Here is a 288,358-nt window from a genome sequence, read left to right on the forward strand (position 1 = left end):
TTTTACATCTGTGGTCATTTGTCCATAGCATATGTAGTGCCTGGATTGCCCTTATCCTGTGATAACTTGAGACGTCATGTCTTTGTCTTGTATGTCTTCCAAAAGTAGATGTTTACTTAGGTTAAAGGTTAAAGGTTAGCCATAAAGGACAGGCCAGAGACTATTTCTCCAGACTGACCATTTGTTTAAAGCTAGTCATAAATGAGGGGTCAGGGCTGTGTCTCTTGACTGACCATCTGTTTAGAAGGTGGAGTTTTGTTTTGGGTACTATATATATAGTCTTGTAAGAATAGGAGTGAGAGAAGTTCCAGGCCAGGACTCTCTCAGATTGGACATGTGACACTGATCTCTTTGTAATAAAACCTTTAAAATATACAACTGAGACGTGTCAGCATTGGTTTCCTTCTTCATCAACACATCAAGAATCTACCTATTAAATTACACTTCACATATCTTCTTACATCAGACTTTCAGAAGTGTACAATACACATTTTGAAAAAAAAGACACACACAGCTACTATATGTATATATTTTTATTTACAGTGTATGGTGTCTCTTATCAGTAATTACACTCTAATGGCAGGGGGAAATTTCCTGCCATAGTGTTGGTCCTCTAATGTCTAAGAGGACATGGTCTATGTTAACCACCAATTACCCTGAAATTTGACTAATCATTTGGGTTCTGTATGATGGTCATGAAGAGCACTGTGTCTGACCCTGTTTCAAAACCTCCCATACTCAACTGAGATCATATTGAATGAGGTTATTCATAGGGCCTGGCCATATGGTTAATGTCACTGTCATGGCGCTCAGTCGATTGGGTGACTGCTTGTGCCTTAGTGATATGAACACTCTCAGTATGGAAGAAACCAGCCCTGTAAAAAGAACAAAGAAAAAAAGAAAGAAAGAAAAGATGAAGAAATCTGCATCTTTTGTTCTTCAAGCTTCACAGTATACAGCAGCAACATTTCCCAAGATCTGTTGTTATTCGTGTTGTAGACTAGTTTTCCTGCTGTTTATGTATTTATGTCTCACAGAGATGTGGAGAACCGTTTTCTTCAAGTTCCCAGGAGTAATTTCTGCAGAGTGTCCCTAAAGCTTGAACTGAGATGGGAAAGAAACTCTTCAGGACCTCTGCCCTTCCTGTGCAGAATACCCCACAGAAAGGTTTAAAGCACAAGGGAGTAGATGCTGTCAGTGGTGTTGAAAGTCACCAAGGGAGGATGGATCTGTTGAAATATGTTTACTAATTTACACCGTCACCACTGCTTCTGTACCCTTTCTCTTTCAGTATCTCCCTTTTTCTTTACATCTCATATCTTCTGTTTTATATGAGATTATGCATTTCTTCCAGTTAGATTATCTATATCATGTTCTCCTCAAAATAATTTTTATCACAATGGGATATGAAATAAAAAAATGAACTTTTAACATGCATAATGTTTCCCTACTGTAGGTTGTTGTTTTCAGTGTTATTAACATTCTCAGGCATGCTATAAAATCTAAATTGAATAAAAATATGGTTTATTTCTTGCAAAATCATGACAATATAGAACCTTCCGTCTTATTTGACAGTCAGTAGAGTTGAGTCCACTGTAAAGATGTGTAAACTTGCAAAGCAGGATATTATTGGTACTTTAGCCACCCTGAAGCGGACAATCTTCTCTCTCCAACATCCTATACATTAACTTTACATGAGTCAGTCTATTTTCTGGTCGACAACATCCCTAATTGTGTTGGAAAAAATTTCATTTAGTCTTTCAGTGTGAATCGCAACCATCTTATTTTCTCACACAAAAAAGCTATAGTTTCATCTGATTGCTGACCTCATTTTCATGTCTAGGCTCAAATCTTTGAGTGGAATTTCTGGGTGTGTACACTCAGCCATCCCTTGGATGTCGTTGGCATGTCTCCGAAGCAATTTTCTCAACTATGAATAATTCACCAGATATTATTCCAAAGGTCATCTTATAGTAATTAGTACCCTGCTGTTGACTAAACAGCCTCAAGGTGCCTGATGGCCAGTTTAATTACAATTTGAAATTAGTGTACTGTTTGACAATCTCTATATGTTCTCCTGACACTTCAACAGATGACACCTTGAGAACTAAGTAGGCTTACAATAAGTTAGCTTGTTAGCAGATGGGGATGAAGGGTGTGGGGGGTGAGAAAAGAAACAAGCAGTGAGTGCGCTGACAAAGTCCTTTCTGTTCAAATATGCAGTAATTACTGGAAATGCAGATTGGTGTAGTTGGGTATGCATGCGTTTTGACACTATAGACATCCTTGGCACTGTCACTGTCTCATTATTAGCCAATTACCATGGAAAACTAATGGGGCAGGTCACAGCCAGCTCTCTTAAGGAGACTGGGGAGTGAGCATATGCTGAAGATGCAGCAAGATGAAACAGTCCAGCAAGTCTTTGACGTGTTACGAGGTACATGACATGGCTTTTTGTGTCGCACAAGTTAGGAGTCAGTGCCGACAGATCCTGTCATGTCCTGTTGTTGTGAACATCAACCCCTTCACTATAATATATGCTTGAGGTTTCCTCTCCGAGGACTTGTATGTTTTCAAAAAAGAACAGTGGATAAAGCATTAAGTCAAAAGGGCCTCAGGTGGATCCATAGCCCAGAGGGACTGTCAAAGCTGTTGCAGAGTTTGCCCTCGAGGCATCAAAGCGCCCATGGATAGATGGATGAGTGAATACATGGATTGATGAATGGATAGATGGGCACATGGATGGATGGATGAATGAATAGACATTAAAAGAACACAACCAATGACTAAAAAAGATCAAATCTAAAAATTAAATGTCATGTACAAATTAGTAGGGTTTGTTTTTTGTTGTTGTTTGTTTTCTGTATCTTTACTGTAAACAAGCCCAAATGGACACAGGTAGAGTTGATAGCCTTGGGTTATCAGTGAAGATGCTCAGAGATGATGCTGCACAGAGAGTCAAAAGAATCACAGTTGACTTTCTGAACAGAAACACTAACATGAATGAATACATTTCTCTACTCACAGTTTAAACTTGCACTTACATCTTGGCCCTAGAGCTAAAAGGCTAAAATTAAGGTTTATTGTGTTCTATTGATTTTCTTCTGAAAAATCAGCAGTACTTCCTAGACTCTATGGTCTATTCTGATATGATAATGGCTGGACAGGCTAATGAGTAGAGAGCAGACTTGTGACGAGAAGCTCATTGATCTGTATTGTTGGATCAAATATATATGAATTGATGGATGAGTGCTCAGTCCTTCCTAAACAGAATCCATCAAAGTGCCCTTTTATATTCTAAAGGTGCCAATTGCTAATGGCACTATCTTTTTTTTTTTGACCATATAGATGTGAGCTATATTGATATAAATAATGGTGAATGGAATATAAATGTGCAAGTCCATTATACCATAAATTAACAATACCACAATATTTAAAATATTACTGTGTACATAAAACACGGAAACCTTCAAAATCCAGAGCATGTATTTAGTATTTTGTTTATATTATGGATGGTGTAGAATACTTTATCCATAATCTATGCAGCTCAATTAGGGTTATAAAAGCATTTAATGTGTTCACATCACATGGAACAGAGAGATGGAAATAATTACAACTTTCAATTCATTTTCAATCAAATTCAATTCAAAGCAACAACAGTCAACATACTACTTGTAAGTGAAAGATGTTGCTTGACCCAGTTCTCATTGCCTCTGAGGACTGGAGCATGGCATCTTTCAACTTATTGTTTTGGTTTTATGGCCCACAACTTATGGTTTTGTTTGGTAGTGACTGGCTTATGAGTGTAGTGGGGCATTTAGCAGTTAAGAGCATAACATTTCCCTTTGAGACCATAGAGAGAACTAATAGGAGGCTCTCCAAATGAATGCTAATGTTGCGCCCAAGCAGCAAAAACCACGGGTTGAGGCTGAAGCCAATGCAGAAGTGCAGTGCCACTGACTGCCACTAGATACTGGCTCCAAAACATCCCTGGCTCCAATTGACTTTCAAAAAGCACCAATTTCTCTCTAAAAATACTTTTTCAATAGGTCATTATGGTCTGAATAGCTGAATTAGGACCCACTACTAGGTCATTTTGGAAATTATTGCTCTGTCGATTTGAAAATTAGCTTCTTTTCTCAACTTCAGGATGATTGTTTCAGTATTTTGATAGGTTTAATCTTATGTAATGACACCCTGTTAGCACAATTTAATTAAAGTAGCTATTCCTGGCCCAAGTGTGCACTGCTTGGTGTTCCCAGTAAGGTAGTGTTCAACTCTGTCCAAGGTAGCGGTTCATATTTCCAGAGTGTGACACCCTGATGATGTGAATGTGGCATTATCCAAACCCACCAACAATGGAAATGCAGTGTGTGTGTGTGTGTGTGTGTGTGTGTGTGTGTATGTGTGTGTGTGTGTGTGTGTGTGTGTGTGTGTATGTGTGTGTGTGTGTGTGTATGTATGTGTGTGTGTGTGTGTGTGTGTGTGTGTGTGTGTGTGTGTGTGTGTGTGTGTGTGTGTGTGTGTGTGTGTGTGTGTGTGTGTGTGTGTGTGTGTGTGTGTGTGTGTGCTTTCCCTGTTCCTATAAATATATACATTTACTTTATGCAATAGGTTGAATTGTTACCCCAGTGGTAGTCATTTCCAGAAATGTTGAAGGTGGAATTGTCTAATTAGCTAGAAATTGCTATAATTGGAATACAGTGACAGTATGGTCTTGCGTTGACAGCATGACAATGCTCTCAGACACAATCTAATCAAACAACAGTGTAAAGTGAAGGACAGACATGATTCGTGCATACTTTGAAGACTCAATATTTAATGGCTCAAGTAAAATTCAATGACAAGAAAAATCATTTCACCATATGGAAGGTCATTTTTTCATAGAATTAAATGAGATATCTTACAAAGGCATGACAACACAGACTGTATAGCTTTGACGGACCAATACAGATTCGCTGGCAAGCATTGAAGCCTTCTCTCAAAGCAAACTTGACCTGACTCACTGATGACTAATTTACAAGCGTATACTTAAGTCTTATATCATATTTTGATATAGTTTTTGTACAAGATACATTTTGTGTACATAAAATATTCTGGCAATGTGCATGCCAGTATACACATATGTGCACACACACACACACACACACACACACACACACACACACACACACACACACACACACACACACACACACGCATTCATGCAAAGACACAATCTCTCAAAACACACATACAAAATCATCTATAAACACATTCAAACACACTCTCATTAATATTATGCATATGTAACCATTTACATTACAATAGAGATTGTCATCTCATCTTTTCTTATGTTTTCCCTTTTTTCAACATAGTGAATTACATTATTTAGCCTGTAGCCTTTAGACCTTACAGTTTGTGTCTTTCCAGTTTGTAACCATTATTATTAGTTCTTAGGGGTACTGCTATGTACAGTGTAAAATCAATTTTTACCTGACAGAATAGATATTTGTGTGTACTTAGAGGCATAAGTGGTACGCACACTTCACAAAGTTTGAATGTGTACACTGTGTAACATTTGTTTTGATCCATAAGACAGACAAACAGGTAGAGCAGTAAACATCAATACTGAGACTGAATCTAGTCATGGATGCATGAGCTACATAGTCAAGTGTCAAAACGCCTTGTGGAAGTCCAAACGGTTCATGCAAATTATGACACAGGCTGACATGATAATCATGACACACTTTTTTGAAAATGTCTGAAAATAAAATGCATTTTTCTGTAGTTTTCTGTGTAGTATCTCTGCTATTTGTCTCATTAGGAGAGATGTAAGACAAGAAAGTAACAGTGACAGCAGAATCATGCAAAGTGAAAAACTGTCATCACTCATGACATTTTTTCTATTTGCCTGTATTTTTTGAAATATTAAAACCACTACTTACTCAGAGGAGCCTCAACCACCCCTCCCACACCCACCCCCATCCCCTCCCTCTCCCCTCCAAACAACGAAAAAACAAACAAAAAAACCCACATACATAGGTATGCTCTTTAAAAAATAAACACGTCAAACATTGCCAGTTTTACCTCTTGAAGTGCATATGGTAAAATAAAATGGGACAATAGTACACAAAAAAATCCATATTAGTATCCAAAGCAACAACCTACTGATGTACAAGTACATTCATGCAGTTAATTAATCAAAGTTGCTTTTCAATTAATGTAGCTACTGCAACATTACAGTACAGAGGAGCTATGTAAGTAGAGTAAGTTAAAACACAGTGAGGATTACAGATAGGTAATAGTGTGCATACTGTACACATGTGATTGGATAAATTATTTCAAAAATTTTTGTTGCAGTGTGACAGTTTATTATCCCATACATATTTCATGGATATTCTCTCCCACCATGATAAGAGGGAGGGCACAATTTCCTGTGTCATTTTTATAAGCACTCCAATGACAATGAATAGCAAAGAATAAAAAACATTTCTTAAAAATCTAATTTTCTTTTTTTCAAATAATCTGATCCAGACATGTATTTTCCCTCATTATTCATAAAATGGTAAACAGATACTGAAAAGACTTTTGAGATTTTAAGGCCATGGGATTTTTTTTTCTTTTACTTTTGGATCATTTCTCAGAGTGATTTCAGTTTTCAGTGACATTGTGATGCATGTTCCCTTTGATATGTGCACCTTTTGATTAAATATGTATTGTTTATGCTATTTGGTTATACATGTCTGTCCTATAACAATGAATTGAGATTAAAAGTGATAGGGAAAAAAATATAGTTGTAGTAAATGAGCTGAAATTGGATTCCTGAACAGGGACATTTTCATCATTTGATGTTTATAGGAGAATTTGTTTAAGTTGCTTGTTTTGAATTAAATTCATTTTTGTAATTGACTGAGGTGACATTGAATTGCCCCTTTCTTTGTCCTTGACACACTGTTCCTTTAAGTGATCGTTTCACAGAGTCTCAAATAAATCCTCTTTATAATGATAAGAGTCCTGACCCGAAGTATCAGAGAGAATAGGTGTGGTAGCTAAGAGCATGCAAACACAATTTGCCATACACCTTCCCTCAAGAATGCCACGTTGCATTATAGATTTAGGCCTGTTCTCAATTTCCAAGATGGTACAAGGAAATGAATCACATGAATCATATACCTGATGATGTAGACACCTGGCTTAGATGTTACTGGAAAGAAAAATGAATATCAGCAAAGTTACTTATTGCTGTAGCAATAGATTATACTGCACCCAATATGTTACAGCAGCAAGTAAGTCTGGAGTAGTTATCATCATCAGTACAATTTACACACACAGGCAGTGATGAAGTGTGTGTGTATGCTAAAACCCTGGTGAGGGGAAGCCTGAAGGGAGGTCCTTTCAAATAGTGCCAATGCCTATTCATACGATAACTGCAAAAATAACATTTACATCAATAATTCAGATAGACTTGGGGCCCTGAAGAAATTCTTGCACCCTGGTCTATTATTCCACTGTCAACATAGTAAAAACTGATAATAGAAACTTTCCTGCCAAACTAAGATGTATGAAAACACACAAAAGTAATAAATTGCAAGAACATAGGTGTTATTAATGCTATGATGCACAGAGTGGGAGTAAATAAAGCTGCTACTTTTGAGGGCTCATCACCTTGTCATTGCCTCTGCACATGCAGAGCATGTTTTCAGCTAGCCAAGAGAACAATTCCAAACCTTCTAACCACAATGAAGGTCACTACCGAGATCACACATCAAAGTAATTAGACTGAGAATTTCATAATTGGCTCCATAGCTGTTGTTGTGCGAAAGTTTCTGAGCAGTAAAATGTGAGAAATAGAAACAAAGGGAAGGAAACAAAAAGTGTGTTTCCAAAGCGCATCCACCTGCACCTTCCAAGGACAATGAGATAATGCTAGTTCTGAAGAGTTTCTTAATGAAGTTGGCAGAGATGGAGCAATCACCGTACAGAAAACATCTTGGGTATGTATGTGTGTATATGTACTATTTTGTGTACTAGTCTATGGTGAAAAGAATTCAAAAGATTACCGGTGCTGTCTACTATTGGCCTAGTTATGCTTTGTGGACTTTTTTTTTATTATCCTTCTGCAGTCCCCTGACCAAAATAGACTTCTGAAACACGTTCAGGCAAGACAAAAGGAACATCTTCCATCACCAAAGGAGTTTGTGCTGCATGTTATACAGAGTAATACTTCACTAGAACTTGAACAGAAACACCATCCACCCAAAGCTCATAATTAACATTTAGCCCAATTTAGCTCACTCAACACAAAGTACTGTATTTGCATTTGTTTCTGCACGAGGAAATGGTCTTTTAGGATACAGTTCCACAGTAAGCTGGGCCCGAGGAGCTTAAAGCGTACATTGCCCTTTCTTTTCACTAAGCAAACATCACCGAACTGAAAGCAAAAGCATTTAGATTTTTTTTTTTCCTCTGATGGAACTACTTTGGTATAGAACTACCTTTTATGTATTGTACATGGGTCAGATATGTTGTTCCTTTCAAATGCCTAAGTGGTCAGACTGATCCCATATGATTTTGTCTGAAAAGCATCATCATGATCAAATCCATTCTTAGATGTCTTCATCAGTAAAATTGAGCTGGAGCTGGTCAAAGTTATTCAAACAATGCATACCTCCACACGTACGCATACATACATGATCATTAAGTCACTGACAAAAAACCATCTATGGATGGAGTTACATGTATGTCAGGCCAATGAAGATCTGTCTTTTACAACTGGTGCTCATGTAAGAAGGAGCTGCTGCCCCCACCGGTAGGCGTCTGCTGCCCAGGGGAGGAGAAGCTTGCCAGGGGGATGACTTTGACGGGATCCTCCTTCTTACTACTGCAGTGTCTGTCCAGGGTGTTGTAGAACTGCGGCCGGTTGATCCCTTTGTCCAGTTCATCTCTTTTAGGCACAGACCTGCCCAGGGTATGGCGACCATCCATGACCCCCATGCAGCCCATGTTAGCTTTGGATCCACGGCTACAGCTCTGCTGGAAGCCAAAGGAGGGGAGCGTACCAGAGATGGCAGTGGTGGTAGGTGTGGAGGCGGGGCTGTTGCTGCCAGGACTCTGGAACTGGGCCAGGGCTGGGGGCATCCAACAGCTGTCAGAGTGGCCCAGTATCAGACACTCCTGGGTACAGGTCTCAGAGGCCTCAGCCAAAGCTTTCTGCAGGTTCACCTCGATAGCTGTGAAAAAGGAGAGAAAGAGAAAAGAAGAAAACAATATATTTAATCCAACAGGTCAAAACATACAGCTGGAATGTGCTGATTTTCTACAGGGGTGCCGTTAAAGCACTGAGTGAACTCATGAATCATAATGTAAACAGAAGAAAGTAGTCGTCTTATCAGAGGTTGACCCACAAAATGTCAGCCTTTTAGCAAAATGAAAGTCAGTGATAAATGTTTCATTTTATCTTGTAATGAGAAAAACACCAGCAGAGCATTTAATTTCCATTGGTACTCCCATGACTCTGTCTGTTTACCTACAATATGCAATGAATTCCCTGTAGCTTAATTAGAGTTAGAAAAAAAATGTCTTGCTGTTTGTGTCTCGGATTGGCTTTACTGTATTAAATATTTAATGAACATCTTAACAAAGCATTGTTTATTTTAATCACTGTCAATGTGGCAGACCTTACACTCTTTTGATATTTCAGAATCTAAAATAAATTTGGTCAAATAAGACATTTTTTTTATTTAAAAACAAAAACAAAGCAGTAAAAACAAAGCAGTAAATACAGTGAGCATCTTCAGCATCTTCAGGTACAATAAATATACATGCTTAAATATGACAATATGCAGATTACATGCATGGAAGAGAAGAAAAATCTATAAACTGAATGAGGATGTGACTGGGACAGGCTAAGCACGCAAACTATCTTATCTCATTATCCCTACACTGACATCGCATGTAGAATGAGTCTGGAATGAGGCCTCAACATTGAGCCTCAGCAATAAAGCCTGTCAAGCCAGATAATTAGAATGTAAAACAGTATGCACCAAGGCAACCAGGAGCCTGCAGTGTTATGTTTCCTAGGCCATGCAAAGGAAAGAGGGGCCCTCATTCAAACATCACATCGGTCCTCTAGGCCTCAGCTTCAAGCTGTCATGTAGAAATTATTTAGTATATTTGCATAAGTAAGAATGCTATCAATAATTAAATGGCCTTAGACCCAAGTACACTGGCACCACTATTTCTTTCATGCGCACAAGATGCTCACACATGCACGCATGCTCTGTGTAATTTAATTCCACAGACATTGGCAAATCTTCTTGCCAATTTGTTTATAGTTTTATACCGAAATACGGCATTATACAGACTGAAAATTTTTATTCTGATTACTCTTAATGATATCAGTCCAGCCTCGCAAAACTATCTAGATTGTTGTATAATGGCCCAGTGCACTGACTTTTTTGTATTTCTGTGCTACCGCAGATGAAAAGCACAGCGTCAACTTTAATTATGAGAGCAGTGTCTGAAAATGAATCGCCTGGTATAAATTGTGAGGATATATTTGGAGTGCCCACATGGAGTCAAATCTGTCCTCTCCATATTGAACTGGAGCCTTGGAGCAGGAGTGTATAAATCCCTTGGGTGGTAAATGTGTCACCTTTCAGAGGGTCACTAACTTCATTAAGGCAAAAATGGATGCTGCTTTCTCATTCTCTGAGCTAGCACAATAGGGCTGAGCCAAGTATTGGCCGTGCCCTGACTCAATCATTCTCTAAGTGTTTCTTTGGTGATGCCTTTTCAGGGTACTGTTTTTTTTTTGATGAGGTAATGCTATTAACATAAACTTACTTCTTATTCCACAACAGTGCACCTGGACGCACACATAATTAATGTTCCTAGGTCCTAACACATCACACACATTCACAAGTACATTTTGACGCCCCCAATCCTTCACTTTAACTGATTAGTACAGACAATAGGTGAAGTTGTCTTAATGTAGGGTATTTTACAAATGAAAGGTAATCTGTGGCTCTGTGACTTCACACAGCTTGAATTCACAGCAGCTCTGTGTCAACAGCCTTCAGTGCCTCGGAATTATGTATGCCATATTTCATACCCAGCTTCTCTAAAAGACATAGGCCTGTGCTATTTCCTATTCCAGGAGGATAGTTTGGATAGGCGGTGGCGGTTTTGGGAGGGTGGGAACACGACGTGAGTGATGTTGCTGACATCTCTGGCTGCTTTCGTCAGCTAGAGGTATGCCGCAGCCTGCTTGTGATGCCACTGTCTTTTGTATTCAGGGGAAACAACTGTACCCCTCGGAGCTTTCGGTAGAAATCACACATCACTGATGCCATGGATCCCCTGATGCTGTGAACGTTCTTTTCTACGTTCCTTTCAAGGAAATTTGAATGGCAGACAAGTGGGGATAATGGCAAACAATGGGGTGTAATAGACAGCACGACTAAGATCAGACCTACTGTTCTCATTTGAGATGATTCATCTTCACCGAGCAGTGGTGATATGGTTGAAAAAGAACTGTGATTCCTGTTTAGTTACTTGTGGAGTCAACTGAACTGAACATCTAATAAAAGTTCACCTGCAATCACCTCAGACTGCTGGTTCCCAAAAATAAGTGGTATTCAATTCATGTTCTGATTCAAAGTAGCCTGCGGGCTGATTTGACTGCTCTGTCATAATGTAATCTATTATCCATGATCTTGTTGTGTATTTCTAGACATCCCACGGTGCCACAGTTCTAGGCCTTTAGTTGATCTTATGGTCATACACAAGGTCAATATCAGTGGTAGCCTACAGCAATCTTGTTTTGCAGCATCAACACATCCGTTGGCTAGCTGCAGATCGAAAACCACCGCATCCACCTTCAGCTGACCTTCCTTTTGCGTGTTCAAACTTAATAACTTGTATAAACATTGGACACATGTAAAAGACAGGTATGACAATACTGCATGGCATGCAGATGATTCCCAAAAATATGTTCTGTGCTAAAAGAAAAAGCAGAGAAATTACAGTTAATAGTTTGACTGAACACAAAGCAGGGATCTGCTTTCTCTATAATGTAAGTACTTGTAATCTTGTAATGTAGAAATCAAGGGTGAAGGTTTGGTTTTAACTTTGGTAGGAACATTTTTTGTCGGACAGCCAAAATAATTGTGTCTGTGTACCTGCTCTCTACCACTCTCTCCTCTTTCATAGGCACATGTCCACACACACATACACATATGAAGAGGCTGACTCTGCAAAATTTTTTTACTGAATATGCTTTTGTTGACTTGCATGAGACTGGACTTATATCGTGATTTTTTTTCTCAGATTTTTTATTTTATTGATACTTAACTATACATCTGAGACCAAAATCAGTATTTAAAAATAACATATTATAGTCTGTCACAATAAATGTTATAACAAAATAAATGCATAGAAACATGCAGGTAATGTGCTGCTCTATAACTTGCTGCTGTAAGGTTTTCATACCTCACCTGAGATTCTGTCCTTTCAGTTTGTGGATTTAGGAGACACAACTCATGAGTTTCATGACAGAGACACAATGATGCTCAATTCTATCTTTAAATCCTCAAAAAAACAACCATTTGTGTTATTTTTTATTCAACTCCTGAATTTATGGCTAGATGTCACTATGACCTCAGAGCTAACCTGAGAGTCTGCAGCTCACCTAATGTCTCTGTGCTATTCAGGCTGCTGCTGCCAGGATACTCTTAAAAAAAGCCTGACAGTCACAAACAGATCAGTTGGAAAAGCTGTGGCTAATTTATCCTATAAATAATGCTCATGTCTTAATGACAAATATGCAATAACAACTCTTTTCATGATCCAATCACTGAAAAGGGGAGATATAAATACATTTTTTAAATAGTACATTTATCCTACTAATTTCAAAGATTAATGTTTGGATTAAATACAGAACATTCTTACTAGCTGAGCCCAACTTTTACTGACACTTTGGTTCTGCTTTAAAAAGGATCCAATGTCATAATTCAGCAACAGTAATACAGTGGTGTAATTAAGCAGCATGTCTGTGTAACAATCACAAATTAATGTCAATCACAATGTTTGTGCTGTTGCCAGTACTATATGTAGCAGGGAAAAAAGACATGAGCAACTTACAAAATAATAAATAAAGTAAAAACCATTCTAATTAGATATATTTCAGCAATAAGGTAATACCGTAATGATTTAATTTCTCCATGATAAACATTGTATGACTCAATCCCATGAGGCTGTTTAAGTGTCACCTTACCAACAAGATATCTGCAATGATGACGATTGTATGTTTTGTGTTATATTTGGCCTTTTTATTATACTACACTATGATATTGGTATGCAATCAATCTGACTTGATTTTTTTGTCTGATGGCCATGACATTCACAAATTCAAAAAAAGATCTGACAGGCAGAAACACACACACAGCTAGGGCGCATATTAGCTGCCTGATCAAGGCTTTACAGTACAACAGCATGAGATATTTAACATGACAGTTGATGATATTTACTGACAGAGCTAGTTACATGTTGATGAGCTTCACATTACGGCCTGCACACATATCACGATTCAACTCATTATTTCAGCATGCACAAACTCATTATTGCTAATTAAAAGGATAATTGCATGCATCTAGGACATTACATTTCTCAAACAGCCATCAGGAAGGTGGACTAGGCCTCTAACTCTTCTTACAGTGTTACCTGGTGCAGTATTTTCAATGTTTTAGCTTAGAACATATAAACATCAGATTCATGTATTGTCAAATGAAAGCTGTATCACTTCCAGTACATTGACTTCATGTAAGTATGAATGGCTATGGTCAAACTTGAACGTGTTTACTGTATTTGTCACATGCATGCTTTATTAAAATGTAAAACTGTCTAGGTAAAGCCCATGATAACAAGTATGGTTGCCATACTAAAATCTTTTCAATACAGACATTTTGGATACATTGACGTCACTATAGAACATTGCTGTTTTCTTTATTGCAAAGGCTTCAAAACTCAATGAAATTAATTTAATTCTGTTCATACAAAATTCACAAAAGTGCAAAAGTTCATACATACTCCGGAATATAATTCTGCCAAAAAAATACACCTTTCACCACCCAATGCATTATTACCAACGGCTTTGACCCTCTCAGTGTCAGTTAGTTTGGGATGAACATGTTTAATCAGGCCTAGAACAATAAAATAAAAATGCAAAAGAGGCTTATATATAGCTGCATGAGATGTACAAAATGGAGACTTCGTCATTTATCGAGAGTTATAGAACCATCCTGGAGTATCACAAGTACTACAGCAATCACGAGTGCAAAATATTATCATTATCATATTATGCGTTCTTGTGTAATAAGGGTTGAGATGAGACTGAGAGTGAGAGAAAAAAGGGACACAGAAGGTGTATAAGCATGTGTCTCTGTGTCTGGAGGGAGGCCAGGAGACAGAAACAGAAGAATATAGGAGATTCTTTCAAACAAATAGAATCTCAGTAGAAATAATTGGGTTTGTAATTGCCAAGACTTTATCACTGCACTCGTCCTTATACCCACTCCAAACGTATAATTTGGATAAGCAAATGGATGGTCATTAATAATAATAGCGCTATTAAAACCCCTTGGTGTTGCACTGAGAAGAGAAGATGCCATTACTTTCATCACAGATCTGGCAATCATCATTTGAAGGAGGGACTAATGTCTCACTTTCACAGAATTACAAATATGAAACTGCCCACTTACATGCTTGATGCAGTTCACCAGCCTCCCTGTTTTCTCAGGGCTCAATTTATGATGTACACTTGTGACCAATTCATAATTTTGAAGATGTATATTCATATATGAAATCATGTTCTATTCAAGATATTGCAATCCTCATGAGAGGCTGTGCTTTAAAAGGAATGAAAACTATGCCAAGCCTCCTGCATATATAGTACTTTAACAATAAAAAAGGATGTTGGCTTGGATACAAGGTCTGTGACTTCTCTAGAATAATCCTGTCTCTATGGCAATGAGTCTGAAAATTAACTTTTCTCTGCACGTCAGACTCAAATGCTATTTGGTTTTATTTACTTTTATCAGGAGGAGGTACAGTATAATCCCTGGCGAAGGCAATAAGAGCTGTCATTGTCACTGCTGACAAGGACGTGGAGGAGGAAGTAAATATTCCATTGTAGCAATAAAAACTTGGCGTGCTCTTTGGAAAGCAAGGATCAACTATGCCACAGAGGTCAGTGGTGCCATGTACGAGGCTGACATGTATTAAGATCTATAAGAAGCCATGCTGACGCAGACAGCTTGTCAAGGCTACCCTTAGAATTTTATTAACATTATTCATAACATTTATTATAGAATGTGAAATGAAACAGTATAAATATCCCCATACAGGCTTCATCTACAGGACATCATTACCAGTGATTATATAATGTAAGCTGCATGAATTACCTACAATAATCACTTAGAGGATTTCGCCACTGAAAACATACATTTCAGAGCAATCCTGTGTAGCAGTGATACAAAGTGAGATAGAAATAAGAAATGGCAAAGCCATTGCTCCTCTTTTTTACTTTTTAAAACAAATAGTGCCAGGCGTAATGAATGGCCTTTTGTATAGGAGACAATGGGACGCAGATAAGAGAGCAGTGAGGTTGTATTCTAGACTAATTACTTTTGATGCATTTACTGAGACGCCGCTGACAACAGTGAGTCTCTAGGCCGCATACGTATTTATCAGCACTTGTGGGACCTATACAGTTCCTCACCTGTAATCCATCTAGCCTTGTCTTCTCTCGACCCTTTTTGCTTTCTTAGTGTTTGACCCATTGTAACTGAAAGTAATTGCAGGCAGAAAACAACATCTAATGATTACTTTATCTGGGAGTCTGAGAGAGAGTGAAAAGTCACAGACAGGTACTTTCAACAAAAGGAGGAGGTCTTTTTGTTCCCGACACACAATTTCAGACAACAAAGAATATTATTGACTTGGCTGAGATTAGAACACCAAAACAAATAACAAAGCACAGGGAAAGGACAAAGTGCACAAAGAAAGAAAGGATCCCTTGAACAACCCAGTGCCAAGCACTTGCTTCTTTCTTTTTGTTGCCATTGATTAAAAGTATGTCGTAGGTTGAAGCACCCATTTCTTCACTGAGCATATACAACACCAGCACAATGTACAGATCTAATTTAATGTAAATTCCTTTATCTTGAAGTCACATTTGTTGTCCAAGGGAGAGAAGAAATCATATTGCCTCAAGGATGTTTACAAAGAAGCAAATCCCGCATCAACAACCACAATTTTGTGATTTCCATACAGAGAGCACACAGTTAGGAAGGTAGAACACAGAAACAGCTTTCTTCTTGACACTTGACATTTTGTGTGTGACATTGGTTGATTACATCTTCTTCATTATGTCTGGACTATTGGGCCTCGCCACCCGTGAACAAGATGCCGGTGTCACCATCAACACAATCAGGCCTGGCCAAATACCCAGCATGGGCCAGATAGATGAGAGGTGCAAACACCATAACAATCTGCAATCAGCGCTCATCACTACAATGACACACAGAGGAGGAGGCACAGAGATTTACATGGGGGGCAGAAACACAAGACTTGCTCATGTAGATGCACAAGGGCATACGCAAAACCCACACACACACATAAACTGACTTTTTCTAAGGTGAAAATCTCACACAAGGACAGACATTCATTCCTCGTCTTTGTGAATCTGTTCTTGCGCAGACACCGGACAATACTGTTGATATACTGTAGGTGTGCTGTCACTGACAAGGAAGCAATACATAAATGCATATTTATAAGATTAAAAAAAAGTGAATCCACCTTAAAATTCATTGCACATGGGTGAATGTCTAAAATTTCCATATTGTGTAGATAATGTGAGGCCTGGGAAATGAAAATAAAATGCATGGAATGGAAAGGAAGAGAAAATATTTCAGACGGATTAAAAAAAGGAAGGAAAATAGGCTGATTAAGTGGGACCTGACAAAGCTAACTGATATTTGCAAGAAGATTGGATTGTTCCTGCAAGACTACTATCTAAACAATCATGATTTTTTAGGGGAATGACTTTTATCTAAAAATGTAAATGTCACTTAGCTTTCAGTTTAAAATATAATTAAAAGTTGATTTGAAGCCTAAGCAGGTCCTCCAAGAATTAAACCTGTTGCATTAGGAGTATAACGAGTGCATAATAGTTAATAAAAAGCCTCTGTTCACATTGATGGAGGACAGACGAGAGAGACTGTACAGCAACCAAAGCTGTGCTACATCCTGTGTCATGTAACAAGCAAATTCATCACATTGACCTATTGCCCCCAATTATTATGGAAAACAAGAATGAATCAAATTAACATTGAAGAAGCTCTCAGATCTGGTGGCCTGTCTGTATATCCAATGGATTCAGCAGGAGGAGAAGAGGGTAATAAACAAGGTGCCACTGCATATGCTATATATCTTGCAGTCATTGATGATTAGCTCTGTTTTCCCTTAGCCATACATTACTGTTATTGCCTCCATGGCTAGGCAGATAGGAAGGGGATACAAAAGCATCGTGAAGCCCATCTTTCAACAGATAACTGGCAGGCTGAAAACCACTCAGCACCAGCGGCAGCATGGATTGAGTGCGTGAGTGATCTGGGCATGGTGAAAATTGTAATCTCTTATATGACAGAGCTGAGAGTAGGAGTGTTTTGTTGTTTTTTTATGGATGTGTGTTTACGTACACATTGTACAGTAAGGTATTTCTAAGTGAAAACATTCAGTGTGTTCAGTCACAAAAAGAGGAGTGTTCCCTTGAATGTCAACAGCTGAAGTTACAGTGTTTTGTCCTACAACAGGCAATCCAGAAATTGTGCAATCTATATGAAGTGTCAGTGTCAGGACCAGACATTCATGCCATATCTTCCTTCTCTCTTTGCTTTTTCTTTCTCAATCTTCAAAATACAGGACAGCTTAGACATGAATACTGACTGAATATGGTATTAGTCTCAGGCATTAGTGCTTAGAAAATGTATATTTGCAATATCGGTGTGTAGTGTAGCATGTTAAAGGTTTTAATATGAGGGGCAGACTCTGCCCAGATCCCCCTGTGCATGTACATTTTAAAGGTTTTCCTTTTCCAAAGCGCCACAGACCCTCCTCCGGGGACAACTATTAATTTTTCACTGAAACCTCCCCTGAATAATGAATTCTGTCCTATTTATACACTGTGATAAGTCCACTGAATGTCTAAAAAGGGGTTATCATAAAAAGGGTAAGGCTTTCATAGAAAGACCTGTTCCTGCTTAACATGTTTAATTCATCCGCATCGCCATGTTCTTGAAAGCAGAGGAAAAGTCATATAATGTATCACTAGCAAACATGAAAGCAGACACAAGCGGCACATTCAATAAATCACAGCTTTACTTTTACTGTTTTGATGTTGACTGTCACAATCCTCCACCCAAACACCAACCACTGAAAGTTCAGATATATGCTTTTTACTCCTCCAGGACCTGGCTGACAGATATGCGCTCACTATAATCACAGAGGTACTCAGTGGCTTGTGTTAATGTTTCTGTCACCACACACTTTATTTGGGGTATGCTGAGTGCAGGCATTGTCAACTAACATTCAGAACAGAGAGAGCGACAGATCTAGACCGACATACTGGGTGTAAAGTGTGTGTAAAATGGCAGCTGGTAAATCACAAGCAGAAGAGGCATAAAGTTTAGGCCATAAATAATGCAGTTAAAATTAAAATGTATTTCAAAATCTGTGAAGAAAAAAACATCCTGTGGAATTAATAAACACATTTGATACTTGATACTTTGATCCTTAAAATATCTGTTGCTTAAGCGACTTCCACTTGCTCCAGGAGAGCAAAAGATTTATTTTGCTGCTGTTGTATCAGCACTCTAAGTGAACCAAACCATTAATTACAGTTTCACTCTCAGACCAAATAACCATGAGGCTGTCTCATCATAAAAACAGTTACCCTTACACAAACACAATTAATGGATGTTACAGCCAGTATTACCCATATCACATAGTACTATTATTGACACAGATTAAGTGTAGCACATAACTACGATGCATGGTGATTTAATTCAATACAATAACTGAAGCATATTTAAATCATCACAATATGAATATAATGCAATAATAAGTGAATATAATTAAGATTTTGTTTATATTCAGTTTGATTCTACTGTAATGCTGATAAACTCATATTTGAAATCAAGTTACTGAGTACAATACAAAATAATTCATTATGGTCTCCTCAATTATATATTTGTCTGTTTTAGATTTGAGCTAAATATACTGAATATTGCCATCAAACCATTTGGACTTGGAAACTGATTCAGTCCTCGGCACTGCTTTAATTTTTTTGGTGGCAAGTCTAACAGTCTTTCAGCTTCTAAACAGAGGTGTCTCAATAGGAATAAAGAAGAAAAAGAAAGATATAATAAAATAAAAGGGCAAAAGCAGAAAGTAGGTTCGCTGATTGTGTTCTGCCTGTGATGATGAAGAGAAAGCTCCAGTGGCTACAACAGTCCACAGAGGGAGAGACAGAAAGTGAAAATAGCCGTACAACTACTTTGCTCCAGAGACTCCCAGCAACCCATTGACCTCGATGTCTTGTATGCTGTTTAGCCTACAGCGTTAACTATCAGATATTAACACCCCATGTCTTTGATTTTGTGGCCTGTCAGTCCCTGAGGACTCTTGTATATAGTGTTTGTCCCGGGGTGCCATCCTCTTTATGTCAGCTGCTTCGTCCTCCTCTAACACGACAAACACCCACAAAGGGTATGTCACATTTCTTCTGTCTTGCATCTAGTATAGCCTGTAATGTTGACATGTCTGAGCAGATTCTGGGCATGGCATGGAGAGACAGGAAGTTTGCAATAAAAAAAACATAAAAGTAGCCCTGAATGTCAATAACATGTCTGGGTGTTTGTGAAATTGTAGGAGAAAATTGCCAGTGCTTCCTGGCTGATCACCGCCACCACTACTGCTACGATGACATCACTATAGCCAATTTCATCCTGCAGTTTATTTCAAGCTGCTGTTTCCGTGTGCTCACATGCACGCCTCTGTGCATGTGTGTGAGCCATGAGACAAACAGCCTTTCTCTCAATGTAATTCAGTGTGTGAAGGCACCAATACCCATCTCTATGATAATTTCCTATTCACTATGAGCAAAGACAGCAACACTGATACAATTCATTTCCCATTTATTAACTGGTGCGGAAATGTTGCGCCCAGCAGAAGTGACTTGTGAAGTCTTTCAGGGCTGAAGGTGGCAGAGTTTGTTTTACGGGTGGGAGGAGAAAGATACTAGAACAGGGTAGGTGATTTTGGGATCCATGCATCCATAATATTGTATCTGCCAGAAACAAGAAACTTGGTTTCCATGAACATTTAGTGGCCTGTTGAGTGTCTTATTTAGCATGAGAGCCTGTATCAAAGCCAATCACTTCCAACAATACTTTTGCCTTGTCTAAGAGAATAAAAACAGCTCTGTAAACTTTTGGCAAAGTTTTAATGCCATTTGTCTTGTTTGCATTACTTGTTTGAGTTTCATACGTGACATGCAGAGTCAAATCCAGTCAATCATAGTGACATTCAATTCACTCAAATTGATGACTTGCCACCAGTCTGCCATTTTTATCTTGGGATGATGTCCTTTTTATTTTCCTTCATTTCGACTCTTCCTCTCTTCACTCTGATATAGCTAATTATTTTAAACTATCAGGTGGACAGTTTCAATTTCAATTAAATCCTGTCTTCTGCACTGACCTTGGGGTTGCTCTGTCAGCCCTGAACAGTTCCTCTGGCAGTTATGGGTGCCATTTAAGAAGAAATTGAAACTCAATTTAAGCACAACTCCAGTGAATACATGCTGAGTTCATCCTCGTCAAGACAGAATTGTGCTCAGTATATGTATTCCAGTAACACACTTAATGTGATAATTGAAAGGGTCCCAATTAAAGCTTCAAGGCATAACTGGCTACTCTGATGCACCCTAGGGTTGCTGTGAAGGACAGATTTACAGCCATACGCAGCTAATCTAGCTGTCTAGTGTGGGTTATGAATCTTAATGCACTGGTGATAACATATTGGGTGATGTAAGCTTATAAACATGATATGTTTTGTTCACAGTATCAACAACAGGGTCAATGTAGCCATAAAATATTACTCAATTAAATAAGTGGAGTGAGTAATCACATTAACGTCAATATGGTTGCTGTAGGTGCATGTGTGTGTTTTTTAGATACACTTTTGTTTCCCCAAAAAAGGGAAAAATGTTCAAGTAGCGGCATCATGCAATACAGGCATAATGGTACACCCTGCAGCAAAAAAAACAACAAAAACAACAAAAAACAAAACAAAACAAAAGAAAAATCAGAGGGCACCATGTATGTAAGAAAAACAATTATGTGATATTGACAGCTAGTGCAATCAAAGGCTCCCCTGCCAGACTCAACGAGGTGCCAATCAACTGAATGTCTCTGCCTCACGTTGCTGCTGCCGCTGCCGCTGCTACCTTTCATTTTAGAGTCAGAGGAGCTTCTGCCGTGGTGAATCATCAGTCAATAGCTCAGAGCTGATGGTTAATGCTGATTGATGACATTCGCCAAACAGCCGCTCCCCAGCATGACCCCTCCCAATTCCCTCAGCAATACCTATCATCTGCAATAAACATTCAGGGTGCAAGATACAAATTCAGCATATAAAATAAAAAAGAAATAATCAAATTAGTTTTGTATATGTATAAATTACTACTGTTATTATTATTATTATTATTATTATTATTATTATTATTATTATTATTAGTAGTAGTAGTAGTAGTAGTAGTAGTAGTAGTAGTAGTAGTAGTAGTAGTAGTAATAGTAGTTATATTATTATTATTATTATTATTACTATTATTATTATGAGTAGTAGTAGTAGTGGTATTATAGTAGTAGTAGCAGTTGTAGTACTGTAGAAGCGTTGATCAACATTGTTCCAAACTCGTTTTAAATCCTCTGTCACCACATTTTGAAGGCTTTATTGTTTTCTTGGCAAGAAACTGGTTGCTGATCAAATGTTACTGAAGGTTGTCCATGATTGATTGAAGCTATAATTAAAATAATGATTAAAATAAATGATAAAGCACCAGATGCTTTCTCTTCATTGTCCCATGAAATGGGAATTAGAATGTCATTCAAAGCATGGCATTAGCCAATACAATGTACAGGCATTGATGAACACCTTAATGTACGCATGTAATTAAAGTGATTCTATCAAATGTGACATTCCTATCAACACAACTTTCTGCTTTTCTCTTCCTTTTCCTTCACCTGCAGTGGCTTGCTCACGATCCGAACAACAGCACAAGATCACTATTCAAAAGACAAAAGATCATTCCTGTCAAAAATATCTTAATGTGAATGTATGTGAAACATGGCAATGGTGAGCTGTAATAGGCACTTTGTAACCCAGAAATGTCAAGCAGGAGGAAGAACACTATAACAAAACATAGGTATGATATTGAATTGGCTAGAAGTGTCACCCCTTGAAGAAAAAAAAGATCTTCTCTGTCTCGTCTTTGCCAATACTCACTGTTTAGCTCTTTCTCCTGTTATCTCTCTGTTTACAATTTGTTATTGCTTTTGTCTGTTTATATTTCTAGATACGTTTTTCATCTTGACAAATTTAAGCATTCTGCTTTTAAAAGCATTCATTGGACCCATTGACTTCTTCTGCAAGCTGTTGATACAGCAAGGATACAGTCTTAAGAAACAGACCATATGTTGGTCATATGGTGACTGTTTCCTGTATCATTTCTTTCATTACCTCTCTTCCACTCTTCACCCACACATCCATACTTATTTTAACAGTGGTTCTCAGGTAGTCAATTCATTGAAATCACACATAAAGGCACGCTATGTAAGACTTTCCTAAAAAACAATGTCTCATAAAGATAAAAACTATTTAAAAAAAGCTTCTTAATCATCACCCACTAGAATTGTGTGGCAGTGTATGTATCTACAGACACTCTGCCCTCTGCCTGTACTTTATTTTTTATTTTTGCTGTGTTTGGGGTGTTTCTGGGTGTCAACCTTTGGGCAGTGGGTCTGTAGCCCCCATTCAATAACACAGGGTGTAAGGTCGGGATCTATTTGACTTAGGGTGAAGCTGAGCTACACACACACGCACACTCAAAGCAGAGAGGCCACAGCAGATTAAGTCTGCGCTTCGGCTGCATTGATACCAAATCCGGCAACGCAGCACCTTCCAGCAGGTTTGTGCGGAGGTGAAACCGACACATCCTACATAGTATGCCTATAAGGAAGGCTGGGTTTTAACCATATATCTGTTTGACAAGTAGAATAAACTAATTTACTAATTTGCAGGCATTGACCCCTGTCATTTTCATTCATAATTCATTATGGAAATATAATCAGACATCACACCTCACCTTAAGACAACATTGAGATCTTGAAAAAAAAACATTGTGCACTACAGTGTGGTTGGAGAGACGTCAAAACAAATGATCTGTGGCGCTGAAATGGTTTCAACAATGTGTTCATTGCTAAGAGACTGCAAGGGATGTTTCAGGCTCCCATCGTTTTCATTTCAATTGCTCTTTGATTCATATAGGTCTTTAAAGAGCAAGGTGGGACAATTACCATTTAAAGTGGTTAACATGCCCCAGCTGGTATTCCTTTCCATTTTTATCGGAATTATTATTCATTGTCATTATTAAACATGTTGAGAACACTTCTCGGGGCTATATTGTACATCTTGGCCACAAGTAGTGATAAACATACCGAAAACTCCTAAACCCAAGTGGCAAGAGGGGAATAATCATTAATGTCTTCCTGAAGACACAGTCAAAAACAATTATCAGGAATTGAAATGCTATAAGGAACAAATCACAATGATATTCCATACACAACACTTAACTCTCCTTCTATTTCTTGTTCAATCCACACTTCACAGAGCACACAACAAAGAATTGTAAACTCTACTGGCAGAGGAAGAAAGGGTATTAATTTTCCAACCTGGAAACTGTAAACTGAAAATACCTGTGAAGTGGATAATTCTGTCTGGGGGAGACATGTATTTTACCCCTTCCTTGTGTCAACACAACTTCTTTTGAGGTGTGCAGCGATGTCTGTATGGACCTGATAAGTCTCTTATTCTCAGCAAAGAGTAATTTGCAAAATGAAGACGGCTGTACACAGACTCTCCACATTGTTAATTAAATCATTCTGCCTTTGATGTTTTCTCAGGTTTTAATGGGAAAATAACAAAATTAAATAGGATGCTGTCTTCCCTCCTTGTGAAAAGAATGATCCATGGATGGTGCATCAATTATTGAAGCTGAAATACTGTAAATAAATTAAATTAACCATAAATAAAACTGCATGACTTCCTACTGAAAGCAAGCATTGTTTGTCTTTAAAGCTGTCAAGGTACTGGCATGTGAAAGCAGGCATATATTATTCACAGTTATTTGCACCTTATACCTGTTGCCAAATGAACGTGGACCATATGGTCAGGCAACAATTGTGCATGTGTCTGATAAAACAAAATCTTGTCTTTCCTCATAACCTCATTATTTGAAGTAATCCATATATCTCCCGAGACCGTTTTAGTTTGTATTCTCACTCAAATTCAACATTGAAATGTACTGCATGAAAGTCAAACCTCTACAGTGAAGCTAATTCAGAGTGAAATATGAAAAAAAGAGAGAGGTCGCTGAGTTGACATGGTGGTTTGGAGCCCAATGATAGTGATTCTATTCTCCAGAATACACCTTTCAGCCTTCTCCCCTCCTGCAACCTGCCTCTTAATTTGATCAATAAAGATGAGTTTCTCTCCATAATGAAATTCACACTCAATCACAAGTTTGTCAATGGCCACCATGAAAGGTCAGGCAATAAAAGGAGATTTTGTTTCAGGAAAAAAGAGACTGCCTAATTAGTTTATTCTGCTCAACATGGGGCTGCTGCTAAACAACACACTTGCTGAAAAGTATGATGCCATCTATCAATTTTGTTTTGTCAATAACTTCCTGGGCCACAAACGTGCTGGGAGTATTACATGATGACCTTTGTACTAATCAATCAAGTGACACTTTGCGTCTTAAGAGTAAAGCCTGCAAATCAGATGCAGAGAATGTGTTTTCCAAGTAGAGTCAAGCTGATAACAGAATACTGCCCCTAAGGTGTTAATGGCAAGCTGATTATCTGAATGGTTAGTGTTTTTTACGCCGACCTCTAATTACTTCCATGGCTAGTCTTTGAAAAAGCAATTATGAGCTGGGCCAAACTGTACATCTCACTTTAACAGTTCAATGCATTTATTATGCATTTGTGCTAATTTGCAAAATATCAGCAATAAATACATAAAAATAGATTTAAATAAAAATGTTCACTTTCTTTTCTTTCAAAATCAAATCCCTATTATAATGGTCTTACCAGTATAATTAATATGAATGTGGAAATGCACTTAACACATAACACATTTACACCAGTAATCACTTCTCCAAATAAATGCATGTTGTAAATTGAAGCAAAAGGTATTGCACACAAAAGGTACACAGCTTCTCTACCTGTATTTACTTGATCCAATACATTAATGCCAAATAAATATAAATAGTAAATGGTTAGTATTAAGCACATTTTGTCAAGTAAGTATTTAAGGAAGTCTCAGTCAAACTCTCCTTAATTATTTGCTTTTACCAACCAGCAGAGGGCATGTTGTCTCCCTCAGTGTCTCTTTTCAATGTCTTGCTGTATTGAAAAGTTACTTAAGACCTCACTAATGCTGGGGCTAAGCTGCTTGATGTGCTATTCAGTCTGAGGTACCTTTACAAGGCTCCCTGTTGCAGTGTGCATCCACCCTACAGCATACAGTATGTAGCAGTGCACAAGGGGGAGCAACAGAAATACATAAACCCACTATGAAGAAATGTGCAATGGCTTTCTTGCTTAATTAGTGCTTAATTGATATAATGTGAGTTTATTTTTCCTCATAGTACCTTTTGAAAGGTTAAGTGTTCACAAAAGGGGAAACAATTCTATATTATATCTTGTGTGAATTAGCTGATTTTCTTCTTTCTCAGAATACATGCACTGAGTAGCCAGATCTTACATTTATCAACTTCACACGAGAAGCTCAATGACATTTAATTAACTCACTTTGGCATTATAAGATTTGCAGGTGAGGACAGATCATTTTAAACTATCTTGTATGATTGTGAAGGTGTGAAGTGCCTGATAAAATGATGTGTCCTGCTTCTGTCTTGCCACAGATGTCCTAAAAACAACGCGACAGCATGGCCCCATAGACTGGACCGAGATTAATGATTTGTGACAGCTTCAACGAGCCAGGATATGAACAGTCATCCTGCAGCCATTACATAAGTAGAAACAGCTGTTGTTTCAGTAGAGGCTTTGATTTCTTACTGTACCCACTCCTCATAGCAGCGTGGCAGGAGAGGGGACCTCCCGTCACATACAAATAAGCTGAGCAATATTGTGGAGGCAGCAGGTTTTGTAGAGCATGAGAGGGTGGCTGCAGCAGTATTGCAATTTCAATAAAGCTGGATACAGTAACTTCTGATTGTCCATTCTTTCTTGTAGGTCTCAAATATTGAGACATCAATTAAAACAACTAACTGTATCTCTGTAGTTTATATTGATGGCTTTGGAGGCTTCTGCCAATGCCTGTTGTGTAATTATAACAGCCTAAATTATGTTTGGCGGTAATTCTCCAGCACAGACTATGTTGTGATTAGCATGGGCATGAATGGAGCTAGATTAAACACAGTTGGAGAATATAGTGAGGGAACTGCAATTAGATACAACATTATTCCTTTTCTGGTTGATTCTGAGAACATTGCCTTGTTCTGCCACAATAGGATTTAGATAGTCCTATTGTGATGAAAGCCTATTTTGAAACCTGGTAAATGTACAGAACATGACAAACCACTTTGTTTCAACAGCACAAAAGACAGGCTTGGCATGTGTTTTCTGACAATTGCCTTTGCTTGCTATTTCTAAGTCTTTTCTTTCTGGATCACCCCAAGAGCCATACAGGAAGGCTTTGAATAGATGAAAATAATCAGGAGATTGTATTGTGTTGAAGGAACAAATGCCAGTTTGAATCCTTTTGACCATCTAATTTAGATTGTTACATCATCCTTCATTTATTATGAGTTATTTTACAATTATTGTGATTCAGAAAAAAAGGCCATTATTCAACATTTTCAGTGAATAAATATGTAATTAAGTGCTTAATAGTTATAATTTTTATGCAGTGTCGCAACAAAATGAGAAGTGACAATAAATACATTTCTGCCTTGTTCTAGATGTGCTCTTGGTGCATCATGCTGTACTGTATTACCAAAACAAACTACATTTTGTCCAGGAAAGCTACTTGACAAACCCTGAAAACAATTGTTTCTTCCCTGTTCACCTTTTGTACAATTCTGCGTCAAGCTAGTGAAAATGGCAGTGACTGAGTTTGCATGTCTGCGTGCACTGTCCTTGCTTAGGATTCAGCAGATGGAACCATGGGATGGAGGTTATCAGCCATCCCATTCCCCTCTGGACTGTAATTCGTTGTCGACAATGTGCTTTGGACCCTAAAGGCCTGCCATCTGCTTATTTTCGCTCCTTCCAAAGGTGAGAAATTTCAAACCACCACCTGGTTGATGTTTTAGCCATGTGTGCCACCTAGTCACTACTACCCTGGTACATACTGTATAAAAATAGAATATTTAGATCGTGAAATTACACTGATTTATAAACAGCTAAAATATAATCAGTTTAAATAGTCATAAATGTTGAATATTCTGAGTGGTTATAGGGCGATGTTGTATGGTAATGATTACACCATATAATTAAGGTCTTTCAACTTTTTAGTTATTATGAAAATTCTGTAAAAAGAAAAAAAAAACATTTCACACAGTGACTCAAATGTGAAATAACATTGGTTAGGGAAACTTGCGAGATGTTAATAAATAACCCATGTTATTACTGAAACCTCAAACTCACTTATGGATTTTGGCTTTGATCAGAAAACTGCAGTATTAACTTGAGGTGAAATGTTGCACAACATAGATGAGTTACTTTAGTCCACAGTCACATTTGAAAATTAAATTCAGTGCTTGTGTGATATAAACTTTTGTCTGGAGCTTTACAGTATAACTTTACAGTACAACAAAGTCTCTCCATGACCATGACCATGATTTGAAATAATAATAATTTTCATCCTCAGAATCAACACTTTTTTTCTGTGTGTATGCAACATATCTCTCATATGTTTTCATCAGTGTGTTTCTCGGTTTTAAGATGTAATAAATAACTTTTGATGGTACAGAGCAAATTGACTATCTATATGTTAAAAGTCATATCTTAAGTCATGTCACATGTCAAAAGCACAGCTAGGAAGCAAGTTCTTACTCATATTATGACTGCTCATTCATAATGTGTCCAGTAATTCATGCTCCACTCTTCCTCTGTGGTTGCAGTCTTGCTCGCAGGAGGGAAATCATTTTCAGGCCTTTGAACGGATGTCTTGTTGCTTGTGGATCATCACTGCATTCAGAGATTGCATTTTGACAAGCAAGCCATCCTTAATCCTTGGTCACATTGAGTTGCCAAGTCTATGTGGCCAAATTCCATTTAGTTGTGTTTCCCACCACCACATGTGATTGTGTATATACAAGTAAGACAAAATATAATAATCTGATCTAAGATGCTGGATCTTTTTAAACAGTTACTATTATTTTATTTTTTTAAAACTTAGGATGTAGTCCATTTATTGATGAAGAAATTGTCACCAGTGACACCAGTAAGCATGAACATTACTGGAATGCAACAAAGTATTCATGCAACCTCACAGACAGCTTAAAGACAATTTCAATAATTCTGAATTTGCTGGCAAGAGTTTTAAATTAAGCAATACATTTCTGTGTAGCACAAGTCCCCACATATATCCTGAGTTCACTTTTGAACGTAAGCAGCTAATTATATTTACTAATACCAATATACAGCTCATTATGCAAATATATGAGAAAGCAAAGGGTAAGGACTAATCAGGAAGCTGTGTAGTACACAATTGAGGCATATACTAGTGCACTGCCATGTCTCCCTTTTTGCTGAATTTGGTACATTGGAAAAGTGTAGAAAACAAAGAGGTGACTTAACAGATACACCAGGTCCCATGTGACTCTTTATACTTACAGTAGATATTGAGCTCTTATCCCAAGCTTCCTGCCGAACCCTCTATACATCATCAAATTGATTCAGTAAGGAAGATTTAAGCCTGAGCTTGGAGACAGAAATCTCATTCCAAGGTCAGATAGTGGGAGGCAAAGGTCAAGGGTCACCTGTCTCTTCGCACCTGCCCTTGATGTATCCCCCAACAACTCCCTGAGGACTCAAGAGATTCCTATTCTGCTGATGAGTTAAACCTGCTTGAGCCATAGAATCCACAGGATTTCTATCGGCCTTGTCCGTTGCTGTGTAGGACAGTAATCGTAACAATCAGCTACATCAATCAATATCCACGCAACATGGACACAGCGTGTAGCAGCTGATGTAGCCAATGCATTACGCCCAAAGTTTGTCCGGCGAACCAAAGTGCATCTTGGAAAAACTAGATGTAATGCATCATGAGATGGATTATTCCAAGAAACTTGACTCTGCATGGGCACATGGATTCCTCAGGAGGCATATTCTCATTATACTAAATCACTCATTCCCTTGATGCGAAGATAGGGGGTGTGTTGAACTGTGTTGCCATATAGTAAGATTCAGGGTTGCTAAGTATAGTACATGCAGCTGATAGAAGCTGTGGACAGAAGGTATCCTCTGGGCGCTTAGAGAAATGCTACGTATTAAATGGAGCGGCAAACTTTCTTTTTTGAAATGGGGCATTATGTATGCATGTGGGGAGGTTTGTTAAAAACCCTTGTCTGCTGTCAGGCTTCACCTCCTTTCCCCTAAACTCAGAAGGAAACATAAGCTGTGTACAAATACAGTATGACAGGTTGGATACCGCTAACTTAAGTTTTCATGTCAAAACCTGTCAGTGACATTTAACAAGAAGAAAAAACATGTCAGATCTAAAATGCTTCCAGAAAAAAAAGCCTCAACCAGCTGACATGTGGATGAAAATAGCACTTAACCTGGGATGCACTAAATCACATTTGTTCACAACACACAGTGCTTAATTGTATACAATATGTTGTTATCTGATATACAGTATATTTATACTTGTTTCATGTGGTAATGTAATCTTATAATTACTCAATGGAAAAGCAGATCACTTCATTTCAACTGATTTCTTTCATGAACCAACAACATTTTCCTTGTGTGTAGGAGGATTGAGCATATTTTATTGTAGGCGTCCAACTGTAATTCAGTGTCACAAACACTTTCTTTCCGTTTATGTTTTTCTACACCTATAGGAGAATGTATACAGGAGAAAATATCAAGTTTGGCGAGAAAGGCTTCGGGCTGTTTTGAGTTCAACTGGGAATACTTTTTTTTTTTCAAGGGCAGTGTGCAATCATGGAGCTGTGTTATTCCCTATGATTGCCAGACCACTGGCAAAATACACACACATGCACACAAACCTCACACGCACACATGGTGCGGCTGTGTGAAAATGTGACTTCACAACATCAACAAAATATTCAGAGTGAAGATCAGAGCGAAGAGACATCAGACACCCTAGTCCAGGTGATATTACAATTTTTGTACATCAATCTGCCCTTTTTCTATGGCCCAGCAGTTGTGCACCTTGCTCTATGGATTTGCCAAGTCTGTTGTCAGGGCAACATGACAAGATGTATAAAAATAAAAATTAGGAGGCTTTTACAGTTATAAGATCTCAAAATCTCTAACACGCCAATGTAAAAGCAAACAAAGAGCAACCGGGAAGAGGAGAAAAAATAAGTGTGCCGTTACTAAATGAACTATATGGACTGCAGCTGCTCATGCTGAATAATAATAATGACGATATAAAAAAATGATGGTGACCCTAGCCATAAATAAACAAACAAACATAAATAAACAAAATGTTGATTAGGACCTGACCAATCGTATACTTTTAAATGAGTCAGATTAAGCAAATTGAGACACACAAGATGTTGGTGACTATTCAGAGATTTGCAATTGCCTACAAAGTGTACAAAGTCTGTATTGTAAAAAAACATGGACATCATATTTGACACAGTAATTTGTCACACCTATGAAGACCAGTTAACCAAAGCTTAATTAATTATTTATAGTGTACTATGTATGGTAATGTTTTGTTTTAATATATAAACACAGAACATAATGTAGGTACCTTTGTTAATACTAAAAGACACTACATTAAATTTCAATAATAATTTACAATTTCTACTGGAAAACATGACAGTCCATTTTTCATTTGTTTTATCTTATGAACTCACTACATGCGTATTGCTCAGTTGCGGTTGTCAGATTAATTCATTTTATTAAGTTACCATTATTTTTCAGATTTTAATTTTCCCAATTTTGTGATTTGTGTGTGTGTGTGTGTATATATACTTTGCTTGCCTGCAGTGCTTTGGGGGCTTTAGTAATGAAAGGGAAACAACTTCAAAGAGATTAACTCATCAGCTTCGGATAATAATGAAACAGTGAGATAGCACATCATTTTTCTCCTCCCGTTCCAGCCACTGTATTAGAAATCAGGAAAGAATATGTTGTGTAATTTGATTGTATTTTCTCCCTATGTCTGCCTCCCTCTCTCTCTCTTTATTTATTTATTTTTTCAGTTGCCTTTTAATAGAAGGAAGAACTTAGGTTAAGGACAGTATAATGGCCAACAGCCAATAAACTAAACATTGGTTTTAGGAAAACGCATCATAACTGGACCTAAGATCAGAGGCTATTGTTTTCTCATATAGCAATAAAAAGTCAGGGAGGAAGTCAGGGCAGATCATGAACCCAATTGCAGAGAGAAATGTTTGTTTTCCACCATAACTTATAGCTGTGGCCAAGTTTGTTACTCAGCAACTCAGCGAGCGGCTTATCAGGGCAAATATATTAGAGAAAGATACAAATGTGCAGCCTGGACTGTGGGTGTAGTATTGCTTCGAACTTGTTAAAAGGGCCTGGTCAAGTTATGTCGAATTTTAACAGCCATTTGCACAGATTGGCCTCTCTGGCATTCTGAAGGCCCATAAAGCCTGATTCATCACCCCACTCACTCGCAGAGGGCACGCAGAAGGCAGGGAAAGAGCAGCGCTCAGGTATGCTAAAGTCATCCATGATGGAATCTGTCAACTCCGCAAATGGCTCCCTTTCGCCCTGCTGCCTTGTGCGTTTTATCAGCTGAAGGAGTCGATGACAGAAAGTCTATTGAACTCTGACTGCCTCTCCATACAAATTATTTCTTTCCGTTGAGCAACGTTTGTGTTAGAACAGAACTTGATTATCAGTCAGATTTGGACCTGGCTGGCTTGACATTAGGAGTAAGTAACTAGTAACTAAGGCAGTGACACATGTTAGAAGGGCTCAGCCCCCTTGTTTGATGTAGCATCCCTGTTTACCTCATATCAGCACTGTTTTTTCCCTCTAGTAATCATAATTATATTGGAAAATTCTATTTGTTGCAACGCTGCTGACAACTCTTGAGAATGAAAAACACAATCTAATAATTTGCTGCTGCCGAGACATCTTCAAGCACAGCAGGCTTTGGGGGCAGAAAACAACGGGTGGGCTTTAGCAGCATTATAAATGCCACTGGATCAGTTTTTGAGTGACAGATAAAAAGCTGAGAGTCCCAATGAAGTTTTCCCCAGATGATTATTCTTGTAATTTAAAACAATGATCTCCTCACTGAAAATGCAGATATATGATTGATTAACAGTGAGATTCGTCAATAGATAGTCCAAACACTATATTTTATGGTTTTGGTTAATCGATAACTAAACTTCACATACACTTTTATAAATTAATGAAATATGAATCATTCATTTTATCTCTTAAAAGCCATTGTGTGTTTGTCCCAGATTTACCCTGCCAATGCTCTGATATGTAATGCTGCAGATATCAAGGAAAACCCTCAGAAGGTAGAGTAGACTAAGGTTTTTTCTTTTTTTCTGAAAATCTATGCATGTGTCGCTGTGGTGGAAATGGAGTGTTGGATTTGGGTATACTGAGTGCTAAGATGCCTCCTTACATTTTGTTTCTCTCCACTAGACCAATTTCATATTGATGAGCTCTGCAGCAATTCAAATTGCATGTCTTCTTTAAACATTTAACTAGCAAAGAGAGCAGTCACACTCTTTACTCAAATCCTGCCTCTGTTGAAAAATGCAAATGCTATTGCTGTGAAAGGGAAAATCAGAAAGTGGTACCTGAAGTAAAGTTCAGATATCCAAGTTAATAAGAACAGGCTTTGTCTTACATGTATGACCTGAACCACAGCAGGATGAAAATGCAACCACTCCACAAGATTGATCCTTTGTAGTTTAGCTTCCACTGAGGATCAATAGTAATACTACATTGTAATTTCACCATTAGTTTCAATATAAAATTGGAGCTTGTTCTCAAGGCTTCACCATGCTGCATATGTGTATCAGTCAATGGATGTCAGCTGCATAAAACAATAAAGGGGAGTGCCTCTCTGATATTTGCTATGAAGTCTATGGAGAGATCATCAGCACTCATTTCCAAAAAAAAAAAAAGACTTCCCCAAAACCCGTGGTGAATTTAGTTCTGGGTTCGGGTTCATATGAATTCTTTAGGAAAATGAAAACATACTTCTTTTTACAACAATGCGTGTGATATTGCTATGTTATTCCCTGATCATTAATAAAAATGAATCAAGAAAAAAGGATGCCCTATGCATTATTCTGATGGCAGCTCTTCTGGTCCTTATGAAATACATAGATACAACAAATATGTGTCAAAGCAGAATGTGTCAGACAGGGGAAAAACAGAATATGTCCAAGCTAGTTGGCACAAAACCGTGAAGCTTACATTGTTTCTTTCTTTTTGGGTCAAATGAGGCAGAACTTGCTTAAATGAGGGTGAGCACTAAATTTTGCAATTCATAAAAAAGAAAGTAAATTGGTGAAATAATTAAGGTCTATTTTATTTTCAACAGCAGCTTTTATAATGCTCATTCTGGATCCTCCCAAGGAAGCTGCTTAAAAATGATAATCCGGGAGAGGAAGGGAGAATCTCCACAGACCTGCCTCAAGCTTGCTTTCAACCCTATTAAGAAATATTATGCAGCCTTCCAAAGAAACCTAAACTCCAGCCATAAACTCTGCTTCCTGCATGCCTTCCCTTGGCCTTATCATCTCTGTCTGAGGAACCATAAAAAAGACAATCTCTGTGAATGTCTCAAATTAACCAATTAATAACAAAAGATTGGTCTCTGACAGTTTTACATTCAATACAAATCATATGTTACAGTTTCCTTTTTTTATATCCAATTTATTGTAATTTCTATTATTTTCCCTTCAATCCTAGCAAATTAAACACAGATTGTACAGCAATGCAATAGTCAAGCAGCTAAAGCCCCCCCTAAACCAAGTTCAGTTGATTTAGCCCATAGCCCACCAGGTAACATTAGCTTCTTTTTGTGAGTTTTTACAATGATACAAAGATACAAGAAAAGTTGTTCTGTTCTCGGTTACACCTCCAATAAGTTGAAAAATACAGATCTTAGGTTTCTCACATTATCAAATCCCAAAACAGTGCTGCATAGAGGAGTGCTCTGCCTGGCTTCCGGCTATATACGTGAGACTGCCTCAGGCAAACTGTGGGACTCGGATTCATTACATGTAGCAAATACTTCCCACCGGGTCAGAATGCATTGCAGATGTGTGCTTTACTGTTTGGTGTTTTGTGTTTTAAGTACATTGGCTAAGTTAGCTTTTCTGTCTTGTTATAAATTAAGGAGTCTGCTGTTAAGCTTATAGTGTTTGGAAATTACAGCTGATGTATAAACACTTAACTGTAGCTACTGCTATTGTTCGCTACCTTTTCTGTTTAGCTACAGTATCTCATAACAGCTGTCAGTGATATGAAAGAGAAATGATGTAGGCATTCAATCAAGTATGAATGGTTGTTACAATATAATATCTTCACCCATCAGGGGACCTTGTTTACCCAGCATGCATCTCTCTGACAGGGTGAAGGCAGTCAGGAAGGGCTCAACCCTCAGATATACATGCTTCTCTGCAACCAGAGGGCTCATTATGCAGATTCTTAAATATGGATTAATTAATTAAAACGGCTCTATATTATGATTTATTTAAAGTTCCACTTCATGGACATGGACAATGACTCTTCTGCAACCAGAACTCATTATGGTCAGTGATATTTTGTGAAATTACTTCATCATTATGGGCCGTTGGTTTAGTTTAAACTCAGTGCTCTGTCAATATCCACCATGGCTGAAATCCTTATAGTGCATGCAGTATTCAACAACTCTTTTAAAGACGGCCTTTCCTGTGGCTTATATGTCAATTTGTCTGGGGATTTCTTTGTTGGCTAACTGAGCTGGTGTCACCTAACTCATTCAGGTAGACAGAGTGTGTGTGTATGTGTTCATGTGAGTCACAGAGCGAGAGAGACAGACTATGCAATACAATCGTATTTGGCCTGCATCCACTCACACTGTAATGGGGAAAGTAGCGTGCAAGCATAACTCTCATGAGAAAACAGGGAAAGATGAGAAAATAAGTGGGTCAAGCACTAGGCGTGAGGGGCAGGACTGGCAAAGAGGACCCCACTGAAATCAATGCGCTTCTCGAGGCTTGCTTTGGTGGAATATCGAACACCAGAGAAGTGTGCTATGGTGGTAAATGACGAGCTAAAAGCTGGAGGTGCCCTATCTGAGTTTGATTATCATTCCCAAGGCATTGTTTGTCATCAGATCTTATGAGATATGTATCATGCAAATGCAAGCTGGTATCTACAGCAACTACCAATGAGATTTTAGTAATAATAGCCAACAAAAAAACACCCACAGACCCAATATATATATTTCTGTTTTTTAGACTGACCATCATTCATGATAATTTTTACACCCTAATGTAGCATTTTTAATATTTTTAAGAGGTTATTGTTTCCTTATTGGTTACAAATTCATGACTTTGCAAATATATTTATATATGTTAATATGTTAATGTTTCATTTATAATTTGGTCATAGCTAACAATCAACCAGGAAAGTAAAGTTACTTGCAGCATGGTAGAAATATAAGTTACAATCATAACAATTTCCACCATCACTTTCACAACTAAGTAAAAAATAAAGCCAATTTAGAAAATAAAACTACTTTTCTATATGAAAGGAATAGAACTGAGGATATACTCAAAATATACCACAAAATTAAACAACTGGGCATTGAGATGATTATTTTAACCTGGGCATCAATAAAGAATATTTTAATATATTAGTTGGTCCTCTCACTCAAGTAATTTTATGTTGCCACTGATTAGTCCCTTGGTAAAGTAGGAGGAAACTGACAAGATTTATAATTTCTTAATCTAGAGCAGCTGATCAGGTAAGTGATTTACTTCTAGTATCTGCTTTATAAGTACTGCTGGAGGCAGTTTGTTGGACTTTTGACACTGTTGAATATGTAATTAACTCTCAAAATTTTAATTTTCTGGCTTTTTTGTGGTGGTGCCAGGAGAAAACTGTGTAGGCCTCTGGCATCTTCGGCACAATTGTAGAAATCTGATGATACACCTTGTACTTATTAACTGTTGTTTCCTGACACCAAACTAGTCCTGATGATGGTTTTCGAAGTAAAACTAAAAGCTTGAGACTGGAACACTAATACACCTGTCCCCTTTTTCTGAAGTAACCTAACTTTTACACCATATGCATGATATATAAATATAGCATGCATATGCTATATAAATATAGCATGCACATGGTGATATTACTTACCTAAATAACAAGTAAGTAATATCCATTCTTGAGAGCAAAGCAGGAATGCCTGTTTTTCTTAAATAAATATATCTCTGAATCACATCAAGCCTCCAGATGCAGATGACGTTACAGTCCAGTAACTCTCTCTCTCTCTCTCTCTCTCTCTCTCTCTCTCTCTCTCTCTCTCTCTCTCTCTCTCTCTCTCTCTCTCTCTCTCTCTCTCTCTCTCTCTCTTGCTATATATATAGATAGCTAGGAGAACGCATTCACCAGATGGACTAAGTGATTTAAATTAAATCTAAAAATCAATGAACAAATTATACAGGTTTCAGAGGTCAACCTGTAATCTTAAATTGGGCAAAGATGAATAAAATTACATTAATACACATTTAGATTCTTTACAAACTATGCGGCATATATCTCATTGTCCTTTACTTTCCATATTACTTTGACGTTTTGATAATTGTTTTAAATGTTCCAACACTACAGTCATCTATAAATGTTTACTTAACCTGGCTGCAAGAGTCTAAGTGACATGTTGAAACCCATTTGGGTTTTTGGCTCAATTACCAGGGGCACTGCTGTGGGAAATTGCAAAGTGCTCTGTCACAAGACCTCTTTTAGACAGCCAGATTTTTTTTCTTTAAAGGGGATCAACATATGGAATCCCTTACACACACAACACAAAATTGACCATAATTGGGACCACTTTAAATACAAAATGGAACACTTTCTGAAGAGCAACCAGCCATGAGGAAATCACGGGTGACCTCCACTCTGTCTGTCTGCTACTGCGTCTTTTTCCACTATATCTCTCCCTTTACCCTTCTCTAACTCCACTGCACTCTGCTATCTGTTTTCTAAAAGCCAATCAATTTTTCTGACTTGCTATATACATTTTATATTAAATATATATTATACATAAAACTTTTATTATAATTTAAATCTATGTAAACTTAGTTTATGTGATACTCCACAGTGCTATAGTTACTGCCAACCCCTCAGCAGACAAAAACAATTTGCTGCCGCAAGGCAGAAAATGTAGGCATCACATAGCACTATGTGGCATTTTTACACTTTAGCTTCTACAAAATTGAAGTAAATGATAAAACAAGAGAGACATAATAGAACTTTTCCATAGTCCTTGGGGGAGTATCCAACATTTCAATGTCATACCTTCTTTATATAGTGTATCAATATGATTTCAGTAAGTGCTTTAATGTGATATAAATCGCCATGGGTCTAGATCAGGGAGAAAAATAAAAAAATCCCATTTACAAATTGTGTCCTCGTTTGTTAGTGGTACGGCACCTCAATTACCCAGTGAGCAGGTTTTTATTCATTCATGCAGACAAAGTCACGTATTCATGAGGATTAACCCAAAACTCGCTCATAGACTGGCAGGCACAGATTGCATATTTTACCATATGAGGAATAGCTGACGCGTTTACCCTCAGAAGATTGAGAGAAAGCAAGATGAGAGGAGGAATGCCTGAGTGAGTTTTTGCATCACTGCATGGTCAGTTTCACTAACTTTATTCTGATTTCTGTTTCCAAGAATATATAAGAGGGTATTATGAATAATATGTCTGCAGAGAGTGCTCATACTTGTGAAGTGAGAGAGCATATGGTGTCATAACAGAAAACAGGAAATAGTATAATACTTTATATTTGTAACCTGACTTTATGTTTTTCCCTGGGGAATTTGGGTTTTGTATCTGAACCATTTGAAAGGAAATATTGCCTGAACAAATCCAAATTCAACATCTACATTCACATTCATGAACAAGCTTAGAAACAAAACATACAGTATATGCATCAATTCCTATAACTAAAAACGTCATTCGGTGTTACACTGAACGCCAACAAAATACATTCCCCTTCAGATCAAATGTACTCCCTCAGGAAAATATCAAATCATCCTAATAGTCAAACTTCTCTTCAGAAATTGTTAGGGAAATCCTCTGTCCCCTGGTATATTACCCCCATTTATCAGGATGCAGCATAGCCATTACGTCTGGGGGTTTATCAAATTATCTGCTTGCAGAATGGCCGAAAAGGGACACATTACAACCAGCCGACTTTGTCTGAGCTGCTGCAAAGCAATATTCCGGGATGCTGCAGCAACCAAAAGCAAATTATGGTGAACATAACACAGAGTTCAGTGGAGCGTTAAAAGAATGGATGGCCCTATCCTGATTTTCTATCTGTTGGGACAGATGTCCCTATGTCCCTGTGACTCGTGAGGTGGACGGCCCTGTAAGCAATGGCAGATGCTCCAAAGGTAAGACAGATGGATTTTTGCTGAGGTTCTGTGAAAGTATGCACATTTTTCATTTTGAAAAAATTACATTAATCATTTACAACACACAAATGGTAACTGCAATGCCTAGCTGTAAATGATAAAAACAGAACAAAAATGTAAGGTCGTACTTGTGAGATGTTTCGGTCGATAAGCAGCATACCTCTACAGAAGATAATATTACAGGTCAAAGATATACAATACATTTCTAAGCTGTTTCAAAGAAACACAAATCTTTCAAATAACAAGAGGCTAGAACTTCTTTACCTTCTCAACCTTGAAGGAAAAACATATTATTCAACACAAAAGACAGAAAACTGCAGGATAGAAAGACTTGACATCAACCAATTGGAGGCTTCAGTCTGTACAATTAATCAAACAATATAACATAGGAAAAAATAAACATCCATTCATTGTTTATTGATGTGTGTGATTTTCTTGATGTGTGCATTTGTCTGCAGAGCAAGGACTGGATGTGTGGGTGTGTGTACAGTATAAGTATATTCAACTAAATGAGGTTTTGCTTCAGAAGCAAGCAGGCATGTGTCTCCTTGCACATGTGAATTTGTACAGTATGCATTTGTGCCTGTTGTATTTTATTCCTGGCAGCTGCAGACAGGTAGCCCAAATCCTGCATTTCATAAACACTGTGCCACGTAATATGTGATATCGAGCTCTCATTGTTGGGTAATTGCCACTGATGGAGAAAAAAACAATATTTCATTCAACACAATCTGTGGTAAACTGAAATCAATGAGGCTGAATAGTGTGATTAAAATTTGATCGGATCACTGACGGCCAACAATGACAACAAACATGGAACAGAGCTCCTTTTTTGAACAGACAAAGCCGCTCAGTGGTTTAAATGTTGTTCAGTGTGGCCAGGATAATGGCAGCCTATTGATCCTGTTGGAAGTTATTCTGAAACCTTAACTTTTTTCAGTGCTTCACATTACTTTTGAAAAGAAGCCGTGACACTATGCAAGACCTGGTTATTGAGAAACACCAGGAGACTTTTCTTTTTGAGTTTTGGAATGTTCTCGTGTTGGGCTGCTGCATTTATGTTTGATCTTTTGCAGCAGGAGAACCATGCTGGAGAAGGATCAGTGAGTGGAGCCTTTCAAAGACCCTTAGGTTGTCAATGGTAGTGTTTTGTGCTCGAGATTTTTGTTCTTAACTGTAGATGTACAACGTGGGAGGTTTGCTCAGCTAGATGCAGATCAAGGAGTACCTGTACGTGTGTACAGTATTGGCACAGTGTGATGTTCCTGCACGCATTTTGCATCAAGAGTAATGGTGATTAATCAAGTAACCTTTTTTTATTTTTTATTTTTTTTACAATTTGTTTATATAGAAAAAGAGAAAATATACAGAAGAGAAAGGAAAAGTAGGTCAGGTTTTAAGCTTAAATAACTGTGTTGTTGATTCCTTGCAACCTCTTTTCCTTTATCTCTATTGATTCATTAAAATGAACAATTAAGAGGTAATTAGTGTCTCTATTTACAGAACACAAATACTGTACATGTTTGCATCCCTAACTTCTGATCTACAAATTACTGTCTACGCTGAGCAACATTTCTTTTCTTTTAACGAACTAAAATAGCTCCAAATTTACATTTTCTGTCCCTTCTTTTTGCTCTTTAACTCCATTTTCCACCAGCAAGCAACATTTATGCCTGTTTAGATAGTAACAAAGTAAGGTGTAACAAAGCGCCAAATAAACTCTTTGGGATGATTTCAGCCATACATTGAGCAAGTATAAGACGTTGAGCTGCGAGAGAAGGGTTTATACGGTGTGTTATATAGAACTGTACTTCCTCAATCATCCTTCATACAACATAAAATAGAAGCCAGCATGACACCCCATGGCACCTCTGTCCACACCACCATGTGTTGCATTAAGGGTGTATTATGACATGGACCAGTGACTCGCAGATGTGACAGCAGGGCTGATCATCAATTATTATACCTCAGTGGATCAAAATGAGCATATCTGCTCATTCCAGCATCCAGCATCTCCAGTGTTGGCCTGTGGCAGCTGAGCAGCGGCTTAGTGAACCTCCAACTCCCCACCCCCCCCTCCCCCGTCCACCATCCCCTCTGCACCTGTAAGCTCAGCGACACCAGCCGGAGCCCTTGCAGAGGCAGTGGGACATGCCTCGAGACAACATCTGCCTCTCTTTGGTGACCTGCCGAGTTAAGCCAACTGCAGAATCAAGGGCATGCTCGCAGAAGTCCCTGATTTTATCATAACAAAGACCTCTCCTGCCTGTAAGACATTCCAGTCTTTTTTCTGCTAACACTGTGAGTTCACTCTGTCTAACACTGTCTTTTTTCAGTCTTTATTCTTCTTTCTCTCTCTTGCCACTCTATCTAAAATGAACATCAAAGGATATATCCAAAGAATCCAGATGTTTCTGGAGATGTCATCCACTATTATAGAAAAAACAAAAAAACAAAATCATAATTTAGACTCTTTGAGTGGAGTTTGAGTAGATATTTTGTGATAAAGACAGAAACGAGGGCAAGTTTATTTTTGTTTTTAATCACACTGAAAAAATAATTTCCCCCACAAACAAAATATAAAAATATGCCATTTTATTGGCACATTTTATCGGTACTTGCAATCCATATTGCATATTCACAATAATCAAATCTGTGAGGATTTATCTCTCATGAGTTTGGTGCATTAGTCAGTAAGAGGAGGCCTCTGTATGACAGATATTTGACACTTGAAATCCTGCGAGACCCCTGCCTGAAAGGAATCAGGACAATCAATGCAATCAAGCAGGTGTCTGGGGGAAATGGGGACAAAGGGACACAGTCTGTCTGCCTAGTCGCCAGACCTTCTGGCAAGGCTTGAGCACCAGTTCTGCTTCTGCATGCATGGAATGGCAGACAGCTGACTGACCTCACGAGTGCTACATTGCCTTGAGGTCCCCACAGATGCCTCACAAAGAGCCCAGGCAGGAGTACCTCGTGAACTTGACCACGGTAAATGTGATGAATGCCTCAGCTTGGTTGCTGAGGAGGATACACAACAACCAGGTTTATATGTTCAGTGTCAAGCCCCTCAAAACCCCCCTGTCATTTTCTGTTAGGCCAAACATGTCCTGCAGGGCCTACCTCAAAATCTACTCCCTCAGCATGTCTTATCTCTTCCTTCTTTATTTCTTCCTACCTTCATTCACTTCCTTCCGTTTCTTGCCACACTCTAAGTCCATTTGTCAGTGTTACCAACCCGTGAGTGGTTTCTGAAGTGATCCATTTGTGTGCGAATACCAATTTATCAACCAGTCAGTGCATACATTGATTGGCTGGGGATAAGGTCCTATACAGTACGGTAGGGAGTAATTCCGTTCATGCGTGTGCATTCAAAACCTGGATTAAATCACAGCGGCAACTCAGGATGCAGATTAAAAACATACTGTAACTTGCATGCTTCATTATATTCCAACCAATTGAATTAACTGCTAGTAACTTCATCAGAATTTTAGAGTGTGTGTGTATGTGGGTGTGTGTGAACTGTTATGCATAGGATTTATTGCAATGTTATGCCCATGCTTGTGAAATTAATGATTTCACAGTAAAATATTGCATTTCTTGTGAATGACACATTTTAGATGAAATATGCTAATACGTGAAATATAGACAGATGGCATCATGGTTGTAGCCGTCTGTCATCATATCACTGATGTCATTGCAGCAATACTGCAGCTACTGAATCTCATCAAAACTATTTTATCTCATTGTGATTTCTTATTCAAAAATAAGACGGAGAAAAGCAGCAATATAATTTTACATTCGTCACAGCATGCCATTCTCAAAGCAAATTTCTCTTGTTTTTGCACTTCTTACTCGTCTGTCATCGCACTTGCTACGTTCATTTTGCCCTGATACATCAATAAATGTGGTCTTTTTAGGACAATGAAGCTTTAGGAAGGCTTTGGTGTGTATCTATACTGCCATGCTGTTCTGTTGCATATCAGGACAACTCAGGTCAATAACGTTAAAGGCTGAGAGAGTTGGTGAAAATACAACCCCTGTGATGCTGTGGTCTGCTCAGCCTTCAGGAGACATATTGATGCACAGTTATTTTGGTCAATAAGTCCTTCTGAGCAGAGGCCATCCTTATCCTTGAGACCGACCGCATGTGAAAAATGAGAAAGGGATGAGACCATGCATTTTAATCTGTCTATGGTGCTATATCTTAAAGGGGAGGAGAGAGATAGAGAGAGAGAGAGGGGGGAGTGACAGAGAGATAGAAAGAGAAAGATGCACTTCCTCTAACCCCCGTCTCAGCCTCACTAATGCAGTTGTTAACAATAAACCATACCATTGCTTACAGTGAAATACAACACGTCCAGGCCCAAGCATAATGGCTTTATTGAAAGATGAAGCAAGCTGACCTCTGACCTTGACAGAATTTATAGGCAAGCCTAAAATCTCTAATGATCAGATTTTGCATTCATACATTTTCATATGTGCGGATGTTTACCATGTCTGCCTATTTGAAAGGTCCCATTTCAAAGATATACCTTTACTGTTTTTAAGACATTGAAAATGAAATAAAGCATATCGATAGTGACATGATTTCATGTATACTGTGTACACATTGTGTGTACTGTGGGAGGGGCAGGAGTCGCTAAATGGAAAGAAAAATGTTAATGCTAACACAAGTTCTCAAACTAAAAAAGAATAAGAGTGGGATTTTTGTAAAAAGCTATCTATAACAAATGGCCTTGAATAAAACATGAGCACATGTATATTTTATAGGTTCCCATGTTTTCCTCCTGCATCTGAAAGGAGTGAAAGTTTCTGCTCTTTCAGGCAGGTATAACCTCTGCTCACCACACTGGAAGGACAGTGTGATTGCTGAGAAATATTTGGAGGTTTGTGATGTCCATATCTGTGATGAGATTTCTTTAAAGTCTAAAAGTTGAAGTCAGTTATCATTTGAAGAGCTCCAATTTGTAGATGTAAGACAGTGTTTACTAGCAGCATGATTTCAACTGGATCAAATTAAATGAGGATAATTTTGAAAAAAATTCTACATTGCCTTTTGCACCATGCCAAAGACACCATTCGAATCCAACAAACAGCTTGCCCATTTTTTAAATTTCAAATGTGTTGTTGTTTTTAATGATTCATGTTTGGTGTTATGGAGATCATATCAGCTAGATGGGATCAAGCACCAAAACTGCTCACCTCTCTTGAATCTGACATTTCAAAGTTTTAATATGCAGTCAGACCCATATTCCAGTTTAGAAATCACAGAGTCAGTGAAATGGAACAAAGTGAATTGCTGGCTGGGGCCTTTGAGCCTCTATCCGTGTTTGAAGTCTCTCTCTATCCCTGCCGAGTTCAGAATACATTGTCCAGAGACATGATCAAACTTGGCAGCTATTGATTCCTTCCCAAACCAGACACAAGTCTTACTGAACATGTTAACAACTTTGAAATGAGTATTTTAATTGTACAGGTCTTTGAAAAGCCAACTAAAGTCGCAGGGCTGCTGCGTTGATTTGAAGTAGCAACTTTTGGACAGTCAAACATGATGTTTCTAGCCAACTTTCTTGTTTTTCCCTGAAAAATTTGCCTGAACTCTCTGGGCCTGATTTACTAAGATCCCAAATAGTGGGTACTAAATTGCGTGCACAGTGGAATAGATTGCATGTTTCGTTTGCGTGCGTTTTGTGGGTGATCTACTAAGAATAACTGCGTAAATGTAAACAGGTGCAACAGGGTCTAGACAGCAGTTTTAAATGATGGTCTTGCGTGTCTTAATGTAGAGTTTAGACGAGCAGAAAGCTGCAAGCGCAAAATGAAATGTGACCAGGTTCTAGTGGAAGATGTTAACAAATATATTGAGTTATAACACAAACAAATATTACCAGAAAAACCGACATATGGGAGAGTATTTGTGACAAAGTCAATGCTGTTAGTAAAACCAAAAATATTCCACTCCACAAATATTAACACGGTTGGAAAAAATCCGTCCTGTGCGTATTCTGTCATTGTGCCACCGTCTGCTCCTCTCCACAGTAACAGAAGTCATCTGTGCGCAGTGCACAGCCGGTTAATACCTGCCCTTCAAAGGTATTATTTATAAACGTTAGCGTCAGAAAAAATATCTTCAGGTTTGGTAAATCACAATGCGTGTGCTAAATAACATATTTGCATTTTCTCCTCCCTGTATTTTGCACACTGGCTTTGAAACGCCCCATATTACATGTTCATTATGGCAAACGTACTAAATGGACAGCGCGTATTATCTTGCCGGTTGTAAGACCTCAGTGCGCTGCGTTAGTAGATCAGCTTGCACATTTTTTGCGGGTGATGTCAAGTTTGCACTTGTTTTTACACACGCAGACCTTTAGTAAATCAGGCCCTCTGAGTATTCACATCTTAAAAGGCACACTAAAGGCTAAAGAACTCTTTAAAGTACTAAAAGGGTATATTAATGACAGAAATATGTCATTTAAGAAGTAGTTTAACTGCAATATGTACATATATATATGCAAAATATTAAATGGTTTCTAAACACTACTTGTCAATTATTTCAATTAGCTTATAATTCAGCTTCAGCACTGTGATGGTGTATTCAGCTTGCCAGTATTTGCATTATGAAGCACTTCTAGTGGTATTAAAACTGTGCATGCAACACACTGATTATCAAAAATCTTTAAATATCTTTTCCACCTTGTCCTGTTGAGATCCAAAAATCCCCCAACTCAACTTCACAGAAGACTTTGGCAGGACAACAAAGAAGGGGCTTAATACTCTGGAAAAGGAGGTTTCTAACATGACACTTTTCAGTCGTTTGAAGGAGGGTGGAGAGAGATTTCTGCGAGCTGAGTTGACTCCTCCGAATCAATAGCTCGTCTCTCTTTCTGAGACAACTGGTGTGGCATTTGAACCAGATAAAACAAGGGTTCCCCTCCACCTCACCTCTGAGAACTGAGCACTTCCACCAAATCCCAATCGGTTGAGAAGGATACAGATGAGTCCATCTAAATCTCCTTCTGACTCAGCTCTAGACCCCCAGCGGTCAAAAAAAGGAGAGAGAAGAAAAAAAAATCTAAAATCATCTTAAAAGGAATGGTCCAATCTATGTAGGTTAATACTCACTGTTACTTCATTTAGCTCTGTTGCAGGCCCACTGGGGCAGCTGTAAAAAGTTCTGGGAGCCAGAAGGCACAAAGGCTTTTATTTATTTATATGCAAGAGAATATATAGCGGGAAGCAAACTGGTGCAAATGATGTGAAAAAGAAAGACGTTATCTTGTAGATTGTGGGATAACTGCAAGAAAAGGAATATGCTGCATTACCATTTTATGTGCAGCATGAATTAAATATACACACCGCAGCCAGAATATCTCTGATAACATGACAATATGTAAGGTCATGATGTGAAATGAATGAGAAATGCTTCCTCCCATCTTTCAACAATCACACCAGCAATATACCCTTAAGCAGGGGACCTCATTCTTAATTACTTCAGTGAAGCTGCTCATTTGTCAGGAGTAGATGACGAGGCGCGTTGGCAGAAGTAAAAGGTTGCACTGGCAGCTCTTAAGTGTGTAAACGTGGAGAAGGGCATCACTATCAAAGAGAATGCCTGATCAGCCAACTTTACACGAATAAAAGTTGAAAAAAATAAAGCCCAACAGTCTTACAGCAGTACATCATTTTTCTAACCTGTGGTCAACCAATTATCTGGATCTTGCTACTCGATCTTGTTGGACTTTTAACTCTCTGAACAAGGGTCCTCTTCTCCCTGGCATGTTAGCTTAGTCTTTCCCCCTGGTCGCTGATGACATTGTAACACTAATTACAGCTAATTGTTCTATGCTGAATGGATTTAGTCACATTGCAAATGATATGCCATTGGTCAGTGTCACAATGTTTCCACAGAAAAATTCAATGGGGAACGGAAATTTGCACAAATGAATGTAATTAAGAAGCACATTCATTACTTCTAATTGCATATGAGAACCCTCAAAGTGAAACTGAGATTGGACTCATATGAATAATTAATGCAGCTAACTGTACTGAACACTATGGCGTTATTGCCGTCACATAATGATGGGCTAAAGCATTTGTATGAATGACAAAATGTGGCGCTACAATTCTGGTGTTTCAACTTATATTGATATATTACTTCATGAAATCCCTTTATTCATGGGCAGATCGTGTCTAGACAGTTGAATTCCAATCTTAGGGCAAGCTTGGCATTGGCTGCTAGACTTACTTACAGGGTGGAGTTGGAGGTTTGAAAAGTATTACAAAAGCCAGTGGTACCAATGTGTTTGGCACACTCGATCAAGTCAAGTGGCCTTTTCTACAGACAAGAAAAAGGGTAACTGTAAATCAGTCAACTGGAAACTTTGAGAGCTATTATGAAAATTTCAGACCTGCAGAAATCAAAGAGTTGAGCATGGTACCTCGACAAAGTATGAACTCAGCAAGCCTTTAATCAGATTATTTGTCTGCTGGCATTAGGAATTTTATATTGTGCTTTAAAAGCCTTAAACACAAAACTGCACAAAGTGAAAAATAATTTATATATGAAACAAAATACATTGATTGAAATCTGTTATTTGATGAAGTAAATCCCTTTGCTAAAAAGTGTAGATTTTATAATACACTGTGCAGCATGTTTAAAACTATAATCTTATTATAGTTGCAGTGTTTAAAAAGGATTGGCTTATTTTAATAGCAGATTTAGATCTTACACAGACAAGGTGTAAGCTGGTCATTTGAAAGCCATATGCCACAGATTAAGATACGGCACTATACTGTGCAGCTCTCTTATGTTTCTGCCACTGACTAATGCACTACTTCAAAACTGCCTTTAGTGTGCTGCTTGTAAGTGGGCAAAAGCACAAGCCCTTTAAACCCTCGACTACGACAACAGGAGAAAGAAATAAGTATATTACAAATTGTCCAAAGAGCAAAATTGTGTATTGTTTGACAAATGTGAAGGATTTAGATTCAGAGATTTGCTCCCACTTTGCTGCACTTTGTCTCAGGGCTTACGACTTGAATCCACCTGACGTCAAGCTGCACACAAAAGATTCAGCTGAGCAGGAAATTAGACACAGAAAAAGCATAGGGCACCAGGTCAGTTTTCAAAATACAACAATCTGTGTAGACTCTCCATAATATATCGTAATAAAGAACATATATTATAATATATATTATAATACATATAATACACAACATAATACATAATAAACACAATTAAAATAGACAAGTAAAGAAACCATTTAACATAGCTTCTTACACATGGTACAAGCATAAAAATCAAGGAAAATGACCAAATCAACAGCAAGTAAACGTCAATAAGGCGAAGTCAAAAAAAGTTTTTTATTGTTACAAAAATTTTCACATGATCGAGTGATCTCGCAAATCCAGCTGCCTCGCAAACTAGAGGCAAAATGCTCTGCTTCTGAAAGACAAGAATAAGGTTTTCTGATCAAGAATAATATTTTAATCAACTGGACGCTTTTAGTATTCCAGTGAAACAACAGTACTTTTAGTGATTCCAGGAAAAGTCAGTCACTTTTGATGTCTAGAAATGTAACCTCCTTAAAATGATTTACTGAAAACAGCGGATGCCACAGCACTGAGTCAGTACATGAAAGAATTTCAGCTGAAACAACAGTGTACATCCTTCTTATTCAAGATGCATCGCATATCATTACATATTCTTGTTTTTGATGTTTTGATGAAGTGTTACAATTTGGCCAAAAGGGACAGGTACGATTCATCACCCCTAATTGTTCTGGATGTGTAGTTCTGTAAAAGCCAGCTGTCAGATGTATGGGGGTTGGACCTAAAAGCACACATGCTAATGATGTTAATTTTCAGCTTTTATCTATTTGTCGAGACAGAGGCGGAAATATCAAAACCTTTGGAACAATGTGTGACAAAAGAGGCGACAGCACAAGAATGATAGCAGAATGGTGAAGTAAGCCTGGAGGGGGAAGCAAGAGCCCATAAAATGAACAGCCGCCTAACTCATAAATAATAAAAAACATAAAATGTCATATGAACTTTATTTCAAGAGTGGGTGGTCTAATAAAGATGCAGGTTTAAAGAGTTGAGAAATTCATTGTCATAAGAAGGCCGCATGGCTTGCCTTTGGCACAGACAATTACTCAGTGCAAGTTGACATTCAGGTTCGAGCTGAAGCACCATTCCACGAAACAATACCGTTTTTGACTCCCGAAAGTCTCTGGCTTTACTGTCGCTTGAGTCTTTCAATCTCTCAGCTCTATTTCTCCCTCTTCACTTGGAGTCATTCCATCTCCTTTCCCCTCTTTCCACTTTTCCTTGTTCTTTCTGCTCTACAAATTGAGACGACATGATAAGAGATTGCCACCGCCATGCCAGCCTGGTGCTCATTGATAAAACCATATCTAATCCATCTAAGGCCCCCCTCTGTCACCAGCGCACTCATCTCTGAGACGGTCAACATGCAGAGGATCCATCCCTCTTTTTGAACTGAGTAGTACAGAGTCAAAGTTTATCTTTAAACTTCCGGAAGGAGAAAATGGAGCCAGATGAGTCAGTCAACTTTCACTCTGCCTTCAAATGAGCTGTGAGTGTGTGCGAGTGTGTGCTAAATCAGCAGCAAATGAAATAACTCCCTTGATTTTAGGTGAGAAAATGTGGCTTTTCAAAGACATATTTATCAAAATTATATAAATATAACATATTGGGTTCTTGGAGGGTATATATATCTACATCAATTCCATAATGAATTATATATATGTACATACAATTAATCAAATCACTTCTTATACTGTATGATATTTGCACAACCCAAACATAATCCTGTTCTGTCTGTTCTAACCCCTTTTTAAACAGTAAAATCAGTTTGAATTAGGCTGACTTTAATAACATGTGGTGTGATAAGGTTACAGTAGCATTAAAAAGGGGCTTTTTGGTCAAATAACTAAAATTACTTTTCTAATATGCACCTACTAATATTAGACTCTGCTATTACACTTTCAGTTATTCTGTTAACACACTCCCTCTGCTGTGATTTTTAATGCAGCAATTTATAAAAGTACACATGCATTTACAACATCAGCCTGGTCTTCTATCTAAAACTAATTCACTTCAACAAATATTACCCCACAGTGGGTAATAAGTGCAGTATTTGAGTAAGTTTCTAAAGTGTGAGATGTTTATGTCACTGAATATTAATGAGATAATGAGTTATTGCCTCTATATAAATAAATCACATACATGAATCCCTGCTGCCACCATGGTGAATATATTAAAGAGAGCAGCTGGGAAGGAGAGATTTGATCATTAGATCTATGCGTTTATGTGTGCGATTATGAACATGCCTAGTTTACAGATGTGCGTGTATGAGGGGATATGAGAAAAAACAATATGATTTCTTGCAATAACTTGCAACATTCCCTTATCAAAAATAGAAAAATCCCAAATGGGACAGACCTTTGCATGTAAATGAATAGGAAACCATTGGCAAGATGTCACCCATCTTGTCTAATGTCTAACAAATATATTCACAATCACATTCATACTGACACCCAGCCCCGGACTTGTCAGTGCAGCTGCTGGGGAGGCAGATGCACCAAGGACTGTTGTCTCACTTACAGCTATGAGACAATGGCTACGCTACATGTAGATATATGCAAAACAATCTATTTATACCTGTCCCGTAGATTTTCTCTGCAAAAAAAAGGTATTTGACAGGTAACTCTGGGCAATGGTTAAACCACAGCCATTGATTCATTCGGGCCATAAGAAGAGTGAAGGTCTTCACCGATCTCTGCCTCAATCCAGTGTGCAATATATAATGCAGGGTTACCTCCAGAAAATAAAATCTGATTCACCAGGACTAGAATATCTAGTTTGAAGTGTGTGCATGTTTGATATGTATGTAACAAGGACACATTGGTAAGGGACTCAGCCTTGGTCAGGTTGGAGCAAAATCATTTCAGCAGTATCTTTGGCATGCTGCTGGTGCACAGGCTTTGGATCCACACTACCCCTGGTGGAAAAGCTCTGGATTCTCTGTGGTGTGTCCTGAGCACTCTTCTTTATTCCCTTCAGCCAGTTATTTGAGCAATGTTTTTAAAAAACATTCTGTTGTATATGTATGAGGAAGGAATTGCGCATCCCTGCGTTCAGTGGACCTTTTTATGGAGAACATCAGTGGGCAGTAAGCCATGCAGTGACAGCTGTCTTATGAATCATCTGATTAAATTCAGCAACAGAGTTCCAACTTCAGAGTTATAATTCCCCTTACATTGTACAGCTTAGCACTGGGTAACATTTACAAAATTCTGACTTATGAATTAATTGCCAATAATAAATGCACCATTTTGAAAGTTATACCCTTAATCTAATACTGCACTCCTGTGAAAACAAATTCACTGCTTGTTTTAATCAAAATTCAGTTTAAACCCAGTTTATTTGCATTTCCAATACTACTGAAAATTGTTTTTGTTTTACAGGATTTACAGAAAAGCTGACAGCACAGCACAAGGACTCAACCCTCTTTCATGGCTACTTGGGTAAAGAGTGATCTCACTAAAATAGTATATATAAAACAAGCTAGTATGTGTAACTAGCTCATTTTTTATAAATGATGTTGAGTCATCTTCAAAGATCACAAAAAAATAGTAAAATTCAGTACCCGGAGCGCCTTGGTAGCTGAGTGGTTACCGCACATGCCACATAATGGCAGCGTCCCTGGTTCGATTACGGCAGGGGACCTATACTGGTGGTATAGGTACCGTCTCTCCGTGTTTCCTGTCGGCCTCTCTGCCACCTACTATGAAAATAACAGCAACAAGCCCAAATAATCTTACAAAAATAAAAATCAGTACTCACTGGATTCAGGGTCTGAGTTTCCATCCCCCTCAGTGCGGCTGTTAGGTGATGTTTGCTCATAGAACTCCTCCTGGGGGAAGCTGAGGGGAAGAGGCTGGGTGGTGCTGGCCGTGCTGCTAGGCTCCGGGTCTCCTAGCCCGCTGTCACTGCAGCTCTCCTGGGAACCGTCTGGAAGATGGAACGTCACACGGCGCTGGGTCTGGAATACATCAACAAATATGTATAAATTAGAAACACTGCTATTATTAAAAAAAAAAAAAGCATCAAATGACAAGTAAATAAAGATCAATGTACTGGACCTGAGGCTTAAAAAGGCAGAAATTCAGAAATGTCTGGTGCTCACATCAATAAAAAAAGACATAAACTGTGTCTCAATTACTATAATCAATACCACAGATTTATATGGACTATTTTTCAGAGTAAAAAAGTGTGAAAAGTGAGAGGAGACAGTGTCTTGAGTAACAAGGACATTCTTTCTGTTGAGACACGGTTACATTTAAAATGTAATTTTTCAAAGCTTTCAGCAACACAATCAGAATTCTTTTATCCACCACCATCTCCTTCATTGTATTGATGGGACAGCAGAAATCTGGATGTCTCAAAACCTGGGCACACAATACTGACACTGTCTTTGAAGCTACATCACTACAGGTAAGTGAGTCATTTATTTGGGTGACTTAACCTTGAACATCGTTAGTGAGTACTTGGACTCATGTAATCTTTACGTAAGTCTGACCCTTGCCCTAAGATATTGCTACACTGTCATTTTCTTTATCAAAACACCAGAAAATGTTTTTCAAAAGTCTGGCATTACAAGGATGCATGCACTTTTTTTTTTTAATGATACACACACACACACACACACACACACACACACACACACACACACACACACACACACACACGCACGCACACACACACACACACACACACACACACACACACACACACACACACACACACATATATACACTTATATATACATATATGCAAGTGTTTATAAGTTTATCTCTGCTGCTAGAAAGTCTTGGCACTGTGCCACGGACAAACAGATTATTAATATCATCAAGAGTGGTAACAACAATGCTGTTTATGGGTCAATGAGTACTGTGAGACAGCATTTACAAGGGAAATCCTTGCCTAATTGTCTCAAGTGTTGTTGTTACATGCCCAGCACTGCATCCATAATCTTACCTTTAGCTGGAAAATATACCAAAATTGCACCCTGTAAACGGATGAACTAATTGAAACAGTGACCTCATAACCCAAAAATAATTTCTGTTCTGTTGAGTCTAGTGAATTACTTTTCGGATAATAAACTGACTATAAGATTTATAATTGAGGCCTCCCGTCCTGATAATAGATGGGATGTGTATTAGCAGGTTGAACTATGTCCTACTTTTCCCTCTCACCCAATTTAAACACAAAAGAAGTGGAAATGTGTGTGGAGGCTGAGACTTTGATTTGTAAAGTCTTGGGGATCACAGGAGTGTGGGCATTTTCTTCTGAAAGGTGCAGGCCGCTTTGATTTCTCTGGAGGTTTACATAAGTTCATGTTGCGACCTTTCTTTTGAGCCAAAAAAGAAAACTCATTCTGCATGAAGCGTGGTCTGCAAACATGCTAGCAGTTCCTCCAAAAAAACAAATAATTGTAACAGTTGTTCATATTGTGAGGTACACCATATAATTTGAGACACCACTGATTTCATTTTTACTTTCTGTGTTTTATAGCTTTTGCTTGGAGTTTGACAGAGATAAAAATGAGGAGTGAGGAGATCAGACTTGCATGGCTTTGATGTAATACTGGTAAAACTGAGCACTGTCACAGTGATATACTGTATACTGCTGCCTGAATTCTTCATGTCTTCACGTGATTCCCTGATTAACATCATACTGCATTGCACTGTATAGGGGCATAAAACACATAAAATATAATTACGCCCTCAGCTTCGGTTATTGCAGTGAATTTTATTCATCCCATTATTCAAACTAATAAGAGATTTTTTTTTCATGAACACATACAACTGGAGAGCAAATGACTATCTTGATTTCTTCATCACTATAGCAACAAAAGCAATATGCAAGTCCTGAATTAAAAACATCATTAACACATGCTCCTTTAAGCTCAGGGGGAGGTGATGTCTCTGAGCAAACATATTTTTCCTTTAGACACTATGGTGCATAGATAAAGCACTTATTGTTCTTTGATAAGACTAAATAAGGCTAGGCAAATAGAGTAAAGAGAGGGAGAGGGAAATAAAGCATGGCACTAATGAAGGACGAACTGCCAAAAAACGAAGTGCACAAAAAGCTTCATTTAAAAACTATCAGAGAGGGTTGACTAACCTAAATCCACACAATTAGCACCCTGAAAGCACAACTGAGTTGGTTTCAATGCTGTGATGTTGAAATGGCTAGCTAAATATTCTATTTACTTTACTAGATCCTGAGGCCACAAATCACTGAGAGCATGTGTATATGTGTTTGCTAGTAAGGAAAAGACAGATAAGAAATAAGGCGAGAGAGCAAAAGAGAAAAAAAGGGCACGCGGTCAAAGAAACAAACAGAAAAGCACAACCTTCAACTCTTGTGTAAGATACCAATTTGAAAACAAAAGCTTTTCATTGTTGTTATTTCTATTTGGGAAATAAGACAGAAAAGAGTTATCTGTGCACACACACTGCGCTGATTTCTGAAGCACATGAAAATAAATGAGGCAGGACTGCTTGAATTAATCTTGTTTTTACTGGATGTGACGTGTGACATGTTCTGCGATGGGGTATGTTTTCAAAGTTCTGTAGAGAGTGTTGTTTTAATTCTCGCTCCTCTCAGGGATTTATTCATTTTCTAAGACGGAAAGGAGACGAATACCTTGTTGGCAAAATCGTATAGTTCTGTGTGCCATGTTTGCCCACGCTTTCAAGTAGTCTAAATATCTACTTGTTCTCAAACAGCTTTGGCAGCTGTTTCTCAAATTACTGGAGGATGCACGCAACAGCAAAGTCCAGGTTCCAGCAAAAGAAAGAGCCCACTTACCAAAGGTTGGCAGCGCTACAAAAAGCACGCTTCCTCTCCACATGATTCTAATTATTGGAAACTTGCTCCAACAATGGCATCCAGAATCTATTAGAACAAACAGCTGTCCGTGGCAATTAGGACATAATCATTTTGCATAAGGGAGTGTCTTCATTTTTAGAACACTGTTTCTTCAAGCCCATTCAAGTTGGTGCCAGATGTTTAAAAAAATGCCTAATTTAATTTCACAATGCACTCAGTGCTAAGTTATTTGGATCCACAATATTAATTACAATTAAATGCCATTAATAGGTCTTAAATAAATAAAAGTTTTACTCTCAGTGATAATGACTTGTGAATAAAACATTAATGCTAAAAGACAAACATTTCAAACAAAAACAAACACTGAACCAAGGAGTCAAGGTGAGTGTTTTGCTAAGCATTATCACTTATTTAAAGAAGCTGCCAGAAATCCATAAAGCAAAGACAAGCTGCGGTAAGAGATATCAAGACCAAACAAAGCCTGTTCAGCCAGATAAAACACTGCCTTGAGAAGTATGTACACAGAGATAAAATGAACAAGAGAGACGCATGCCAAGTTCTACCATATAACAAGCCAGCCAATCTAAAACCCTCCCTCTGGTAACCACCCAGACAATAGGCAGATGGGGCTGGATTCATGGGTTACCGGATTAGAAGTCCGATATATTTATATATAAAGGAGTGGAGGCCAAGTGGCTGCGACCTTGTCCTTTGGTAGGCCACAGCTTTTTGTGTTTTTCTTACTATTATATATATATACTTTTTTTTTTTTTTTAACAACCACTCTCTGGAAATAGCAAGGAAGTCAGTACTGCACAGAGAAAGACTTGGCTGACAACCACCTCCCTTTGAGTGATAAACAGGGACCACTTAGGAGTGAATCAGGGGAGACTGCCTCTGCCATTTCAGATAAGGATCAGCTCGCGGGCACACCTAGACCTGCATAAATCTGTTCAGAGAAGATGGTGATTTGTCATGTTGCACATGTCTTATGTGGAAGGAGAAAAAAAAGGTATTTATTCAAAAATGCTGTCCCACATGTCCCAGTTCTGATTGATGTCAAGATCGTGAAACATCCACAAGAAATGTTTTTGCAGTTTAACTTTGTGGATATCTCCTTTCTTTTTGTACATGCTTTTCCACAGCATATTTATCTGAGGTAATATGTTACTGTGTGTGAAATGGTGAGTTAGCAGGAACATCCAAGAAGGAGGGGAGTCTAGCAAGTGGGTTGATTACTGGGTGATTTCTGACAAATCAAAAAATGTGAAATCAGTTTCATCTGAGTCATCCACTATGATGATCTTCTCTGTGGAACATGAACTTCATCATCGTACAGGACAGTGTTTCACACTGAAATGTCATCAAACATTTTGAGCATAAAAACAAACTGTATTAATATGTAATTAGATGTTACCAATATAAACAAGCAACATACAGTACTGTGCAAAAGTTTTAGGCCACGGCCATCATACAAACAGAAAATACAGGAAATATGTACACAACATTTAACATGAATTATTAAATATTATTATGAATTGAGGCTTCATTTCATTTAGGTTTAAGAGAGCCAGATTTCTGTATTTTCTGTTTGTATGATGGCCGTGGCCTAAGAGTTTTGCACAGTACTGTATATCTACTAGATTTATTATAAATCCACATAAATAAATAAAAAGTTAGAAATATTACAATGCTCTTCCAAACGCTAAAACTCACTGACCTCAGGATAGTTCACCCTAAAATCAAAAATACATATCCAGTTTGAGTTTATAAGTTTGAGTTTCTGAGTTTTGGAGATTTATGCCATAGAGATGTCTGCTTCTCTCAAATACAATATAACTGAAAGGCACTCAGCTTGTTGTGCTCAAAGCGTCAAAAGAAGGAAAAAAAAGAAATTTTAAAAATCTAAAGCACTGTCTCTTTTAAGAAATCATGACCCAACATCAACCATCTCACCACACAGAAAGAAGTGTGCATCTTCCATGCATTATTGGCAGGTGTAGTTTGGTAGAAGGAAATCATTCCTACTGTACATGAAACTACTCACAACAAGGTCTGTGGATTATCTTCAGTAACCTGATCATGATTTCTAGAAATAGACAATGTTGGTGAGTTTTTCAAATGTAGCTTTTTTGGAGCACCACAAGCTACATGCCATCCAGTTCCATTGTATTTGAGAGAAGGCAGACAACTCTACAGCTGATGTTTCTAAAATGTGGCTACTGACACGAAAACGATTAAGATGGATAAATAGCACTATGGGGAACTGCTCCTTTAAAATAAATAAAGACAGTCAGACGCTACAATATAATCAAACCACAGAGCTTTTCAAAGAAAGTTAAAATGTCATAAACAAACTGGCTTTTTTAGGTTTTATGTAACAACAATATTCATTATGTCAAGCAACACACATTATGTGATGCCATACAGATTTATAGCAGCTGTAATTTGTGTAAAATGATGTAATAAACCAACAACCTAGCACAATATCATCCTCTAGTGATGCTTATAGAAGAGCACATGCAAGAAAGCACATGCAGAGAATAGAGTATATATGACTTACATTCACAGAGGTTATCTTGCCAAGTTGACAGGCTTCCTGCAAGGACAGAAGAACAGTCATTCCATCACTGCCTGAATGTAATTCTACAGAGGATTTACTATGAACATGACTATTTGGAGCTAACAAAAGAAACTGCACTGGGAACTTTCCAGTCTTCTTGAAGTCACTCAGAGTTCACAATTGACAACCTAATAGATTTGAGGCTTTAAAGCCTTTTTTAAGTCAGAGTTGAGATTTAGGATACATATTGATTTCTTACTCAGATGCAGAGTTTGCACAGCACATTTCTATGCTAAGTTGGCACACCAACAAACTGGTCTGCAGAGTACACACCCTCTCCCCAGAAATGTAAAGAGTAGGGCAAACCTGACATTCTGACAACACAAGCTATACAACTGACACTTTGATAAAGATGTTTTCTCTTCATGTCAGGGAGGAAAGTGAACAGAATATCAAATGAAGCATCAAAAATTAACAATACACAGCGACAAGCTTCTAAATTGGGAACAAAAGACACCCGCAAGCCTGCAAAATACTAGCATCCTCTCTCTGGGGACTGAGATATCTCACAGAGAGATAAGAGTATTTAATTTTTAATCGCCAATTTTGTTTTCTTTGTACTGTGTATAATAATCTGAGTACATGACTTGATTTGCAAAGAAAATAGAAGAAATCTGGCAGTGAGGAGCCACTTCGACAGGGGAGAATCAGAGAGGACTGCTGGGGTGGAACGGTAAAACAATGAACAGGAAACAAGTTCATGTCAAAAGATTAGCCCACCATAATTGTTCACCAAGGGATTCTGTTAGTGACTGAGCAATAGAGCAGTGCACCTTAAGCTATTCATCAAAAACAAAATGGAGCTTTATGGTGGACAACTAAACGAAATCAAAAAGTACATTTTCCAAACTTCTTACAAGTAACTGCCTGGAACAGTGAAGAGTATAGCATTTGTAAATGATAGAGTTTCTTTGAGTTTGACCATTTATTTGAAGACGGACACGTTTTAGACAGTAATGCAGGTAATCATTAGTTAAGCTCTTTGGTATGAAGTATTTAGGTCAAGACATGCACAAGACATGCAAGCACAATGAAGACTGGACTTAGAAAGATGAAGATGATGAGACTACATTATGACACAAAGCGATAAAGAGTGAGGTTCAGCTCAGTAAATGTTTTGTGACAGAATTTTTTGTGCGCATGTGAACTCTGCTGGTTAAAGGGCTCCTGCACATTTGGTAGTCCAATAAATGAAACTTATACTTACTTAACTGATCTGCATATTGCAGACACATGCAGATTATGTCTAAATAGACGTATAACCTTGTCCTAAATTGGTCTATCTATCTATCTATCTATCTATCTATCTATCTATCTATCTATCTATCTATCTATCTATCTATCTATCTATCTATCTATCTATCTATCTATCTATCTATCTATCTTTTCTTTTTTTTTTTCCTTTGCAGATCAGAACACATTTGTCAGGTCTGTTTGAGGAGTTACTCATTTGCATCCACTGACTGGTCATTTAAAGCTGGATTTTACTTGAGGCTGCCATCAGGCAGTTGTTTCTTCTCCAAGTAATGTTTTATTCAACATCTCATGACACATACTTCAAGTTAGAGACCATAAGAACCAATTAAATATATGATAATGTACACGAGGGATCTGAGAAGGTGACCTATGGTTGTCTAATATTTAGATGACATTCAAAATAGTAGTTGTACACGTGATTGCTGGAGACCATGTGTGTGTTAGTCTTTTTTTTTCTCGTCAGTATGGATTGGTCAGTGACCTTCTCGCTGCATGTACGCCTCTCAAACTAGCAGTTTCAAAGCACCCACATGCAAGCCTGGGAGAGAGTTATGCTTAAGATAAGTGCATTTGTTGGTGAACCACATCAAAGTACAGAGGGATGTCTTAGTGAGCAAAGGCAGTGGAGCTCGAACCGAGCCTTTGATCACCCCAGGCACTCTGATCATTAAAATATTGGATAAATAATTGATTAAAAACACCAGACCTTATTGTGCTCTGTTTCTGTATCCCAATGAATCGTGAATTGTGAGGCACAGTGGCTGTACAATGAATAAATATCAAATGTACAGTAGGTATGAAAGAAAGAAATATACTGTACAATACATGTAATATTACATGAAATACTTTGAAACAATCTATAAAAATGATTATATTTAACATTGTCTTAACATGTAAAGTGGACATATACTGACTACAGGTTTCCAGCATTGACTTTCAGTATGAGCTGGAGACAGGCTGAAGTGCTGCAACAGATCCAACTTCCCCAGTGAGGGTTTGAGCTATGGGAAGGCAGGGTGGCACAGAGGCAGAGGGACTGGGTAATAATCAAACGGCACAGACAGAAGGTAGGTAAGAGTGAATTCCAGCTGTGTGTATAGGGGACAGGTGTAATGATAATACAGTGGAAACTAAATCCTGGACTGTGCAAGGGACAATGTGCCCACCGTTTGCATATCAGGGATATTAAAAAGACAATTTTCCATCACCTTTTGTACATAGGAGATTGATGAACTATCCCTGTTATACATTTAGAGTATAAAGATGACTATAAATTAGTCGAGATGTATTGTCGTTTCAACTTAGAACACCAGGACAGTTATTTGCTTATTGCTGTATATGTCTCACAGCATAAATTACCCTACTAAGCATCACATTGCAAGGCTTGCCAACTTAAGCACGGTGGGTGGGTCTAATTATATTAGTAGTCTTTTGTGTCATTTAGTCATTTCATTATACTTGGACCACTATATAGCTACAACATTTCTACACTATGACATCTAGGTGAGATGAAAAACAGAACAAACAGCAAAGCTTGACAGGCAGCACTTCCTATATGTGGACTAGACGAGTATTTGTCAAAGATGATGAGGTGACAACAGCAAACATGGCAGACCTATTTATTTTGAGCAATGCTGTCAAATGTTAAACTAATCTCACATAACTATGACCTCCAGCACGTATTTCTTCAAGCTCTGTTTCCAGAGGCAGACATTTTAAAAACATATTCAATCCAACGGCTACCTCTAGATTTTCAAGGTCTTGTTATTTCAATTTCTTTGATGAGATTTTCTCCTGAACTTTGGGAGCTTGATGCTGCAGATGTTTGTCTACATGAAATTACTACGGAATAAGAGTTAACTTCATATTTCTGATTTCCATTTTCAAAAATTATTACAGCTGGTGTCAAAATAATCTATTGGCTTCACAAGGACCTAAAAATCTTTCTTTTTATATGTTCTAATGGAATTGGCTGACATCTGCAAATATTCAGCAAAAGGACATACCGCAATGCAAAGCTTTGCTCAATTCAATACAGCAATAAGTTCAAAGTAAAACAAAATGGTGCATCAATCAGCCTTGTTGCAGTTTGTGAAAATGATTTAAAATCTGTATGATGTGATAACTTCAAGCTACATTGAAAGCCTTAAACCCCTCCTCCCTGGGGTTCTCATGCTCCTAATAGTTTAACACTAATGAGATCTGCTGCTCCTGTCTCTACAGCCACCCACATAACAGTTTATTTCGTAGTGTAAATACCTTTGAAGGTGGGGATAAGCAGAGAGCAAGGCAAAGAGACAGAATATACGCTATAGCCACAATATCCAGCTGCCAAAGCTTACCCTTGCGTATTTCACATTTCTTGGGTGTCTTTGACTCAGAGTTCATTGGTGAGGCTCACTATAGTGCGCTGCTGTTCAATTCAACCAGTCTCCCTGCATCAAGAATGTGAAAATAGTGGTCAAGCAGGACTTGTCAGGACTGCTCAGTATTCCAGAAATGTCAGGGCAGTGCCACAGTCTATGGCGCGGGTGGAAGAAACGCATGTGGCCTACTATCAAGTTGTTATCCCCCACGGAAGAGATGGATGTGGCTGAATTCATCAATAGGAAGAAAATGACAGCTTTGTCAGGTGGCTGTGTCACAACCACACACATGCAGACATATGCACACATAATACAAATATTCAAAGAGGGAAACTTGGATGTGCGTGCCATCTGCTCATATGCGCAAGCACACAAGGGACAAAAATGTGTTAGCCAAGAAACAGTGAGCAGAGTTCAAGTTTACATTCCTTATATTTCTGGCAAACGCAGCATGTCTTAGACAGTGTGATAAAACTGTTGCAAACAAAACACCCCCTCATCAAAAGGAACTAATAAAGTCTTCAATATACTTAAGTGTAGCCTTAGATAAATAGAATCCCCATTTCCCTGCGCATTGGTGTTCAGTTGTCCAAAGAGTATTGATGTACTTATTGACATTCAATAAAGGGAAACCCTCTCAGCAAACCACAGAGTAGTATAAATCCTGTACACTTCTTGAGTGTGCACAGGGAGCAACTTTCCTTTAACACAATTACAAGACAGCAATAATGTCACAGTGTGTTCGAAACCATTTTGATTTACAAGTGGACAACATGTTGCCTTTTCATCAGCTTATTATTATTAAGTGGTCTGTATATGTGTGTTTCCCTGGACAGTCCCCCCTCTTGCTTCACTCTTAGTGAGGTATTGATCCTCCCAGCACCAGCCCCTCCTGATTTCATTAGGCTAGCTGCTGTTAATTACTCCACACTCTAACCTTTTGCTGTTTCATTTGGACCGACAAATTGGGTGAATTAAAAAAGGGGAGGTAGAAAGAAGAAAAGAAAGAAAGGGAAAAAAGTGCCCTAGCAGCCGTGGTGCTGGACCCCCATCGTCTCTATGGTGCCCGTGTCAGAATCCCAAGCGGCATAATAATTAAAAAGGTTCATCAATGTTCTCTTTGCTCATCAAATTATGCAAAAGGAGGCTACTCCAGTAATTGTTGCAGAGGATTCATTTACGAAAACCATACCGGCTAGGTCTACTATAGTTGTCTGGGGAGTTGGAGAATGATGCCTTTTTCACTTTGTGTATCTGTAAAAGGTTCCCATCTTCAAGCAGGCTTATCATTAAAACACATTTTATTCATTTATGCATGTTTATTTACAAGAATCATGTGACAGACATAACTAACTTCTAAATTATTATATTATATTACGCTGATTCAAAATGCAGCATCCCTTATTACTGACACACCAATTTGTCTTCTTAGTGAAGGTATTAAACGAGTATGATATGACACATAGCTGCAAAGTTATAATTAGACTTCATTTAATACCTTATGTCATGAGATTACATGTGCAGTGCATGGCATCTAAAGCATACTTTAATCGCAGGGGATGTAATTGATTAACCATATGAGACTGGGAACGAGATGATGAGGATGATGCTCTAAATCCATGTTAAATCAACATAGTCACTTCCTACAAATTGAGGGATTATTGACAGAAATTACTACTAGCTGTAATTGCTGACTTACAATCATCAGAACATTTTTGGCTTCGTGCATCATGTTTATGTGTACAGGTGAGTAAAAAACATTATCACTGCTATGACTGTTTTAAGTAATCACCTGCTTTAAAAAGTGGGGCAATGTTTCAACATGGATACATTACCAACTGAGCAAGAGACATTTATAGGATCCTCTAGATCCTTAATATGAGAGATGCCCTTTCCTCAAGGTTGAGTACATTCTAGTTGAAAAGATTCTACTGTACATGATTCAGAAGGAGCCATTCGAAGTACTCCCTTTGGCTGAGATAATAACTTCATCATAATTAGCTCGTGGTGCTCAGGAGTGTTGAATTGTCGGTTGCAGTGGGATCTGGGCTGATTTATTGCTTGATTTAATTACGTATCAAAATTCAATTAGACATGCTTTCAACCAAATTCAAAGTGAGTTTTGTCAAGCTGTCCCTAGAAATCAGATGCGGCTTGAAGGACATCCTTCATAATGCAGTGACATCTAACTTAATAATTATCACTTACCAAAAACCATTCATGTGTTATGAGATAAAGATAGAAAAGGTAACAACAAAAAAAATGCTATTTCACTTTAAGAGAAGATGTGATTTTTTACCCTTCCATCTCTTGTTTCACATCTCAACTGACATCAAACAGCATCAAATAGTGTGAAACAGACCTTGATTCAGTACTGATGTGAAGAGGGTTGCAGGTACTTTACCAAGTGAAGATACATGACAAAATGCTCTTTGAGGTTGACTACAGCTGAGGAAGTGTCTGGCTTTCTTTACCCACATCACTCACTGCCAGCTCACCCCTTTTGCTCCAGACTACACTTGGGAAAAAAGGGGAGCTGTTTTGAATAAGTGTCACAGCAGCCTCCAAGAGCTACATTGATCTTTACTACTATGCAAATTCAGGATGTCATGGTGTCTATGCTAAGAAGCCAAGGAAGGGAAGGAATATTTCAGCCGGAGGTCTCTGACTCAAGTGTAGTCCTTTACTAGTATTGTAAATACACTCATTGACAATTTTATTAGGCACACCTTGGTAATACTGTGCAGGGCCCTCTTCGACCCTCAGAGCTGCCTGGATTTTTTGAGGCATTGATTCAACAAGGTGGTGGAGATGTTCCATAGGGACTTTGATTTGACAGGAGAGTTTTTGCAGTTTTTCAGTGGCACAAATGCTGTGAACATCCCTCTTCACCTCATCCCAAAAGTGTTTTATTAGTCTGTGATTTGGAGACTGTGCAGATCATGGATGAAGTCATTTCCTGGGACCTTCTTGAGACAATAACACATTATAGTGCTTGTAAAATCAATCTGACAAAAGAGTACACTGCCGATATGAAGGATTGCACCTGGTCAGCAACAATGTTTGCTGTATCTTTACAAGCAAGAGCAAATTTAAATACACCAGGTACTGGCAGACAAAAGCCTTATTTCTACTTTCAGTCAAGCTCCTTTTTGTTTGCTACAATATACATCACATTGCAAAGATGCACACTTTGACCCTTATAACCATCAACACACTTACCCCAGTTATGCTCACCTTGGCTAATGTTTTAGCATGCTTGCTTCTTTCTGCTTTGTATTTGTCTTACAAATGTACAGCAATATTTTACTGTTACGATACACAACAACTAAACGTTTGTGCCACTAAGGTTAGCTAAAAGAAAACAAAAACAAAAACATTTAGATCTGCTATGTAGCTATTGCTAGTCACAGACATTTGCCAGAAACTAGTATCACACCATAGATAAATACTTAAACTACAGTCAACTTATTCCTGTTTACAGTGACATTTCAAGCTCCCTTTTTGGTGTGGGCAACATGGGACATACAACACGCAGTAGCAGTCAAAGTTTTTTGAGTAAAACAGAAGATCGACTGTGGTTATTGATATGGATGTGTGTGAGAGAATATGCCATTGTCTCATTCTCCAGTGTCAATGCCTGTTGTCATGGCACAAATGCATGCACCATGTAACTGTACCTTGACTTTTCTTGTTTGGTGATAGCTTCGGCTTTTGCTGTCACAATGAACAATACAATGACATGGAGGCATAACAATATCCAGACCTTAACAAGCCAGTCACATTATAAAGATTATAAAGAACTAATTTCCTGTTTATCCATTGGTGCAAAGAGAAATCAGGAGAAAAGACACCAAAAATGACTCCTGAATTAAGTGCAGCACCTCAGATTCATTTTGCTATTTTATATAATGCTTCATACGGTGGTCAACAAATGAATACTATAGCTGCCAGTTAGATGCTGCTAATGGCTCAAAGATAAACCAAAAGGACAGAAAAAAACCCAGCACACAGTATTTGCCATGCCCTATTGACAACTACTATACTATAAGTTACAACAATAACTTACTTCCTGGTTAGGAAGTACGTAGTAGTCTACCATTATGGTTGAAAAGCACTCAAGAAACCTATTGTATGGTGTATGATGGAGCTTTAAATATATCTTCATATTTATGGGCCTAATTGCACCAACAAAAAACACATTAACATCATCATCACTCTATGATATACAAGGAAGAATGGATCCATGGATTCATGCAGTTTAAATCAAATTGGTATCTTCTGCATGTTTCAACAAAGAGAGGGATTTGTTCAACGAGGAACATTTTTCCACCTCAGTTAATTTAGTTTTAATGTTCATGTGCCTAGTGAAGCTTATAAAGTCTTGCCCATTTATTTATTAATTTATTTTCTGGTCTAGACAGATTTTCACACCAATCCAACACACAACAGCAACTGCTGTACCTGATTAGTACACCTTGCAACAGAATCAGTGAAAACAAAGGTGTAGCATTTGACTGGAATGAAATTAGACCAGCTTGTCCTCACAAGAAAAAATACATAATTGGTCTAAAATGTATACTGGTAAAAACGATCTATAGTTACGCATGAAGCCTCGTAGAGCCAGGAGCAACAGCTGTACAAATGCATAGTCTGCCATCGTTGTTGTTGCTTCTTCTTCTTCTTTGTATTATTGTTGCTTCGAAGTTTTCGCAAGTCTTTATGGGAAAGCAGTGACGTAACTGACGTATATGGTGATGTAATGACGTGGCTACCTAACCACCTTGAGCCGTGGAAAAGCAAATTAGTTCTCAGCTGGTCCACTGTTGAACCGACTGGAAACCAGCATCAGCACTGGAATTGCTTTGGTGGAAAAGGGGTATAAGTGAACCTCTTAACTCAGTCTGCATGTCCTGCCTGCCTACATGGTGAGTCACAATGTTCTTGACTCAATGTCTGGAGGAGTGAGCTGCATTGATGGGGAGGAGCATGTAATAAAGTGGTCACTAAGTACACTGTCAAATAGGAAAAATGGCGGAGAATAAAATGGGAAGGCCCCTTGATGTGTCAAAACATCAGTTTATCAAGATTTCCTTGTAATGTGAATTGTTCACCCGTTTGATCTACCTCCCTCCCTCTTGGAATGTCTGACAGTTTTTCTTCATTGAGACTGGCAGAGACATTGTCTATAGATTGTGATACTGTATCACAAGCTTGTGTTTGAAGCAAAGAGCCAAAATCATTGTCATCTGCTGACAAACCTGAGACACAATGATGATACTGATTAATGATTCTCAGAATATTTTTTGAAATGATCTGAAAAACTGGGATTTGCTTCTGACTAAAATTTAAACACACAACCGATTCATTCAGCTAATTTCATCTGGTTTGAAAAGGTATTGGATGCCATTTTTCACATATCACCACAAGCTTAAGGATTTCACAAAGAAGCTTGTGAAATATTAAACAATCCAAACAGTCGTTATAACAGTGATAAGTGATAATACTTTATTAATGTATCCAAGAATAATAGTATTCTCTCTGCTAAATTGTTGACAGGTGCCACTTCAAAACGATAATACTGGATTCTGTTGCAGTTATATGTGATCTGAGCACTAGAATGAGATATATTTTTATATTAAGAAATCAAATTCATCAGAGATAACTGCATTATTTTTGTGTGCAAGGAATGTTTGTACAACTATTGTCAATCAAACAGTCATTAATACTGTTATTTGGAGTGGATCACAATACTAAATTCTGAGAATGTTACATTATCTGCAGAAAAAAAATCTACAAGTTAAATATAACTGAAAAACTTCAATAGCTGGACTGATTTCTACTGTTGCAATATTAGCATCAGCAACACATTCCTCTTTATATTTCTCACACCTCATCAGTAAAATTGTAAGTGTTGAATGATCCTGTCAAGTGAAAAATAGTGTAATTGACAGTAGGGTTTTAATACTGTTAATGTTGTATTTCTTATGCAGTATATTTATTTTTGAATGTAATGTAACTCTACCATGGACAGTGCAACTATGAATGCTGAAGATTGTTTAGGTAAACAAAGTGACCCAGGCAAGCTCATGTATTTACTTCTCCTAATGCTATGGCAATAAAAGTAAAAGAGCAGATAGTAAAACTGGCCAACAGACATGTTTGTTTTCGGGTTTTTTTTTCTTTTCAAGAATGTGAGCTAAGGAAGGAGACAGAATTTACAGGAAGAAAAAGTATAGGTTGCTGCTTAATTACAATAACATTTGATGTATCCTTAACACAAGAATTACTTTGACCACTGCTGCTACCAATAAAATATTTACAGTCAACATACTCAATATTCAGGAAGGGACGCTACTTCTTGTAGTATCTCCGGTGAGACCAATGCCAAGTTCATGAATATTTTCTCAGGTAATCCATATGAATGTGAAAGCCTAGAAAGATGATTACTTACTGTCTTCGGTTACAGCAAATCCTTGTCTACATAAACTCTCTATATGCACTAGAAACCAGGGGTGTCATGCGTTCAATTCTTTTTAAGGGAGCACAGTTTTGCAATACATATATTAATGTTCACAACAAACCAGTAATCATCTGCTTTGTGGGTATATGTCTGGACATTGTATTGAAATTCTTTGAGAAATTTCTATGCAGTATGAAGTCAAGAGGTTGGGATATGTAGCACAACAAGCTAGCAAAGCTCTGTAAATGGAATTGTGTTCCTACACACTCTTTGAAACCGTTTCTTAACAAGCTACTATAACCACTCGACTTCCACAACTTTAGGGACAAAGGAACATGTCACCCAGTGCAGCAGTGTGACTCACTGATGTGTTTTTATTAGTTTTGGAGTGAGGTTTGCAGCTCAGAGGAATACAGTCTATCAAGCTGTGGAAACACACACAAAACTTGTAAGTAGGATGAGTTCTTTGTTGGATTGGCTCTGCCCATGAGACGTGTTGACAATGAGAAAAAAATTGCAAATTGCAAGCCTTGTCCTTTAAGGATTTCTAAACATACACAACAAGCCAGTGAAATTAAATACTTGGTCAGGGCACTTGCGCTACCCTGTTCACTAATGGTAACTTCTATGTACCGAGTACATTTTGTTAAATATTTTTCTTCAACTGCTGACTTGTTACCAAGTAACTGTCAACTATTGAGAAGAAACCATAGCCAACCCTTCTTGCAAAGGCAGTGGTACAGCCTTGATAAAACATTGATACAGTACAGAGACAAGGCTCACATTCATATCCCCATTTGCTCCATGCATATCTCCCCTTAAATATGTTGATGTCAGTTTTTCTGGCAGTGCAGTCAGTTAAAAGTGTGCCATTGATGTAATTCAAAAGCCACCAAGTACAGAGCTGTCTCTCTTCCCCAGCCTGCCTCACCCTATTGGGGTCCATCACCATCACCAAAACAAACTTCCCCTCACTGCCAGGGTAATTTTTCCTCCTCTTCCACCACTGAGCAGCAGTCATATTAGTATCTTTGTAGAAGGCAAATGTGTACTCCAGGGGGCCAGTCCCATGTGCATTTTTTTTCCAAACCTCTTGCTGTTTCTCTGGCCACAGCCAAGTGCATTAACATATGTTCTCACAGTGCACAGTGCTACTCTGCATTGGTAAATGCCTTATTACAGGAAGACTCGCTCTGTGCTCTTCCATTGAATATCCATAAGTAGTAAAACACAGCCATATCTGCCCACTCAGAACAGTAGGGATGTGTCTCACATGACAGGGGGGGCTCCTTAACATTTAGTCAGAGGCCCTCTTTGTCAAATTGATATTCCTCCCACTCACCGTAATGGTGGGTGGTAATAGTGAAAAATAAAGGCAATATTGCTACTGCATGGTACACACTGAGTGTAATAAGGTCATCTGCTGGTTATGTTTTTTTCCCTCCCATATTTATGCCTTTTTAGCATGCAGAGTCAAATTCTCTCAGTATGACTTACATCTCCAAAGACTACACCAGTGTGAAATATGCAAAGGCAGAGGGTGAGAAAAATATCCTGAGCAATGCAGCATGTTCTTGCCTTGCGAGCTTACACGCTTGTAATAATTTCCAAAGTGCAATTTCCTCTTATTATTTCATTCATTCCATTTGTTCTTTCTTTTTTTGTATTTCCTTTCTGTCTGAAGTAATACAAGGCATTTCAGGATCATTAAATTTGTGTCATTGAATACAAACACTGTTGCAAAATTGGAAGATGACACTCAATTCGGGAGGGAGGGAGTCTTTAGGCAATTATACACGTACTACAGTATACTCAATAAAGCAAGGTAGCAGGAGAAAAAATAATGAGGCACATGTAGACACCTCTCATAGTACAGGGGGCGATTCTTGACAAGACATGTTTGCAGTTAATTTAATTCACATGTATGAACTGTGTTTAAAATTTAAATGACATCATCTGTTCGTAAAACAAAGAAGTTATTATGTTAGTATGATATATACAGGAAAATACTTGACTTATTAAACATTCTGTTAGATTAGCACTTACAAGGAACGTGTTGCTTGTATGATAACTATAAATTGTGATATTGGAGAACAGATGACATACCCACAGTGTCTGCCAATGCAGCTTGCCGATGATCACGTTGATTGCTGCTAAAATACTACAGCTTTGGGCAGAATGTGTTTTCGGGTAGCAACCGGCCACTGAGGTCATTTGAGCTAGTATGCTTGTAGTCATTGGGTCCCTGGGAGTTTTTATGAGATTCATTTTTCATTTCTAATTTGGGTGATCTTTGTTCTGTCTGCTAGAGAGACAGCTGTGCTGTGTTGATCTGAAGACACATTCTAAAAGAATGTGTATCAAACACTACAGAGAACTTGTCTTATTCTTGCACAAAGAACTGAGGGCTGGCATCTATGTCATCCCACAGCACTGCACTGATTTATAATGGTAGAGTGGAAAAATAAGAGGCCAGGATACATCACTGAAACATGAAGGCATTGAATAATACTTTGCTCATGAATAAAATCATTAAAATAGGCTCTTTTATAACATAGACCATAACCATGAATCTTGAGTGTTTTATGATTAATGTTTCATCTATAAATCTATAAATTAAAAGTTTTTAGATTTTGATGGTTTTTATTTATATATTTGTTTACGTATTAAGTTTTTTATTGTTTTACTCCACTTTCGACAAGCTGGATCACCTGAGGACACAATTGCTGTTAGCAATGCTAATTTCTTATTTCTTATTTGCTTATTTCTTAAGTAATCTAGTTTTGGCTACACCACTGTGCAAACTAATGAAGCCTCAAAGGCTTTATTTAAGTCATTAAACATGGAAATCTAACTACAGTTTTTTTTTCTAATGGCAAACAATTACATAGCAACAACCTGGCTCAGAAAATCAATGTCAGTGAAACAGAAGGCAGTTGCATTGTTTATGCTTTCACCAGGGGAATGTCATGCCTATCCAAATATTAGAAATGCTTGACATTCACAAAAAATATGGGAAAACATTTATGAAATACAAAGAAACAAAATAAAACATTTGTAATGTTTGTGTAAAAATATAAACCCACCCATCTCTAGCGATAGGTTTCTATTAATTTGGAGTAAAATATGTCAGTAAAAAATACATTTAGAAAACATTCTAACCTAGAAATGGGCTGAAGATGTCAGTTTGTACCGTTTGTGTATAATGGTTAGCTAATATATCCAAGCTTGTGGGTTAAAACATTTCAAAACAGACTGACCCTAAGCATGTGTCTGTGGAATCATAGTCACGTCTCCCAACCTTCTTCAGCCTTGGCACACATATCCTCAATCTCAAAATCAGTTATTTAATTAGAAGTCATTTGGGTCTAAATTAAACAGGTTGCTATTCTCTGTTTAATTTAATTTTCTCCTCCTTACATCTTATATCCTCACTTCCAGATCAAAACTGTGGCTGTTTTTTTGTATTCAGTTGGGGACTTCCTGATAAAGAGTTGTTTGTGTGCTATGGAGAAGTATGGCCAGGGTCTTATTCGGTAGGGTGCAGTACTTCATCTAACATATGTTTGTTGTTTTTGTACATTAGAAAAATACATAGTGGAAGCAACATATACATTTTTTTCAATCATAATTATTTATTAATTCTTATTACAATTAATTGTTTGCTATTTTCATAAACAAAATAGACATGTACTGTATGGCCAAAAACTTTTTTGGTGAACTTTTAAAATAGTTTTGAATCTTTCTTCTCATGGTACATGGTTCAAGATACCATTATCATTGACATTCTATTCATTCATGCTACATGTGTCACTCTGCTCATTATTTGTACTGTAATTTATATTTAATATATCCCCTTGCTTGATACAGTGATTTTATTTTAATAAATGAATGTCTATTTAGATCTACGCAAGTGGTATTTCCTAAATTAACATTTGAAAAGAATCATTTATATCATCTGTTGAAATCTTTTCACTGTATCCTCATCTTGTCAATCCCTGTATGTCTTGAGTTCTGCAGTGTAATTTCATTAGGATGCCTTAAGTTCATTGATGACAAGAGAAAACGTGGTGATGGTGATGCGATGTCAACACCTCCTTGTGCACTCACATGACAAATATGTGCTGCTTTCTGTTGGTTATTACTGGGTCTTCTGCTTCAGTGGATTGACTCATGCACAAAGGTATATTTTCTGCAGCAAGTCAAATGTGATAATGCTGCATTTCTAGTTACACCTCCTGCAGCCTTTGTGCAATCCATATGAACACCTCAAGTGGGATCTGTGAAAGTCACATTTTGCCTGCTTTAAAAATAGTCCAAATCATTATGGTAGACTCTGGGACTTGGTATTATCCACCGGTCAGGCTAAGATGCTTATACATTAGCAATCTCAGGGATCAGAAAGCTGGACTGCAGTCCTGGAGCACACAGTGACTTCACCATTAATAGGTTGGGGAGCATCAGGTAAGCCCACCCTGAGCAGAGATTTCCACGTGGATGTGGCCTATGGCACAGGGGTATCTGCCCCCAGCCATCTGCACTGATTTGACAAATGATTCTATATCAAAGGCCTCTGCACTGATTTGGGTGGTAATTGATTGGAAGTGAGGCCCTTAAATCCCTGATTGGTTTAGCTGGATGTAGGGGGGAGATACGCTGTGGCAAGTGAGAGGAAAGGACAAGCAGGGGAGAGAGACAGAGTAAGAGAGAGAGAGAGAGAGAGAGTACAGTGCAGGAGATCTGGGAAATATACTACTGAACTCTGCCTCATTTGCACTTTGAAAGACTTTAGAATGACATTTTGAGAGATATGCAATTTCTACACACAATATGCAAGGTGTAATTTTTACAGAACCATCCATGTTTTGTTTCTGTTTCTTTTTCTAATGCAACTGACAGGATATCCAATTTGTTAGTGTGTCCATGAAGATTGGATTTCGCCATTCAAAAAGAGGAATTTGGTTAGAAATGGAATATTATTGATTTGTTCCACATGGAGGTGTGGCCTGATTCAGATATATGAGCATGGCAAGTTGGCTGAGAGGGAAGCATGGATTAAATATGTCTTCATCAATTTCCCCTGAATTTTTGATGCCATGAAACCTTGTTGTGGAAATCGTGTGTCAAGGGAGATAACATCAAACATGGAGGCTAGTCATTGTTAGCGATTCCCCTGAGGATTACACTACCTCAACCTCATAAACCATTATAGGCAGACTGCGTGAGAGTGGACATTGGTAGGAATGAATGATATTCCTCTATATCTATATGATGTGATGTGTTCTCTTTATGTAAGGGGTAAATAGGGAGTCCCCCTGAAGCAGTTAAAACATGCTATTTCATGTTACTGTTTAAATTATAGAAATTTATTTGTCAAATAATCACTATAAATGAGAATTCTGTCATATTATACAGCAGTCCACGTGAATATATTTAAAGCCCTTCAAGTTATCCAACCAGTCATGTGTACAGTATGGCATGTTGGATGTTTAAGCAAATAAGCCAGGACACTGCAGAGCCCTGTTAATGCAACTGTGGCAGGGATGCTACGTATATATAGGCCTACTGCCTTTATTCAACAGCAGGCTGGCTGCACTGCATACCTTTTGCCATTTGACACAGACATGTGGTGCTTTCTAGTGACAGATGCTGCACAGTACTGGTCCAGAGGTCACAAATGACCTTTTGGATTGTCTTTTTTCAGTCACAAAGCATTATTTGTTTGACGATGGCCACCAATGCAACCCCAGGCACCCTCATGGATCCATGGGTTGTTGCTGCTTGTCTTCTGAGATCACATTTACCTCAAATGAATTGTGTGTGTGTGTGTGTGTGTGTGTGTGTGTGTGTGTGTGTGTGTGTGTGTGTGTGTGTGTGTGTGTGTGTGTGTGTGTGTCTGTGTGTGTGAGAGAGAGGGGGGGGGGGGGGGGGGGGGGGGGGGCTGAGAAAGTGAATGTGTGTGTGCATGTGTAAAGAAGTGCATGTGGATGTCCATGTTCAAGAAGATGCCTCACTAGCCACCCATCGTCTACTTGATGCCTTCAAATAAGCTCAATTGCTGCATGACTAGCCTCTTGTTTGGATGCCAGAGGGATTTTCTTTTATTATACAGAATGAATCATCATTAAGATGTGCTTATTCAGTGGCCTTTCCTTGCCTTAAAAATGCTGCTGCACACGGGATCTTCTAAGCATTTTATCTGTGGCCATCAGTGTGTTAACATTTACATACTAGTCAAACTTCAATGGATAAAGTGTGCTTCAAGAAGCAAGGTGCCTGTCTACCATGTTTATCACTCAATTTTTATATTGTTAGGCGACATTTCACAGGAGAGATTCTGAATGTAAAAATTAAACTATGAAATTATGTCCCAGTGTTTTACAGCTTTAGTTTACCTTAGTCATTTCAAAGCTGACAAGAACAGGGTGCAGTGCAGGCCCCATATTGTCAGAGGTGCTTGATCCCCACCCCCATCCCTTGCCCTCTCCATCTGTCACCTAACTAGATTGCACTGTTCACAGACACATGCATACACTTATGCATGGATGCACACACATTCTTTCATACACCATACAGACACAAATGCAATTTTACGTGCCAACTGCGCACCACACCAAATAAATTAAAAATATAACATTTTGTCTAATGAAGAAAAAACACATGCTTTTCTGTTTATCATGTGTTACAAATATGTTTTCTTCACATTCACACCTTTCTGTTCATATATAGAAAGGTATATGTATGCTTACATCCCTCATCACATTTCATACTGTTCCTGTTTTGCCATAATAAGAAACAGTTATTCATGCTGTACTTTCAGAGGGAAACCTGGTGAAAAACTGACATAATTTTCTACTGCCTGAAACATTGTGTCAGAAATATGATCTTACCCTCACCTTTTACCCTGACTGCTGTACTGTAATGATGCTCTGAGGAGAGCCCACTCATCAATTATTCACAGAATGCAAGATTTTCACTCTTTATCTTCTTGCGAGCTACAGGAGACCATTTAAGAAAAATAGAGGACAAAATAAAGGAAAGGGAGAAAAAAGCAAGAGAAGCAAACCGCTCTCCAGATGAATAAGAGAGTTTGCAGTGGACAGACAATGCTCACTGTGTGAGTTATAATTGTAGTTTAACAATGTGCGGGCCTCTGGGATTTTAAGTATGCAATATATGGCCTTTAAACTAGGATCGCTATGGAAACCAAAGGCCCTGAACGACCTGCAATGCCCACCCACTCGGACAGCCGTTAATCATCTTCGCTCAGATCCTGGCACTGCAGAATTTGGCCAATGTGTCAAGAAGCAATTATATATACTTAGTGCTCGGGCACCCGATCTCCTCCCTCCCATGTTTTTCCTCGCTCTCTCACTCTCACACTCTTAATATAATCACAGAGCAGTCAGTTTAAAAGCCCTCTGTTCATTTCACTATCTGGGGGGATGCACATAATGCAGATGAAGAGAAGTGTAAAAAGACAGGATATTCTATTCTGAGAGCCATTATAATCAGAATATTCTTTTCATATAAATCATATTCAGCCATTTACTCATTTTACCAGCCTCCTGAGCTGACTGACATACTAAATTACCCCAGCTGGCCCATTGCATTCGCTGCACATATTGGGTTGGTGCGGATCGTGGAGACTAATATGAGCTGACTAGAGGGAGATTATGTTCCGCTGCTAACAGCTAAAACGTGAATAACACCATCCACAAACCTACGGTGTTCCCCCATTACATCAGCCCTGATCAGCTGTGTAAAAATGGAAAGAGAACAAGTTAAAGAAAGAGTGAATAGGACGAAAATGTGTAGCCCATAAATAACATGAGACATACATCCTCTGTAGTGCCCTTGAGAGAGAGAAGTGATCCTGTATGAAAACTTCAAGAGCTACACTGGACTATGTCAGACTGTAATTTTTCATTAAGCACAACCTAAAGATTCCTATGTGGAGGACATGCAGTGTAATTTTGTTGATTGCCTTCCTCATAATTTCGCTAATACAGAAATGAGGGGAGTGGTATCATATTTTTATTATTATTTACTGTCCTACCACCAACTGCAGCTTTCAATGTTGCCAAAGTTATTTTAGACAGCTAGCTGTGCATTAGTATTGTAGAGTGCTGTTAGGCTTTGAACAGTTGATGACAGGCTGTCAGACAGCTTCCCTCTATTGGGCTCCTTTTACCAAGGTCCACTCTTGTAATAAGCCACTCTTCACCATACCGGCCCTTCATCCAGAAAAGGACACAGGCAATTTTGACACGTTTGGTGCTAAGTGAACTGAAATTGTGTGAATTTCACTACATAGCACATTATCACATTTGCAAGAGGCATGCACCAGGAGCAGGAGTTGAAGTGGAAAGTTACTTCAGTCAGAGTGTTGAGATTACTTGAAACCATCAGAGCGAAGTGATGACTTTGACTCTGCATGGATAGGACTAATTAGCATTGAATAAATCTGCCCATCTCACCACATGTCAGATAAGTGTATGAATCATGTTGTAATGCAGTCAAACAGAAATAGCAGGAACAGAAAAGATATGCTTTCCAGAAACTGTTGTTTTTGACTTGATTTGTTTTGTAGAATCACTAATAAACCAATTAATTTTCACATGCTTTGGAAAAAAAAAGCATATGCTCAATGAATCATTCAATATGTGAAAAGCTGAGAAGGGTCTTGACATCTTATGAAGCTAATTTACAACTCTGAGATGTATATAGACACACAAAACAAAAACTAATGAGAACATTAAATGCTTTTAAAATATCTGCAATTATTCAACACAATTTTGTTTGTCCCTCGCCTGAAAGCAAGTTGGATCTTACCTTATGAGGACAAATAGGGGGCGGTGAGTTAAAAGACTTCTCCGGTGTCTGGCTCAGATTCTACAAGAGAAACACATTATCAGGGACATGTTTTCCACAGAGGGCATCTCCCAGAAAATCTTCAGTGACAGAAGTTGCAGCTTATTTCCTGGTCCTTTCCATTAGCATTTTTGCAATACATTTTAGTGAGGTTAAGCGACTCTCAATCAACAAGCAAGTTTTTGCCACCCACTAATCCAAGACCACAGCTTTTGTTGAATTATATTTTAAATCTTTATCTTGACAATATCATCTTATCATGCCATCATGTGAGTGGGTATGGTGATGTATTTTGTGTTGCTTTCCAGTTTCCCCTTATTTCTATCCCTCCACAAAGATTATAAATCCTTCTTTGTTAGAAGATTTCACTGAACATATGTTCAGACTTTTGCATACACGCCTGGATGCATTTTTTGAGGTTAAATGATTATCACATTGTTAATACACCAATACATCACTCAGATACAAGAAAACACCATTAAAAAGCAGACGCAAGGTAAGTCAACAAGCCTACAACAGATGGTCCCGCTGCTTGTGATTATGCAAAGATCCAAAGTATTTGCATACTCACAATGCCATCATGAAAAAAGAAAACAAGAAGCCATCTTGAGCTGACCTCAGTGAGAAATACAAAAGAGCAATGGGTGAGACAAACCCAGCGTGGAAGTGGTTGTGCCATGCAAACTTCTTTTGGAATCCACCAAGGGGTTGCCTCCTGGGAAGGCCCTGTTGATTTCCAAGCAGGTGCTTTCAGTTATGTCCTCATATCCAATTATGTGCCTGTGGTAAGTCTGATGCTCCCTGACACTATTAATGGATGCCTTATGGTATCACCAGGACAGATGAGACACTCAACTCTCCAGACTCTTAACATTTATATTTTATTGCAACATAGAAGGAGAACACCTCACTGGCCAAGCCAACTGAGAGAGAGAAAGAGAAAAAAAAAAAAACGGAAAAAAACCAGCCAGGCTTTCACTGCAGCATAAACACCAAGTTCATGAAATATAAATGAATAAATGGGTCTTGCTGGGATGATGGAATTAGTAGACAAAATTTTCCCTACAGATTGAGTTCGCTATATAACTATGATATCTTAATTGATGTGACAAATAAACATGAGTTATTTTCTTCGGGGATAGGAGCAAAAACAGAATTTACTTCAATCTGTGCTTCATGCATGTCGATGGCATGATTTCTTGTGGGTTAAACAGCATGCTGATTCCAAGCAATGCCCCCAGATTGGGCCTTATATATTGTATATCACTAAGGAAACTGGAGGAGCATAACAAAAACTGAGGCTAATCCAAATAATTGTGGTATGAACCACAGCTACTACAATTTGCCGATTATTCTGCCCTGTGCCACCATTGCAAAGTAATACTCAAAACAAAAAAGGAAGAGTTACAGATACCACACCAAACATTTCCAACACAAAATAAAGTTAAGTTTACTCCCTGTCATCCTAAAATTGTTTGAGGTAATAGAAAAAGCAAAAAGGTCACAATCTTCTTTGTAATCAGTGTGCAAATTCAGAGAGCAAATATGTTAAAATATAGAGAAAGCAGAGAAATGTGATGTTTTAAAGTCAGTTTAAAATTGCAAATAAACAAAGTGTGTATTTCAGCTTCATCAACAATTTTAAATTGAAAGCGCAAACAATGTGGAAGAGTAAATATTTACAAATGCAAGTGTGCTCCTAAAATCTCTACTTGGATTACTACTGCTTTAGTTCTTATAAATACAGGGGCCTGTTAAAGCTTGATACCAACCATAGATAATCTAAATCCATGTACCATTCTTGGACAAACTTTCATAAACACACACTCTCATAAAAACACACTCTCATAAACACACACACACACACACACACACACACACACACACACACACACACACACACACACACACACACACACACACACACACACACACACACACACACACACACAGCAAGCTCTCACCAGGCTATAATCACTGTTTGTTTGTTATATTTTTTTTTGTTGTTGTTGCTTTTCCCCCATTATAATCACATTTTATTCTCTGAGCAGAACAAAACACCACCTTTCATTTACTCTTTGCCCTTTTGTCACACTGCTCAAGTATAACTTACACATGTAAAAGGCAATTACTAATCACTAATTTTGATCGGTGCAGAAACCATGCAGCTTTCTGAGCAATAACGTATACTTAATGTTTGATCATATGCAAGTGAGAAAATACAAATAGAAGAATGCGGAAGCAAAATAACAACTGTCATTTTTCAACTCACCTTTGCTCTCGGACATTTTGAATCTGATAGGGAAACACTATTGACAAGACTTGCAACAGTAGGCCTTGGATTACACCTCATATTGATATTTTTGTCTTTTCAGAGTGCTCAGCTAGGTTGTAATTTGATGAGGCCCAGGGAGCACAATGCTATGATATATACCAACATTTATTTTCAGTGGAAAAAGAAAGATAACTGAAACATGATGTTCTTTTGTCTGATTTCTTGGAGACATGCTGATTTAGCAATGATCATTTTTGCTGTGCCTTAGGCATGTTTCCTTTCAGTGCAACTCTTTCCACAACATTCTAATCTACAAATTGCCCATGTGCTGTATAATACACATTTAGGTAGCTACTTAAATGCAACTCAACACCTACTTAAAATAAATATAACGCTTAGCCCTGTGCATCCCCCTGTTTCTATGTGCCAGACGTAGTACAGTATATAGTAGTCTGGTCACATTCAACAAGCCAACCTTCCCAACAACCCCCATGAAAAAAACAAGAACACTATTCAGTCCTGAGTGGACAGGGACTTGTGGCACATTTGTGTTTCCAGCCCCATCAGCTCAGCCTCCACTCTCCACACACAAGGAGGCTTTATACTGTCGTCTTCCCATGCTCCCTCAAAAGTGAACATTTAGTTACATTTAGGAAACTGCATTTGTAGCAGCTAGTTTCTGCTTCTACAGCTCTGTTTGCCACTCCAGCATTGCCCCCCTTCCCCCACCCCCCAATAAAATATAGTTCTCTCACTAGGATTAAAGGAGCAATGTAGTTCAAGGATTATCAAATGCCTTTGATCATGTGACTACCATGTTTTTGATCTGCAGCACATAGCACCAAATATATTCTCTTTTTCTTGCCTTCTGTTTCTATTCCTCTCCATGGATTCTCCATTGCTTGATGGTTCTCTGCAGTGTGAGAGGAGCTGTTGACAGGCGGTGAAAGAAGAGTGTAAAACACATATGTGTAATTTATCAATTTAGGAGATCATGCTCACACTGCTTATCAGAGGTAATCCACACAAACAAGTGAACATAAGTTTTCCTCTGTGCATATTGCACTACTCATACAATGACACTAATGTTTTGACTATAAAGTACAGCGTTCTGAGCCACTGAGAGCTACTATGGATTATTTGCCTTTGAAAGAGGAAGTAAGTTTTCAGATGGATCAACCCCCCACTGCACCCCCAACTGCACCCTGCTGCTGTTCATTAGCAATTTCTGAGCCTTGGGCTATTTTGCAGTGTTTCAATCCCTGCATTATTATTATTTAGTCGCTGACTTGGACATGCAATAAAAGGGACACGCAATATGTGCAACACTTGTATCTTTTCCGTGATGCCCAGACTAAAATCCTATAATTGTGAGCCAGGGGATCCATGGCTCAAATTTAGTCAGCATACCTCAAAAAGTGTTCTTTATCCTCATTGTACGATCACCCCCTATTAATGTCACTGCCAGGACAAAAACGGGACATATCAAAACAATTATTTTGATGTTGCTTCAAGCAAAATAACATTTCAACGTGAATGGCACTCGAACCTTGATTCATTATGAGGCGTGGTTTCAGGGCAAAAAAAAGCCCATCAAATAATGATTGAATATCATTTTAATGGGTAAAAACCTACAAGGCTTTCATACTGTCTACCTGCCATGTTATTAGATAGACCATGTCAGTCAAGCTGAAGAACACAGAAACAGCATACAGACAGGCTGACAAGACGTAAGCATGCTGCCTTCCATCTTATTCCCTGCTTGGCATGTTTATCTAGTCTTCCATGTGAGCTTAGTGCAGCACTGTGCATATGCATACAGAATGATGAAGGTTCAGAAACTACCGCCTGAAGGAAGCTGCACATATAGCACAAGCTCTTTGAAATTGTGCCAGGGTGGGCCTCATTTGCAAAGCAATTTGACAACAAAAGTAAAATACTCTACAACTTCAAACCAAATTCTTGTGATGCCAACTGGTAAGGCTCTGCAGTTTGTTCTGAGAGGGAATTCAAGAGGGGAACATCCGGTGTCTTGTGTGTGTGCTTCTGACATGGCTTATTTGCAGACCTAGCATTGCACCAGTGCAATGTCATGATTGCTTTGGCAAGAGAAGAGGGCCTAATTTACATGACAGGGAGTCCTAGAGGCACACGGGAGCTTGCCTTTGACCAAGGTGCCAACAAGCCTGCAGAAAAACAATGTAATTACAACCTACAAAGCTGTTGTGTTAAGAACAAACTTAATACAGCAGGACCTCATAGTAGTCAATCAGTATGACTTCCAAATGGGCATGACTGAAACATGCTAAAATATTTAGTATAATTGTTGGATTGGATAGTTGTTACACCGGGATCAAATTTAAACTGTGGAGTCCATTTTATATATTATTATTATGAATATATTTTATGAAAAATGTACAGTAATTTAAAAACATGTTATTCTCCTCAGGTAGATGCATATCCCACACTTAGCAACCAGTCACCAGCTGCAAGATCACCAGATTTAATTCAGTGGAGATTTAGTGTTTCCTTTTTTCCTTTCACTGTAATTCTCAACAGTCTCTGCTACAACGGATTGTTTTGACAAGTGCAATATTGCTGTGGATTAACACGAATGGAATTTTGTACTACGTAGGTTTTACGATAATCTAAAATATGTTGAGGAAGCTTAATATTGTTGTTATTGTCTGTACATATGCTATGTCTTTGCATTAGAAGATTTTGTTTTCAGAAACCTGATGAAGAAAAAGGACACAAGGCTGATGCTGTTTCAAACCGAGCAATAGAGCTGCTGTATATAATACTACAAGCATGACATATTTAAAGGTTTCTACAAAGGCTTAAGTTTAAATTCTACACCCACATGTCTTTAAAAAATCAGGTCAGTTTTTCTTTTAGTTTCAAGTTTTTCTGTTTCGACCAGATGTTTGCAGCTGAAGGGTGCGACGAGCTTCATTTTTTTTTCATGTTTGACGGCTGACAAAAGCCACATGTCTAAACCCTGTATGCACTCTTCTTACTGAAGTTCCACCTCCATCTCAATACCAAACAAAAGTAAACACATTAATTAGACACTATATCTATTCCTTGTATGTTTAATTTGAAACTGTTAAATTACAGATTGTGTTGGGGGTGGGTCATTTGTAAATGATCCGTTTGTTGAAATAGTGCATTAAGTAATATATTTTGAATCAGTAATTCATCAGTTAGAATCATATTAGCATGATATAATAAAAAACATGGCTTTTTGCTGATTATTCTTGTAATTTCTTAAATATGTGATGCACATTTTCTGATTCATGAGGAGAGAGGTCTCCTTGGATTAAGTTGAATATAAATAGATTGTGTGTTTAGAAATGTGTGAATATCACTATGCTACAGTAATAGTCAAACACTACAGGATTATTGTCACTGAGACAGTTTGAAGAGGAGAGGCAGTTTGATACAAATTGAGGCCATGAGACGAGAGACTGTGTGCTGAAAAGCTCTCTAATCCAGTAATATTTTGGGTGACTTTCTAAGATAAATACTTTGGCATTGTCTTGATGAGAGAGCCTTGCCTCATTTAAGTGTCTTTGGGATCTGGATCAATCCACATGGCGGGAGTCAGACTTGTACACTTGACCATATAATGTGGCATGCTTGTCACAACTCAGAATGCATTTCTCTCTTCAAAGTATATTTCTTGGCCTGCTCTCGTCACTCACTCCCTCTAACCAATTTGTCATTCTAAGCCTAGCCTCACTGCTGCCAGCGCCTGGATGATAGCAGTGGGCCTCTCTGATCCAGGCAGTGGCTAGGGAGCAGGCCAAGTGTTACGCGAGCCACCCTGGGACACCAAGCAGGCGCTTCTGCCGGCTGATGCACGCCTCCATGGCCGAGAGGAGCTGGCTTTGCAGATGCTTTCAATTTGACACAGAATGGGGCTCATCTACTTTGTGGGGACATTTGCTTTGTGTTTGTGCATTGCGTTCATGTTTGTTTTGTGTATTTTGCACACATGTGTCATGAGCATGCACATGCGCGTGTGTCAGAAAGATTAAGAGAGGTCTGTGTGTGTACACATTCATATGCGAGAGTAGGGGGCCTAATATGTGTGTGCATGCATGAAAGTGTGTGAGGTTGTTTCTTATAGAAAGGCAAAAATATCCTGCATTTCTCCCCCCTTTTTTGGGTTCATATTCACAAAGTTCTGATGATCTACTACTTCTCTGCTGATGTCCTTTAGTCTAGTCACCATTTTCCTCCATTGGCAGACATTCCTCTCAAGAGCAGGAGGCAACACAACACTGTCGTCGTCACTTCATTATTCCTGTTTTAAACAACCATTAATGCCCTCATTCAAATTCTTGGATGGTGCTTTGCTGTTAAGCTTATCAGCAACAGTCAACCAATTTAGTACTGCAGTTTTCTCTCTAGTTGGGTGAGCAGAGCATTAAGTATATTCAAAATTACATTAGGTGCACATTGTTATTGACTGCTTCTCACAGTCAGGCAAAACTTTATTTTGTTAAATGAAAATAAATACCATCTTATTGAGTCAAATTACCTCATGCATGTGCTATGCATTAGCAGACCTTTTTTATGTCCTTTGGGGTCAGAAATGACAAATATCTCAGTGGCTTTGATTACAAAACAGAGATACAAAACAGTACATTTGAGCATAACTGAGCATAACAGTATTCCGAAATAAAATTGACAAATGTATGCTAATCATGCTCTGTTTGTCAAATTACAGAGAAGCTTCTGTGGATTGATGAGCAGTATACTCTTCTCTCAGCAGAGGTGCTCAAAATCGACCTTTCAGACATCAGTATTTTTATGTCGCAGCCTTTAACAACCGTATTTAGGATTAAACTATGCATGGCTAATGCATTTGCACAGTAGTTCATGTATTTATCTTTAGCACATAAACTGTCACCCACTATTCTGCACCCAACAATCAGCTCACTAAAAACAGATCCCTTCATTTGTCTGAGAATTCAGACTTGTACCTCGTGAAATGCCCATCCCTAGCTTTCTCGTTAGACATTGATACCCATCTCACAAAGCAACACCAGGCTTTTATCTGTCTGAGTGTGATTCAGTATTTGATTGGGAATGAATCTGGAAGGCTCCAATCAGTTTCCCTTGTATGAGCACAGTTAACATGTGTGTGACTGCTCCTTGAGCTCTGATGGCAGAGACATGGGCGATTAAGGCCAGGGCCCAATCAAACCAGCTGTGTGCCATTCCCCCCATGGTACTGGTTGTGCCAGGCATGTGTTCCACACCACTAGCAGGCAGAGAGGCCTCAACCAAACCCCCAGTCTGGGGAGTTAGGCCCACACATGAACAGGACATGAAGGCAGATTGGGGGTTTAGCTATACAAACATTTTTCAGGGACAGAGCTGCTATGCAAGCAGAAATAATCTCATTGGTTGCGTTAAACCTCAGTGGAGAATTTTTCTGGCCAGGCAGCAGTAGGCTGCTGAAGCCCAATGCAAAAGGCAGGGGGTAAGACAGGAAGTAACTAATAATATAAATCCCAGTGCTTGTCCTGAGTGAAAGAATGCAATTAAGCCATGCTGAAGACATATTATCTGGGTTATACTCATCTTGCAAAATGATCATGATTTGCTGAAGGTTATTGTCATTTATATTTTTATATACTGTATGTTGCATTCAGATTGGTAGTTAGTTTAATTTAGTAATTTACAATCTTTTAAATTATTGTCCCATTTAAATAGAAAATAAAACTTTAGGACTGTCAAACCTAACGCGATAATAGAGCGTTATCGCAATTTCATTTTAATGGCACTCATTTTTTTTGACGCATGATTAACATTTCGTTTGACCGTTGGCCCGCCCTGTAGTTTGTGAAATAAGGAAGCGATGTAGCAGTAACGTTTTGGATAACAAGCAGAAATCGATAAGGAAAAGAGTCTTGTGAATGGCAAATTCAGCTTCAAAGCCCTGGCAGATGGTTCTATCGATAAGACCAAAGTCATCTGCATTACAAAGTACGTCGAGTCTCATATACCACTTGCCGGCCAAGCATACAGCTAATACAGAGAGCTGTCCCGCTTGCCGATGGCAGACGACACTAGGTGTGTGTGTGTGTCTGTGTGTGTGAGTGTGTGAGCGAGCAAGAGAGGGTGTGTGTGAGAGAGAAAGAGAGAAAGAGAGAGTGTGAACTCACTCACTCTCGGGTGAGTGAATGTAACCAGTTCCTAACTGATATCATAACTGATAGCATATTTTTGTAGCATGCAGTACAGTATTTCATCGTTCTGGATTGTTTCAATAATAATAAACAGACATTTGCATAAAGCAAGCATATGTGTCCTCTCCCATGTTGATAAGAGTATTAAACACTTATAATATATTTCAATATATATATATATATATATATATATATATATATATATATATATATATATATATATATATATATATATATATACACAAACTCATTGGTGTCATGATAGAAGGAAGAAAAAAAAAGAAAGAAAAAATACAACCAAATAGACAACGGTGGTACACTTGCCAATATTTTCATTTAAACTTATTCAGCTTTTCATTGACAGGACACTGCTGTGTCTCTATGTCTTTTTGATACAACCACAGGGGGTGCCAAAGTGAGGAATCCTCTAATTGTACAAACTGAGTTTTTTTAAGAGATCATCTAATAGGTTAAATCTAAAAAAAAAAACTAAGCCAAAACTAAACAAAACAAAACCCAAAAACAGGAACTTTTTAGATGATTCAATAAAGCTAAGGGATTTTATTTTATTTTATTTTCGTCAGCATCTTTATCTTTATACATTTACTAACATATCTTTGTATAACACTATTAGAGTTGGGCCACACTTTTTAAAAAGAGGTAAACTCAGTGTGTAGAAGTGGCTTTCAGCTTTTAAAAAAAGCTATTGCTGCAGTCACTTAGAATGAAATACTGTCTTAAAGACATGATCAATAATTTGTGTTACACAGGGATCAATCCAGTAGCTCTTCAGGCTGTCTTGTCAATGCCAACATGTGCCTCTAACATACTGACTGAGTTGTTATGATCACAGACAGAATTTCAAATATATATTTTTTTCAGTTTCAGGTGGACATACATAAATTATGCAAATCTATGCAGTTGCAAAAATTCAAATGTTCGTGTCTACCCTCAGTCCCAATCTACTCAGCAGACCTCACCTAAAATTGTGGTCTGGCTTCTGACCCATCCCTTCAACTTAAACCGTCCTCTCTGAATGACATACCAAACCATCAGCAGGCTATCAAACGGACGCACATACAAGGCCTTCTAAACACCTATTAGAGCTATTGATGGCAGAGGCAGAGGTTATGACCATGGAATGGGGAAGATATTTGTGTCTCTCACTTCACATTACCAACATCTTTGGAAAGAGCTTTATAGATTTGGACAGAGGCGAAGGAAGGCTTTATCAGCACCAACACAGAGAAACACATTAAGGGATCAGAACCCCAAAGGTCAATTGCAGCTGTGGGCAGTGCTTTGTTGTGGTGTCCTCTCTGTTTATCTTGCTCTGAAGCCAAGTGACACATCTGAAAACAAGTAATGATACCAATTTTGTGTACGTTTTACTAGACTCTTATGTGTATGAAGTCTTTAGAAACTGAATATTGTTATTTTTCCTTGATCTAGAGTACGTTAATATTTATATATCAGTCCTCTTTTTTTCTTAAAGACACAGGGGCATTCTTTGTGTTCTGTGCCTCATATCTATCAGTGGTATACCAGTTACCAATGTTAAAGTACATGCAATAAAAAAAAGAATGATAGAAGAAAATAAATGTCAGAAAGCTTTTCTGTAACCAGTTTCAGACTTCCTAAATGTATCCATCTGCCATCATTTGTTATCCTTGACAGATGAATAAATGTGTATGTGACACACATTGTACAAGAAAGGTTCAAGTGTGTAAAAATGAAGCCTAAATACAGCTTTGCAATTTCATTTGCATCTTTGTCAGGAAACTATAGCTGAACTCTGCTGCCAAACATCATTCTGACACCCAGTTTTTAAAATCTCCACATGCTGAGACATGAGTCATTTAAACAGCCCATTGCCCTTGTTCAGAGGATGTAAACCTCTCATTTTCAGGATTTAATGTCTTTTTTTTTTGTCTTTTTTTTTTGTACATTTTCAGGATCTGAACAATAGACTCGGTGGCACTGTGTTGCGATTTACTTTTGCAGGGCAACACTCACTGGTTGAGACAAATCCTTAATCCCTCACTAGATAATAATAACAATAATAATGTAATCCTTATTCCCAGATGGAACCGTTTTCTAAAAAGACAGTTCTTAGCCCCGCAGAGGTTCTATTCAAGAAGAAGAGCAATGGGAAGTTATTTAAAATACACAACAATTAAAATAAGACACACTGCCCAATCCTTCCCACCATGTTAATCCTCTCTGATACAGATGTAGCTGTTGTAGCACGAAAAAGTTTCTCATTTTACTGTATCTATTGTGTATCAGTACAGTAATCTTCCCAAGAGCATTTCTTTAGTAAATAAAAAATGTATTATTTTCCGATGCCAGTAGGTGCAACTAGTGATCTGACTACCTACCAGTGAAGAAGCACAGCATTTTAGTTTCAAAATACAAAGTTTACAGCACAAAAAAGGAAAAATATATAGCTGCAACAGCTGCTGCACTGCTACTGTAGAATAAACGCAGCACACATGAAAGATGATGAGTGCCTTTTTACTCCCGGACTTCACAAGCGTCTGAGAACACACACATGCACAGGCATTCACACAGAGAAACACATCCTCAAATGCAAAATGTGGGCAAACATATGACTGAAACCATGCTGCTTCATGCTTTTCCTTTCTAATGCTAAAGACAGTCACCAATTTGAGAAACAGATGGGATCATTTCTAACCATGAAAATTGTTCATGACCACAATTAATGATAGTGAATAATCCTAATGAATGTTACACCATGTTCATGATTGCCATCTTGCTATCAGCATCCAGGCTTCTGAAGAATGTTCATTGTTATGCTAATCTTTCAAACTGCAACAAAATATGGATGGGGAAAAGCATGTCAAGTTCATGTGAATTGCATTTTTTCTTTCTTTTTGATTTTCCCATTTCTCTTTTCTTTTCGTCTTCCATTCTATCTTTCTTTTTTCTCGTTTTGAAAGGGAGTCTCTCTAAATCCAATACAGTTTCTCTCAGCGTGAGGCAGCTTCAAAGCCCTGCTCCGTGGTCAGGCCTGTCGATCCTCTCACCCACCTCCTGGTTGTTTAAGAGAGCAAAAGCACAGCAGTGCAGTTTCTTAAACACACAGATCCACCCCAGCACCAACAGAGCGACGGCTGTTTGGCAAAAGAGCCTATCTCTCTCTCTTTCACTCTCTCTCTCTGTCTCTCCTTCTGTTTTCACTATCGTTTCTCACCTTGGACTCTCACCCCTCTCATTACCCTCCCTCCTCTATAGACCTCATTAGACCTGGATCCTCCCTTCTATCTATCTTTCTCCACCCATTTTTCTCTCCCATCTAACTGTGCAGCTCCCTCATTGTACAATTTATCTTTCATTCCTTTTCTCGCACTCACTCCATCTGTCAGTTATCTCACCCCCCATCCTTCTACCATCATTTAGCTTTTTTCATCCCCAGCTACTTCAGCTGTCCTTGCTTTTCACACGCCACTCCATCCCGGTGTCCCGTGCCTCCCCTCTATCTTCACTGCAACTCAATCCCTAACGCCGCCTCTGCCTTTTTGCCTCAATCGCCATGCTAAGTGATTGATGCCAAGCTCATGCTCTGAGCCATCCTTCCTATCAGACACACAGGGACATCACGCTGAACCCAGAGGGAATGCCTTTACCTCAGGAAGGGAGTTGAGGTGGAGGGTTGCTACGGACAGTTTTGTGAACAAGCCGTGCCCACCTATGTTTAAGGGGAGGCAGGCTAGGGGGGCCCCTTGGTGGGGAGCATGAATTGGTACACTGGAGTGCTCATTATGGCTCTGTAGGGATTGTCCTACGGGGCATCGACTGTGTGGCTGTGGAGCTCATTACGGCAGGCAGCCACAGAGCTCGAGGCACCCAGAGGCAGTAGGGCTCGTTGCAGAGATAAGAAAGGGGAGGGCTGCCCAGATTACCCTTAATCAGAGGCACCTGTAGACAGTCAGCGCCTCCCTCCTCATTGCCTTCCGTTAAGCCCCCACCCTCCCCAACATGCACGCACACTCTTTCTTGCTGCTGTAATTATTGCAATTGCTTCACTTGGCTTTCATTCCTGAGCACGGAGTTGCACAGCTTGCCTTCTAATGAGAAACCTAAGTTATGATCCGGAGGTGTTATTTATTTATTTAATTATTTATTCAACACAGCATGTATAATGTCAATTATTTAAATTAGTGTGATTTTAGCTCACCGTGCCTTGCAAAGCTTTCCCTACTGTGAGTTATCATCATTCAACTCACATCACACTCCTCATAATGGTGGATGGAGAGTTAATTAAGTTTTAATGCGACATGTGCACCAAACTGGGGGTATGAATCAAATCAACTAGTATTGAAATAGGAGGTGACATATACAGTTAAATTACATATAAAAAAATCACCTATGCAGTGCCTTGTAAAATGAGAAGGTACATGATTCGGACAGTAACCAAAACAACAATGTATCTAAAGAAACATGAAATGGATTAGAATGGCCTGGTTCATTATCATTCAGATGTAATCACCGTTTAGCTGTTTTAAATCAGTTGCATTGAGTGTCTCAGCAGTGACAACTGACACTAGATAAACTACGCCCAATTACAGCCTTCCCATTTTTAGGCCAGCAAGAACTGGAAACTGGAAATCAAGTTTTGGAAGTGATAATCTTATTCACCCACTACATCACTTTTTTCTCCACCTGTAACCTGATGTGAAACGAGCACTACACTACACTGAGAACAATGCAAACTCTTACCTGCCTATTTGCATAATAAGAGGTGTTACTGTCAGTTGTTTGGGCAAATGTCTATTTCTAAAGATGACACAACAAACAAGTGTTGACTTTGATGTGAGTTAGAAGGTGCTAGCTAAAGTCTGTTTTAAGTGCCGCAGAGATGTACAGTAGGGATTAATAAAAACAAGTATGATGTGATGTGCATGACTGAACCACTTTTGTGATTCTCTCCTTCCTTGCACACTTCCCTTCAGGTGCTGAGGCGTTCTTTGAAACCAACTGTCAAGCTGTTGTCTGTGCAGGCAGCATACAAAGAGTTCATCCAAAACCTGCACTTCTTTTTTTTTTTTGAAGCGCTTCAATGGATGTGTGGCTTGGCTTTTCCTCTCACACTGTTTATGATATGTTTGAGACTACACAAACCAGCATCCATTAGTGCTGTGCTAATGCTAAACTGCTTAATATGAAGAATGATTATGCTGCATGGCATGGTGTAACGATATATTGTTATACATACAATAGGTACACCATAATCACACTATGAGGTAGGGAGGAGAGAGTAATACATGGTATTGGAATACTTAAATTGTTGGCATATTACATTATTTCATGTTACTTAATGGGTATTAGGCATTATGAAACCAAAAACCATAAACATTAAAACTCCTAAGCAGCTAAACCTTCCCACTCACATCCCTCACCTGTCACACAACAGATTCTGCCTTAACTAAATTAATACACCCACTTATGAACTGTTTTGTTGGAATTATGTTTTCAAACTGTACAGTATTAAAGTACCTTTTTAAAGGACATTTTTAGTGATGTTTGTAAATTATTATTTTTCTAATTCACTGTTTTGAGCCCCTATAAGCCTGAAAATAAGTGTAGCATACTGTGTGCCATCTAAATGTAAACAATACAAAGAAACGATAACAGGAACTTTGGTGAAATAATAAAACCAACAGTTTGACAAAAGAAACATTTATCATAGCATAAATAAATAAAGAGTTCTGTCACTAATCATGGAACATGGCCTCATTATTTCAGCTTGATGAGCTGCCACACCTGACAGAAATATGATATGAACAACAAAAACAAAAGATTTGTGTGAGAGGCTGATCAGCTTGCTCCCTTGGTGCCCAATGAGAAGTTTCATTACATGGGCTACACAGTAGCTGCACCATGGGGGAAAAAATCAAGTTCAAAGAAGTTGTCTTCTCCCAAACTGGAAGAAAGTGGTGAAACATTCACAAAATATCCAGTTTTATTTGTGTTTTATCTCTGTGTTTGGTTGATGAAATGGAAGTGCCACACATTTTGTTTTGCCTGCAGTGGAGAGGCAAAAGGTGAAACAAAGAAACAAAAAGCAGGAAATAGAAAAAAAGGCCCTTTCAACGTAGAAAGACAATGTATTTTCAATCTTTGTCATGGTCACATATCAAAATCCCCCAAGTTTGATGAAACATGCTGCCCAACAAGCCTACATTTGTACTTCTTTATTCTGTTTGTACTTATGCAACTCTGAAAACTAAAAGCTAAGAGCTTATGACAGTGTTACTGAAACTAAATTGTCATAAATTTCAGTCGCTTACAAGATGATGGATTACATTCATCATTGCAAGGCCTCTAATCTAATCTGGAGCTGTGCTCATCAAACTCCTCTCAGAGGAGGTGTGCTGATCTGGGATCACTAAATATGTCCTTGTTTTTCTTCCATTTCCAGTGTGATCTAAAGCTAAAACTGATGTTAGATCAGCATGAACACTTTGGAAATAATAGTCCCGATCTCGTCTGTGCTCTGATGAAAGAGTTATAAAAGACACATCGCAACTTGATATGCATAATTTTGATGCTGTAATAAAATGAAAAATATGCAGGATAGATAGATAGATAGATAGATAGATAGATAGATAGATAGATAGATAGATAGATAGATAGATAGATAGATAGATAGATAGATAGATAGATAGATAGATAGATAGATAGATAGATAGATAGATAGATAGATAGATAGATAGATAGATAGATAGATAGATAGATAGATAGATAGATTTGCATCGAGCACTTTTCCTTGCACACTACTAATTGTTATAAATCCATGCTGTAGTGCAGTTACTTGTCTATGAAATGACTACACTCTGTTTTTTTACTTTCAGCAGAAGTCTGCTATTAGGACACGTTTGGCTTTCCCTCTCCCTGCCCTCACATAATGACACACTTGAGTTGTTAAGCCTGCCGTTCTGCATAGACCAAGGCCACACTCCTCATACAAAATGACACTGGAATGTGAACTGTGGTGTAGTGTATTTCTTTTCTCCAGGCTGCCAGTACATTTGTTTTCATTAGATGGGATTGGTCAGCTTTCTAGGCCCTGGTGTCCAGTAATGGAGTGTACAATTGCAGGCCCATTATACTCCTAGTGAAATAAATGATATATTGATCTCATATATTCCACACTCTTGTGTTTCTCTGAACAGCTGTTACTACCACTACACAAAAAAATCTCTTTACACATCTTCTTTAGGGAATATTCATTGCACCTAATGTATTTCATTCAACGGGTGTAACTCCAGCAAATGCAATTCTACAGGTAACGTGGTATACTTTACACAACACGTCTGAAGACATTAAGACCTCGAACAATAAGACTTGGTAAAGAAGTCACGCCTTATGTACAGCTGTAATGAAAACAAACTATATGCAGAGGTGCGACACTGAGCATTAATGAAATTACAGAGCTGGAACTCGGTAGACCCCTCTCTGTGTTGTGCAATGAAACAGAACAGGACAGGAAAGCAACTGATGCATGCAAGTCACAGTCACAATTACTATTTCATTAAGGAGCTGCTACCATTGGCAGGCATTGTCTGGCATTGTTGTGGGGAGGCTGGCACGGCAACGGAAGGGGGTTGGGGATGCGAGTTTGGGGGAGGTGGCAGAGGGGATCTGAGGAGGAGGAAGAGGGGGAGCTATGGGTGGGGAGGAAACATGCTTTAATTTGGGTCATCTCCCAGTCTGCACTGGGTTGAGTGACAGAGCCTTCTCTGCACCTAATCTAAAACACATATGTTGTACTGGGTATCCACCTGCATTAATTGACCTAATTATTCCTAATACAAGAAAGAGGACGAGCCAAAGACAGAATTTTCTTATATTTTACTAATGGTACGGCATGTTAGTCCTACACATGCAGTCCTGTACATTGCAGTGGCACGCATGTACTTTGAGAGATCCTACCTGTCTAATTGACAAGTTAGGCCTTAATTGCTTTAAAAGGTAGGACATGCATATGCTTTAAGCTGAAGAGTGGAGTGCGGTTGTAGGTGGTGGGGAGGGTGGAGGTGGGGGGGTCATCTCTGCAACCACAGACACACACATGCACACCCTGAAGCAGACAGATGCCATGACTAAAGATGCTGCTTTGGAGGCCACATTGCACAGTGCTACACTGTCTCTCATGGCTACTTTTCATCAAGAGCCAAAGGGATGCACAAACAACAACAAAAAAAGTTAAGAGTCTATTGTAGTTAGACCCTGAGTAAAAATTGAAAAAAGAAATTAACTTGACACATTTTGAGTGACATTGTGGAAACGTTACCCTCTATATAAAATCAAAAAAAATAGTCAGAATAGAATCTGTCGGAGGCCAGGAATCACAAAGGGCTGGAGGGTGTCTGATGTACAAATACACTGTAATGGTAAATTAGAAGTGCTAGTAAAATACCAGTAGAAAGACAACATAAGTGTAAGCAGGCAGCGACTCATTACACAAATATTGTAGTTAGAATTTTAGTTCATTACTGTTTATTTATTTGCCTTCAGTTAGCCTGACCACTTCAACCATCACAAAACTGTGGCTGATGGTGGCACATTTTTGCAGGTGTCATACTGCACTTTATTCATCTCACTTTATGTGTAGCTGGTTATGTTAATAGGATTTCAACTCAATTTATTCAAGTACTGATCAATGGCATGCAATCTCGGCACTTCATGCATTATGTATTTTAATGGAACTCACTTGCTTTATAGCTGAATGGCTAAAGGTTAACAGTCCCAATAGGTGGGACTCCCTGAAGACTAATCTGAACTTCAAACACAGCTTTTTTTTCACGTCACAAGGCAAAAGCGCACAACAACAGAAAAGTTGTTTTTATCACCACTTCTTATGGCTCATTGGGAGAAAGAAAGCAATTTATTACCCCACATTCTTTGCTCATATTAATGTGACTATAAATGCCCATAGACATTTTACTCTCTGTAGGAAGTGAGGCAGAAAAAAGGAGGAGTTAGAGGTTGGGGAATTAGTAAAGAAGGGTACTTGCGGAGGGAGGGGGCAGGGGAAAAGAGAAAGGGTGGAGGAGAATGAGAGGAATGTGTAGGTGGGTAAAAGTAAAATGGGAAGAGAGACGGGAGTGTGATTGCAAAAGTAGGATACAATTTCAGACCAGCAACAAACAGATATATCACAGTTTCTATAATTATGCTACTTTAACTGGAATTTTGATATTGAAAGTCATTTCAGCAGTGAGATCTTAAGCCTCTCTGTCTCTACAGTTTAATATGGAAAACATCCAGGCATCTCTGAGGGCTCTTGTCTCTCTCCACTGCCACTCCCTGCTCAATAAAACTGGCATGCAATTCCCAAGATGAGAGTCCCACTGGACTATGTGAGGACTGTGAGGTAAAAGCCCCTCCAGTCCCTACTAAATCTAGAAGTGGAAGACAGAAGGTGCTAGAAACATCTCCTGTGAGGGTCACTTGGCAGTTTCCACCTTATTGTCTTCTCAGTCATCAAGATTTGCCTGTGGCTTTGGGAAAATGATGTGGAGCCACCCATGAGATGACTTTTTTTATTCATATGGAAACTGTACATTTTAAAATGGTTCTTTTGTCACGTTGGCAAAGACGTGCCATGTGGGGTTTCTGTCTATTATGCAGAAAATGTTAGCAGCGTAATGGACTGTTGAAGGTATTTAAGGTCTTGATCAGTGGTTATTTAGAGGAAATTGAATGATGAAAAATTAAAAATAAAATCTGGCTTTTTCAGTCCTTAAATGGACAAATGCTGTAGCAGGCCTAGCAGCTGGCCTGCTTGAATATGGATTGCACTGCTGGGACATTTTACACTATTGCTAGGTAAACAAGCATGAATACATGAATCAATTCAGAACAAGTTAATGAGAATGAATCTGACTTGTGCAATCAGAATTTGGCTGCATTAACTGCCATTATCTTTCTGACATTGTTTTAGTTTCACATGGGTGAAAGTGGATTAATGGTAAGATGGACGATTGCTTAGGGAGTAAGGGTATTTAGTGAGGCGAGTGGAGGCTTAAAGCTGTCAGAAAATCACTTAGTCGACAAAAGATTCCAGTCAGAAACATGACGTATAACCTGTAAAGAAGCACTTGCCTTCAACACAAGCAGAACTGGGGCCAGCCGTTTTAACTGGCGCCATCAGTCTCCTCCAGGTAATGCAATTAGATGCCACTAATATCTTGGGATACTCTTCAAACTGCAAATGCACTTTTGCTAAATAGCACGCACAGTAATAACTAGTGACAGCACTCAAGGAGCCAGATTGAAAAAGCTTTCGCTTGTGATTGGTTCAAGTAATTGCACATACAGAATGCACCCACTGATAGAATTCATGAACTGAAAACAGATGTTATCCAAATCTACGCCGGCTTGTTTGTTTTGTTGCCAGGCAACGCACCTCACCTAGGGTTAACATGTGAATTGTAAATGTGTAAGACGGGTTTGGGCCATCCTGAGGCACAATTACACTTCTCTGATCAGTTTGTTGGAATTCTGCCTATAGATCAAGTCACTAGGTTCACTACCCAGACCATAGAAAACTAATCCACTCATGACTTGCTGGTTGTGATTTGGCTATGGTCTGAATCTTGCATTAGGGCTCAATTTAATGGGGAATCAGGTGTGTTGGAACAATTGTTCCTTCCACCTTTGGCATAAGTTTTTTTTTGTGTTTATTTATTTATTTATTTTTTTTTTTTTTAACTTTGAGCAACATTAAGTAAACTCAAGCGCTATGTCCACACTTTGTCACTCATGTTTAGAATGCAAACCACCTACAGTAGCTCCTGAGTATAGCTTGAGGGAAGCTGTGGGGCTGTCAGACCATCGATGGTAATGCTCTCACTGTCTTGTAACAGCCAAAGTCGCCCACACGAGAGATGAAGACAGCCACCTTACTGAACACACACAAATACACACATACATACAAATGTTCCTAAAGTGCATCAAGAAAATGCCTCAGGGCTACAGACGTGAGTAGTGTATCATCAAAAGTTCATTGAATCACTGTAATCTTGGGCTAAATCTCTTCACTTGACGGATTAACTGAAATATCAAAGAACACAATGCAATATAACTAAACAGGGCTGATCAGGAGCTGTGATAGTGACTATGTATCCAGAGAAAGAGAGATAGAAAGACAGAAAGGGAAGGAATAGGATCTGCTTCTTGCTCCCACTATTCCCCTCAAGGCGACATCAGGATAAATCTTCTAAGGGATTATCCCAGCAACACAATGTTCTCTGTTCTGCCCATTGTATGCCTCTTTAAGCACAATTGATAAATTAGCTATTTATATTGTGGATGGATGAAAGTCAAACACTGTTTTTTTTCTTTTGATTCTGTTGGTTTGGGAAGCATTACGAACAATGGGCTGTGTGTGTTATTCACATGCCTGACTCCACTGCAAAGACATTCATAAATCTGTATAAGATTACAAATTAGAGTGAGGAAAATTTAGCATGCCAGAAGTTTGGCTCCTTTGTTTATTACCTAATGGTACCTTGTGAATACGGTCTTCAAGTACAGAAACATCAGATGTGTTTCCAAGCTAAAGAAAGGGCCCTGAGCCAGCAGGAGTTAGACAATACTATGTAGTTGAGCCACTCTGCTACCCTAATTTCAGTTTGCCTGCCAGCTCAATAGGGGCCCAAATCAGTCTTAAATGAGTTACACACAGGATCAGATATCTCTGTGGGAACCCGTCTGCTTTTAATTTAAGGTAAACTAATAACTTCATTTATTTGTAATTAGAAAAAAATAATATCCAACTATAAAACAGTATCATGCTCTCCACTTTCTACTGGCAGCTCAATCTTCAATAGTTCATGAATTTTAATTCATTTTGGTAGTTAGGCCAATCCCCCAGTTGTATGAAGCGACAGAGAGTTTTAGTCAAATTGAATTACCCTTTATGTGTTTCACTGGTCTCACCCCCTACTGTCCTCATTTTCTTCATTCTCCTCCTTCTCCTCGTCCTCCTCCTCCCCTCCTTTTTTCTTTCCTTTCATTTTACTCATCCTCTGTTGCCTTATTTTACCAATGCCTTACAACTTCCTTATTTTCCTCATAGACTGGCTCTAGACAGCACTAAGTTGTACTGCATGTCTGTGTTTTAACTCGGGTTGCCCCCAGCTCATATAAATGACTTTGGCACTTGATGTTTGAAGAGAAAAGATGAGGAAAAAAATCCCTAAGTGCAAAATCAAACAGATAAGAGGCAGAAATCTTCACTTTGCTGGGGAATGTGTGTCTTGACATGCATTACCTTTTATGTTTTCCTTTAAAGGTAGTCAAGGACAGTTCGTTTTGGAAGCATTCTAATCCTGAATGTTAAGGATATATTTATGGGTCTCCATTTCTATATCATGAAGTCTTATTTTGTGAGAAATCCTACAGAGGGATAGCAGGACATTGATATTACTTCCACATTAAACCAACCCGATGTGTACATGTAGGCTCTTGTGTTATCACCCAGTCCCAAATGTGTGGCCACACACTCCAGAAATAGTCTACAGAGTGATCATCCATACATAAGCAACCAGCCACAGTCATATAGTAAAAACCTGTTAGAGAGGCACTAAATATGTTATAAATAAAAATTATTTAAAAAAAGAGATGAACTAAATACATGCCAGGAAGTTGGTTACTCACTGCATTTAAGGCTATATGACCAAATGACTCACATTACACCAAATCATTCAAATGACCTCTGAGGTGTTATCTCCAAAGGGCAAACATGGCAACATTACTGGGCAGTAATGTTTGCAAAGATCCAGTACTGCTGCATCTGCAAATCCACAATTTCAAGGTCAAATGCCGTATCGAGTATATGGGAGATAATGGTGTTACAATAAATTATTGGAATACATCTCCAGCCAAATGAATTGATGGTGGCACAGTCCTCAGTGATAAAAGTAGAGACAGCATGGCATGTCCTATGGTAGGGGCAGCATAAACCTTGACCAAATATAAAAAGAACATCATGAACAAAGGGGATAGGATTTGATAGGGGTTAAGGTTAAAGGTAGTGAAAAGAGTAACATTTAGACTCCAGAATCTAGAGGGTTGAGAGGTTAGGTTCTGCCTTGTGATCCCTTTCAAGAATTTGCTCTTTACTTTCTGTTGTGGAGCACTTTGTCCTTCTCTGACCTGGATCATCAGCAGTAAACCCATTAGAAAGAGAACACCAGATGACAAATACCCCAGGATCATGCTGAGTATTCATCTGCCACATTTGTATGAGTGACAAAGCATTTCCTGCTGGCAAGAAGGGTCATCTTACAGGGTTTCCATGCATGTTGCCAACGAATACATACAGTACATAACTCAAAATCGACATTCTCTGTCTCATTGAGGGTGTCCATCATGCATAAGGGTGAAAAGAATGACCATCCATGGACACATCCATTCACTGAATCCCACAGAGGCATAATTGACATTGTCTGGAGGGAGACACGTGGCTTCCATCTCTTGCCAGCATGTGTCTAAGCTCTGAGACAAGCAGTTGTACATTGACAAGTGGATAAAACTCCATAACTTAACCAGAGAGACTGGACACCCCTGGCAATAGCTTTGTTGTGTCTAAAAATAGTGGGTCCCAATGGTCTATCTTGGAAAAAGCAGAGGCACACTTTGTTATTTCATTATATCCCTCCACTCTGATTTACATGCACACTAAAGGAAGAGTAATTTTTATCTAAGCGTCACGGCTGTGGCGGAGATCTGTGTACTCATCCCCAGCAGAATAGTAAGACACAAAAACAAGCTAGAGATCCACTCAGTGCATCCCACCCTCAAGAGGCAGACATGTTATCCATGTTTCCCCACAAGCATTGAAGCATGCATGCATCATGTCAATGAGACCTGGACTAGGGAACTTAGCCTTTTCAGTCACCATGTTAAATAATGCATCAAAGCACAGAATAGAGCTTAATTTATGACAAATCCAGGATTCAATATTGCATCCTTTTCTGATGTGCTCACAGCTTCATCCACTTGTTTTATTTCCCCCCATAAGTGACACACACATAGGCACTTGGGTGTATTTGCATATTTCTTAAGACACAGTACATAATTCTTTATTCATCTTATTGCATTGGCTCACTGACATTGCACTGCATTACGGTGCACTTCCATGAATACTTGCTATTGCACTATTTGTGACCTCAGTGACTCTCCCTTTGTGCAGTCAGCACCCATAGCAAGTGCATAGAAATATTGGACACATGAGTAGCAGCATGCTGTGCTTTGCATCGATTTCACTGTATATCATATTGTTGTCTAGTTTAAATTAAATGAGGCCAAGTGAAGCATACAAATATTAGTCTTCTGGCAAAAATCTGCAAGAGGTGGTTACATTCACGAGATGGTGTGTAGGAAAAATACACTTGGCTTTTTGTGAAGTTGAACTTTGATTGGTTACAATCAGAAATCTCATAGACCTATGTCATGTAAGGAGGGGACACGTTTTCTTCCATCTCCCAGGAGAATAAGGTACCAAAAAATCAGGGCTTTTCTCATAGGTGTATTTAATCATGCAGGCATTCTTGCAAAAAAAGTTTTCAATGGCCAATGTTTGCATTGCAGAGGAATCCCACAAAAGACTCCCTAAGGATTTGCAGACATTGGTCGATATGAGTCACCGGCGGGGGGGTCAAACAAATGTGGTGTGTCTGGGTGACCTTAATCACTTCCAGGTTCATTCAGGCTCAGATTTCACTTGTGTGCCTTATTTCAGGTCACTGCCTCAAAGTCAAAGTAGGGCACAGTCATTATCTGAGGGAGCACAACACAATCATCCACACAATACAATAAGGTCGGCACAATTCACTGAAGTGCTGCCCATTACCTCTGGGCTTGAACACATGTGTGCTCCATCACAAGAAGCACCTATCTATATGTGTGGAGCATAGGTAATTTATATAGTGAATTTGTCTGTAATGCATGTGCAATTCTTCTGGACGTGTGGTTCTTTCTCTTTTTTGAAAAAAATAGAATGTGAATAGAAAATAAGTAAAAACAGAAAGAAGAAGTATAAAACACGATGTTTACAGGCAGATGGGATTGAGATCCAACTATCAAACTATTAAGTGGAAGGGAAGACATTAAACCAAGCAGTTGGAAGTTACTATTATGACAAAGGCATAATGGGAAAGGGGTATTAAAAAGGGGGCATCTCAAAAGGCGTGTGAAAAGCACCAGTTTCCCTCAAAATTCACAGCACAGCATGAAGTGAAGCCATATCACTTCATAATGACTATCTGACCACTCAAGCAACACAGACCTCTGCAACAAAAACTGTCAAAATGACATGTAATAATCTGTCTGACTGATCTTGGGAATGAGTTGCTGCTCCTTTTGAAGACTGCATGCACATAAATTCTTTATGACCATCAGTGAATATCACACGCATTATTTAAGAAGACTCTGCAAAATATCCCTTATTCTATTATCCTTTCATTTTTCAAGCTCTAGCTGTCCCTCCATTTTATTGTGGAATGTGAACCCAAATACAGTATAGCGATATTTTACATTACTACCAACTGTATAGTAAAAGCAACATCTTATTTAGCTAAAGGTATTAAAGAAAACAGAGCTGCTTCTGATGGAGAAAAGAGATTACGTCAAAACCTTGTTAGAGACTTAGAGACGTTTGCTTATGTTTGCTATGCAGGTTAATGCTGTGGTTTTGACTTGAAGAGCCCACAGTGTCTCAACATCGGTGCTGGTAAAGATCAAAGCCATTTGAATGAGCTATACAATGTATCGTACCACTGACAGGCATTAGCTTTTCCTGGTTTGCCATCTATTATCGTTTGCTAATGGCTCCAAGCATACCTCCTTGCTTGACATGCAACCACTTTTCATACACGTGTGAATCAGATGGCATGACATACAGTACATTTCTATTATCAATACACATTTAAATAGCAAAGGCTGATGACAAGAAAAAACATTTAATGACTGATATAATCATAGCAAGTATGACACACAGATATCAAGCTGTGAATATAGTTGCAATTTTATTGTATAATTTTCATGGGTCTCACACAAATTGCTTTGAATGTATTCAGATTTTCCCATTTCCCTCAAATACTTGTTTCCGTTTTTTTTATTTTTTGTTTTTTTTCAAGCATTCATTTTGAGCAATTTTGCTTGACACTGGATGAAGTGAGAACACACAAAGAAAATCAGCATGTTATTGTGTATGTGTGGATTAACTTTGTACTGTGTATATGTCTGAGTGGGATCCATTTGGGGTCTCTGCTTGTCTTTTGTGTTTCTGTCCCAGATTGAGCCTGACAGCTATGTGCAATATCCTGTTATAGAACACAACCGCACAGACAAAGAAAGAAGAAAAAGCATCAAATGCTTTAGTTAAACAGTCCTTCAGTATGTGGAAACCTTTCCACAGTCATCCCACTTATGCCATGTGAAGCTCTAATTAGTCAATGGGCTGATCTCATTAGACAAATGCTTTTGTTGCAGGTGTCCAGTCCAAGCTGAGAAGATTGCCAGAGGCATAAGGTTAGAGAGGCGGGCTTAGGAAACCAATATAAACGACTTAATGGCTTATATGCAGCCATGCTTAGAGGTATTGCATTGCTACAGTACAGTTACTAAAAAACAAACTTAATTTTGCATATGATATACATAGTGGATGAGACTGTCCTTACATCTATTGTGATTTCCAATACAGCTGATGCTAGGCGCAACTAAAATATAATTAACTATTTGTTTCTTTCTTTACTTTAAGGCACAGGAGAAGAAGGAATTGCCTCTATGTTTAGTCAGGAGAGTTCAGCATGTTCACTGTTCGAGTATGCGTTACAAGTGTTACAATTACCCTGGAGTGAATTTCCGGGTTCATAGTGTGTGTGTCATCAAGTTGAGGAACTACCTGCTTCAAATGCAAGTACTTATAGAGATATCACTCATGGGAGGTGTTCTCGTGGCTAGATATGGCATGTCCATTGCACCAAAACGAGGGGTGTTTGAAATGCAGCGATTAGTGCAGTGTCCAGTTAATTTTAACAGGGTTTGCAATGGGACTAATCAGGAATTAAGAGTCGGCATCTACTTTAAATCGCCTTCTTTACGCATTTGTGGGGGGATACTGTCAGGATGGAAAAAGGCAATTGTCTGCGGTCTCCCGATTATCCCCTGCAAAAGCCTATAATCTGGCTGAAAGTACTTAAAGAGTCAAGCAGCAAAATAAACAACATTGATTATCATCCCACTGTTCTTTCTGTTTTTTCTAAGTGGACCATGCAGAGAGAGAGGGGGTTGGAGGCTAAGGTTGCGCCTTCCCCCGTCAGCTCCATCTGCTTGGGCAAATGTTAAGGCAGGCTAAATACCCCCTGAGTCCTCTGTTGAAACCAGATTATCAGCTATTCTAAGGAGGCGGACGAGCATCTTATCATCTCCCAATCTCTTTTACAAAAGCAAATCAAGAATTCTGCACAAGGATTACCAGGATTAAGGAAGACACAGACATGGCCCTCTTTGGACAATGTCTTAAATTGTCGCCTTTCAGTCTGGCAACCTTCAGTTTACAAACATGCAAAGACCGCATCCGGTCATTACAATATCATTACCACTGTTAATTCTCATTTGCTAAAATAACACTCCAAGAAATGTTATTTTTACAATATATGTATCAGGTTAACATGTTAGCATATAATGCATCTAACATGGCACTCCAGTGGTCAATTGCATTCATTTTTGACTGTTGGAAACTGAACTCATTTAGAAATACAGCTCAGTTACACCTCAGAAAAGCGCCTCTGCTTTACAAAGCATTGACAGCATCACATAGTGTTGAACAATGACCCACAGTGGGACGTGGCTAGGTTTGAAAACTGCATGTATTAGCTCCAACAGTATGATAGATTGCTGGACAGGTTTTCCACTGTACACTTCAAAGAGGGTAAAATGAGGGACGAATTTCAATGCAAACAACCTCTGCAGGGCTGTAGCTTAACTGTCCACAGAATGCAGATGGAGCATCAGTAACCTAGTGGCTTAGATAAATGTAAAAAAATCTTGGTAAATCAAATTCTGCATTCTCTTAACTGTATTTGTATTTTTGTTCAGGGGGGATTAGTATTAAATCTACATGGGCAAAACTAAGGTTGAGGCCACGTGATTACATCAAAAAGGGTTGGGGTGATAGAAATGGGAATTAGGGAGTCTCCTAAACATGCTTGTAAAGCCCACTTATCCTTACTGTAACAAGTGAAATTCAACGAGACAATCAAGCATTGACAAAGCCATGCCCAAGCACCAGCAAGCAGATCATGCAACATTCTGTGTGATTGCTAATCGTGCAGGCATTATTAATCCACAGTACATGGGTTATCATGGTGAATTTCTCTACCTAGGACATTTTAGGCAAGATAGAGACACACTAACTGTCTTGCAAGCACACAAGCAAACCATATGCTCCTTGCACACTATCAGCAAGTACTGTTTTAGATCACACTTTTAACAAGGAACAAACAATTGCAAGCAATCGATGTTCCTCAGATCCCCGCTCCACAGTCACACCTCATTTAATCAACAGAATTGTTTTCAATGAAAACAATCTCCGGGCTGTAGAGCTACTCAGTGTCTCAGAAAGAACCACTCGGCGGGCTTCCACACTGATTTGATTGTTGCACACACAAAGGTAGCTAGACCACCGCAGCTATGGGGGATGATTGAATTATTCAGTTTGGCAGAGCTTTGGCAGCAATTGTGTGGAGTGTTGCCTTGAGTGGAGTGCAACAGAAAGACAGCATCTTCTTGTTTCCTGCACCACTGCACAGCACATGCATAAATAGCCCCTGCTTAGACAGTCATTTTTGCTCTAGGACAACTTCACATCATACCCAGAACATTCTCACTGCTTGGCTAATTGACCTCCAGCTCCACATAGACATCCTTAGCAATAAATGCCTTACCTTGAATACATTTGTAATATTGACATTTGAACATATAAAAGAGTGGAATGTCATTTTTCAGAAACAGATCAGAGAATCAGAAAATACAAGTTCCATGTCTAAGGCACCTTAATGCATCTAAAATCACCACTAATTTGAATTGTATGAAAGTATGAAAATTACTATAGTCAAATTTGAAACTCATAAAGACAGACAAACAAATCCATATAAGCTTTCAATGATTGCATAGTTTAGAGAACTGTCATAAAATACCCACAATTTTCCTCATATTACTTGAAACAGACTGCTTGTTTTTTTAAGTTAGTTGAGACATCAACAGCAGCAATAGTTCAAACAAGCTGTAATCTTGAATTGTCATTCTATACTGTCTGCAGCCAATGACTGTGATCTCAGTGGGGAATGTGAGTGACTTGTAAAATCAATGTAATGTGAAAGTAAAAATGGGTTTTGCAATCTTGATAGCTTATTTGAAATGTTATCCAGATTAATAACAAATGGCTTCTAGTTTAATGTTACACTTATCAGAAGGGAATAATTGATAACAGCAGGTTGGCACTGATTGCACTGAATACATCCTCAAGGTTGTGGAAAGTCATGTCCATCCATTTGGGCTCTGTCTAGAATGATAAACTTTTCATGCACTTTTTGATTAATCTTACAATGTTTTATTCGTTATTATAAGCATGTGATCAATAATTGCAGTGCATCTAATGGTGTTGTATTGGTGTTTGTGTAAGCTGTCATGTGTGGGTCTGTACATCTTTCTCCATTTGTGGACATATCATTGCATATGTAATCAAACTTACTACATATGACTAGCTTCCTGGGCTGTTAGATGAAATTAAATACTGCATCTTCATAAATCATAAATCCATAAGTCAGCAAAAATCTTCCCTTACTGACACTGTAATATAACCATGCAACAACCTTTAAATGTCATTTTATAGATGATAAAAATCACCAAGAATGCACTTAATGTGAGCTGACCAAAATCACAAGCACACACTGAGACCTGTAACAACTGCACATCTCTGTGGGAACAGAGGATCAACAATGAAATGCTCCAAAGACAAACCAAAGACATTTTCTGTTATAAACCAGACCAGCAACTTCTTGCACTAAATCTTTATCCTTTTCAACCCATCCCTCCTTTCTCATCCTTGACTTTGCACTCTGAAGCAGATGAAAAAAATCCATTTATCGCCTACTCTATCTTCATGCACAAATGTTAAGACTCATTAATGCTCTGGCTTTGTTGGAGCTTTTTTATTTATTTATGGCTCATTTGAAAACATTCCATTACCTAATTATGCATAACATGAAAAATCAAATCATAATTTATTTAGCTCAAAGAGATACAACTATGATCTACCCAAGATCCCTGTTTTTAAGTAAGAACGAGGCATTTAGCAGGTTTATATTTATCTATTAATAGAAAGCTGGCATTTATGCACTCTCTATAAAGTGCGAGAATGCTCTACTTGAGTTTGCACCATTTTCTCAAATCACCAAGGACACTTTCCCCGAGGGAACTGATTAGCTCTCTCTCAGTTTTCAAATATGAATTAACTTTGATAAGCAATTAAACATTGTCTGTTGTCTGTTCTCTGGCTTTGGTTTATGCCTTTCAAGTCTGTATTTTTGGATCAAATCTGCATAAACACTGCATAACAGCAGCGGTTATTGTACTGTACCTTCTAGTATCAATCTTCCTCTCAGATGTGTAAAAGCCAGTGTGTGTGCACAACTGTACATCACAATTGCAGGGTTATCATTATCAAATGATCATTATCAGCTTTCATGGAGGAGAAAAAAAAAGAAAAAAAGAAAGTTGTGTTGTTCCAAAATAAGCTACTGTTCTGCTGTTTTCTGTCTGTGCACTTCAAAGGATGTTTTTTCCACACATTTCCATAACTTTTTATCTGTAATCTGTTCCTAATGAGCGATGTATATCTAAACAATTTCTTTGTTTTTTTTTGTTTTGTTTTTTCTCTCTCCTAGTTAAGGGCTATGTTGTTGCAATATGTAGAAGAAAAGGAGGAATGGGCACTTATTTTTTACAATGGCTGAAATCATCCAATTAATGGTGTCCAAACCAACACTGACACACATACTTCTACAGGTCACAGCCTGACCTATACTATATGCTACTGACTAACTGTATATGAAGAAAAACAAATTATTTTCCCACAGTCCTCAACATGTGTTTTGCCTCATTTTTGTTTTTCTGATCTAACCAAGTAGATACAGTAGGAAGTGTGCAGAAAAGTGAACTGGCTGAGAGACACAGAGTGATGCAGACTAATATCAAATGCTCAAAACAATGAATAAGAAGAGTCGTCAAAATATGCAATACAATGCAAAAGACTTTAATAAATTTCAGAAGCGCACACATACATAAACAAAACATTTACAGTTTTCTCCACACTGGCAAATCAAAGTCAATTACAAAGATCATGTAAGGTGCATATTGTACTTCACATTGAATAAAAGTGAGGTTGTCTGTCTCCCTTACAACGACAAAAGCTCTCCCCATGTAAGAGTTTTTTTTTTCTTTTCCCCAAAGATCAGGCAAATCTAATCATTACACAGTGCTAGGATGCTATGTATATTTCATACTGTGGCTCCTACGCAGTAGTGAATACATTTGATACCATAATTACATGAATATACCTCCTTCAATAATAACAACCTGCCTCATAAGAAGGCAACACACATAAAATTAAAAGCTTTGAAATAGACATAGTCTGTAAAGTCATGACATATTATGACTGGAACAAAATTTAAAGGGCTGCTGGTCCATACAGTAATTTCACTTAACTATATATAGTCTCTCAGACAAGGCAAACAGCCTCTGGTCCAGTCCATCTGTGCATTTCCAATTGACTAAACTGACTACGTCTATTTTAATGAGTCTAATTCCATGGTTATATGTATATGCCTTATCTATCAAAGCAGTCTTTAGCTTATCAATGAACAGGACTATTGAACAACAATGCTGCTAACCCATCAAGCCAGTTACTGGTGTATACTGTAGAAATTATTCTAGTCAAGACATACTGTACCATAATGATCCTATAGATGTATAGAAACAGTAAAGGCAAATGATGCTCTGAACAAGAGACCAAAAAAAGTAGTAAGTGCACCATTGTGGATTTTCTGTCAAATGTTAACTTATTGCTGTTTTTAAACTGAAGCCTGGATTACCTTTTCATTTTTGTCTTCAATATTTTCTCATTTTAAAAATGTATTTTGTTAGCATAAATAAGTGCACAAAGTCAAGTCATTTTTGCTTAAGCCCACCAACTGACATTAAAGACTGCCTGAGGATTATTATTATTATTTTTTTCCCCATCTGGGGTCATTTTAATATGGATCTCACAGGTTAAATCACTTCTGATTTAGGAACTGAAAGCGACGCACAAAAGGTTAGGCTTAGTGCTTTTCAAATCTGCCCTACATAAACAGCTTTTGATTATAACCCGAGCAGTTAGTCTCTTGTGATTGTGGCTTAGCTCAAAGTATTAAACGTGTCCTACCATTCCTTCCAGTGTAATAACGGCATGGCGATCAGTAGCACATTTGTAAAGAACTACAGATGTGATTGTATTGTGGGGCCATGCATGTTTCTGTAACATTAGCCACACTCTTCACTAACAGTGGCATCAAAAGTGGGACAGAATTGACAGAAAAGGTACACTGTGATGTGGGCTCAATACTAATGTAAGTCTACAGGTTGTAGACCTTGCAGCATAAATACAGTCAATAAAGTCATTAGTTCCATGAGCAAGCCCACATAGAGCAATGTCAAATGATACAAAAATCCGAAAGTAAGAAAATAAAATGGCAACCAGGCAGTTTTGAAAACAAGGCAAAGAAATATATTCAATAAATATAAACACCATCAACTCTGTGATAGATATACATACATACATATAAACATACTTTACAGATCTACTGACTGTGTTTGACACCTATTTTACAGAGTGGGTGCTGGAGTGGGACATTTTTTGAGGAGGGTTCAGGGCAAACAGTATCATCCTCACTGACACAGTTAAGTAATAGCATAGGACTCAATAAAGCATTTCAAACTTCCAACAGATTCACAGGAGGAGCTTTGTCAAGTTTCAGGCAGGCAACATGAAGTGTCTATCTTTTTCTGACATTTTTTTTATCCCCTCCAAGTTCATCTTTTCTGTCGATTGTATGAAGAGGTGGGGTTTGAGGCTGTAGAGACAGTAAAGTACTTGTTTCACCTCTTCAGTTCTTGCCTTCCTTCTTTCCTCCCTCTGCCCCCTCTCTCTCTTTTCTCTCTTTTTCTCTCTTTAGGTAGTGGGAGCTAGAGATTGATTTTAATCCTGTGGGAGCGAGCTGTACCTGTGCCACAGAGTGTGCCATAGTGTGGTGGTTTCAGTGCCGTCTCCTGAAATATAGAGAGACAGACAGATATAGGGAGATTGTAGTTACAATATCATAGAGCTCTGAGCAGCCTAAGCTGTAGCCTTATCAGTGTGAGGCTACACTGAACACTGAATAAAAAATTTCTGAAGAGAGCGTAGAAGATTAAAAAAAAAGCATTCTTCAAGGCACGGCTGGCAATCAAGTCATTATCTTGTCAGGTTTCCTTGAAGAATGCTACAGGTGTCACAAGTTTGTACATTTTTCCTGTACTTATCAGAGCATGCAATCTTATCCAATTATCACTCCCAATTTGTCTTTTTTGTCTCCCACCACACTAGTGCAGCACTCTTCATTTCCCCTCAAAAAAGCCATTTGGATCAATTTAGGCCCACTCTTTCGGACCCTTGTCAGTGGGTCTTCTGATATGTACAGAATATGACATTTTGCTATTCCTCAGAGAGTTAGCAACACATCTGCCAATATCTGAATCAGGACGAATCTGAGCTGATAGTGCTTACATTTGCAAGGCACAGTGATTACAGATGCAATGACTCAACAAAAAACATAAAGGAAAAATCAACAAACAATGATAAAATAAAATAAATGCCATAATCAGTTGCAGGAATTTAATACTGCTATCAGATTTGATTAGCAAGCCTATTAGCATTTTAAAATCATGGTTTCTACTACTGGCTGTGCACCCTCTATGAGTCAGCACAAGCGCTTTGTCATCAGACCATAGGTGACTTTTTTGACAGGCCCATACCTTCACCCACACCAATAATTTAGTACCTTCATTAAGCAAGAGTTTCATATATATTATTTTATATATATATATATATATATATATGAAGATAATATCCTTAAATGCATTATAAATAGGGCATACTTAAGTACTCAGGGAATACTTAATCAAACTGTAATGTATGTTTATGTGATACTACGAAAACGCTATATTGAGTCATAGGAGGTCAGTTTTTTTTTTTTTTTTAAAGCAGCAATATGTGCTGTGTGGCTCCAGAATTATGGGCCAAACTACAGAATGCCTTTTTATTCACTGCATAAACAAGGTGATGTCTAAGATCACTCATGCAGGGTGGTACTCATTTGATCTGCCTCTGCTAAAGTACATACTCTCACAAGAGCTCCTCATCACTGGAGGCAGATTGACCTCTAATATCATGGGGTAGGGGTTAAAAGCAATGATGAGATGTGTAAAAACTGAGAAGGGAGGGGAGGGAGGGGGCTTGTATTTGCAAATATTGCTCTCACTGTATAATGAAGCCATATGGTGGCACAATTCTGTAGTCTCTGAAGTATTTTTACAAGCTTTACTATTTATCAGCTACATCTGTAAAGTCCCTGACAAGATTTTGGTGACCTTCAACCATAAGCATCTCCCCCTGTGTGCCGTCCCAATTGTTATTCCATTGGTGGGTTTTTTCGCTTTATTTTCAGCTGCTTTGGGTGATTGATTGACAGTGATTTGAGAGATCACTGTAGAGTCAAGAAAGCGCTGTCTGTGACTTTGATGAACAAAAAGGAAAATAAGACAACCTTCTTTGCTTTTGGACCCCTGGTATTAGGTTTAGGCTCAAGAAAAAACAAGTAGCTGGCATTGGCACACCCAGTGATGCTTTTGTTAAAGCAGTCACGCTTGAAATTGTCTCTTTGCTAATATTCTATTTTGCTAATAACATTTTCTCAGATAAAAACAACAACCAAACGTTTTTAAGAATTGCTGTTTTTAAAGGAGACCTATTATGCTCATTTCCAGCTTTTTTTTCTTTTTTTTTTGGAGTGAGTAGATTTGCATGAATCCCAGTTAAAAAAAAACAACCTTATTTATCTTATACTGGCCTTTTATGGAGCTCCTCAGTTCAGTCAATCTCTTAAAAGGTAGTCTTAGCTCCTGTCCCTTTGAGGCCCCCTCTCCCGGTGAGCCCATTCTGTTCTGATTGGCCAGATTTTCGGAAGCCTGTTAAGGGGCAGCCGTATCAGAGTCGTGTCAAGTTACCACCAATGCAAACCCAAAATTTCCTGCTTTACTGCTTCATATTAAAAGCTTTTAAATTACTAAATAACATGACACTTTTGTGTGAAGAATTTACAAGAAATTAAATGTGTTCCTTACTGAATTAGCAGAGCTCGATTAGCTGTGCTAAAAAACAGCAACATAACAACATGCAGAGATATTTGGAACTATGTTTCCAACAGCTCAGTTAGAAATAATGCAGGCTGGTCATCTGCAACTAGTATGCAAGAACTGCAGATGACCAGCTCTTCATAAAAAATCTCACTGTTTCACTTTGCTGTGCTGTGTAACAGGAAAAAAAAACACTCACAGTGTGTGATGGATCAGTGTGACTACTCCAAAAACAATGGAGAAATGCCATAATGTTAGTAGAGCAGTAAACTTGTGCACTGCGCTTGGAGCAGATGACCAGAAATACATCACAAGCCAACATCGGCTCAGGCTGAAAACAAATGTTGGAAATTGAGCATTTAAAGTAGTCTGAAGCCAGGCTTTTTAGGATGTTTTACCTTATTATTTGACATTTTGGCCACATTTAATATGAACATTGGACATTGTAACATTATATACATGACTGAAAATAAGGACAAGCATAATACGTCCCCTTTAATTGTTCTTTAGTCTTTGAAAATAGATTTAGTTTAAAAAAGCACAAATATAAAATAAAATTACAATAGGGCCTCAACAAAAAATACTGGTAGTCATTTATTGTCGTATCAGTTTGGACCCTGAGAATAAGACTCACCCAAGGATAGTATGTGGCATCCCTGATAATCTTTAAGGATGACTGTCTTTTTCCTTCTTTCTTATCAGCCTCATTCGAAACCTAATTACAGTGATTTTAATCATACTGTATTACGAGTGATTAACCCTTTAGTGCATTTAATTAACCTTTGCAGCCACTGATTCTCATCAGGCAAAGCTTCATGCTATTTTTTCCATGACACAGGCTTTAAATAAGCACACTTAAAACTAGTGGGAAATCTAATGTCTAAAGTGGGAGGCATCACTTGTCAATTGCTCAAGGGACAGAAAATGTAGATGTATTATCAGCTTAACATCATTGAAGATATGGTTGGTGAGTAGAACCAATGAAGACAGATTTTTCTTGATAATATTCAAATATTGGGATTATATGTGACACCAAAATATGTGAATATTATACGTGTTAAACCTGTCTTAGAGAAGTGGATAAATATACATGGGATATAATCAGATATAAACAAAGGCTGATGTAGTAAAATTCAGAATTGGGAGGATGTTTACTAATCACATATTCAATAATTTTAAATTATTCTTACAAAAATACTCCACTCTGATCAGCAACATAAGTGAAAATCAATTTAAATCCATGATGCATAAAATACAGGATGGATAATAATTCAGAATTGTAGAACACAGACTGAATATGTCTGCATATTTCAGGGCAGTCAGTACCAGCAAGAGGGGAAAATCCTTCTGACAACTCGTCAGTGTGTCATATAAACACATTATGAATTGAATCTTTGGTACCAAGGGCATGTAGTAGGCTTATGTATAATGTACCATGGCAGAGCATAGCTTTTAACCAGGGTTTAAAATAAAAGGTGGATGAAGGAAATGACTATCAACTCTGTGTGGGTGTCTTCATAAATTATCCTAAGCACAATACTTCACGGGATCAACAGTCATTTACCAAAACTATGCCACGAGGAATTTTAACACTTGCTAGATGTCACACTGAAGCGTACTGGGAGCAAAAAGGCAAGAACAAACCAAGGATCTGAAAACCGGGTGCAATATGAGGCTAGGCATAAACAAAAGCAAACATCTCATCAAACAAAATCAATTATTGATGCAATATCATGAAATGTACCCAAAATTGGATGAATGGCAGATGTGATAATTATGATCAAAACAGTAACAGAAATGAAAGCCAATGCAACCGAGCAACAACCAAACCCTAAAAAAAATCTAAAAAAGAAACAAAATGAAAAAATAAATAAATAAATGGTTGAAAAAGCCAGCAAAATCATCTGGATGTTTGACACTGAGTAAAAACTATGGCAACACGCACAACAATATGAATACAGTAAATCGCTATCCTGAGCATAGACTAGTCAGCCTTGATTAATTCCATTGTGCTGGTATTAGCAGGTCAAATATCAGCATGTACATACTCATAATGATAGCGGTATTTAATGACCCCTATACAAAAAACTATATCACATCACAGCAAACCTTTGTTGTGATGTCATTACATCAATATGAGCCAATTTAAACAATGTACAGAATGCGTATCTACATATGCCGTTTATAACAATAATTGGGGTCATTAAAGTAGAGCATTTATGAGCTAAATGCAACGTCGGCCTGGCAGGATTTTTATGGACTACTGCTCCCTTGGTGTTTAAGTATATTGGTCTCAAGGCTCTGCGTCACCTTGACCCCCTCCCCCACCCCAAGCAGTACTCAGTCTTCCCCACAGCACTCTGCTCTGGCTGTCAGCACTGAGCAAGGCCACCTCTCCTTACCTCTGATTTACATTTATTTCCCTCGCCAGCTTTTATTTATTGGGGCACTTCGCATTTGGCACATACAATATCTCTTAAGGAATCATAAGCCCTTTGCTGTACCTTGGCATTCAAATGAGCTTCTCTCACACAAAGCCTCACTGGCACAGTTAAGACAGCACTTAATATTTTGAGGACGGAAGCCACAAAAAGTGGATTATTCATCAAGTTGAAAAAAAACACAAAAAACACTTTGTGTTTGTGTGCTGTTACCTTCAGACTTTTTGTCCAAATGAATTGTGTCACTTTGGCTGCTGTATTTATTTTGGACTTGGTTTGTTTAAGAGTGTCAGTCAAATATATTAGCACACAGCTTCATTCGCCCTTGACCTCAAATACATAAGTAGAGTTCAAACTTCTCAATCTTTCTATCTTTCTATCCCAGACTCTTCTAAATCAGGCTACATTGCCACAAACAATGCACACTTAAGTTAAAAATAGCTAGCCAACATTATAGCACTGGTGCAATTAATCTTTTGAATATGAAATAAACCTGCACATCTATTTTTGTAAATTATTATTTAATTTTGGTTGCTGACGGAGGAGGGTGAGCACAGGAAGTACAGTGAAAGGTTTGCTGTATTAATTGAGGAAAATTCTGTTTTATTTCCTTGAGCATACTCATGTTCAAGTGCAAATGACATTCATGTACACATGGTCATGGTCGGTGTGGGAAAATCCCCCGGCTCCATGCTGCCACCCTCCCCCATTCACATCGCCTACCATGGGACAGCAAGGGGAGTGTGAGTGGGGACTAGTGTGGGTGGGTTTAAAAAGGAAGTCATGAATTACCTGTCGGGTGGTGATTTGCCCCGCAGTCTTGAATCCCCCCTGACAGCTGCACTCTGAGACACTGTATGGGTCGGAGCTAGTCGATGAGCACTTGGAGAGTGAGTCACAGCCCACCACGAATGTGTTGTCCAAGGGGAGCTCCTGGATCACATGGTGTTTCTTTGGGGCCACTGGAGTTTCCGGTTTAATTTGAAATGTAGGTTGAGGGGACGCAGACTTGTAATGCTTGGCTAAGTCTGGGCTGTCGGGTTTGAAGGTGGTGGGCGTGGTGGCCCAGTTGTACTTCCCCATGGTTTGCTCCTCTAGCTCCACAGGGAGATCCAATGTACCATTAACATGCTCATGGGTGGGGTCGTCAGGCTTGGATTCATCTATGGTCACAAAGTTCAGGAGGAGGTTCTTGGGTGATCGCTTCTTTCTCTTCTTCTTCTTCTTGATCTGACGGTTCTCTTGGTTTGGCGACACCCATTCACCACTCTGCTTGCCCTTCTGTACCACTTTGTGCCTGGGTGTCTGCCGGCAACGCACCAAGGCAGTCACAAATATTACCAAGATGACAGTCATGGTCCCTGCTATGATAGCTATGACGACAATCACATATCCGTTAGCTTGAGGTGTTACCTCACTGTCCCCTATGTTACGGTCCAAGGGTGTTTCCATACTTTTTCGCAGCTGCTCTTGGATAAAGGTAGCATTTGACACAGTGTCATTGACAAACAAGTGAATAAGTGCAATAGCATGTAATGACTCAGGCTGGCCTAGATCTTTGACCTTGACGACCAGCCTATGTAGCCCCTGATCAGCCACCACAATTTTCTCCTGCAGTGTTATGTTACCCGTTGTTTTGTCAATGGTGAAGAGACCTCGAGGGGAGACCCTAGACGTGATGATGATGCTGCTGATGATACTATACTGCAGCTCAGCATTCATACCTGTGTCATTGTCAATGGCAAACACTCTTGTGACCACAGCACCAGGGGTTGTGGTGGTCCGCACTAGGTCATATGAATAATTGGAGGATGGGATGACGAACACAGGGCGATTGTCGTTCACATCAACTACATTTATAGTGACCTTGGCGTAGGAAGAGCTCGGAGGTTGACCTCCATCAACTGCCTTGACCATAAATGTGTATGAGCTTTGCTGCTCCCTATCAAAGGTGATATTGGGTTTGATCACACCAGTCTGGGGGTCGATGATGAAATTATCTTTCCCGTTCAAAATGGACAAGGTTATAACAGCATTATCTCCTGCATCTGCGTCTGTGACTGTGATTAAGCCCACAGTTCCATAGAGAGGCAGGTTCTCAGGCACATAGAAGTTGTATTCAGGGTGTGTGAAAGCTGGGCTGTTGTCATTAAGGTCCTGGACGATTAGCCTGACAGTGACATTGCTCTGCAGGGATGTGGAACCATTGTCCCTTGCTATGACAGTGAATGAATACCTCTCCTGCTTCTCTCTGTCCAGTCGTTTGCCAACAGAGAGGATTCCTGACCGTCTGTCTATGTTAAACCCATCAGGCGCATCAGGGCCAAGAGTATAAATGATCTCAGCATTATGTCCACTGTCTGCGTCAGTGGCGCTGATTTTTATTAACTGTGTGGAAGGGTCATTGTTCTCCGGTATGGAAAGTTGGATTTCCGGCTGGGGGAAGATGGGTGCATTGTCGTTCTCATCCTTGATTTTAATTAAAACCATAGCTGAAGTGTTCAAAGGAGGCGTCCCCCTATCCGAGGCCACTATCTTAATTGCATATTCTCGTGTAGTCTCATAATCTAGGGGGGCAGCTGTCTCTAGTAAGAATTGATCATTAAAGACAGGCTTCAACCGAAAGGGAACATCATGGTCAGTGTAGCAAGCTACTTTGCCATACAGATCTGCATCCTTGTCAGTAACAGTAATTAGAGCTATTTTGGTGTTGAGAGGTGCATTCTCAGACAGCAGAACAGTCCCATTAACCAGGTTGATAATGTAACGAGTGTCTATGGAGGGAACATTGTCATTAACATCTGTTACATTAACAATCACTGTGGCTCTGGAAGGGGTGGAGCTGCCATCACTTGCCAGGATGATAAGTTTGTGGACAGGCGTTAGCTCCCTGTCCAGCGGCTGCTTTACAGTGATCAGTCCTGTAGAGCTGTCAATGGCAAAGTGGCGTTTTGTTGAGGCAGAGATCTGGTTGCTGAAGGCGAAGTGAATCTGTGCGTTAGAACCAAGGTCTGCATCTGTGGCATGGAGCTGAACAACTGATGTCCCCATGGGGGCATTCTCGGGTACTGTGACCTCCAGCTCACTGTCCTTGAAGATGGGACGATTGTCATTGACATCAGAGATGGTTACTTGAAGAATGGCAGTGCTCGACTTGGGAGGGTTGCCACCATCTTCCACCTTTATCTTCATGACAAAGGTGTCCTTCTGCTCACGATCCAGGTTCTGCTGAACAATTAGCTGCGGCCACTTGTCACCCTCAGGAGTCTCGATGATGTCTAAGCCAAACTCGCTGACACTCTGCAAAGACAAGACAAAAGTTTGAGTTATTTTCACTCCCTATAACCAAAACACCTTTTGAACTTTTGGTCTAACTACGAAACTATGAAAGGATTAATCCTCTTTTTCTCATAGTCCTCTTTACAGAATTTATTTTTTCCCCTTTGTAGTTTTTTTCTTGGTTTGTTTATTTATTCATTTACCATTTAATGCAAGTGTCTGTGGATAGAGGGTGCCATATGTTGTGTCAAAGTCCTTTTATACAAACAAACTCAACTGATTTATTCGTACTATAATAAATAAGAATATATTTCTTTTAGGTAACAACAAAGAATGCTACAGAGATATATAAATACAGTCTGAGACATACTCATTCTTGTTTTTAAAAGTGTAGATTTTTCAGTTGTCTTAGAAAGCCAGAACAGGTTGTGGAGGTATTTCCTTAGGTTAGGTTACTCAAATTTAATAGCCTGGGACATTCGTGACCAACAGCTGTTTCTTGGCTCTGCTCTGCTCATCTCAATCTCAAATCAAAAGCATTTTCAAACATGCTAATCATAATTTTGTTTCAAAGTTTTATTCATTTCTCTTGACTATACAATACATACTCCAGAAATGGAAAAAGTCATTTAATGAATCCTTCTTAAAATGTGACCAATGATTGTAGTGAATCAAGTCCCAACATCCCTCCTTGCAACTACCACTTGAAAGGATTGATTAATCTCATCATATTTATTATGCCTTCACTAAAATTAGATTTCATTCTACCTTCCTATCTTGAGTCAAGTTAGAATAGAGCAGGCAGCCTTGAAACATTTAATGGGACAGAAACAGCTAAAAAGCAACCAATAACCTTCCAATTTGAATACACTGCAAGACTAGATCATTATAGATTAGGAAAAGGGGAGTGAAAAATGCTGCATATTAGGAAGGGTTTTTGTTCAAAAAGGGCTAAATCAAGGCAAAAGTAAAGCTGTAGTAAAATGAAAACAAATGCATAAGTAATCCTCATGAGAAACCGAAGGAACTGGTACTGGCTGTTAAGAGTAATTGCCTTCCACCCAAAAAATGAGCACTAATATTTACAGTTTCAAATGGAGTATGGTATGGATTCATAAACAGTTCCAAATTAGAATAGAGAGGAAGGATAGGAAAGAAGAGAAGGGGAGAGACAGAGGGAAAATTGACAGAAAAAGAGAGAAAGAGAGAGGAGTAGCAGGGAGGAAATAAGAAGATCAAGCCCATGAATGAGCTGCATGCACATTATCAAACAAAGAAGCCCTTTGAAGCTCTTTCAGTCAGTAGCAGTTTCATGGTAAAACAAGAAAAAGCATCCTCTTTAAAGAGATAAGCTTCATGCTGCACATAATGTTGGAAGAGATTACTCTGTCTAGGCACAGTTATCAAATGAGATTAAGATATATACATTCTCCTTGTTCAAGGAAGGAACATTTCAACCAAATTGTGAACACAAGTAGGTTTTAAAATCTAGAACCGTCCTTGTGCCAATATAGTGTTGTAGCCGACACAAGGAAACGTGCAGCGGCAGCATGTAAATTATTGTGTACTCTGAAAAATTGCTTGCCTAGGGAATGTTGTCATCATATCAGTGATTGACAGAACTTAAAACAGCCAACACTGCAGCAATGATCTTTCAGACCTTATTTTGTGATCCTTCTGGCAAGCAATAGTCATACAGGGATAAATAGACACGCCATATATACAAAGTATGTGTGGAAATGTAGAGAAACAGCCTAATGGATAAACTGTGCTAAATCTTTATGCACATTGCAGAACAATTTCTGGCATAACTGAAAGGTCCAAGACAACATTCAGAGGGCTCTATTGCTAAGCACTACTCCATCCACACAGAGCTCCTCAATCCTCAGTTGTTTGAATAGTTCACAGATACGGCACAGTAGCTGAGTGTCTGCACACTGATATTTGGCAAAGCCTGATGTTAATAGTTGGATGTTGAGTTAGGATGTGTCAAAGGGAATGCTGCACAATGATTTATGAGCCAGCATTTCCTCTATGCTTTTGTCTTGGTTTCACACAATTTTACAACTGACAAGACAGCACTCAGCGCATTTCAATAAGTTGAAGGGAGGTATCTCTCAGGCTGTGCATCCTCCTGAATGCAAAATTAGTCTGGTGGATTGTGATAAGATCTAGGGCGGGCTAAGAAAAGGCCAAATACTAGCATGAATCACTCACTGGAAACCCTAAGGCTGAGCAAGAGGGACGAAGCAGTCTGAACAGCTAACTGTGTATGTTATACTATGCCTCATTCTTTCATCACACATATATCGTACAGGTGCCTGTCTTCTTGAACTTTATAGGTCGCTATAGTAATAAGGGAGGAATTAGGGCACTATATACTGTATATGGGATGTGTGCAGTACACAAGAGGTGGTTATTTTAAATGAAAATGATTGAGGGACACTGACAGAAGCAGAGGTAGATGATGATAAGGGAAGGATGATTCTGAACCTCATTCTGCAGATAGTGCCTCAGATTATCAGTGGATGCATCTTTCAGTCAAGTTGATGACCTTATTAAAACTCAGAGGAGACTGAGATTGGGCTGTGAATATATCAGGAGGACTCTAGTCACGGTGATGGCCATGGATGGGGCTAACTGGGGAGGGTTATTCATCACAAGCTATAGCACCTCTTTATAATGCTGATAGAAACTCACTCTCTCTTTGTCTACCTCTCTCATTCCTCCTTCATTCTTTCTCTCCATCCCTCATCCATTTTGCCCCTAGCCATGATCTCATGCATATAATTAAGACAAAAGAAGCTGGGAATTGTTTGTCTCTTTTTGTCAACCCAGAGAAAGGGATAATGTGTCAAAATAAGATGCTAATGAAAACTGGAAATTCTTGCCAGTGAGCTCTCTGCCCCAAACTCCTATTCAATGCCTATAGGCAGCATGAAATGCATTAATCAAAACATTCTTGCTACTCAGGAATGGAGCTTGAATAAATTGTGCATTTTCAAATGCAAAGCTAGATTCAGTTTGCAAATAAAATTATTCAAGTTGAGAATTGGAGTACCAGTAAAAATACCATTCCATCTACTAAATATCTTAGGTATATTTCAGACATGTAGTAACCAAGTGGATAGCAAAATACCCCAGGAAAAACCTAGGTTGGTGGCAAAAGGTTAAGTCCAAGAGCTCTCCAGATTATCAAACCAAAATACAGACATCCACTTCATCATCCTGTTCATCAGTGAGGCATAGCCTGGCAACACATTGATCTACACAAAATGACTTGAACAAGATGCCCACTCTAAATGTGTCTGAAGATGCTGACATAGATACAACTTGGATTAATGTAGTGTGTGATGCTGCAAAATCACTGGGATAACGAAAGAGGCCTACTGTATGTCTGTGAACAGCCAAAATTCCAAGCAAAACCAACAGCAGAATCTCCTTCAGTCTTAAGTAAGTTTCTGTGTGGGCTTTGAATATGTAAAGTGATAGAATCTGCTTTCATGGGGGATCCTCCTCCATCCATGCATGTGATTGCTTTTTCTGACCTTGACCATTTCTTAGGACGCCTTCTCTGCAGTTCAGGTGACGTAACCCACCACTGCACTACACTGATGACAGAGTTTCACTCAAAGTGTGATTACCAACCATTATATGTGATGCTGGAGCACTGTGTAGAATTGAATTACCCATTGTCCCTCTTAGCTTAGGAAAAAAGGACAAAGTTGCACAAAAAGAGACTACCATGTTTCTTTCATTTGTGCTGTATGTTGACAACTCAGGCATGCTACATGTGGAGTGGCAGACCATTGAGTGTGGCTCACTGTGCTACACAATGGTAGCAATTTTAGCATTGTGCCCTGCACAACACAAGAAAACTGGGCAAACTATCATTCTGGGGGAGCTTCTGAGACAAATCTCACAGGACCATACAAAGATAGTCCAAGGGTGGCTTAACGGCTAAGAGCTATTCTAGGAAATGCTTGCACATTCCTTCCCGACTAAACCCTGGGCTTTCTCCTGCACTTGTGAAATAAAAAATACCAAAGGTTGAAAATGTCTCTGACTCCTTTAATGCTTCTCCCTGAGTTTTACTCATATGGAACCTGGAACACAAGGAAATTAATCTTGAGTACAATGAGCATATAATGAGAAGAACTAAATCAGAGACGCAGTGCCAAGGATGCTCTAAGAAGAATTTCCTGCAAAAGATAATACAACCACAGCCTAGGCGAGGGTTTTTAGAAAGCTTTATTTTGTGAAAAGGGCAAAGAAAATGATTGCAGATGATCATTATAATGAGCAGAACATTTGCTTGGTGATTTTCCAGGCATGAACAATTCAGGACACTGCGCTGGAGAGGCCTTGGCAGTGGGGAGACTCTTTAAAAATGCAAATTGGTATTCAAGGCAGACACGGACAGCAACGATTCCGTTCATTCCAACCCAGTGTTAACTTCATCTAAGACTCCAAGATGGACTTGTCATTTCTGTCTTGCAATATGCTCTCAAATCCAGTAACCGTTCTTTATTTATCATGTTTAGGCTTTCCTCCAGAGTGCTTGCATTTCCTTCTTTAATTACACTTCATTTGTAAGAGCTCATGTCATCTCCAATATTCATCTATCCACAAAGCATAGAGTGTTGTCTAGACTATAAATGAAGAATGCATGATATTATCCTACTTTTCTGGATTTAGGACTGACTCCATTAAGCGATCGGGAATATTGCACTGTAGTTTAATAGGGCATCAATTAGATGATGAAGAAAAGCTTTCCTAGTTCTGCATGAGACACCTATTAGAATATTACAAAACATTCCTTCTCACTTGCTTTAATATGTTCAGCACATGTAACCTGTTGCAAGAAATTGAACATGCCGTACATGCTGTGTCTGCAATTTCTACTGTATGTTCTCTGATATTATTGTACATGGTGAGAACTTTTCTTTCTCTCATAATGAAATAAAGCATAGGCAAGTATTAATGGCTGGTGTAAAACATTGTGGGCTTCATGACATATTCCAATTTATGAAAAAGTAGGTCATATTTTCAAGGCAGAGTCAAATTTAATTTCCTATATGGAAATACACTACAGCCCTATGGCACTATGTTGCAGGTTTACAAGAGGAGGAGGGTATAAGTGTGGAAATTTAAATTATATTACATGAAGACAACATGGGATGAAGAGCTGGGAAAGACAAATAATGTAAAGATTCACTAATTAAAAACAGTCTCTAATAGGACCCAATGCATCAAAGATAGCAACCCCCATCCAGACAGGTGGCATGCTGCAGGCCTATCACTGAGTCAGAGCTTCATCGATAATGTGTTTGCTGACTAATATACTGTCTGTACTGGAGACAGTCAACCAATTACTTATTTTTTTTAAAAATCCACTGCTTCCTAATACTTCCAATTCCACCTCTATGTAATTGTTTCTCGAAGACAGTTTGTTACACTGGTCTTTAATTTATCAAATATATGTTTGTAATTGTTCATTGCTTGTATTTTCAAAAAACAATTTATTTTACTAAAAGCTATTTATTCTATTAAGTCCACCCAGAAAACCAGTTACTTGTAGACTGTTCCAGTATTTTGAGGCTTCCAGCCAATATAAATATCTTTCACTCATTCACCATTGAACTAAATTCATTTGTACAAGATGACTTTTAGTTTAGACATGAGATTGCGTATAATAATAGCTAATAATATTTTTACTTAGGAATTCAGCTTCAGGTACTTGAGTGCTTTTAATTATCAGTTAACTGATTTATTCATATAAAATAAGGCAAAGTTATCAAATAGAACGGGTATATATCACATAAGAATATGTAAGAAATGTGATTGGCATGTACTCAGGAACTGTAGCAGGCCTGTGTTAGAATCAACAAATAGGCTATTTCCCACAGTGATTTAGAAAAACAGGTTATTTTTAAATATATGTAGTCACATAGGTCACATTTACAAGAATGAAATGGTTGGAATGGTTATTATAAATATTCTTTCAACTACAATAGTCCCCCCCACCACCAAACAACACACCATCCATAAAGTTAGGATAACTGAAGCCACCCTTAAACATAAGAAAACAAAACAAATATGTGTGAGAAATTAAACAGGAGTGATCCTCACCTTGACTAGTTCATAATGTTGGATTCCATTGATCCCTACATCAGGGTCAAACGCTGAGGGCACTGGATACCGGGTGTTGATGGCTGTGTTCTCTGGGATGGAGATGTTTATTACAGTGGACTGGAAAAGGGGCGCGTTGTCATTCACATCCTCTATCAAGAAACGAATCTTGACCAATCGGAAGATCTCATCGGGTAGCACGGCCACCTCAATCTCATAGTAGCAGCGTTTCTCAGCGAAGACCCCCGAGCATAGCTTCTCCCGGTCGATTCTGTGATTGGTGGTAAAGATCTCCCCCGTGTTGGCCTCAACCCTCACCAAAGGCACGTCACCTGTCTTGTAAACAGGCTTGAACTGCAGCGGCGAAGATAACCTAATGTTGGGGTCTAGGTTAAGATCTAGGTCCTTGCGCAGGTTCCCAATGCGGACGTTCTCTGGTTGCTCCTCCTTCACCGTGTAGTCCCTCTCCTGGGCCAAGCATAGCAAGACCATGCAGGTGAGCAAGACCACCAGCACATGAGCCTGACTTGCTAAGTCCATACTCAAGAGAGGATGGAGCTTCACCTCTACAGTAGCAATTCTGTCATGAGAGAGGGAGAAAAAGAAAAGAGAAAGAACACACAATGTCAATGCACAAAATTACATAGAATTCAAATTCTGCTGTAATTAGTACTATTTTCCCTCATGGAGAGTTTTCATACTTGACCTATTCATCCTAACTAGTTATGAGCCCACATCCTTCCCATGTCTTTGAGAGCAAATTAATCGCAGTTTTACACAATTAACCTTTGATGACATCCCCTGAGCAAGCGGACACGTAAAGGTTAGTAGTTCACGTATTCCATCAATCCATTTCATCGCTGTAATGAACCATTTCATATTTGCATTGAGAAGTATGAGATTATTTGAGTTCACTGTTTGCAATAAAATAATTTGCTATGAAAGCTTGTCCACAATCAAATGTGTATGACACAGAGGAAAACTTAATTTCATATCTGAGTCAGTGTGAGACAATATGGTGTAGTGGTGTCTTCATGAACTGCCCCTCGAATCAAGACTTCACCTGATTGGGATGTAGTAGAACTGAGCCTCAAGCATTGGTGTTTGCATGCATGAACACACACACACACACACTTGCAGTTGTACCGCTTGATAGCAGCTTTTAATGGAGAGCCTCATTTGCTCTGAATGTAAACAATTGAGCTCTCAAATATTTCATGAACGCCCATGTGTGTAAACATGCACAGTATGATAAGAGCACTGTTCAGAGTAACTGCAGTGGAAGGAAACAACAATGTGAAATTATTTATTGTGGGAGCCGCCATCAGTCAAATTAGATAAATTCAATCATAATGTCATTACATCCTGATGGATGTGCGTTCTCTAACATCAAATTTAAACATCATGCAGTTTGCTGTTTGTACTGAATGATGCCTATGATAAAACAGAAAAATGAAGTGAAGATGGGTTTGTCATCACTCAGCATCATCCATTGATAAGTTTTCTTGAGTTAGGTACCAATGTATTTGATGCTGTAATTACACAAAATGTTTAACTGCTTCATATGTTCAAAAACTTTCCAAAGGGCAAGAACCCTAATTGCCAAAACTGAAGTAGGTCATTGGAAGTCATACACTGCAACGACATTGCTAGCATGAAATATTGCTTTACACCCGTTAGTCAGTAGTTTTTTTTTAACCAGTCATATAGGTTCTTATTTCATGTAGTTTGCTAGCTTATATTTTGACTCAATCATTAATTTAATCCATTTTCAGAAATCCTTTTAAACTGACAGTAAATTCCATCATTTCTACCACAATGATACTGATCTTCATACATGCTTGGATGACAAGGCTTTCTGATATTACGGGGGTGGTAATTCACTGCAATTATTACAGTAAATCTGTGCGCAGTTGATTTTATTGAAACAGCAAGGAAATTACATTACTGGTCTTTAGATTGTATTCAGTGCGCAATGACGTATCAGAGTAAACCTACCAATGCACAGCTGTTTACTGGCTCCCCATATGGGCATTCAAGTGCAATATATTTAATGACTAATATGATTTCATTTAATATTCCATGATGTGTTTAGGTCAACCAACCCCCTGAGTGTTTATTAACCTCATACGATTTTCCTCATGATATTGGTTTTTATTCATAAAGCAGCTGCCTTGAAATCAAACGTCCATTTCCTTCAAAGATGGCAAAAGTATATGACAGCCATCACACAAACGATGTACAGCTGGTGGTGAAAAGGCATACATACCTGCAGTAACAAGGGACCACAAATAGCTCTTTGGGAACTGCAATATTTCCTGCTTTATGAAATTCCCATCTATTTACATGAGTCAAATAATATCCTGTAGAAAAGGTATGACTACCTAAACTGCACTACAGGGGTCCTCTAAATTGGCAAGGCAACAGCATTCATAGCCATTGAAGCTCTCAGCCTACTGACAAAGGGGAATTGATTAAAAATAAGAATTTGATTAAGCTAGTTTTGAATCAGCAACAATTGCAAGGCATTGTGCAGCTTGTAAAGACAGATTTCTTTTCACACATTTCATAAAGCAGTCACATGAGACTCATTACAGAACAGTTGGACAGAAATAACATGGCTGACATTGATCATTGTGAGGGTTATTCATTCAACACATATAGCAGAGGCAGTGTTGTACTGTCATGTCAAAATATTGATGAGGAATATCCCATTAGGGTCTGTGACACACTTTACTTTGAAGTGTGCATCTTTCGGAGTGAACAGCTATTGCTTTACTGTGATGATCACCAAGCAGTCCAAGGCTGAGCTCGCACAACGCATAATGAAGTTTAAATTACATCCTTAAATGGGATGTGATTCACTGAAGTGAAAAAACAGAAAAGATCAAAGCATGATCTAGATTTAGTCTCTCTTGTAAGTGACAATAATGTTCCACAGGATGAGGAGGTGTAGTATGTTTTTGACTTAGACGCACGCAGGAGTACAAATGTAGTAACAGAAAGAACACCCTGGCAACACTAATATGATGTTAGGAAACTTCATTTTAATAGAAATATAGGAGTACATATATGATCCATATACATGTGATACACACACACACACACACACACACACACACACACACACATATACATAGCGAGAGAGAGAGACAGAGACATTTCTCTTTCCAAATGAAGCTACAATTTCTAAGTTTTCTGGGGGAGAGGCACATGTTGCTTTTTAACAAATGATGGCCAACTTGTTTGTTTACTCTTTCTATTCTATGCACTTAATGCATGCTCCTTTCTTTTAACCATGATTTTCCAACCTTTGTGCAGGTTTTCACTTGTCACAACTCTTTATAAATCTGTCCATGAGGGATAGGCTAGGTGAGAGAAGGAATTGTGCTGGAGGGAAAAAAGTAAGAGGGAGGGAGAAAGAAATCCTAGGTGTCAGTCAGAGTGTCTCCTTTGCTTACATTTCACTAGTCTCCTGAAATGCTATTTTGAGCCCCAGACAGCAGGTTGAATCCAGTAGGCAAACTCCAGCTTCTCTCTTGGGAGACATAGAGTGAGGAGCAGGCCTGCCCTGGATCACTTTACACGACAATGTGATGGACAGGCTTTCCTGGTGTTTGTATCCGCGTAAGGTAGCAGCGAGAGGGAAGACATACAGCTACTGTCACCCCCTACATTCACCCCTAAAGATAGCCTGGACTATAAAACTTTTAGTGTGGTTAGGTTGAGGCTGAGACCCAAGACATTTGAAGTCCTTTAAAAGCCAAAGACAGGCTTTCACCAGTGTTGTATCTATCAATGTTGCCCATGAATCCAAAGAGATTCTCAAAAGATGGTGTTAAGTAATACTTTTGATTGTCTTGGGCTTTTTCTCTTTTTAGAGCTTTAAGAATCGCTGACAGTCTGACAGACCAGGTTTCTGTAAAGATCAGTCAGTTATTTTTCAGTCCACACAGCCAGAACAATTCTCCTTACACGGTGAAGGAATAAAAGTTTTTTTTCTCTTGGGAAACTTCAACAATGACTATATTATCTAAAGTCATGCTGGAAAACCCAGAAAGTGACAGAAAGCAATATTTAACATATATAACCACATCGACAATATTAATAATATTTTATTTAATACTGCCAAAATATGTATATTCAAGTTCAAATATCACAGAGATTTGCCTATTACACTATCTTGTATCAGTGGAATATAAGATATATCAAAAATCAGACACAAACTTTGCAGCATAATGTTTGCATAAAGTCTGGCAGTGCTGTTTGGCTGGATATCACAGTGGCTCTTCACATTACAATCCGTTTTTATGTTAGATTATGAAGAGCTGTACATGGGTAATTGAATGGTTGCTGGATGAGATTCCTTTCCCTTTGCATTAACAAAATGACCAACTAATTTACAACATTGTAATCGTGGACCTCAAGAGGGCAGTCCATACATGCAATTGTAACACTAAACTTAAGTGTGATGATTTCGCTGCGGCTTTACGTCATTGTCAATGTTAACTTTTACTTTAAAATTAAACATTCATCATATTAAAATGTTGGGGATGAACCCTGAATTACGGACAAGTAAATGAACTGTCAGATAAACTGTGCAATTAATTAAATCAAAGTCATAACTTTTGTAGCTTGAACACTGTAGTCTGGAACCATTAATATTAAAAATAATTGATAAAATATACATTTTTGTCATAATAGTTGAAAAACTTATTGCAACATATTAAACATTTTACATAAATGTCACAGTGACCATATTTAAAAAATAAAATAGTGTTTTCTGCAGACACCATCATGGATTCTGAAATAGTCACATTCAATATATTTTCCTTTGTTGGAAGTTGAAAAGACTATTCAACTATAATATGGTGAATATCAGAAAACTATGCAAGAGAAAAATTTTAATTATTACTGTAAATGATGGATAAACTCTTAATTGACCAGAGTTTTTTTATACAGGCATGTGATTGCTAAACAGACATTTTCAAGGGTACTGAATGTGCTTCAGGTGAGCTATCAAACGTACAGTATGTTGTAGGATAAACTTGAAAAGTAAAACAAAAATACATAATATTTGACACTTAGAAGAAAACTCCTGGATTACATGATAGTTTTGTCCAGAACACATATTTCCTCACAACTTCATGACTTTCAAAATCTGCAGTCAATATTTAGTTGAGTTAGTTTGAGTATCGCCAATTGCTCTGTACCAACGAGTTTATTTGAAATGTGGGTGCGCATTAATACAATGTGTTACTGCCATTTGAAAAAGATTGGGGCTACTGCGTTTACCCTTTTTTATTTTTATTTTTTAATATAAATACATCCACCTACATCCATAATATGCTGCTCATCTTGGGATGGTTCACATTACCATTTGATTTAATTCTCCAGCAAATGAGTTCAGGAGGCATTCTGGGGGTCTTTTAAAAACGGGCCCAATAATAATTATCTATTGCATATTGAGTAGGTATAACATATTGGACACCCAAACAACCAACTGTGGCGGTTAATCTCCAAGCCAACGGGGATTTACATTGTGCCGAACTGTTATTCCTAAAGCAAACACTATCTATATATATATATATTTATTTATTTATTTATTTATTTCCTAGAATGTGAGCGTGAACAGACTGATGGCCACTGAGGTTATGGTCTGTGACAGCTGAACCGCTCGACCAAGAGCGGGCTGTTGCCGCGCACCCACGCACCGAGTTTAGCGGCCAAGCTGCTGGGGGAGACCAGCACTGAAAAGTGCCCGCAGTTGGATGCTGTTGGAAAAGTAGGCCTATCTATTTAGCGATCAGCATTGAACAAGACCAAATAACGCCCGAAGTCGTGACCAACCGCGCACCGCAAATTCATTATGCGACAACTCAGTTTAGATTATCCACGATGTGCCGTGTCCATGGAAATGTTCTATTTACATAAGGTGCACAGGGACGCCTGTTATATCTTTGGAACCGCTCTAGGAAAACACAAGGAACATCAACCACAATCCAAGTCCCTCATAGACTATCACTAAATTTTCGCCCGGTCCGCGACGGTCCTCGCCGGTACTGGGACATCAATTAGATTTTATACGGACCACATACATTGGGCTGCTGGGCGCTCTCTAGCATTTCTAAATGCGCTCGGGAGACAGACCAGTCATTTGCATGTATATGCACATATACCACTAAAGTAAAACACATTTTGATCACAAGAGGAAAATAACTGTAAAGAGCAAAGCTTACCCTTTCCACTCGAATGGGATGAAAAATCAACCGCGAGTACCGTCGCGTAGAGACATCACTGATTTACAAAAAAAATAAGTGCCATGAATTAAACTGAAGTGGGGAAAGGGGGGAAAGGATCCTCATCAGAAGCGGCAGCAAAATGCAATGCAAATAGAAAAAATGTTATCCACTACAAAAACTTATCCATGCGCTAAAACAACTGTGGTCCTCATGTGCAAGAGAAAAAAACAAAACACGCACACGTCAACTTTGTTTGAAAAGGACGCTGTAATTCCTCTTCGGATGTGTTGGGTTCGCAGTCCCACAGGCGGAGATACGCATTGATCCAAGCTTGTTTTACATAAACTTTGTATCCCTAGCCTACGTTTGCCTTGAAATTCCTACTTTACTCTACCAGCAGCCAAAATCGCCGGTACCAAACGGACACGTGTGCGTTAAAACGCTTCTTAAACCGCACATAAAACTTCAATCCAAGGACGCAAAAAAAATGACTTCTGATGGAAAATTGAAAGCTTACACCTAATTAATTTTATAACCACTTGTTTAGACTGCTCAGAGGTTGTGCACGCTCCCTAAAAACTCTAAAAGGAGGGATGCAGAAAGCGCCTCGCCCCCCCCCCAATGGAGTTGGATCAAAGTGTGCCTCAGTGCAGCATCACTTACAGGAGCCGGGATAGGCGGTTCACCGTATCTGTCTGCTAAGCTGTAGATGTCTCAGTAGTATTGTATGAACTCAGTTCCTCAATACTGCCCACCTCTCTCCCTCTCTCTCTCCCTCCGACTGACATCATGGTAGAAGGAGGAGCCAGCCGCAGATTTAAGAGCCCCGGTCCTCTTAAAGCCGCACTGCGTTGGAGAGATGCTTGCACTGAGATGTAGGTGGATGGCAGGGTATGTGTGGACCACAGATGCCTCTGCTGTTTGCAGTAGCCTCATAGCTCCATAAAATCCGCCTGAAAGCATGAGGGGGGCACTGTTCACTTTTATACTGAGCCTTATTTCTGCTTTTCATTTCTAATGGGGGTCTACTGTATCATCAGTACCTCTGAATAATGATGAGATGAAATTCTTTTCAGACATTCCCGAGAGAGTCAACAGGCCATGGCAGAGCTCTTATCAGGGATGAGAAGGGAAATTAGCCTAATAATGGGTTTGTTCACAGTTTCCATAGTTGCCATGTATAAAATGGTATCAACTAATTTCTGTGGGATAGGAGCCTATCACAGTTCAGCTTATTACTACATCCACATCCAACACTTTAAATTATAGAAATGATAATATAGCAACAATGTGTTACATGAAAATTGAAGGAACTTTTCATTGTATTAAATTTGACAAGGCAACTCAAATACCTAATTAAAATGAAACAGAACTGTGAATCAGAAAGACAGTATCATCAAAATGCTAACTGTTGTAAAACAGTATTGGACAATACAACCTATTTAATTCAAACATCAACAAATGTCACTGCATCTGCATCTGCATCAAACAGACATCAATCAAACATATTGATTTGCTCAGATATTGCAGATCACGAATAGTTAAGCTGACACTTTCTGGCTGTGTTAAATTGAATGGGTGTTCAGGCCCTAAATACCATAAAGTAGATTTTAACAGGTCTTTTATGGGGGGTCATAAAGGGTTGTGGTCACACAAAGGTCACTATCATCACCACCACCAGGTTACAGTTGATTACCCTTGTCCCTTTGACATTGTTGTATACAACAAATGGCTGTAAGTTTGTACCCATGGTAAGGGCTCATAAACAGTAGTCTTCACCTGCTCACCATTTCTCTCCACATTATTGCATGTCACACTAATCATTCTTAAGGACAGTGGGACAAGAATTGGGCCGGATTATGTTTTCTGTTTTGGGCAAATAATTAGTTTTTAGTCTAAAGACCACTGCTAAAAAAATCACAGGGCCAATTTTGAGAACAATAGAAAAACACTTATCTCACACTTTCCAGCATGAAAACACAGAAGTAGAAAACTACAAGTTTTCTTAATTACACTGTTAGTCTATGATCATTTCTTAAAGGCATGTTTAAGCAATGCAAATTAAACAACTATAAAGCAATATTATGAGGCTAGGCATAATAATAATTATTCATGCATGTTGCATGTGGCTATTTTGATCAAAAATTAACTTTCAGGGGCATATTTTGGCATGTCCACTAAATTATGTGAATTGCCAAAAGACCTAATGCATGTCCTGAGTCAAATTTCATATAATCAATAGAAAGAAATAACTCATTAACTTGAAATACAGTTATTTACATGTGTAAAAGTTGTTTGGTGCTGGTTTACACACTTTTGTTTATTCATGGTAAAAAAAATCCTCTGTTATAATGTTATAGCAGTTTAACCAAAGTACAAGATTAGTTTAAAGGTGCACTCACTGATTTATTTTTCCCCACAGATTTCTGTTGAGTAACCAACAGCAAAGTCTAAACATTTTCCCAAGCCCATTGTTGTGGTGAAAGTCAGCACAGTTCAGGATTGAGTTTCAATACTTAAACACTAAGATGGGAAATTTGGGGATTTGGAAGCCCCGTGGTAGGCTTATAACAAAGTCAGGGAACGTAAAACTACTACGTAAAACATTTTATAGCTTTACGAGGATTAAAACAAAACAAATGCTAACTTATGAAAACTTTTGTGCGAGTCATTTGTTGCAACACAAATCAAAACAGTACTCTGGAATCAGTTGAAGATATGTAGAACAGCACGGCTTGCTTTTGGATTTTTTTGCTGTTGTTTCTTTAAAGATATGATCAAATAGACCTTTCCCTCAACATTGCCTTTAATCACACTTGCTGTTGGCCTCCCACTGAATCCATGACTTGTTATGCACTCATGTAAAAGAAATAATTGGAGGACAGAGAACACACACTAATATATCTTATCAGTCAGGCACAGCTAGGAAAGAGGATGGGTAAAAGAAGAGGTTACAGAGCTAAATTGCAAGGTCACCGTGTATTAACATTCAGAGGTTTTGAGAAAAGACTGATTATTTGCAGACTATGCTTGATTCAGTGACTTTCTGTGGTTTTGTATTGGCCTTTGAGCTTAAACAGCATAAATTGTCCAAAAAGACCACAGTGCTGATTCTGCTGTACCATTGTCTTTGTTCATAACTCTCTTTGCCTTGGATTTTTTTCTAAATTACATGCTGGCATAAATTGTTAATATTGGATCTTTCCAACAGAAAAAAAGAAGCACAACATTCTCACTCAGTTCACTAACAAAGACAACACCTTTTGTAAAATATAAAACCAGTTTATTTGGTTTGGCAATTCGGGAAGGGTTGCATGGGGTTGTATATGGTGGGATGATTGAGGGTCTAGGAGAGGGATGAAAGGGGTCCATTGTGAGGGGATGAATGGGGTACAAAGGATGGATGGGTCGTGTACAATGGGATGAGGGTCAAGAAGAGGCATGAAGGGAGTTGATTGTGAAACGATGAACGGTGGTCATGAAGCATCTGCAATGTTAAGTAAATCCGAGGAACAAGACTATGGGCACGTCTTGATGAGGTTTGGCATCATCCTCCTCCAAAGTTCAAATGATGAGGCAAGAGTGGGCTTTTTGGATGTAATTGAGGTGGCTGTGGATGTAGATGTGGTAAGCTTGACATCACCATCAGCTGAGAATTGTTGATATTCCTTGTATGACCGCTTTGGATGGGTTTTGGGCTCTGTTGTAGTGAGCAGTGTTGTGACGTCATTTGAGAGAGGCATCGGGTGGCATGGAAGAGCAGGTCAATTTAAGTGGCTGGCTAGAGGAGTGATGAAAGTAGAGTCTTTGTAGAGTTGGAAAAACTTTAATATTGTCTCAGAGCGATGGGTGTCCCTGTCCCTGAGAGCTTGCTGGAGGTGAGCAAACATCCGGTTGGGGATGTCAATCGTGTGAGGGGGAGCCGCGTACAGGAGCTGTAAGTCGGCTATTGCGTAGGTACGTGTGGAGTGTCTGGATCCCGGGTCATCAGAATTGTGGCGTCTAGAGGCCTCTGTGTGGATGTGGTGGTAAAGGAAGTATCTCGTCGGTACAGTTATATTATATGGTATAGTTATGGATGGTACTTTGTCATATTCAGCCAACCCACATGTGGGATGGCTGAATATGAGTGGCTGACTGCAGGGATCAGGAGGCAACAATGGATCAATCATCAAACAGGTCACTGTCTGAATGATTGAGGGCCACTTTGTTGTCCGTGGTTAAGGTAAGTGAAAAGAAAATGATTACAACTGGATAGCTAAGGATACTGAGAATGAACGACATGAATGTCAGAAGTGAGGCAAACGGAAGAGAACTGGGTTTTAACTCACATATGGGTATTAACAGGTGATTGAATAAGCAAGGCACAGGTGATGGAATTAGTGAGAGAGAGGTGTGGTGTGTTCCTGAACCCTAGTTAAAATAACTCCATAAAGAGAGCAGTGCAAATGTGTCCAATTAATATTCTGTAGCAAAAAGCAGACGTTTTTGAGTTGCAGACGACCTGACAAAACATTTTTTTATCCTTACAGGCTGGGTCTGTATCCATGGCAACTTTGAAGAACCACTGAGATTTACCACAATGAGTTGAAACTATCTCTATTGCCTCATGTCTTTCTGTCTGTTTCTTTCTCTCCCACTTTCTCAAGGATCTCTGGAGAAAGGAAAAGATTTGAAAAAGATGGAGTGGACAGAGCGAGGACAATTCAATATTTGCTTTTACCTTACTAGCAACAGAGGTAAAATGAGAAATGACGTAGGAACCCAACACAGACAAAAAAGATACCCTGAATAAAATAATATTTTAACTTTTCCATACAGTTTGAATATTCAGCATGCATGGCAAGCTTACTGTCTGTCCTGTTTGGGGTGAAATGGTTAACAACAGAGAGATAAATCACAAGGCATTGGAGGGTCATCCATATATCAATTATGTACAATATGAGGTCTCCATATAGCCAAAAGCACCACATATCCTTGTATTTGGTCTCAATAAAAAAAAAAGTCAACATCTAGTCAACATGAAATTCTACTTCTGAAGAGACCTATGTCAATATTATCCTGTCAGATGAAGTTGAAGCACATTTAAAGCAAGATGAGGTAGAATTCATTACAAGGCATAGAACTTGAGGCTAAGGCTCTAGTTTCTAAAATTAAGTTATGTGTATTTGCAACATACCAATTATTGTACAGCCCGGACTTGCGAACCACCATTTTGTCAGTTGATATGTCCTCAATTAATGTTCCACTGTCAAAATAATATGTGTTTGTGTTTGGAAGAGAGATACAGTTCACTGTTACACAAGTGCATGCTGATTAAATGTGTGTTAGTGTCTTTCAGAAAAGACAAGCATTGTACAGATTTGGTTGACTTCTCTGTGGTTTTGTCATCTCATGTATATTCCTGACAGCTGTTAGACTGCTAATTGTTTTGGAAAACTAATACGTAAGGCTACTCTTACTCCAGAATGGAGTGTGGTTGTGTTTTGATTGTACAAATAGCAATACAACCTTTAATTTTAGGGTAAAATGCAAAATGTTTTCATGACAGATTTTGGTAAAAGAAGAAGCAAATATGTTAACAATTACTGTCAATTACTGTTTTTTTCTTCTTCTTGACAAAGTCTGAATATGCCTTTACATGTGATATCAGCAATGCCAATTAATAATTTATGAATTACCCATTTACAACTGACATAATACAGTCTGTGTAAAAATAGTTGACCCATGTTGTGTTATGAACAATGTTAGTTTAAAGTGATTATTGTAATGATAAAACATGGAGTGGAGAAGTGTCAGTTAGTGACACATACATAATAAAACAGTTGTAGTGTGTTGCTGTTCTGCTCTGTTTCATTCACATCACACATCTGCTTTCTGTAACACTACAGTGCAAGATTAATTTTCAACACAAAAGAAGAACAAATGTTTCACCTACTCACTTTTATCTGTCACATTTAGCTCAAAATAAACACAAATATTACAAATGCTCAAAATTACATGCAGAAGATCAACAGATATCAACTTGACAATGCTTTCTTTTTAGGGTAGATGACTAAACCATTTCAATTCTGCTTTCTTAGAAAGCTCTCTCATTCTCAAGAAGTAACTGACTGGTAAAACAGCCTTCGTGTGTAGTCTGATGAAGGCAATTGTACATGCTGTGGTGATGTTTCCTTCCATCTGTCTACTGTGAAACAGAGCCTGGGGCAACACTGTCAGATAAGAATGGTTTTGCTTGGCTGTATATTGTACATTCAGTTGAATAAAGTTCTACCCTGTATTCATGTGTATTTGTGCATTCATTAATTCTACTGTTTAGTGTTGATTTTAAGAGCTTGCACATACTAAATATTCCAATCAAAAGTCTTTTTTTACATTGATTATTACATGTCCTTAAAAATGAACACAGTGAAGTTTTAACCTCTTCAATATTGCTCAGAGGAATGGTTTATAAAGATATGCAACACTTGTTTAACACAGTCCCTCAAATCGGAATGGGCTTGACAATGTTTGCCTTTGCATGATGAAGGTCACTGAATTGATTTCAAATAAAATGTGATGTTGTGAAGATTGCAATCTTAATGATGAGCCTTTGTGAGGTCAGCAACTAGACTGGCCCTGATGACAACAAAAGTGAGTGGAAAATACATTGTACCAACATGAGTTAAAGTGGGAGGGAGAGATTTTAAATCAATCTCTGTCTCTGAATTGGCAGGTTTTGTTTCTTGGTGTTAAAAATGTCATGCTACATGATTTATGTTTATTCTTTCAACACAGGAAAGGAGAATCTGACTAATGTCACAGGGGCACGTGGTAAGGTCAATGCTCACAAACATTTCTCCTTCATTTTAGGGGTGTGACAGGAGTGAAAAAGAATAGTCCTTCCATAATCACTAAGGACTCATTGGCAGTCTTCCTCCCCAGATGGCCAAATGCTTGATGTTCTTGTCACGTTGTGTTGCATTTTCCCTGCCTTGGATGGGCTGTGTACACAACCATTGTTTGATGAGTAAAATTGAAGGCAAGCCTTGTAAACTGTGGATGCCCCCTTGCCAAAGACATGGCACTGCAAAGACAATATGTGCAGACATCTCTTTTGCACTCTTTGAGACTTCATGCTCCTTAGCTTGAGGATTGAGAGAGGAACCAGACTGTATTATGATGAATATATAAAAATGTACATGCCATAAAGCTTGAAAACATTTACAGTTGAAGAAAAATAATCTTTTACAACAATGATTTTATGTAAATCTACCATGATAAGCCACACGATAAGCCACATGGCACAGTAATTTAGATCTCACTCTTTGTGCAAAAATGATCTCAGTTGACAAAGAACATCTGACATTTTTGAGAGATTATCTCCGCTGCTATGGCTACATCCGTGTCAGTGCCAGAAGGAGAAAATATCAATATTTCATTTTATTTTTTTTTTAACTTTATTTATTTGTTTTTTATATTCTTACTAAGATAATGATAGATTATTTTAAGAGTACCAGATAAACATAAAGCATATCCAACATCAGTCAACTTTCATCTACTGAACTTATCAGTTAATTCATCCATTTTATATTTATTTATTTGTCTCTGGCAGGATCACAGTAGAAACACAGCAAACAATGCAGTCCAGACATCTCTTTCATTGCCTTTTAGAAGCAGATATTTTTGGACTGGTTCTGTTTTTAACTGTTTAGGCTAGTTACTGTAGTTCCAGTTAAAAGGGAATTTTGATATTATCATACATTAATTATTCAGTGTGTGTCCAACATGGCAACAGTTTAGGGAAGGCCTGTTCCTTTTTCAAAATGTCAGTGCCCCATTTACACAAAGGGAAGTCCAGCTAGAACTTGACTGGTCTGTTAACAGCACTGACCTCAACCGCATGGAACACCTGTGGTAAGAACTGGAACACCAATGGTGAGGCAGGCCTCATTGCTCAAGACCAGTGCCTTGACTTTGCTAATGCTATCCTGGCTGAATGGAATCAACCTCCTGTGGCCAGGTGCCAACATCTTGAGGAAAGTGTAAAACAGTTGAGGCTACAGCATATCGACGGCCATAGTATTGGAGTGAGTTGCTCAACAATCACATATGGGTATAATGCTCTGGCGTTTACATAATTTGTTTGGGGTCCACACACCTGTGTACTTAGTTCCAACACTCATTTATACTCAGCATCAGTCTGCTCCAATACAAAATTCAATGATGCCAGAAAGACAGCATCATCTGCAAATATTGATCTCAATGTTAGCAAGATACAGACTCTCCGGAGCTCAGTTGCACTTTGATATTCTATCCAAGAATATCCCAGACTGGAATAATGAGAGGATTTTCAACTGCTGAAGAATATCTGGGTAAACTGTAACTTTAAATACATGGCTCCAATACAGAGAAAGTAAACACAAAGTAAATGTAATGCCAAAATGAATGTTAAACAGCATACAAAGTTGTCTGGGACAATATATTTATAAAAGGCAGATCATATCTCTGTGTTTCCAAAACTGTTATGTACTTATTTGGTGTGCCATAATAAAATGTTGTAAAAGCTGTATGTATGCTTAGCTGATTTTGACCATCTACTGTAGTTATAGCTCATTAAATGTTTGGATTTGATCATTGGCATGATGTGATGCAGTAATTTAAGGTACTAACAGCAATAGAGAATTTCTGAAATGTGTTTGTATTGTTTTGCGTTTTAACACCAGATTAGGTAAGGCTGATAGCCAGATCTCCCATTTTACAAAATGTTTTCTTGAAAATTCCGTCTGCATGAGTAATACTGTGATCTTATGTTTAAATGTTACTGATGCAAAGCACAGTTGATAATAAGCCCAAAGGTAATTCATTGGTTTCTGCTCCCATCCCCACTATCACACAAGGATGTTAAATTATTGCTATGTACAGGAGCTATTATCTCACTGATGGAACCACCCTGCTATGTCTGAGAGAGTTCACACAGATGAGACACAGTACACCGACCTTTCTTAAAGGGGGACTGGTGGAGTAGAAAGACTAAGTGACAGCAAAGCGCGGTCGATGAAGTGTAGGTTGACATGCAGAGTGGTTAAGAGGGAATAAGCATGTTTAATCATAAGCCATACCCACTTTTAACATTTTTGGTAGTGCGTTTTGGTGAGAGGAGGGGTGCCTTTTACTCAGGGCACAGTTTACTTTAACTGACAAAAACAAACCGTGGAATATATCCATATATATATATATATATATATATATATATATATATATATATATATATATACATACACATGTATATATGGAAGGTTTACACTGTTCCACATTGAGAAATATGCAGAAGTGCATGGACAAAACATACAGCACATTATAATAGTGCATAACAAACTAAAATTACTCCATAGCTCCATTATCTTTCAGTTCAGTTGAAAATTTATGCAGAAACATTTGTCCAGCACTTCTCCGAAGTTGCAGAGCGATGGGACATTGCAAGGAAAGTCACAACAATCGGCGCAGACAGTGCACAGAATGTGACAGCAGCAGCAAGACTCCTGCCATACGAACACATGCCATGCATTGCACACAGTTTACAGGGGTCAATTGCAATGACAATCCATGACAGTGGTTTTGAGTGAGTAAGTCAGTGAGCAGCACGATTAATGCGTTTAAAAAAAAAACCCAAAAATGTGTTATGCTCAGCCCTTAATTGCACTGTTTCAATGGTAATTTAGGCACCTGGAAAATTGTGAACTTATCCTCTGAAGTGTAAAGTGTGGAGGTACATACATTCTGAAGCAATATATGAGTCATCTGTGTTTAACAGGAATGAAGATTGTAAAATGGCCCAAATTATTCATAAAATGTCCATTTGAAACATCATAAAAGAAACTTACCTAAATGTGCCTTATGAGAAGAGCAAATTGATTTAATCTTTCATTTTGGGAAATAATCAGACACGTCTACACTCACCTTGGAAATACACAGTCAAAAAAGAAATACAAGTTAAAGTTATGTGTGAAAATAATGTATTTCCTCTGTGAACTCATATAAGACATAAGTGAGTCACTGTCTAAGTCCACTCTACTACAGATAGGCACTATTCACATGTTGAAATGTTTTCCACTACTAATGGAAAATCTATCCACTATGTGGTCAAAACAATACAAAATATTTTAAAAAGCTTTTGTGCAGTTGACAAATGAGGAAGTGGGACTGCCACTGGAAAAAAAAAGTGTGAGTGAGAGGACATGTGTGACAAGAGCAACACAGCTTAACAATAGTACGGTCAGTACAGGCTGAGACCACACTTATACTAACATGTACCTCAGGATACGCCTGACCCCCTCTTAGGACACCGGTCTTATACTAAATATTGGGTAGTCGTGTGCTTATACATCTAGTAACAATGAGTAACCATCATTTTATTGTACCCAATATTTCCTCTAACAAGCTCAATAAAGAAAAGACAGACATATCCAACTGTGACATCATGTTAATAAGCAACAGTCTGCTGAGAGCAAGCCAGATTGACATATGTATGGGGGAACCCATTGGCCTTTATGAATCAAACAAAGACCAAGGAATCTAACCAGCGTTGGCATTTCATGGAAAACACCATCCCACAATAGCAAGAGACTTCCGCACTTGAAGAATCAACCTAATAAACAAGCAGATGGCAGCATTTTACTCTGCTTGTCTAATGCAGCACCCTTGCTGACCTGTGCTGGCATCTTCATAGCGTAAAACACTGGCAACATTTTGTTGGTGTTGAATAAGCATAGGCCCCATATGTTTCTTTGTGTACCATCAAATCAGCGGTTGTTGTTCCAGTTGTTAAAATTAGAAGGTGTTTGAATGTTACTGGCCATTGTACTAAATACTAATTTAGTAAAAATATTTACTGGCCTGTCAAGTGTCATACCTTGAATGGTTTCTTTAAACATGGCATTTTTCCTATTGTGCAGTTGAGACCTACAAAGATGCCCAACAGAACTGAGGAGTTATAGGCATGGAAGTAGAGCTATGTGCATATCATTGAACACATACAGTCAGATGTAGTTTCTGAAGCTTCCTAAATGACTTCACATGAGGGAAAGGGAGGGAAAGTTGGTACACAAAGTATTTTCAAGCCAAATTTTGTGTAAAAGGTTGCTGAAGTCCAGCATTTCAAATAGTAACAATAAACAGTTGTGAGACAAAACCATTCTAGTTACGTAAAGAGAAGCAAGATATGGTCATGAACAGAGAGCCCAAAGAGGATTGTGTGATTGAGTGAATAGTGACACTACTCACCACTTTTACTCAGAATAAAACTTTCCAAGGATCAGAGACACAGAGACAGATAAAGTTGCCAAACAAAATTTGAAGCTTATTATAGAATAGGCCACACAGTGCCTGGGTCAATTTCTCTTCTGACTACTTGATGGCTGCAAATGGGTAGAGTTGTCTCTGTTGCAACAAAACAGTTAAACCAAGTTGCATCCCTGTGTGAAACAGCTAGTGGGGTGTCGCTCTGCAGTCTGGAGATTCTCTTGGGGAGAATACGAGCATGTTTGATTCAAATGGGTATGCACATAAATGAAGAATGTGTCGAAGAAGGGGGTTCCAACAAAATGGCTGAGTTCGACTCCCTCTGCTCTGGCTGATGGTAGGACAGAATGCGGAGAGGGACAGCTCACACAAGCCTAAATGCTCATTGCTGTTCGGCAGGGTGCAAAATAGCTAGCAACAGGCAGACAATAACAACTCCAGGCATGTGAATTGAAGAACCTGTAGACTCCCAGCTGCAAAAAGCAAACATTCTACCAAAGTGGAGACTTGCCTGGTGGAGGAAAGGACAGCACCATTCTTCTTTCAACAAGATGATCTATCTCTGATCACAGCTGAAGTGTGAGCTGGAGTAGCTGAAAGGGACAATGAGGTCTTCAGTGAGAAGATCCTTCTGTGGGTTGCATCAACCTACGTGGATTCTGAGGTGAGGTAAGAAATTAAGGGTGGCACCATGCCAATCTAAAAAGTCCTCATACCAGTAGCAGCTGAGTTCTCAGGCAGATGTAGTAGGCCAGATGGGAATCACCTGCTAGTAAGAGGCCTGGGCAGGAGGGGCAGCTTTCAAATAGCATTAAGGTGAGACAAGGTCATCCTTGACTTGGAAGCAAGTCATATGAAGGTGTAGTTCAGTTGCTAAATAAAAGAGAATTCCAATTTGGTTCATGGCACTCATAGATTATTGTACAGTGCTTCTCAGAGGAGAAAGATCAAGGCCATAGAGCCTAATGGACAGCAAAGCCTGTATGAAACAGCATGTTTGTGATCGCTTTCTGTGTGTTTAATGGAAGCTCCATTGGGAAAGTCAAAAGCGGTAAATATAACACCATGTTTGATATGTTAAATATGTGTCCTCTCAAATATCCAGGTTTTCCTTGACATATATGTTCTTTTCTGTTGCAATATAAATCTGAAATAACAACTTAAAGGGTTGACTACCTACTAACTAAGGCAAACAGTAATTCTTGAATTCTTGTTTTGGGACCTTAGATGAAATCTGTAATGCCAGCTTAGTTCAGAGCCAAGGCCAAAACACCGGGAAAAAAGACATGTTTTCAAAACTACCCACATTAGTGTGACATGGTCTACTAGCAGGAGGGTGACAGAAGAGGAGTGGGAGAGAAATGGAAAGAGGATAGCAGGCTGGATGCCACTGCCAGGACACTGATGACCAAATGAATAAAATGCATCTGCACCAAAGACATTTGCAGATTGCTGGTTGGAAGACAACAACTCAGGGCCAATGTTGCCATCTGTGTTGCTTTTCTTCATTGGAATTGATGGTATGCAGTAATTAAAGTCTAAGAGAAAACTGAAAAGGTGATCTCTATATGCGGTAAATATCTTCATATATGTCTATTTTGTAGTCTCTGAAGTAAACATTAACATTAATGATGCTGGTATTTAAACATATATGACAGCAAAATAGTTAGAAATTAATATGAACATCCCAAAACAAGCATGTTGGTCTGAAACATAAAAATGCTACTTTGTGTTGTTTAAATATTTTTGAAAACTTGCATATCATTAATGAAGCAATAAAAAAGATCATCTTCCAATGTCTATACACTATGTTTAATTTAATCTATAATTTGTTAAAATAGTGGAGACATTATGAGGGAGCCAAATGGTGTGCTTTTATACAAATACATCCTCATAATTTGATGACAGTATAGGTTTAAAATTCAACTGGCAAAAAAATGCTGCATGGCATCTCGTGCAGCAGGGTCCACATTTTGCTATTTAACTATCTAGCCATCCACCCAATTTGCCTCCTCCTAAAGGGCCGTCCACCCCAAGAACAATTTCTATAACAGCAACTATAACAATAACAATGCAAGTATCCACACATATGAACGATCACATCCTGTAAACAGTGGCGCCAAGCATGTGCTGCACGCTCAAGCTGTGTCGGCGGCTTATGAAAATTGATATTTATGACTTGTTACTGCTGTACGTCGTAAAGAGATAGAAAAAGAAAACCATAAAGGTTCACAGACGGGTGGTGATTCAATGTCATGAGCAGAAGCATTTCAGGAAAGAAGTTGCTGTGATATTTCAGTATTTACAGAACAAACTGCACTGACCAACAGCAGCAGATGTTGAAGCACGTCATCCGTCAGTTTCTAAATAACCTATGCATATTTTGAAGTTTTACTGGAAATGTCAGGCTGGATGCAGATTTTGTTGTGCAGTATGGTTTAGGGGATGGATTTTTATTGGCTGCCAGTGTTTCTACTGTTCATTAAATTGCTCTGAAAGTGATTTCAATGATAACGTTCACCACTTACATTGTCGTTATAGTTGCGGTGTGGACTCCGGCATCCACTTGGATTATAACAATTTTTAAAACTATATATTTAAAGTTATCATTATAGTTATCATTCTTGGTGTGGACAGCCCTTAATAAGGTAAAAATGATTAAACCCTGCCCTTCCACAGGTCATAATTACCATGGTATTTCACCCTGTGTGAACTACAATTTGTTCACGCAGTTCTCTCATTTGGGGACAACAGACAGAAGGTAGACATTTTAGGTTTAGGTATGTTTGGGAAGAGGTTGGGGTTAGGTATGTTGTGGTTATGGTTAAGATGTCAGATATTATTTCATTCTGTAGTGAAGCTTTATGTTATACCATATCAGCTGCAGAATACAGTATGATGATTATTTACACTTTGTAACCAAACACATCAATGATACTTTAAAATGTTTCTGCCTGAAGCAAGCGCAATTTATGTTATTAATATTATGAAATTAAACTGTAAATGCTCTTAATTTGCAAGACAATCCACAACAGCATGAGGAAATCATTTTATTTAAATTATACAGATATTTCTTTGGTCTTACCAAAGAATATCTGCTAATCTCCATTTATGTGTCTGTGGTGACTCCCTATGGTGACCACACGACCCTCAGAGTTTTGTGTGACATCTGTGTGTGAAACACCCACAGATTAAAATCCAATCAGTGCTTTAAATTGCTGAAGCTTCTCTGGTGAATAAATGAAATGTCTTCAACTTACACAAAATGTCCAGTTGCTTTTGACCTCCAATTAAATATTCCATGACTTATGTTAGGGAGAATCTTTACAACAATCAGCACATTGTCATTTAAATCAGAAACAAGTGGTCAAATCCTGGGATATTAGGTCTTCAAAATCCTATTCTAGGAATAGTGTCATTTCTAGTTGCCACATTTTTAGATAACCTTTAGAATAATTAAATTGTATTTTTGTATTGCACTCTCAAGAAAGTATTCCAAGATGCAAAATATCAAATGAAGAACAAAAAATAAGACAGTATTTTTATTCAACATATTGAGGTACAGATGCCAGCTGTTGCTATGTGCATAACAAATGGAGTTTGAAGGTGCAGTGTGTATAATTTAGTGCTATCTACAGTATTTGTAATTTAAGGTGAAAAAACAAACAAACAAACAAACATTATACCTATTGATACTTGAAATAGATGGCATCAGATTTTGGGTGTAGACTATATGGTGACAGACATGGTTATTGGGCTGGTCCTGTTGTTAACTCCTTTACTCAAGTAAAAGTAAGAACGTACTCTGAAATGTATTTAAAGTCTGTGTAAAGTAAGAATAAATATGTGTTCTGAGGCTTCAAAGTTGTGTAAAAATCAGCCTCTTTCTCTGCTCCCAAACGCTGTGGGATTGCCGGCCGAGTTCGCTGAAACCCCGCCCCCTACCAAGTGTCACCTGTCAATCAAAGTCACCACCTCTACCAGAAACATGGACGCTACGTCTGAGAGCTTTCTGCCGCTAGCTCAGCTGCTAGCCCAGCAGCTAGCTTGGCGGTTAGCTCGGCGGCTAACTCGGCAGCTAACTCAGCTAACTAGCTAACTGTAGACCGTAGTAGTAGTAGTGTGCGCTGAATGTATTTATACCTACAGCAGCAGGGGCGGGTTTATGCCAATCACTGCTGCGTTACGTAACGCTGCAGTGATTTTCAGACCCGCCCACTAAATCCTGAACACAGAAATCTTGAAACGCAGTTTGTGAAGCCTAGTTCCACAATTCAAATCTAAATGGTTGAAATGCTTTTTACACCTTTTTAAGAAATACATTTATGACCTATTTAATGTGTTTAGAAGAAAATGTCTGAATTCACTTTACAAGGTCTTTAAGTACAAAAGTAAAAAGTAAAAATTAAATTTTACCTCTTTTGATAACTTGGGAAAATAAAAAAAGTTCTTGGTGCACAAAATAGGATAGATTTCCTCTTTTTGTTAAAAAAAAATCACTCGACACATAGTGTAGTTTTACTGCAAGCCAAATTTCAGACAGAATAAATATAAATAGTAGGGCTGTCAGCGTTAACACGTTAATCGTGATGCGATTGAGGGCTGAGCATCGGGGCACTCTGACAGGACAGGCAAATGTTTTCTTGTTGGGCGGGTGGGGGGAGGGTGCTCTTTGTGCGGGGCCCCTCAGACCCTAGGATCACCACTGCCGAGCATAAGGCTTTTTTTAACTTGCGTTAATGGCTCCTCACTGACTCACTCACTGACATATATTGCTGTTATAATAGACCTCTTAAAACTGTGCACAGTGCACTGTCTGCGCATTGTTGGACTTTCATTCCAGTAGCGGGTTTCGATGTGGGCAGAGTAAAGTACAGATACCTGAATAATCTACTTAAGTACAGTAACCAAGTACAAATACTTCATTACTTCCCATCTCTGCCTGTAGTTATTCAGATCTCCACTATCTAGGTTTTACTATTGCAGTTTTAAATGTATTTGGGAAAATGTCTGTCTTAAGGGAGGTACTTAATATCTTCACTAAGGGGTCTGCCATACAGTGTAGTTAAAAACCTTCTTAAAAAGGAAGGTGGGGAGGGGGGGTCAATAATTGTTTGTTATATCATCTCTTCATTCTCTTCTTTCTTTAATTGTTGTTTAACAACTATTTGTAAGATGTATCACATTCTGAATAAAAACACAATACCCATATTAATATATTCACAAAATCCGACAGCCAATTGCTAAATGTATCATTTACAAAAACATCTTAAGGCGTGTAGATGTTGTCGTTGTCTGTAATCTACATGTTGTTAATTAATGGATGCCTCAAACAGTGGACTTTACTCTGAAATTCATATTCCTCAATGGAGATAAATACTTGTAGTGTCACAAGCTGCTGTGTGCAGTTACTTCATTGTTTGACTCATTACCAATTAGATTAAGCTAACAATCGCCCCCTGTTGGACCATTTTGTGATTCAAGTCTTTTGTTTTCATGTTACAGTCTATTAAACACAAGCAATGGTAAAAATCAAATTACACTGTTGGATGTGTCGTTAGATTTTGAATCAAATCATCTGTCATGGCATAGTGTGAACCTTTGAAAAAGAAGTAACAGAAAGCACAAAGGCAAAGAGCATTTAACAGTTAGAGACAACAGCTCAGACTAGTCCAAATACACTTCCTTGCTGTCAGTGAGAAACTGTCACAATAGTAACTTCCTGTAGAGCTGTCTGTGTCAGTCCATCAGTCACATTAGCAATCTAAGTGGGGCTCAATCAAGTGCAGTCTTGGTAAGGGGAATCTTTCTGTCCTCAGTATGTGTCCATCAGAAAGAAAATTTTGAGTATTGATTTCATGTCTGGAGAGTCTACACACTGCAGCTGGAAGTGACAGTGACTCAGCTCTGTTCTAGTGACAGAGAAAAGCTGAAAGAGAAACAGCTTTGAAGGTGCATGGAGAAACTATCAAGCAGATGTTTATTGTAACGACAGAAAATAATCTCAGTCATTTTCAGTCACATGAGCACTGGGTGCCAACTAGTTAACATAGCATCGCCGAGCACATAACTATCTTCCAGTTCATTTTTGATAAGAAGAATGACAGTATTATGCCAAGTTTATGGCAGCTTGCCAATCCTGGATGCCAAGACAACAGGTCTGTATAAATTTGCATTAATCTTCTTGCCAAGAAGTAAAAAAAAAAAAAAAAAAAAATACTAAAAGTAATGAAAATGATGTTATCAGTTTTGTCCTGTTTTCATGTTTGGTATGCTGCCATCCCTGTTGCTTACTGAATGTTGATGTTTACCTTTTATTGTTTTCTATGTGTTGGCAGGTCAGACCTCTATAATGAGGGCAAAGAGAGAAGCCAGAGCTTATAAAAACCAGCCAAGTTTGTGTTCCAGATGGGTTAAATACTAAATATTGGCTGCCAACAAAATATGTGGTACATGAAGCTCACACTGAAGTGTAGAATGTGTGCCATTATGTTGACATTTCTGTTTATTACGTGATACATATGCTACATTTTAAAGGTAAAATCATAGCATACTGTGCATTCCACATTTGACAGGGCACCTGATCTTATATTTGCATACTCATGTGCCTTGATACAACAGTTTAATTTAAATGTTAAAACTCAAAAACAGTTGAAATACAAATTGGCACCTGATTGTTTTTACACACAAAGTTCAGTGCTTTTGGAGATTGGCCCACAAAAAGGATATTTCAGTCTCTGCTTGCTTCAGTGTTTACCATTCTTTTAATGTATGTCTGTTGCCAGTATCCCGCTCTTATGGAAGTGCAATACTGAATCACTGGAGAATCCCTTCAAAGTGAACATTCCCTCTTTTTCAAACACATACAGTATGTTGGTGATAGAAAAAGTAACTTATGACATCTTCCCATCAGGCGAATTGCAGAGTTGTTGACTAACTTTATCAAGTGTGAGAAGTTTCATCCCTGAAGAGCTGCGTGGATGAGACAGACGCGCTTTCTTGTTGTCTTGTCTTTGGATTGTTTTCTTTATCATCAAGAAGCAATTCCTAGAGACAACAATTTATTTCACACTCACCCACTGAGAAAGATTCTGTTTGGGGATATCAAAGAACCAACAACAAAAATAAAGAATAGTATAAAAGCACATGATGAAACTCTCCAACTCTTCAAACAGGCGAATGGATGAAAAATAACTTAAACAGTTTATTCTATTTTGAAGTAGACATTTTCACTCGGGCAAAAATGGTTGGCCAATGTTTAATAACGAGCTCTTGAAGTCCCTCCCTCTACTTCGTCAAAGCCACAATACAATCCCCTTTCAATCTTGTTATTTGGAGAGTTAAACAATTCAGTTTGAAGTGTCTTTTTTTGTTGTTGTTTGTTTGTTTGTTTTTTTAAGGATGCAGATTTGGATTGTAACCATGGCTTCACATTTTTGTGCCACAAGATTTACATAAAAAGCCCGCAGTCTGGAAAGTTTTGAACAGATTCTGGCAAAAAGTAGACTGAGGATGAGCGACAAAATGAAAGCCTCAAGGACTGGCGGGTGGGGGTGTTGTGTGTGTGTGTGTGTGTGTGTATATGTGGGGGTGTTGATGGCGAGTGCAGAAGGAGGGACACTGGAGGGGGTTGCTGGGTAGCTGAGCTTTAGCCTGGCTGTGTATGAGAGCAGCAAATCTGACTTGGTTGGTAAACAGAGGCTCCAGGGACACTTCTTTTGCATGCAGGCTGCTGTGGACTAGAAGGAAGCCCTCTGTGATTCTAATGGAGTAAGCTCATAGAAATCACCGTAGAAAATGCCAATAAGGCTGTCAGCCACCACTACAGCAGAACAGACTCAAGCATAAACACACCAGCACTGGAAATTATACAACATGCAGACACGTACAAGCAACAACAAATATGCATTCACTTGTGAGCTCTCTGGCTTTCTCGCATGGGTATACACTCCCTCTCTGAAGCAGTAACTTGTCCTCAGCTTTAAGTATCATAAGGGCATCATGTCTCTTTAATTTAACCCCCATTGGCTTCAACTGGGCTAGTTTAAAGGGATCATAGTGCTTTTCAGCTGTACACAACAGCTAACAAACTAATTTTATGGTTGTGATTTTAGAAATTCCCAACCTGCATTCTATTCTTCTGCCCTTGGACAGTTAAATCAAAAGCTGACTTTGTCATAATTTATTTATTTATTGTTTTTATGTGAGTTTTTACACTCAAATGGGGTTTACATTCTGCTTCACAGAGCTAGATTTTTAATTTTATTTTGGTGTGAACTTAGTATGGCTTCACATAGTCAAGGCTCACAAATCTGCACCCCCGATTTTACACCCCAGTGACATCACAAATTCAAGGGCTCTGCTTCTGACTGTCTGGCTTTAAGAAAGACTGATGCATGTTAACAGACATCAGCCAAACTGTCCTGGGAGAAAGAAATAATCTATGAATACTCAAAATGGCTGAGATTACCCTTTAATAAGCTGTTTTCTGAGACACTTTTCTATTACACTATGCTACGTGTACAGTGTGTACAGTCTTTTCTGAATGCATACGAGGATGAGACAGACCTCCCCAGAGATATGTTTCATCTACCTTCCCTTTGATTTCTTTTCCTTTAGAGGGAAGTACCTGTAATTTGTCTTCATCAACCATTATGGACATCCTCAGGAACAAAACCCGGACCCGAAAAGTATCAAATCAACAGCACATTTTTCAGAAAATGGCAGATCCAATTTTATACATGTCCCTGAGGCTTCCCTCTAACTGTTGGTGTGCTGACCCTTCACTCATTTGACGCTGCTTCTCGCAGCCTAAGAGGAGCTTTTCAAGATTGTTTTTGTCTCTTGCAACCTGTGAGATGGGCCTCAATTGGAGGAATGCTAACAAGATGTCCCGATGATGTTCAATATAGCGCCTTGAAGACATGCAAACCTGCATGGCCAAATTGCAAATAATCTACATGTGACAGGGGAGTATTCTCATTTTGACATCTGGTGAGATAGCATTGTCTTGTTTGTCACTTAAAGTGATGTGTGGTGGAAGAAAAACACCTTAAATGTTGATTTGAATCACAAAGAACTTGGTACATTCCTTTTTGGTGTACATTTACTCACTCATGTTAACAAAGTGTCTAAAAGGAGGGGCACTGAACTTAGATCAGAGCCTGCCCTGCAGATGATTTAGGAGGATCACATAATACACCATGATATACCTGACTTACTGACCCTAAATCAGTACATTTAATGTGAAAGATGATTTCATTTTGACATTTTTACTCTGCTCAACCACTGCAGCTTTTCTTCTGCTGCAGATACTCCCACTGTGCCCCATCAAATATATCATTTAAAGACCCATTTTAGTCCTTCAAATATCAAACTGACAGACTTCCTTGTCATTCTGCAATCAATCTTATCACATGTTTATGTCTTTTTGCAGTATTGTATCCATTTAACTGATAACTTTGATAATTACAAATGATATGTGACCTCATTTATTGTCTAAAATGATCCGCTATTATGTGTAACCTCACTTCATCATTGATGTTTTTATCAGATATACTGTATATTGGTGGTAAATGACCTGGGGATCCTCCAGAACCTATTACATGTAGTGTGCAAAAAGGGATTACAGGTGAAACTAAATAATAACCATTGTATCAATGACAGCATCTGGATTTTGGGTTTCAAAATACGAAATCCAAAATATTAGTTACAGTATGTGTATGCCTAAAATACCAGTGATGGAATTGTGAAGTGATAATGGATTGTATTTTTGCACTTTACAAACATTATATATTATATTACTATACTGTACTTTCTATAAATTAAGGTCAATATCTATAAACAAGGAAAGCTGTTGTACCAAATTTAACCAAAATTACTACACTTAAAGTAAATCCATAGACTGGATTATTAAAATATTCATCTTGCAGTTGCTGCAAGTAGATTCCTTCATCAAAAATAGAATACAGATATTTCTTATTTCACTGCTGCTGTTTTGTGTCTTGTAAGTAATTGTCTTGTAATTAATTGTAAATGTGCTAACATTAATAATATTATCATATTTCCTGTCATTAAATGGGCTACTGTACACATTTTTCATGTTAGTAGAAAAATCGATTAGTACTTAATCAATAGCCTCCAACATTGATATTCTATGTGGAAATCTCACAAGTGCATAAAACAAGAGTTTTTTCCTGACAGTAAAATCACATCAAGCAACTTTGATTGGAATACTTTAGGAGTACGGGCCAAGAGTGGTATCAAACAATATAGATTTGTTCCACTCAACATACTGCAAACTGTCAGGTTCAAATGATAAAACCAGACTGAAATTGGCCTGTGCAAAGGATTGCTGAGGGCAAGGATTATAAAGGTTTTTCACCCACCACCTTGCCACCATATTGATTTAAGTATAACTAGGAGATTTATCAACACACAGTGTTTGACAGAGACTTCAGAATTAAGTTGCAACTACCAGGGTGGAATAAAAATGCCACTGCAGCAGAGATTCAGAAAGGGAAAGTTGGGTCATGTGCTCTTTGCCCACACTGTACATACAGCACATAAGTATGTAGGGGAGACTGTCAGCTTGTTTTAGCTCAAATTAAAGCTCTGAAGCAGCAGATCAAAGCACATAATCTAACTCTGAGTGTGGCCATGAAACAGTTAAAACTAAAATTATGCTTGCATTAATCTATACAGGACAACCATGACCTTATGATGTACATTTTGATACTGTTGAATTGGAAAACCATTTTTACATTAATTTACTCAAATCTTGGTGAGGATTTAAATCAAGCTCTCAAAAATAACTAAAATAAACAGTGTTCTGTAGTATATTTCAATATTTTAAATACATAACATTCACTGCAAGAGATGTGACCCTGGTAGGCAGTTTTCTGGAAAAGACAAAAAAAAAAAAAAGCCCCTCCCACCAGATGGACATATGCGAGATATGTGCACTCAACACAGCAGTGTTGCTTACTACTGCACTCACTCACACACACAACTTCCTCTCAAGGCACAATAACCTTTAGTAAACAGTAAATAGGGCTGCCTCTCACCTGTTTGAAGTGATGAAAAGTAATGAGTATCCCATCTCCCTGCTTGAATTCGAGTGATACCATGTCTGTTTCATTGTCCGCCTCCAATAACCTCAGTCACCACACCATCAGAAAGCTGGACCTGTAGCTCCAAACTGAGCCCCAGAGCGATGAGCAGCACCAGGGCGCAGAGGCGGGTCAGTATCCGACCTGAAGCTGCAGTGAGGCATAAAATTGTTGATAAGATTATGCCCTGTTCAGTTTTCCCTGCAATACAGGCAATAGTGCAATGATCACATGGTGCTTTTTATTCTGCTTTCTGTTTATATTACCATCTTTTATTCTCTCCTTCTGCAATTCATGCAATCCCGTTACTTCCTATCCATTGGTATGTCACTGCTCCCCTGGCCTCCAGACTTTCTGTTTTGTCTGTCTAGCCTTGTGAAAGACTTCAGTCAGTGCAATCATTACACGGGCAGAGTGCACACTAGTAGGCAGGTAGATAGGTAGACAGGCATGTGACTCATTTCATACGTGCTAAATGAAATGGATGGACTTATTACAGACCTGCAACATTATTTAATATAAAATGTATTGATTGATTGACATATACATTACCTAACCTAGCTTTAATCTGTAATGTCAACCTGATGTGCAGCTCTGTAGATACATTGGTAAAACATTACAAGTTTCACACATAGAGCGTATGTTCCCCTGTAAGGAACTTAGCCTGCATTCACATTGAAAATAGTCACATAAAGTATGTCTTACTATACATGCATTGTGAACCTATCCAAAACCCCAACTGCACTCAAGATTTCATATTTCTGTTGAAAATTCAAGATACTATGTATACTCTTTTCTATCTCTTGGTGTATCTAAGCCAATACTTATCACTGAAAGAACATTTATGCCCCATCTGTTTAACTCTGCAATGTTATCTTTATGGAAAGCAGGCAGTGATCCTTGCGTTGCCTGGAAGCACATGTGGGATGAGATAGGAGACGGATACAAGAAGATGGGAGGCAACATAGTGCACGGAGCACTGAAGCAAAAAAGCAGCAAGGGAATATGTCAAGAAATCAAAGCCCAGACAAGTTGAAGGGGAGAGGATTCAGATGCACAAACATACACTGTGTTTTTCGCAGACCTGGAGGTGGAAGAGTGCTGCTCAAACCAAATTCCACTTAGCTATTTTCCAACTTGGGTCTGCTCTCAATGTAGAATAGATTTTCACAACACCTTCTTCTGCCTTAAAGTGGGACGGCCAAGAGTGTACCTGACCCACTTGTGTAAACCTGTGATGTTAACTCTGAAGTCCCGCCAGAGGAGAAGAAGAAAAAAAAAGTATCATCAGAGCCTTAATAATTTTAAACACAAGCCAACCACACTTACATATTCTTTTCCATGTCAAGGATATCAGCTGTAGCGTGGCCCGGGAAATAGACAGATATTTCTTGAGTTAACAGTTTTCCCACTTTTTTTTCATCCACAAAAACATTTTTCAGTACAAATAGCGATGTGTTTGTTGTCTCTTTCACAACTGCTCTATTTCGTAATTTAAATTATGGTTCAAACTGTGCTTTATTTTCTGGATAGGATATGGTAGTTTGATGATTATCATTTTAGACATATTTCTTCCAATGAATAGTTTTTGGGATAGCTGTGATAGCTCTGAAAAATATAGTTATTTTTGAGCGATTTCCTCTAATATAGCAAAAACTGAAATTAGCAAATGAACTGTCGAACCGAAAAGTGTCTGCTGTGTTGAAACAAAGGGCTGTGCGTCATGTCATTACTTGAAATGTTTGTATGTTAACTTCGCTAAAAAGAACACAGTTTGGTGTTGGCCAGTGGTGTGGTCATCACAGAGAAGAATATTTAAACTACCTTACCTGTAACAGTGTGTCTCTATTGCTGTCATGCAGTGAATGTCTAGTGAATGCACACCAAAATCTATGTGCTGCTCAAGGTAACGGCATACAGTATATTGAAGGGAAGATGACCTCACAGTAAGCTCCAACCATTATATTTTATAAGTGCTGTTACAATTATATATGTTATATATGTTAGATGCACATACACATACACATCACATCTGGTACTAATCTACAATGCGTGACATGATTAACAAACTACAGTGATACACTTGAGTTCATCTTAATCATTGAACATTAGGAAAAATTAAGAGAATGCATCAGCATTTAATTTCACATATGATCTATTTTTATATGCTAAGATACACACCATTTAGAGATATAAACTCATTTGAAGTATATCCTTAAAATGTTCAGATGCTTAAATAACCCACTTTAAAGAGGACAGTCTAAAACAAGGGCTACATAGAAATTGACACAGTAGCTTTTAGGTTAGAAATAAATAATATATGTACATAATGTGATTCAAACAACACTAAAACATAATTTTAATATAAAGGACAAGCCTATGAGACTAGCTATAAACACATATTTACAAAAGACATACATAGGCCTTATAAAATGTTAACTTATAATACAGTGAGAGTTCTTATTAAGTGAATGCTGCTTTGCCACACCTTCACCCCTCTGCCATCAATGTCAAGTCCCCGCCTGTGGCTCCCCAGAGATCTTTGCATCATTGCATCTACCGAACTGATGCCAAGGATCTTTGAATTATTTAAATCAAACATCTGCATTGTTGTTTACTTGTTTTCTCTTTCCACTCATGTACCTGAAAGCATCTTCTCTTTTTCATGACTTCTCATCTTTAGTTTGAGTGGTTGCAGTTATTTCTTGTATTTGATTTCCCCACTGCTGATGGAGGTCTAACAGAGGGATATTTATTTGATGACAGAGTGAAAACACGTGTGTGAACCAATGATACTGCCCTGCTCTGGGACCACAACAAACTACAGTGCTTGAGACCTTTTGTGCTTAAAGGGCAACAATGTCTGCTTCAGTCATTGGCCAAGTTGTTTGAAATAAGTTTACTTAAATACATACTTTATACATGCATACAATGGGGTGGCTGGAAAGTCTGTGCATCAGTCTATATTTTCAAAATGTACTTGGTGTATGAAATCCTTAAATTGCTTGTTTATCTGTTTTGGATTAAATGCATTTTATACAGCTTAGAAATGTTAACTTTCCCTATTTACTTAAAATTAAATTAGTTAACTTTACAGCAGTATAGACAGTTGAAAGTCTCATTTAATAGCTGTTTTGAAAACTTCTATTATACATTATAGAGTCTATTGTAGAAACACGCTTATGAGACATACAACCTTAACTTACAAAATAAATTATAAGGAAACACCCATTTAGGCTTCAGGATATGATAGAGTTAATAAAATACAAACTATTAAAAAATGAGATGAGCATATTTGTTATTAATGAGACATATTCCCGCTAATTAGCAAATATGGGAAGAGGTGTTTTGTTCATTTCACTAGTGTATTTTGAATATCATCCAAAAATATGATCTTGTTTTCTTATTGAAAGTAATCCTCACCGATATGTCAAGTATAATTTTGATGGTTTTACTGATAAACAATAGAGGACACCAAGGTCAGTGGCATTCTATGGAAAACTTCTAGAATTAAGAACCACAACAAGTATTACAGCTTGCTTAAATGAAAGTTATCTTTGCATTTACTCTGCACTTGCTTATCTCTGATGATATTGGCACATGGCAGCACAGAATAATGATGAGACAGAATGACATTTGGCTATCCTTGTTTTGTCCTTCCCGAGTTCAATAAAGATGTAAACAATGTTTACAGTTTGTCCTTAAAGGCCAAAAACTCCTGACACAACAGTATTATAATTTCCATGGATGGATGGTAGGAGACAGCATGCCACATTTGATTTTTTTTTTTATTGTAAAGGAGCTAAATAAATGGAAAGGATAAGAACAATATTGCCAAATTGAAGGACAAGATGCCCAGAATAATGATAAAAAATAAAAATGCAGTTGTTACATGAATAATATTTCCCCTTCTGGCATGTAAGTGACAATCATAGGCAACATCATAATTGCATCTTTATTATCACCTTTTTTGTATTATCACCCCCTTTAAATAATGCATTTCCACCTAATCTTGTTACTGGCTGCTGCAATACTTTAATTCATACACACATCACTCTCTTTTTTCTACCCCTCATTTTAATGCTCGTGGTGTATTCCAAAGTGAATATAAAGCTCCACAGTAATACACAAAGACACCAGTCCAAAGGTTTAACAGCAAATGACAATCTATCATGGGACTGCAGAGCACCTGCTGGGTCCCAGATGTGCACTGGCACTTTTTTACAGGGTGGCTGGTGGAGCACCCCCTTAGGGAGTCAGCCTACAGCTGTGACAGTGGCTACAGTACGTCTTACCTTCTGGTTTATATACAGATGTGCAAAAGCCATTCTAGAGCACTCATGCTTGCATTCACCTTAATTTTATTGATATAATATACATGTTGGAGAAAGGAAATCTGAAGAGTGCAGAGATGAGTGAAGGTATGTCATCCACGCAGCAAGAAAGCAGCACAGTGTCAGAGGCTGAGTTGCAGCTGGCTGCTGATAAATTATCTCTCTCTCTCTATATATATATATATATGTATATATATATATATATACAACTGCAGTAGTATAGATATGAATGAGGTGACTAATCTCACCTACTTCACTTTAATGCTACTCATTAACTACTACTGATGAGACCATTTTTCTGACCTGTATTTACGTTTAGAATAGAGGCACAACAATTTGTTCATGCAATGTAAGCAAGGACACAGCACTGAGTCTTTGTTACCCTATTTATCCATTTTTATAATTACAGCCAATCACCACAAAGTACATATGTTGCAAAAACTACCATGCTACAGGATGTTGTTTATACTATTTATTGCAGACAGCATGGATGTAAGTAAGTCACTGGAGGGCTGGTATTTGCAGAACCTTTGCCAGGTCATAAAATCTAGTGTTGGTCCCCAGAAAGACAGAATCGTAGGAGCAGAAAGAGTTTCTCTGAAGAACAATGCCTCACTGGTTCCATCTTTTGCCGGTGGATGGTTACTGTTGCTGTTTACAGTGTCCCATTGAAGAGCTTCTGTTGGCTTTCAGTTGAGTTTTCAAGCATTTGGCTGTTTGTGCATCCTTTGTGGTCCTTCATGGCACCATATGTGTTGTGTTTATGTTGTGGTGGATTTTGTAATGTTTGAAGAACTGATATGAGCTATGACTGAAATATGCAATTTGATGTATCTGATGGTCTTATACAGGCATCTGGTCCACTCCTTGTTCAACTGGTGATTAAAAAGTCATCTGCAAAGGGATATATTTGTCACAGGCAAATTGATTGTTCCCTTTGGTGCAGCAGAATCATAATTCAAAAGTATTTCATTGACTTTTACCAGATGGAATGCATGAGTTCCATGTTTGATATCTTCATTTGATTAGCACAGAAATGTCATCCTTGAAGGTGGAGGTACTTTATTACAGAATATGACCCAGAGTATCAAAATACTGAAAATGTCTTATAGGGCAGCCTGGTATTCAAGTCTCATATTGACCTGTGGCTAACCTGAAGATGAATACAAATGCAGCTCAAAAATACAAAATACTAAACAGATCTGCCAGAGTGCAATCTCAACCCACACTGATTGTGGTCCCAAAAAAGCTTATAGTCAGTGAATTCTTCAAAATGTACAGAAGGATACACAAGCTGTCACATGAAGGCAAATGGCCTCGAAGCCTTCGAAACAACCAACCCAGTGCTGTCATTTGTCGAGTATCTTGCCAGCAGCGACCCAGAGGCTCAGCCTGTGTAAAACAGACATTTGCCCAGAGGCCTTTTGCGTTCTTTTTTTTTTTTTTTTTGTTGCTTTTTTTACATTTCTCGTGAATTATATGTTCTGGAATTTACCTTCATACCTGGTATCTTGCTACAGATTCTAAAGGCATCGGCTTTAGGTAGAAACCAGGGCATGAGGAGCACACAATTAATAAAGTATAAACTGGCCTGCATATACAAAACAAATCGAGAGTCCGAAGATTTTCTCCTGACTGAGGTCTGTCACATCTTTATTGGTGTCCTACTTATAGAAAGAAGGTGGCCTGTGCCTCGCAATTAGTAAATCTACACACAATGAGAACTGTTTCAAGGCCACAACCTATGCACCACATAACATCACACAACATTTAGTAGATTCTTTTGAATCAATTAATTGAATTATAGATGAATTCTCTCAAATTCTAGCCTTAAATATAAATGAATACAAATAAAAATAATAAAAGTAATCACATAAAAAATACTTTTACAAGGTCAGAGAGTCAGATCATTTGTTTAATTCTGAAAATGATTCTTATTTGAAGGAAGCAGGACTGGACAATTTTTTCTGTGGTTCAAAGCTTAACTCTGAATCAAATACAGTAGTTCTTACAAGTTTCTGACAGTGGGCTTCACAGTAGCAGACAAAGGACCAAGACCACACTCAATGAAACTGACTGACTGATTTGTTGAGCTGAAGAAGATTTTGTGCCATCCAGCAGTTGACTTACTGAGATAACCTACAACAGCAGCTAGGCTTTTGGGGTCACCAGGTCTTGGGGGAGAAACTTTATTTGTGTGTCATCTGCATAACAGTGAAAAGAGACGTTGGATGATTTGGCTAAATGAAAGCATGAGGATAGAGAATACAAATGCACCAAAAATTTAACCTTGTGGTACACCCAGGCGGGGAGTTCCGGTCCTCTGAAATGAGGCCAACGCGGAAGTAACTTAAAACTGCATTCTATCAAAAGGCCACCAGTGGGCGACAAAAGGACTTCCGTCTCTATACAAGTCAATGGAGAATTCAACTTCTCACTTGATTTCTAACCTCAGTAAACGTTTTCAAAATGTGTTTATGGTCTCAATCGCTAGTTTAAAGCCTTGTTCAATGCAGTATGATGTTCATTTGAGAAATTTTGGCCTCCCTGATTTTATATTTGACGATAAAGCAGGGTATGCATTGGGGCGTGGCTACGTCGTGATTGACAGGTTGATTGAATCACAGGTTCAGGAGCGCGGACACATAGCCTGCAGGAAATAGCGTGAACTTGTTTCACACCGACAGTTTTCTCCGGAGTTTTGTGGTTATAGTTAGTCGTAACAGCTAACTTGTTTAGCATCACCAGGTTAGCATCACCAGGATCCAGCCCTCACAACCTCCCCCGCTCTGTCCTCTTGCTCCTCCTGATGCCCATTTAAGTAGAATCTGTGTTTTTATTTTTCCCGGCATGCACCGGAAATTTTCAAGATGGCGCTGCCCAGATCCGAAACTATAGGCTTCCGAGCAGCAGTCCACAAACCAATGGGTGACGACACGGATGTTATGTCTATTTCTTATTTACAGTCTATGGGTACACCACAGGTAATTGTAGAAGATGAATAATTACTTGTGATGATGAGTAAGTGCTTTCGAAAAAGTAATAATAAAACCAACCCAAGTTTTAAGATGTAGGGTCAATTAATATGTCATGATCTACTATTTCACAAGCTACACTTATAGGTGTCAATGGCAGGGCAGTTTCTGTGCTATGTAAAGCTCCAAAACCTGACTGAAACTTCTCAAAGATTTTATTATGACACATAAAGGCTAAATGTTTAGTTGAAATCACTCTTTCTAAAACTTTTGGTAAGAATGGAAGTGTAGAAATTGGCCTTAATTTGTTAGGAACAGAAAGACAGAATTCTTTAAAAGAGGTTGGACCACAACATGTTTGAAAATAGATGGAAAAATACCTTTTGCTAAGGAGTTCATATACAATAAAATACTGGGCCCAGCCATAACCTCTTAATAACCTCTTTAAGAAATGTAGTAGGAATAATATCAAAGCTGCATATGATTGATTTCATATAGGATAAGATTTCAGATAAAAAAAAATTGTTAAAATGGCTTTATAAAAGGGATTGTTCCTTTCCTTGATTATGATTGGCTGAGCCATGTACAAAGCTGTTGTAAAACACTCACCAGTGACCGCATGACAACAGTATTACTCTGCCAAACAAATTGTTTCAAACTGTCAGATTTTGATGTGAATTTTGATTTACCAGATGGATTAAGCCTGGATGAGTTTGGAAAGATATGGCTAATAGCAGACAGTCATAAACCACTAAGCCTTTACCATCATAACCATATGATTTAAAAGTTCCCCCAACCATGATCATCTGAAGTTCTTCTGTATGGGTTAAATTACTGTCATGGGCTGCTTATCCTGCACTTACATTAACGTAGCAAGAGTCTGATTTACTAAAGGTTTGCATGTTTAAAAAAGTGTGCAAACTTGACATCATCCGCAAAAAAATGTGCAAGCTGATCTACTAACGGGGCACACTGACACTTGTGTCTATCAACTGTGCATTATAATACGCGATGTCCATTTTGTACGTTTGCCATAACAAATATGCAATATGGGGCATTTGTACCCCAATGTGCGAAATACAGGGAGGAGAAAATGCAAATATGTTATTTAGCACACGCATTGTGATTCACCAAACCCGAAGGTAATTTTGCTTTTGGTTACTGCGTCTAAAAAGAATACATTTGAGTAGCAGGTATTAACCAGCTTTGCGCTGCGTACAGATGACTGCTTTTACTGTGGTGAGGAGGAGAAGGAGGTACAATGACAGACAAACATATACAAAGAGAACAGGTTTTTTCCACCCGTGTTAATATTTTTGGAATGTGGAACAGCATTGACTTTGTCACAAATACTTTCCCATATAGCGTTTTTTCTGGTAATATTTGTTTGCTGTAACTCATTATGATTGTTAACCTCTTCCACTAGAACCTATAATTCTATGGAATCAAATTTTTTCTTCTTATCCAACTCTCCGTGGCACCTGCTCGCATTTGCGCAGCTATTCTTAGTAAAGCACCCACAAAACACACACTAACCAAATGGGTAATCTGTTGCACTGCACATGCAATTTAGTACCCTTTATTTGGGATCATAGTAACTCAGGCCCCATGTGTAATTAATTGTTTATTCTAGTTTATTCTGCCTCCTTTTCTCTGCCCCGCCCACAGAGAAACTCAGCGCGACCATAAATGATAGCAAAACAAACTGTTCACTAATTTAATTTCAGCCCAGTGTAAGCATCTACTGCATTTTGCTGTCATGTATGGCTAAGTTTCTCTCCTCTCCTCTGTTTCACTGCAGGCTGGGCTGAGTGCTCCATGTGTGGGTGCTCCAGTGCAGCAGAGGAGAAACAGTGAGCCATGTCCAGTACTTGAGTTGAGGACAACAACAGTTTTACATTACTGTAATTGTAATTGGCCTGGTCTTACTACTATCACTAAAATTGTCACTTAATCTTAAGAATTTACCATAGAACCAAGCTGTTCAAATGATGTAAAACTACTTTGTAAAATGGGAGTGTATTTGAAAAGTTTTCTGTAAATAACAGCGACCATCCCTCCCTTGCCTGACAGCCAGGGTTAATGGAGGTATGTAAAATCGGGGGGTGGGGGGGTTCGCTTCAATAAGAGGAACTGCAGTGTTCCTGAGATAACCATGTCTCTGTGATGATAAAAAAAATTCTAAATTATTAAAAGTAATAAAATCATGATATAAAAAAGATTTATTTTTGTAGGGATCTGATATTTAAAAGACCAAAATGTACAGGGCTACAATTAAGAGCAGGTAACAGAGGTTGCTGAGGGACTTGAATTATATTGCTATGTTTAGCAGCAGAGGGGAGTGATATTGAGCGTGCTGCAGTGGGTCAATGATAGGAAATGATGGTGCTTATAAAAGATGGCATACCTGTTGCATTTGGGAGAGCTCAGTGGGGTGCAGAAGTAGGGGATGGTGGTGGTGATGTAACATACCGTGCCGCCCTGTCATTCCCTCAGGCGAGAGTCCATGTTCTCAGACAGCATGTGGGTTCCCCTCATGTTTGGGTGGAGGTAATCGCACTTCAGAAGGATGAGCCTCACCCAGAACAGGATGAAAAATATACGCTGTAATCTGCCAGTATCATCAATACTGAATATACTGAATTTATTTTCTTCACAGTTTAAATAGTAATTGTGTCTTTGAGATTTTGCTCTGTCAACAAAAGACAAAATGTTTTATTGTTATTTCAATTATTGTCAGCAACAAGTGCTATTTTAGAAAACTGCTCAAGTGATAGTGCACTAAAACATGTACTGTAATTTCAAGCTTAATGTTTAATAAGACAGGCCCAATTACCCTTGAGCATAATTGCGACTAGTTTTAATTGGATTATCAAACCAAGGTTTGGGGATTATCCATTTTTAATCAGAACATCTGTAGTTCATTTAATTCGTCCACTGCCTCTTTTTGGTACATCTATTTTTTCATATTTCTTTTATCTATTTATATATTTGTCTGTCTGAAAAAACAGATCAGGAAACAGCTTTTTAAACAGGTCTGAAAACAGGTCTGTCATACCTAAAAACAAAATACCGTAGGTTGTTTTTCAGTGCATTCCAAAATTAACTATATACGTATTTTACTTATCTTTCTAATCTTCCTAGCTGTTTGACAAATAACCATTGTTCTATTTTTTTCAGGAGAGGACAGTCCCAGGAAGAAAAAATATTACATTAGGAGACATTCATTCTACTTGTGTTTCACTCAACTTGAAGTGAATGTCATAATGATTGTGTGATCACATTTAGAAATATGTCCCTTACCTCACTGTGAACCTGATGCTATTTCACCGCTTATTTCTTCCCTTGTGACACATTATCTGGCTGAATGGGTGCATGTACTCACATAACAATAATAACAGCTATAACAGTGCCTTGGTTTCTATAAAAGTTATTAATTATGTGGTGTCTTATACTTGCCAGACCAAGTGTTACTACAGGATAATCTATTTACCTCTGTTTTTTTTTTTTAGGGCTTACATCGACATTGTGGCTGCAGCCTTTTCTTCTCATAACAAAGAAACAAATACTCATACTTTCCCCTCATCTGTTTGAGTTTGGATGGCTTTATACATTGTTAATGTCCCACTCCACTCAAAAATGTGTTTTACTTTTTGTTACTTATGTTCGATGTTTGAGCTCTGCTGTGCATATGAACTTACATGACATGTGATAAGCTAGAGGGGGAAAATGTTTTGTGCTCACCAAAAATCTGCAGAGCTAGAGCAGCTCAGTGGGGATGGGTGATTCTAAACTTTTTATAGCAATACTTTTTGTTACAATTTTAACAATACCGATACTGATCATGTATGTGTTTTTTCCAAATAATGGTCATTTTTAGAAGAAAAAAAACAAAATGAACAAAAATATCATTACAATTAAAACAAATCAAATGCCCCATATCAGCCATTAATAATGAAGTTATTGAAAAAGCAAATATGAGTACAATTAAATAAAAATGTTTGTGTTGTGTGTAAAAAGTGTAAAAATAGTCCAGTATTTGACAGAAATATCATTAAATGATTAAATAAATAAATACATTTGAATAAAATACATTAAAATACCAACAGAAAACATGTGCACATTGGCAGTTTCTAAGATTTTCTGTTATTTTTTACAAGCCATGAATTTTCCAGAGCAACTTCCAAGATGTTAGCATTATTCACTTAATTTTGATTCTCCATAAAGATTTCCTAATCTTCTTATGCCTACATGAAGAAGCAAGTTATCTTTTTACGTAATGAGTTACACTTTGTAAGGAACACTTAATACTTACTAATAGGTGTGTTTGGGGAATTATACTTATTTCCCCACATTCTCACATTTCTTTAGTGCCCTCAAGAGATATATGTTGGCATTTGTGTGTTCAGGAAAGGTAACATGTTAATATTTATAGCTTTCAGTCAATTTTGTCTCTCCTGCCTTATAAAACAGCCTCACGGAGTTTGCAACATTTCCAAGGTATCTATTTGCCACTTTGCTGAGCATTGGAAATACACTCTCATTCCAAGCAAAGGTCATTGATCTTTGGGATCATTTTTTCTTCCATGAATTAGCACATTTCAGTGTATGCATCTGTGTTTACTGTGTGATTCCCCTAAAAAGCTATTACACGTGTGTCAAACTCCTGCCATAATCTTCCCTTGGATGTTGAATGGTTGGCACCATCCCTTTCAATGTTTGCAGCTGGTGGTCCATGTGGCACATCACATAGAGGTGGTTGATTTACTAACAGAGTGTTCGCTGCTTGTTGCCTGTCCATCACAACTGCCCAGGTTTTGTATCTCATTGATGTGGTGTGATTTAATGGCTTCATATTTCCAGTATCACAGAGGACGATGCTTTTTGTGATACTGGAAATGTTCACTTAATGTCCAAAATGGTGCTGGCTGCAAGGATATAGTAGTGCTCAATGTTTTTAAAGTGTCCCGACTCCCTTGCATTGTAAGCTGTGAAGCCAGAGTGTTACCCTTCTGCCCAGCAGACGTGGTTGCTCTTTGGAGAAGAGAGACCAGATGTATGACTTTATAAATAGTTGCATACTGCTTTGCTGAAACATCCTTACTGGCCTCTTCAAAGGGCCTGAGGGCTTCAGTGGCTTGGCTGATATGGGACCATTCTCGCACAAGGTGTTTCACCCAAGAAGACAAAGTGCTGTTATAATGGCTTGTCATTGTTCATACATTCTCCCCAGCATGCACAATGCCGAATTCCATCGTGTCTCTACTGCTTGGATTAGTCTGTGCTCTGGCAATTAGACCTGCATTTGTACTTCTTTTAGCTTGTCAGATGCTTTGGTGCTATGGTGCAAGAACTGAACAATAGCACCACATTTGGACTCCAAGCTCATGTCAGCCTTAATTGAGTCCTTCAAAACTAAGTTGAGGGTGTGTGAGCAATACGGAATGTGTTTCCATTGAGTTTTCTACACAGCTTAGACGATATTAGCTCCACTGTCCTCAATAACGTCATAGACCTTGCTAGTACTGTAATGCCCAGTCATCACATATATTTGTGAGGAGGTCAGATATTTTGCCTGCTGCATGCTGTACAGCTACAGGGACTGTCTCAAGAGTGCAAGCCTGCAGCTGCCAATTCTGGTCAATAAAATGTCCTTACACAGTCAAATAAACTTAAACTGTTTTTGCTTTTCAAATATCACATGTTAAAATCACACTGCTTGCAGGTTCTATTGAGTCTTTCAGTGTTATTTTGAATTTGAATCAGGGATCGACCACCTTCATAAAAAGGATGTAAACCTACATCAACCATTGAAACAAGTCAGTGACAATCAACTTGGCTAGGTTCCTTGTAATGTTTTGGGCTCTTTGAGAGTCATCTGAAAGGATTAAGGTGTCCCATTACAAAGGGGAAGCTGAATTCTAATTGTCATATCATAGTTATATTTTTATTTGGATTACCCTCATGTAACAATAATGTTTAAAATGAGACTGTGATCATGATGTTTAGGAATTTAGGGTAGCTAAGCATAGACACAGACAAACACATTTATTTCATTGTATTCAATTTAATCCTACATGTATGAGATAAGGCATGTTAGCTTTTGTTGCTAAATGTAAATGGAGTATGTATTTGCATGGTTCTTTATGTCTTATGTAGTGCACAGAGAAATGCCTAGCTGCTGAAACTCTTCCGAGTTTGGCTCAGCACCCGCCCAGCAGCCCCACTGATAAGACGTTGTCTTATCAATTTTACTTTGATATTATTTAATTGAATTAGTTTAATACTAAAAACATAACCTATGCCACTTCTTTGGCAGAGGTAATAACTGATAACGGTGCTTCCTGGATATGTTTGCCTATCTGGAAACTCTCCTGTAACGTCTTTTGTCAGACAGAGGGTGGTGTAGGTGACTTGAATGTATGGGCATCTTCATGTTTTTACGCAGCCTCCTTATAACTTTCAGAATGTGTTTTTTTTTTAAACATTGAGTAGGTTACTCATGTTGCTGCTGTGAGGCACTTTATTGTCACAAATGGTGCATATTGCTGTACTTTTATTTATAAGTAAAAAGTAGCAAGTAGGTGTGTGCACTGCACAGTCACATAATATGCAAGGTTTTCATGTCACATAGGTTTCCACAGTCATGTGTCATGTTTATGTTATATCTAGCATATTTGATTTTTCTACAAATATAAAAAAAACCCACTTTAGCTAGAGTAGAAAGATAAATTAGCGGGCAACCAAAAGAAAAACATACAAACAAGCAAGCAAGACATGTTGATTTTATCAAATAACACAATTTGCAAAGAATACGATTGCAATACTTTGGATCTCATAATGCTCATATTCTTCTAAAAAAAGAGGTTGAAACTTCTTTAGGGAAAAGAAAGATGTCACATAATGTCCCATATGTTGCTTCATTTCTTTTACAGGTTCTTTCCTATTATTGTCTGCTATAGGGTCTAGCTGGTGAAGGGGTGAAGATGGGTTCCCAGCATGTACCGGGCTGAAGTTAAGGATTTATGCCTGACACATACTGAACAGGTTGCCAGTCCATCACAGGGCAGACACATATGGACATTTCAACTACGGAGTGCATCTGACCTGAATGGAAACTAATCCACATCCTTGACATAAAAACTAAACACAAAGCTTTGATATAACTTCATAAACTAAGCCCTGATCCACTGACATACCCTTATGGGTTCAGTAAAAAAAATGAATGAAATGAAAAATATGCATTCTTATTGAGAGGTTTAGTTCTGGCCCTTGCACTGCTGGTTGCTTGTAATGTTGATGAGCCATTCTCCTATTGTACACAAACAAAATATGGCTGTTTTATAGAACAGTGCAACTTGCTCAAATATCCATGGGGGAGAGTGTCCAGTAGTTCAAACCTGTAACCTTGTGACCTCTTATGGCAGGCAAAGTACAAAGAAATGTGTACATTATGTTTGTACTTTTCTTTTGAATGTTCATTGTCATCATCATAATAGTGTTGTTTGTCAAGTACTTTTTTTTCTGCCCAATTACATGTTAGCAAAGGTAATTGCTGCCTGGGTTATGTTCATATGCACTCAATGTATGAGTTCTATATTTACATGTCACTCTGACGTTGAAAGGAAGTGGCTTAGATAACATCCATCAGACATTTGGCTTGTTTAAGGTTTAAATAGGACAAAACAGGCCAACACAAATTATCTACATCCGAAAATCTACATGTAAATGTATGAATATAGAGAATATATGAATAAAGTTTCCATGTTTTAATTAACAAAACAAACAATTTTTTGGCTCACCTGCCATGACCTGGTAAACCAGAAGTAATATTGGTGCCAGAAATTCTAGCCAAAATGAATTAGTGTTAATGTAATATTTACACATTTTGCTTTCACAAAAACTGACTTTGATTGATTTCCCCCCCCCCCCCCCCCCCCCATTTCCACCTTGAGTGCCACTGCTACATGCATAAAATATACAGTAACTGCTGTTTAAGGCCACACATAGCATGGAATGACTTGCATTTGTATGAGAAAATGAACAATAATAAAATAGACAGTTTTTAAGAGCTGAATATGTTTTATTATCCTTCAGTATTTTATCATACTTGTTTTAAATGTGTCATGTAGGATTCCTTTCCTCTTACTAATTGGACTCTCAGTGAGGCAGTGACTGTAGAATCAGGTTTAGAGGGGAGTTGTCAAAATCTTTGATAGGATGGCTCAAAGTCAGCTAACCATACAGCTGAAGTGTGCTTTAATAAGGTCTCCTTGAAGAGTATTACAAGAGGAAAAAAATGTTGATTTTCCTCTTTGTTTGAAACCACAAACTTGTTGTTACTTTTTTTTTTACACTGTCAGTATATAACTAATAATGAGGGAGAAAGATGTTATAAATTAGTATTATATTGAGACATTGTGTCATTGGACTACATGACTCAAAACAATACTGTATTAAGTGTCAAAAAAGTTTGGGCATGCCTCAGTTAAAGCACGGAAACAATTCACAGATACCAAAGTAACACAAAGACTTCAAAGATGTATCGTTACAAGACAGGGATGATATTTTATTAAATGAGTATGTCAAACATAGTGGGCAGGCATTTTTAAATGTGTCAGTTTCAGCTCATCATCATCATGACCTTATCTAGTTTAATCACAAAATAACAATAGTGGTTTATGTTTTTTATGTATAAATAACATGAGAAAAATAGACTTTTAAAGGAAATAAATAAATAATGTTCTAAAACTGCAACACTTTCATCCATCCTTGAGCTACAGCATCACATATAAAAGGCCTAGCATTCCTACCATTATACGCAAGCAAGAATTCTTCAAATGGATAGACAAGCTCAAAAACTGTAGTTCTTGCTGCCATTTTAATGGCAAATTTACTAGCAACTTTACCAACAACCACAGAGAGGGAAAAAAACATAAAAGTGAAAGCTGCTTTGTTTCACAGGCTGCTGCTCTCGTGGGTTTACCGAGACATACGGTTACTGCTTTTTTTATCTGCTGGAATCTTCTATGTGGGCCTCCATCATTATAGCTGACATGTGATATAAAACAAGCAAAATGATTTGTACTAGTTTTTGTTTTGTGTGTAGAGAATGAAAGATTAAAAACATATTCAGATACAGCTGATGGTAGGGACCCCATGTTTGTAATTGCTGTTTGGTCTGAGCAGTCTGCAAGAATACATGCAGCTGTGAGATCAGAATATACCATATCATCATATCAGACAGACTCTCTTGTGAAATATTGTATCCACAGTCTGAGTTGGGTGTTCACCCCACTAAATGTATTGCAGTCAATATTTCACAGTTGGTAAGAAGGACACAGCTAGTGAGTGAATAATATCACCAGATAGAGCAATTAATCTTTTCTTCTTTTCAAATGCATTATCGCTTGCATCAGAATAAACCTTAGTGCCACACCTGACCTTAAGACTAACTTTTCACTCACAAATTGAATTTAAATCTATCAGAAAGTAGCATCAGAAACCTTGGGAAATATGATCACTGCATCCAGTTATTCTTATAATGCTCAGGATAAAATGTCAATGGGCATTAGCTAATTTCATCAGTGGTGCTTTTTATTAAATTCTTTTAAAAGCCATTTCAGTTTCCTTGCCAAAGAAGTCATATTAATTTAAGGCTGGAGACCTTGAAAGAAGGGTAACCCAATTTGTACATTAACATGGTAAGTCTATGGTACATTTTGTGGAAATTAAAAGCACACACAGCAAAACATTGCCTCTGATACAGAAGTACTCAATTGCACGGTAATGCTTTTAAAGTCACAATTATCAAGAGGCTTATTTATTTGACTTACTCGATCATTTATTTATGTAGAATGGAATCTGAATGGTTAAAATAAAATACATTGTTCCTTTTGTTAGGAAATAAAACAATGTGTTGCCTTAGTAAATAGACTTTTAATAGGCTATACTGGGTCACTGAAGTAGTACATGTGGTCTTGTAACCCTGTGGATGTCATGACTTCATAATTACTACCTGTTGTTTTGCACTGTATTGTTGTTAGTATTGGAACTGTCAGTTTTCCAGATATTGTTTCAACATCTTTTAACATCTCAACTGGGTAGATTTGGCTTACTGAAACTGTGCAGAGAAGCATCACCATCAATTGTACCAAATGCACCACTTTCTAAGGTGCAGTCAAGTTGACTGATTCTGTTTGTCTGGCATCATGACATGAAAGAGCAGTTTCTCAGTTGAAAAGCAATTCATACAATAAGTGCCACAGGGAGATCAGTGATTAGCCAATCAGCACATAGGTGGGACTAACGCCATTGTCAAGCTGTTGTCAAGTGTTGTTAAGATGAGTGATGGGACCAAGGATAAATAAAACTAGGAAGTGCTGATCAAATATAAATCAAGATTTTGCATTGCCTATTTCTCCCTCCAAATGTTTTAGAAACATATTTTGGTGTACTGTCTAGCTGTAATATGAGAAAGTTTGTTTGCTGAAAATGGACGAGCCAGAACGAAGCAACGCCCAACTCTCAGTATATCACCCACTGTGTCACCACTAGCCGGAGCGTTTAGTGGTGATCGAATCCCCCACATAAAGTGGTTAGAGTGGAGGCAATGTCAGACTGAAGATGGAAACAGAGTGTAACAAGTTGACAACTCTGATATCTGGAAAATGTACCATAACTTTGAGGAGCAACTTATGGTGTGGTATGTGTTCACCCTTTTACATTATATTCCTATTAAAAGAAAGATAACATTGAAAGAAAAAAGGCCTTTCTTCCCACTCACATCATCAGTGCATTTCTGTTTGCATGGTCTCCATGGTAACAAGTACTTCTTTGCTTGTTCCTGATTACACTGCCTGAATTTATGCACCAAACTACTAAAGAGCATTTCAAAGAACTGTTAAATTATGTCATTCAAAACAGTTCACTGTTTGATTAGGCTGTTTTATTGTTATATCATCCTTCAACGAAACAACTACTTATGCAAATACTTCTTGTAAAAGGAACACCACAGAAGAACCACACACAATTGACAAAGAGACCCTGGTATTTTATAATTCATTTATTTATTCATCACTTTTATTCATTATTCATTCATTCATATAATTCCCCTACTTAAAATGCTACTTGCATTTGATTTTTGTATGTATTATTTAACTTATTGACCGTAAGATGCCTGAGATTTACTAAAATGTATGCTTTTAGTTATTGAGAAATATCATGTATTAGATAAATGCAAGTGTTCCAGTAAAATATGTCATGACTGACTCTTCTGGCTTGTAAACACTTCATATATAATATAACTAGGTGATCGTTTGACTGGGAAGGCTAGCACTAAACATTTGTAATGATTATAACTAAATGACTATAACAGTGTTCTTTGATCAGACTTCCTACTTGGATCAAATAATATACCTGCAGATTTCCAAAATGCACAAAACAGTGAACTAAATAGAGATAACATTTATGTCACATTTATTATCATCACAAATTTTACCATTAAAGTACAGTGATGTTAGGACTTCCCCATGGGCCGTTCATGATGTCCTGCTGTGAAACACCAGTCATGTCACTGTCATGTCAGTATACTCTAGGTCACACTGTGTGGATGAATGGGCCTTAAAGGGCATGAGCAGATCACTGACAAAACTTGTGATCTGTAACCTAACCTGAAGTCAAAGAGGGTTGTGTTAGATAGTGCAGTATAATATTAAAGAAAGCCAGTTTGAAGTAGCGTGACATTGAAAAACTGCATTGGAAAGTGCAGACACACACACACAAACACAAATACACACGATGGACACAATCACGGGAACCAGTTGTGCCTGGATACATACTGATGGACATACGTCATTCACCAAATTCAGACTACAGTCTAATTAATGCAAAGTGATATTGGCAGTCAATTGCCATTTAATCGCACTGAGCACCAACAGGGAAGAGGGTGCATCTTCACTTAAAATAGTTGATGACTTTTTTGCCACAAGGCAGAAACAATAGCTTGACAGCCAGATTGTGACTTTTAATTTAAAAGAACTGCCAGTAAACAGAAAAGGCTGCGTGATACACCAGTGAAATTATGGACCTAACGTCGGCTGGAGGGTATGAAGATAGTGATAAAAAGAACAGACAAAGGAGGAAAAAGAAAAAAAAAACCTTTACTCTTCATTTCCTTGGGTTGAGAAATTAAACAACGAGGGCAATAAGGAAGCTGGTTTCAACAGAAACTCTCCAAAGATTTCTTAAAATGCCTCTTAGCAACGCACGAGTGTGACTAGTAATATGAATGCTCCTTTACACTTTTAGCTGCTTTTTATTGTCAGAAGTTATAAAAAAAAGAAGCATATTATATTAAAATACAGAGCCCAGCAGGTATCAGTGGTAAACCTTTTGATAATTTGTGCATAGGTGATAATGTGTACCCTCAAATTGCTTAATTTGCTTCTTTGAATTAATCATTTGTGTGAATCACTTTACAGAAATAATCTATTACCCTGTAAATGTGTTTGAGGGATGTTGAAAGGTAGTTCACATTGTGTTTAAAGCAACTGGAGTTTTGACTGGTTATGAAACAACTTAATCTCAATTTTTTAACAGAACGAGGGCAGGATATTCTCTGTTTGATAACGTTTAGAGTAAAGTTAGTAGGTGTATGAATGCTACTAGAACATAGTTTACTTTGTTTCACCATCATGATATTACATATTATGTATATTATTACATCATCACAATTATTAATTTTACATAGCCACAAACAGATCCATTACTTCATCGCTATGCATCCTGTAAACAGCTCTTTAAAATAGAAAAATATAGAATTAATCTTTCTTTTACTTGCCTCCAAAACAAATGCACATGCTAGCCAAATCAAGATCTACAGTATACAATACAAAGTGGTGGTGCTCAAGGGAAATCCAGGCTTTCCTCAAACCAAGATAAAACCAATCTCAATTTGCCAATTGAGGTATCTAATTCATACTGTCAATGAACTGACCAACAGTTGGCCAGCAAAGGGTAAACAAATGCTGTAACAACATACTATGACAATATAATAAAAGGGCACTCAATGGTATGAACTTGAGGGAATTATTTATTTAATTTGAGGGCACTTCAACACTAAAGCAACTCCGTGCTGGTTGTTGGCAAAGGCAGTTCAGGCAAAGGTTAACAGTGCTAAGGTTGGGGTGCACAATAGCAAAGCGAGTGAGAGATAAATTATACATATAAATAAGTGAACAAAAAACCAATAGAAATACATGCAGATAGCATAGACTCACTGTCACTTTCCCTGTTTGTAGAATTTTCCCTCTTTCGTTTTGATTTATTTTAATGCACATTGAACAGCACACATTAAATGATAAATGCTGGTGTGTGGTACAAATAATAACTGTGACAAAAACTAGCAACCTTTGTTATATATTTCATATTTTGATTAAAACGTATAATATTTATCTTTAAAACTGTTTTAAATCTGCTGCAATCAAACCAAGTAAATCAAATTACCTATATCTTTATCTTAAACTTTTGCATGTTCACAATTAAAACATTTTATGCTTTGTGGCACTGACTTCAAGATGCTCCTTGTAGGACTGTGATGGATTCTGCCTACACACACCTGGATACTGCCTAAAAGTCATATCCAGCATGCTTAATGACCTTGTTTAGCTGAAAGGGGATGAAGAAGTACTCTTTGCCTGCCACATTTTCCTAATTGTTTTTTAATTACATCTCAGACTGTATTATCTGCAATAATTTGAGACAGCAGGTCAGATTCCTGATAGTGGAAAAAACATTAATGCAAAATTAGGTCTAGTTCTTTAAAGGCTTCTAAATTAGTCCACTCTTAATTTGTTGTGTACATTAATCATTTTTCTTAAATACCAAACAGAAATCTCACTTTTCTTATTTTTTTAGGTATTGGAAAAGTATTCAATTGAACAAAGAGTGTTAGTCAGTAATACGTAATAAGACTATTTCAAAACAGCTTCACCATCAAACTGCAGGGTGTTTAATGTAAAGTCTTCAGCTGTGGCAGATGAAGGATTTTTAGGTTAGGCATAACAGTGACGGCACTGAGCACCTTGCTTCTGAACAAGCCATGCTTGCTGGCTACATCCAGCTGTTTCCAGTCATTTGTAGAGGATAATGACCTTGGAGAGATGGGCAGCTGGGCACTTTTCACCTCCTATACTACTGAAGATTTCAGTCTCCCACACTGTCCCTTTCAAAAGACCTACTCAGCAAGGGCAGAAGGTATTCACCCTCCCATGCCATCACACAGAGCTTTGCCCAAGCTTGGCCCTGTGTTTCTGGGTAGAGAAGACTCCAGACAGGCTTCAGAAATGTTTGTGTTTCATGCTCTTTTCATGGGCAAGGTTTGGCAGTTGGTCAAGTACAACTGGTAGGAGAGGAGCCCTTGCAGCAAAAGCCCCAGGTTCCAGTTTGTGTGGCTTCAATAGACTATAAGGCAAATCTGAGAAATCCCACTTTGGTGTTCATTCTTCAGATGAAAACCTGGTGGTGTATGTTGTTGTCCATCGAATACAGCTAGCTGGTCAGGCAGTAAGTGTTCTATTTTATTACAGTGTGATGAAGAGATGGTAGAATATCTGATTTACTTCCTCACCACGATGGTCAGCAGCCATGGGACCCTGCTTGATGGATCTATGTCAGTTCTGTCAACAGGTATGCCAGAAAAGCCTTTCTCAGTGAAAATAAGCACATTTTTTGTACATGTAATCAGCTGAACTTGCTTGACGAACTGCAGGAGGAGGAGTTGAGTGTTTCAAAGAGATATGTGGTTGACAACTGTACAATCTTATTGATCTTAGAAAAAAGTTACCTCGTTTGTCATCAACATGACAGTTGTGTTTCTAGGTTTCCCTTGGTGTGGTGTCTATCCACTGGCCTGTCTTAATTTTACACATAGCACAGATGATTTAGTCTCTATGATGCCTTGTCCCACTTTAAATGTAGTAAGCGGTGGTGGTTCTTGTTAGTGTGACTTTACGTTGCTGTCCCAACAAGGCAAAATGGGAGAGGCAGAAAAAACTGAAGTTGGTGACCTCATTCAGTAAGATCAAAACTGAGGGCTGTCAGTCCTCGATGTGCTGATCTTATGTTGGTTTGGAGTTAACATGGTCATTTATACAATCAACATTGGCCTAGGTTACAGGGCCGATTAACACAAGTACAGTGCATGCGAGTACAGGAGTATAGTGGACTGATTTAAAGAGCACGTTAGAAGACTATTAAAGTTACAATTGAAAACATGAAAAACAATGGCAATAAATAAATAATTTAAAAAAAAAATCTTATGTTTGAAAGCCCACAAAAAGCATGTACACTTTTCTCCTTGTTTTCTCTTCCCTGCTGTGCTTTCATTATGTGTCAATCTCTACTAACTCCACTGAAGTGGAAGCAGTCAATATCACCCTGTTCTGTACCATGCGAAGGGTGAACTCTAATCGTAGGCAGCGTTGGGTGCATTGGTCCTCTAAGGGATGGCTCATCTTCCAAATAAAATGTGCTGAAGCAGAAAGAACAAGACCCCTAACTGCTTTTAAAATATTTGAGAATCTCTCACTGCTAAGTACAGAATGCTTAGACTCTTAAGCATGAGACAATTCTTGAACAGTGATTTTAGTTTTATTTAGGATTCTGTCATGCAAAGTCAAGTCAAACACCACAGATAAGATTGTTATACTCAAACAACAAGGTCATTAAGTCTTCACAAGAATCGCTAAAGAAGTGGCAGTGACTGTATTCTACTGAGGAGTTATTTTGTTGACTAATTATGTTGACTCACAAGCTGAGTGCAGTTTTACCAAGCTACCAGTAAACCCGCTGTGGAGAGTTCCATTAGTATGCTGTTTTCATGATATGGAACTTCATTTACGATCCAGTCTTTATTTGAATGCATTTGATATAATTAATTAACTTAGCATTCAGTATGGGGGAAACAGAGTCGTCAGCAATTGTCTACCCCATTGAGGCAGCATACTGTAGCATAGCTACAATGGTGTACCCATTAGATTGCACTGTTGAATGTAATAACCAAATGATGGTTGCTGCTGGTGGTAATAGTGCCTTAAGGTTATAGCTGTCAGTGATCATCTCCCGCAATGAGCATTACAGGCTAAGTCTTCCCCACACCCATCCTCCAGGACCCATAAAGGCCACCCTGCGCTTTTGTTCAGGCAATCAAGATATGCATGGACATTAGTTTCGAAAGCCAAATGGTGCAATTCAACCCTGACCTGCCTTCAGCGTAAAATGAATTGAGACTGAATTATTCTCCCCCAGTTACTTTCCTATGCAGCACCATCATAAAGAGCAGTTGCTCTAATTTCTTTTGACAAAACGTTAAAGAGCCCCGGCACTAATGTGTCAATTCATCTCCACACAGGCTATTTTAGCAGAGTATCCACACAGTATCCACACACTATTTAAACAAAATGTGAACTGCAACACAATATGCTGTTTTGATCACATAATATGTAATCAAAAAAACTACTTCTGTATATATTTTAATATAGCTTCTTTCAAGCCCCTAATCATTTACACAGTTATTTGGTGTGGTACATTATTATTTGACATCCCTATAGAAAATAACACTTACCAAAACTAATGTGTTGCCTTAGTCAAAGTGTAATGAAATACATTAAACTGTCTATGTAAAAGGGATAATTTTAATATTACAAAATAAATTAGTACAATTTTGCCCCTCGATATTGCTCTGGGATTGATGCTGGGAATGGACCTGGAGAGATTTTTTTCCATCACTATTGTGTGTGGTCAGAAACGTCTACAATTAAATGTGAACATTTCTCACCCCTTCATGTTTTGCTTTGTTTTGTTTCGCTTACATTATAGAGAGCAGCACCTGTGAATTTGTATTGATCAAATGAAGAGACAGAAGGGGCTATAGCCAGTTAAAAGCCGACAAAGAAAACCTTAATTTTCCCAGGCTGCACAGATAGGCACAGTAAAACAACAGACCTTGTTAAGAAGTTAAATAAGGACATGACACTATCTTTTTGATATATCCTCTAGTTAATTGTGTACTTGACAAAACAGGTACACCTCTGAAACCTTTTAAGGAAAAAACATTCCACTCACGACTCTCAAATGAATTTTAAAATGAAAGCCTGTTTCTATTGTGTGTGCCCCCAACATGTTAGAGTAGTTGGACAGATGTAGCATTCCTGGGATTAATAGTGCTAATACAGACTGATATTAACTCTGTATGAAGAAACAGAGCCTTCTCATTCATTTGAATGTGGGCAGTGCATTGGCCAATCACATTAATATATCAAAATTGATGTGACATAACCAGCCAGTTTCGTATGTGTGTTGTACTTGCTTAACTCCATAACAGTGTCAACCATTGATAACTGTGACCAGTACAACTGTACTTCATGTACCCACACTGCAGTGAATACAGTATACATGAAAATATATTTTTTTAAAGGGATTGCATCATCAGCAGAGCTAGTCTGTGTTAGAATTAATATCCTCCATCTGGCCAGATAAACCCTCTACACTCTGTATTTTCACACATAGATCCACTTTGTCAGTTATGCAAGTCATGCAAATTAAATGAATTTGTAGATTGTAATACAGCACTTGCAATCTGAAATAATAAAAAAAAAAGCTATTTCAGATAGACTTATTTTGTTTAAAGTGTATGGCAAAGGGAGATTTGAAACGTGCTGAAATATGTTGATATTTTATGATGTCAATATTCAAGTCCTAGGGAAATGGAAGTTAGATCATCTTTAGCTTCTATGTTGTGACATATTTCCCAGTGAAATGGAATATTTTAGCAATGTACAGTTACAGTAGGGGTATAAATCAAATCCTTTGTAATTGATTGGGCTCCTACAAAGTGGGCAGGGCTTAGAGTTTAGCATAATATGGTTTTACAGAGGACTGTTGGCTCCACACACACCCCTCACCTGTTGTTATATCAGAAGGACGAGGGAGAGATAAACGAATTACACTTCAGTCACACTGTTTTAGAAATGAACACAACATTTTTGCCCATTGATATCCAAACACATCTCTTCCAATCAAATTTAATTTCAAATTCAGATAAGCTTTATTGGCATGGCATATCAGAAATCTATATTGCTAAAGTACAGCAGACATTGACAGAGGATTTTAATGAAATCCTTTCTCTTTTTTTATATGACTAGTGTGGCTATGGCCAAAGTCACATTTGATTGGATTAAATGCTGTAAACGCCACTTAGTGCAGGATGAGTCATCAAACATTTGATAAAGCTATACAGGAACAGAAAAGGGGATCTGGATGTAAAAATACTTGATATTATTTTTTTTAACAGATTTGTAATATAACAATAAATGAACAATTGACAGAATGACACAGGACTAAAACTGGGAAAAATATACTTTTCCTTTCAATCAATCTTTAAGCATGTAATGCTTCCAAGTGGTCGCTGTTTAGTTATGCTTTGAATCAGTGTGAATGCAAATGACAAATGTCAGCAATGCAGAATGTGCCATTGTCCTCAGGTTGCACCCCCTGCTTGTTTTCTGAATGTGTGACAAAGTGTGAACACATACCCACTAAAATGATCAGGAAAATTACAGTACTAGAGGTGTTTCAGATTCACGAATCATATGTGAAGAAGGAGAATATTTTAAAGTCAATCCTAGAGGGGGCTGTATGAAGTGTAGTTTTGTTTTTGTAGTTATTGTATAAATCCCCTAACATTCAAGTTGAGGTAGAGGGAATTTATTGCTGCTTTTAATGTGAGAAAAGAAAAAGGACTTACATTAAAAAAAAACCTTTTCAGTAGATGCTGGACTAAAAAGGAGACACATTAGAATTCACACACTGTTCTCTGCTACCACAATGCAAAATGATGACATGTCTGAATACTCTGACTCACCAATAGTGACTATAAGTCTATAAATGAATTATGATTATGATTAAAAATAGGCAAAAACACCTAAGGATTCAAAGGGTTACTAATCAAGATATTGAGAACAAATATTCTGGTGAAATCAAAGATTATTTTCAGTCTCTAGCCAGATCAGAAAGATGTAAGGAGTATATATCCACACCAGAGACCAATGTGTGAGGAGAAGGGATTATGTACTACATTCAATATACACTGTTATGCAAAGAGACCTACTTAAAGGTTGGCATCATTCAGGGTCAAGAGTGTTGCCCATTGCTGTCCCTTTTATCTGTTGGTAAATGTCATCTTTTTTTTGTTAGAACCAATTTTAGTTTTTCACTTGCTTTAATTCCCTCTTCATGTGATGCAGAGTAACTCAATATCAAAATGGTGACAAATAATAAATAGTTCACTGGTATTACATTAGCAGTTATATATTTTAGGTTATGTACACTATATTTTACTACAATATTATGCATTTTGTGAAAGCATTTGTTGGATCTGAACTTAATTCTTGGTTGGTGGTAGATGATAAAATAGTCTAATGAGTTCATGACAAGTGTTGCTCCATTTTTTTCAGCTGGTATCACTATGACAGTTTTGTCATTTAAAAATTTCAAATAGAGTTTGTACATCTTGTATTTATGTCTTGTGTTCAAAGTATGTGAATCATCTTTCTGCAAGGCCACAGGAAGTCATCAGTGAGCATTTCTGTTTTTCAGAGGAACAAAGGATGATTTACTTAAAAAAAAGTCAGTGATCAGTCTCTTTCATTCCAAGGAGGGACCACTGGAGTCATCCAGTGTCTCTGTCTCACTGTAGCTCTCACTGGGTAGAAGTGAAGGACAAACCTTTACTTAATGCCTTTTGAAAGACAGTGTCTTATTTGGCAGATAACATTCAGACCAGATGTACAGCTTCAGATGTTCTGCAACAACATCTCCACCTGTGCTGCTCTGAACTGCTGGAATCCTTTTCATAATGTGTTTATTGACTTATAATGTGCAAATAATTAGATATTAAAGAATATAATATTATAATTTTAGGAGTAACATTTGAGTGATATCCACGTTTTTCTTCAGAGATGGACATTTCCAAAGTACACGTTTTATTTCCTGAGGTTAGAGATCTCAAAAATCCTGCTGCTTAACTGCATTTATGAGCGCTCCTTAACTCGCAGAATGCACTTGTAGGGCAACAAGCGAAATCCAGAAGCTGACCACTTAATGAGCTGCACTTTTAGTAAATCAGACCTGCAAACTTGATGAAACTGCAGAGCATGTCTGCAGAACAAGATTTGTCTGTTTCTTGCACCAGGTTGTATCTGGCCATGTGTTTACGTCCATTTCCCCTTCACCTTTTGATTTGTTTCCTACACCTTCACGTTTATTTGCCTATGTAGTCATTTTTGTACCTTCACCTAACAAAACCTTGATGATATGCTTTTTTGATGATAAAAAAACTGAGATTTGCAATGGTTAAAAGGCACAGGTGAATGATGGTGTCCTGCAGATAGGAGCAGATCAGAAATAGCTCCAGTGTGTCATTCTGGAGCGCATGGACCGAGGATATATTTTGACATTTAATTGGGACCTGTTGGTAATTGCATAGGTTTTCACACGTGATGCAAAAAACAGCAAGCAGACATATGTTGCTGCCATAAATATTTTGTTTCATGGTGAATGTTTGTAATGATGCCCCATTGGTTTAGACAGTAAGCTAGCGGTAATTCAACCAAGTGTATAATTAGATACATGGTGTGCAAATTCTTAAGTGTAACACCAGAATAGAGTGACAACTCTTTCAGAGTAAACGTCCACATTACCTTGGTGTGAAATTCCTCTGTTCAATCAAACATGCCTCACCTGTTGTAAACATGCAGTGGATTTGTGGCATGCTACTAATCTTTTTTTAATTGTGGGGGTGGAAAGAGTGATCTTCCTTTTGTGTCTGTTCTCAGTCTAATGCTGCTAAGACTATTAGGATCGAACCATGGCAAAGGCTTTGGGGAAGTCTTTTGTTAAGTAGATGTTGGTGCATAAGCGATAACAAGATTGAGTTGCTTTCATGTTCAACAACAAAGTTTTGGATAATCCACTGACAGAGTAGTGGTAATTTGGTGTGGCATCAACAGGAAGGACTCCAAACTCATATTACTGGTTGGTTCAGCTCACTCAAAATGAAAATCTCACCCCACTCTTAATTTGAACTGAAGGAATAAAATACAGACAGGCACAGATGACTCAATCGCCTTTAATTCCTTCATGAAGATACTCTTGACTTTCAGGAATTTTACATACTGTAAATACATACAGCCTTCACCAAAAAGGCCCACCCTAAGATGAGAAGATCTCAGATATCACCTTTATCTCAGTACTGTGTGTATGCAGGTATGCTACCTGTCCATGCAAAGAATGTCTGCAATCTCTACAATGATGGAGTACAATTTTATGGTTGCGTATAGACAAGGATTGGGTTTGTTTATATTTATGGCCAAAACAGTGACAGATTATATAAATAGTTTTTCCTCTAAAAACAGCTAATTTAATTTACAGTAGTAGACGTACAGTAGAATAAACATCAATAATTTACTGTACTTAGTAAATGTTGGTTTCATGTCTATGCTATTTTAAATTAAAACTATATTGTCCAACCTTGGATGCAAGGCTGCAAAAGTAATTGTTAGGTCCGTCCTTCATTCATAACCTAGCCAGAACCCTGTGATAAATGGCTCTTGAAAAGCCATGGGAGGCTCACAAGACTCACATGGCAAAATCCAGAATTTTGCTTTAAAAAAGTGAATGAATAAAACTGCTGGTTTTCATCTATGGCTTTGGAATATTTTGTATGCTACTATTATTGTCATTTCCCACTTCCTTTTGTGTCACCTCGCCGTGGTCATTTTTCACTGTTTGTAAAGATTAATTAAACTAGCAACATGGGATGTGGTCCTAAGTGCACATACTGACAAAGAAGATTAGTTTTAAGGCAATTAACTTAGTCCATGTTTAGGTTCACAGCAGCAGCAGTACCAAGCAGGCACTCATTTTGAACCAGATTCGAAAAAGTAGTAGGAAGGTGGGGCAGCAGCAACAGGTTGTCAGAAGAGGGAAGCAAGTAACTGACAGGCTACAGGAAAACAGGGATGGCATGAACACTAAATCAGCATGCTAAGAGGCAATTTAGCAAATGGCACAAAATATGGCTTTACTTATACACACGATCAATAATTGAAGATTGGAAGTACCATAGGAGGGCAGGTAGCAGATTAATGCTGATAAGGATGGCCACAGGTGTGAAGGATAGAGGAAAACACAGAGGGTGTGTGGTGGACAGGTGAGGAATAGGCAAGCCAGAAAAATAAACATAGATAGGAAAATCAGTAGCAGCATATGGAGAACAGAGCAGAACAGCTGTGGCCTTGATAACTTTTTATTTGGTTTGGTAGAAATAGTTGCTAATGAAAATGGTTGAAGACATGTTTTATAGATTATTCGGGGTAACTGGGAGAGTGGGGAGTGGAAAGGCTATGTATATCTCAACACTGTAAAATCAGAACAATTAGGTCCATGGCTAGATAACACATAAGCAAAAATAGGGTAATACTGTGTGTGTGTGTGTGTGTGTGTGTGTGTGTGTGTGTGTGTGTGTGTGTGTGTGTGTTTTGGTTGAACCAACCCCTTTTACTTTTTATATTTGTACTATGTCCTTGAGTCTCTAACATGAACACTCTCTGCAAAAAGGCACACTGAAAAGCTCACTGAAAAGCTCTTAGACTAAAGTGTTAAATGATTTCTAAACAGTTACCTTCACTTCCTTGTAAATAATTACTATTTGAAAAACTGAGGACATTGTCTTTTAAAGAGACATGTTAACCCTGTGCAGTTTGATGTAGCTCAAATAAAGGAGTTGATGATGCCACCTTTACCCTGCTTCATCTCTTATATAAACATCTGAAAATGGTACTTTAGCAATACTTCACTGACTTTTCATCGGTTTTTAAAATTAGCCAAGGGATTCCTGGGATTTTTAACTGTGGATGTTCATTTTTGTAAATGGCTTGTTGACTTTCTGAAGGAAGCTTAATGGCAAGTTGTAAGAGCTCTGTGCTTTCATTTGTATACAAACACTGTGTACGCTGCAGCAAACTCGAAAACAGGTTTATTTTACAGTCCTATTGTTTTTTTTCAGTCATCTTCAAGAAATTAGCTGAGTCATTGTCCAATAATTTAAGACTCTGTTCAGCGTAATTTATCTTTTCAGTGACTAAATATTTGAAGACAGTTTAAGACTTTAGGTCTCATGCATTCTACCTGTGTCATTCATTTTTCTTATAATAAAATATGGGCCAAATAAACCATTTTTGTTTAGTTTTGCTGGCTTGCTTCCATGTTTTCTGCATTTTTCTCTTTGTTTCACTGATTTTTTTTCAATTAAATTGGGTTAGGGTTAGGGTTACATGCTGCATGTTTGTGCTGCCCTGTGTCCTTTACTCATCTCTCAGTGTGACTAATGTTGCAACTTGAAGAAACATCCATGGTAAAGAGATTTTCGAAGGTGTCACAAATATTGAGAAGGTTAGACTTTGGCAGCAACATAACCAGTAACCCTTAGGACAATCTTCATGAGAGGTGATATGTGTCAAATCAAATGCACAAGAAACAGTTTAAAGCAGATCGCAACTGTATTTGATGCTTTGCATGGATCTGCTACCTTTTCTTTTTTTTTCTTTTTTTTTTTAACTTAGAACTGAAAAACACATACAGAGCACATTCTGCCCAACAAGCCTTGGAAAGTTGTCAAAACACTAAGTTAAGTAAAGTAATGTTGCATTCAGTCCATGCACACTGGACCAAGGGAAATCTGATTTGGTCCACTGGTGAGATTGATCTGGAGCTTGAGTTTGCTCTCCTGCAGAAAACACTGAAAATCTTCCCCAGGTTGTAGACCAGGGCCAATGCTAGAATCACTTCCCCAAGTACTGGAATCTTCTGTATCCCCAAAGCAACGCCTTGGTCCTAATTGGCTTTTGTGATTGGCTTGTTAGATAGCCAGGGTCCTATCCTGAAATTCCCACTCAAGTGTGGGGTCCATTCATTTTCACTGTGAGCCACTGAGCCTTAACAAGATGTCCAGTCCTCCAGGCAGGCCGCCATGATCCTCCTGAGGGCAATCAGTAGACTCTCTCACCTCCTGTGTCTTAGAGAGGGACTCCCTCAGGTGTTGACCGGGGCCAGGGATCAAGGAGCGGGTCACTATAACACTCTTAGTCTTAAACATAAGTTCATTCCTCACCTGCGGTCCATCCAACTAATTAAACTCGGTACTCAGGAAGAAGCCTGACTTCAGCAGTTACGAACCTAAGTGATAATCATGGCCAATACAGAGCCACAACACAGAGGTGAGAAAACCATGTTCTTTGTTTTTTTTTTTTTAAAGCTTCAGGATCCTAGTTTGACATTAAGCGAGTTTAAGAGTGCATCTGTAGGGACACAGCTGAAATTGCTGGTAGTGATATTGACAGAATGGCATCTTATCTTTCTTAAATATCCTGTTTAAAACATCTTCTCCTTATTGATTGTGTAATTGACTTTTAAAATGCAATATTAGGAGGCATTTCACAGTAAGAAGCAGAGTGACTTTTAATGACACAAAATTGATTTACCAAGATGCCATACAGGTTTTCACAGATAATGTTATTACTCAAGTAATAAAGTAATACATTCACTAGACACATAATTGGTCTGCTGGTGTGGAGCTGAGGATTTGATAATAAGGATTTAATAATTTGTATTGTGATGGTAGTACGTTAGAGGTGAAGCAAACTTGGAACCTTTCTATTCTCAAGGCTGTCTCTTGCAGTTACCATGAAAAAATGTTCACAGAAGACATGTTTCTAATTAACTCCATCTCAATAACACAAATTGGCTTCAGTGCATGTAAATGGTGGCTGTTCAGTGTGCATATTTCTAAATGGTGTTTTTCTCAAAGTTTGGAATGAATTAATCTTGCTACACAGGGATAGTCAGTGGCCCAAGACTATACATGGACTTTCTGTTTATGCATCAAATGTTTTGGAAAATTGGGCCTTGCTCATAATAATGGCAATTCACTTTGTTTTTGTATTGGAAAACACTTTTGTCCTCCGTGGTAATTGCCTCAAATAGCAGGTTGTTCCAGACGAGAGAGAGATGGCTAAACACAAGTGATTTGTGGCGAGGCTGAGGTCAATTAAGATCAGAGGGCTGGGCTGCTGCTAAATTTCAATTTCTAATTTGTGGATTTAAATTTGATTACAGACACATGAAAAAATATAACAGAAAACCGTTTATTGAATCTGATTGAAAATAGGTTAATTCAGAATTATAGGGCAATTGAAACTTAAAATTGTGTGTCTTCATTCTCATGATGCCTGTTATCTAAAACACAGGCACACATGCAGAAGGAGACTGGGCATATAATAAGTAGATAGATATAGAGTTAATAATTTTGTAGATTAGAACAAGATAGACTTTTTAAAATAATTCCCTCATCACTTTCCACTCCAGCTGTGTGTTTTAGGAAGGACTGTTGATCATTAGCGCTTTCCCCCACATTGTGCAGTCTCTGGCATCACTCCCTACTCTGTCATTGGCACACTCTCCCATCTTGTGTTTTAAATTGTAGGAGGCAAAGAATGGAGCTGTGTGGGGCTTGTTTGTTAACGACACAACACCCTCATGAGTTTGTGCTGGCAGCATGCCTAGCCACCAGAACTGTGGCGCACTACACTAGAAAACTGGAAGTGAACCCACTCTCGTTCTTAAACGGGCATATTTATTTAGTAATTTACCCAGCAGTCATTAGGGCTATGAGTGCAGCTTTTTTCCTGTGATCTACTCAGACTAATTATATCAAACTTGCTCTTTGGGTTTTAATTTGTTTACAATAGATGATATAAATGAGGCCTTTCCTCCAATGGCTTCACAGATGATTGAAGTGTGAAATGCAGCTGCACTGGGTTTATGGCTCGACCAGGGTGTCCCACACTACCAACTTCATTATTGTCCTTTGATTGGACTTAAGCTGCAGCTTTACAAACACTGGCACATATCTTCCAAAACTGTTGATCTGTTGTGTGATGGCCAAGATAAATTACGCTAACAGATAACAAGCCAGTTTATCATAAAAGTGTGCAGTGTCCCTGCTATCCAACACACTCATACACACACAACATGTAAATGGATAATAATGAACATTCTCATCACGAAGGGCAACTGTCAGAACAAGGAGGAAAAGGAGAGTATTCTCTAAAACCCCTTAGCATACAGCTTTTACTTTTGAGATTGACTTTCTTCTACATTTAATAAAATGTTTGCATTTCTACCTATAATTGACCTAAAATGGAACTAAGACATTTTCACATACTGCCTTTCTCAGTTTTCACAGCACTCAGACATAAAAGATGCACAGATTTCAGAAGACTGTTGCTGGGGACTTCTGGGAAGTCTATTATAAACTTTGTTCAATATTTCACATCCAAGGGGCATCACACCATACAACTGTGTGGAGTGAAGTTGATAGGCTTGGCTTTATATTGCTTGGTACTGCTTAAATAAACCATGAAAGCTCTTAAAGTGGCCACAGACAACTGCAACAGACTCATAAAGTTTTAATAATAAGCACAATGATAGTGTATTACTCTGATGGGATGCTCGAATTATACATTAATTATTAGGTCTTAGTCTTGTTCTGAAACCATTTCCAGCTAGCTGGGTGTGAGGCTTTCAGGGAAGAACACTCTGCCTACAGAACATTCAAAATGAGTATTAAACAGGCTTACCATGCTACCACTTTACTTTATGATGAATTGACAGAAACAACAGATTCATCATTCAAAACCTGTATTCATCTATATCTATTAGGACTGTCAATATGAAGGGTGAATGAGTGTTTTCACTCTCATAAAGATGGATCAAGCCAAAGACAAAAGACATCAAATTATCAAGATTCTGCCAAAGGTATTCATGTTTCTACAGGGCATAGCAGTCGGGCGGAAAACAGTTGTAGGTTGTCAGAAACCTTTGAGGATTAATAAATATGATGAAGGGCCTTATGTGATTGCTGGCTTAGAAACTGTATCACTGAAAATAGACAAGAGCTTGGCAGGGAGGGAGAGAACTCCCACACCCCTCACAGAGGGATAATGACAGGTACTTTCTACAGGGTGTTTGAATGGTGTGTTTCTACATTTTGCATCTCTGTGCACTTGAAATATATTTTGATCCATTGAATAGCTACAAACACAGTTTTATATGCACTTAAATGGGGGGAGCTAAAGCGCAAGAAGTGTTATGGATTAATCTGAGGCAACATGTAAAGAAGGTTCCAGTTGGACTACTGCTTACATCTTAAGTATGAGCTCTATGTTGCTGTTGTTTGTTGCTACATTTACATGAACAAAGATTCAGTTGTTAACCCAGTTACTCAAGAAAGCTGGTTTTGGTCATAACTCAGAATGGAAGCGGGTTAAGATGTACATATCTCCCTGATAAAGTGTGTACTGTGACATTATTACAATATTTTATCCTTCCACTTTTTATCCGTCTGATATTGCACAGCATTATGGGTAGAGCTGAATGTCAACAAAAACATTGCAGCAGCAATTCTTCCTTTTACTACTGGGATTATACATGTAATATAAGAACTAAGCTCCTGCTTAAAGAGTCTAGCTTCAGCTGTGCCTTTTTTAAAATACTTTTTTGCTGAACTACAGTATTCTGTCCATGTAGGGAGCACCATCGGGTAGAAATGACTACTCTGTTCATTGGTTTATTCACAGCAATAGTACACTCCATTAGCTATCAAAGGTAAATGTGTGTAATTAAACCTGAATCAGACTCTAAAGCGTGGACAATAGCCAGCTCTGCACATGTAAATGTATCCCCTGGTGGTGTGCACGTTATAATTTAGTAATAACTATAGACGGTAACCATTAAATTGACACGGTTAAAATATATCCAGCAACTCCACTGCGTGAATGTAGTAGACACAAGGAGTATTAAAACATCACAAGACACAACCTGAATAGACATCTTTATTTCATGCAGGTGAGGTGCTAAGATTATGTTATTACTGCTTAGGATCAATCATTTTCAGGAATATAATTGCTCAATAGGTAGCATTTTCTTACTAACAATGATAACGCAGCTTAGTACCATAGAGTGTATATAAAGATGAACGACCACTTCCTGCCACTATGCAAAAGTGAAGCCAAAATATGTTGTTTCCGAGAGCTATCATTTTGCTTGTGTGATATCATTTTCAAAAAGAGGCAAACAGAGTTGAGTCCCTTAACTTGATTGACAGCCATCCTGCTACCGCTAAGTAAAGATAAATCAACTAAAATTAGCCAGTATGTACCAGCTTCAGTTGGTAGTGAATCACAAAAGAAAACGCATATAAGCGTTTCATCAGAAACTGCTGCGGTCACTCGGCTCTTCTGATGGAGGTTTGAGGAAAGCTGTCAATCACAGCTGTAAATCAAGATGTCACACCCTCTTCTTTTATTTTAAAATAACTAAATAAAAACAAACCTATCAGAAAAATCAGTACTTGAACAAACATAAGCATGATAAGAACTACCTAATCTTTCAGAAAAATGTATCTAACATGCGCTTTGATTTTTTAGTTTGGCCCATGTCCCATCCAATAACATGGATGGTGCGGGACCTGTGACCTAAACTGCAGCCAGCCACCAGGGGGTGATCGAGATGTTTTAACTTCATTTTTGGGGAGCTGCCATATCATCCATCTTTATATACAGTCTACAGTTAGTACCTAATGAGATAATGGCTGAAAAATGCTATTGGGGCAATTTTTCTGTAGAAACAAATATGCCATTTCTAAAGTATGTTCATGCAGAGTTGACTTAACATTGAGCTCCCCATTGATTCGTTTTCCCTACAGCTCTTTCACACTCTAATCAGACTAACAAAACAACGGGACAGGTGTTCATTGAAGATACTGGCAGCACCATTAAGTATTTAACAACAATGGTGCACCGCAGAGGATGTATTCCTATTCTAGGGTAACCTACTTATCACCACAGTATGAATGCAAATGCTGATGTTTATTACAGTGTGCCTGCATGTTTAAAACATTAGTTGAAATTCACATGTCTGTTCCCAGCACATATGCCTCTGTTGGGGAGGGGCCTGATGGAAAAGAGAGAAGAAATAGAAAAATAAAATAAAAGGATCACATTTCAATTTTTAACAATTTTTTGGTTTGTGTTTGCTTACCGCTAACTGTGGTATGTTCATGTGGTAATTGCAAGTCTTGGGTTTCTTCTTCTGTGTCTGTGTCCGCATCAGCAGCATACAGTATTTACCCTGTGCAATACAAACATCATAGGATACATATTTGTGCATGTTTATTTCATGGAGAAATGGGTTCAGATCCAGAGATCCAGATCCAGATTCGATCCCTATGCACCACAAGAGATGAAAGTTGTCTTTAAACTGAGAGTCAGTGTGTACTCATGTTGCATTGTTCAAATGTATAACCTTGCTCTCTGTGGTTCTACAGCAGCGTGAGCCATCCTCACATAGAACAAGCTCTATCACCCTTTTTTTGTTGGACCACAATACCTCAGGGTAAGAGTTTGGTCTGGCCCAGTTGACTGTCAATGATGCAGTTTAGCTTTTTTGTCTCTCCCAAGCCTAAGGAGAAAGTATAATTGAGAAATCAGCAGGGCCCTCTCCTCCTCCTCAAAGTCATTTGCTTACATACTGTGTTCCCACACCAATCATCAGCTTAGCGGCTTAGCTGTATTTGTACTTGAAGATTGTGTGGCTGTTGCCGTCAGCCGTCTTATCCTGGCAGTGACTGTGAAGGAGAGTAAAAACTTTTGCTTTGACGTGCACATAACATTGATCAATTTTCATGGAATTCAGTGATTAAAATCACTTGCAACAGAGAAGACATCTTTAAGCAAATGGCCTCAAACACACAAACATGAAATAGTCAAGTTTTATGGAGGACTGAAGTGGCCGAAATAAAAAAATAAATACATTATAATATAAATAAATTAATATGCCATTAAATGCACCAAAAATAGTATTAAAGTAAATGTGGGCATTAATTAGTTTATAAAACGTCACATAAATTGATATTTGTAATCTGTTCTGTATTTATTTACCTTGTTATTATTATTACCTTAAGTTAAATATTACCTTATCTATTTATTTATGTATTCATTGATGTATTATTTTCTCTTCAAAATGTTCCTCCTATTTATATTTCTGTTTTCTTGTTTTAACATTTCTTTATGCATATCTGCTTGATTATTCAAATGAGGATGCTGTCATTCAAAGTGTGTAATGGGGTCAACTTTTCGCCTATTAGTTGATTGACATCAAAGGACACAGATCATCTATACAAGCCTTCCTCCCACACCAGTGGCCAGGCTAGAAATAAGAAGTGTTTGGTTTGAAAGGAGTGTGTATAGGGCTGTGATTTACAGCATTAGCTAGATACTCAATGGTTGAGCTGTTCAGAGGGGCAAGTACAGTAATAGACAAGAGGTGTTATGCCATAACATATGGTGTGAGAAACAGCGTAGAACTGGGCAGATGTGCTGCTAACAGCACATAATATGGCGTTGTGTCATCTCACAATGACACAACATATCAGGCAGTACCAGCATTAGTAGTGATTATGTACTGTCAAGACACTTACCCACAACATAAACTAATTTGCAAAGATCAGCTTGTTAGGTCAGTTATATGTTGCATTGTCTGATTTAACTCCTCACTACATTTATGAAAATAAAATTGCAAACTAAACAGAATTAATATAAAGGTATATAAATACAGAAGCAAATTAAAACAGAAATATTAATGTATATCATGTTCTATTAATGTCAATATTTATTTTTTTAATGTTTTATGTGTCTTTAATAGCATATTAATTTATTTATTAAATGATTTATGTCCTTATTTATTTTTGATTTTTGCAGTTTTGGTCCTCCATATATTCATTTGACCCTGATCAGAGAAATATGGATTTAGGAGGGATAAAGTACTGCTAATCATCTGTCAAAGAGCAGTCTTTTTCACCTGCCCTAAGGCCTAAGACACAACTGAAATACATAATGTGATGATAAATAGATGGATAGATTAACAGCATATTGAGTGGACATTTAAAGTTGGACAAGTATGTCATGCCATTGGAAAGCTTTATCATCCTTTTCACATACTGTAGTATCAAAGTTGTTGTCTTGAAAGGTCATAAAGCAGTAAACTGAAATACTTGATACATTCTTAACAACTTACATGCAAAGGTGTGGTATTACATCACTAAAAGGCCATTTTTTCCCTTTTCCTCATATCTTAAAGGGTTGTTCCCTGCTGCATTATCGCACTGTGAAAGGCTACCATCAAATTCAAGTTGCTCTGATAAAAATGCTGAGGTGTGGGATATTCCATAGATTCCTGTGTCATCAGTTTTAGGGGTTACGGGATGGAGTCAAGCCCTTGGAGATGCGATCATTCCCCTCTTTTTAAGGCGAGCAAATTGTCTTCTGAAGAGGCATGGCCTTGTCTGGCTACATCTGGGTGTAAATAAATTCCAAAATTGTTGTACATTATTCCTTAAGCAATCCCCGAGCCAACAAATACACCCCACAAAGATAATACACCTTGCAGCTTATGATAACATAATATCTACCAAAAAAACATAAAATACTCCATCAAAAACCAGTGGTTCTGAATATCAAGGACCCCTAAACTGACACAAATTAAACTACAGACTCCATTTGATAAGATTTCCTGCCACACTCCCCAATCTGATAAGATTTTTGTTTTATTACAGAAAGAGTATGAGGCCCACGACCACAGTCATACATTATGACATTGTGTAACTTATGGATGGAACTATAGTGAAAAAAAATGATTTCCCTTTTTGCTGGGGATCCCCTGGAACCTCCTCTGGACCCTGGGGGCCCTTCAACCCCACTTTGGGAGCCACCAACCAAAACATTACATAGTGTATATTGTTTCCCTCATATGCAAAATCACAGTATCCTTTAAATATAAAATCCCTTCCTTTACGTTCCAAATGCTGAATTGCCATTACTTACTTACGCTTGACAGTATGAATGATATCCCTTTAACAACCACCTGACTGACCTCCAACTGAAACATGACTCCCCTGTCAAGATTTCATATGCTGATTTTAGAGGAACCTATATGAATTAATAAAAGAGACATAATATCAGAACAGCTTATGCTAAGAGAGATGGCTAATTAAAATTGGCATAGGGATTAATGTTTCATGTCAGCAGCTGATGAATAAGTATCAAAGACGGGCATGTCTAATTGTATCTATATATCTCACCAATTATACAAACTTGCACCGGTGCAGCACTTTCAGATATCACCAATGTGATGTACAGTAGAGCTCAACCATCCTTCCTGATTTTTTTTCTCTGAGGTTTTACAGGTTTTACCTTGTGTGAATGCTTCCACCTTTACTTACAAAGAGTAGCCATTGTTAACACAATTTTAAGAAGTGACTAGTCTGAAGAATGTGACCATCAGTCATTATAAGCATTTGAACTAACAACCAATTCTGTTGTTTTTTTTTAAATTAAAGACTGTTTCCAAAATTTGCTTAATTAAACTTACTGTTGGAAGAGACATTTCATTTCTGTAATGTCCTGCCATAATCCTCATGTTAAGATAAGGTATTTATAATAATTAAGAGGCTAAACAAGCTAATTATTGCATTCATTACAAAGTGTTTCACCACACTGTTGTCCTCACATAACAGGCATATAGTTTGGAAGGTCCAAGGACATTGTACTTTTTGTCTGTTTTGAATGTTGTTTTTGTAAAACTGCTCTTTTTTGTAAACAGAGGACACCATAGCAATATATTGACAAACATGACAAAGATGATTCATAATAAAAAAATAAATCAAATTCATTTGTATTTAGTTGCATTTTATTTATTTCCTTTCTATTAAATGAAAATAAAAATAGAATAAGTTATAGAAACATGTACAATATGTGACCTTCTACATTTTTAAACTGTACCTATCTTACTGGACAATTTTTTTTTCAAAGGCATGTTGAATGGCAGGGCATAGGTAAGTCTTAACAAATGTTATTGATAATAATGAAGATGATAGCAAACCCCAACATCCAGTAGGTTTTACAATGATAAACCCTACTGGATGATAAAAAAAACACAGTTTCCTCCTCATGCTGCTGTAAATCTCTAAATCTCTTGTTGTGTAGATTCTTGATGAAGAGAATCATGGTATGCAGGTAGAATGGCTGTAGACAGAGAACTGCTGATGGAGCACTGACTATAATCCGCAGGCGTTTACACAGTAATCTTCCCATCTGAAAGGTTTGAAACATGGCAGTAGTGTTTCCTGAAGTTAAAACACAGTAGCTTAAGGGAACGAACAACCAAGGTGGTTGTACATGAAAAAAGGTAACAGTAAAGGTGCTTTACTTTACAGATTCATGGGGTGGATGATATAAGTAGCCTAGGAGGCCTAAGGGTTTGCTGCATGACTATAAAGCTTGAGCTTGATTTTATCCACCTGTCAGTCTCCCCTGTTATGTTGTTCAATGTATGATAGGAAACATGGATGTAAAGGCTATTATAACAATATTTATATTAGTTATATACACAAGAAATAAGACTAACATACAAGTAAAAGTTTTTTTGTACACATTTGTGGACTTTGTTGGCATTGTATGATACATTATCTTGCCTTGTTAGCTGAATACTTTGGTTTGCCTGAAAATGCTTAATTCAACACTAGCTTTTCAGTAATGTTTGAGGCAAATCCTATTTGCATGCAACCTGTGGTGAACTGGGTTTTGACTATGAAGGTAATTTACTGCAAATGGTTAGAAAAGAACCTAAAAGTATGGACTTTTTCCTTCCTTTCTTTGATTATTGTCTTCAGTGCCTCTGGTGGATTTCGCCTTTTGCCTCAAGCAGCTCTTCATGGTGAGTGACAATAGCTGGGGCAGGAATTTGACCAAATGACAGGAATGAGGGTCGAACTAAAGAAGCACTTCACTGTCCCAGGGCACACATTTGCAGGATAAAGTAAAAGTTAAAACTTCCGTGCACTTATATTCCATTTAATTAGTGCAGAAATATACAAGCTGAACAAGGGACCTCATGATGGAACCGTAACGTGGTTGATTTATGAGCCTTTTAAAACCTGAAAGTCCACACCAAGGTTCATGTTTTTGTTACATTGTTACATTTTATCCGTTTGTTTGATTTGGTTTCACATCACAACATTTTGAGTGCGCTAAAGAACTTTACATGACTTTACATTCTGCATCCTCATCATCACCTACATTAGGTGGGCTGCGTCTCCCTATATACTTGACATTAATTGGTTTGTAGACGGGCATATGTCTGATGTCCACATGTTGTCAATTTAGCTTGTAGCCTTCTATCAACTTTTGAGTTAATAGAGAAAAATGAATCAACTGACTAATTTTCTTGCCACTATGATAATATTATTATTGCTAACCCAGTTAAAGCTAGGGAAGACTCCACCACCTTAATAGGTGAGCATGTTGATTGAGTGCTCAGAATGCTATCCAGGTCGTCTCTCCTCCTCCGAAAACACGTTTGGCATTTTTATGAGGCATTTTTTATAACTTCGACCTCTTTTCATCACACAAAGGTTTGGCTGTTTGGTCTGGACCGTGCTTCTAGGGAATTTTCACACCTGTAGTTTTGGTTTGGATCAAACTGAAAAGTCTGAAAGTCCCGATCAAACGAGGTAGGTGTGAAAGCGCCCTATATCCACCTCTATCAACCATTCATTGTGCAATTGTGTGCATGTTTTTCTATATTGAATCACCTGATTCAGTATGTATTTAGCTTTATTGATCACATGGTGAGGGATTTGTGTATGTGTTGTGCCTGCCAGTGGTCAGTTGCCATGGAGAAGCCATGTTAGGAGCATCCTCATGTCAACACAATTTGCTTTTTTATTTTGCCAGTAGTACATTGTTCGATGTTTCACTTTACCAGTTGTGCAAAAGAAAGGAGCCACTAAACAAAGTGTCATTTTCAGTTTAAAATATCATATTAACATTAAATCAAAATTATATGAATTTCAACACTGAATGAAAACACTGCAACCCATTCCTTTTCAATTCTCTTTAATAGTTTGAACAATTGCTGTAGCATCAACAAACTCATCATGTATTTCAGTGTATCCAAATTCATCTGACTCCACTTGTTTCTTAATTACTCTGGGAGGATGCTGAAATTTTTTCATCCAGCTGTGAATCGTCTTGTCTGCAGCAGCGTTTCAAGATTAGAATACACTGCAAAGCAGCAGCTGTTCTTTGGTCTCCTTTCCTCTGGACTCTGTTGGGACAAAACAACAAAATAACTGTTTTCTCAAATATTCAGAGGCAGTCCTGAGGTGAGAGCTTGTCATTTAAAGATGCAGGAAAAAAGCCATATCCCTGATGTGTGCAATTTTCATTTCCAAAATCCAAAGTTTGGAGCTATTTGCACACATCATGTCCCTCCAACTTACTTTACATCTGTATCTGTTTCTGTGCATAAATCTTTATTTGTTCCCTGAGAATGTGTGCTGAGAATGTGTGCTGATTATGCACACCGAAATCTGCTTCAATCAGAGGAACTTTAGAGATTATTTGATACTCTAATGCTTAAAAAAGGTCTATCAATAGGGAAGGTACGAAAAAGCCTCTACCTCCTGCACCAATTGAGCTATTGATAGTCTGTATTTTTTCTCCTGCAACAGTTTATGTACAATTCAGCTGAGCTTCCCTAAAACCAAGAAACACTTTCTGCAAAAAAGACCTTTTTTTCTCCTTTTTTACCGAGTATCTGTACACAGTTTTCTACACTTCTCTTACCGTGGACTGAGCGTGAACCCTGTGGAGTAACTCTGAAGAATATTAAATAACCCTAAAATTATAACAAACTCGATTAGAAACAAAACAATACAACACCCAGCGCACACAACCACGATTCTCAAGTCATTCAACCATTCACTGAAAAATAATGATTAATAAAAAGTTAGATGAAAAAGAAAATATAGAGGGAATAAACTTTTGCCATGTATTTTTTACTCTGGGTTCACCTTGGCAGCTTGCTGTACGAGATTAAAAGAATAATTTCAAAGCTGTAAATAATCTGTGCAGACGCATATCACATCCTCTGAAGGGCAGTGAATTATTTATTGTAATCTGGCAATGCAAGGTTGTTTATCACATATTAATGTGATACATCAGGGGAGTAATTCTCCTCTGGCACACCACAAGCACTTTCACTCACTCGGCGTCAGGATACATACTCTATCTATGAGGATTCATGAGGCTGTAATCTGAGTGGGAGCTAATCTACACCTGCAGCATCCTGTCAGGGACTGATGTTGATTAAATGCAAAGGCTTGTGTGACTACGTACAGATAAATTGCTCAGGTGATGATATTCCCAATACAGATTTTCAAGCTATGTTGTACAGAAAAGAAATGTTGCCTTAGTGTATTGTTCTTTTTGTAAGCAGTAATGAGGGAGTATCGCCTCTACCAAAAAGAAGAGGATGCAGCATTAAGCCATTTTGATTTGGGAATTTCATTCAGAGTGCGACATTATGTCATCTTACTCATGTATGAAAGCCTTAAAATGATGTTGGCTTTAAGGGGATGCAGACCTCTATATTTTCTATCTCAGTAAGCTTGATGAGGCTAAGATGGGCTGTATACAATTTATACTGTATACAAATCAACCCATCATTAACTTTTATCTATTGTAAATGTTTACTCTGCAATAACTCTGGTAGTGTTTGTAGACTTGTTTCTAACAGAAGAAAATAGCAATGTGACTATAGAGCCAAACTGCATATATAAGCCTAATGCAAAAATAACCAACTGAAGTGTTTCCAAATTCCTAAAGAAATGTTAAAAATTACCCAGATGGCTACTTTAATTTGAATTAATTTGAATTAATTCTCACTGCATGTACTGGGAATCAGTTGTGGTAAGTCCACCCAAACTCTTGTTGTGCTTCAGTAATACTCAAGAAAAATGTGGGTAAACTGGTATTGAAAACTAACTTTTTCTGGTAGCTGGTCCTCACTCTGTGGGCAGACAATATGTCACCAGTTGCACAAGAGACATGGGTATAAGTTGGGGGATGAGAGATTGCCTTTAGGCTCATTAGGAACAACAGCTGGTTGGGTAATGAAGAGGAAACAGCGTGTCAAGAGGTTCACGAAACTTCCCAAGAGATGCATTTCCAAAGTATGCAATTGAAGAGAAGGATTAATGTTGATGCATCATCACTTTATTGCACTTAAATGACTTTGAGAGTAGACTAGTCTCTGTTACTGAATGTTATTATAATAAAAAGTAAAGCACATATTGTTGAGATAATACAGCTGCAGTGTACATACTAAGTAACTAAATATGAATATTATTAAAGTACTGGTTTTGAAATCTATGTCCAACATCCAGTGTTCATGTCAAAGGGGTAGTTCCACATGTTGGTATTTGCTTTGTTGCTGAGAGTTAGATAAGATTGATACCACTCTGAAATCTGTGTGGTAGATATGTAGCTGGTCAGCAGCCAGTTAGCTTAGCTATGCATAAATACTGGGAATAAGGGAAAACAGCCAGAAACAGCTCTGTCCAAAGTAACAAAATCTGCCTACAAGCAACTCTTAAGTTATTTATCAATACATTTTATTTTGTTTGTTTATTCAATATAAAAAACCAAGTGTAAAAACAATAATTTTACGTTTAACATGGGACAAGTAACTTCCTCAGTTTCTGCAGTGTCCTGACAACTGGTTTATTTATGCAAAGCTAAGCTAACCAGCTGCTGGCTATAGTTTCGTATTAAACATGCAGACATTGGAGAGGTACCGATCAGCTCATCTAACCCTTGAAGGTCAATATGCACATCTCCAAAAATGTGGAATTATTTGTTTAAGGTATATCATGTATTATGAAATATCAAGATGTGAAGATTATGCACAGTAACATTGCACATTTTGTAAATATTGTGTACATATTTTTGCTTCACTTTTATACTTTAATTATATAATAAATGTTTCTGCCACTTGATTCATAGCTGGTACAAACACTTGAAGGAGATATTAATTTTCCTATCGTGTCCTCTTCACAGTGTCAGCTTGTTGGGCAATAACCTACACATCTTGTCAGAAGGGTTTTACGGGGATGCAAGCCAATGTTGACTTCAGTGCATCCCACAGTAGCATCAAGTTGACTGGAAGTAGATCTCTACTCCAAATGTTCAATCTCATCCCACAGATGCTCAATTGGATTGAAATCTTGTGACTGGGCAGTCTATTGCAGTAAACTGAATTTACTGTCATGTTCATGGAGCCATTTCTGGACAATTCTGCTCATGTAGCATGGGGGTATTACCCTGCTGAAAAAAATCTTTCCCAGTAGTGCTTCCATGCTGTTAAGGATGCACCTGATTGGCAATAGCACTCTCAATCCTGTGGCACTGAACCATCACGTCTCTTTTATCAAGGGTCCAAATATGTGCCACAGAGAAAAAAGACCACACATCAGCGTGCCATGGCCTGATGTGTGGCATGATTGATGCATTTGCTCATGTGGATTTTCCTCCATACTCTAGTCTTTTCATCAGTCTGGAACAGCAGGAACCAGGATTCATCTGTATTTCCAATTGTATGCTGGCGTGTTTTTGTTCTAAAGTCCAGAAAGAAAGAAGTAGAACTTCTTCCCTGAAAGAAGTACAACTCTTTAAGGTCACTGTCAATATAGTGTCCTTTGTTTAGTGGTTAATATTTCAATTTAGCACAAAAGACAACTAAAGGCACGTTAATATTGTAGATGTGTTGTTTACAGTCAATAAATCCTCTCCTTAAATATCTATGTAAATATGAAATCATTTGGTTTACAAGATATAACATAAAACTTTAACACACATTTACAAGGGACAGCTTGCAATCTGTGTTCCCTTGACACTATTTATGTCACAAATGCAGCTATCAAATCTAAAATGAATTATAGTATTCTTGCCGCTGTCTTTGATTCATGTGCCAGGTGAAATTTGCAGCCAAAATATCAAAATTAATGCCTCAATGGTAAACCATACCATACTGCAACAAAGATGGAGCACTGTTGCATGGATGACTTATGGCTGCAGGTTGACATGGATTTCTATCAGCAGGATATTTGATAAAGCTCAATACAATCTTACACTATCAAAGACTGTGGGCAGCAGAAACCAGCTCAATTGCATTTGCTGAAAAAATGTGAGTCGTAAGAAGCTGAATAACAAAGATTGACAGAATAACCCAGTGTCATCCGTTAAGATGATTAAAGCAAAATGGTTGATTGATGCCATGCTTATTCATTGTTGAATTTTTCCTTTTTCTTTTTTTTTTCTTCCACTTAATTCCTCTTCTTCCACTTGTGAGTGTGCTCCCAGTTGTAAGTCTTCAGGCTGACTTCCTTTATGACCAGCATGATAGCATTAAGTGGCTTGTTCAGTGTTTCCACTGTAATAGACAAAAAGTATTCATATAGAAGGAACAAAATAATCCCCTTATAAGCATTGTTAAATTGTTAATTTTAAAATGTTATATGCCAAAATTCATCTATGAATGCTTTGGTGTAGCGTTTGTGGGTAGTTTTTGAAGAAGACAAGCACAAGCTGTGATCTCTCCATTTGTCCCATCAGCCTCACTTTAGATAAGTGAAAGGGTTGTGAAGGTTGAGATCTCTGATGTGATGAGATCTTAGTAACATCCAGGCACCCCTGGAGTTTATGTGTCATGATGTGTCAAACATATTTAAAAGATAAGCATGAAATAATTTCAAAGAAATTGTTTACTGTTGGACTTGCTGTATGTTGATCATTGCAGAGTTCAGACAGAGGCTCCAGGGCAAATGAAGGGCAGATCTATGTGCATCACAGCGGGGACTTGTCATGTTTTCCTTATATTGACTGATGTGCTGCCGCTTCTACATTGTCCCATAATGCAGGGCTAAATCGCTCCACGATTACATCATTTTCACTTTGGAAATTGAAGCTCTGTAAAGTATTCACTGCGCTGACATGCCTACTCAGTCTTACATTCAACACAACCACAGCATATCTGCTACTTCATGCTGCACAAATTACTTAGGTGTCTATTTTCATGTCACATGCTCCAGGAATTATGTACGGTGTATGGATCAGAATTTTCAAATTGTGACATTGTCAAGTATTAAATGGCATAAAAGTACATGCATTAATGGGTTCTCTGTCAGGAATAAATTATGTGTTCACGTATGGGCTGCCTGGCAGGTACAAATGTCTATACTAACCTTTCTCAGTGGCTGTGGCCGGTGGGTCCGCTATTGAATTTATAATTAACTTGTGCGGAAATGTGGGCATTTTTCTATTAAAAGAGACATCTTGTCAATTACAATCCTCGCAGAGATATTCACTGAACTTCCTGTTGGAAGAAAGGTCAATAGCTGTGTGTAATGAGTAATTGACTCAAGGCAGAGAGCAGCTCAGGCTCAGACTGTGGTTCTGATCAAGTAGCAAAATGTGATTTATTTCCATATCATTTTCTCTCCCATTTTCTAACGTGTTATAGAAAATCAAGCCTGATTGAAGTGCCACTGTTGGGGCCAATTCATCACCAAAAATGACTTGAGAAAATGGAGCTTAAATGGGCTGAATGATGAAAAGAACATGGGTTTTTGAATATGAACAATTGCACAGACAGGGACTAATGACCTGCTAGGCTGACTATCAGACTTAAACAATGGGCTAATGTTTTTGGTCCACTGATGATGGAGCACAGACCTAACAAGAAAACATGACTGAATAGTATTCAAAGGGCTGACATACTGTGGAAGGTATTTATAAGCCGAGTTAAATGACACATAGGCAGTTTGTTTCTTTGTTTGTTTGCACAAAGAGCCTCTAGGAAAAAAAATAGGAACATATGTAAATACTGAGGTTCCAAATTAATTTCCATACTATGGTATACCTGCTGCAATCAGACATTCCAAAATCAAATATCGTGTTTCTTCAATTCATGCGCACTCTTTTGCAAGTCAAATATTAAAAGTAGGGCATTGTTTCTTGTGTCCCAGTAAATGTAACACCTCCCTGTGTACATCAGAAAATCCATGTGAACTTTCTTAGCAGCATCCACACTCAAAAGCACACAACATTTGAATTTATGACTGAAATAGGCTGAAGCATGCTTTAGATTTTGCTTTTATTTATCAAGGTTTATATATTCAGGAAGGTAAAACATGAAATAGGAAGGCATGATAGTTGAACAAGAAAAATAATTCATAAGAGGGCACGGAAATAAATAATGTAACGGGTGGCGAGATTGTTTTTTGAAAACTTGGTGTTCAGCAGCTAGTCAAGCTGATTGAATATTTATAGAAATGTATGACTAATGACAAAGACAGTACAGTACATAGAAAGAGTTTGATGATGGCTTTTGGGCATTTGAGGCCTAAGAGAATTGTGTTTGTAAGGAACACATTCACACACATGCACACAACCAAACATACAGAAAAGCATGCACAATAAGCACACTCTGACAGTTACAGTTTTTTATGGGTTTTAAACTTGATTACAAGGATATAAAGAACCTGTCCAAAACGAAATTATTACCTGGTGAAAAGTTTCAAACTCCCAACATGTTGCCTCGAGGCAAGATCATTCACTTTGGTCACAAGTTCCCCAGATAACATGAAAAGAGTGAGAAGAAAATTCAAGCCCATGTATTCCGAGAGGAAAATGAAAGATTTTGCAGTTTTTCATCAACAGGCCAAGGAGTTCCCACATTGCAGAGCAATATCACACAGACATCACAAAGTCACACATTGAGACCTTAGCTTAGATGTTCCCCTCCTCGCCGAAGGCAAGATGTGTAAACATATTTGGCAGTGTTAATCTTGACAACTGTTTAACATGGATGTATTAGGTCTGTATGATGTTGAGCCTACACTGTTGAAAACCCCATGTATAATTCTCTGTGAAGTGTAAAAGCTAAAACCCTAAATGCTTCTGACAGATCCCAGCAGGTAAAAGTTTGGAGAGCTTTGGGATATGGATTTTAACTGCTTTATTGAAGGTGGTGGCACATCACCTGATTGTATCATAATGCAGATATTTCCACCTCCATCAAAGCCCTCCACATACAGAACTAGCACAGATATTCTAAAATCATCATTAATGAAATAGCCAGATGATCCTGGGCTTTTTATCCATGGAGACCAGCCCTTTTCAATATTAAGGCTCATGCAAATTTTGTGGATTTTGAATTTAATTAGGTTTAATATAAGTTTTACACATGTATGACTTATCATGTAATCCTTGATATATTTGCAAAAATATTATTAATGGCAACAGCAATCACATGTCAGACTGCCACATACAGCGTTAAGATTCATTGCACCATTTGAGAGCTTTTAATGTATGTGAGTTAAGCTACAAATGCGTATGTAAATAAAATGTATATGATTAGTTTGTTCTATTACACCATATTACTCTATTACAGCTATGAGAAAACACTACTCATAATTAAGAATTCTAAAAAATAAAATAAATGAAAAAATAGGGTTTGGAAAAATAAATACAAACCTTTGTTTTATCAGGACTTAGGTGTCACTTTATCATATATTTTTCTCCTCAGATGATTTTTAGCAGCGGACTATTAAGAAGAATGACCATTGTAAAACAAAAGCTGAATTTCAATGGGTTTCAGGTTGTGGGAGTATTGAAATTGAGAAAATATGAGTGTGTGTAGGATGTGAAGGTCACCTATGAGTGGCTTAGGGGTCCAGGTCTTTCAGTTTCAAATGAATATACATTTTCAGGGGCATAAGGATGATTTTGTCAGTGATCATTTTCATTATTTGCAAGTCATTTTGATGTGATTGTTCCTTGGAAGCCACTATTGTCTTGTCTATGTCCATAGTGCAGTTGCACCATACTGAGAAGTACTGTCAGAAAATTACAGTTTGCTTTAGATGACATCTTGCCTGTCAAACAACATCAAGCAGAGAACCTAGGACCCCTTGTATTTTAAACTAAAGGGTCCCTGGGTCACACACAGGCAGGAGTTCAGCACAGAGACATTTTTATTCTCAAATGGATTTGATGAAAAGCAACCGAATAGAAAAATGAAATCTCAAAGTCAATCAAAAAAGAGGGAAGAGTGATGGAGAATACATTACTTTTGTAGCGGACTGCCTGACTGCTCACTTAACTTTTTCATCAAAAGGTGTTTTCTTCAGCCACTGTTCATTTGTACTGTGAGTCAGCGGCCTTACAATCCTCCTCACAGATTTAACACTTGTCAGCAGCAAATGTCATAACAGTCTGGCTGACCTTAGATGTCAAAGCACTGCCATCCACAAGACTCTAAAATGTCATCACATAATCAAATGAACCATACCTAACACGAACAAGTGGAAGCATTTTCATAAATTATAATACTTTACCTGAAAGATTTTTTCTTTATTTAAAATAAGGTTTTCTGTCATATGAAAGCCTACCATGCAGCCAGGATAACACCATAAATGTGTACATAAATGCACTAAAAGCAACCCGCAGATGGAAACCATGAAAATCACTTCAGCGAGAATCCTCTACTACAGCAGACTATTTCAAAATATCTTTTCATGGTATGTAATGCTGTTCTGCAAGTGTCTCTGATCACTGAAATGACTAGAAAAATCAATACTTCCGTGTGCACTAAGAGCCCAAAAGGCAGACACATCCTGCACTCTCCCTCTTGAACATGCAAATACACTTTGAGTCCCTTACACGTGTAAGGCGCAAGGTGAATTTTCATGGACTTTTTGCACTTTGCTGCCACTAGCTTCTGCTGGGCAATTCAATGAAAATACTAAATGACCCTAATGATGGTACACACGAATGTGAAGGTAGATGTTTGACATTCCTCCAGAAGCGCCCGTCTCCTCTGCAGAGCCATCAGCGCTGTGTCAGTAAAGCCTCATTAGAGCTGGAATCCGACTGTAGAAAGGGGATTTTTGCAACATTAACTTTAACATTGCCAATCCAGTAAATAATATTCTAGTTATGGCCCTGATCACTTGCTAGAAAGAGAGAGTGTGAGAGAGGCAAGAGCAGGTTATTGAAAAGAGAATCAATGTATGTGTTTTTCTCAAAGCTTGTTTTCTTGTTGACTTGAATTTACAAGAAGTGTACATCAACATACAATGATACTGAAGTTGCCTTTTAGGTTGAATCATGTCATATTTTTGTCAGTTAGAGAAAATTGTGATGTATTAAGGGTCTGTGCCCTAAAACCTAAAATACTATGTGGTGATTGCAATGGATGACTAATTCTAATTCTGGGCATCCTTTAAAAAAATAGGACATAGGTGCTAACAGGCCATGCATAGAAGCAATGCACAGAGGGTTTTTTTTTCTTTTACATTTGCTGTCCTGAACACTCAGAGTCAAGTGGGTCTTTCCTGTGAGAAATGCAGTACTACATGAAAACGAATAACAATGTGATATGTTAATGGGCAATGCTAATGCTGATCAAATTAAAGTGAAAACGTGTATGACCTTTTAAATATTTCTCACTATTATTCACCACTATTACTAATTTTTTCCTCTCACCGTGAGATTTCTTCTTTGAATTAGTGTAAATTTATATGTGACTATTTACCTTTACTACAACTAGGAATACAATCTAACATGTTGCACATGTTTTACATTTTGGCAAAACATTCACTGCCAGTATTTTTCATTTGGTTCATTTGGGTTAGTGAACAAAACCACTTGGACAAGGTCAGTACATGTCTGAGGTCATGGATAAATAAGACACAAAGCCATGACAGGCAAATATGTCTACATCAAATCCACGATCCACACCTGTTTTTTCAGCTGCACTCTATGACACACACACAGAAATCAGGTAAACAAGATGGCAATAGATCCCCAAAAATGGAATTTTCCTGGGCCTGGACATATTGATGCCCGGTGTCACTGAATATCAATAGGTCACTCAGGGTGAATTGTGATTTGACAAATCTGGTGGTCAAATATGCCACTGTTTCTTCACAAGACCCTAAATACCACTGCACTTCCACTACTACAATACTACTGCTTTTGCTATTACTGTAATTCTGCACAGGAATTGTTTTGACTCAAAAAGGTGGCATTGCCATGAAGTTAGGGACAAGGTCAATAGGATTTCTAATGAGTTTTTAATTTCAGCAGTCAACAAATTCTTAATATACATGCTGTGCTCTTATTTTATCCTTGTCTGAATCAATATTGTGGAGAGGCAATTATAGATATTATTTCAAGACATCCTGCAACCAGACAGTAAATCCATTGGTCAGTTGCCAAAATACAGTAACAAATTGCTTCCTGGGACAAAATACAGGTGTAAGAGTAAGCCGTGGCTGCAGTGAGCATGCCTGGTTCTGAAAAGCTTAAAATAGAATTTGAAGTTGTTTATTTTATCTTCCTAAAGGTGTCCTCTTGTCTATCTTTTCCTCTCACTGTTTGTCTCTTTTTTCCTTCCTATCTATCCTTTGATCTATGTGCTGAGTTGGCTAAAGTGAAGTTAACGAGGATAAGTGGACCACACATGGGCGAAATAGTTCAATAAAGAAAGCTAGAGCAGATGTTAATGATTATGGATTCACAAGGATGGAATAGAATACAAAATCACTCTTCACCTCTCTCTACAGCGTCACTATGTATTTTTACTTCAACAGAAAAAAAGTTTGAAAAAGAGAAAAATAACAATTAATTTCACAGTTTTAAAGTATTTTCAGAAAACAAACACACAGAATATGATTACATGTTTTAAGAGTTTAGAGTTTTTCTTATTGTGAGCTTCATAGCAGTGTCCATCGTGCTATAAGAAAATGTTCCAACAATCCACAAACTTTCATCACCTTATATTTGGTGACATTTTTTTTTCTCCAATCTTGCTGCCAACACATTATAGAATACTATCAGTTCCACTACCTTGCCTCATATTAATTTTTCCCCTGGTTGGTTTTATATCCTTTCTCTCACCCCTAACTCTTAACTCTCCCACATTAAAGCTGCATACCAATCATTCCAGTTTTAATACCCCGCTGAGATTAGCAGGTACAATATTATGGAAGACATTCACACTGCTGTAGTACAATGGCCAGCAAAGTAGCCAAACTTGCATATAGTAGTTTACAGTAAAGAAAACAATGATAAGAATATACCTTTTAACTCAAGGAATAATGTAATCTTGAAATATCTGAGTACATTTTTGTGTAAATTCATGGCTGAATGTGTAGGTACAAAAATGATGTGTTCATAAATAATGGAACTATATTTCTGATTACACAGAGTAAGGTTTTAGGGGTGGGGTACAAGAATCAGAGAGGTCCAACCTTTCCACAGTTGAGCTACTCATTAGGTAACAAAACAGGTCATTGATTTTATAGCTTTGTCCAGGGATTTTATGGGACATAAGTGACTCTCATAAGATTTCACTATGCATCATTAAATCAGAGATGTAGATGATCCCCCAAACATTTTCCTCCTCGGTAATGACAATGAGCCAAAGTCCTTAACTTTCCCCTCAAATAGGTAAAGGGTGTACAAAGCGCTCAGAGGATGACTCAAGGTCACTAGTAGTATATTCTAGTATTTTCTATTTCCAGAGCTCATTGTGTGTCAAGCTCTACAAAAGTTCAATTTTGATGCTGAATTACTTCATGATGGTATCATAATAATTGTTTCTGTTTCAGCGTAAAACGACTAAATGTGGCACCATCAGTCCAGTGAAGAATGAGATGCACGTGCCATCCCCTTTTTAAAATTAATTTCATAATACATGAAAAGGCTTTTAAAGCCTTGCATAACTTAATGGATGACCTTCTTATGAGACAGTTGCAGTGAAGTGCAAAATTGTTGCTTGATCCATAAGAGTGCTGGTAGACATGCAAATGGTGCCATCTGTCCACTTTGGAATTACTATCCTAATATGGGAAACAAAATTAGACTTCATAATATTGATGAGGTGCCCTATTTCTACCATCATGATTTCCGAATGTTATACTACACGTTTGCACGCATTTAGCTTATTTCTCCACTTGAAAATGTTATTTTTTTAAATTTTTTTTATTGTCTACAAAGCAGTTTGCTGTACTGTGCCAAAATGTTTTGTATAATGAATACAAATATATACATATGAAGACTGCTGGTAAAGCCATCATCCTGCAGTTTCATATGGCAATGTGGGAAAAAAGGTAAACCTGCCCTGACATATACTGCATTTTTTTTGTCGTCCAAATAATTTATAATTAGAGAACTAGTATTTGATTCAAACAAATTGTTCCCAAAATATGCATGTACCCTAGCAAAAGTAGATAATAATAAAACCTTTTTATTTATACACCTTTCCAAACAGTTAAAACGTGCTTCACAATACTATGCCCCCCCTACCCTCCATAACAGAAGAAACACAAATAATGAAAAAGATAAAAAAAAAAACAGTCAAATAGCAAAAAGCAATAACAAAAATGATGAAGTTAATGCAGAAAAGCAAGTTTATAAAAAATGAGTTTTTAATATTAACTTTTTTTTAAAAATCAGCAAAGTTGCAAGAGGAATTTTAATTAAAAGACTGTTCCAGAGTTTTTAGGCCTTGAAATAAAAAATATAGAGTTGTTTAGTTTTAAGTCTGGATCAGGGGCCTGTTAGCAAAGTTTTCTTGTGAGATATGAGGTTGCATGCTGGTAAATACAAGCAAAACAGTTCAAAGATATATGCTGGAGTTAGACCATGGAATGCTTTAAAAGTAATAAGTAAAACCTTAAAATCAATCATGAAGAAAACCAATGCAAACAGGCTAAAATAGCAGTTAGGTGATCTCTTTTGTATAACTTCAAGGTGTAAATGTGCTTTACTGTTATGCAGATAAAGAGTCAATTACAATAATACATTTTTGAGGAAAAAATATGCATGAATAACTTTCTCCAAGTCAGAGAATGATAGGCTGGCATTAGGTTTAACGGAAGGCACAGCGTTAACACATGTTTCATTGAAATGTGATGTGTCTTCAGCCATTTGGTACATTCTGTTTTTTTAGTGTTTCTTTTTTTAGTGTTTTTTGTTAAGCCTTGTTCCTTCATTTAAATCTTATCTCATTTATTTTCCTTTGTTTCTTTTCTTTTTACTTTTTTATTTATTTGTTAGATAGCATCGTCCTTCGGTATGTGCAGGGTGGAGAGGGAGAGTACTTATTCATGTATAAATAATTATTTTGGTAATAATAAAAGCTGTACGAAAAAGTAATAAAAAGATGGAGGGGAAAAGAAATGTGATGTGTCTAATGACCCAAATTAGATTTTTCATAGAATTGGAAGAAGTTATTAGTCTTCCAGCATAGACAGGTCCTTAAAGAAGGATCCTGTTTTCTCTGACACATAAAGTTGTGTGTCATCATCATATCAATGAGAAATCTTATGATTGTGTATTAATCTGCCAAATGGAAGCATGTAGATACAGAATAAAAGCAGACCTAGGGCAGAGCCATGTGGTACTCCATAATTCATAGTGGCAGTAGATGATGTGAAGTTACCAAGAGTAACTGTTGTCTGTTTGAAGGATAAGAGATGAACCATTCATGAATAGTGTCTGCAACTCCTACAATGATGTCTGACTGTCAAAAGCAATGTAATTTAAGTAAGATCAGGACACACCCTTCACCAGCATCAGCAGCAAGGTTTGTATACAATCTGTTCTAAGATCTTTGACAGAAGAGGGAGTTTCAAGATTAGTATTGTTGTAGTATTGTTGAGCATAAGGATTTAAATCCTTGCATCTAGATAACATGAAGAGCGTTTAAGCTGGCAGACCGTCTCCAGCAGTGCCTGGAGAGAGATCAGTTCAAAGAGGGGATTGAGACTGTTGGTAGGTGGGTAACAGTGGTGTTACAAATCTGTGGTATAATCTGACTCCTGGTTTTTTTCTATTTTAGCAGTAAAAAATGTTGAACATTTCTCACATGCCTCTGATGAATGATTAGGAAATTCATTATTTTTGCAATTAGACAAGTGACAACATGTTCAATAGTTCTGAACAATACTCAGGTATTATAGTGACCGGCTGTGTCCCTTCCCAGACACAGCCTTTTGCTTTCCACCCACACTGCGTCGCTTCCCGGCCACAACTTACTGGGCCTACTGGTGTTAAATAAACACAGTTTGTAAAAAAGAAAAAAAAAAAAGTTGGCAGTTCATGGGTCAGGTCAGGTTTGTGTGGTTGACGCATATTTTTGCAGGTTGGGCGGTGCGGATTCACTCTCACCCGTCAGCAGCCACAGTGCAACAGGACTCTCTGTATGTGTGTTTGTATGTGAGCATACAGCAGAGGGGCGAGGGGCACATCACCTGCATACAAGTTTAATGTCCACAGGTGTCGCTATTGAGAAGGAATATCTGTGACTGACAGAAAGGTTGAAAGTAATGGTGAGACAAAAACCTCTTTGGTTGATAGATTGTCCAGGGTAAGTCTATAAGATAAGACAAGGTCAAGAATATGGACCCAATTGTGAGTAGGACCAAACAACAGAGCTGAATTCAAATGCTTTGGTTCCTTTAATCTGCCCCTCTTTGATTTTCGAACATTAAGTTATACTTCTGAAACTGGGGCAGATGAGGCAACTTTATCACATGATCATTTTGCGAGAGAAATATATCAAACTTACTGTAGCAGTGCATGCAGAGAGACAGATATGGGTTGATTGCCAGAGTTGTTAGAGGACATTTACTGTAATGAGGTGAAACATTGCATGAACGCCACACTGCAGGCAGAGAAACAAGTGAGACACCTCCACCCCTATGATCTCTACACTTGCTGACAGTGGAAACTTGGATATCTCTGTCAAGGTTACTCTCTTTTCTGTCATCTTTTTGCTCTCGTTCTGAGCAAAGCTGCAACCTTCAGGTTGTCATTCAAGTCTCGGTACCATTTTGCATGCATTTACTATAAAACATTGAGGCATGAAAACTTAGGAACAAACAAACAGACAGGGAATCCTAATGGAATATGCAGATATTTTACTCTTTGTAGATACTGTTTGTGTTAATGAAATGTACTGCCTCAGTGATATCCAGCTGTTTTTCAAAGTGAAATTAATGCAATTATGTAATAATCATACAAGGCATGTTCTCTTTCCCACTATTTGATTAAATTATGAGATTATTTGGTCATTTTCATTCATCACGTGCAAACAAAAGAAAATGCTGCCTGCCTTGTGTACACTTGATGCATGCACTATTTGTATGCCAAAATGGGCTGATCTCTTCAAGAGATTTACATATTGTAAAAAGTAATACATGTGAATGCAAAATGTAACTGACCAGACCCAAACCTTTAGAAAGGTGTCAAAAATAATTTGAGAGTTCCATGGAATAAATTGCTCTCCAATTACCAAACCACTAGGCTGCTGTGATGATTACAGTTTTTGTACTATAAGTCAATTTGCAGGTTGAGATGGACATAAAATATGCAAATCTATTGTGAAATTGTAGGAAATTGGTTTTAAATGGCTAAAATGTCTCTTAGGTAGGACACCCAGGATCCCCTTCTAAGGCTATGCACTTTTTGACCTCATTAAAATGTTGGTTCAGCCTTGGGAGGGGTGACACAGACAGACATGAAAATAGATATGAAAACACGATCAAGCTAGCAATGTAGAATTATTTTTTGCAGCGGCTGGGATAAAATTGCATCTGTAAATAGACTCTGTGTGTGATGAAGTCTTTGCCCAGATAGAGAGTGTGACCCAGAGGGGACATAAATGAGATGGGGAAATATTGTATGGCTTACTGTGCCTTACAACTGCTTGATACAATAAGGGTAACAACCAAACTGAAAGTAAAGACAGCAGTAGTAAAGTCATTTTTGCCTGACAGAAATACTTCATCGTTTATATTTATAAAGACTACAGTTTTTGGAAAAGAAATGAAACTGAAATAAAAATACAGGATGGAATGTGTATTTTATTGTAACCTAAGCATAACTGTTCATTTTGATAAAACAAATATTTTGTTTGGCAAATATAAATGGATAAACATTTTTTTTTTTTTTTTAATATACCTGGCATTTTTAACCACTGCCCTCATTGTTGTTGAGTTGGACAGCACAGCACATGCAGCTAAAGCCTTTATTCCGATAAAAATGCTTGGTTATCCACTTGTGGTCTATTCATTGTTTCCCTGCTTTTGTCAATTACTTTGATTTGGGCCTGTGCTTGATGAGGTGCTCTCTTGTCCAAAGGGATTACACGTTTGGCTGGTGTTGCCAGTGGCTACACTGGTGTGGAAGGAGTGGCAGCGCAGTTATTCACTCTAACTGGGAGATAGCATCTAAATGTTTGTCAGATCCATTGCCCACTGTTTAGAGCTGCCATTACTTTTATTCTGTCAGGATTGTCACTTCAGATGGGGAACTGCATCAGATCACTGTTGTCCCCTGAAGCAAAATCCGTACAGGAAGCTGTGTTTTAGATACAGCTTTCCACTTCTGAGGGAGCCAGGCCTTCAGCCTGGGACTCTGGGCAATGTATCTCAGGGCTAGACTTGTTTAAAATGATGGATCCTTTGCAATAATGAAATATGTATGATTTGTGACATTAAATACTTAAGATGAGTTTGTGGTTTCTCTGCTTTACTAGACAGAACGCACTGACATATTGCAGGGGAAAAAAAGGAAAAAAAAAAACACTTTCAGGAAGTTATTGCCTTTTTGTTAAAATTTATGTAAATTCTACTAAATATGAATGAACATTATATTTCTGTACATAGTGAAGAGTAATGTGTCTCTGCCAGCTTATCAACCAGTGTACTCAATTAACAAAGCAGATAACGTGTTGGTATGCCAACGCTTGCTCCTTCGATTTCTGGAACTTAAAGTTCAAGTCAATTATATTTGTTTATCTGGCTGTCAGACTTCTACATGTACTAGTATATATTTTAGATCTCCACTGAATATGAAAAATATACCACAGAGATTCATCAAGGACAAATGTCCTTCCACACTGATGGTAATCAGATATGCTGCCTATTTACAAAATGCAGACAGGTGTCAGGCACTACATGATAATATAAAGCTAATAGTTTGTTTCAATTACTTACATACAGTATCCACTTTTTCTAACATCCACCCTCTTCCATTCAGCTATCTTGACCTGCTAGATCCTAGAATAATGCAATGTTGCACCTAATTCACTCTTATATGTTGTATGAGCATTCAGAACTGTAGTATGTAATACTGAAAAAGTATACATACAAGTCAGATGAAACACCATAAAAACTGAATATTTATACAAATACACACAAGGTCAAATATGAGTTTAATGAGATCTCTTACAGAAAACAGCAATGTGAAGCAAAACTGTTCTGTACTAAATTAACAAACTGCAGCCTTACAATTGTATGAGTTGTTATGTTGTTTAGGTCTCAAGTTTCCTGGAATAATTTCAGTGACAACAGGCCATGGCAAAAAACAACAACCCTCTAGACAATGGGCCAAGTGTACACATCTGTGTATATTTTTGTTAGGAAAGTTTAGAAACACGTCAATTATGTACTGGAAAATGCAAATAACATTTTCTTGTTATAATATATATATATATACTATATAAAAAAGACCCTAGTTTTAGTCCACTTTACTGACATGATTTGCAGAGGTGTATTGAATTTTCACATACCTAACCTTGGTGCCTTATAGAGTAAAATGTTCTTCAGGGCAGGTACTGTAGCTCTCCAGGCAGTAATAGCTTCTTTTGAGTACATGAAAGCACAACATCTCTCTGGATTTTGGATTCACTCAGCTATCTCAATTATTTTGTGATTTTTTTTCTTTCTCTCTCTTTTGAATCAGATATAGCGTTTTCTTATTTCTCTCATTCAATCTTTATGAAAAGAATAATAATAATAATCACCTATCCTGGGCAGGCTTCTCCTGTTCATGCAGGTGCCTCAGGCCATATTTAGCTTTTACTTGCCAGTCTATCAGCCTGTCCTCACAAGAAGAACAACAGTAGAAGTCTAAAATTTAGGCCAGCAAAAACGACCTAGGGTAACATTTACGCCATATAGCTGCTGTTGTAATTATGACCTGGGGAAGTGATGCAGTTCAGATGACATCAACATAAGGTTACTTGATAGATGGCAAAAAAGTGGACTTTGCTGCAGGAAACCACTGTTTCCTTACCTCTTCCAACCACAAGTGTCATGTTTCCAACCACGTGTTGGTTTGCGTAAATTTAAGTATTTCAAGTGATCATTTTAACCCAAACCATGCTTTTTCCCAAACTCTAACCAAATGGTTTTTGTGCCTAAACCAGACATTAACCACAGCATTATCACACCACAAAACATTATTATTTTTAACAGTGATTTGTAATGGTTTTGAAGCAGCATATTATGTTCCTATAGGTCATTCTGTCTGGGCCCCATCCTAGCTGCCGTATAGAGGCCACTGAAAATACTCATATATGTTGTTTTGGAAGTCATTGGAAATGGATCTATTCTGTCGTTTTGGTATGAGGACATGCTGAGTCCATGCATAGGTATTATAAATCAATTCAGCCTGCTTGGTTGTCATCATGAGTTTGTTAAGAACCTCCTAATAAAAGTGATTTATCTTCCAAGCCAACATAAAAATCCATGGCAGTAAACCAATAATATTGGACATTGTTTGAAAAAAAAGAACGTAAGAGTGATAAAGAGACAGAGAGAGATGAAACTTTAACAATCCTTCTGGAAAAATAAAGTAATTTCAGTAGCAAAAGACAGGAGGGAAAAACAGAGCACTAAAATATACCGCTGACAATTTCACTATTTGAAATAAGATGTGTGAGTAAGAAATGTGGAGATTCCTCATATATGAGTAATGTATTTAAAGCTAAATGAAGATGTCACCTATCAATATCCTATTTAAATATTCATTAGTAAACATATGAGCTGTATATTGCACAATGCATATATATATATATATATATATATATATATATATACTTTAATGCAAGCTTAGGGAATTATTAACATTAGATCCCAGAAGCCACAGTGGCTGTTCTAATCTACTGTACCAGCAACTCACTTCATGTTTATTACAAATAAAAACATTTTAAAAAACCTGTTAGTACTCTATGGGCCTAATTTACTAAGATCCCAAATAGTGGGTACTAAATTGCGTTCATGGTCCAATAGATTGCGCGTGCCGTTTGCGTGCGTTTTGTGGGTGATCTACTAAGAATAATTGCGTGAATGTAAACAGGTGCAACGGGGTGGAGACAGCAGTATTTAAATGATGGTTTTGCCTGTCTTTATAAAGAGTTTGGACGAGCAGAAAGCTGCAAGCGCAAAATGAAATGTGATCAGGTTCTATTGGAAGATTTTAACAAATATATTGAGTTATAACACAAACAAATATTACCAGAAAAACGACATATGGGAAAGTATTTGTGACAAAGTCAATGCTGTTAGTAAAACCAAAAATATTCCACTTCAAAATTATTAACACAGGTGGAAAAACTCCGTCCTGTGCGTATTCTGTCATTGTGCCTCCGTCTCCTCTCCACAGTGACAAAAGTCATCTGTGCCCAGTGCGCAACCGGTTAATACCTGCCCTTCAAAGGTATTATTTATAGACGCAGTTAGCGTCAGAAATAATAATTGGTAAATCACAATGTGAGTGCTAAATAACATATTTGCATGTTTTCCTCCCTGTATTTTGCGCACTGGGGTTGAAACGCCCCATATTACATGTTCATTATGGCAAACGTACTAAATGGACAGCGCGTACTATCTTGCACAGTTGAAAGACGCACACCTCAGTGCGCTGCGTTAGTAGATCAGCTTGCACAACATATCCAACCTGGTGGAAATGTTGATTTGATACGTATTAAATGTTTTGAAAAATAGAGATTCAAAATCTCTGTGGTTTGCAGTAAGGTTCAATGCCAACATTTTATTATGGCGACAAATGCCATAAGTGAAGTGAAACTAATTTTTACTACATTTTTCTCAATATTTGGAAAAAATTAGGTATGCCTACTGAAAATTATTGTCTAAATCTCCTTTATGTACAATTTCAAACACAATACACATGAATCATGGTATTTTTTTTTTTTAAAAAGGCAAGGATTTAATGGACTTTAATAGGTACACTGTCCAATAGTTTTGACAGATTCACCAGCCCTTGACAGTTGTGAAACCCATGCTTTAATTCACACATTCTCAACCTCAACTGCACTGCATCCTAATATACTGCAGAGCAAATGTCTCAACAACTGTAGATCTCTTCACAGTGTAAATACAGACACAAGCAAAGGCAAAAGGGGCTGCACATTGTTCAACCTGCAGTTTGAAGACTGTGACATCACACCGCTACAACTCTAATCGAGTGGCGCCATAGTGGTGCATCTCGACTGGTAGAGACATACAGAATGCCTGATAGCTGCCCTCTGTAACCCAAAGCTACTTCACTGAGAGGTGTGGAAAGTTAGTCGGGCACCAAACATACATATTATCGTTCCGATAATATGAAAAAGAGACAAGGTTAGTCTTAATTGCAGGTAAATGTGTCAATGTAGAGAATGTTGTATTGCTCTTTCAATTGCTAGAAGAAAGGTGCAGGCAGGATGGGGTGGTGGCCTTCCTTAGTAACAGACTATTCTTGACTGTGTAGAGTAAGGATAGTCAGTGAAAAAACTGCAAAAGAGAGGGGTCAAGACTACAGAGGAAATAACCTGCATAACACAACTGGTTTACAAAGACCAGGCCTGATTATTTGTGTATTTACAGTATCTTCTCTGTTTAGGAGAAAAAACTGAAATCAGAGTCCTAGTCACAAGCATTGCAGTGCAACATCTGCACGTGTCTCATACTGTGTTGGGATGATAGATCTATTTTAGTGAGGACTGCCAACAGCAAATGAGAGCCCAGATTTGAATTAAGTGACCCAGAAATGTTAAGTCACAAATCTAATCATTGATTATATTAAACAGGAAAACCATTTGGAAACTCTTTCCCTAACCATTATCTTAGCTGCAGCACTTCTACCTTCATTTCTCTGTGGCTGCTGTCCTATATCTCTACTGGAAATTGTTCATTTGACTGTGCCTCCTCAGCTTTCTTCATTTATTTTGAAGTGCATACTAATATGTGTTTATTCATGTTGGATCAACCCTGTTTGTGCTAGATCAACAGTCACAGCAGGATCATTAGTGACAGGTACAAACAGCAGAAACACCTCATTTTCTGGTGCAAGCCTATTTAAGACAAAAAACATATCCGCACTGATTCTCTGTTAAATCTGCTATCATGTGTGATGCAATGCATTTCAGAACCAGTTAAGGTTTAGAAGTCTTGTGTTATACCTCTGGTCTTAGGGGAGTCATATGATGCTTAAATGCAGATTATCTCTGTGTGAACAAAAGAAACGCAGTGCGCATGTGCACAACAAGGCTGTAGAGGGGTTCTCTCTGCGCCCTCCTTGCTCCACTGAGCTGAGTCCAATTTGCCCTTCTTTGAATATTTGCTGTGGGAATTCTGCTACTGCTGGTGGTCTCCCTCCACCTATATGGAGAGGTGAGCAGACCTTTGATTGGCAGCAGCGATGACTGAACTGCGACTAAAATCCCCCATCCTTAGATCCCACCTGCTGGCACGGCTTTCCTGATTGCCCGGTGGTAATTGACACATCCCTTTGTTAATTATCAAGGTGATGTGACACATGTACTCATAGAGATCAGTGAATCTGCATTGCAGACACATTCCCTGCTCAGCGTGTCAGCAAGGTGTCCTTTGGAAGCAAGCCTCTGTCTCAGGTGATTAAAGATCCTGTCATGTTACATCTTCCAGAGCCAATAATTAAAACAGAAACATAAAGCAGGGTCTAATGAAGTGCAGCTTGATGATTATTTCATCAATAAATACATAGCATTCGTGTCTATTTTTGTCCCAGAGTAAATGCCTTGCTTGCACTTTAGGGATATGTCAATTATTGTATGGGGCAAATAAGTCATCAAGAACAAGCATCTTAATTGTATTGGAGACCTGTAAATGTGTGTAGTTGTAATCAGTCATATTATCACATGAATTGCAATGAGTTTACTCGGGTGTAAATAGGATGTGTAGGAAAACAGTGATAACTCTCATTTTAATGGAGAGCTCAGATTTGTTTTTGTCTACATGGTTGGTAAATTCACTTTCACCTCAATCAAATCAGCATAAATTTAAGAGCTTAATTTTTGCCATTGAAGGTTTTGCAATTTGAAGTAAGTGAATTATAAGCTTTAATTAACCCCAACCCTGGTGGCTGTTATGTTCAGGGTTCAATTTATTCATCCATAAAAACATGGAATTTGCAGTGCTCGCATCCTTCTCGTCCAACACTGATTAGAATATAAAAGAAGCATAACAATTATGAAGACGATGCCAATGCAAATGTTTTCTTATTAACCTTTTGTTATATAACCTTGAAAATACTGTCATTGTAGGGTTTAGTGCAAATGAACTTTGAATTTAATTCTAAGGTCCTCCATGTGTGAATGCAACAAAATGATTAAGTTGCAAAACAATCCCATTGTTATACCTTTGAGGGTTTGCTCAGCAGCATGCAGCACATTCGTGCAAAGAAAAACTTTCTGGCTTACCGTTTGCATAGGCTTTTAATGCCTTACTTGTGTGTCAAACATCAAAATGGAATTATATTCATTTGAAAGTGAAGGCCCTTAACAGTAATGACAATGTCAAATTCATGCCTGAGTGGCAGCCCTTCCCATCTCAAAATAGATTTTTATGTTTTGGTGAGTGTGAAATGCTAATGATGTGGCCGCAGACAAATAAATGCAATTTTATGCTCAACATTTCATTCAGCGAGGGAGTGCATTATACCTCATAATTTTCAGTCTCATATTTCAGGATGAATACAGTATATACAGCATTGTCTCTCATTCTGCATTTATAGTTAGGCTGACATGTTTAATTCAATACGAGTCATTATGTGACAATAAGGTGCTGGAGAGTGGACTGGTAGACTGGTGAGTTGACTGGTGTCAGACAGAATGAGTTCCTTTCCTAATTAAGATCATTTTGTTCCCATGTTCCGTAATATTGTTCTGGAGTATTAACGCTTCTGTATAAGAAGGTCACAGCCTGCTTCACACACACTATGGCTCATATTTTAGGGCATCATCAAGCCTCAGGCACAAAGCTAAACGCAAACCTGGATGAGCATGTCCATTCCGCTAATGATGGCAAGTCACATGAATTTTCATCTAAGGCCTCATATCTCTATGGTTTTCCTTTTAAAGGGTCAGTCTGTGCACCTCATATAAACAAACATACATCCTGCAACAAATGTACTGACACTAATCACACATTTTGAGCAACACATTCAATGGCTGACAATATTTGTTAGCTAAGAAGGTTCTGATGCTTTAATTACATACTAAAATATGGCATAAGAAAGTGCTTTGTGACGATGCAAGAGCAATGACAAGCTTATATTCTAGTTAAAGCTCTTAGGGATATCAGAATAGTAGCTTAGACACAGTCAGAACAATGTATTTATTCATGAGTGACTGATTAGAGAATTACATTTACAAATTTTATTATAAATTTGGAAGGGATTAATGGTAATAGAGAGGGACAAGTTGCTAAGTTCTACAATATCCTTCCCTATGTTCATGGTGATGTATTCACCATTTCAAAAGTGTGCATTCTGTCTGCACTACGGAAAGGATGCCAAATTAATAAAAAAAGGGAAGAAGGACTCTGTATAGTTGGCTCCGGTGTGTATGCTCTACGGCTAACATGGTGGCGTGGTAAGGAGAGAAAAGATAAGGGCTGTGGTGTTTTCACACGGCTGAAGGCTGTGAGAAGGCTCAGGAGTGATATGTGGTGACAGCACAGTGCCATGCTGTTGACACAGCCTGCATCTCCTGGGTACTGAGGGCGGGATCGCCCGGGGCTTGATTATTTACAGGCCTGCGTGCCTTCAAAATGTTCTGTGAGGACACCCCAAGAAACCCTCCTTTGCAAGGCCTTTTAATTGGATCAGAGCTATCATTTATTAATGGGACTGACTATATGCAAGTCTAGTTTTTTTTTCATCCCCATGATTATTAATGGCTGCTGGATCAAAAGACTGATATGACCTGTATGATACTCTATGTCAGCTTGAAAGAGGAATACATTTCCATCACCAAATTGCAGGGGGTGGAAGGGAGAATCTGCTGTTCACACAGGCAGGCAAAGCTCAGGATTTTTGGAGTATGTTGACCCTGTAAGACATGCATGGTAATTTCTGTGAAATCCCGTAAAATATTGACTTGCACTGACTTGCATCATACAGTGAGTTTGAATGGAGGGTTAGACGGATGTTCATCTACTATTGAAAGCTCAATACAGTCAGTCTACTTCCAAAATCTTTGGGAAACAGATTGTTTCAAAGAATTATGGGTGGAATCGTACAGAGAAAATTCACTCTGAAAGACAACCGTATTTTAATCTGATATGCCTTTTACTGCACATCAACAACTGCAACTTCAAACACTTCAACCTCGAAGGAGACTTTGCAGTTTCAGTTGATTATGTTTTTGTCTTGTGAGGCCAGATGTTGTTTTAGAGAAAAGCATCCAAACAGATTGAAGACTACTAATTTTACCTACTATATGTGTTTTTTGACATTAAACCCATAACAGCTGTGGCATTAAGGACTACAGTCAATTGACAAAATGACACATACTGTGTATTTTCCAGTGTTCAATCTCACATAAAGTCCTAAAAGCTTCTTTAAAGATTCTCTGTGGCATATTCATTTTCATTGATTTAAGAGCTCAAGAAGTGAGAGTGAACTTGAAACATTTAACAAACGCTTAATATGAGCTAAGAGAATTACCGAAATGAAATCCCTCCTTTGAACATCACTTCTCTTACAGAGATTCGCTAAACACATCTGTGTTACTGTGAAACAGGATATCTAGGAGAGCCTTCCAATAGTATCCACTTAGCCGCATGTTTCAAGCTCGTCATTGTCACTCAGTGCAACTAAATGAGACGTGATTCTCTTGACTGCTTACTTCTTCAAATTAATTATTTATAACCTGGGTGGAAAAGTGTGTCAGAGTAGAATTTAATTGTCAAAGTCTAATTATGCTAAAGGTCATTTTCTTGTCACTCACTGGACTAAATTGTATGGGCATCCTCCTCAGAATCATCATTGACATGAGAATGTTTGCGTAATTGTGCAATGGAAAAATACGATTTTTGTGCTGCACTTACAACACACAATACAACACAGAGTGCATTATCTCAAAGAGAATCAAAGGAAAACGCCGCCATATGCAGAGCATATAGTATATACTGAGGCTGGCTATGGACCAAGCATTTTCAATTGAGATGGAAATGCATCAGTGTCAAACAGGGACCAACAAGGCGACAGCTTCCAGCCATGTGCTGTCCCTATTAGTTAAAAATGAAGAGTGCATTGAGACTGCCACTAGCCCTCTTTAGAATGCCACTGAGGATGATAACACCATACGTCAATCACTTTTGTGAAAGATGCATTAGGGTGACAGTCACAACTTAAAAAGGAAAATGCAAGCACTCATCTTTGAAAAGCAAACCTTTTTTTAACCTGTGCTATATTAGGTATTATTGCATCACAGCAATGATGCATTCATGTATTTTTGCACTTCTGTCCCAGAGCTAACCTTTTGACATCCAATATAAGCTTGGCACACACACATGTTTATATGTCCCTTACTGTTCTGTATTCCTTTTTTTGTAGCAAAGCATGAAAGATTTTTTTGAACCCTAAAGTTCAACATGATTGTTTGATGTGACAGATGTGAAAATAGGAGTGGGCGGACTTGACTGATGTTGAGCTCTCAGCACTGTGCTATGATTGAGACTGGAATTACACTTGTTGTGAAAGAAGAACCTGTGCTGACGTTTGACTGATGTGCTTTCTCTGTGCATGTGCATGTATGTTTGTCTGGGCATGGGAACCTTTTTATACACAATTGAAATGTGTTTAATGCTACTAAACTAAATGGCCTAAATCTGGGTCAATGGATAATTACCTTTTTAAAAATGTGTTGCATTGCATTTCCATTTTCCCACAAGGGTGCTGTGTTGAGTGACGAGTTGAAAGAGTCAAGAGTACAACATTAATACAAAATGACTGGGGGTCCTCCATGTAGTGAGGCCTTAATGTGCTAATGAGTTCAAACATGCAGTTTAACACAAGACTGTCAATCAAGCCTTTGGCATTTTGGCATCTGACAGTTGGGTCATGTGTTCCTCTGAGGGACATGAGCACTTTGCCCACATTACACTTGGCTTTTCTCACAGATTGCTGCATTTAGCCCCAGAAGGAAAGCTTGTACGTAACACTAAAATTAACAACTATTGAAACACGTGTTATGCCCATTGAGGCTAATCAATTTGTTTTCAGTGTTTGTTTGTTCTTGTTTCATTTTGTTTTTGTAATCTCTTTGCCACCACACTCTATCATTGATAAATCCACTTCAATTGTGTTCAGTCATTATCACCACTAAGTGAAGTGATATGTTTTTCTGGCTCTAATTTGCAGTAATTGCCCTGACTCACACCAGTTAATGTGTGCATTGTTTAGCACATTATATATTCTATATATATGATATAATCATTCACTGACTGCTTAAGATGAACTACAAACGTGTGGGATGCAGAACTTATCGGAAATAAGTCAGAGTATTTATAAGCCTAGTTCACTCAATCACTTCTCTTAAGAGACTACAGTAGTACACATGGAACGTCAACCACATGATACATCAAATTTAAAAGCATTTCACACATTTATATTGTGCCAGACTTTCAGGTCTGACTACTGTAGCACTGTATGAAAATACAACAATGTATGTGACAACTTTACTTGACAGCTAAAATTTTGCAGGGCAGTTTTTATAAAACAATATACATACAATACTTTGCAAATATGTTTGTAGGAGAGGATAAAGATCACTGGGAGATATTTTCTAAGCCTGTAGCAAATTACCATCACTTGCACAAACTTTCGCCTCATTACATTTTTTTAAATTTTGCAAGATATTTATGGTGATTACAGACATATATAAGCCCAGGTGTGGTTTGTATTATTTTGCTTAAAGTGATGCTAAGTAAGAGATGATGCTGGACTGTTTTTATGCACATTGTGCCTATCTAAAAAGGAATTGAGCAGCAATAAAAGTTTTTCTGTTTTTGAAATATCCTGATGTTTTCAGTTCATCCAAATGTTTTAGTGAACAGAAAATATAACGGCCTACTTAACAACTATAACTGGCTGCCTCATTCACATCCACCTGCCTTAATTCATCATTCAATGGACTGGACCTGCTATGGAACATGAAAAGTCAGGGAAAATAAGGGACCTGAGGGAAACAGAAAAGTTAAGTAGTGTGAAAAACAACAGATTTTTGCATTACTGTCCTATGTAGAGAACTCAGCTGAAGTAAAAGATGCATCTCTTAAACAATGTCTGTCTCACTATTTCTTGCTGCCATGTTCTCTCTTCTTCAGTGTGTATCTGCTCAAGCAGTAGCGCAAATTTCATACCTACTTTCCCCAGACATTAAATTCCACACACAATTTCCTTTGTTGCAGAGGTCAGTCTGCAGTGACAAATCAGGTACAGTGGTTATTTGTGTGAACTTTTATTCCCTGCTCCGATATTTTGTGCCTCTAAACAGGAACACCTGGAAATATATATTATTTTATGTAATTATATGCAATTCTGCTGTTATGACTTAAAAAGTGCTGCAAATTCTTAGTAAATATCCCCCAATTTGAGTATTAAGAACCATAATGACGTAACATTCTTTACCTAAAGTCAAAGACACAAAAACAAATAAAAGTTCAAATTCAAAGATTTGTTGCTACAATTGTTTCTTATTTCTACTTGGGAGTTTTGGCACTTCACTTCCCATCATGATTTTATTGATATTAATGATGATAAGCTGTAAGCTTTATCTTAGCTCCCATTTTTATAGCTTGTATTTCTTTAGTTTGTTTTTCTTCTAGGCTTCATCTATTTCAGCTTTACCTGCCAGCAGTTCCTGTTTGCTCTGTGACCATGAATGTACAGACAACACTTGCCTAGATTACTTTGATACTGAAGAAAATGGAAACATTATGATTACAAGGCAAGATCTGACATTATGGAGCTTTTTTTTCAATTTGTAAGTGGGTTTATCAGTTTTTTCCTCTTTGGTGATCTGTCATGGCTATGTCTGGAAATACTGAGTTCTGCTGATTCCAGATATGATATAAAAAAATATATATTTTTCAGATATGCCTTGATAATGGATCTGAGAATAAGAAGTATGAGTTTTTGACACAAAGTGCATCAATGTGGTTTAAAGTCTTTTTCCAAAAGTATTTTCCAGAGTGACCTTAAGAATAGAACCCTAAAAAGGACCTGTTTGACTGAACAACAGGACATGTTTTTTTGTCTCTCTCTCTCTCTCTCTCTGAAGAGAAACTTACAAGTTTCTTCCATCATACAGTGGGGTATTATTCATAAACTTTAAGTGTTGTTACCTACTGATAGTTTTACTTCCAATTTTGTAATTGCATTCAAACAAGAGAAAAGCTCACACCAAACAAAACCTTGAGGAATGGAGAATAATGAACACTTTGTCAATTGGAAAGCTTCATCCACATATAAAACACATACATTTTTTTCATAATTCATTCATACTGTACTGACAATAGGATTCCATTCCACTGAGTAATTTTCCAACATTTGGCATTACTTTATCTCTGTCATTCTCCTTAGCTGAGGTGAGAAATGAGAACACTTCTAAAGAAAATTGGTCGGAAGGCAAGTTATCTTGAGCCTATGGAAACAAAGAGAAGGAGCGCAACAGCACCTCAATACTTTGCCTTGTCACAAGGGTCTCAAGAAAATGACTGAAATTTTATTTTTGGAGTCACTAACTTTTGACTTGTCAGATTCTTGCAACCTGTCATCATTTCAAATGTGTCTGTGGGCCTCCACTGCTACTGTACCTTAAAACTCTGACTCGAGTCCTGTATAATTTCCCCATCTTCCCAGCTCCCTCTGTGCTAAATTGCATTGGAAGATGGATTTTTGGCATCTGAGGCTGTCAGGTCTCAGCCATGGAAGACTTTATGCACTACTACACCCGCTATGAAAGTGAATTCTCGAGGGATGGAGGGGTATAAGAGTGGTGAGTCAAGTACTGCCACTCCAGCAGGTCTTTGGGCATTTTTCTGGCTGTGATTGTATGTATTTAACAATAATGTTGATGCTGTAGATATCCCTTTCCCCCTTCTTGTCTTTCCTTTCTCTGTTTCTCTGAGTCTCTAAATTTATTTGTCCCACATTCTCTCAATCTCACTCTGTAGCAGGTTTCATAATGATGATAGGATCTGGTCCAGCAGCAATCTGAAGACCATCTTCATTCCAGATTGGACTATTATCTTCATTTTCATTATAGTTATTGCAGTGTGCATATGCATGGATTGTAAAACACATTCTACATTATAACATGGCCTGGGTGAATACACTATTCTGATTGGCTGAAGGCTGTTCATTAATTTTCGATAACAGGACCCCTCCAACCAAACGTAGCTATCACCATGGATGGAAATTTTACTTGTCTGCTGAAAAAAAAAAATCATGTCTAGCAAGTAGTTTCTGTCTATGTCTATGGTTGGAAGTAAAGATTTCCATTGTCTTCTCAGTGTCACAGGCACAGCACTGACACCGCTGTGATAACAATGTGCAAATCCAAAGACGCTGTTTTTTTTTTTGTTTCTTAAAATCTCTCCCCCCCCCCCCCCCCCCCCCCCCCCCCCCCCCCCCCATGTTATTTGTTTAGGGTTTTTCCCTTCTCTGCATGTTTAAATCTTAAATTTCTTTCTCCCCCTCAACCTCATTTGGTTAATACCTATTTGAATAGGGGCGGGCAAGTACCACAGAAAGAACAAGCAAGCAAAAGGCTACATATGAGTGATCAAGCTGCCAATATTTGCTGACAGTTTCTTGGCAATATTAGCCTACCACTGTTTGAGAGAAATAGCCTGCTGTTCATGTTAACGAAGAAGTGAGAGAACCAAGTGGTCTCTGAGAGATCAGAGAGCTGTTAATCTTAAGGAATACAAAATGCATCTATTTAGTGGTAATCAGTAATTAGACTAACCACGATAAGGTTCATCTAATGAAAATGTAAAAATATATTACTGCAGGCCACAGAATTCAGAGTGTGCAGGAATAACATGAACTATCCTGACTTTATAATAACAAGCCTCTTTGATTAATTTGATTGATACTATATTGATAAAATGATGTTATTATTGTGGGAGAACAACTGCGTGCATAAACTGCAAGAATAATCTAATCTTTGGACATCTAGCCTATAAATAGGCAAAATGTATCTCAGGCTGCAGTGTATGTCAACAGTAAAGACCCATAAGTTGTTTTCTGAAAGCAAGAAAGTGACAAACCATAGTATAAAGAGGTCATTTGGTCCCATTACCAATAAGCGTATTTGCAATTTTGTAAGCTGTAAATGATTTTGTTCCAGATGATAAAACACTGTACAGCACAAGTTGTCTGCATATACAATTAATGATTAACACAAATGCAAACTCTTCTGCTCAACAAATTCTTCATCTTTGGTTGATAAATTACTTTTGTCTAAAGGAATGTTCTTAATTCATTCACTTTTACATATAAAATGTGGTTTAAGAAAATTTATTTTTTCTTTAAGACTAAATCATTCTGGCCATCATACACCATTTTTGGACGTACCAATTAAATCCAAATCCCCCACACCCCCACCAACACTCAAAGCCCCCTGCTCCCCATTCCAGTTTGGTCTCACTCTGAGGGTTTTTTTTCTCTCCATGACACACACTAACAATGATTGATGGGTAACAAAGCTTGATGGAAAATGTCACTTTCTATTCCACTCATGTGTGTAAAAGTGTTTGTAGGGAGGGAGGGAAAAGTGAGGGGTGAGGTCAAATGGGATGTAATGTGCACATTGAAATGTAAAAAGTACAGTTTTATTTTCAAATGGTCATTTTTTGTCTGATCATTGGTCAGGGATTCCTTTTTGCAGTAATTCATGGAAGAACACAATACATTGTATGCCATTAAACATAGGCAGTCTTTGGCAACAGTCAGAAATGCAGAGGTGATGGAAAAGTGTATACAGATCAGCGGCAACAGCTGTGAAATCCAAGAAAAACTACTTTCATGCTCTTTCACGCATTTATCTTTTTACTGCCTGCTTACCCCAAACTGACCAAAGTATATCTGCAGGGTGTCAATAGGGTTGTCAATCAATACCAATGACTCAATGATTACAGCAGGTGTAGAGATTTATCGAGAAACCCCTCTACAGTATGTGCTCTCTAACTGTTCTGTTTATGTGGTTCTTAAGTGTGAATTTCAGTAACAATACACTGTATACCATAGCATATAATTCTAGTTATAATGAAGGTAGTACGGCAATAATAATAAAAAGGAATTATTCTCAGTGCATCTTGAGTGCATTGAATGAATTATAAAATACTGAAAAAACTACTGGATGATAACAATCATGTCTCAAGCTAAGGCTAATAAGTTGGATAACTTTTTTTTTGCAAGCATCCGGCTACATATACAAGTTAAATACATATGGATAACATAACTATTTTTTCTGGCTAGTCCAATAACTGAAACCATTTAGGCATGATGCATTGGGACCAGCCTAATTCAAACAACATACAGAAAAGAAAATGTTTTTTCCCCAAGAACTGACAGTATTAGACCAGCTCAGGCTACTACAACAGTCTACACCACACATCCCAAACCAAGACAATTTCTCTGATTACAGATGAAGAATTCTTACAGCTCTCAGTCCCTTGACACAACTCCCCACATGGCCACAAAAGATACACTTTGCTCGGGGTATTCTGGCTGCTATTGATTCATAGAATTAAAGTTCACAGTATATTTTCTTCAATGAATTAATAACCTGTGCCTTTATATTAATTCATTCTCTCCAATCATTAGTGTTTAATTGATACATTCCTTTCATCGGTTCTAATTCTCTGTCGTAAACCATTAAATGCTACATGTTTTTAGGCACTGGTTTACTCTTTGATGGTCAAAGTGAGCTGTCATTTAGGTAAGTCATCACGTCCGTGACAATCTCTGGGGACTACCACTTGGGTAGATATTTTGGATTTTACTACTAAACACAACAAGATGCTTTGACATTTTGTCCAATCTGTTAATTTGTACAAATATGTTGTTAATTTCAGAGTAGAAATTACATTTACCCAGCTCCCACAAATGATCAAACATTTTGTCCTGATACCTGCAGGACTGCAGTGGACATTGTTGGCTGCAAAGGTTTAAGTTATAGACTTTAAACACACTGGGCACACCCCGCCCTATTAGTGCTGATCTTCTACACGGTAAATTTAGAAGTCAATTAGTCACCCACTAATGGGTGAGGACAAAGTTTCCCTGTTACCTTGACAACTTTACTCCTGCAGTATCATCAAAGTGCATTTCAGTACAGTCTAGGGAATATAAATACCTGGCTGCCATTCATAGTGTTCCACTACATTTGAGCTGCAGTTTACAAACATGACACAAACACACCCTTACATAACTATAATATAACCCTATTCCTTCACATAAAAGGCAGGAAGAATCCCCCCCACCCACTATCTTTATCATCTTGTGTTTATTTTTCAGAACCTCGAGAGATTAGGTTATGATAATACAAAATTAATCACATTTAAATTGATATTACAGACATTCATTCAACAGGAAATGAAGCAGTGTTGCTTACCTAGACAAAGACGTTCAGGCTAGGATTTCTTTATAGGTGTTTTCAATCAAAGTTCAGTGTGTGACTGTAATTATATGTGATACAATAATTAATTCCTTAATATGCGTATACATATAATATGCATCATTGCAGCAATTTTCAGGCATATCATGAAATCGTAGTATGCTGTCAGGACTCTGTTTTTCATTATAAAAGGGATTGGCAGCACACTGACATTTGTCCCTAGTCACCCTAGAATCAACAAAATAGCTTTTGAATTTATTACATTTTTGGCCCAAACAAGATTGTAAATGTGCACAACCCTCACACTTTTTTCTGCGTTATGAGTTAGAAAAAAGTTGAGAGATTTAAAACAAGAACGATTTCCTCTTTTCACCTCATCCTTGAATCAGTCATTTGCATACGAAAATATCACTGTTTGATGCTTATGCTAGGTATTTCTTTAGTAACATTCAGCAAGGCTGGATGTACAATCATCATGTGTGTGTCTTTTGGGGTGCCCTTCTACATCCATAATGGTTAGCACTGTTGCTTGTTATTCTTCTTCATCTATTCTATACATATAGACATATTTGAGGTCAACAATTTGCTGTGTGTATTTGCAAATCAATCATGGAGCTTTTATTGTGCTATTACAAGGTGGGAAATGTGTTAAATCTAGTGAAAGGAGAACTATCTACAGAACTGAACTGCAAAACACACATTAGCTGCAACAGAACACTTCATTATGGATTAGGGCCATTAAACAGCCATTGGCCTGATGCAGTTCAACCACTGCATTCAGTTACTTAGTTGTTAGTTTATTACAGAAAAGAAACAAGTGAAAAATACTATTTTCTGTAGGGGTAATCAGTGCTACTATTGACTTGTATAATCATAAAGAGTGAAATTGTTTTATAATGATATTAATAAAACATTTTATTCATAGAAAACGTTTAAGGGTACTCAAAAACAATTTACATATTTTTAAAAAAATTACAGAAAAAAAACTAAACAGATCAGTGCAGTCTTTCTTTGATTTGGGAGAGATAGGAATCTACCCCCTCCAGAGGGAGAATGCAGCTATGGGGAAGGCTCTGTTGCCCCAGGTCAGGTGCTACCTCCTGAGTGATGGTGTGGTGGAGACAGGAGGTTGGCATCAGAGGAGCAAAGGCAGTGGAAGGGAGTGTGTTTGTGGAACAGGTTGGCAAGGTAGAAGGGGCCCTGGTTATGGAGGGCTTTCTCAGTGAAGAGAAGGACTGAATTGGATCTATTGTGGGACAGCGACCCAGTGGAGGTTCTGGAGGACACTGTGGTCACTGGAGTGGGAGTGGGAGAGCATGCCAGCACCATATTTCTGAATGTACTGGTGTTTATTTAGGACTTTGGATGATGTGCCATGTTTACAAGAAACATCACCTGGATGCGCTGGGACGCTTCATCAGTGTTGTAGCCTGGGGTCAACAGGTGTTTCGGGTCTCACAACATACACCCTCGCCCAGGTGACCCGGCCGGGGTTGATCAAGCCCCAACCTGCGTCCCAGCAGCGACCCACAGATCATCTTTATCCAAAGCCACCTTGTAGCTTTCTCTGCGACTTCGCTTGCGGATTTAATGGCCCTCTTCTTGGCTGCTCCTGTCACGCCCAATCGAGAGAGGACTTTGACCTCTATGGGCTCGTAGAATGTTCTCCAGCCTCTGCCCCTGCACTCCTCCACTAGTTCCTGGTACTTAGATGCGTGTTTCCTCTCATTAGCTTCCTCTATGCGCTCTTCCCAGGGCACTGTAAGTTCCAGCATGATCAGGTGTCTTGAAGCTTCAGAGGTAATGATCATGTCTGGCCGGAGCGATGTTGCTGCAATGTGTGCTGGGAACTTCAGCTGCTTTCCCAAGTCGACCTGCAGCTGCCAGTCAGAGGCTGTGTGGAGGAGGCCTGCTGTTGTCTGTGGCCGAGCGCAGAGCTTCTCTCCAGCCTTCACGAAGGGGATCGCCCTCTTCGGAGCTTGATGGTGCTTGCTGGTGCTGATGGCTGAGGCTACACTTTCGGCAACTGCCTTAAGCACCTGGTCATGGCGCCAACGATAGTAGGATCCATGACCGCTTCCAGAGCAGAGAGGGCAAGAAGGTGTCTCGCTTTTCCCCCAAACGTGGAGGTTTGCTGGGCTTGGCAGGGCATCATAGACGGCTTGCACCAGGAACCGGACCGAATGGAAATCTGCCTGCAAGATGTTTGACCAGGTGATCCTGTGCTGCAGCGCACTTTCCCACTTATTCCAGGCTCCCTGCTGGTCCTACCGCTCTGCTCACTCGCTCTTCCTCCACACCAGCTCAAACCTCTTCCTGGAGTAGATGGTGTCTCTCCTTGCCCTGGGTCTTGCTAACTTGGGTCTTTGGGAAGTAACCCAAGCCTGCTCTACCAGAGGCCAAGGTGCCCACCAGTGCCTTTTGTCTAAGGCGTGATTCTGCGACTTCCACTGCCTTGTCCACCCTCCATTTCCTTCCTGTCCTGACCTCTATGCCGGCTGTTGACACTTTGCAGTCCCTGGAGTCCCTCTTGTGCGTGCTACCTTGAATTCTTCAGTGAGGCCACTGAATGGTAGCTGCAGTGTGTTACTCGTCCCATACAGTGCTGCGCTGGAGAGGCTGCGTGGAAGACCCAGCCACTTCCGAAGAAAGCCACTGATCTTCCTTTCAAGGGACTCCACGGTTGTCATAGGGACTGCATAGATCAGGAGTGGCCACAGGACTCTGGGCAGGATGAAATGCTGGTAGATCCAGGCTTTAAATCTGCCAGGTAGGCCAGACTTGTCAACCTTGGTGAGCCAAGTGCCGAGCTGTTGCGTGGACTTCTGGATGGCGATGGTGTCTTTCAGGCTTGAGTCAAAGTGCTTCCCCAAACTCTTGACCGACTGCTCTGTGATGGATGGTATGACCGTTCCTGAGATTGAGAACCGGAACTTGTCAGTCACCTTACCCTTCTTCAACACCATGGACCTTGACTTAGAGGGCTTAAAACTCATCCTTGCCCAGGTGATGAGTTTCTCAAGTCCTTGTAGGATCCACCTGCTACCTGGGACCGATGTTGTCGTGATGGTGAGGTCGTCCATGTATGCTCTTATCGGGGGCTGTCGTACACCAGACTTGGTCAGGGGCCCTCTGCATTCCACCTCGGCTGACTTGACCACCATGTTCATGGCAAGGGCGAAAAGAACAACAGAGATGGTACAGCCTGTTATTATTCCTTTCCCCAGACGATGCCAGTCTGATGTTTCTGACCCAGAAGTGACCCTCAACCTGAAATTATTGTAGTAATCCAGGTTTAGATCCTTAATCTTACTGGGAACATGGTGGTGGTCTAGTGCTAGCTCGACCAGCTTGTGAGGTATAGACCCGTAGGCGTTGGCCAGGTCCAACCACAACACTGCAAGGTCTCCTCATAAATGCTGTTGCAGAAGTAAATTCTGAATGTTATGACAGTATGGATCAAAGTTTTGGCAGCAGAGAAGGAATCTAATGGGTAGAGACAAGCTATTCTTTCTGGGTGAGGAAAGGCAGTTCAGGTGACTTGTTTTATGTGTTGTTGAAAGGAGAGGTTGTTGTCAAATATTACTACAAGGTTGTGGATGTGTGGGGAGGGAGACAGTGTGGAATTATTGTTGGTGAAGCAGAAATTGCGAATGGTTTTTGGTGAGGGTTTTAGGACCGATGATGATCATATTTAATTTCTAACCGATTAGTTTCGAAGTTGACTTGCCTCCATGATATAATTTCAGTGAGACAGTTGGCCAGGGTGGAGTGAGTTGCAGTGGTGATGGATTTAGTGGTGATGTAGAGCTGGATGTCATCAGCATAACAGTGGAAGTGGAGATCGTGACAATGTATGATGTTATCAAAGAGGAGCATGTAGAGGATGAACAGAAGAGGACCAAGCACTGAGCGCTGGGGGACACCTTGAGACAGGGGAGCTGTGGATGAGGTGCAGCTGTTGATGCTGATGAACTGTTGTCTATTTGTGAGATATGATTTTAGCCAGGAGAGGGCAGTACCAATGATGTTAAGGGAGAATTCAAGGCAGGAGAAAAAATGGTGTGGTTGATGGTGTCAAGAGCAGCAGTGAGGTTGTAGACGATGAGAATTCTGAGGCCACCGGAGTCTGAGGAAAGTAGGAGGTGGTTGGTGACTGTGAGGAGGGTTGTTTTAGTGCTGTGCTGTGAGCGGAAAGCAGATTGAAATGGTTCCAACAGGTTGTTGGAGATGATGTGGGTTTTGAGTTGCGAGATGACATGACATGTTATAGTATTTTTGACAGAAAAGGGAAACTGGAGAGGGTCCGGAAAATGCTCAAAATATCAGGACCGAGTCCAGGTTTTATGAGAATGGGGGTGACAACAGCCAGTTTGACTGTTTGAGTGACTTAACCACAGCTGAAGGAGGAGTTAATGATGAGATGGGATCCAAAACACAAGTAGAGCATCTCATTCCTGTCATAAAGTTGTACAGCTCCACTGGAGACACAGGAGAGAACTGACACAGGTTCAGGTTGCTGTAGATGGTGTCAAATTTTGATTGGAAAAATGAAAAGAAAAAGTTGCACCTTTTACTGTGAAAGATTTGGAGACGTGACTGAATTTTTAGAAGTTTGTTTATTGTAGAAAAGGGAGCCTTAGGGTTGGTGGAGTTGTAGTCGTATGAGGTGTCAGTCGTAAGTGGACCGGGATCTGTTGAAAGTATCTTTGTAATGTTGAAGGTAGTCTGTGTTTATTAAACCAGTTTTCTTGTAGAGTCTTTCAATATGGCACTTACGGATTTCATTTTGTGTAATTCAGGAATGTTCCAGGGAGTGTGTGAATGATCCAATGGAAGCCAGCTGATCAAGACAGGAGGAGCGTGTGTTATTATAATACTTGACAAGATAGGTGGGATTATCAGACAGCGTGGGAGGGGAGGCCGACATATACTGGCAAGAAAGGCTGCGAGAGCTGAAGGGGACATAGATTTGAGATTTCTGATATTTTGCGCCTTTTCGGATGAAGATGGAGATGTCAATGTCCATAGTGATTGCCAGGTGGTTAGAGATATGGAGGCTGGAGGGTTGATGTTATGCAAGACCAGTGGAGCAGACCAAATCCAAGATGTGACAACAGCTGTGAGGAAGGAAGTTGATATGCTGTGTACAGTTGAAGCAATGTAGCAGGTCCAGGATTTCTATGGCAAATTTACAGTCAGTGTTTACAGTTTCTTTGATTATGTCCATGAAATTCAGACACAGATTATTATGAAGTTGTAAAGATCTTAGGTGGCACAGGGGGCGGCATGGTCCAGTTGGGGAGTGTTAGCATGAAGCTGGCATTAGTTTGTGACCAGGAGCCAGTTGTCTGGGGAAGGAGAAGCAATGTTGCAATGTACCATCCTAGGAAAATCTATGGGATAATCCACAGCATAACAGTGGCAGGACACCAGTAGCCCTGTGAGGAAGAGAGGTAGCCTAGAGAGGCGACCATCCTGATTGGCCTTACATCCTGCTCAGAGATTAGAGGTCAACCTGGTGCAGTGGTGGCTAGTGGAGAGGAGCCCGGCAGGGCTCACCACACCAGGATGGCTCCTGCTGGCTAGCAATGTGGCACGAAGAGCCTGAAAAACCACTCCAGCGGCAAGTTGATAAAGTAAGTCCGCAACAAGCAGGAGAGAGAACATTTCGGCAGGTAGGACTGAGCTGATTTGAACATTAATCCACTGAGTGTCGAAAAGTGTTTGTCTGGATAGGAAGATAATCAATCAATCAATCAATCAGTCAAATTTTATTTATGAAGCGCATTTCATACACAAGGTAAACTCAATGTGCTTCACAACAAATAATCATAATAAAATAAATAACAACACAGTGCAAATGTAAAATAAGATAAACAAGTCCAATCAAACACACACAAACACACATGTGCACACACACACACACACACACACACACACACACACACACACACACACACACACACACCTAACCAAACACTGTCATAAAAAGAAAAGTTTTTAACCTGCTTTTAAAAATGGCCACTGATGTGGCGCCTCTGACTGTTTCAGGCAGGGTATTCCACCTGCGTGGGGCATAAACACAAAAAGCTGCCTCCCCTTCCTTAGTTTTTGTGCGTGGTATAACTAAATTTCTGCTGCCTGTGGATTTGAGGGTTCTTGCTGGTGTGTAACTGATGAGCATGTCTGTTATGTACTGAGGTGCGAGGCCATTTAAAGCTTTGTAAACCAGGAGGAGGACTTTGAAATCAGTTCTGGCCCTGATGGGCAGCCAGTGCAAAGATTTAAGAACGGGAGTGATGTGTTGATATTTTTTTGTCAAAGTGAGAATACGTGCTGCTGCATTTTGAATTAGTTGTAACCTGTGAATACTGGACTTTGGAAGGCCGGTGAAAAGGCCATTACAGTAGTCTAATCTGCTTGTTATGAATGCATGGATAATTTTTTCAGAATCGGATTTTGACAAGAAACTTTTTAATTTGGAAATATTTTTGAGATGATAGAATGCTGTTTTTGTAATGTGGTTGATATGAGTTTTGAATTCTAAATTACTGTCCATTATTATTCCCAGATTTCTTGCTGTAGGTTTGTTCTCTAGATACAGACAATTGAGATGTGCTGCAATTGTCTGTCTCTGAGTTTGTGCACCAAAAATAAGTATTTCTGTTTTGTCTTTGTTTAGTTGTGATAACTGATAGTATGTAGCCACAAGCTCACACGACACATTTTACCAGCCAAGTTATAGCATATGTGGTGATGATTAAATGGCAGAACTTAGGTTCAGAAATGGAGTGGTAGCCAGAATTTGCCAGCGTCCACCATCTTGGACGACCCTAAGTAAGTGGCCAAGGAGATTTAGACATGCCAAAGTTAATATACCATTTAAAAGATATCCATTTAAGTTTTAGAATGGATACTTAAAGCAGCATGTCTTAACATTTTTAATAGAAAAAAATTATTACCTTAATACAACCAAACATTACTGCCCTTTAAGGGTGTCAACAAAACTCTATGGGCCTGATTTACTAAGATCCCAAATTGTGGGTACTAAATTGCGTGCACAGTGCAATAGATTGCACGTTTCGTTTGCGTGTGTTACGGGTTCAAAGACTAGCACCACAGTAACAAAAAGAATACGGTTCAATGCCTTCCAGCTCCTGAAAAACATATGAAATGTCCGGAGAAATGAAGACGTGAACCAAACGTTTCTCTTCCCAAGTTTTCTCTGATTGACTTAGTCAAAAACATAAAATATTCATTCCTGAATAAAGTGCAATAGTGTCTTTTTGTTTCAATTTCCATTGTTTTCTTTAAATGTGCATTAATATGGTTTCTCTTGCTTTCTGACTTTCACACACTCCGTCAGTTTCAAAACACTTTAAACCAAATGAACATTATTTGTTCAGGTGCATCACTTCAGTATGTATGCTGTTCCATAGCTACCATAACATAGTGCCAATAAAATAAAAGAAGAATTAATGTGATAACATGTAAAAAATATTTTCAAAAATACATTCATTAAGTCATCACATATTTTTGAGTATACCACACGTGCGTTTTGCGGGTGATCTACTAAGAATAACTGCGTAAATGAAAACAGGTGCAACAGGGTGGAGACAGCAGTATTTAAATGAGGGTTTTGCGTGTCTTAATGGAGAGTTTGGACGAGCAGAAAGCTGCAAGTGCAAAATGAAATGTGATCAGGTTCTAGTGGAAGATGTTAACAAATATATTGACTTATAACAAAAACAAATATTACCAGAAAAACCGACATATGGAAGAGTATTTGTGACAAAGTCAATGCTGTTAGTAAAACCAAAAATATTCCACTCCAAATTATTATTTATAGATGCAGTTTTCGTCAGAAAAAATACCTTCAGGTTTGGTAAATTACAATGCGTGTGCTAAATAACATATTTGCATTTTTCTCCTCCCTGTATTTTGCACACTGGGGTTGAAATGCCCCATATTACATATTCATTATGACAAATGTACTAAATGGACAGCGCTTATTATCTTGCGCATTTGAAAGACGCAAACCTCAGTGCACTGCATTAGTAGATCAGCTTGCATATTTTTTGTGGGTGATGTCAAGTTTGCACACATTTTTACCACGCAAACCTTTAGTAAATCAGGACCTATGTGTGTATCCTTGAGGTGTAAGAAATGTGTCAAATTAATTTCCTTCCTTATAAAACATTTGCAAAGCAGATTTCTCTTAAAAGTTTAAATCCTTCATTTTATGTTTCCCAATTGTATTCTTCTCCTTTGTTGCTTTTATTGGCTTATTACGGCCATTGTAGATCAGTTGAATAGTGTTGCTGGAACAAGCATCACGTCACTTTTGTGTATATATACGTTTTTAAAAAAACATATAAAAACTTCTCCATACCATTACTATAGGATAGAAACCCTAGTGAGTGCCTTAAACTGGTCAGTTTTACTACAGATATGCACATTCTATCCCCAGTTCACTAAGAACAGTGAGGCTGGGCTGTATTCACTCTGTCTGTCAGGTCTTAAATCAAGAGACTCCCCAGTATTGGTAGTCTTACAGGGCCACCAGGGTGATTTCAAAAGCATCGGTCTCCACAATGGTTATCTTGAACCAGCGAAGCACAGAAAGAGAGAAAGGTTTCAATTCTATCTCTTCTCACCTAAAACTCCAAAGAATGAGGCAATTTTAGTTCCCTATGGAAATGTGCTGATGACGTACTATCTGGCTTTACCGTACATATATTTGTGGCTGACACTGATTTATTTCCTCTAATAAAAGCCTTTTGTGAATTCCTGTCACAGATGTATTATTCTGACAAAATCTTTGAGCTATATTTTCAATTACAAATGCATCTGGCAAAAGAAACTTAACTGCTCAGAGGGAGCAGTATTATAGCTTTTAGATGATAGGAACTTCAATTATTTAAAAACTCAGGCCATTACTTTATTTGTTATGAATGATGCACTTCGCACTCTGTACAACTACCTGCAAGAACTACCCATCAAATGTATATATATATATATATATATATTTATATATCAGGCAACTCAGCTGTGCTCATGCAGTACTTATTGTAAAATTCATGTGAATGGGTTAGATGGGCAATATTTGCTCGGCCTCTGGCCTTGCCTGCTGCAATACTCTGTGCTCAATGGAAAATGCACCAGGAGCTGAGGATATTTGCCCTGTAGCATGCTGGTGGCATATAACTGCATAAGCTCTTGCCAAACCAAAACAATATGCAGACATTTTGTTTTCATGGAAAAGTTTAATTACCTTTTAGAGAGCTGAGTTTTCAGGTTCCAAGAGATGCATTTGATTCAAGCAAAAACTAACAGTTGGTTGTGTCTGGACATTAGATTGGGAATAAAGTCATTTTAAAAGGAGATAATTAACAGTATGTTAATTATCAGTATGTATGTAGGTACAACAGTATGAAGGTATTAAAAGATAGTTTCAAAATATGAAATTGCCTGGAATAGGTCGGGATCTCTTAACTGACACTCAAGACTTGAGCTTTATCTGCTGAATGTGGGTTTCTCCTTCAACACACTGTTGAACTCCAGGTGAAAGGTGCAGTTATTATATTAGTCAGAATTTGCTAGACTTCTGCCAGGGTTTAAACAAAATCTCAATGGGATTGGCTTAGTTTTTATGCCATGCTTATGCATCGCTTTCCCTCTATGTTTCAAAGAGGATTACGTGCCATAGACATTAATGTCATGAAATACATTTTTTGGTATAAAGGTGACTTATATCAAAGTTGTTCTTTTTTGTGAATTCAGCTTTTATAATTAACTCGATAAAGATGAGCATGCAACTTTGAAATATCTTTAACATATCAAAATAAAAAGGAGGTGTAAATTGGGACTAAGAATCAGGTTTGGAGTGCGGTGTGAGACCTTTGTTGTTGTGGATTACCATAAATTTCCAACTCAAACCAACAAATGTCACTGAGTCTAACAAAGCTCTAACCCTGGGGAATATTTTTAGGTCTATAGATGTCAATAATTTAATGTGAGCATACTTAAATTACCAGGATACTAATGCCTAACAAATCAGACAAATAATGAAGCCTTTACATAAACAAGCAAGAGTATAACAAATGCAAAGTAATTATCCAAATAAATTAATAGCACAATATGGTGGATGGTTTCAATAATAAGCTATTTGGATCGAAACAACCATACATTTATAACTTCACCTTAGTGTTCAGACGTAGTCCACCCTGTACTATTTATTTGTCACAGTTTAGTTAATTAAAAGTCTTGGCATTTTAGTCTGATTTTAGTCAAAAGAAAGCCTAAAATATTTTAGTCTAGTTTTTGTCCATGAAACTCATTTTAGTCTTTTGATAGTCCTTTTTTAGTCCTTGAAAGCGGATTCATTTTAATTAACATTTCAGTCAATCTAGTCTAACCAATAAATGTCATTTTAGTCTTTTTCTCACTCATCTTACAAGATGTATGTTATCATTACCTGATGAAGTACACATGTTGAATGATTAGGAATGCAACTTTGCTAAATGTGTCTGGTCTGATAGTCAAATAAATACATCCAGATATTGAACATTTATAAAATGGCATCAAATATCCTGTCGTCTTTTTCTTCCTAGCATACTGTTGATGTCATCAGAGAGAACATCAAGCTCAACAGAGCAGACCATACCAGACAGGAAGTCAGACACAGAATCAGCATAAAACTTCTGGTCAACTTTAAAAATAAAACAACCCGTGCAGACTCCTGATCGTATTTCAGCAACAAACACGAATAAAACAGACAGATAAAGACACCATTTTTGAATGTACCTTGCTTACCCACAATATAAGCACAAAAATCAAATAAAATGACCAAATCAACTCAATTTGAGCAAGTTAACAAAATTGGACTGTTTAGTTGTGCTGCAACTGCAGAAATTACGGTAGCCTAAAGGAACTTGTTCAGGTTTGATTGGGCTGCCATAATTACAGTATTAACAGTGCAACTTAATTTAAAAGATTGCTTGCCCTGACTACGCCCCACTCCGCTGCTGTAACGCTCCCGGTGGGGTAGGCAGCTGGGCTGAGAACGGAGCAAAACCCTGGCGCAGCCGTTCCGCGGTGGAGCCGCTTTCAGTGGAAACCCCAGGTAATGTTGTTCCTCACAGAGTCACACACGTCACCCTGGCATGAGCACAGCATAGGAAACAAAACTAACACACATCTAATGAATGCACTTTTTGGATTGTAATTTAAAAGGAGAGAAACTATATAATATTTTGTCTCCTTGTTTTTTGACGAAAACAGAAAGAGAGATTTTTTAAATTTATTTATTAGTTATTAGTTTTTATTTAATTAAGTACTTTTAGTCTCATCTTTTTTTGTACTCGTTAATTTAGTCACAGTCAGTGTTTAAGGACATTGGTGCCTTCTTGTCATCGTCTGGTCTTAGTCATGGAAAAAACTGTCATTGACAAATACATTTTGTCTAGTCTCGTCTGACGAAATTAACACTACTTCATCTTGATCCTCACCACATTTGCCACTGTTTTCTAGCCCATTTAATTTCATGTATGCTACTTTACTTTCTAATATTTACAGTTTCTATGGTGATCCTTGAATGTAAAAGTTTGCTGACACTGGCAGCACAGATCAGCAAGATATTGCACAATTATGCAGGGGTCTTATTTACAGAATTGTAGAAAAATAATTCTGAGCTGCGTACATGCAATCTCTATGGTCTTCAATAATCTCATTAAAATATAAGTACAATGGGAGACACTGACTCACTCTCTTTCAAGAAACCTGAAAATGACCTTAAATATACACACATTTTAATGAATGCTCTAATTGGTCAACACTATACATCGTTAAAGAAGTGTCCTGCATTGCGCAGTGGAGGAAAGAGTGGGAAGGATGATTGCCTTGGGTACTGGCAACAGCAAGGTATTCTGGGGTAAGATGACAATGATGTGTTTTTTTGCCTCTTCCCTCTTGTCTCTTGATCTCAAACATGCAAATTATTCTTTCACACTATTAAAGTTAAGTGGGGAAGATGAGCAAAAAGCGAGGGATTTGGTCTGTCATGGTTGAGCGAGTGAGCGAGTGAGGCAGACGCTGAGACGGAGGTCGGGAATACAAACTAGATGCTTATGCTTCGCACATGATGGCCAACAAGAAATGGGTGTTAGTACGCGTGTCGGCCGGGGCCACACTGCCTCAACCTAATGAAAACTGGCTGAGCATAGAGAAACAGTGACAAATTAAATGGGCCATCAAAATCATTGCTCGCATTAGAAAGACAGAGCAAGCATTTTGTGATGGAATTCAAATTATTGCACTTAATCTTTAACTGCCACCTAAACAGCATTTCTTGTTGAACAACAGCACTCTATCATGTTACGGGACTGAAGTGAAGTGGTACAATTAAATAAAAGCAATAGATAGATAGATAGATAGATAATACTTTATTTCCATCCTGTTTTGTCTATTTTATATCACACAATGACTTGGATTGACTTGTGTCTTAAAGTGGGATTAAATAATATAGGGCCACACAATCTCCACTTTAACAGCTATCTCCGTCGTCACACACAATACATTTTCTATCTTAACAGAGTAACAGATCACACATGTCATTGTCAAATGCCTTTCTCTTTTTTTCTGTCTTGCACATGACATACATTGTATGGCTGAACGGATGGATGGATGAGATGGATTGGTGGGTGGACTGGTGGGTGTGCAGTTAGGTTAGAGGAACACACTTCACTGGTGACACTTACTTTGCTATGCTGCAGAGTGACGTGGTGAGAAATAAGTGGGCAGTGTAAAAAGAAAGTGACAGCATCAAATGACCAATCTTCTCCTCCTATCCCAATATATGTGTTTCTGAGTGATGAGTGAAACTAGAGTAGAGTGCTGCTGACAACCAAGAAATGATCTCCCAAATAAAATTCAAGAATGATGGTACTAGGTGTGCATGAGGCAAGGCTAAGACTATCCTGCCATACACATTTACACTTTGGTTTAAAATATTATTGATTAGCCACATAGACACCAGAGCAATGTACTGCACACGATCAGCAGGTCTTTCAATGGAAAGATATATGACCAAAGCTGTTGAAAGGGCTTCATCTGAAGATGTTAGGGGCTGTTGTCCACTGACAGTAGCTTTTAGCTTAATCAGACAGCATAAGCACCATAAAAATGGATTGCAAATAATTTCCCAGGTAATAAAGTATTGATGTTTGTCAGGACTTGATGTGTAAACAGAACAATAATTCATATGCTCTGCAAAGTGCTGACGGTACTCCATAAGTCATGACTGTGTCATTCACAGAGCGTGTTAGTATCTTATAGTTCAAAGCCTACTTAGTGCTATTATTTTTTAATCTCTAGAGGGGATTAATATATCACTCTGGACTTTATTTGTGCACAAAAAATAATCTTAAGGAATTCAAATGGAATAAAAAAAACTTGCAGTTTGTAAAACAATAAATAAAAAAGAAGCTTTTTTTGTTTGTTTGTTTATTTTAGTTTGTGTCTGCCTCTTAAATAAATACATTTCCAACAGTTCAGGACATTTTTTTTTCTTTCTTGGAATTACTCTTAACAATAAAACATATTTAGACAGTCTTGTGAAGGATTCCAATCAAGTGTTGCTGACTCCACTTCAGTACTAATTGTTAACATTAAAACATAATTAAAAAGTGACGATCAAGCAGAGACGCAAACAAGCTCTGCTTTGCTAATTTAAAAGTTAAATAATAATCCAATCCCTGAAGTATCACAGTGTGTATATGACTGTTTTAGGGCAAAGTTGCTAATGAGCAGAATGACAGTACTAGCTAAAGGTAGGGGAAATATGAGTTTCAGACTGTCAATGAAAATAAAACATAAATTAGCTAGTATGTCTAAAATGTAAACATTTGCATACATCTTAAAGGTGATTTTGCATTTAAATACCCACATTACAAAAAGCAAGATTTTCTTATGTTCTTTTTCCAAGGGAAGATGTCTACTGCACATTAGCATGTGAGGTCATCTGGCTCCTGTTGCGTACCATCTTTACTCTATCAATACATATTCATCAGCATCAGAGAGCCATTCATTTGCCAGATTGGAAAATAGGCAGTGAAGAGAGCTTGACATTCACTTTGCGCTGAATTGTTCTCACTTGACACCTAACTTGCTGATTGATGAGAAATATTATGGCCTGGAGGAAAAGCAAAGTGAAAGATGAATGAGTCTAATGCTGGAGCTCTCGTCACATCTAAGAACCACAACTTTTTATTAATATTTTGTTTGGGTCTGAACCTATCCATCCCTGTTTATGTTACACAAGTAGGATTGGATCTGTCATATCAGGTATTTACTTGCATTTGTCTCGTGGCTCTCCAGTGTGTTTGTGTGTACTGTATGTGAGAGTGCATGTGTGTGTGTGTGTCTTTGCCTGCACTGAACCAGTGTACTTAAATTGGTCATGTGTCCTCATATTTACTAGTTGGAGGTTATTATTTCAGCTAGGTATTATTCTACAAGTGCATTACAGGAGATTCAGGTTATTCAGTAGGAACGTGTGTCGTTATGGACACATTCTACACTGCACTGTGAAACACAGAGAAGATGCTAACAAAAAAGCTCATACAGGAGAGGTTGCCTTTTAATGCAATATAAAGCAACTATGAGTCTGAATGGCTGTAAAGTGCTTTGAGTCTACACATGGGGCCTGATTTACTAAAGGTCTGCGTGTGTAAAAACGTGTGCAAAATTGACATCACCCGGAAAAAATATGCAAGCTGATCTACTAACGCAGCGCACTGAGGCTTGCGTCTTTCAAATGTGCAAGATAATACGCGCTGTCCATTTAGTACGTTTGCGATAATGTAATATGTAATATGGGGCGTTTCAACACCAGTGTGCAAAATACAGAGAGGAGAAAATGCAAACATGTTATTTAGCACGCGCATTGTAATTTACCAAACCTTAAGGTAATTTTTCTGACGGTAACTGCGTCTATAAATAATACCTTTGAAGGGCAGGTATTAACCGGCTGCTCACTGCGCACAGATGACTTCTGTCACTGTGGAGAGGAGGAGACAGAGGCACAATGACAGAATACGCACAGGACAGAGTTTTTCCAACCGTGTTAATATTTGTGGAGTGGAATATTTTTGGTTTTACTAACAGCATTGACTTTGTCACAAATACTCTCCCATATGTCGGTTTTTCTGGTAATATTTGTTTTTTTTATAACTCAATATATTTGTTAACCTCTTCCACTAGAACCTGGTCACATTTCATTTTGCACTTGCAGCTTTTTGCTCGTCCAAACTCTCCATTAAGACATACAAAACCCTCATTTAAATACTGCTGTCTCCACCCTGTTGCACCTGTTTACATTTACACAGTTATTCTTAGTAGATCACAGTGCAGTGCGGACGCAATTTAGTACCCACTATTTGGGATCTTAGTAAATCAGGCCCATGGTCTAAAACATGTTGCCACACACACACACACACACACACACACACACACACACACTACTGACTACAGAGCATGTCACGAACTTTGTGTAACCTAATTTTTCTTTTAAATTTAGGAAAGTATTTACTAAAAATGTAAATGAACACATCCACATCTAATATGTATAAAGTGTTTTAAATTGTTTTCTGCCGTTGAGCTTTTATGGAATATTCGCCAAAGAGAGGTGCATGTGAGGCTAATAGCAGTAAACACAGTGTACAGCTGAGGCTAGCTGGAATGTATTAGTTTTGCAGGTAAGTAAAGTTAAGTATTGTATGTAAGAGTAAATATGATTACAATCCATCCAGAGGGTAACATGATTGCATGTAATACATTTCATTGCTATCCATCCAATAGTTGTTGAGACATTTCACTCAAAATTATAAACTAGAGGCAAAGTCAGGAGATAACCAGTCAGGAGTATTCCTTTAGGCACTATGGAAATATGTACCAAATTTCGTAGTAATCCCTTCATTGTTTTTTTTTTTTCATCCTGACCCTGCCATGGCAAAAAATCACATCGATTGTACAAGTGTTGATGAACAGAACACCACTAAGAACAAGCATTTAGTGGTCTCTAGTCAATGCTTGACAAATTCATGTAATTATTTTAAACATGTCAAAATCCAATTCCTCTGTTTTCTGTAATACCTTATTTACTGTTCCAAGGAGCTCATCTACATAACTCTTTCATTACATGTGTTTAGTATGCAGTTGCATACTGTAGTTATGATGTAGTTAAACTGTGTTGAGATTGATTGTTGATGCACTGAATTAACTGTTCCTACAATGCCTTGATGCACCCTCTCACACAGAATCACAACAATCAAATTTGCTATAAAATTAAAACAAAAAAACAAACTTGAGTAATCAAAGCCCATAGAGTAGACTTGTGTGATGAACATAATGTGTGTAGCTTATGGCTTATGTGTGTAGGTAAAAATGTAGGTGATGAGAATAATGGACTGTTTTGCCTGACTAGTCATAGTAAAGCATTGCTATTCTTCTCAACGCTTTTTGTCAATTTAGGGTGGCTTTCTTTTTTCTTCCTATAATGATCTGATCTGACTGACTACCCCATGATCACACCATTTTGATCCATTTCAGAGGTATTTTTCAGTGAATTATTTAATAATACAATGATTGAACACTATTTTATGAGAATTGTACTCATACTAAGTTTCTGCCCATTCTGCAAAATCATGTCAATTGCCTGCTTTCCTTAGTCTCCATTCTCTCCTTTGAGATGAGTGTAAACCTCACCAGAGTACTTTGCATGAAGTAAATCTAGTAAATGTGTTACAAATTCAGTTTTTTATTTGGATTGCACATTGCTAATTAAAAACTCAACCAACAACGACCCAGTCGGCACATTCACATGTGAATATTTGACAGCTCAATGAATATAATGTGAAAGGGATGGAGTACAAAAGAGAGTATGCATTACTATCAGGGGGCATGTTCTTCCCCTTCATTTTTAATTTCACGGGCATTTTCTGAACTTTCAAGGGTATTTTTTCCCCCCGGTGCCCCTGGTAATTTCAGACCCTGCCAATAAAATCTAAATTGTGATTCATCCCATATTTCTCACTACTACTGTCAGATCCTCTCAAGCCCCCATGCCAAGATTTAAGCCGTGGAAAAGGTCAAGTGTCTGGATCATTGTCGGTGCCAGCATATTGATAGACTTGTTAGCCCAAAATTGATTGACAGATTGACTATTGATTTGTTCATGTCAAGAAGAGGTTTTCCATTATATTTTCAAGCACAGGTTACTGTAATTTTCTTTTTTTATGCTTCTCATGACAAAACTGATGTGTTTGTGTATTCTTTTTTTATTTAAGGCTGGGATTTGTGACAGTGCCGCCCATTATCTCACAGTGGTGGTGTTTCGGATATGACATTCCAAAAGGTCACTGTAAGCTTTACAATCAGTAGGGTGGCGTATAGTGGTGAGGGACCGTCCTGTAATCAGCCCTGTATCCTGTCCTGTTTAAGTGTATTGAGTAAGACACTGAGTCCTTCCCAACTGCAGGGGCATGACTTTACGTGTGACCCCGCACTCTGACCTCTGACCTCCCTGTGGAGAGAAACAAGAACAAATTTCACACAAGAGGATAAAAAAAGCAATGAACAGAATAGGTCACTTTCTGCCACACTGTTCTTCTTTCAATCGCACTTAAATCAGGTCAAACTAAAGTTTCATTCAAAAATATCCTCAGGGTAGTGAAGTGAGGTTTCTGAAGTGGAACCCTGCATGTCACTTCTGCCAGTATACCATTATTTGCACTGTGACTTTGTTTTTGTGTGTCATGCCAGAAAAAAAAATACATTATGCTAAGTTCAGGCCAAACGAGGACTGAAAATCTATGAAAATAAATCTATTTATCACCACAAAAAGATTTTTTTTTTTTCTGGAGCATTACAATCTCAGAATGGAACTAGCCAACTAGCCACTTTGACGTACTGAGAATTAGTAATCAGAAGACTGATTGGAGCCCAGAGTTTTAGAATCACAGGTCAGGGTGACATTGCTTGACGTAATTCACTGTGTGTAGCAGAGAGAACACCAACAGCTAGTGTCTGCTTTTACCATTTACTCAGTGCTTTAGCTTGGAATGAACAGAACAAACCAATGATACAGAAAACCAAATCAATTTTTAAGGTTGGGCATTTTTCAAAGAAACAGCAGTCAACAATATGGGTTTAGATGGAACTAGTTTGCAGCAGCCAGCTACAGTTAGTAAAACACAGATTAAATTATGTGAATACTGCCTCTCATCTTTGATTGGCCTAATTATCAAAGAACCAGCAACAACTCAGCTTTCAAGTCCAGTGATGACAACACAGTGATAAAGTCAATGCAATTAAAAGCTACTGTATAATTTTATTTTTCGTTTAATTATTAACAAATAATAGTGAGACTTGTAGGAATTAAGTGAGTTAGAGGAACAGAAGTGGCTTAATGGGTTGAGCACAGAGTATTGTTGTATGCTAATGTACATACAGTACGTTTTATACAAAAATATACAGTATAAGCTTGCATTTGAATTTTAACTCTTTTTTAAAACCCTGCTTTCTCTCCAGTAATCTGTTTGAGACCTATAATGAAAGCGTGGGCACGCTCCGATGAGTTTGTTGAATCTGTATAAGATAAGTTGATATGCTTGGAAAATCTGAATTTGTATAGTCCCTCCTCTGTGCATAAAACAACTGAGATGGATCAGTGAAATCTAGTATAGCGTTTTAACTGCAACGATACTGACTGAAATAGTATCAGTTGTTTGAATTATCATATCTCCAAGGCTCCAGGTCAGGTCTGCAGAGGCATGCTGACACACTATACTGCTGTATTTCACAGATGACAAAAACTTGTATTTTATTTCATTTTATGAACTCACAGTATGTGAACACAAGGTAACACATTAATACCAATACAGAAAGTTCTCCAAATTCAGAGGAGATAAATATACAAGTGTCTCCACAGGCTTTGAAAACCCTTGAAAGTTTGTAGATTTTAGAGAAAACAAACTAAAACCTTAAAGCTTTTGAAAATAAATGCAAGTCCTTGGAAGTACTTGATTTTTTAATCAAGCACTTGAATTCCTAAATATGCATCAGCTCTCTGTAACTCTCTCTATTCTAGGATCACCACTTCATATCCTGTGAAAACTCTGTGATGGATATTTGATGTAGCAGCAGTTTTAAAATGAATGATTTCACCTAGATTCCAGGATGATGATGAGAGAAAAATGAGGCATCGTGTGATGTCCTGCTGTATCTCAAAATATGGCAACTTTGAGTCCTTGAGCTCCGTCAGACAAGACTTTAATTATCACTGAAAAGCTAAAACGTTATGTCCAGGTGACTAGGAGAACCTTGAAATCAGCCCAGATGAACACTGGAATGACACAATCCCATTTCATCCCAATTCTTCTTTGACTGTATATTTAGAATATGAGGACTTTCATTACAACATAGCCAGAGGCAAGCAGCTAGGTACCAAACAGCTTGCTTATTTTATGTCCTTCAACCAAACGCACAAAAAAATGGTGGGTTTCCCATTGCCTTCCGTTTTATCACTAATAATAAATAATTTATCAATGCATTGGCTCGTTATCTCAGAGGAATCATTATAGTGATGAATTACTTATCATGTGGCTTTATGTGCACAGGTGTAGCCTAGAGCTTTGACCTTGTAAAACACAGTGGACGCAGTGCTGATGCCAAATGTTACCTTGAAAAAAATAGGAAAGCATGCAAATGAATATTATAATGATAACGTGTGAATATTAGGATTCAAAATTTGTATAAACAAGATTATACAGCAATATGTTATGAGGGATTTTTTTTAGGGATTAAGACAATTCTATTTTCCTCAAAATGTTAGACATTTTTGTTCTTAATGATTTTACCATTTTGACTGTATGGCATGGATTAAATACAGTGCCAGCATTACATGTTGGAACTTTTTATGTACCGCAGCACATGCACTGCATACAAGTAATAAGACCAAGCTTGAAACAAAATTGTCCTCCCAAGAAAAATGAGAGAATCAATTATTTCAGTGAGTGCCCCAGAACAACAAATATTTATGTTCCAATGGCAAAAACCTTTGTTTGTAGTAATTATGACAGGAGCGAAGTCAGAAACCATAAATTATAAAAGACAGATAAGTTGTTTGTGTGCCTGAATCTAACCAAACTCTAACTATAGTGTTGTTTTGTATTTATTGTTAAGTAAAGTAATTTCACAAACACGTAGCTATACTGTTTTTACTTACTCGATTTAGCTCTTGATTATCACTACTAATAATGGCAAAGGACAACAAGCCACCACTCATGTTAATTACTTGTGGGGTATAGTTAAAACCAATGATGGTAAAGTCACTTTAAATAGGGACTGTTTGAAGCTGTTTTATGGCATGAGCTAATATTGGTTATTCATAACTCACAATGCGGTTAACATAACTACAATTTACAATGATAACTTCAACAGCCACACAGCTGAGCAGATCTGCCAGCTGTAGTGCTTTCTCGCTGAAGGGAACCAAGTAGTCTGAACAAAGAGTGCAGGGGGCTGGGGGAGGGGGTCAATGTGTAGCAGGCTCATATAAATATGAATACAAAATTTTGTTTATGTTATTATGACCATAGTTGGAAATAATTAATGATTTAGTAGGAGTTGATTTTTTGTGTACTATACTTTTTTGAGTATTTTTTAAAATCGATGCATTGGAAAGTTTGTAAGTACACCAGGAGTTTATTAAAATAAACACTTACCTGATAGTCGTTACCTTAAGATCGTCGAAATCTCGCTCGACCACTGAAATACCTTGTGGTCGCGCGAGATCCCGAACAGCACATCTAGAGATCTGTGCGGGATCTCGCGCGTCCACACAGTATTTCAGTGATCGCACGAGATGTTTACAGCTTTAGCAGTAGCAGCAGAGTAAAAGCCATCAGGTAAGTGTTTATTTTAATAAACTCCTGGTGTACTTACAAACTTTCCAATGCATCGATGTATGAGTAAAGATCCTATCTGTACTACTGTAGAAGTTTGATAACAATCCAGGCATTATTAGTGGGGTAATTTACGAGATACACTGGTGGTCCCGTTAGCGCCTGTACTAAGCCATTCAGCTGATGGCTCTCTAACTCCACTATTTTGCGACCAAATGAAAAAAAAGGGCTGAGGCGGTGATTAGATAGACCTCATTGTGCATATGACGCTAGGTCGAAATTACGCCGAACCATCGCTTTAAACTTAAAAAAACACTATGCTGAATTTTTCTTTAAAAAAAAAAGCAACAATCAATAGACTCAAACAAAAATAATCCCTCTCAGTCATCACTTACAACCCACTGGAAGTGTGTGTACGTATCTACAGAGACCCTGCCCTCTGTCTGTGTCATGGATGTATGCCTTGAAGCTACATCCACACCAGAGACATTCCCACTCTGCCTTGGTTAATGCTATGTTTATTTGATCTAAGACGTAATAGAGGTTGTGCTGTGTGGGAGTATAAATGATAGGAATCAACATTTTAATATGACCTATGTCCTGTTGTAATTGGCTTGTTATGGGGTTTTTTTGGGGTAAATTAACTTAAAGCAGAAAAAATAAGTCTTTATTTTTCTTCTGTTATCATTTCTATTCTGACATGCTACAAAATTATGTTAGCTTGACTGTCAGTTGAGGTGGCTTGATAATATTGCTCAGTGCCTTTCAGTCAGTAATTTATGACCAGACTCAATGCAAGTTATATGTGCATCCTTTGTGTACCATGTTTATAAATTACAATATGAAAATGGGATGGGATCAATTGATTATGTAAATGTAAATATATGACTTAATGTGTATCCTTTCAAACAGTTTGTAACTTTATCTTCAGCCATGTTTGTGAACAAGAACTGAGCTTAGTCAAAAGTTATGAATGAATGTAATAAATTCCAGCTGTATGGAAAAGGGACATTGCTTATATTGATTTGTTCACACTGATGGAAGCTTTTTGTTTACAGAGGAAACATCCATTAAAGCTAAAGGCCTACACTGACCTTGTAGCAGCACGAAAGCAAACCCTGGAAATAGACCATGGACCAGCAAATGTCCCAAGCAAGTAAACAAAGATATCTGATGTGACTGGAGTTGGTGCTTCCAGTTGTATGCCACAGCAGACAGTTGGCAAACTTATGATCAACTTTCTAATTAACCAAAGGTCTTTTCTAGACCCACTTTTAAAGCCAAAATACAGGTAGCTGCCACTGGATAGATGAAGAAACAAGAAGATCTGCTACACTTGCCTTCAAGAGGTTAAGAGGGTCCCACACCTTGGATGTTCTAGCAGGTGACCTTGGTAACCAAGGTGGTGAGAACCATAACTGACACTGGTTCAGCTTGTTTTGTAATCAGGGTCAGTCTGAGGAAGCGGAGTTAGATCAAGATTCTTTTTAAGTGCCCAAGGCAGACTACCAAGACACATTCAGCATCTTGGAAGTGGTTTGAATACCAACGTGTAAATGTAATGCTGCCCAGGCAGAAGCAATGAATGATACATATAAACAGCTATCACATGCAGCCTTTTTGGAAAATGCCAATCAATGTGGTATAAAACAGGCTGGTCATACATGGCGGCAGAAATGGCTAAAGATGAATGGAGACTCTAGCTCATCTGGCCAAATCAAACTCAGTGGAACTCCACATATATGATTGTGGAGAGAATCTTATGGATCCTTCAACAGGAGGGGGAGACGCCATCAGGAATGTATGTGAAAGGTTCAGTGTGACTTTGTGAGTGTTGTTTAATCTTCATCTTTAAGCTTATACCTCTGGCCTTCATCTGCATCTCCCTTTAATAACTACCATGAATTCCGGACTATTGAGCGCACCTGAATATACGCTGCACCATCTAAATTCAAAATCAAAAAGAAAAAAAAAATTGTACATATATAGGCCTCACTTCTCTATAAGCCACAGGTGTCCACATTGTAACATGAGTGAACCTTACCTCTGAAAGCTTTTGTCGTCTTTTTGCATTGAGTCAGTTCTTCACGCTAACGTCTCCAACGTCTCACCATCGGTTCATTGATGCCAAGCTTACATGCAGCAGCTCTATTTCCTTCTTCAACAGCCATATTGATTGCCTTTAACTTAAAAGCTGCATCATATGCATTTCTTCGTGTGTTTTCCATGATGAGGGTGTGTGCATGATGCGCAAAATGACTGTTCAAAACCATAGACTGTTCAAAACACAATCAAACTAGCGTCTTCCTCTGCACATTATCTCTTCCACCTGGAAGGCCGTTAGCCTGTAAAACTCTATAGATTGGCCACATCATTGTTTAGGCCGCAGGGTTCAAAGCGTGTGAAAAAAGTAGCGGCTTATAGTCCGGAATTTACGGTACAAGGAAGTTAAATCAATTAGTACCCATGTTCATCAAATAAAAACTCTAATTTGTAAAGTATTAAGCATGTTATCAAGCATGCTACAATTATAATCGGCTGACCAAACTTCCTCTTTTCCCCGGACATGTCCACTTTTTATGTCCCGTCCGGGGCGTCCGGGATTTTTTTATTAATTGATGATAATGTCCGGTTTTCCTTCTGTGTGTGTGTATGAGTGTATATGTGTGTGCCCCCTCTACCCCGGTTGTCATTGTTTGGGTTAGCGTGTGTAACGTAATCCCCGAGAGGCTGCCCTGTGGGCGGATCTCCAAAACTCACAACAAGAGAGCAGCAGACACCGGCGGTGCAGCTGAAGCGTTCAGATGCCGAAGCGCAAATGCACGTTCACAGATGAACTGCGAAAAATTCCCAGTTTACCGACCCGGTCGGGACTGGCCGAGTGCACCGTGTGCGAAGCCGGTACATATGTGTCTGTCCAATAAAGGTGCCAGGGACCTCACAGCTCATATGGACACAGAGAAACATAAAAAAGCAGTGCAAGGTGAGAGTAGTTCAGCAAAGTTGACTGAGTTCTTTGTGAAACCCGGAAAAACAGAGGATGCTGTAAATGCAGCGGAGGGTGCGTTAGCATTTCATACTGTGATACACCACCACAGCTACAGGTTTTTCTAATACAGAAGAGGTATTATTTAGAACATTATTTCATATTATTTATTTATTTATTTATTTGTCCACTAAGACTTGAAAAGAGAGCTATTATTTTACATTTATATATATATATATATATATATATATATATATATATATATATATATATATATATATATATATTTTACAATTGAGGCATAATAAAGAAAGTTCAGTAACCTATGAGAAGCCTATCTGAATTTCTGTCTTTGATAGATATTATTTTGTAATATAACAAAATATTCTATCCATACATATAAACTTTAAATATATTAAAATTATAAGGAATCTTTGAGTAAACTGCGAGTATCATTTAAGTAGGCTATCTCGTGGCCGGGCTGAGTGTCCTCTTTTTTGGAAATCAAAATATGGTCACCCTAAATTATAAACTCAACGTGTCTGCACTGTGACTGTCTGCAGCAGCAACAGAGTTACAGCACATAGTAGCGGAGTAAGCTATCTGTCCTCCCTCCTGCTCTCTGCTGTAAACACACGTAGCTGTTAGCGAGCAGCTGCTCTCACGTGTCCTCGGGTCTCTGCTTGTTTTTGACATAAACTCTCCAGCTCTCTGCTTTCTCAGCCTGCACTCAGTATGTCTCTCTCTGGATGGCAGGCAGGTTGCTCACCATCATATACACTCTCACTCTCTCTCTCTCTCTCTCTCTCTCTTTCTCAACCGCACACTCAAAACGCACTGAGCTATTCCTCAATGGCGCTATGCTACTTTTGTTTAACACACTTTAGTTTAGAAAATAAATCCCCAATGCTTAGGCCCAGCGGGGGCTCAACCCAGTCTGATATTAACACTGTTAATATGATAGTGGACTGAACTATTTTACTGGCTTCTGGACAAAAATCCTGCTTTTGTATGGTGCAGGTGTTCATTTACAGTAACACTAAGAAGTGAAATGTTTAAATTGTTTTTGATTTAATTGCCCCTTTTTCCCAAACCTTTAAGTACTTGCAAAAACATTGATGTGGTCACACATAGACACGTTTGATTTTAATTTGTTAGCATACTTTATTTGATATCATTATATTATATTTTGTAATTGTATTTATTTTGTTAATTATCAAACTTTTTTATTAATGCACTTTATTTTATGTAATTTTTATTTTATTTTATTTAAAAATATGTTGTTGTTTTTATGTTTTAATTTGTTAATGCTGAGTACCTTTTACTCATACTACTAAAAAGTACATTTTAGTGATTCTCCTCTTACTTCCATACAATTTCACCATATTATTAGTGCTTTCACCTTGAGTAACTTTGACTATGTAGTACTCTTTACACAAGTAAAACGTAAAAAAAATTGAATTCAACCATTTCTAAAGCCATCAGTCTTAATATTAGCAGAGATATGCCTCTGCTTGGACCATGTTTTGTCCTTTCATTGAGATGATTTTGAGATTGAAGTGTCACATATATCTGAAAGAGACATATTTATCAAAAGAACTACTGATGGATTTGATTTTAGCGTTAATCTAGCGAAACATATTGAAAAACTGATTTTGGTTTTGAAAGCAGGGTCTCAGTCCATGCTCACAGCTTTCAATATAACCCTGTGTATACTCAATGATGAAATGCAAACTGATAGAAAGAGTAGAAAGGCTGTTCAAGCACTGTTAGGTCAGCTGGAGCAAGGCCTCCTGAAAAATATATTCCGGTATACTGCTAACACCAAGACATATTTATAATGGAATTGTATACTTGTGTAAGAATGGCATTTTAAATTATTCCACATATTATCCATAGAGAAACTACAAGTTTAGATAACACTTCTCAGAAGCTGTTACACTAATGGAATTCATAATATTAAAATAGAAGACACAAGAAAACAGCACAAGTGAGAATCCAACCTGTTGTTAAACTGTAATAATAAAACCACACAGCCTCCCTATAAAAGCATGAATCATTTACATCAGAATAGCTTAACAGGCTCGATTTATTGTAGCACGTTCCTCTAGCATCTATTCTTTTCAAAGGGTAAATGAAGTTCAAAAGTACACACTCATTGAATGGCTGATTTGTCCTGGATAAAAAGGATAGTGGAGAAATCTACAATGGCTCCCTGCACGGCAATCATGACTTGGCCTGAATGCGCAGGAAGCCATGCCACCATGAGTCTGGTCCAAGCAACTATTCAAATGACTACATCCATGTCTCCCTGTAGAAATGGCTCAAATGAGCCTGTTAGCCTTTGAACGAGTCAGAGAGGAAAACAGGACATGTCAACCAGGGAGAGATCAACAGGGAAACAAGAGGAACATTCGTTTCCGCCTCGGGGAGTTGTACTAGCTAGTATCTCAGCTCTGCCCTGCACTGATTTGACAGTCAATGCTGATCGCCCAAAAACACTGTTAGGTTTAATGAATGAAGGGCAACTTCACATAGTTTTATGTCAAATTTGTCTCTAGGAGTAGAACTTGTTCAATACCCCACCACCACCACCCCTGCCTCTCCTCCTTTTTGTGTTGAATTTTCTTTTCTTTTGTTCCTCTTAGTCATAAAGGATGGAAGTGTTTGTTGCACCACTATTGTTTATTGTTAGAAACACAATCCCAGCAAGGAAGGTGTCATTGAAACAAAGTCAAAATCTTAACAGTTCATTGTTTTCCATCTGTGTTTTCTGAAAATATACCCATGTATACATGATAAAACACACCACAAACTGAAGATAATTGTTGTTGCAGAATCATAGCTAGAATGTGATGCTGGTCCAAAGCCTGTTCCTTGGCACACGTCTCGAAAAAAAAAATAGTTTGGTGGCTCCCTACTGCTCCTTTCCTGGCAGCAAGAGCATGTTCTCACTTGAATCAAGGTCTCTTGTCACCCGGTCAACAACCAAATCTTATAACCCATGAAGCTCATTTCCCTGTTTATTATATTCTCACACAGCATAGATTTAAAAAATAAAATCTTCGTCTAATTGAGCAAAAATACCTAACATTGTTTATTGAAAAAAAAAAATCTTTGTTTAACACTTGAGATTAGAATTGGATACAGTGCTACTTTGAGCAGTTGAGGTGAATGTGTTGGTGTGAAGAAAAAGACGCCTCTTCCTCCCCAAGGGATCAACAACATTCACAGTTACCGTGGTGACCGATGAGAGACTGCTCTAGCCTTGCCACATAAACCTTATTTACTATTGCAGCTGTTCAATTTTGCAACACCAACCCCACCTTTTCTCTTATTTGGTGTTCATGCCTGAGGAAGTGCACCTTGTGCCTTGTCTCTCCCCCTAAGATATATTCATCTTAAAACACTGCTGCAGTAAGTCCCTATATTCTTAGAAAGCAACCTCTGGTATGTTGAAAATTGAAATTAGGCCTTTTAAAGCAATAATTACTATTCAGTAGGTTGGCCCTCTTTATTAGAGCATTGTTTTGGAACTTGCCATTTAAAGGATTTTATTGTTTGTTTTGTTTTTGGTCCTCACAGGCTATTACTTTATTAGGGCTTTGCATCACCATCTGTTTATTTTCTTAGATAATCATGTCTATCACACAATGCACTGACAAAATCATAGGATGTGACATGCACACACACACTCACACACATACCCAGACAAACTCCTGCCCACACACATACAGAGGAATAAATGTACATTACTGCATATTGCCTGTACAGCATGCACAAATTATTTTGAGAGAAACACAGGCATGCAAGCAGAAAGATCCACATGCCTGTTCTTTCCACATACACATATGCACCAGTAAACAGAGCATTACTTCACTTTCATGCTGCCACATACACACTCTCTACGGAGAGGAGATTGTGACGCTAAACTAATAAAGCCAGCATGGTGGCCACTGCAGGGGCTGGGGCACTGTTGTGAGTAGCCCCCTCAGCCCCAGCTGTACTTCTTGCCTCTCTTTCTTGTTGTCAAGCATGGCAGGATTATATCACAGGCTTTTGCCCTCCTCATGCGCAGCCAGTATCATACTGGTTCACTATCAGTACTATGACCTAAGAGACCCACTAAACTTGGTAAATGGTGTGTTAATGAATCACATGTTAATAGAGAAAATGAATGAAAAACAGGAGTGCTGTATTAAGTCATGCCATCTTTTTTACAGATGCACGCACAGCATGCAATCGCTTAGGGGGAAGTTAGAAGAAAGCAGTTTGAAATGCCAAGGCACTAATGTAATCAAATTATGCTACTTGGCTCTGTTTCTGAGATAAGTCCTTCTTTTACGTGAGGCATGGAAGAACATTTCAGCAGAAGAATGGCGTGACCAGTGATGGAAGAGCAATCTATTATGACAACATGACTGGCATTGTTAAATAGTTTCATTGCTGTGAATAAATCTAGATGTTAATGTGGAATTTAGCCTTTGGCCAAAAGGACAGTCTAACTTGCAGGCCCAGGCAGTTGTGTCACCCCACAGGCAGGAGGTATGCTTCAGGCACAGAACACTCTCAAGGTCTTGGACATTATGGGATTAAAGTCCATATCTTTTTTTCTCTCAATAACAAGCAGAGTCAAAGCTCAAATGTTAATGTGCATTGTTAAAAGTGAATATAGTTTAAGGGAGTTAGAATGAAAAGTTTAAATCAATCAACATCAATTATTTTTGTTTTGCAGCATGTGCACTTGAATTATGCCCTCTGCACTGCTTGCTATTTCTTAATGACCCGGCTTACCATTGAGTTCAATGACACAAATGTGTTCAAAGGAGCAACATGATTTTTGAGAGAAAAAAAAAAGAGCGGAAAAAAGAGAGAAAATTATCCGTCTTCTTCACACATTTATTTTTGGAAATTCTGCTAATCAAAGGCAAGAGTGGACAATCACAGCTCCATAGTCATCTTCTGTGTGTTGTTTTGCCTGTCAGCTCATCAGAACTTGATGTTTATTAACCTGAGCAGATCAAAACAAGAGAGAGAAACTTCAGGCTCATCAGCAGGTGTAGAAGTGAAATAACTTAGAAAGAATAACTTTTGCAACAAGAGGTCAGTGGAAACATTTAGACATAGAAACGTATTTACATATATAGTATATATAGTATAGCATATACAGTATAGTGACATGTACTGCTTAATCTAAATATGAGTCATGAAATGAAAACTAAGTAGAAAGTAAATAAATGATTAATTTTAAGGCTATAAGTAAGGCTAGCATGTCTAGCTGGTAAGCTGTATATGCTTGTGCCTGGAAGGAAACAATTATAGAAATGCTTTATGTACAGGGCACAAATATTCTTAACAGTACTTTCATTCCCCATGGGAATTGTTACTATGGTATGCATTTGGCATGAGTCAACTACAGTTGTTGAAACAAAGTTTGTAGGATTCTGACTAAATTAATACATTTTTGTTGACCTGCTCATCTCAAAATCACCTAACATCATGTACGTCCAATTGTATGAAGTGTTCATTTGATGTTGAAATTGTGCTTGTAGAATTCAGATGAAGAATCCATATATATGGAAGTATGTTTTCCATTGTTTTGACACTGATTCAATTCAGGTTTTGCTTCTTCCTTCCTGACAGAATTTCTACCAGGAAATTGCTTTATTATAGCATTATGAAGGCATCACCCACCGCCCAAAATTTCTATTAAAACACACGTGTCTTGATAGCAAGGCAAGCATTAAGACAAGTGCAACTTGTCGTAATATGTCAGGAATTGCTCTGCTTGTGGCTGCCACGCTTGTTAATGCTGCATGTTTGAGTGTAATACAAAGCAATATGTCTTTATCACAAATTCAATATCATGGTACATTATGTGAGTTTTATAATAAAAAATTGATCCCTCTGTAATCTGTTACATTTATTTTCTCAAGTTTTTCATCAGGTATTCTGTTTAAAACGAATACTGAAAATACTAATCAAATAATTTCTAAGATTTTTTTGTCCACCAAAATATTTTAAAACAAAACAAAACAAAATGTGTCAAAACAAATAGGATCACACAAAATCCCAATGCCTATATGTAGCCTAGCATAGGTTAACCTGGCTACAACCATGGAATTCCAGTCCAGTATTTTATAAACAATGCTCATATGTACCATGCCCATGTTCAATGCCCATGTTTAGGAAGTAGTGTGCCCTATTCTGTGAGGCAGAATATAAGGGAATAAAGGTCAGGGTGGTTAATGAGCATGAAGCAAGTCTGACTCTAATACAGGAGACATGAGATCCTGTTACAGGCCTACAGTTAACATTTGCCCTTTCACAAACCGTAACTTCGATCTTTTCCTAACCCTGTGGCTTTGTTTCCTAACCCTAACCAAACCTAAAACATTGTTCCTTTGCCATAACCACAATCTTTGCCTGACCATAACCATACCATAGTTGACATGTGAAGGTAACGTAAAAAAAATCAAAATTTGAAAAACATTTGTATTTTGGGGGGAGCAGGCCCTGCTTGTGTTGAGATAGGACTGAATTTGTATATAGAGAGCCTCTTTATATAGCTTCTCATATTATTCTCCAACTGCTGATATGTAACCTCCAGACGAAATAGCCAAAATGATCACTATTCAATCAGTATTGTCCTGGCCCCTAAAATTCCAAACATTTTATGTTACATTTTAAGTATGCCGAACAGAAACTCTGTCTAAATCCATACAGGTGTCTGCACTGGCTTTGATTCTAAAATTACTTTAGCTGCATTCCTGTAAACCCCACAACCATTTCTTGCTGGAAACACAATGTGATGCCTTATGTATAAAAATCAGCTCCTTTCCCAACAATAATAAGGATTCACTGCACTGCAATTCTGCAGATTTGAATCAGGGAAGACACATTGTTGCAGTCATTTTGGTGGGAAACTGTGAAAACAAGAGGATACTGCCATTTTGTTCTCAGTGAGGCATGATGTCGCCAAGCAATCTTTCAATTCAGACCTATGATGAGTATTAGCGCTTGTTCAATCACTGGGATAAAGGCGTAGGATCACCTTTAATGTTGTGCAACTAAAGACCATCCTTAAAGGTCCGGTGAGCTATTGAAGTCAGTTCAGCACTATGGTCCCGCCACTGCAATAAGAAATCCTTTTTAAGTCAGGAAGCTTGGCCTGATTGAATTCCTTTGCGTATCAGTGAATGGATCAAGTAAGAAAGGGGAGCAGATTTGTGCTTGTGATAAACTGTAGCCTCTGCTGAGCCAGGGATTTACAGCAGGCCATGTTGATGAAATCCACTCCTGCAGTGTGTACTGTGTAGCTACTGAGGTATTTTTAACAGCCACGCATAATCCAGATACAGAACCTCACAACACTTACAAATTACCAAGTCAGGTGTTACGAATAATTAATGTTTTCCATTGTACCACCACTTAAGCCTTGCTAAGTGAATGAGTGTTGGGCACTTGAGATATTTATTATGCTTATTTTTAATATTTGTACTTAATTTGGCCCTAACCTTTGTTCAGTTTTAAATCATACACAGTAATACACAGTCACGCCATCAAATGTATTCATTTATGTACATCTTTGAAGATAGCTAGATAGATAGATAGATAGATAGATAGATAGATAGATAGATAGATAGATAGATAGATAGATAGATAGATAGATAGATAGATAGATAGATAGATAGATAGATGATATGCATAGATATGCCCCATGCTATTTTTTTTCTGTCAAAATATTATCATACATTAGGAGTTTGTGTCTGATTATTACCGCTAAGTGTGCCCAACTTTTCCCATTAGCCTGAATTGACTGGTGATGTTTTATTGACTGGTGATGTTTTGGGGTATGTTTTGGGCCATTTGCTGTGCAAGTATGTCACAGGGACAGAGCCTGCAGTGAGCTGTGGCTATCAAGATGAGACTGCAGAAAAGTAATAGCAGTCACAGTAGCTGAAACCAATAAGAATAGAAAGTACAGAGAGGCCCGATGTGCAGCATAAATGGCCCATTTAAAACAGGTTGAACATGAGCATCGGTTTTCAATCTGAGAGGGACAATTAGGGGGCTGAAAAGCAATGCAGTACTGGCGCACAGCCTATACGCAGCTCTTAAACAGATAGGATCATGTTTTAGTTACTGTTTCAACACTTTTGATTAAAAAGTGCAAAATATAACGAGTAGTTTCATACACAAAAATGTCTGTATTTGTCACTCTTTTTCTTATGCAGATTTTTAGCATTGCTTCTGGCTGCTTTACCCACTCAGAAAATCACAATAATGAAAATGTGTATGGCTCCACTCCAGTTTATAGGTTCAGGTTTTGCAATTCATTGCACACAGATTCACTCAAATACTAATAGAGAATTTATTAAGAATGTTGTTACTAATTGTGTCACTAATTTGCTACATTTTTATAATTTTTTAAAGGGTGCATCTCAGAAACAGTGCTTGTAGCACTCATAAATACTGGACAACATAGAGTACTTACTATTTGTGGTTAGCAAATACTTGGAACAGATCCAACATTAGTCACCCCAGCTTCAGTAATGAAACATCTCTTTGGACCTACACAGAAAAGGTTATGGGTTTGATCATGTTTTACGTTATGCAATGTACACATGTAAAAGAAACCAGCATGTTCACCTACCTGCAACCCAGAGGAGAATCCTCAGAGAGCTTAAAATGCTGACTGTACTGTAATTAAATGCATGTTTATTGTTGTTATACTTCACAGATGGATAACATTTAAAGAAATTGAGGTACGCATATGCAAATAGAATTCCATTACTTACATTAATTTGACAGGAATTTTCTCAGCAAATGACTAACTGAATTAATTAAAAATAATATAAAACTCTTTTGTGTTTTTGAAGTACAGTTTTGCTATTTGATCCTTTTTTTCTTGCAATTGATAATTACAATCTTACATTATATCCTAGTAAATATTAAGATCATCAGTTAAATGATGATTGTGTTTGTAATTTATAAACTCATGGGATAAATCTTTATCATTGATATAAGCACGATTTTGAAAAGAATGATTCAGAGTACATAGAAATAGAAATTACATCATAGAAATTACATTTATATAATATTAGATTGTTTATCCAATTACCTTATGATGACATACATATTCACTAACTGGCTTATTTTCACAAGCAACATTTTTTCAAATGAATGTATGTTGGTCAAGGTGGATGACATGGTTAGCTTTAGGCAACAAAAGCACTATTGTTAGAGTAACACTGTGTGTATACTTTTTTTTTTTCATTTTTTCATCTCACACGCATCTTATGGAACAGATAAGCTTCTATTTTAAGGAATACAGACCATGCATATTTTTACACTTTGAGTCTATTTTCCTCGGTTTTACGGAGTGAAACCTAACTATAGTGATTATGTGTTGAGCTCTGAGCACTTCCAAAATGCACATGACCTAAACTCAACACTGTGGCTAACACATGTGTAGACACACAAACAGCACTAGCTGCTGCTGCTGCTCACAATATGGATGATATAACAGACATCCCAACCTGCAAACATGATCCATCCGCGATATTGTATCTAATTTGTGGGTGTCAGGGAGCCGCTATCAATATCCGGGAGAGTTGGGATGTCTGATATAATGTGTAGAGACAGCGTTAGTGAATTATTGTGGTTTTGGACAAATGTTAACTAACAGTTTAATAATACTGTAGTCAGTACAAGCAGATATTTTGTTGCAAGATGTGATATTTAGGTGTAAATGAAATTAAATACATTGTCACTGAACATTTTACACGTAAATTCAGTATCATCATTTTCATGACTTGCAAGATAATTTAATTAAGCACATTCTTGCATAATGCATTTCCATCAAAATGTACTTACAGTTGCAAATTAGTGGTTTATAAATGAAGTGTCTAGGAGACAGCGTTGTATTTTCATTGGCGGTTTAGAGCAATGGATTTGGTTATGTCCTTGTCAGTGGTATGAATTTTAATTCATGAGGTAATGAAACTCTCTAGTTTCACTTGCCCCTTCTTGTCCTCTTAGTACTGGGAAAGTATTTGATCTGCACTGTAATAAATACCACACAGCCAACATTTCACAATATACTATATATATTGTCAGAGCTCATAATGAGCAAGTGAAGTCATTTTACCCCACTGCATCATCCACCCATGGTTCTCAGTGTTCCCCAACCTTCCAAATCCCACTTGAACCTCGGGGAAGAATATTACCTATTGTGCCACATTTTCCACATAGGTAGCTAGGAGCACTAGATTATCCAACAGAGTTCACCAGACAATATATCAAAAAAGTGTTAGAGTATACTGACATGCCAGGATGTGAAATACACTTCAGGGTCTCAGGCTAAAAGGTTTTAGCTGTATTATATTATCTTGTCATCAGTAAAGGATAACAGCATTGAAAAGTGTGGGTGGCAATATGGTGTTTTAATGGTGGCAATAGGTATTAGCAGGATTTATAAGAAACTATTTGGTCAGAAACTGTCTGCAGTACATGTATAATATTGTACTTTAAGTCCTCCTGTCTTTCAGTGTGCAGTTTTTGTCACCAATAAAAACTTATCCTATGAAGACATCAGTTATTGTTGTTTTATTATACCAGCCTCCACTCATGGGTATTAACAGGAGGAGTTATTGTTGTTTACAAATACATTGATAAACACTTATATCTAATAACAACTACATTACAGTGTGATATAAACCATTTGTTAAATGTTTCTATACTTACTTACACTTACAAATACCAAAATTAAATTACATTGACTTTAAGTAAAATATTACCACTATGGTAGTAGATTAGATGATGGAAAACATCTCGCTGTGGAACCAATTGGTTGCCATAGACACTACAATAAAAAAGGGGAAAAAACACCTCTAACCTTTATTGGGACCATTTATACCTCCATTTGCTCCTGCTGATGGTATCGAGCAGTAACTGTCTTGGATTTACGATGGCTGCCCTGCGCTGTGTTTCAGTCCTTCGCTCCCTCCCTCCTTCCCTCCAAGTAAGAATCGACAAAATAGACATATAAGACTTTTATTTGATCAGCATAGTTTGTATTTCCAACACTGTAACTCCTGTAAATTTGTAACATTTTATTGACACCAGGCCTGCCACACACAACACATGCCAGGTGAATGAATTCCAGTCAAACGTAAGTCTGACAAAAAATAAATAAATAAATAATAATAATAGGATAGGATTTTAGATCTGAAAATGTAATTAACCATGTCACTTATTTGAACTTTCGATACAGATATACAGGCATTGATAAAGACTACATCCTTGGGATCAAAATTTGTACCACAAAATAGTGAAGAGTATGTCAAATATGTTGAAAATTCTCAGTTAAATTATTATTAAAATTCACCCACCCTGAAAACAAGGCAGCAACAAAATTAGTAATGCATAGCACACCTATTGATCTGCTCAATACTTCATTAAAACATTAAATAATCTTGAGTTTGGATTCAGTAAGACTTTGCACAGAAGTATTAGGCAGTTGTGTTTATCAAACCCTTTTGTTAATTTGCATTGCTGAAAATGTCATCCAGTATGTACTGCAAAGCGTCATTATGTTCAATCACTGTTGGGGTAATTGTGGAACACACAAGCAAATACAAATGACCTACAATGTTCTTCATGGCATTTAGAAGCATCTTACACAAAAGGGATGAAATTGCTTTGAAATGTTATTGGCATACCATTTTACACTGTTCCTTTTAGTCTACCACATAAATCATGTTTATGTTGTCTGAGATGCATTGTCATTCAGAAAGCCACAAATAACTCCTTTTTACCCTCGGCCAACTGATTTCTGTGTTCCAGCACTGCTTGTTTATTTATGACCAACATGAGAGCAATGCACAAGAAAGCCCTGTCACTTTTGGGCATTGTTTAATCATATTTTTATGATTTAACTCCTGAACATTCACAGGAATACATTTGAATCTGATTTGTTAAGGTTTCTGTTGTATATTTCTGTGCACAGTGCCTTGTTAGATACAAAATTATAACAGGAAATTACAAAGGAAAGCAGTCCAGTGGAATTAAGAGAGAAAAGATAAAGATGATAGAAACATATCAGTATATCAAATTGCTTCAGGTGTCTAGACAATGAATAAGACAATCTAGTTGAACACGTACAGTAGAGCCTTTTCATGTAGACTATCTGAGTTACTCTCAGTTCACTAAACAGTGATACAGATCAATCGAACAGCAGAGACATAGACATTGTGTTGTTGGAGATGGCTGTCATGGTGCTGACATCTCTGAGAAGTCCTTTATTTATTTTCTTTGATTTTTGCAAAGACACCTTTTGGAAAAAAATCTACCAACAAAATGTGTTGATCAAATTGTGAGTTTGAATAGATCTAAAGCTGCTATAATTAATCATTCACAACAACCATTTAAAGATGTTTTTCCCAAAAAAGCAGTTAGTAGAAGTGAAAAAAACAGTGACAAAAAGAAATAGGATATCCATTACTTTCCATATTCTGTCACTTCAGATCAGTGTAGGTGGTGTAACATGTAACATTACAGGGATCATTGTTTCTTAAATGTTCTCACTGATTGGAGAGTCCAGCCATGCAAATAACCAGTTTTAGTGCTTAATCATATGTCAAAACATACTGGAGACTTAAAAATGCACACATGTTATATATATTATTGTTCTGCATGCTACTTGGTTTTACAGTCTGACAACATGCTGATGCTTTATAATTTAGTATGCCTTTATTATGCTACATCCAGCACATTTATTACACAGCAGTAGATTTACGGGATTGAGGATTTTCCCTCAGCACTTGATCCATCCAGTTCATGTTGAATTCCTCGGTCTTGCATCTGAATGTGAGTCTAAAAACACTAGTCCTTCCTCTGTGGTAGAGATGCTAGATAACGCTTGAAGAAGTAAAGTTGAGAAAACGTGCTACATCCCTGGTGGCAGCTCAGTCCTCTTTCACACTATCACCGCAGGCTTCATGAGCACTGAAACATCTGTATAGCCAGAAAACTCCTCAAAAGAAACTGAGAATTGTCTCAGGGCAATACCAGAAAGCATAATCATAAGTTGATGCTTTGTTCATACCCGGAGTGTTGTGCAGTATGGGGCCTTGCCTCTGAACTCATAGGAAGTCATGTCACATCACAGTAGGCTTTAGCGTCCTCCAGGCTCTAATTGGGACATGGGGAAATGAATTTTCTAGCTATGACCTGTCTAGGATTTGTAGCCTGAGAAAAGTGACAACACTTCTCATTACATGTAAAGAAAGATTTCATCTCTTTGTAATCACACACACATCCTTTCAAATTCAACAATCTATTATTTAATTGCTATCATTTATTCTGACAGAATAACTATGCAGAACATGCATTTTTCCTCTCTTTTTCATTTCACTTCTGATGATTCACCAATATTAACGCTAAGAAATTTAGAAATGAAAACTAGAACCAAATGCTATCTGTTTTCTTTACTGTAGTAATTGAATAACTGTGAAAATCAACACTTTTCACATTTTTACAATTTCAGCAGGCTCACCAGAGTCCCTTACCGCATGAAAACTCCATCAAACCTTTCTTATATAATACTGTTGGTAGAAAATGAGTCATTACATTGTAACTTCATGCTGCCAAGATGCCATGCATCCTTCTGGAGAGCTCATGTCATGTTTGTAGCAACTTGATAGTCTCCATATAACAGCACATAGCATTCTGTATTGTTGTCTCCTGTATCTGCCAGGGTAAAGGAAGCAGACAGAGAAGCATTACATTTAAATTACCTTTCCATATTCTGGTGGATTTCATTGTGATCCTTTTCTTTTCAAATTACATCCATCCTATATAGTGGTTTAACTAAGTGATATTATTTATGAAATGCAACCACACACCCTTTCCTGCAGCTGTGCAGGACTCCCTGTCATCAAATTAACAGGAGCATGAGACAGTGAACTAAAAAATGCTTGCTGCCAGGGACTATCATAGTCACTGGCTGCAAATGCACCAGGCCCTGTCATGCAGATAATCATCCCTCTGCTGCAGGGAATCACGGGCCTACATGGTGGTGGGTGTCAAGGGGCCAACGGGTGATTGGACTCCCCTCTATGTCCTCCGCCTCCACCAGACCTGTCAGAGACCCGGTACTATCCATGTGCTCCAGAGTGACCCAGAGCCTGTGATCCCGTCCCTTGCATCGGTGGCACTCGCAGGCCTAATCTGAAAGCAGCATCGCAATGGCAGGGTTCGGCACCACTGCAGGCCACGCAGTGAGGACAGGTCATTACTGCCGCGCCCTTCAAAGAAAGCTCTTCACAGTGCTGCTGCCTCTCTCCACTCGATCACATTTGGCACAGGGCACTTCTCATGCCTGCTGAGCATTTTTACCAACACTTTACATCCCTACGGGAGGCCAAAGGCCTAGGTAAGGCCAGACTTCTACTCCCCAGAAACCTAGCCCTACTACTTTTAATAAATGTGTATTCACAGCATCAGATACACTAATTACTGTATTTTAGAACAATCCTTTATACAGTGGGAGGTCCATGGTACTGCCACTTAAGAAGAAAAAAAGAAAAATCTTACAGTGTTGTTTCTTCATTGCCTTGGTGATGCCATGCTTGGATTGCACTGCTTTACACTCCCATTTGTACCTAATGATAGATTTCAAAGAGCATGACAGCAAATGAAGAATATATTTTTTAGTCCCTCAAACCCCCGCCCACCCCCCACCCCCTCGTCTTCTTTGCGTTTTAAGAGGCATGAAGTCGGCTGGGTTTGTCAGTAATGGTTGATAACTAATTCATTGGTCCTCTCTCTTTTTCAGAACCCAGTGGTTTTCATCTTATTTCCCACTTTAGAAGTTTCACTTTTAATCTTTTACTTAGTCGGTCTGTCTGGATTCTGAATCCCATGCTGGGTGTTTTATATATCCTACCAACAATAAAACTGTCTTTATGAACTCATTGCATCTCTTAACTTATCATCCCCTAGTAGTTGAATGTAAATGCTCAAAAATAAAAGTTTAAATTTGTGTGTTTGCATGTTTAAATTAGTAACTAATTAGTATGTAATCTTCAATCATTTGAACATGAGTAAATCGAGTCACTCCCACGTTTCTAAGCAGAGTAACATGGTGCATAATTTTTAAATATCAGAGAACAATATCAGCCATAACTTGAGGCTAACTGACTTGAGAGTCACCCAAGGCCAGTGTTTTTGGGACTGCAGGCAATATCTATCATAATCAAAGCCTTTTTTATGCAAATGTGTGCTGACTGACTCTTTTAGAAGTAGAAAGGCTTTTTTATTTCCTATTGAGAATCACTCTCATTAGGAAATGGAAATTCCTCTTCTAAATGAGCTGCAAAAGCAACTTACAACTGCTTTGCTATGTACATCATGGCTGTGCCACATTTGCAAATTTCAAGCTACACGATTATAATACAGCTGTAAAAGAAGAGAGACTTAATTTGTCCATTTTGAAGATGTGCAAACAGGTATGCAGTTTTACAGTATTGCAGTGTGTACATCCATTGATCAAGACAGGCCATGTCTTTTTATGTTTTTGTAATGTCTGGTGTTTTTGCCGTTAATACCATGATCATCACTAAGGATAAAAAAAGGAAAAAAAGAGCGTCAAAGCAACAGGACAGCGGCTTGGGGCTCTGTTAGTGATGTCTCCGGAACAATGGTCTTGGCTGTGTCACATTAATGTCCAAGTTTAAATCGTCTGCTATTAAGTGTAAAAGCAGACATTTCTTGCTGCATTCAAAAGCACAGATTCTCAAAGGTCTGTTTTTGTACTGTGGCAGCAAACTTTTGTCTGCAGAGCAACTAATCAAAGAGTGGCTCTGCAGTGAATATCACAAAAGTGACCATTATGAAAGAGATGATAAGAATCTCTAAATTAAAGAGATTTTAATTTACAAATCTGTGGTGGGGTGTGAAATGCATTATGCAATAAACTATTGCCCTCTGTTGGGCAATGGTGCTATCTGCATTGGTTCTGGCATGCAGTGAAGAGGTTATCAGAGGAGACAGACTGTGAGAATGACATCTCTCCTCGACCATCACTTCATTTATTGTAAAAAAAGAAAAAGAAAAAAAAGGACATTCTCAACAGGGTTATATTTTTACTATTTATATAAACACTATGACTTTGATCTGTATGCATGAGCCTGTTCTGTTCATATTCTCTGTGTATTTTCAGTTTGGAGCAACAGTGTTGCGAGGACTCCACACCTCCCGCTTTCTTTTAATGTAGTTTAGGTGGATAATTGGATAACACAGGTTTATCCACAGCAAGCACTTTGTATGAGCAATCCAATTTCACATCCTCCTGAAGGGAAACCATTATTCTTAACCAGGGCTTGATACTCCAGTCACCCTTGTGCAGAAATGCAGCACAAGGTTCTCCCCAAATCCTATCAGCTTCTAACCTTGTTAGCAGCCAATATGTATTATTGTCCTATAATTCCATATTTTGCCCTGTCCTCACTGTGGCACCAGCATTTGAAAAGATAAAGCTTTCGCTGCCGCTTTGTTGACAACAATGCCTTGGTGGACTGTTTGTCTTCTCTCCGTGAACATTGGCACGTTTGACTTCACTGTTCAAACCAACATCTCTGGCAAACCTTTTAAGCATTTTGTGTTCTGTTTCAGAAAAGGCCCTGCAAGCACAGCACTATACCGTATGTTGATATTCCAATAGATTTTAAAACATTAAAAATATATACTAAAATTGATGGGAACTCAATTCCTCCCAAATGTCTCAGCAGGCTGAAAGAAGCCTATTTTTTTTAAATATTGATATTGATATTTATCAAATCTAAATTGAAGAAATTAAAAATGACTATGTAATATAGGTTTTAACTAAAGCATTCCAAATAAAACTAATACTACTGATTATACGTTTAAATAAAAATACCACCCAGCAACTGGACATGGGTCTAAATTGTGGTTTGTAATTTGCAGAGGAAGCTGCCTCCAGCTATCAACTCTATTTTTGGGGTGAATGTTCTGCTTGATTGGATGATTGATTTCAGGTTTGCCAGGAAGTAGGCAAGATAGGACAATTATTTCAGCTTGCAACTTGTGACATACAGTACACATGCCTCAGAAATAAATACATGTATAAATCAAGTTTTGAAATGTAACTCATTGGCTTAACACCAGGCAGAATACCACTCATTGATACATTTGAAATACATTTCAGACACATTATCTTTTCTGTGTATATGAAAGTGCTTTGGAATCAGATCCTCAAAGACCCAAAACCATTTTAATTTGGAGTCATAAATACTAATAATGCAATCTCTTTTTTCCAGCTGAAAGAGGAGATGTAGGGTAATAAAACAGTTCTATCGAGATTTACCATGCCGTCTTCTCTATTGTTGTTCTGCCGTGTTTACTCTCAGTACTGTAGGTGTTGGTCGTTATATCTGTCCATCTGGCAGAGGTATGTGGTGAGAAAAATAAATAAAAATTGTCTATATACCCTGCACTGTGGGGATGTGAAATTGAAACACAAGACAGAATCTTAGTTGGGGATTTTCAAAGATTCACTGAGGACATATCTATGTAAGCCTTATTATTTGTTGCATACTGCTTTCAATATCTGCATTCATATCCAGTGAAAAATGTGTTTATGAAGTATCCACGGTGTCCTGGAATACGCATGGATAGAAAAAAAACAACAACAAAAAATAGCAGCGGATATTGGAGAAGCAGGCACAGGCATGTTTAATCCAATACCAGGAGTCTGGATAACAGTTTGAGGTCAGCATGTCAATGTTAATTTAAGTACTTCAGCATTTTGGGAAATATGTTTATTTGCTTTCTTTGCTAGACTGAGATGAGAGGATCGATATCTATCTCAAGTCTGTGAGTTTCATATTGTCATTGTTAGCCTAACTTAGCATAAAGGCTGAAATCAGGGGGAAACACTTCTCTTTAACGATTAAAAAAGTCCATCTTAAGCTTGCAAATTTTCAAGTTGCATCTTGTTTGTTTAATCTGTGCATATATAAAATGTAAATGACCATTTGTGCTCTTAGGAGAAGTTATGTCCTATAGCTACTGTATTTCTTGATGAACAGCAATTTATCATTAACATTGTTAACATATCTCCAGCAACAGCATGGGTTGCCGGTTGTGGTCAGTGAATACTGAAATTTGGTACCATAGACACTGTGGCATCCTCACTGTGATGACAAGCCACCAGGAAACCGTGTTCAGTTACAGCTCTTAGCCAATAGTTACAACATGTAAAACCACAAATTGTCATTTCAATATGTTTGTGTATAGAGTAAACAAACAAGACAGCTTGTTTTAAATGTGCTGGAATACTTTTTTTCATGTTGGTCTGAGCTAGGCTAGTTGTTTCCCAGCGCTTCCAGTCAAATGCCATGCTAGGCTAAACTGGACCATTTCCCAGTTCCATCTCCATACATGTCTTAGAAAGAACGTAAATAGGTGCATTTCCCCATTTATCTTTTGCTATGACATGTGCAATCCTGCTTGCTGTTCCCTTGCATCACATCTACAGGTACAGTACTTGATGAGAAAATGTCTACAAACACACGGTCTTCGTAATTGGTGCTTATACTGTTTGTGTGGCTGTATATGTATGGGCTTTTCTGCGAGGTGTTGTTGCTAATGAGAACTGAGTCAGTGTTGTAACTAGAACTAGGTAGCATCCTGTACTAACTGGCTGCTATCTTGAATCTTCCCCTTGCTTGCCTTCTTGAACCTCAATGACAATCTCAGTGGGTATATTAGGGAAGTATATGGAACAGTACAAACAAGCAGGTGTTCTTGTATCAGTTCACAAGGTCCCTCAGGTCCATCTCTACCATGTCTCAGGTACTACAGGGATCACAGCTCAGGCATGCCATACAATATTGTGAACAACACAGAATAAATACACAAATCAGTGACTTACACAACTTCAGAGGAAGATGAAACAAGACCTGGTTCAGTGCAAGAAAGACTGGAGACATCTGTGTCCCTCCGAGATTTAAATGTGTGTTGTTAGGCCTTTTATTTTTAGACCCACGGCTCCCAGTGGGGGTTGTAAGCATGTAATACTGTGTGTGTGTGTACCTGCAACTAAATAACTCACTGTCAAGTACAACCACTGTGGCTTTCACTTTGCCTGAATAATCCGCCCACCTTATTTATTTATTTTTTTAAACATTTCTACCACTCCAATTGGGCAAAGGAGCATTCCCTGGGGACTTATTACACTGTTGGCTTGTAAGCAACTGTTCAAGAAACGAATGTATTTCAAAGAACACAGGTCTATGATTTGTTTACAAGTTGCAGTTGTCCTATATGTACTGCATAATCAAACAATGTTTAATATATTGAATGCATATCTACAGGTACATTAAGGAAAAAAGAGAAGCGGAAATAAAACGTTATTTTCAGAAATGCAGTGTCAATGAGATTCAGAAGTGGCCTGTATTAGCAAGAGCATAAGACAAAAAATAATAAAGTCATTTTAGGCACACAATGTCCCTGCACTGACAGATCAAAGTTCATACAATAGCAGAACATGATGTACTCTACTGGGTAATTGGCTATCCTAAACCTGTAATTATGTGGAAATGACAAGAAATCAGAGTATTCTTTTTTGAAATGCACAAAAACCAAGGAGTTTAAAAGTAAGAGTGTTTGAAAAATTAGCTGTCCTACATGTCAACTGGGAACAATTACCCAGTTAGCTAAGCCTCTGTAGTGCTATCCTCCTTATGATTCCTCCCATGCATGGCTTATATGTTTGTGTCTATGTGGATATTATTAAAAATAAAATAAATTGTTATCATGTAGTAACTGAATATTGGATAGACTTTTCAGGTGATATTTATTAGAATATTTCAAATATAAGGACTCACTGTACCAAAAAAAGAAAGAAAAGAAGACAGAGTCCACTTTTTTCCCTCCTTGAGATATTTATTGGCTGTATTAACCAACTCCATTCACTTGCTGCAGTTGTGTTCTATCTATTGTGCTGGGAAACGTAATACTCCACAGATTATATTCAATATCAACATGCTGAGAAAATTTTATTTAATGTGTTGACAAAATGTAATTTTCAAATTAAACACACAGCATGATCTACAACATGCAACAATGCAACACTCATTGTTTTTCTATATTTTACATTCACATGAGACAATGAAGCCATGGGTATTGTTAATGTACATTTAAGTACCTTTGTTAATGTCCATGTCTTCAATGTGTAGTGTGCTTTCAGACGTTCTGCTCCCCTCACAAGTGGACCATTGGATTTTACCATAAAATTATACAATTCAAAAAGGCACTTATTCAGTAAAATTGATTATCTCTATATTGTATCTGTATTACACAGCATATAAAGTTATGGGGATGTGCTGATCAGTATATTAACGATAATACTTACTTTTAATAACAAATGCAATATACCTAATAATAAAATGACTCATATACTGATCATTATTAGAATCAGATAAATAAAATGTTAAATACTGATTGTTTTATGGCGGTCACATTCTCAAGCACAAATAAACACACACACACCTCCACGCAACCCCTGCAGGAAGGTGCAGCATTGTCGGATTTTGTGTGAATATAGAGTTTCATCCCTTCAGCTGTAGCCTCTCTGCTCTGCATGTGTGCAGCTTAGCTCCACCCTCACTTAAGCAGATACACAGTCCTGCAGCTCTTTGTACATCCATGACAAAGAGACAGACAGTAGAGTGGAGCAGAGGAGAGATACGGAGATAACAATATCACCTGGTCGCTAACGCTAAGAGTCCCAACCTCACAACTGTGTGCTGTTATTGGCTGGGGGCTACATACCCACTGCCCAAAGGTTGATGCCCAGAAGCATCCCAAACAAAGCAAAAATAATAAGAAAATAAACACAGCCACACATTTCTAGTTGTTCATAAGTAATGATTGGGTTAGGGTTAGGGTTAGGGTTAGTGTGTGAGTCTATACATTTATATTTTTTAGGAAAATCCTGCAACAACTTCCTTTAACATGACATATATGCCAATATACTTGCATACACTACTCAATGCATAGCTTTCCATGGTACTGTTGTCTTCCCTTCAGTAAAAAAAGAAGTTACAATATGTAAGCTTTTGCCTCACAATGTAATAATAGATTAAAAGATCATAGCATGTAAGCCTTTCATTTGCAGAGTATTACTTCACAACAGTACCGCAGGGCATACTGATGCTCTGAGCCTCTAACAATGCCATATCTCATAGCTGAATGAGGCATTTTCAGCCTTATAAATACTGCTTTTAATGTCCCACCTGGGTCCGTTGCTCTGCCTCCCTCAGGCTATATTTCTACACGTGTTGCCAGATAAAATGATAAATTGATACATGCTGTTTATTAGGCTTTTGTTGACTCATTAATACTATGGGCCTGTATACTCAATCTTTCTTTCATGTACAGCTGTGTCTTCCTCACACTTGGGTGTAAAAGCAAAAACTTCCTCAATGTACTATCATGTTCTCAGAGGTACCATTGTACTTTTAAAATTCCACATGGGTCATAGAAATCTAGAAAATCTAAAGATGAAAACAGATCATTTGGAATAAACATAAAACTAGTCTTATGAATTTCTCACATGTAAATTTGCTTGTATGCATTATGCCCAACTATCAACACAAACATGTACACACACATTATGTCAATTTGGCATTCACAGAATCTTGTGCAATATAAAAGGCAACAACTATGATACACAAAATGTCACATTTATTTTAATTTGAAACTGCTGAGCACTGTCATTGTGACATGTTTCATTGAAAATATGTTCTTGTACTTAATTTTCATTATTCCTGATACTTTGCAGTACAGTGTGATTGTTTCAAGCCATCTACTACCAAAAAACGCCTCACCCGAACATATTTCATGCACATTCTCCTTCAATTAATATCCAGCAAAGCTGCCGTCTTTTTCATATCTGATAAAAACTCGGGGTGGTTACCAATTAGTCTGCTGTTAATTATCTCCTTCTCCTTTGATCTTGACTATGACTGCTCTGTCAGACACTCATTTATTCATCTCCTTTGCTTGGTGAGATGGACTTTTTAGAGATTGCACAGATTGATGCACATTAAAAATGGCTTCAGAGGCAAGCTGGAGTCTCGTGAGAGTGCACAAATGGCTGTTGCATTTTCTTTGTATGTCTACAAGTCTACTTGCATCTCTAAATCCCTGCTGTGTAAACCCTAGCTATTTTTTTATTTATTTATTTTTTAGCATTGTTGGCGCTTACATTGTCTTTTAAACGGTCACCAAAATGCTCATAATCAATACAGGCTATTAATATGCTCTACCTATAGCCAACGCTTCCTCTGATACTCTGCTCATGAAATGAAATCTCTACCATAAACATCAAACGAGCCTCCCCATGTGCAGGGAAGGAACTGAATATTTAAGCAGGGCTCACACTGATGAACACTGTGGCACCTCCGTTTGTGTCGGGAGATAATATTCTTAGTCTTTCCTCAGTACAGTGGACAGTAAGTTGAATCTGTTTGACGCCCAGGATTAGCATTAGCGTCAACACTAGAGACAACCTCGACAACTGCCACCAGGCAATGAGAGTTAGCATGAAAAGGGGGGAAAAAAGGTGCATGCTTTGTAGTACAGTATGCCTTTACTCAAACATTGTGGCAGTGTTGAACTTACCCATAATTTCAGGGAGCTTATTTCGACATACTAAAGCATATCTTGCTGTTCACATTGACATCCTTGCTTTCACTCACACCTTTATTCACACTAAAAACAGATTTCCGCTTGCTGTGAATTGGCAGTCAGCCTGAATTTCTCAATGGCATTGACCCAAACGAGTATGGAAATGAGATATGGCTCATGCATTTAAAGCCCTTTGATTTAAGCAAAATATACTGTATATACCGTACAATTCTACCATGTGCTGGTTTTCAATGAGCAGTTAATGTGCATTATTTAAGATGTACAATTTTTATTTTATTTTTTTAAGTATAGGATGAATTGATACTCTCCATGTTTCACAATCAACACTACCAGGAAGTGAGACAAAATTGAGAGAAAATGGGAGAGCTAAGGGGCAGAGGAGAACAGAAAACGAGATGGAAATCTGTGTCCCTCAAGCCCCGTCTGCGAGTCCCTCCAGTGAAGAATCCCACTCAAGGGTAAAGGATAATCTCCAACTGAGAGATGCTTTCCTAGCTTGGACAAAGCCTCACTTGTCAGAAATACACTGCCTTCTGATCAGAATACAACAGGTTAAACAGATTACAAATAGCTAAGTGAGCACTGAGACACAATCACAAATTAGAGACTACTTAAGTCAATTTCAAATGGACTTACACTAAAAAACACATACTGTATAGCTACCATAAATAAACACAGGGAAAATATTTTGTGTAGGACAGATCGTCAAAGACACCCAGTCATTTTAATTAAGCAAATGGTTTTAGGAAAGAAAATTAATGAAAACATTGCTGTCATGCTAATCTGCACTTCTTTTTTGTTATGTGTTCACGGAGTGGAACAATTAAGGTTTGATTGCTTTTAGAATGAGCCATATCTCTGAGGTAAGCTTGCTGTCAAACCTGTGGCAATGATTTAATTTCACTCAGTTAATCAATCTGTTACGCTCTTCACATTTTTTGGATTGAGCGCAGGCACCATTTCCACTTCATGAAGGAATGGCACGGAAAGAAAAAAATCAAACAAAACCATTCATATCAACTTCGCTCAGTTTTCTGACTCTAAGAAGTGAATTTCATGGTAATGTTTGCTAATTATTTTATCCCCATCCACCCACTGTAAAGGGATGTTCATTTTTTGTGCTGTCTACATTGAGAAGGATGTCATTGCTAATGTATGGTCTTGAATAAGCACATTCACCGTATGTCCTCCTGGGACAGGGCTAATTACGTGTTCAGAATCTGCAGCATGGCTCTCTGGGCTTTTATGCCTCTGTCACTTCTCATCCACTCAACTGGAGTGGATATATCCCAAGAACAACCTACAGCCTTGATTCCCTCAGCAAAAACAGGTCACGGTGAGTTCGCAGGGTGTGGAATGAGTCTAATTATTGGGGTACAGATGGGTGTAGAATACGTAATGGCGAAACATGCTTTGACCCCCCCAACCCCACCCCCCAGATCCAGAACAAGTAAGGCACTGGCTTTCTCACAAAGCAGCCACTGCCCTGTTACAGCCCCGGATGTGGAGTAGACTACTTCTAAGAAGATTGGGGGTGTTAGAAACCGTGCATTCTTAGGCTTTAGGATTAGGATTTCTGGATCAACTTGGATCAGCTGCATAATGTAATCTTATTGACATGAGGAATCACTATGACAGTCTAAACCAGAAATACTGCATTACACTGCATTACAGTGAAAGAAGGAAGTACTGTAGCGTCAATCTGTGAGATCGTGCCATGGCTTATCTTGTTAAACAAATATCTCCTATGAGAGAAAGTGATCATTGCTTCAGGTTGTCAGTTGAGTTGCACTATAAATAAGTTTTGATAGTAATCATGTGCCCCTTATAAAAGTAAAAATCAACAATGTTCTTTCAATTGCCAATGTTGTTCTTAAACAAAAAAAAGGGAGAACTGAGCTGTGAGGAATTGCAGTTGGCACATTAAAACCCAATTCAAAAAATAACTTTTATTTCAGTGTACACCATTTTATTCCTCTTTAATCTTAAAAAGTAAACTACAGTCCTGAAGGGTAGAAAACAAGCCCATTGACAACCCCCAAGCCCAAGGGATGCAGTTGAACGCATGCTTGGTTTGTTGTATTCACATGTAGACCCTCCCAATTCCCTTGTCTGCGTGTGTCTCTGTCTTCTGTCTGAGGGGCAGTGGATCAGAACCCCCAATACATGCAGTACACAGTTAGCAGGTCATTCTTCTGGAGCCCCACATAGCTGTCAGTGAGGCGGGCCTGCCAGATTTATCATAGTCTCTGAATTTCGTATTTCAGGCTTGTGAGGGCAAAAGTTGATGCTGACGTTCTGAGTGACAAGCTGCTTTACCGTACGGAAATTCCAACTGGACCGTTCCATATTCATGAACTGATTTAAATTCTGGCACTGTACATGGGTTCCTACAAGATATCGAGGAAGACAGTCAGTGTATCCTATTCAAATCTCATACAGCTGTCTTTGTGGAACATTGCAAGTTTTACAAGCAATGGAGGACTGCACTGGCAAGTAGCTTGTTTAAGTTTCAAAGGTTATTTCTACAACAACAGCAAATTGGTTTCAGATATTGTTTAGAGGCTAACATGTGTGCTGCAGAAGGAGGGTAGAAAGTTTCCCGTGTTTTGACACAATGCTTTAATTTTTAAAAAAGGGTCTGCCTATATGATGATGTCAGGCGCCTTGTGCATAGTAGATATTTGAATTAACCGTACTGTAACCATACTGTACAGCCTTCAAATGAATAACACTTTTACCTCGCCATATGTTTTTTCAAAAACATACAGACCATTAGAAACTATACATATTTAAGTATTGTTTTTTGAGAAATGTGCTATACAAAATGTATAATTGTTCTGATTTAATGAACACACATAAAGGCAGGGCTACAGCCAGGATTTAAGAAAAACAAAGGTCCAGACTCTTAGTAATGCCAAAGCATTCTAAAAAAAAACCCATCTCAAATGTTTTAATTATTTGAATATTATTTCAATATTAAACTGATCAATTATGTCTTCTGTAGATTGTATTTCCTGGCACAAAGTTAAAAATGTTTGAAAGACTCCTCCACACTGCCAGGAAATTGTGGCTATATACTGAATACTTTATTGGACAGAGTATTGAACCTCAATACAATGTGAGTACCAACCAAATTGTGTCTCTGTCACTACTAAAACTGTAAAGTATTAGAAGTTGGCACTGAATGCTTGGTCCGATTCTTGGCTTGTTGTCTTTGATCATTTAGACCCTGATTTAAACCAGCAAACTTTAACAAACTGTAGACTAACTTTTATAAAAGTTAATCATTGTTGTATTGTGCACAGTGCATTGGACATTTTAAACACAAATGTTGAAAAAAAAAGAAGACGTTTATATTACCTAAATGAAGGTGTTGTATTTGTATCAATAGATACCCAGTACCCTTTTGTTGGCCAAAAATGTCTAAAATTTGAATATACTGAGTCAAATAATGTCTGCCATGTTTTAATTGTAGAATATAAACTCCCTCTATGTTGCAAGAATTCCCAGAAAAAATATACATAACATGACCTCTGTGTCCATTGTTTATACTTTACAACACTCTACAATAGATGCCTGCAGTTCTGATCAAATCCTTATATCTGATCCTTTAATCCCACCACTAAATTGTTTTATCAAATAAGTATAAAATACACTCTTTTTTTTCTTTTTTTGTAGCTTTTTACTAAATGTTGTGCCCACACTTCTGACATTTTGGCTGTGAATGTTTACCAAAGCATTTGTTCAGCATGTTGCACTGCATGCCCCTTAAGCCATGGGAGCCATAATCAGAGCACAGACCTGTTGTTTGTATGTTTTATTGACTTGCTCCAGGGTCTTCAGCGGGGTCTCACACTCCGGTGTCCGCAAGACTAATCGTAGCCTTGTCCCAGGCTTGTAAGGTGGAAGCACACAAGGCAACATAATAAACAAGTTCAAAGCAAAGCTCTCTTTGAAAGACATGCATGAGTCACTTCCCTAGGCCAAATATGATGTGTGTGCTGCCACGAATATTATATTATAGAAATCTACTGGAAAGAGTGAGTGCCTGAGTGCTGGGTAAACTTCAACATTATGTTCCTTGGGACAATGAGATTTTATTGAGCAGCTGTACTCTGAGAACTCTCATCAAAAACAAGAAGACTAAGCTAGGTTTGATTTGAAAATGTCACTCTGTTCTTTCCAGAATGAAGCAAAGCTACGGATGTTTATGCAACGAGAAAATGTTGTTGTTTTTTTTCTTTTGTTGTTGTTCCTTTTTCCAAATCTAATATTCTGGATGCACTGTGCACAATGCAAATGACCAGGTAGGATTTGTGTATCCTAGTTTTGTAATTCTTAATTTACCATACACTAGTTGTCATATCAATGATGAAAGCACACAGATTTAACATTTTAATGTTGCCTTCTAGATGCAAAAAAAGAGTAAGCCAGTGTACACCAGATTTCTCTCTGCAGCTGTCACCTCTACAGTATGTTATTGTTTATGCTGTATATGATGCCAAACAAGCCCCATACAACAGAAAAGAAAACCCTCTGAATCCAATCACAGCAGTCAGATTGAGTCATGCAAATGCTATTTCTATTACATTGTGGAACCATGTGAAACAAACATTCAAACTTGCTGCTGTCACCTCCGTCCTCACAAAACCTGGAACCAGCCCTGATATCCTGAGCAGCCCATGTCCAGGCGCTCTTTTCTGTCAAAAATACTGGAACTTGTTGTCGCCTCCCAACTGGAAGTCAACTCCATCTCCACTGACCTGTTCGAACCACTTCAATCTAGTTTCTGCACACAGCACAGTACTGAAACAGCACTCCTCTAACTCACCAACGACCTACTCTTCTTCTCAGACTCTGGTGACCTTAGCATTCTCATCCTACTTGACCTCACTGCCGCTTTTGACACCATCAACCACATCATACTTCTCTCCTGCCATTCTCCCTTAACATCAATGGTACTTCCCTGGTTGAAATAATATCTCACAAACAGACAACAGTTCTTCAACAGCTGCACCTCCTCCAGAGCTCCTCTGTCTCAAGGTGTCCCCCAGGGCTCAGTGCTTGGTGCCCTTCTGTTCATCCTCTACATGCTCCTCCTTGATAATATCATACATCACCATGGTCTCCACTTCCACTGCTACACCGATGACATCCAGCTCTACAACCCCTCTAAATTCATCACCTCACTGCAAATCACTCCCCCTTGATCAACTGCCTCAATTAAATTAAATCACAGATGCAAGCCAACCTCCTCAAACTAAACTGTGGTAAATTAGACCAGATAAGTCATCATTGGACCCAAAAATCCCTCACCAAAACTATTCACAACTTTTGCCTCACCATCAATAACCATGTAAAAATTCAACTGAACTGCCTTTTTTCACCTAAAAAAACATAGCTTATCTGTACCCATCACTCTCCTTCTCTGCTGCCGAAACTTTGATCCATGCTTTCAAATCATAACTTGATGGACTATTGCAATACAATTCTTTTTGCACATCATTCAAACTCCAGAACTCTGCTACTTTCCTGCTCACCCACTCCCCCTCCCATGACCACATCACCCCTGTCCTCCACTGGCTCCATGTTCCACATCGGAGCTAAATCAAAGTCCTTCTCCTCACCCACAAAGTCTTCCATAACCAGGCGCCCTCCTACCTTACCGACCTGCTTCATCACCACACTCCCTCCTGAAGCCTTTGCTCCTCTGATGCCAGCCTCCTCTCTCCACCACTCAGGTCCAAAGCACCAGACCTGGGGCAACAGAGCTTCCCCCTCTTTCTTAAATCTCTCTCTCCAAACACAGATGAGACTGCACCGATCTGCTCAGTTCAAAACACTAATCAAAGTTCACCTTTTCAGATCTGTTAAAAATGTGTGATGTATCATGTTTTTTCAGTATGTTGTTTTCTATGCAATTTTTTGTTTTGGTTTTAGTCTGTTGTATGTTGTTTTTCTATGATATATAAATATAAATAAATAAATTGTATTATCATTGTTATTATAAAAAGCTCTTGACACACAGATTAGAAGCGTTCTTCATTACACGTTGGTTTGGCTTACATGTAATCTAACATGCATTGGTTTGACTGTTGAAACAATCTGCACTGATGAGGGCTGCAAGGTAGTTGCAGAGCCCTCAGTGCTATTTTTTTTTTCATTTAGGAAAGGGCTGCTTTAAAGGGAACAGTTTTAAAGTATAAAGTTATTCCTTTGGCTCATGACATATTTTATTTGAACATTACCAAGCATGAGAGGAACATTTGATAGAAAACAAAAGAAAAAAAAATCCACAAGAGTCAAGGTGAACTGGTACAGTAAATCTCTGTCAAAAAACAATCTGTAATGCTTCTTTCCAAATAAAAATACCAGGTGTACAATAGCCATAACATTACTGAAACATCTTCAACATGGAACCGATATTCTTGCTGTCATGCTGACTTACACTGAGTACAGTGTATGTGGAATATGGAATACACTATATCATTCACAGGGGACTTACACTTATTGGTTATTATCATTATCATTGTGTAAAACTCCTGGTGCATTTTCTAATAGTTCAGCCTACACATAGATAATTCTATAATAATAAAGCTACCAAACTTATGATACAAATTTCTCAAAAATAATTCAAGTTTTTAAGGTCAATGAGGATGAGTCTTTAAATCCTTGAAGCCCAATATATAAAGACTTTTTTAAATTTCCTCTCATGAATACAACACACACAAATGTGATTTGGGCATATCTCGCAAGCAGCATTCATGTATCATGTTTTATTGCTCTCCCCTGTTGTCTCCAGTCAGACTGATCACTGACGCACTCAGACAAACAGGTTAAAGCATGGTTGGATGGCGTGACTAAATCATTCCCTTTAACATATGTGTGTGAGCTTGCATAATATCTTTCCCAGAGACCGTTTACAATCTGACAAGCAATAATGAATGCCAGTAGACTTATTGCCCTGAAAGATAAACTTTAATCAGGCTCCTTTGCCTTTCTTCTGTTTGAGCATGCCTTGGCATATCCTGCGTTGTATTCTCCACAGTGAAGGCAAATAGCAAATGGGAAGTTATTTAAGATTTTTCATTTAAATGTGAAGGCCTCTGCTAATATAATCACCTTTGAAATTGGCAGAAATGACCCTCCAATCATTCTCTGTTTGATTCATTCTAACCACAGACTGTTGTCCTATTAACTGAAGCACATGGCCTGCACTTTTAAACTTGTAGGATGTCTGGAGATTTTTATCTGTAAATGTCAAGATTCATTCAAGTTTTGTTGTGTGGTTCAGCTGCCCAAATGTAATTTGTGCACAGACGTTTCCATTCAGGCAATAAACTAATATTATTATTATTCTCTCTGGTTTTGTGAAGTTACCGTATGATCACAGAAACACTGTAAATAATTATTTTCAGTCAAAAGCAATATAAAGAAGCCTATCTCAAAATAATCAAATGATTCAAGGATAGCCATTCACAATTTTTAAAATCTCTTTCAAAACAATAGGCAGTTGCTCACATTTACATTGAAACAGGATTTGCTTGCTGTATCCTCCTGTTCATACTGATATACTGATCATTACGATCCCTCCCAAATATGCTGTATGTATGTGATGAGGAACAAAATTCACAGTCCTTGTTTGAAGAAAATAATGATTTAAAATGTATCTGCTGATAATATGAGGCATCACCTGTCTAAATCCACATTTAGTACTTCCTTCTTTTAGTAAAAACATCTCAATTGTGTCTCCATGGACAGCATTTTCCTGTTCAGCTGCAGTGGAGTATAGTAACAAAAAAGGGAATTTGGCACAAAAAAGACTTTGAAAGATATTGATTTGATTGGTCTAATTTTGATGGCTGAAACCTCCTATTACCTTCAAACTTTAAAATATTTTTTGCATAGAAGGACTGTGGATTTGGTCCCTTGTCACTTACATTAAAACTTCAAATTACATTAAAAATGTGTGATCTCTTAATGGCCAGTCTGAACAGGAGGAATGAAATAATTGAAATGATGAAATAATGAAAGGATTATCTCCTTGGGAACAACACACTTTAATGCAGTATACAGTATACTTGAACCACATATTAAATGCCTTTAAGATAAACTGCCATAAACTACTGCAGTAAACAAACTAAGTGACAATTGTCTTAACATTTGAAGTGTGTAGATTGCTAATCTTTCTGCCAGTCTGCAAGAGACGTGATATGCATCTGCATGCTAATAATTATCTTAAATTGATTCCACAAATTCTTTGGAGAACTCAATTCATTTGTCTTTTTAATAATGCAAAATTTAATAATGAATCCAATTTGCTTCTCCTCAGCGGCTTCCTGGATTATCCTAGGATGCAGAATACCATCCTGGCATCTAAATGTCTTCAATACAAGATTAACAATTGACAAAGGGTTGCGGGTTGCAGGGTGATTATTGGCTGCAGGCGGAGATTAAAGCAAAGCAGCAGCACAGCTGACAGTTTGGTTATCTCTTTTGGACTAAATGAAAATCATGGCCTGAATCCATCAAATGAGATTAGGAAAATGTGAGCCCATTACTGATGTCCTCTCACAGGTTGGTGTGTCTGTAAATGTCTATATTTTTTCAGTCTTCAATTTGAAGCCAAATCTGTTGATTCACCTCTGCTGCTCAGTGAAGTAGACACCCCCTTCTACCGATGTCAGCAACCTCATTTGTATTCGCACTTGAGAGCTGTTGCTTTAATTTTCCTTGGTATGCAGCTGTTTGTAGCTAGAAAAGGGGAAACTCACTGTATCTCCAAAAATAATGAGCTAGTTAAAATGCTGTATAGCACTCTATATGGCCTAATACAGATCATATAAGTGGAGACCGATGCACAGGCGCATACTGCAGCAATATTTCACCTGAAAGACTGTGGAGGTTTCTTTGTTAAAGTTGTTAAAGGGCTGGTAACTCCCATTGCACTCAGGAGTTATCAAGAGGCTAGCCTGCCCCCTCTAGTTATTAGCATCCAAGAGGTCTGCAACAACACAATATATTTCACCCACTGAGTGACAAAATCACAGCTGACGTTGGGACTGTCAAGGGCACATTTCCCTCAACTAGAGGGGAGATCCACAGGGACAAGCGAGCGAGTCTATGTGTCAGGGAAAACGACAGTGTTTTATGAATTTATTGGCCACTCACATCTTTCAGGAATAGTTAGGCCCCCATCACCCCCATCGCCTTGCCCCCTTCTACCCTCCTGTGCTCTTACCAGGGGACGAGGAGTGTGTGTGATGTGTGTTATATGTTAAATCTATGGTCTTAGGGCAGAGTGAATCTAAAAGCAAGCCTGTTGTCAAAACCAATTTTGTATATCACAGAGGGGTGCCACGCATTATCATAACACCAGCTCAGCAACTAGGGCTTTGAATTCATAATCAAACAAAGGTGGGCAGGGCAGAGTGTTCCAAGGTTGCCATTCAGATGTCTCATATGAGTGAATGGAAAATGACAGTGAGAAGTTACAATTCATATTATATTAAGGAACAGAGTGTGAGCCAAATTTTAAAAAAACATTTGCAGTACCTTGATTTCTGTTCCGAATATGCATGCTGAAAGAAACATACTCTACCGTATAAATGAAGTCAGTTGTTCCAGCTTCTCCAGTGCATTGGTTTGCTGCTTTTCTCTGTTTTATATGAGTATCTGTTTGCACTGTTTGAGAGAAAAACAAACAAAAAACAGGTCATTTAAAGATTTTCTGTGTATTACAATGGGCATTTTTCACTATTTTATATTTACAGAGCTAATGATTAATAAGTTAGAAAAATTATAATAATTAGTCGATTAATTGGAATATGGAAAAATGTGATGGTTGTAGGCCTAATGTGTTATAATGTAGCTTTCTCATGGTCACAAAAAGTAATTTTATGACCCAAAAAACATCCCAGAAATAATGATATTATAGTCATAAGAAAACAATTTGTATTTTTATTTTGTGATCTTGTCATAACAGTTTAAATTATTATATCAATTATTTTGTGTTTCTAACATAAAACCTGCAATGATCAGGCAACAATTATTTTGTCATCATTGAAATATTTAAAGCTTATCAAGTAATCAATATAATGATTAATAATCATGAGATTAGAAAACAATAAATAATAATAATAAATAATAAAATTATTACAGCACACGTCTTATTTTGTCCTCTCTATAATGGAGACAAGTGCACTATAAAAGACTTTATGCCCAGTGGGTTTGGTAGTCAGGTTTATTCATCGCATTATGTCTTCTCAATTACATTCATTATCATCTTCTCCAGCATTTCTCTGTCATGCAACAAAATAGATAACTTATTTTAGAGCGTTTAAATGAGCAAATGCAACAACAAAACTATGCTGAAAACAATCGCATTTGCAAATGCATTTTATAATTTCATTATGTGCATTTGCAGTTCAAAACATTTTATTTCCACTATATCTGAGTGGCAGGTTTACAGCATCAAAACCCACATGAGATCAGACAAAACATGCACCTGCAAATGGGTTATGACAATGATGAGTCAGATATGTCTGCAGGAAGCATATGGGCTTGCAGAAGCACTTACACAGCTTCTTAGTAGCATGCTGAGATTCTCCATCAACCTCCACCAAGAAGTTGCATCTTCGTACCTGCAGTGGTGACACTTCAACACAACCTTAGAACAGACTAATTAACGACAGAGTAAGTTGGTTTGTATAATTATTCTGCTCCTTGGAGCTTGCATTTTAGAGACATGGGCGTCTAATGATAAAACAGTGCCAAATGCCAGTTGTTGGTTAAGTACCCTCTCTTAGGCCAGGGCTGTCATTAGTAACATGAAAAACCCACTGGTGTGAGACAAAGCAAGGTGGGAATCATGTACTGCAGCTGGATAAACAAAGAGTGGGTCAAAGGCTTTGCAGTAGACAAAGAAAACATATCATAACTCACTTTGTGTTGGAGTTTCAGCCTACATCGTGTTCATTAACACAACCACTTTTCATGATGTGTGAGACATTTTTCATGAGACTTCATAACGATATGTCTTTGTAGCCCACATACAAGTTGGCCTTATAATGAAAGCTGCGCAAAATCTAAAGCTGAATTGATGTTCAAGGAGGTGCTACAGTATGAGTTGTCTGGAGATAAGAAATACATCTAAGATTATATCAAGGGTTGTTAGTATAATTACAGTACCACATTCTCTCAGTGGATAATGGAAAAAGATTTTACAACCCTTACTGGGTGATGAATGTCAGAGAAATAAGACAATGACTTTCAGGAGATTTATTTATTTATTTTTAAATAGAGTAGATGCATCGATTTTGGATATAAATACCCCCTGTATAGTTGATACCAGAATGGAAGTGAAGTTTTTTCCTTTTGTAGAATTATTATTATAAATAATAAGATCTGCTTCTTGATTCTTCAAGCTGTATAAAATCCATTTCTGAGCTAAAACAATAGGCTCCGTGCAGCAAATTGTAAAGTTATCCTGAGACTTGTGCAATGAGGTGGAAGGTGATGAGCACATTTATGAAGAAAAAAATTTAAAAAGCCAAGAACAGGAGAACATGTATCTCAGAAATTTCCCTTGGTATGCCACTGAAAGAAGTGTTTCCAAAATAAAATAAATAAGAGACTGATTAGAGAAACACTGACAACATACAGCGGAACTCTTCAAACAAATGGATACATTTTCTTAATCATAACTCTATTAACATTATCATGGAAACTGAAAAACTCTTGTAGGCATTTTACCCTGATAACACAAGGTCATGCTCTACATCAGAGTCGTCTCTGTGTGCCCTGATGGACAGATCAAGCCAATAAATATATTGAATTAGAAATTACAAACAGATTTTAAAAATTATAAAATTATACTGCATGACTGAATATATTGAGATAACACACACAATGTTTTTGTAAAAAATGTATACATTTTAAAAAAATATTTAAAAAAAGGATTTGAGTACAAATGGGTTAAAAGACATGTTATAGCAAATAAAAATGTGCTGAGGTATGTGGAGAGGCACCTTTGCAATTCCCTGGAACTGTGGGGGTCTGAAATAATGGGTCCTTGGCGGCGCCTGCACTCCATCTCTGCACTCCAGCAGATCGACACATAAATGCCATTGGACAGCTCATACTTATTATGCTTAGATGGTTTTGGAAATGAGACCCTGGCTGTTTTCTCAATTTAGAGCCTTAAGGCAGTGATTTAAAGAGATAAAGGGGCTAAATTCAGGCACAAAAGCACCTACCAATCTATCATTGACACAACCTTGACTCACAAAGCAAACTGAGACATGAATCTAAAGGGGCATTTCCAAAGTTAAGTGTGTTAATGATACAAAGGCGGGGTGCTACAGTGCTTAAATCTCTTATAAGGGATCCTTTGTAATAACTGGATCTGAACTGCTAATGAGGTCACTTGAGTATACAGTACGTGTCAGTGTAAAACCATAACCTGATACATGTATAAATGGATAGTCATATACACACTGTCACTGACTGAAAAAGGTTCAGACTGCAAAGGCTAAATCAAACAAAAAATATTTTCAAAAACAAAAAACTTTTGAACTGTTTTTAGAGATATAATTAAATAGAGCCCTAAACTATATCCATAATTTGACCACTAGATTTTTTACTTTTTTATTTTACACACAAACACACACACACACACACACACACACACACACACACACACACACACACACACACACACACACACAAACACACACACACACACACACACACAGTATTCTTCGAGTTTAACCTCCAAAAGAAAGAACCTTGGATAGAGAAGCACACTGAATATTATGCATCATTAATTTAGCTTAATGATTCAGATGATAGTAATACGGTCTGCTGATGTGATAGAACTGCAGGATTTTTGGTGGGAGGCGGCCATAAATTCAGACAATGAAAGGCAATCCTTTTCCTTAATGAAAGTACAAACAAAATGTCCATTTACAAATGTGCTATTACATACTCAAAACGCATCTTAAAAACCATGGCCAGAAATACAAATAATAAAAAGTGATAAGGGCTATAGCTACTAACATTTAAATGTTTTCACAGTTTGATTATATATCATCTTGCATCATCTAATAGTTACACCAGAGAACTATTAAAACCAAAGCAAAATGTGTTTCTTTCTGTTAAAAGAAAATGCACCTCTTGCATAGATTTTTTTTAACAAGCACAGTAATGGTAATTATAGTGAGCAGATAAATATCTAACAGTATAACAGCAATATGTTTATTTAATATTCCAGTCTGTAAACTTGCATAATGTGCTGGGTGGTTATTTCTATACATATTTTCTCTCCAAAGCCTCTGGTATTTATTCAGTCCCTTCCATTGTCTATCAACCTCTGTGTCCCTGTCAGCTGTCCTTTCCTTGACATCAGCAACAGCCGTCTTTTCACACAATGATCTGATTTGACAGTGTATGCCAAATTAAAGAGCAACAACACTGGGCAGACTGCCAGACAAGCTTGTTGCAGGACATTCTGGATAAATATTATAATGCACCTTAAATCAGGTCAAAATACAATACAGAAATAGTTCTTGTTTTAGCTCATTTCTGTTTATGATGTGAACATATCCAGTCTTCACTGAGTAGAATTCAGTTTATAGATGTGTTAACAAATAACACTGAACAATGTAACAAAATGAAAACTAAAATGAAATGGTTATAAATAATGATGTATTTTCAACCAAAAAATCTCAGAACAGAACAGAAATGTTTTTGAAGCTGAAAATTTGGGAAGTGCACTTCATGCTCCTTTATTTTAGTGAATGGTGAAACTAGAGATCAGGCACAATCAGTACATGTGTATTGCAGGGATTTCCTTACAGACCAAAGTATGGCCTCTGCCCGTTTATATTCTCCTGTTGCACAATCATTTCACTTCCAACATAATGTGCTTATTGAATTTGTAACATAATTTTAGGATACCAAACACAAAAATATGTTAAAATATGTGCACTTATTTGAAATACAACTTTCACAATGAGGAATTCTAGGAAGACCCCACTTTAAGATTTGAAATGAATACAGATAAATGCTAATTTGGTCTCATTAATATGCAATTGTATTTGGTAAGACGCTTGAAATTGAATCAGATCTCAACCATTCTACAGTAGGTACCATACCTGTGACGTAAACTGTGAAATGTTGCACTTTGTTTGAGTAAATGATTCAACAGTTTATCCTCATTAATGTGTGAATATACTGAGGTATGGCACCACAGAAATCTCTTTATCTACACTGTTCAGCAGTTATTTGAATTTGAACCTACTGTCATGTTTTAATTAACTTGTGTTCACAAAAATGTCTGAAACTGTGTACCATGCTGACACAATATAAAACAGACAGTATGTCATATGTCTAGCTGCCATACACACAAGAAAACAAACATCACACTGAAGCAGAACCTCAAAATAAATCTCTTGTTAGTGTCAGTTAACCTTGTGACCTGAGAGACATCCTCTACTCTCAGATGACCTGTGATTCAAACTACACACAGAGGCTTTCAGTTGTTTGTTCAAGCAAAGCTTTGTTTATGTGTGTATCACCACAGAGCTGCCAAAAAGAAAAAATTAAAAAAATCACTCTCCAAAATCCATATTTTGGTGAGGCATATGAGACAAAATTCTCAAATAAAAGTTATTTCATAATCAACAGTTCAAGTCAGATAGCCTTTTGTATCTTGCTAATGTACCTTTTATGCAATACCTGTGTAATAATGAAAATGTAAAAAAGACTAATTACAGATTACAGTTATAGATGATGAATGATCTCACATGATTGCAGCTCATAACATTTCCAAACTATCAGGGAAATAAAATCAAACAACAACATTTGTGTTCTGCCCATGTCTTCCAGGATGACACATATGAGTGTTTTCTGAAACTGATGCCACTATATAGGACAATATCGCCATTTCAAAAATATAATGCTGGCATACAGTATGGGCCTACCTAGTATCAACGTTCTCTGGAGGTGACATGATGCATACAGTCAGGGAAATCAAGTCCAGCACTGAAACACTCATTCACCATGATCATACATAACACAATACTCAGCAGCTTTAAAATTGTGCAAAGACGTAGTTCAATCTACAGAAATTAAGCAAGGTAACATTTTGCACCACCACCTCTTCTCTAGAGCTCACTATCAGAGCCCAA

At 38.0% G+C, this 288,358-nt stretch overlaps 1 protein-coding gene and 1 pseudogene across 3 annotated transcripts; both read right to left on the bottom strand.

Annotated features, from left to right (window-relative positions):
* Nucleotides 1-8,748: 8,748 nt before the first annotated feature.
* On the bottom strand, nt 8,749-123,174 carry pcdh11 (protocadherin 11). Of its 3 annotated transcripts, XM_062425462.1 has the most exons (11): nt 122,635-123,174; nt 114,016-116,523; nt 76,730-76,789; nt 64,312-64,362; nt 63,878-63,924; nt 62,959-62,965; nt 57,745-57,784; nt 57,226-57,240; nt 53,965-53,992; nt 52,129-52,364; nt 8,749-9,212 (listed from the first exon to the last, which is right to left on the bottom strand). In XM_062425462.1, the coding sequence occupies exons 1-11, from the start codon at nt 123,172-123,174 to the stop codon at nt 8,749-8,751; spliced, it is 3,996 nt and encodes a 1,331-aa protein (XP_062281446.1). The 3 variants fall into 3 exon arrangements, with proteins under 3 accessions (XP_062281446.1, XP_062281447.1, XP_062281448.1); XM_062425463.1 differs by lacking the exons at nt 53,965-53,992; nt 57,226-57,240; nt 62,959-62,965; nt 63,878-63,924; nt 64,312-64,362 and having other exon boundaries at nt 52,129-52,327; nt 57,749-57,784; XM_062425464.1 differs by lacking the exons at nt 53,965-53,992; nt 57,226-57,240; nt 57,745-57,784; ... (1 more) ...; nt 63,878-63,924; nt 64,312-64,362 and adding an exon at nt 63,224-63,226 and having other exon boundaries at nt 52,129-52,327.
* Nucleotides 123,175-151,295: 28,121 nt separating this feature from the next.
* Nucleotides 151,296-231,498, bottom strand: LOC133985554 (uncharacterized; annotated as a pseudogene).
* Nucleotides 231,499-288,358: the final 56,860 nt, after the last annotated feature.

This window comes from Scomber scombrus, chromosome 9 (genome assembly GCF_963691925.1).
Source record: "Scomber scombrus chromosome 9, fScoSco1.1, whole genome shotgun sequence".
NCBI lineage: Eukaryota > Metazoa > Chordata > Actinopteri > Scombriformes > Scombridae > Scomber > Scomber scombrus.

What these genes read in the sequence shown, in the direction of transcription:
- pcdh11 (XM_062425462.1), bottom strand. Translation starts at nt 123,174, where the DNA reads ATGGACTTAGCAAGTCAGGCTCATGTGCTGGTGGTCTTGCTCACCTGC. An exon ending in GGCAAATCACCACCCGACAG is followed by an intron (nt 76,790 to 114,015) that starts GTAATTCATGAC and finishes TTTCTCTTGTAG; the next exon opens with AATCTGAGCCAGACACCGGA. An exon ending in CCCCTATTTGTCCTCATAAG is followed by an intron (nt 64,363 to 76,729) that starts GTAAGATCCAAC and finishes TGATCTGCACAG; the next exon opens with TCTCCAAATCACAGACTAAT.